This window comes from Pelodiscus sinensis, chromosome 1 (assembly GCF_052426305.1).
Source record: "Pelodiscus sinensis isolate ZL-2025 chromosome 1, ASM5242630v1, whole genome shotgun sequence".
Taxonomy (NCBI): domain Eukaryota; kingdom Metazoa; phylum Chordata; order Testudines; family Trionychidae; genus Pelodiscus; species Pelodiscus sinensis.
Genome location: NC_143052.1, coordinates 360,455,357 through 360,700,000, shown reverse-complemented (window position 1 = coordinate 360,700,000; position 244,644 = coordinate 360,455,357). Strand labels below are relative to the sequence as shown.

At 65.8% G+C, this 244,644-nt stretch overlaps 2 protein-coding genes across 2 annotated transcripts; one reads left to right on the top strand and one right to left on the bottom strand.

The window, feature by feature from the left end:
* The first annotated feature begins 1,145 nt into the window (after positions 1-1,145).
* Positions 1,146-101,907, top strand: APBB1 (amyloid beta precursor protein binding family B member 1). Its single transcript, XM_089775846.1, is given in 16 exon segments — positions 1,146-1,211; positions 20,813-20,892; positions 59,854-60,316; positions 66,172-66,359; positions 69,286-69,342; positions 80,829-80,914; positions 81,468-81,522; positions 83,515-83,651; positions 83,789-83,846; positions 83,848-83,915; positions 86,354-86,468; positions 90,661-90,745; positions 94,854-94,937; positions 96,325-96,440; positions 101,323-101,499; positions 101,633-101,907. Coding segments are annotated over 14 exon segments (1,842 nt in total). The 5' UTR covers positions 1,146-1,211; positions 20,813-20,892; positions 59,854-59,865; the 3' UTR covers positions 101,798-101,907.
* Positions 101,908-102,034: 127 nt separating this feature from the next.
* SMPD1 (sphingomyelin phosphodiesterase 1) lies at positions 102,035-118,933 on the bottom strand. Its single transcript, XM_075918016.2, has 6 exons — positions 118,656-118,933; positions 115,467-116,230; positions 113,558-113,729; positions 104,076-104,152; positions 103,566-103,711; positions 102,035-103,494 (listed from the first exon to the last, which is right to left on the bottom strand). The coding sequence occupies exons 1-6, from the start codon at positions 118,848-118,850 to the stop codon at positions 103,085-103,087; spliced, it is 1,764 nt and encodes a 587-aa protein (XP_075774131.2). The 5' UTR covers positions 118,851-118,933; the 3' UTR covers positions 102,035-103,084.
* Positions 118,934-244,644: the final 125,711 nt, after the last annotated feature.

Below are 244,644 nucleotides of genomic sequence, written 5' to 3'. Positions count from 1 at the left end.
GGAATCCCCCGCATCGCCCCCGGACCCCCCGCATCCCCCCGGAATCCCTCCGCATCGCCCCGGACCCCCCCCGCATCCCCCCGGAATCCCCCGCATCGGCCCAGGACCCCCCGCATCCCCCCGGAATCCCCCGCATCGCCCCCGGACCCCCCCATCGCTCCCGACCCCCCCGCATCCCCCCGGAATCCCCCGCATCGGCCCCGGACCCCCCCCGCATCCCCCCGGAATCCCCCGCATCGCCCCCGGACCCCCCCATCGCTCCCGACCCCCGCATCGGCCCCGGACCCCCCGCATCCCCCCGGAATCCCTCCGCATCCCCCCGGACCCCCCCCCGCATCCCCCCGGAATCCCTCCGCATCCCCCGGACCCCCCCCCCCCGCATCCCCCGGAAACCCCGCATCCGCCGGAATCCCCCCGCATCGCCCACGGACACCCCCGCATCCCGCAGGAATCCCTCCGCATCGCCCCGGACCCCCCCCCCGCATCCCGCCGGAATCCCCCGCATCCCCCGGACCCCCCCCCGCATCCCGCCGGAATCCCCACAGCCCCTTCCCCCCCCCCGCATCCCCCGGAAACCCCCGCATCCCGCCGGAATCCCCCCGCATCCCCCGGACCCCCCGCATCCCCCCGGAATCCCTCCGCATCGCCCGGACCCCCGCGCATCTCCCCGACCCCCCCCCCCGCATCCCCCCGGAAACCCCCGCATCCCGCCGGAATCCCCCGCATCCCCCCGACCCCCCCCGCATCCCGCCGGAATCCCCCGCATCGCCCCCGGACCCCCCGCATCCCCCCGGAATCCCCCCGCATCCCCCCGACCCCCGCATCCCCCCGGACCCCCGCATCCCGCCGGAATCGCATCCGCCCCCCGACCCCCCCGCATCCCCCCGGAATCCCCCGCATCCCCCCGGACCCCCCCGCATCCCCCCGGAATCCTTCCGCATCCCCCCGACCCCCCCGCATCCCCCCGGACCCCCCGCATCCCGCCGGAATCCCCGCATCCCCCCTGACCCCCCCGCATCCCCCCGGAATCCTCCCGCATCGCCTCGGACCCCTCCCCCCGCAACCCCCCTGACCACCCCCCGCATCCCCCCGGAATCCCCCGCATCGCCCCCGGACCCCTCCCCCCATCGCCCCCCCCCCCACGTGCCCCCAGCGGGGTTCTCGGAAGCGGAAGCGGCGGCTCCTCCCCCCAGGCCCGATCGGAGCAGCAGGTACCGGGGGGGGGGGGATGCGGGGGAGAGTGGGGGGCGCCGGGGGGCGGGAGTTGAGGTCAGGCCCTGCTGGGCGGTGCAGAGGGGCAGGCGAGCGGGGGGGGCACAGCGTTGTGCCCGGGCGAGCGGGGGGGGGCACAGGGTTGTGTCCAAGCGAGCGGGGGGGGCACAGGGTTGTGTTTAGGCGAGCGGGGGGGGGCACAGGGTTGTGTCCAAGCGAGCGGGGGGGGGCACAGGGTTGTGTCCGCGAGGGGGGGGGGCACAGGGTTGTGTTTAGGCGAGCGCGGGGGGCACAGGGTTGTGCCCGGGCGAGCGGGGGGGGGGGCACAGGGTTGTGTTTAGGCGAGCGGGGGGGGCACAGGGTTGTGCCCGGGCGAGCGGGGGGGGGGGGCACAGCGTTGTGTCCAAGCGAGCGGGGGGGGGGCACAGCGTTGTGCCCGGGCGAGCGGGGGGGTGCACAGGGTTGTGCCCGGGCGAGCGGGGGAGGGGACACACGGTTGTGCCCGGGGTATCGTTCACTCCCAGCCACGGTCCAGGCAGCACCAGGAACCCGCAGAATGTGCAGAAACCTCATCGGCTCTGGGGGGGGGGGGCTGGTTATGGGGGATTGTTCCTGGTGCTGAGATGCGACTGGCTCTGGGGGGGGGGGGGCTGGTTATGGGGGATTGTTCCTGGTGCTGAGATGCGACTGGCTCTGGGGTGGGGCAGGGGCTGGTTATGGGGGATTGTTCCTGGTGCTGAGATGCGACTGGCTCTGGGGGGGGGCAGGGGCTGGTTATGGGGGATTGTTCCTGGTGCTGAGATGCGACTGGCTCTGGGGAGAGGGGGGCTGGTTATGGGGGATTGTTCCTGGTGCTGAGATGCGACTGGCTCTGGGGTGGGGTGGGGGCTGGTTATGGGAGATTGTTCCTGGTGCTGAGATGCGACTGGCTCTGGGGGGGGGGGGCTGGTTATGGGGGATTGTTCCTGGTGCTGAGATGCGACTGGCTCTGGGGTGGGGCGGGGGCTGGTTATGGGGGATTGTACCTGGTGCTGAGATGTGACTGGCTCTGGGGGGGAGTGGGGCTGGTTATGGGGGATTGTTCCTGGTGCTGAGATGCGACTGGCTCTGGGGTGGGGCGGGGGCTGGTTATGGGGGATTGTTCCTGGTGCTGAGATGCGACTGGCTCTGCAGGGGGCGGGGGCTGGTTATGGGGGATTATTCCTGGTGCTGAGATGCGACTGGCTCTGGGGTGGGGTGGAGGCTGGTTATGGGGGATTGTTCCTGGTGCTGAGATGCGACTGGCTCTGGGGTGGGGCAGGGGCTGGTTATGGGGGATTGTTCCTGGTGCTGAGATGCGACTGGCTCTGCAGGGGGCGGGGGCTGGTTATGGGGGATTGTTCCTGGTGCTGAGATGTGACTGGCTCTGGAGTGGGGCAGGGGCTGGTTATGGGGGATTGTTCCTGGTGCTGAGATGCGACTGGCTCTGGGGTGGGGCAGGGGCTGGTTATGGGGGATTGTTCCTGGTGCTGAGATGCGACTGGCTCTGGGGGGGGCGGGGCTGGTTATGGGGGATTGTTCCTGGTGCTGAGATGCGACTGGCTCTGGGGTGGGGCGGGGGCTGGTTATGGGGGATTGTTCCTGGTGCTGAGATGCGACTGGCTCTGCAGGGGGCGGGGGCTGGTTATGGGGGATTGTTCCTGGTGTTGAGATGCGACTGGCTCTGGAGTGGGGCGGGGGCTGGTTATGGGGGATTGTTCCTGGTGCTGAGATGCGACTGGCTCTGGGGTGGGGCGGGGGCTGGTTATGGGGGATTGTTCCTGGTGCTAAGATGCGACTGGCTCTGGGGGGGGGGGCAGGGGCTGGTTATGGGGGATTGTTCCTGGTGCTGAGATGTGACTGGCTCGGGGGGGGGGGGGCTGGTTATGGGGGATTGTTCCTGGTGCTGAGATGCGACTGGCTCTGGGGTGGGGCGGGGGCTGGTTATGGGGGATTGTTCCTGGTGCTGAGATGCCACTGGCTCTGGCGGGGGGGGGGGGGGGCTGGTTATGGGGGATAATTCCTGGTGCTGAGATGCGACTGGCTCTGGGGTGGGGCAGGGGCTGGTTATGGGGGATTGTTACTGGTGCTGAGATGCGACTGGCTCTGGGGTGGGGCAGGGGCTGGTTATGGGGGATTGTTCCTGGTGCTGAGCTGCGACTGGCTCTGGGGTGGGGCGGGGGCTGGTTATGGGGGATTGTTCCTGGTGCTGAGATGCGACTGGCTCTGGGGTGGGGCGGGGGCTGGTTATGGGGGATTGTTCCTGGTGCTGAGATGCGACTGGCTCTGGGGTGGGGCGGGGGCTGGTTATGGGGGATCGTTCCTGGTGCTAAGATGCGACTGGCTCTGGGGGGGGGCAGGGGCTGGTTATGGGGGATTGTTCCTGGTGCTGAGATGTGACTGGCTCGGGGGGGGGGGGGGGGCTGGTTATGGGGGATTGTTCCTGGTGCTGAGATGCGACTGGCTCTGGGGTGGGGCGGGGGCTGGTTATGGGGGATTGTTCCTGGTGCTGAGATGCGACTGGCTCTGGAGTGGGGCAGGGGCTGGTTATGGGGGATTGTTCCTGGTGCTGAGATGCGACTGGCTCTGGGGGGGGGGGCTGGTTATGGGGGATTGTTCCTGGTGCTGAGATGCGACTGGCTCGGGGGGGGGGCGGGGGCTGGTTATGGGGGATTGTTCCTGGTGCTGAGATGCGACTGGCTCTGGGGTGGGGCGGGGGCTGGTTATGGGGGATTGTTCCTGGTGCTGAGATGAGACTGGCTCTGGGGGGGCGGGGGGCTGGTTACGGGGGATTGTTCCTGGTGCTGAGATGCGACTGGCTCTGGGGTGGGGCGGGGGCTGGTTATGGGGGATTGTTCCTGGTGCTAAGATGCGACTGGCTCTGGGGCGGGGCTGGTTATGGGGGATTGTTCCTGGTGCTGAGATGCGACTGGCTCTGGAGTGGGGCAGGGGCTGATTATGGGGGATTGTTCCTGGTGCTGAGATGCGACTGGCTCTGGGGGTAGGGGCTGGTTATGGGGGATTGTTGCTGGTGCTGAGATGCGACTGGCTCTGGAGTGGGGCGGGGGCTGGTTATGGGGGATTGTTCCTGGTGCTGACATGAGACTGGCTCTGGGGTGGGGCGGGGGCTGGTTATGGGTGATTGTTCCTGGTGCTGAGATGCGACTGGCTCTGGGGGGGGGGCTGGTTATGGGGGATTGTTCCTGGTGCTGAGATGCGACTGGCTCTGGGGTGGGGCGGGGGCTGGTTATGGGGGATTGTTCCTGGTGCTGAGATGCGACTGGCTCTGGGGGGGGGGGGCTGGTTATGGGGGATTGTTCCTGGTGCTGAGATGCGACTGGCTCTGGGGTGGGGCGGGGGCTGGTTATGGGGGATTGTTCCTGGTGCTGAGATGCGACTGGCTCTGGGGGGGGCGGGGGCTGGTTATGGGGGATTGTTCCTGGTGCTGAGATGCGACTGGCTCTGGGGTGGGGCGGGGGCTGGTTATGGGGGATTGTTCCTGGTGCTGAGATGCGACTGGCTCGGGGGAGGGGGGCTGGTTGTGGGGGATTGTTCCTGGTTCTGAGATGCCACTGGCTCTGGCGGGGGGGGGGGGGGGGCTGGTTATGGGGGATAATTCCTGGTGCTGAGATGCGACTGGCTCTGGGGTGGGGCAGGGGCTGGTTATGGGGGATTGTTACTGGTGCTGAGATGCGACTGGCTCTGGGGTGGGGCAGGGGCTGGTTATGGGGGATTGTTCCTGGTGCTGAGCTGCGACTGGCTCTGGGGTGGGGCGGGGGCTGGTTATGGGGGATTGTTCCTGGTGCTGAGATGCGACTGGCTCTGGGGTGGGGCGGGGGCTGGTTATGGGGGATTGTTCCTGGTGCTGAGATGCGACTGGCTCTGGGGTGGGGCGGGGGCTGGTTATGGGGGATTGTTCCTGGTGCTGAGATGCGACTGGCTCTGGGGGGGGGCGGGGGCTGGTTATGGGGGATTGTTCCTGGTGCTGAGATGCGACTGGCTCTGGGGGGGGGGGGCTGGTTATGGGGGATTGTTCCTGGTGCTGAGATGCGACTGGCTCTGGGGTGGGGCGGGGGCTGGTTATGGGGGATTGTTCCTGGTGCTGAGATGCGACTGGCTCTGGAGTGGGGCAGGGGCTGGTTATGGGGGATTGTTCCTGGTGCTGAGATGCGACTGGCTCTGGGGGGGGGGGCTGGTTATGGGGGATTGTTCCTGGTGCTGAGATGCGACTGGCTCTGGGGGGGGGGGCTGGTTATGGGGGATTGTTCCTGGTGCTGAGATGCGACTGGCTCTGGGGTGGGGCGGGGGCTGGTTATGGGGGATTGTTCCTGGTGCTGAGATGAGACTGGCTCTGGGGGGGCGGGGGGCTGGTTATGGGGGATTGTTCCTGGTGCTGAGATGCGACTGGCTCTGGGGTGGGGCGGGGGCTGGTTATGGGGGATTGTTCCTGGTGCTGAGATGCGACTGGCTCTGGGGCGGGGCTGGTTATGGGGGATTGTTCCTGGTGCTGAGATGCGACTGGCTCTGGAGTGGGGCAGGGGCTGGTTATGGGGGATTGTTCCTGGTGCTGAGATGCGACTGGCTCTGGGGGTAGGGGCTGGTTATGGGGGATTGTTGCTGGTGCTGAAATGCGACTGGCTCTGGAGTGGGGCGGGGGCTGGTTATGGGGGATTGTTCCTGGTGCTGACATGAGACTGGCTCTGGGGTGGGGCGGGGGCTGGTTATGGGTGATTGTTCCTGGTGCTGAGATGCGACTGGCTCTGGGGGGGGGGGCTGGTTATGGGGGATTGTTCCTGGTGCTGAGATGCGACTGGCTCTGGGGTGGGGCGGGGGCTGGTTATGGGGGATTGTTCCTGGTGCTGAGATGCGACTGGCTCTGGGGGGGGGGGCTGGTTATGGGGGATTGTTCCTGGTGCTGAGATGCGACTGGCTCTGGGGTGGGGCGGGGGCTGGTTATGGGGGATTGTTCCTGGTGCTGAGATGCGACTGGCTCTGGGGGGGGGCTGGTTATGGGGGATTGTTCCTGGTGCTGAGATGCGACTGGCTCTGGGGTGGGGCGGGGGCTGGTTATGGGGGATTGTTCCTGGTGCTGAGATGCGACTGGATCTGCGGTGGGGCGGGGGCTGGTTATGGGGGATTGTTCCTGGTGCTGAGATGCGACTGGCTCGGGGGGGGGGGGCTGGTTATGGGGTATTGTTCCTGGTGCTGAGATGCGACTGGCTCTGGGGCGGGGGCTGGTTATGGGGGATTGTTCCTGGTGCTGAGATGCGACTGGCTCTGGGGTGGGGCAGGGGCTGGTTATGGGGGATTGTTCCTGGTGCTGAGATGCGACTGGCACTGGGGTGGGGCGGGGGCTGGTTATGGGGGATTGTTCCTGGTGCTGAGATGCGACTGGCTCTGGGGGGGGGCAGGGGCTGGTTATGGGGGATTGTTCCTGGTGCTGAGATGTGACTGGCTTGGGGGGGGGGGCTGGTTATGGGGGATTGTTCCTGGTGCTGAGATGCGACTGGCTCTGGGGTGCGGCAGGGGCTGGTTATGGGGGATTGTTCCTGGCGCTGAGATGCGACTGGCTCGGGGGGGGGGGGGGGGGGCTGGTTATGGAGGATTGTTCCTGGTGCTGAGATGCGACTGGCTCTGGGGCGGGGGTAGGGGCTGGTTATGGGGGATTGTTCCTGGTGCTGAGATGTGGCTGGCTCGGGGGGGGGCTGGTTATGGGGGATTGTTCCTGGTGCTGAGATGCGACTGGCTGTGGGGCGGGGGTAGGGGCTGGTTATGGGGGATTGTTCCTGGTGCTGAGATGCGACTGGCTGTGGGGCGGGGGTAGGGGCTGGTTATGGGGGATTGTTCCTGGTGCTGAGATGCGACTGGCTCTGGGGGGGGGGGGGCAGGGGCTGGTTATGGGGGATTGTTCCTGGTGCTGAGATGCGACTGGCTCTGGGGTGGGGTGGGGGCTGGTTATGGGGGATTGTTCCTGGTGCTGAGATGCGACTGGCTCGGGGGGGGGGGGGGGCTGGAAATGGAGGATTGTTCCTGGTGCTGAGATGCGACTGGCTCTGGGGTGGGGCAGGGGCTGGTTATGGGGGATTGTTCCTGGTGCTGAGATGCGACTGGCTCTGGGGTGGGGCAGGGGCTGGTTATGGGGGGATTGTTCCTGGTGCCAAGATGCGACTGGCTCTGGGGGGGGGGCTGGTTATGGGGGATTGTTCCTGGTGCTGAGACGCGACTGGCTCTGGGGTGGGGCGGGGGCTGGTTATGGGGGATTGTTCCTGGTGCTGAGATGCGACTGGCTTTGGGGGGGGGGGGGCTGGTTATGGAGGATTGTTCCTGGTGCTGAGATGCGACTGGATCTGGAGTGGGGCCGGGGCTGGTTATGGGGGATTGTTCCTGGTGCTGAGATGCGACTGGCTCTGGGGTGGGGTGGGGGCTGGTTATGGGGGATTGTTCCTGGTGCTGAGATGCGACTGGCTCTGGGGTGGGGTGGGGGCTGGTTATAGGGGATTGTTCCTGGTGCTGAGATGCGACTGGCTCTGGGGTGGGGTGGGGGCTGGTTATGGGGGATTGTTCCTGGTGCTGAGATGCGACTGGCTCTGGGCGGGGGGCTGGTTATGGGGGATTGTTCCTGGTGCTGAGATGCGAATGGCTCTGGGGTGGGGCAGGGGCTGGTTATGGGGGATTGTTCCTGGTGCTGAGATGCGTCTGGCTCTGGGGGGGGACATGGGGCTAGTTATGGGGGATTGTTCCTGGTGCTGAGATGCGACTGGCTCGGGGGGGGCTGGTTATGGGGGATTGTTCCTGGTGCTGAGATGCGACTGGCTCTGGGGTGGGGCGGGGGCTGGTTATGGGGGATTGTTCCTGGTGCTGAGATGCGACTGGCTCTGGAGTGGGGCCGGGGCTGGTTATGGGGATTGTTCCTGGTGCTGAGATGCGACTGGCTCTGGGGAGGGGGGGGCTGGTTATGGGGATTGTTCCTGGTGCTGAGATGCGACTGGCTCTGGAGTGGGGCAGGGGCTGGTTATGGGGGATTGTTCCTGGTGCTGAGATGTGACTGTCTCTGGGGTGGGGCGGGGGCTGGTTATGGGGGATTGTTCCTGGTGCTGAGATGCGACTGGCTCTGGAGTGGGGCCGGGGCTGGTTATGGGGGATTGTTCCTGGTGCTGAGATGCGACTGGCTCTGGGGTGGGGCGGGGGCTGGTTATGGGGGATTGTTCCTGGTGCTGAGATGCGACTGGCTCTGGGGTGGGGCGGGGGCTGGTTATGGGGGATTGTTCCTGGTGCTGAGATGCGACTGGCTCTGGAGTGGGGCCGGGGCTGGTTATGGGGGATTGTTCCTGGTGCTGAGATGCGACTGGCTCTGGGGAGGGGGGGGCTGGTTATGGGGGATTGTTCCTGGTGCTGAGATGCGACTGGCTCTGGAGTGGGGCAGGAGCTGATTATGGGGGATTGTTCCTGGTGCTGAGATGCGACTGGCTCTGGGGGTAGGGGCTGGTTATGGGGGATTGTTCCTGGTGCTGAGATGCGACCGGCTCTGGAGTGGGGCGGGGGCTGGTTATGGGGGATTGTTCCTGGTGCTGAGATGCGACTGGCTCTGGGGTGGGGCGGGGGCTGGTTATGGGGGATTGTTCCTGGTGCTGAGATTCGACTGGCTCTGCAGGGGGCGGGGGCTGGTTATGGGGGATTGTTCCTGGTGCTGAGATGCGACTGGATCTGGGGTGGGGCAGGGGCTGGTTATGGGGGATTGTTCCTGGTGCTGAGATGCGACTGGCTCTGGGGTGGGGCAGGGGCTGGTTATGGGGGATTGTTCCTGGTGCTGAGATGCGACTGGCTCTGGAGTGGGGCGGGGGCTGGTTATGGGGGATTGTTCCTGGTGCTGAGATGCGACTGGCTCTGGCGGGGGGGGGGGTGGTTATGGGGGATTGTTCCTGGTGCTGAGATGCGACTGGCTCTGGCGGGGAGGGCTGGTTATGGGGGATTGTTCCTGGTGCTGAGATGCGACTGGCTCTGGGGTGGGGCGGGGGCTGGTTATGGGGGATTGTTCCTGGTGCTGAGATGCGACTGGCTCTGGGGGGGGGGGGGGCTGGTTATGGGGGATTGTTCCTGGTGCTGAGATGCGACTGGCTCTGGGGTGGGGCGGGGGCTGGTTATGGGGGATTGTTCCTGGTGCTGAGATGCGACTGGCTCTGGGGTGGGGCGGGGGCTGGTTATGGGGGATTGTTCCTGGTGCTGAGATGCGACTGGATCTGGGGTGGGGCGGGGGCTGGTTACGGGGGATTGTTCCTGGTGCTGAGATGCGACTGGCTCTGCAGGGGGCGGGGGCTGGTTATGGGGGATTGTTCCTGGTGCTGAGATGCGACTGGCTCTGGGGTGGGGTGCAGGCTGGTTATGGGGGATTGTTCCTGGTGCTGAGATGCGACTGGCTCTGGGGTGGGGCAGGGGCTGGTTATGGGGGATTGTTCCTGGTGCTGAGATGCGACTGGCTCTGGGGTGGGGCAGGGGCTGGTTATGGGGGATTGTTCCTGGTGCTGAGATGTGACTGGCTCTGGAGTGGGGCAGGGGCTGGTTATGGGGGATTGTTCCTGGTGCTGAGATGCGACTGGCTCTGGGGGGGGCGGGGCTGGTTATGGGGGATTGTTCCTGGTGCTGAGATGCGACTGGCTCTGGGGGGGGGGGCTGGTTATGGGGGATTTTTCCTGGTGCTGAGACGCGACTGGCTCTGGGGTGGGGCGGGGGCTGGTTATGGGGGATTGTTCCTGGTGCTGAGATGCGACTGGCTCTGGGGTGGGGCAGGGGCTGGTTATGGGGGATTGTTCCTGGTGCTGAGATGCGACTGGCTCTGGAGTGGGGCCGGGGCTCGTTATTGGGGATTGTTCCTGGGGCTAAGATGCGACTGCCTCTGGGGTGGGGCGGGGGCTGGTTATGGGGGATTGTTCCTGGTGCTGAGATGCGACTGGCTCTGGGGTGGGGCAGGGGCTGGTTATGGGGGATTGTTCCTGGTGCTGAGATGCGACTGGCTCTGGGGGTAGGGGCTGGTTATGGGGGATTGTTGCTGGTGCTGAGATGCGACTGGCTCTGGAGTGGGGCGGGGGCTGGTTATGGGGGATTGTTCCTGGTGCTGAGATGCGACTGGCTCTGGGCGGGGGCTGGTTATGGGGGATTGTTCCTGGTGCTGAGATGCGACTGGCTCTGGGGGAGGGCGGGGGCTGGTTATGGGGGATTGTTCCTGGTGCTGAGATGCGACTGGCTTTGGGGTGGGGCGGGGGCTGGTTATGGGGGATTGTTCCTGGTGCTGAGATGCGACTGGCTTTGGGGTGGGGCGGGGGCTGGTTATGGGGGATTGTTCCTGGTGCTGAGATGCGACTGGATCTGGGGTGGGGCAGGGGCTGGTTATGGGGGATTGTTCCTGGTGCTGAGATGCGACTGGCTCTGGGGTGGGGCAGGGGCTGGTTATGGGGGATTGTTCCTGGTGCTGAGATGCGACTGGCTCTGGAGTGGGGCGGGGGCTGGTTATGGGGGATTGTTCCTGGTGCTGAGATGCGACTGGCTCTGGCGGGGGCGGGGGTGGTTATGGGGGATTGTTCCTGGTGCTGAGATGCGACTGGCTCTGGCGGGGAGGGCTGGTTATGGGGGATTGTTCCTGGTGCTGAGATGTGACTGGCTCTGGCGGGGAGGGCTGGTTATGGGGGATTGTTCCTGGTGCTGAGATGCGACTGGCTCTGGGGTGGGGCGGGGGCTGGTTATGGGGGATTGTTCCTGGTGCTGACATGCGACTGGCTCTGGGGGGGGGGGGCTGGTTATGGGGGATTGTTGCTGGTGCTGATATGCGACTGGCTCTGGAGTGGGGCGGGGGCTGGTTATGGGGGATTGTTCCTGGTGCTGAGATGCGACTGGCTCTGGGGTGGGGCGGGGGCTGGTTATGGGGTATTGTTCCTGGTGCTGAGATGCGACTGGCTCTGCAGGGGGCGGGGGCTGGTTATGGGGGATTGTTCCTGGTGCTGAGATGCGACTGGCTCTGGGGTGGGGCAGGGGCTGGTTATGGGGGATTGTTCCTGGTGCTGAGATGCGACTGGCTCTGGGGTGGGGCAGGGGCTGGTTATGGGGGATTGTTCCTGGTGCTGAGATGTGACTGGCTCTGGAGTGGGGCAGGGGCTGGTTATGGGGGATTGTTCCTGGTGCTGAGATGCGACTGGCTCTGGGGGGGGGGGCTGGTTATGGGGGATTGTTCCTGGTGCTGAGATGCGACTGGCTCTGGGGGGGGGGTGCTGGTTATGGGGGATTGTTCCTGGTGCTGAGATGCGACTGGCTCTGGGGTGGGGCAGGGGCTGGTTATGGGGGATTGTTCCTGGTGCTGAGATGCGACTGGCTCTGGGGGTAGGGGCTGGTTATGGGGGATTGTTGCTGGTGCTGAGATGGGACTGGCTCTGGAGTGGGGCGGGGGCTGGTTATGGGGGATTGTTCCTGGTGCTGAGATGAGACTGGCTCTGGGGTGGGGCGGGGGCTGGTTATGGGGGATTGTTCCTGGTGCTGAGATGCGACTGGCTCTGGGGGGGGGGCTGGTTATGGGGTATTGTTCCTGGTGCTGAGATGCGACTGGCTCTGGGCGGGGGGCTGGTTATGGGGGATTGTTCCTGGTGCTGAGATGCGACTGGCTCTGGGGTGGGGCGGGGGCTGGTTATGGGGGATTGTTCCTGGTGCTGAGATGCGACTGGCTCTGGGGTGGGGTGGGGGCTGGTTATGGGGGATTGTTCCTGGTGCTGAGATGTGACTGGCTCGGGGGGGGGGGGGCTGGTTATGGGGGATTGTTCCTGGTGTTGAGATGCGACTGGCTCTGGAGTGGGGCGGGGGCTGGTTATGGGGGATTGTTCCTGGTGCTGAGATGCGACTGGCTCTGGGGTGGGGCGGGAGCTGGTTATGGGGGATTGTTCCTGGTGCTGAGATGCGACTGGCTCTGTGGTGGGGTAGGGGCTGGTTATGGGGGATTGTTCCTGGTGCTGAGATGCGACTGGCTCTGGGGTGGGGCGGGGGCTGGTTATGGGGGATTGTTCCTGGTGCTGAGATGCGACTGGCTCTGGGGGGGGGGCTGGTTATGGGGGATTGTTCCTGGTGCTGAGATGCGACTGGCTCTGGGGTGGGGCGGGGGCTGGTTATGGGGGATTGTTCCTGGTGCTGAGATGCGACTGGCTCTGGGGTGGGGCGGGGGCTGGTTATGGGGGATTGTTCCTGGTGCTGAGATGCGACTGGCTCTGGGGTGGGGCGGGGGCTGGTTATGGGGAATTGTTCCTGGTGCTGAGATGCGACTGGCTCTGGGGTGGGGTGGAGGCTGGTTATGGGGGATTGTTCCTGGTGCTGAGATGCGACTGGCTCTGGGGTGGGGCAGGGGCTGGTTATGGGGTATTGTTCCTGGTGCTGAGATGCGACTGGCTCTGGGTTGGGGCAGGGGCTGGTTATGGGGGATTGTTCCTGGTGCTGAGATGTGACTGGCTCTGGAGTGGGGCAGGGGCTGGTTATGGGGGATTGTTCCTGGTGCTGAGATGCGACTGGCTCTGGGGGGGGGGGGGCTGGTTATGGGGGATTGTTCCTGGTGCTGAGATGCGACTGGATCTGGGGTGGGGTGGGGGCTGGTTATGGGGGATTGTTCCTGGTGCTGAGATGCGACTGGCTCTGGGGGAGGGGGGGCTGGTTATGGGGGATTGTTCCTGGTGCTGAGATGCGACTGGCTCTGGGGTGGGGTGGGGGCTGGTTACGGGGGATTGTTCCTGGTGCTGAGATGCGACTGGCTCTGTGGTGGGGTAGGGGCTGGTTATGGGGGATTGTTCCTGGTGCTGAGATGCGACTGGCTCTGGGGTGGGGCGGGGGCTGGTTATGGGGGATTGTTCCTGGTGCTGAGATGCGACTGGCTCTGGGGGGGGGGGGGGGGCTGGTTATGGGGGATTGTTCCTGGTGCTGAGATGCGACTGGCTCTGGGGTGGGGCGGGGGCTGGTTATGGGGGATTGTTCCTGGTGCTGAGATGCGACTGGCTCTGGGGTGGGGCGGGGGCTGGTTATGGGGGATTGTTCCTGGTGCTGAGATGCGACTGGCTCTGGGGTGGGGCGGGGGCTGGTTATGGGGAATTGTTCCTGGTGCTGAGATGCGACTGGCTCTGGGGTGGGGTGGAGGCTGGTTATGGGGGATTGTTCCTGGTGCTGAGATGCGACTGGCTCTGGGGTGGGGCAGGGGCTGGTTATGGGGGATTGTTCCTGGTGCTGAGATGCGACTGGCTCTGGGGTGGGACAGGGGCTGGTTATGGGGGATTGTTCCTGGTGCTGAGATGTGACTGGCTCTGGAGTGGGGCAGGGGCTGGTTATGGGGGATTGTTCCTGGTGCTGAGATGCGACTGGCTCTGGGGGGGGGGGGGCTGGTTATGGGGGATTGTTCCTGGTGCTGAGATGCGACTGGCTCTGGGGGGGGGGGCTGGTTATGGGGGATTTTTCCTGGTGCTGAGACGCGACTGGCTCTGGGGTGGGGCGGGGGCTGGTTATGGGGGATTGTTCCTGGGGCTAAGATGCGACTGGCTCTGGGGTGGGGCGGGGGCTGGTTATGGGGGATTGTTCCTGGTGCTGAGATGCGACTGGCTCTGGGGTGGGGCAGGGGCTGGTTATGGGGGATTGTTCCTGGTGCTGAGATGCGACTGGCTCTGGGGGTAGGGGCTGGTTATGGGGGATTGTTGCTGGTGCTGATATGCGACTGGCTCTGGAGTGGGGCGGGGGCTGGTTATGGGGGATTGTTCCTGGTGCTGAGATGAGACTGGCTCTGGGGTGGGGTGGGGCGGGGGCTGGTTATGGGGGATTGTTCCTGGTGCTGAGATGCGACTGGCTCTGCGGGGGGGGCTGGTTATGGGGTATTGTTCCTGGTGCTGAGATGCGACTGGCTCTGGGCGGGGGGCTGGTTATGGGGGATTGTTCCTGGTGCTGAGATGCGACTGGCTCTGGGGTGGGGCGGGGGCTGGTTATGGGGGATTGTTCCTGGTGCTGAGATGCGACTGGCTCTGGGGTGGGGTGGGGGCTGGTTATGGGGGATTGTTCCTGGTGCTGAGATGTGACTGGCTCGGGGGGGGGGGGTGGCTGGTTATGGGGGATTGTTCCTGGTGCTGAGATGCGACTGGCTCTGGAGTGGGGCGGGGGCTGGTTATGGGGGATTGTTCCTGGTGTTGAGATGCGACTGGCTCTGGGGGGGGGGCTGGTTATGGGGGATTGTTCCTGGTGCTGAGATGCGACTGGCTCTGGGGTGGGGCGGGAGCTGGTTATGGGGGATTGTTCCTGGTGCTGAGATGCGACTGGCTCTGGGGTGGGGTGGGGGCTGGTTATGGGGGATTGTTCCTGGTGCTGAGATGCGACTGGCTTGGGGGGGGGGGGGCTGGTTATGGGGGATTGTTCCTGGTGCTGAGATGTGACTGGCTCTGGGGGGGGGGGGCTGGTTATGGGGGATTGTTCCTGGTGCTGAGATGCGACTGGCTCTGGAGTGGGGCGGGGGCTGGTTATGGGGGATTGTTCCTGGTGCTGAGATGCGACTGGCTCTGGGGTGGGGCGGGAGCTGGTTATGGGGGATTGTTCCTGGTGCTGAGATGCGACTGGCTCTGTGGTGGGGTAGGGGCTGGTTATGGGGGATTGTTCCTGGTGCTGAGATGCGACTGGCTCTGGGGTGGGGCGGGGGCTGGTTATGGGGGATTGTTCCTGGTGCTGAGATGCGACTGGCTCTGGGGGGGGGGCTGGTTATGGGGGATTGTTCCTGGTGCTGAGATGCGACTGGCTCTGGGGTGGGGCGGGGGCTGGTTATGGGGGATTGTTCCTGGTGCTGAGATGCGACTGGCTCTGGGGTGGGGCGGGGGCTGGTTATGGGGGATTGTTCCTGGTGCTGAGATGCGACTGGCTCTGGGGTGGGGCGGGGGCTGGTTATGGGGAATTGTTCCTGGTGCTGAGATGCGACTGGCTCTGGGGTGGGGTGGAGGCTGGTTATGGGGGATTGTTCCTGGTGCTGAGATGCGACTGGCTCTGGGGTGGGGCAGGGGCTGGTTATGGGGTATTGTTCCTGGTGCTGAGATGCGACTGGCTCTGGGTTGGGGCAGGGGCTGGTTATGGGGGATTGTTCCTGGTGCTGAGATGTGACTGGCTCTGGAGTGGGGCAGGGGCTGGTTATGGGGGATTGTTCCTGGTGCTGAGATGCGACTGGCTCTGGGGGGGGGGCTGGTTATGGGGGATTGTTCCTGGTGCTGAGATGCGACTGGCTCTGGGGTGGGGTGGGGGCTGGTTACGGGGGATTGTTCCTGGTGCTGAGATGCGACTGGCTCTGTGGTGGGGTAGGGGCTGGTTATGGGGGATTGTTCCTGGTGCTGAGATGCGACTGGCTCTGGGGTGGGGCGGGGGCTGGTTATGGGGGATTGTTCCTGGTGCTGAGATGCGACTGGCTCTGGGGGGGGGGGGGGCTGGTTATGGGGGATTGTTCCTGGTGCTGAGATGCGACTGGCTCTGGGGTGGGGCGGGGGCTGGTTATGGGGGATTGTTCCTGGTGCTGAGATGCGACTGGCTCTGGGGTGGGGCGGGGGCTGGTTATGGGGGATTGTTCCTGGTGCTGAGATGCGACTGGCTCTGGGGTGGGGCGGGGGCTGGTTATGGGGAATTGTTCCTGGTGCTGAGATGCGACTGGCTCTGGGGTGGGGTGGAGGCTGGTTATGGGGGATTGTTCCTGGTGCTGAGATGCGACTGGCTCTGGGGTGGGGCAGGGGCTGGTTATGGGGGATTGTTCCTGGTGCTGAGATGCGACTGGCTCTGGGGTGGGACAGGGGCTGGTTATGGGGGATTGTTCCTGGTGCTGAGATGTGACTGGCTCTGGAGTGGGGCAGGGGCTGGTTATGGGGGATTGTTCCTGGTGCTGAGATGCGACTGGCTCTGGGGGGGGGGGGCTGGTTATGGGGGATTGTTCCTGGTGCTGAGATGCGACTGGCTCTGGGGGGGGGGGGCTGGTTATGGGGGATTTTTCCTGGTGCTGAGACGCGACTGGCTCTGGGGTGGGGCGGGGGCTGGTTATGGGGGATTGTTCCTGGGGCTAAGATGCGACTGGCTCTGGGGTGGGGCGGGGGCTGGTTATGGGGGATTGTTCCTGGTGCTGAGATGCGACTGGCTCTGGGGTGGGGCAGGGGCTGGTTATGGGGGATTGTTCCTGGTGCTGAGATGCGACTGGCTCTGGGGGTAGGGGCTGGTTATGGGGGATTGTTGCTGGTGCTGATATGCGACTGGCTCTGGAGTGGGGCGGGGGCTGGTTATGGGGGATTGTTCCTGGTGCTGAGATGCGACTGGCTCTGCGGGGGGGGCTGGTTATGGGGTATTGTTCCTGGTGCTGAGATGCGACTGGCTCTGGGCGGGGGGCTGGTTATGGGGGATTGTTCCTGGTGCTGAGATGCGACTGGCTCTGGGGTGGGGCGGGGGCTGGTTATGGGGGATTGTTCCTGGTGCTGAGATGCGACTGGCTCTGGGGTGGGGTGGGGGCTGGTTATGGGGGATTGTTCCTGGTGCTGAGATGTGACTGGCTCGGGGGGGGGGGTGGCTGGTTATGGGGGATTGTTCCTGGTGCTGAGATGCGACTGGCTCTGGAGTGGGGCGGGGGCTGGTTATGGGGGATTGTTCCTGGTGTTGAGATGCGACTGGCTCTGGGGGGGGGGCTGGTTATGGGGGATTGTTCCTGGTGCTGAGATGCGACTGGCTCTGGGGTGGGGCGGGAGCTGGTTATGGGGGATTGTTCCTGGTGCTGAGATGCGACTGGCTCTGTGGTGGGGTAGGGGCTGGTTATGGGGGATTGTTCCTGGTGCTGAGATGCGACTGGCTTGGGGGGGGGGGGGGCTGGTTATGGGGGATTGTTCCTGGTGCTGAGATGTGACTGGCTCTGGGGGGGGGGCTGGTTATGGGGGATTGTTCCTGGTGCTGAGATGCGACTGGCTCTGGAGTGGGGCGGGGGCTGGTTATGGGGGATTGTTCCTGGTGCTGAGATGCGACTGGCTCTGGGGGGGGGGGGCTGGTTATGGGGGATTGTTCCTGGTGCTGAGATGCGACTGGCTCGGGGGGGGGGGCTGGTTATGGGGGATTGTTCCTGGTGCTGAGATGTGACTGGGTCTGGGGGGGGGGCTGGTTATGGGGGATTGTTCCTGGTGCTGAGATGCGACTGGCTCTGGGGTGGGGTAGGGGGCTGGTTATGGGGGATTGTTCCTGGTGCTGAGATGCGACTGGCTCGGGGGAGGGGAGCTGGTTATGGGGGATTGTTCCTGGTGCTGAGATGCGACTGGCTCTGGGGGGGGGGGGCTGGTTATGGGGGATTGTTCCTGGTGCTGAGATGCGACTGGCTCTGGGGTGGGGCAGGGGCTGGTTATGGGGGATTGTTCCTGGTGCTGAGATGCGTCTGGCTCTGTGGTGGGGTAGGGGCTGGTTATGGGGGATTGTTCCTGGTGCTGAGATGCGACTGGCTCTGGGGGGGGGGGGGCTGGTTATGGGGGATTGTTCCTGGTGCTGAGATGTGACTGGCTCTGGGGGGGGGGGCTGGTTATGGGGGATTGTTCCTGGTGCTGAGATGCGACTGGCTCTGGAGTGGGGCGGGGGCTGGTTATGGGGGATTGTTCCTGGTGCTGAGATGCGACTGGCTCTGGTGGGGGGGGGCTGGTTATGGGGGATTGTTCCTGGTGCTGAGATGCGACTGGCTCGGGGGGGGGGGGGGCTGGTTATGGGGGATTGTTCCTGGTGCTGAGATGCGACTGGCTCGGGGGAGGGGAGCTGGTTATGGGGGATTGTTCCTGGTGCTGAGATGCCACTGGCTCTGGCGGGGGGGGAGGCTGGTTATGGGGGATTGTTCCTGGTGCTGAGATGCGACTGGCTCTGGGGTGGGGCAGGGGCTGGTTATGGGGGATTGTTACTGGTGCTGAGATGCGACTGGATCTGGGGTGGGGCAGGGGCTGGTTATGGGGGATTGTTCCTGGCGCTGAGATGCGACTGGCTCTGGGGTGGGGCAGGGGCTGGTTATGGGGGATTGTTCCTGGTGCTGAGATGCGACTGGCTCTGGGGCGGGGGCTGGTTATGGGGGATTGTTCCTGGTGCTGAGATGCGACTGGCTCTGGGGTGGGGCAGGGGCTGGTTATGGGGGATTGTTCCTGGTGCTGAGATGCGACTGGCTCTGGGGTGGGGCGGGGGCTGGTTATGGGGGATTGTTCCTGGTGCTGAGATGCGACTGGCTCTGGGGGGGGAGGGGGGCAGGGGCTGGTTATGGGGGATTGTTCCTGGTGCTGAGATGTGACTGGCTCTGGGGGGGGGGGGGGCTGGTTATGGGGGATTGTTCCTGGTGCTGAGATGCGACTGGCTCTGGGGTGGGGCAGGGGCTGGTTATGGGGGATTGTTCCTGGCGCTGAGATGCGACTGGCTCTGGGGGGGGGGGGGCGCTGGTTATGGAGGATTGTTCCTGGTGCTGAGATGCGACTGGCTCTGGGGCGGGGGTAGGGGCTGGTTATGGGGGATTGTTCCTGGTGCTGAGATGTGACTGGCTCGGGGGGGGGGGCTGGTTATGGGGGATTGTTCCTGGTGCTGAGATGCGACTGGCTGTGGGGCGGGGGTAGGGGCTGGTTATGGGGGATTGTTCCTGGTGCTGAGATGCGACTGGCTCTGGGGTGGGGCAGGGGCTGGTTATGGGGGATTGTTCCTGGTGCTGAGATGCGACTGGCTCTGGGGTGGGGCAGGGGCTGGTTATGGGGGATTGTTCCTGGTGCTGAGATGCGACTGGTTCGGGGGGGGGGAGGCTGGTTATGGGGGATTGTTCCTGGTGCTGAGATGCGACTGGCTCTGGGGGTAGGGGCTGGTTATGGGGGATTGTTAATGGTGCTGAGATGCGACTGGCTCTGGAGTGGGGCGGGGGCTGGTTATGGGGGATTGTTCCTGGTGCTGAGATGCGACTGGCTGTGGGGGGGGGGGGGCTGGTTATGGGGGATTGTTCCTGGTGCTGAGATGCGACTGGCTCTGGGGGGGGGGGGGCTGGTTATGGGGGATTGTTCCTGGTGCTGAGATGCGACTGGCTCTGGGGGGGGGGGGGGGGCTGGTTATGGGGGATTGTTCCTGGTGCTGAGATGCGACTGGCTCTGGGGCGGGGGGGCTGGTTATGGGGGATTGTTCCTGGTGCTGAGATGCGACTGGCTCTGGGGCGGGGGTAGGGTATTCAGGTCACTATCCCCTGAGTGGCTTTAAGTCCTGCTGGGAGGTTTGCCAGGGCTTTGCTCTATTTGGGGGTAGGAAGTCAGGACCTCCCAGTAACCCCTCTGCGACGTGGGGGGCTGTCTGTACGTCTCTGCGATATGGGGGGCTGTCTGTGACGTGGGGGGGCTGTCTGTGACGTGGGGGGGCTGTCTGTATGTCTCTGCGATATGGGGGGCTGTCTGTGACATGGGGGGGGGGGATGTCTGTGACGTGGGGGGGCTGTCTCTGCCATGTGGGGGGCTGTCTGTATGTCTCTGCGATATGGGGGGCTGTCTGTGACGTGGGGGGGCTGTCTCTGCCATGTGGGGGGGGGCCGTCTGTACGTCTCTGCGATATGGGGGGCTGTCTGTGACGTGGGGGGGCTGTCTCTGCCATGTGGGGGGCCGTCTGTACGTCTCTGCGATATGGGGGGCTGTCTGTGACTGGGGGGGCTGTCTCTGCCATGTGGGGGGCTGTCTGTATGTCTCTGCGATATGGGGGGCTGTCTGTGACGTGGGGGGCCTGTCTCTGCCATGTGGGGGGCCGTCTGTACGTCTCTGCGATATGGGGGCTGTTTGCCATGTGGGGGGGCCCTTTGTACGTCTCCACGACGTGGGGGGGCTGTTCACTCTTGTGGCCCTGGGTTCACTGGTTGGCAGTCACTGGGTGCTGTGGGTGACCCCTACTGGCCGGAGTCTGGGGGGCGGATCCTGGGGGCAGGGCACATGGACCATGACTAGCAGCTTTCCAGCTGGCCAGGGAAAGGGTGTGAACAAAGGGGGGGGCCGCCCGGGGGAGGGGTGGCCGGGGGCCGAGGGGGGGGCCGCCCGGGGGGGAGGGGCCGGGGGGCCGAGGGGGGGGCTGCCCGGGGGGGAGGGGGCCGGGGGCCGAGGGGGGGGCCACCCGGGGGAGGAGGGGCCGGGGGCCGAGGGGGGGGCCGCCCGGGGGAGGAGGGGCCGGGGGCCGAGGGGGGGGCCACCCGGGGGAGGGGGGGCCGGGGGGCCGAGGGGGGGGCCACCCGGGGGAGGGGGGGCCGGGGGCCGAGGGGGGGCCGCCTGGGGGAGGAGGGGCCGGGGGCCGAAGAGGGGGCCGCCCGGGGGGGAGGGGCCAGGGGCCGAGGGGGGGGCCGCCCGGGGGAGCCGTGTTCTGGGGTTTGGTGACGGGCCCGTCTGGGCTGGGCAAACCCGAAGGGCCGGGACTAAGTGGGGTGCTGGGGGCTCGGGGCCTGGGTGCCCCCCGGGCCGTGTCTCGGAGCAGCAGTGACCCCCCCCCGCCCGGCGGGTCCGTCTGGCTGCGCAGGGGGCAGGGTGGGGCCCCGACGCCGCCAGTCACCCCCCCATTCCTCTCTCCCCAGGTCCCCAGCAGCGTCCCTCTGGCCACAGATGACCAAGTCTGCGGGGGATCCTGGGCTCTGCCTTGGCCTCCAGCCACTGGGTAAGGGACAGCCAGCCTGGCCGGGGGGCGGAGCCACGGTGCTTGGGGGGGACAGTGGGCGGGGCTGGGCTCAGAATGAAAGGCCAGGAGCCCTGGGGACCTGCGCTTGGGCGGAGCCCACTGGGCGGGAAGGCGGGGCTTTTACCAGGACAGCGGATGCCCTAGGAAATGTGGGTCTGCAAAGGGCCGCAGCACCCCGGCTGCTCTGCAGACACAGACTCGCCCGTTGCCCCACGCGGACCTGCCTGGGGGCGGAGCTGGCCGGTCAGGTCTGTAGGTGACACTCGCTGGCGGCTGTAGGGACGGAGCAGGCCGGTCAGGTCTGTAGGTGACACTCGCTGGCGGCTGTACGGATGGAGCTGGCCGGTCAGGTCTGTAGGTGACACTCGCTGGCGGCTGTAGGGACGGAGCAGGCCGGTCAGGTCTGTAGGTGACACTCGCTGGCGGCTGTAGGGGCGGAGCAGGCCGGTCAGGTCTGTAGGTGACACTCGCTGGCGGCTGTAGGGACGGAGCAGGCCGGTCAGGTCTGTAGGTGACACTCGCTGGCGGCTGTAGGGACGGAGCAGGCCGGTCAGGTCTGTAGGTGACACTTGCTGGCGGCTGTAGGGACGGAGCAGGCCGGTCAGGTCTGTAGGTGACACTCGCTGGCGGCTGTAGGGACGGAGCAGGCCGGTCAGGTCTGTAGGTGACACTCGCTGGCGGCTGTACGGATGGAGCAGGCCGGTCAGGTCTGTAGGTGACACTCGCTGGCGGCTGTAGGGACGGAGCAGGCCGGTCAGGTCTGTAGGTGACACTCGCTGGCGGCTGTACGGATGGAGCAGGCCGGTCAGGTCTGTAGGTGACACTCGCTGGCGGCTGTAGGGACGGAGCAGGCCGGTCAGGTCTGTAGGTGACACTCGCTGGCGGCTGTAGGGACGGAGCAGGCCGGTCAGGTCTGTAGGTGACACTCGCTGGCGGCTATAGGGACGGAGCAGGCCGGTCAGGTCTGTAGGTGACACTCGCTGGCGGCTGTAGGGACGGAGCAGGCCGGTCAGGTCTGTAGGTGACACTCGCTGGCGGCTGTAGGGACGGAGCAGGCTGGTCAGGTCTGTAGGTGACACTCGCTGGCGGCTGTAGGGACGGAGCAGGCCGGTCAGGTCTGTAGGTGACACTCGCTGGCGGCTGTAGGGACGGAGCAGGCCGGTCAGGTCTGTAGGTGACACTCGCTGGCGGCTGTAGGGACGGAGCAGGCCGGTCAGGTCTGTAGGTGACACTCGCTGGCGGCTGTACGGACGGAGCAGGCCGGTCAGGTCTGTAGGTGACACCCGCTGGCGGCTGTACGGACGGAGCAGGCCGGTCAGGTCTGTAGGTGACACTCATTGGGGGCTGTAGGGATGAAGCAGGCTGGTTACGTCTGTAGGTGACACTCGCTGGGGGCTCTAGGGACAGTGTTGTACTTAAAGAAGTACTCGGGATCTTTTTCAGGGGGATAAGGCAACATGCCACATTTATTGAACTCATAGAATAATCAATACTTCGTCTGTCCCAAGGAAGATAATGGAGCAGGTAATTAAGGAAATCGTATGCAAACACTTGGAAGGTAATAAAGTGATAGGGAATAGCCAGCATGGGTTTGTGAAGAACAAGTCATGCCAAACTAATCTGATAGCTTTCTTTGATAGGATAACGAGCCTTGTGGATAAGGGAGAAGCGGTGGATGTCATATACCTAGACTTTAGTAAGGCATTTGATACGGTCTCGCATGATATTCTTATTGATAAACTAGGCAAATATAACTTAGATAGGGCCACGATAAGGTGGGTGCATAATTGGCTGGATAACCGTAGTCAGAGAGTCGTTGTTAACGGTGCTAAATCCTGCTGGAAAGGGATAACAAGTGGAGTTCCGCAAGGGTCTGTTTTGGGACCCGTACTGTTCAATATCTTCCTCAATGATGTAGATATTGGGATAGAGAGTACGCTTATTAAGTTTGCAGATGATACCAAACTGGGTGGGGTTGCAACTTCTTTGGAGGATAGGGACATAATTCAAAATGACTGTAGCAAGTTAGAGAAATGGTCAGAGGTAAACAGGATGAGGTTTAATAAGGAGAAATGCAAAGTGCTCCACTTAGGAAGGAACAATCAGTTCCATACATACAAGATGGGAGGCGACTGTCTAGGAAGGAGCATGGCGGAAAGGGATCTAGGGGTCATAGTGGACCACAAGTTGAATATGAGTCAGCAGTGTGATGCTGTTGCAAAAAAAGCAAATATGATTCTAGGTTGTATCAACAGGTGTGTTGTAAGCAAAACTCGTGAAGTCATTCTGCCGCTCTACTCTGCACTAGTTAGGCCTCAGCTGGAGTACTGTGTCCAGTTCTGGGCGCCACATTTCAAGAAAGATGTGGAGAAATTGGAAAGGGTACAGAGAAGAGCGACAAGAATGATTAAAGGTCTAGAGAACATGACCTATGAAGCCAGGCTTCATGAACTGGGCTTGTTTAGTTTGGAAAAAAGAAGATTAAGGGGGGACATGATAGCGGTTTTCAAATATCTAAAAGGGTGTCACAAGGAGGAAGGAGAAAATTTGTTCCTCTTGGTTTCTGAGGACAGGACAAGGAGTAATGGGCTTAAAGTGCAGCAGGGGAGGTTTAGATTGGACATTAGGAAAAAATTCCTAACTGTCAGGGTGGTCAAATATTGGAATAAATTGCCAAGGGAGGTGGTGGAATCTCCCTCTCTGGAGATATTTAAGAACAGGTTAGATAGACATCTGTCAGGGATGGTGTAGACGGAGCTTGGTCCTGCCTTGAGGGCGGGGGGCTGGACTCGATGACCTCTCGAGGTCCCTTCCAGTCCTATGATTCTATATGACACATCACACTCATGCACTCTCTCTGGGTATGTATACCCTACCCCGCTAGTTCCAACTAGCAGGGTAATGTAGGCATACCGCACTTGCAAATGAAGCCCGGGATTTGAATTTTCCGGGCTTCATTTGCATAAGCCGAGAGCCGCCATTTTTAAATCCCCGCTGGTTCGAACCCCGTGCAGCGCGGCTACACGGGGCTCGAACTAGGTAGTTCGGACTAGGCTTCCTATTCCGAACTACCGGTACACCTCGTTCCACCTAGTTCGAACTAGCTGGGTAGTGTAGACATACCCTCTCTTTCTCTCTCTCTCTCTCTGGGTACGTCTAAACTACATGCCTCTGTCGACGGAGGCATGTAGATTAGCCAGATTGGCAGAGGGAAATGAAGCTGCGATTAAAATAATCGCGGCTTCATTTACATTTAAATGGCTGCCCCGCTCTGCCGATCAGCTGTTTGTTGGCAGATCGGGGCAGTCTGGACACGACGCGCCGACAAAGAAGCCTTTCTTGATCGGCACAGGTAAACCTGGTTTCACGAGGCATACCTGTGCCGATCAAGAAAGGCTTCTTTGTCGGCGCGTCGTGTCCAGACTGCCCCGATCTGCCGACAAACAGCTGATCGGCAGAGCGGGGCAGCCATTTAAATTTAAATGAAGCCGCGATTATTTTAATCGCAGCTTCATTTCCCTCTGCCGATCTGGCTAATCTACATGCCTCCATCGACGGAGGCATGTAGTCTAGACACACCCTCTCTCTCTCTCTCTCTCTCTCTCTCACACGTACACACACACACACACACACACACACACACACACACACTCTCTCTCTCTCTCTCTCTCACACACACACACACACACAGTCACACACACTCTCTCTCTCTCTCTCTCTCTCACACTCACACACACACACACACACACACACACACACACACACTCCGTCTTGTTGTTACCGAAAGTTGCTCCCCTTAACTGCTCTGGCCAGGTGAGTTAGATGGGGGAGGGGAGGGGTGGAGCCGGGCTTCTGCCGATCCGGATCCATGCTCCCATGTTGACAAGAGGAAAACCCGGGGTCCCTCTGCAAGACGCCTCCTATTTCTCCCTCTCATGCAGCCAGTTCGTCAGCACCTGGCCTTTCCTCACGCTGCTCCAGAGAGAGTCCTTCCAAGGGCAGCACTTGCCACAGGACTCCCAAGGCGTCTGTCTGTCCAGTCTCCTTAACGAGCTCACTGCACAGGGATTGGCTTGGATCTGGCTCCCAGCCCTTCTCCACGCTGGCACCTGCTGCCGGAGGGGCTCCCCTTCCATTCCCCAGTCACACCTCACCCATTTCAGCAGGGCAATCGAGGGAAGGGGAGAGAACAAAAGACAGTTTCTCTGACCAGATCTCTAGATCTTAATACAAAGGGAACAGCCCAGGGATTTCTCCACATCGTCCCCCTTGGGACCCCTCAAGAACAATTCTTGAGTGGGCCACACTTTATAGAACTAATCCCTGGCAATACTCTGAGAAGCAATTTGAGCTAATTCAACAAAGATTCTCTTTATCCAACACCACTTTTAATAAACAATATTGTGCAACAAGATGGAAGCCCGAGTGAGTGACCAGCCCTTATGTGTAAAATGTGGTTACATCAGCTCCATTGGTGCACAGGGAGTTGAAAGAAAAGCCTCCAGGATCGATCCCAGAAAGTCCCTGCTAACAGAGGGGGAATACTGGCCGAGCACTGCCCCTCACAGTCAGGGCTGGGGTTACAATGACCTTCAACTTCCAATTGCCTGCAACACCCAGGTGCATTCAGCTGGCCTTACAGGCTGAAAGTCGATTTAGACATTCCAATGAACACTGATTGTTTTTTACCCAATGTTTTCACAAATCTATCATTTAACCTTGTGCTTTATGTTTATTCCTTCAAGTTTCTTTATCAATAGATAAACCTTGTGCTCCAGGCATAGTTTTTCTTTGAAGTGAACCTTTAGCACTTTCTCCAATTAGCAAGATTCAAATTCCTTGGCCTGTACTCTGTTGAGATAGTGGTGTCTGTAAATACACTCAAAATGCATAATGCTTATTAAACCTTCCTGCCCAATGCAGTATCATTTTAACACAGTGTACTAGCTAGTAAGACAGACAGGCATTAGACAAACACAAAACATGACACAATCTTTGTTGCAACAATACATCCATGGTGTTGGAGGGCGTTCAGCTGGTACCAGCTTGTCCTGATTTTCTGAAAGACAAAAAAGAGAACATACTTCTACCCCTTTGGGGGTGACACATTATTATTTACATACTTTCTCTTTTACAGATATGCTTTCACTCCTCTTTGCTTACAGTTACTCCTATAGTTAATTATTTTTGTTTTGTAGGCAAAACAGGTTTCAATGGTTTCTACCCCTTCTTTTGGGTGAATTACCCCACTGTGTAATCATCACATTCAGGAGGTGTACTTCAGTTTTCTTCTTGTACAGCGGACTAGCTTAGCAAGTTTCTGCTGTGGTAAGTTTATGCATAGAGAATAGCCAAGAAGCATTAGTACTGTAATTCTGGAGAATTTTCAGGGTGAGTTGTGTTTCCAATGACCATTTTTCTAAAAGCATTCCTTTAGACTACTTATCTTTGAGACCAGTTTGTTGTTAGCATCTTTAAATCTTTGCCTATACAGACCCCCTTTTGTATCTGTTTCCATGTTTAGCATTGTGCAAACATAAATCCTTTTTCTTGCTTGTTTTTAGATCTTGAGATTTTTAGATTCTCAGTTTTAGGTTTGACTCCCTTTTCCCACCTTTCTTTCTGGAGGGCTTCAATTTGAACGTTCTGATCTCAGGTAGTTTGCTGATCAAACTTAGCTATTACCTGCAAAGCTTCTTTGTGCTGCCAGCTAGGGCATTTGCACCACAGACACTTTCTGGCTTGCTTTTAGATTCAAAGCTGTCTGTAGCTTTGTCTTAAAAAGGGACACACTCACTTTTGCCAGAGATTTACAGTTTTGAGTTTTTACTTTTAAGTCCTGCTCTCTCACACAGCAACCTGAAAAGGAAAGTACAACCTGTTGTGGCTCCTGGAGCCTTCACAGGATTTTGCAGTTTTTACCCCTTCTACAATATACATGGCATGTCACAGGAAAATGTGCAATCTTTGTTTATAACATTACTTAGCCATATTGCACTTTGCATAGGGTGTATCTTTCTTTTATGCTCACAGAGTTTTCCTGTACTTTCATTGAACAACTTGGACTGAAATGGTCTTACTGAAAATAAACCAAACCAATTTGTTTTAAGCCTACAAAACAGTTCACTAACCTACAAAACAAGATTACTGGACCTTGAAAACCTCACTTATTTACACAATATATCTATTTACACACAGATACACATACTTTCTCTCTGAACCTTTTTTACACTATTTCTACATAGCTGTACAACGATTACATTCCCTTTTATTCATTGGGGTAGTTAAGTTTCAATAGAAACCCTCTTAAAGTTCTTTTAGCAGTATCTATAATCAAATGTATGGATTTGAGTCAAATTTGCCTGGATTATTTACAGACATTCTTTTGGAAAAGGGCCCATTTTTCCTTCAGAATGGCTGCAAAGAAACCACTTTTTTTTCCTGTACCATTTTAGCATTTTCACAACTGCTCAATTCCTTCCATTCTCTGTAGAGTTAACTTCTCTGTCGTTTTCTTTTTCTTAAAACACTTTATCTCTTAAAATGAAAACTGGCCTTTTCAGATATTACTCTTGTAAGTATTGTTTTAAGGGTTTAGATTTCCAGTACTTGTACTTACTGCTTTTTCTCAGTTCTACCACAAGGCCTTCAATCTATCTTTTACCTGCCTGCTTGGCTGGGCCTGATCCTGTTTTTCTTGCTAAATGGAAAGTGATTCAGGCTTTGTCCTATTACCAGTTTAGCAAGGAGGGTGGCCTTGTTCACTAAGCCCCACACCTCCTGGTCCTTTTCTTAAGCATATTCCTGAAAAATCTGCGAGTTGCTTTAACTCTCAATACCCTTCCTTAAGGGACTCTAGCTGTGTCTGGGCACTGAGGGACGTGCATTTCTACCTCTCCACTCTGCAGCGGAGGCTTTTACATTTTGCAGTTTCATATTTGCATTCTTATATTCAGTCAGTCTGAGGAACACCTCCTTACAGGTTTCCCAGAGAAGCCAGACTGCAGCTGCTTCCTTTTTCATTGGAGCCGAGGGTTTATATATTCATAAGTAGTTAGCCAATTTGTCTTCTAGGTCTGAAATTGTCTGGCCATCAGCTAACACTTGATCGGAACAAGGGCTATGTCCGAATTTTTGCAAGATTTGTTCAAAAGGTTCAAAAGATTTGTTCATCTTTTACAAATGCCAATTTCTCAGTCTCCTCTCTGGGATTTAAATATCCCGGGCTTCATTTGCATCTTGCCGGGCTCCGCCATTTTTAAATCCCCGTTAGTGCGGACTCTGTGCCCGCTACAGGCCTAATCCGAACTACCTACTCCGTGCCGCGTGTAGCCGTGGGCACGGAGTCCGCACTAACGGGGATTTAAAAATGGCGGCACCCGGCAAGATGCAAATGAAGCCTGGGATATTTAAATCCCGGGCTTCCTTTGCAACTTTGAATGCCTACATTAGCCACCCTAGTTCGAACTAGGGGGCTAGTGTAGACATATCCTGGGAGCCTTCTTAAAAGACTGCTTACGTTTAAACATTTTCTAGTATACCCACCCTCCTATTGGGACTAGAATAGCAACACCAATACAGGCAGTCCCCGGGTTACGTACAAGATGGGGACTGTAGGTTTGTTCTTAAGTGGAATTTGTATGTAAGTCGGAACTGGCTCCAGATTCAGCTGCTGCCACTGAAACTGACCAGGGGCTGACTACAGGAAGCCGGAGGCAAAGTTGCTCTGCCCCCAGCTTCCTGGAATCAGCCTGATCAGTTTCAACAGCTGCTGAATCTGGAGCCTGGGGCAGAACAGCTGGGGCGCTGCCTGGTAGGTTCCCACAGGACCAACCCGGCAGCACCCCAGCTGCTCTACCCGAGGCATCCCGCAACAAAAGCCTGGTCTGCTGGGGGGGGGGGGGGCGCACTAGCTGCGCCCCCTCCCCCCCCAGCACACCAGGGAGACCCAAGCAAAGCCGCACATGCGGAGGGACCCCGCCGCCCTTGTGGCTTTGCTCCTTTGCCCCCGAGCAAAGCCGCACAGGCGGTGGGATGCCACCTGTGCGGCTTTGCTCCTGTCTCCCTGGTCTGCTGGGGGGGTCCAGCAAAGCCGCTGGACCCCCCCAGCAGACCAGGGACACCCGAGCAAAGCCGCCGCCTGGGTGGCTTTGCTCATTTGCCCGGGAGGAAAGCCGCCCAGGCAGCGGGATCCCCGCCACCTGGGCGGCTTTGCTTCTGTCCCCCTGGTCTGCTGGGGGGGTCCAGTGGCTTTGCTGGACCCCCCCAGCAGACCAGGGAGACCGGGAGAAGGTTTTCTCACCCCGGAGGACACGGGCAGCGACCCACCGCCCGTGAGCTCCGGGGCGAGAAAAGCCCCGTTTGTAAGTGCGGATCTGACATAAGTCGGGGACTGCCTGTACCTCTTTTTCCTGGAGTGAGAAATTTAATTCTCCTCTCTTCTTTCTAATGCCGGCACTCTACGACCGGGGAGGAGCGAGAAAGCTACTTCTCCTCCTCTCTTTACCCGGCCTTCTACCACCGCGGGTGTGCACACCTTACTGATCGATCACTTTTTAATACTTTTCAAGGTTTATGATCACTTTTCCATACTTCTCAACACCTTTCCATTACTCAATAAATGCTCATGGTACCTTCCCCCTTTTGCAATTCTGCAGCACCACGGGAGAGGCCCAGGGGCTGGAGGATGGCTGGATCACCCCCAGGGCCAACATGTCCTGGACCTCTCTCTCCAGGTCCTGGGCTGTTTTCCCTGTGACCCTGAATGGGGCGCAGCGCACCGGGGGGTGAGTGCCCGTCTGCACCCGGTGGACAGCCAGGTTGGTGAGACCCAGCTTGTTGGAGAACAGCTGCTGGTGGGAGCGCAGCACCTCCCGGATCTCGGCCTGCTGGGCCGGGGTGAGCTGGTCCGAGAGGGAAATTGACTCCAGCGAAGAGTCCTCTCCGGTCCCAGGGAACAGGCCCTCCAGGGGATCCTCCCCCTGCTCCTCCCAGGGCTTACACACGGCCAGCACCAAGTTCTCCCTGCCCCAGTACGGCTTCATCATGTTAACATGATACACCCGCTGGCCGCGCGTCCGGCCCGTCAGCTCCACCACGTAGTTCACCTTGTTCAGCTGCTTAACCACCTTGAAGGGGCCGTCCCAGGCGGCTTGCAGCTTGTTCTTCCGCACGGGGATCAGGACCATCACCTGGTCCCCGGTAGCGTAGGCGCGGGCCCGTGCATTGCGGTCGTACCAGACCTTCTGCTTCCTCTGGGCCCTGCTCAGGTTCTCTCTGGCCAGGCCCATGAGCTCGGCAAGTCTTTCCCGGAATGTCAGGACGTATTCCACCACCGGCTCACCCTCCGGGGAGACCTTCCCCTCCCACTCGTCTTTCAATAAGTCCAGGGGGCCCCTCACTCGCCTCCCATATAACAGCTCGAACGGCGAGAACCCTGTGGACTCCTGGGGCACTTCCCTGTACGCAAACAGCAGGTGGGGTAGGTACTTGTCCCAGTCCTGCGGGTGTTTGTGCATAAAGGTCCGTAGCATCTGCTTCAGTGTCCCATTGAACCTCTCCGCCAACCCGTTGGTCTGGGGGTGATACGCCGAGGCCCAGGTGTGCTGCACCCCACTCTTCTCCCACAAGCACCGGAGCAGGGCCGACATGAAGTTGGATCCCTGGTCCGTGAGAACCTCCTGGGGGAACCCCACCCTGCTGAAAATGGTCAGCAGGGCATCTGCCACCGTGTCTGCCTCGATGGAGGGCAGGGCCACGGCCTCGGGGTAGCGGGTGGCAAAGTCCACCACCACCAGGATGTATTTCTTCCCTGTCCGGGTCGCTCTGTTGAAGGGCCCCACAATATCCATCGCCACCTTCTGGAAAGGCTCCTCTATGATGGGCAGGGGTCTCAATGCAGCTTTCTTCCTGTCTTGGGCCTTCCCCACTCGCTGGCAGGAGTCGCAGGACCGGCAGTACCGCTGGACAGCTGCAAACATCCCCGGCCAATAGAAGTTTTGGAGCAGCCTCAGCCGCGTGCGCCGGATCCCCTGGTGTCCTGAGAACGGGACGTCGTGGGCCAGGTCAGCAGCCTGTGGCGATACCTTTGGGGAACCACCAGCTGCCGCTGGGCCCCCCACGACCGCACCTTCCCGGGGGGAGCCGTTCCCGGTACAGGAATCCCCTGTCCCACAGGAACCTCTCCTGCCGCCTCCCCCAGGGGCTGAGCTGGGCCCAGGTTGTCCTGGTCCCTCAGGAGGGATCCACCCGCACCTCAGCCTGGAATTCCACAGCTGGGGCTGGGACGGGGGCCTGATCCCCTGCACTGCCTGGCTCCGGAGTCCCAGCCTGCTCCGACTCCGTGTCTGCTGGGACGGGGCCCTGCGCGCCCTGTGGGGAGACCTCGGGGTCAGGGTCACCAGCCCCTCGCTGGCTCTGGCCACAAGTGGCGACCAGGGTCCTGTGGGGTCCGTCTGGCCACTCCTCTAGGTCCCCCCCATCAGCACCTCCATGGGCACGTGCTGGTGACCCCCACTTCCCTGGGGCCCCCCTTAGCCCCCCATTTCAGATGCACCCGGGCTACGGGCACCTTAAACGGGTCCCGTCTATGCCCCTCAGGGTCAGCGGAGTGTTGGGCACCATGTGGTCTGGGGCTACGACCTCGGGCCGGGCCAGCGTCACCTCCGCCCCCGGGGCCCAGTAGCCCGTCACCTCCCTGCCACCCACCTGCAGGCGCACGAGGCTCTCACCCTGCAGGGGCCGCCCCGCCCCCACCCAGTACACGGAGAGACCTCCCCTGGGCCATCAGGAGTCTGGGGGCTTGGCCTGGGCCGCCGTACCCCGCTGCGAGCTGAGGTTTGCCTGCCGGCCCCTGCTCCAGCCAGCTAATCCTAGAAAGTCCCAGGTCTGGGACCTGTCCTGGTGTGACGTAGTGGGGGTACCTGGCTGGTTTCTATGCTGCTGGCTCTGGGGGAACCCCCCACTGGCTGCTGTGGGTACCACGACCCAGCAAAACAGGATGAGTCACTATGCAAACCAGTGGCCAGACACCCCCCATGGAGAGGAACAAAGGAAGGTGGATGCTGCCTTGGCTGGGGGGCAGGGCTGGAAGTTAGTGAGTTGGTTGGAGGCTGTCTGTGAGGATGGATGAGACAGCCTAGGGAGAGGAGCTGGAGTTTAGGGGCCCAGTCTCCCCCATCTCAAGGGGGCCTGAGGCATCCTAGCCCAGTTCCTGTAACCAGATTACATCTGTGCTGCGCTGTGCTGGAGGAGCAATAAACCACCCTCAATTCCACTGGCTGGTGCAGTCTGTTTGTGCCATTTCGGGGTGCAGGAGACGGGGAATCCCCAACGCGCCGTCACACTGGTGTCAGAAGTGGGATGCACTGCACCCCGTGGATGAAGCTCCCAGCGGCGAGCGACAAGGCGCAGTAGAAGCAAGAGCCCTGGAGCCAGGCGTGCTGGAGACAGAGCGAAGCGGTTCCTGGGAATCGTGGGGCGCTGCAGCACTAGACTGGTGAGTCTGCACCGAGGGGCCCAGCGGGCAGATGGCCTACGCCCGACTCTTGAAGGCAGAGCTGGTGGGGCTGTGCAGAGAGAGGGGCTTGCCTGTGCAGAAAGCAACCAAGGCCCAGCTGATTGCCCAGCTGGAAGAGAATGACCAGCCACCGGGCCAGGATCTTGTCCCCAGGGGAAGCAGCCAGACCCCCCCTGAGAGTGTGTCAGGCTCAGAGAGGGGGAGGAGCGCTGGAACCCAACGGAGAGATGAGACAGCGTCTCCCGGGAGGCCTGCAAGTCATAGCCCATCTAGGGCAGGGGCCAGCCCAGCGGAGCTGCGGCGGCTGGAGATCCAGCTGCGGATGAAGGAATTGGAAGTAGAGGACCGAGAGAGAGAGCGCCAAGATCGAGAGAAGGAGCGCCAAGATCGAGAGAGGCAGCGGCAGCATGAGCTGGCCATGGCAGAGCGGAGAACCGGCGGGGCACCGGCTGCGCCAAGAGTGGATGGGCCCCAGGGTCCCAGGACTGCCAGATGCTTGGAGAGGCCCGTGGTGGCCCAATTGAAGGACATGGGTGACATAGACGGGTTCCTCAGCTCCTTTGAGAGGGCCTGTGGACTGCAACGGGTCCCCCCGGCTGACTGGCTGCAGGAGCTCATCCCCGCACTGAACCAGGAGGCGGCCGGAGTGCTCAGTCAGCTGGAGGACCTACAGCCAGGGGATTACAACCGAGTCAAGGAGGCCCTGCTGCACAAGTTCGGGCTGACCCCCGAGATGTACAGGAAGAAGTTCCGGGGGGTACAGAAAGGGCCACGGGAGACCTATGTGGATCTGGCCTCCTGCCTGGCGCAATACTGCCGCAAGTGGGTGTCTGGAGTCGGAGCCCAGACCGCAGAGGAGCTGCTCAAGCTGGTCATGATGGAGCAGTTCTATGAAGCGTGCCCACCCAAACTGAGGCTGTGGCTCAAGGACCGGAGACCAGAGAACCCCCAGGAGGCCGGGAGACTGGCGGACGAGTTCACGGAGAGCCGGTCCGGGTGTGAACGGGAGTCCCGGAGAGAAAGGGAACCGCGCAGAGACCGGATCTCGGCTGAGCGACGGAGGGAGTCAACTACGGGGCGAGACCAAGGAACAGGTCGTCTGCGCCCCAGAGAACCAGCCAGGCCCTGGACAGAGACAGCCCAAAGCCTAACTTGCCATCGCTGTGGGCAAAAAAGCCACAAGAGGGCTCAGTGCACCAGGTCCCAGGACCGGGGACTGTCCAGGGTTAACTGGCTGGGGCGGGAGGAAGGGCAGGCTGCCCCAGAGGCAGGGGCTGGCAGGCAAACCTCAGCTCAGAGAGAGGGGAAGGATGCTCAGTGCACCTCCCCTGGGAGGTCTGATTCTCAGGAGGCGGATTTCTCTGTGTACCGGGTGGGGGCAGGACGGCCCCTGCGGAGCGAGTGCCTCATACCCCTGGAGGTGGATGGTAGGAAGCTGACGGGCTTCTGGGACACGGGGGCGGAGGTGACTCTGGCCCGATCCGACATAGTGGCCCCAGAGCGGATACTACCCCACGCGCAGCTGACCCTGAAGGGCATAGACGGGTCCCCATTTAAGGTGCCTGTAGCCAGGGTGCATCTGAAATGGGGGGCCAAGGAGGGCCTCAAGGAAGTGGGGGTGCACCCGCACTTCCCCACCGAGGTGCTGATGGGGAATGACCTAGAGGAGTGGCCCCATGAATCCCAGCGGGCTCTAGTCACTACCCGGAGCCAGAGCCAGCGGGGGGCTGACAACGTGGGTCCAGGGAAGGACTCCTGGCAGCGTCCTCAGGGTCCCATCCCAGTGGACACGGGGTCCAGCCAGGCTGGGACTCCGGACCTAGGCAGAGGTGGGGGACAGGTCCCGATCCCTGCCTCAGCAGCTGAATTCCAGGCTGAGGTGCAGGCAGACCCCTCCTTGCAGAGGCTGAGGGACCAGGCTGGCCTCCATGCAGCTCAGCCCTGGGGGAGAGGTGGCCAGGAGAGATTCCTGCGGGAGCGCGGGCTCCTGTTCCGTGAATGGCTTCCCCCCAGGAAGGTGAGGGCATGGGGGGTCCAGCGGCAGCTGGTCGTCCCTCGAAAGTATCGCCTCAAGCTGCTGTATTTGGCCCACGATGTCCCCGTTGGGGGCCACCGGGGGATCCGGAGCACCCGGCTGAGGCTGCTCCAGCACTTCTATTGGCCGGGAATCTTTACAGCCGTGCAGCGGTACTGCCGGTCCTGTGACTCCTGCCAGAGGGGCGGGAAGGCCCAAGACAGTAGGAAAGCGGCTTGGGGGTCTCTACCCCAGATAGACCCTCTGGGCTCGCTGAGAGAGTTATGGGAGGGGAAGACCCCCCTGGATGGAGCATCGGGGATGGAAGCCGCCCTGGTTGTCCAGAGAAGGCTCACTGGGCTCATGGCCCCGGCCCGAGAGACCCTGGCCAGAGATCAAGGCCAGTGGAAGGGTGGGTGTGACCCCCGAGGACAGGCCTGTGCCAGTCGCCCTGGAGCGGGGCGGCGAGTGGACAGAGGGAAGCCAGCTCATGTGGGGCCTCGCCACGGCCGGCCCGAGTCAAGGGGAGCACCCATGTCCCCGGGGCGGGTTCCCACGCAGAGGACCCGAACTTCCCTAGGTCACGAGCGGAGTGACCCTGCTCAGTTCGCTCTCGGAGGGGGGAGAACTGTGACGTAGTGGGGGTACTTGCTGGGCTGTGGTGACCCCTGCTGTCTGGAGCAAGACCCAGCAGGGAAAACCTCGCTAGGCAGAGGTAAGGCCAAACTTGTTGAGCCAGGGGCCAGACACCACCCATGGAGAGGAACAAAGGAAGGTGGAATGCGGCCCTGACTGCGGGGGCAGGGCTGCAAGGGAATTGAGTGGGTTGGTTGCTGGCTGTCGGAGGGCATGGAGGAGAGCCTAGGAGAAGGGGCTGGAGTTTAGGGGCCCAGTCTCCCCCATCTCAAGGGGGCCTGAGGCATCCTAGCCCAGTTCCTGTGACCAGATTACATCTGTGCTGCGCTGTGCTGGAGGAGCATTAAACCACCCTCAATTCCACTGGCTGGTGCAGTCTGTTTGTGCCATTTCGGGGTGCAGGAGACGGGGAACCCCCAACGCGCCGTCACACCCTGTTAGCAGCCATGCAGGTTCCCCGACACTCTTCAGGTGTGTGCTGGGCACCCTGAGAGCCAGGCCCTGGGGCCCTGCCAGTGAGCACGGCCAGCGACGGGACCGTTGTTCTTTACAACCAGCCGCTCAGGCCCATATTCACAACTCCACATGCAAATACCACACAAGTGGGGTTCTGGTCCCTGTGCTGGGCCGGGCAGTACGGGGGGATTATGGTCCATGCGTCGGGCTGGGCAGTACGGGGGGTTTATGGTCCATGCGTCGGGCCGGGCAGTACGGGGGGTTTATGGTCTGTGCGTCGGGCTGGGCAGTACGGGGGGTTTATGGTCCATGCGTCGGGCCGGGCAGTACGGGGGGTTTATGGTCTGTGCGTCGGGCTGGGCAGTACGGGGGGTTTATGGTCTGTGCGTCGGGCTGGGCAGTACGGGGGGTTTATGGTCTGTGCGTCGGGCTGGGCAGTACGGGGGGTTTATGGTCTGTGCGTCAGGCCGGGCAGTACGGGGGGTTTATGGTCTGTGCGTCGGGCTGGGCAGTACGGGGGGTTTATGGTCTGTGCGTCAGGCCGGGCAGTACGGGGGGTTTATGGTCTGTGCGTCGGGCTGGGCAGTACGGGGGGTTTATGGTCCATGCGTCGGGCTTGGCAGTACGGGGGGATTATGGTCCATGCGTCGGGCTTGGCAGTACGGGGGGATTATGGTCCATGCGTCGGGCTGGGCAGTACGGGGGGTTTATGGTCTGTGCGTCGGGCTGGGCAGTACGGGGGGTTTATGGTCTGTACGTCGGGCCGGGCAGTACGGGGGGTTTATGGTCTGTGCGTCGGGCCGGGCAGTACGGGCGGTTTATGGTCTGTACGTCGGGCCGGGCAGTACGGGGGGGTTTATGGTCCGTGCGTCAGGCCGGGCAGTACGGGGGGTTTATGGTCTGTGCGTCAGGCCGGGCAGTACGGGGGGTTTATGGTCCGTGCGTCGGGCCGGGTAGTACGGGGGGTTTATGGTCTGTACGTCGGGCCGGGCAGTACGGGGGGTTTATGGTCTGTACGTCGGGCCGGGCAGTACGGGGGGTTTATGGTCTGTGCGTCAGGCCGGGCAGTACGGGCGGTTTATGGTCTGTGCGTCGGGCCGGGCAGTACGGGGGGTTTATGGTCTGTGCGTCAGGCCGGGCAGTACGGGCGGTTTATGGTCTGTGCGTCGGGCCGGGCAGTACGGGGGGTTTATGGTCTGTGCGTCAGGCCGGGCAGTACGGGGGGTTTATGGTCTGTGCGTCGGGCCGGGCAGTACGGGGGGTTTATGGTCTGTGCGTCAGGCTGGGCAGTACGGGGGGTTTATGGTCTGTGCGTCGGGCCGGGCAGTACGGGCGGTTTATGGTCCGTGTGTCAGGCCGGGCAGTACGGGGGGTTTATGGTCTGTGCGTCAGGCCGGGCAGTACGGGGGGTTTATGGTCTGTGCGTCAGGCCGGGCAGTACGGGGGGTTTATGGTCTGTGCGTCAGGCCGGGCAGTACGGGGGGTTTATGGTCTGTGCGTCAGGCCGGGCAGTACGGGCGGTTTATGGTCCGTGCGTCGGGCTGGGCAGTACGGGGGGGTTATGGTCTGTGTGTCAGGCCGGGCAGTACGGGGGGTTTATGGTCCGTGCGTCAGGCCGGGCAGTACGGGGGGTTTATGGTCCGTGCGTCGGGCTGGGCAGTACGGGGGGGTTATGGTCTGTGTGTCAGGCCGGGCAGTACGGGGGGTTTATGGTCCGTGCATCGGGCTGGGCAGTACGGGGGGGTTATGGTCTGTGTGTCAGGCCGGGCAGTACGGGGGGTTTATGGTCCGTGCGTCAGGCCGGGCAGTACGGGCGGTTTATGGTCTGTGCGTCGGGCCGGGCAGTACGGGGGGTTTATGGTCTGTGCGTCAGGCCGGGCAGTACGGGCGGTTTATGGTCTGTGCGTCGGGCCGGGCAGTACGGGGGGTTTATGGTCTGTGCGTCAGGCCGGGCAGTACGGGGGGTTTATGGTCTGTGCGTCGGGCCGGGCAGTACGGGGGGTTTATGGTCTGTGCGTCAGGCTGGGCAGTACGGGGGGTTTATGGTCTGTGCGTCGGGCCGGGCAGTACGGGCGGTTTATGGTCCGTGTGTCAGGCCGGGCAGTACGGGGGGTTTATGGTCTGTGCGTCAGGCCGGGCAGTACGGGGGGTTTATGGTCTGTGCGTCAGGCCGGGCAGTACGGGGGGTTTATGGTCTGTGCGTCAGGCCGGGCAGTACGGGGGGTTTATGGTCTGTGCGTCAGGCCGGGCAGTACGGGCGGTTTATGGTCCGTGCGTCGGGCTGGGCAGTACGGGGGGGTTATGGTCTGTGTGTCAGGCCGGGCAGTACGGGGGGTTTATGGTCCGTGCGTCGGACTGGGCAGTACGGGGGGTTTATGGTCCGTGCGTCGGGCTGGGCAGTACGGGGGGTTTATGGTCCGTGCGTCAGGCTGGGCAGTACGGGGGGTTTATGGTCCGTGCGCCGGGCCGGGCAGTGCGGGGGGTTTATGGTCCGTGCGTCAGGCTGGGCAATACGGGGGGTTTATGGTCCGTGCGTCAGGCCGGGCAGTACGGGCGGTTTATGGTCTGTGCGTCAGGCCGGGCAGTACGGGGGGTTTATGGTCCGTGCGTCGGGCCGGGCAGTACGGGGGGTTTATGGTCCGTGCATCGGGCCGGGCAGTACGGGGGGTTTATGGTCCGTGCATCGGGCCGGGCAGTACGGGGGGTTTATGGACCGTGCGTCGGGCCGGGCAGTACGGGGGGTTTATGGTCCGTGCGTCGGGCCGGGCAGTACGGGGGGTTTATGGTCCGTGCGTCAGGCCGGGCAGTACGGGGGGTTTATGGTCCGTGCGTCGGGCTGGGCAGTACGGGGGGTTTATGGTCCGTGCGTCGGGCCGGGCAGTACGGGGGGTTTATGGTCTGTGCGTCGGGCAGGGCAGTACGGGCGGTTTATGGTCTGTGCGTCGGGCCGGGCAGTACGGGGGGTTTATGGACCGTGCGTCAGGCCGGGCAGTACGGGCGGTTTATGGTCCGTGCGTCAGGCCGGGCAGTACGGGCGGTTTATGGTCCGTGCGTCAGGCCGGGCAGTACGGGCGGTTTATGGTCTGTGCATCAGGCCGGGCAGTACGGGCGGTTTATGGTCTGTGCGTCAGGCCGGGCAGTACGGGGGGTTTATGGTCCGTACGTCGGGCCGGGCAGTACGGGGGGTTTATGGTCCGTGCGTCGGGCCGGGCAGTACGGGGGGTTTATGGACCGTGCGTCGGGCCGGGCAGTACGGGGGGGTTATGGTCTGTGCGTCAGGCTGGGCAGTACGGGGGGTTTATGGTCTGTGCGTCGGGCCGGGCAGTACGGGCGGTTTATGGTCTGTGCGTCAGGCTGGGCAGTACGGGGGGTTTATGGTCTGTGCGTCAGGCCGGGCAGTACGGGGGGTTTATGGTCTGTGCGTCAGGCTGGGCAGTACGGGGGGTTTATGGTCCGTGCGTCAGGCTGGGCAGTACGGGGGGTTTATGGTCTGTGCGTCGGGCCGGGCAGTACGGGGGGTTTATGGTCCGTGCGTCAGGCCGGGCAGTACGGGGGGTTTATGGTCTGTGCGTCAGGCTGGGCAGTACGGGGGGTTTATGGTCTGTGCGTCAGGCCGGGCAGTACGGGGGGTTTATGGACCGTGCGTCAGGCCGGGCAGTACGGGGGGTTTATGGTCTGTGCGTCAGGCCGGGCAGTACGGGCGGTTTATGGTCCGTGCGTCGGGCTGGGCAGTACGGGGGGTTTATGGTCCGTACGTCGGGCCGGGCAGTACGGGGGGTTTATGGTCCGTGCGTCAGGCTGGGCAGTACGGGGGGTTTATGGTCCGTGCATCGGGCCGGGCAGTACGGGGGGTTTATGGTCTGTGCGTCAGGCCGGGCAGTACGGGGGGTTTATGGTCTGTGCGTCGGGCTGGGCAGTACGGGGGGTTTATGGTCTGTGCGTCAGGCTGGGCAGTACGGGGGGTTTATGGTCCGTGCATCGGGCCGGGCAGTACGGGGGGTTTATGGTCTGTGCGTCGGGCTGGGCAGTACGGGGGGTTTATGGTCCGTGCGTCAGGCTGGGCAGTACGGGGGGTTTATGGTCCGTGCATCGGGCCGGGCAGTACGGGCGGTTTATGGTCTGTGCGTCGGGCTGGGCAGTACGGGGGGTTTATGGTCTGTGCGTCAGGCTGGGCAGTACGGGGGGTTTATGGTCTGTGCGTCGGGCCGGGCAGTACGGGGGGTTTATGGTCTGTGCGTCAGGCCGGGCAGTACGGGCGGTTTATGGTCTGTGCGTCAGGCCGGGCAGTACGGGGGGTTTATGGTCCGTGCGTCGGGCCGGGCAGTACGGGGGGTTTATGGTCCGTGCGTCGGGCCGGGCAGTACGGGCGGTTTATGGTCCGTGCGTCGGGCTGGGCAGTACGGGGGGTTTATGGTCCGTACGTCGGGCCGGGCAGTACGGGCGGTTTATGGTCCGTGCGTCAGGCCGGGCAGTACGGGGGGTTTATGGTCTGTGCGTCAGGCCGGGCAGTACGGGGGGTTTATGGTCCGTACGTCGGGCCGGGCAGTACGGGGGGTTTATGGTCCGTGCGTCGGGCCGGGCAGTACGGGGGGTTTATGGTCCGTGCGTCGGGCCGGGCAGTACGGGGGGTTTATGGTCTGTGCGTCGGGCCGGGCAGTACGGGGGGTTTATGGTCCGTGCGTCAGGCTGGGCAGTACGGGGGGTTTATGGTCCGTGCATCGGGCCGGGCAGTACGGGCGGTTTATGGTCCGTGCGTCAGGCCGGGCAGTACGGGGGGTTTATGGTCTGTGCGTCAGGCTGGGCAGTACGGGGGGTTTATGGTCTGTGCGTCAGGCCGGGCAGTACGGGGGGTTTATGGTCTGTGCGTCGGGCCGGGCAGTACGGGGGGTTTATGGTCCGTACGTCGGGCCGGGCAGTACGGGGGGTTTATGGTCTGTGCGTCGGGCCGGGCAGTACGGGGGGTTTATGGTCCGTGCGTCAGGCCGGGCAGTACGGGCGGTTTATGGTCTGTGCGTCGGGCCGGGCAGTACGGGGGGTTTATGGTCCGTGCGTCGGGCCGGGCAGTACGGGGGGTTTATGGTCCATGCGTCAGGCTGGGCAGTACGGGCGGTTTATGGTCTGTGCATCGGGCCGGGCAGTACGGGGGGTTTATGGTCTGTGCGTCAGGCCGGGCAGTACGGGGGGTTTATGGTCTGTGCGTCGGGCCGGGCAGTACGGGGGGTTTATGGTCTGTGCGTCGGGCCGGGCAGTACGGGCGGTTTATGGTCCGTGCGTCAGGCCGGGCAGTACGGGGGGTTTATGGTCTGTGCGCCAGGCCGGGCAGTACGGGGGGGTTTATGGTCTGTGCGTCAGGCCGGGCAGTACGGGGGGTTTATGGTCTGTACGTCGGGCCGGGCAGTACGGGGGGTTTATGGTCTGTGCGTCAGGCCGGGCAGTACGGAGGGTTTATGGTCTGTGCGTCAGGCCGGGCAGTGCGGGGGGTTTATGGTCCGTGCGTCAGGCCGGGCAGTACGGGGGGTTTATGGTCCGTGCGTCAGGCCGGGCAGTACGGGGGGTTTATGGTCTGTGCGTCAGGCCGGGCAGTACGGGGGGTTTATGGTCTGTGCGTCAGGCCGGGCAGTACGGGGGGTTTATGGTCCGTGCGTCAGGCCGGGCAGTACGGGGGGTTTATGGTCTGTGCATCGGGCCGGGCAGTACGGGCGGTTTATGGTCCGTGCGTCAGGCCGGGCAGTACGGGCGGTTTATGGTCCGTGCGTCAGGCCGGGCAGTACGGGCGGTTTATGGTCCGTGCGTCAGGCCGGGCAGTACGGGCGGTTTATGGTCCGTGCATCGGGCCGGGCAGTACGGGGGGTTTATGGTCCGTACGTCAGGCCGGGCAGTACGGGCGGTTTATGGTCCGTGCGTCAGGCCGGGCAGTACGGGGGGTTTATGGTCCGTGCGTCAGGCTGGGCAGTACGGGGGGTTTATGGTCCGTGCGTCGGGCCGGGCAGTACGGGCGGTTTATGGTCCGTGCATCGGGCCGGGCAGTACGGGGGGTTTATGGTCCGTACGTCAGGCTGGGCAGTACGGGGGGTTTATGGTCTGTGCGTCAGGCCGGGCAGTACGGGGGGTTTATGGTCTGTGCGTCGGGCCGGGCAGTACGGGGGGTTTATGGTCTGTGCGTCGGGCCGGGCAGTACGGGGGGTTTATGGTCTGTGCGTCGGGCCGGGCAGTACGGGGGGTTTATGGTCTGTGCGTCAGGCCGGGCAGTACGGGCGGTTTATGGTCCGTGCGTCGGGCCGGGCAGTACGGGCGGTTTATGGTCTGTGCGTCGGGCCGGGCAGTACGGGGGGTTTATGGTCCGTGCGTCGGGCCGGGCAGTACGGGGGGTTTATGGTCTGTGCGTCGGGCCGGGCAGTACGGGGGGTTTATGGTCTGTGCGTCAGGCCGGGCAGTACGGGCGGTTTATGGTCCGTGCGTCGGGCCGGGCAGTACGGGCGGTTTATGGTCTGTGCGTCAGGCCGGGCAGTACGGGGGGTTTATGGTCCGTGCGTCGGGCCGGGCAGTACGGGGGGTTTATGGTCTGTGCGTCAGGCCGGGCAGTACGGGCGGTTTATGGTCCGTGCGTCGGGCCGGGCAGTACGGGCGGTTTATGGTCTGTGCGTCGGGCCGGGCAGTACGGGGGGTTTATGGTCCGTACGTCAGGCTGGGCAGTACGGGCGGTTTATGGTCCGTGCATCGGGCCGGGCAGTACGGGCGGTTTATGGTCCGTGCATCGGGCCGGGCAGTACGGGGGGTTTATGGTCCGTACGTCAGGCTGGGCAGTACGGGCGGTTTATGGTCCGTGCGTCAGGCCGGGCAGTACGGGGGGTTTATGGTCCGTGCGTCAGGCTGGGCAGTACGGGGGGTTTATGGTCCGTGCGTCGGGCCGGGCAGTACGGGCGGTTTATGGTCCGTGCATCGGGCCGGGCAGTACGGGGGGTTTATGGTCCGTACGTCGGGCTGGGCAGTACGGGCGGTTTATGGTCCGTGCGTCAGGCCGGGCAGTACGGGCGGTTTATGGTCCGTGCATCGGGCCGGGCAGTACGGGGGGTTTATGGTCCGTACGTCAGGCTGGGCAGTACGGGCGGTTTATGGTCCGTACGTCAGGCTGGGCAGTACGGGCGGTTTATGGACCGTGCGTCGGGCTGGGCAGTACGGGGGGTTTATGGTCTGTGCGTCAGGCCGGGCAGTACGGGCGGTTTATGGTCCGTGCGTCAGGCTGGGCAGTACGGGGGGTTTATGGTCTGTGCGTCAGGCCGGGCAGTACGGGGGGTTTATGGTCCGTGCGTCGGGCCGGGCAGTACGGGGGGTTTATGGTCTGTGCGTCAGGCCGGGCAGTACGGGGGGGTTTATGGTCTGTGCGTCAGGCCGGGCAGTACGGGGGGTTTATGGTCCGTGCGTCGGGCTGGGCAGTACGGGGGGTTTATGGTCTGTGCGTCAGGCCGGGCAGTACGGGGGGTTTATGGTCCGTGCGTCGGGCTGGGCAGTACGGGGGGTTTATGGTCCGTGCGTCAGGCCGGGCAGTACGGGGGGTTATGGTCCGTGCGTCAGGCCGGGCAGTACGGGGGGTTTATGGTCCGTGCGTCAGGCCGGGCAGTACGGGGGGTTATGGTCCGTGCGTCAGGCCGGGCAGTACGGGGGGTTTATGGTCTGTGCGTCAGGCCGGGCAGTACGGGGGTTTATGGTCCGTGCGTCAGGCCGGGCAGTACGGGGGGTTATGGTCCGTGCGTCAGGCCGGGCAGTACGGGGGGTTTATGGTCCGTGCGTCAGGCCGGGCAGTACGGGGGGTTATGGTCCGTGCGTCAGGCCGGGCAGTACGGGGGGTTTATGGTCTGTGCGTCAGGCCGGGCAGTACGGGGGTTTATGGTCCGTGCGTCAGGCCGGGCAGTACGGGCGGTTTATGGTCCGTGCGTCAGGCCGGGCAGTACGGGCGGTTTATGGTCTGTGCGTCGGGCCGGGCAGTACGGGCGGTTTATGGTCTGTGCGTCAGGCCGGGCAGTACGGGGGGTTTATGGTCCGTGCGTCAGGCTGGGCAGTACGGGCGGTTTATGGTCTGTGCGTCGGGCTGGGCAGTACGGGGGGTTTATGGTCTGTGCGTCGGGCTGGGCAGTACGGGGGGTTTATGGTCTGTGCGTCAGGCTGGGCAGTACGGGGGGTTTATGGTCTGTGCGTCGGGCTGGGCAGTACGGGGGGTTTATGGTCCGTGCGTCGGGCTGGGCAGTACGGGGGGTTTATGGTCTGTGCGTCAGGCCGGGCAGTACGGGGGGTTTATGGTCTGTGCGTCAGGCCGGGCAGTACGGGGGGTTTATGGTCTGTGCGTCAGGCCGGGCAGTACGGGGGGTTTATGGTCTGTGCGTCGGGCCGGGCAGTACGGGGGGTTTATGGTCCGTGCGTCGGGCCGGGCAGTACGGGCGGTTTATGGTCCGTGCGTCAGGCTGGGCAGTACGGGGGTTTATGGTCTGTGCGTCAGGCCGGGCAGTACGGGGGGTTTATGGTCTGTGCGTCAGGCCGGGCAGTACGGGGGGTTTATGGACCGTGCGTCGGGCCGGGCAGTACGGGGGGTTTATGGTCTGTGCGTCAGGCCGGGCAGTACGGGCGGTTTATGGACCGTGCGTCAGGCCGGGCAGTACGGGGGGTTTATGGTCTGTGCGTCAGGCCGGGCAGTACGGGGGGTTTATGGTCTGTGCGTCAGGCCGGGCAGTACGGGGGGTTTATGGTCCGTGCGTCAGGCCGGGCAGTACGGGCGGTTTATGGTCTGTGCGTCAGGCCGGGCAGTACGGGCGGTTTATGGACCGTGCGTCAGGCTGGGCAGTACGGGCGGTTTATGGTCCGTGCGTCGGGCCGGGCAGTACGGGGGGTTTATGGTCTGTGCGTCAGGCCGGGCAGTACGGGGGGTTTATGGTCTGTGCGTCAGGCCGGGCAGTACGGGGGGTTTATGGTCTGTGCGTCAGGCTGGGCAGTACGGGGGGGTTATGGTCTGTGCGTCAGGCCGGGCAGTACGGGCGGTTTATGGTCTGTGCGTCAGGCCGGGCAGTACGGGCGGTTTATGGTCCGTACGTCGGGCCGGGCAGTACGGGCGGTTTATGGTCTGTGCGTCGGGCCGGGCAGTACGGGCGGTTTATGGTCTGTGCGTCAGGCCGGGCAGTACGGGCGGTTTATGCTCCGTGCGTCGGGCCGGGCAGTACGGGGGGTTTATGGTCTGTGCGTCAGGCCGGGCAGTACGGGGGGTTTATGGTCTGTGCGTCAGGCCGGGCAGTACGGGGGGTTTATGGTCCGTGCGTCGGGCCGGGCAGTACGGCGGGTTTATGGTCTGTGCGTCAGGCCGGGCAGTACGGGGGGTTTATGGTCTGTGCGTCAGGCCGGGCAGTACGGGGGGTTTATGCTCCGTGCGTCGGGCCGGGCAGTACGGGCGGTTTATGGTCTGTGCGTCGGGCCGGGCAGTACGGGGGGGTTTATGGTCCGTGCGTCAGGCCGGGCAGTACGGGGGGTTTATGCTCCGTGCGTCGGGCCGGGCAGTACGGGGGGTTTATGCTCCGTGCGTCAGGCCGGGCAGTACGGGCGGTTTATGGTCCGTGCGTCGGGCCGGGCAGTACGGGGGGTTTATGGTCTGTGCGTCAGGCCGGGCAGTACGGGCGGTTTATGGTCTGTGCGTCGGGCCGGGCAGTACGGGGGGGTTTATGGTCCGTACGTCGGGCCGGGCAGTACGGGCGGTTTATGGTCTGTGCGTCAGGCCGGGCAGTACGGGGGGTTTATGGTCTGTGCGTCAGGCCGGGCAGTACGGGCGGTTTATGGTCTGTGCGTCGGGCCGGGCAGTACGGGGGGGTTTATGGTCCGTACGTCGGGCCGGGCAGTACGGGCGGTTTATGGTCTGTGCGTCAGGCCGGGCAGTACGGGGGGTTTATGGTCTGTGCGTCAGGCCGGGCAGTACGGGGGGTTTATGCTCCGTGCGTCAGGCCGGGCAGTACGGGGGGTTTATGGTCTGTGCGTCAGGCCGGGCAGTACGGGCGGTTTATGGTCTGTGCGTCGGGCCGGGCAGTACGGGGGGGTTTATGGTCCGTACGTCGGGCCGGGCAGTACGGGCGGTTTATGGTCTGTGCGTCAGGCCGGGCAGTACGGGGGGTTTATGGTCTGTGCGTCAGGCCGGGCAGTACGGGGGGTTTATGGTCCGTGCGTCAGGCCGGGCAGTACGGGCGGTTTATGGTCTGTGCGTCAGGCCGGGCAGTACGGGGGGTTTATGGTCTGTGCGTCAGGCCGGGCAGTACGGGGGGTTTATGGTCTGTGCGTCAGGCTGGGCAGTACGGGGGGTTTATGGTCTGTGCGTCAGGCCGGGCAGTACGGGCGGTTTATGGTCTGTGCGTCAGGCCGGGCAGTACGGGGGGTTTATGGTCTGTGCGTCAGGCTGGGCAGTACGGGGGGTTTATGGTCCGTGCGTCGGGCCGGGCAGTACGGGGGGTTTATGGTCTGTGCGTCGGGCCGGGCAGTACGGGGGGTTTATGGTCCGTACGTCGGGCCGGGCAGTACGGGGGGTTTATGGTCCGTGCATCGGGCCGGGCAGTACGGGCGGTTTATGGTCTGTGCGTCAGGCCGGGCAGTACGGGGGGTTTATGGTCTGTGTGTCAGGCCGGGCAGTACGGGGGGTTTATGGTCCGTGCGTCGGGCCGGGCAGTACGGGGGGTTTATGGTCCGTGCGTCAGGCCGGGCAGTACGGGGGGTTTATGGTCCGTGCGTCAGGCTGGGCAGTACGGGGGGTTTATGGTCTGTGTGTCAGGCCGGGCAGTACGGGGGGTTTATGGTCCGTGCGTCAGGCCGGGCAGTACGGGGGGTTTATGGTCCGTGCGTCAGGCCCGGCAGTACGGGGGGTTTATGGTCTGTGCGTCGGGCCGGGCAGTACGGGGGGTTTATGGTCTGTGCGTCAGGCCGGGCAGTACGGGGGGTTTATGGTCTGTGCGTCAGGCTGGGCAGTACGGGGGGTTTATGGTCTGTGCGTCAGGCCGGGCAGTACGGGGGGTTTATGGTCCGTGCGTCAGGCCGGGCAGTACGGGGGGTTTATGGTCTGTGCGTCAGGCTGGGCAGTACGGGCGGTTTATGGTCCGTGCGTCAGGCTGGGCAGTACGGGGGGTTTATGGTCTGTGCGTCAGGCCGGGCAGTACGGGCGGTTTATGGTCCGTGCGTCGGGCCGGGCAGTACGGGGGGTTTATGGTCTGTGCATCGGGCCGGGCAGTACGGGCGGTTTATGGTCTGTGCATCGGGCCGGGCAGTACGGGGGGTTTATGGTCTGTGCGTCAGGCCGGGCAGTACGGGGGGTTTATGGTCTGTGCGTCAGGCCGGGCAGTACGGGGGGTTTATGGTCTGTGCATCGGGCCGGGCAGTACGGGGGGTTTATGGTCTGTGCGTCAGGCCGGGCAGTACGGGGGGTTTATGGTCTGTGCGTCAGGCCGGGCAGTACGGGGGGTTTATGGACCGTGCGTCGGGCCGGGCAGTACGGGGGGTTTATGGTCTGTGCGTCAGGCCGGGCAGTACGGGCGGTTTATGGTCTGTGCGTCGGGCCGGGCAGTACGGGGGGTTTATGGTCCGTGCGTCAGGCCGGGCAGTACGGGGCGGTTTATGGTCCGTGCGTCAGGCCGGGCAGTACGGGGGGTTTATGGTCTGTGTGTCAGGCCGGGCAGTACGGGCGGTTTATGGTCCGTGCGTCAGGCCGGGCAGTACGGGGGGTTTATGGTCTGTGCGTCAGGCCGGGCAGTACGGGGGGTTTATGGTCTGTGCGTCAGGCCGGGCAGTACGGGGGGTTTATGGTCTGTGCGTCAGGCCGGGCAGTACGGGGGGTTTATGGTCTGTGCGTCAGGCCGGGCAGTACGGGGGGTTTATGGTCTGTGCGTCGGGCCGGGCAGTACGGGGGGTTTATGGTCCGTGCGTCAGGCTGGGCAGTACGGGGGGGTTATGGTCTGTGCGTCGGGCCGGGCAGTACGGGGGGTTTATGGTCCGTGCGTCGGGCTGGGCAGTACGGGGGGTTTATGGTCCGTGCGTCAGGCCGGGCAGTACGGGGGGTTTATGGTCTGTGCGTCAGGCCGGGCAGTACGGGGGGTTTATGGTCCGTGCGTCGGGCCGGGCAGTACGGGGGGTTTATGGTCTGTGCGTCGGGCCGGGCAGTACGGGGGGTTTATGGTCCGTGCGTCGGGCTGGGCAGTACGGGGGGTTTATGGTCCGTGCGTCAGGCCGGGCAGTACGGGGGGTTTATGGTCTGTGCGTCAGGCTGGGCAGTACGGGGGGATTATGGTCTGTGCGTCAGGCTGGGCAGTACGGGGGGTTTATGGTCTGTGCGTCGGGCCGGGCAGTACGGGGGGATTATGGTCTGTGCGTCAGGCTGGGCAGTACGGGGGGGTTATGGTCTGTGCGTCGGGCCGGGCAGTACGGGGGGTTTATGGTCTGTGCGTCAGGCCGGGCAGTACGGGGGGTTTATGGACCGTGCGTCAGGCTGGGCAGTACGGGGGGTTTATGGTCTGTGCGTCAGGCCGGGCAGTACGGGGGGTTTATGGTCTGTGCGTCAGGCCGGGCAGTACGGGGGGTTTATGGTCTGTGCGTCAGGCTGGGCAGTACGGGGGGTTTATGGTCTGTATGTCAGGCCGGGCAGTACGGGGGGTTTATGGTCCGTGCGTCAGGCCGGGCAGTACGGGGGGTTTATGGTCTGTGCGTCAGGCCGGGCAGTACGAAGGGTTTATGGTCTGTGCGTCAGGCCGGGCAGTACGGGGGGTTTATGGACCGTGCGTCGGGCCGGGCAGTACGGGCAGTTTATGGTCCGTGCGTCGGGCCGGGCAGTACGGAGGGTTTATGGTCCGTACGTCGGGCCGGGCAGTACGGGGGGTTTATGGTCTGTGCGTCAGGCCGGGCAGTACGGAGGGTTACGGTCCCTGTGCTGGGCAGGGCGATACATGGGGGTTATGTATCAGAGGGGTAGCCGTGTTAGTCTGAATCTGCAAAAGCGACGAGGAGTCCTGTGGCACCTTATAGACTAACTGAAGTGTAGGAGCATAAGCTTTCGTGGGCAAAGACCCACTTCGTCAGATGCATGTAGTGGAAATTTCCAGAGGCAGGTATAAATATGCAGGCCAGGATCAGGCTGGAGATGATGAGGTGATCCAATCAAGGAGGATGAGGCCCACTTCTAGCAGCTGATCTGGAGGTGTGAATTCCAAGAGAATAGAAGCTGCTTTTGTAGTTAGCAAGCCATTCACAGTCTTTGTTTAATCCAGAGTTGATTGTGTCAAACTTAAAGATGAACTGAAGCTCAGCAGTTTCTCTTTGAAGTCTGGTCCTGAAGTTTTTTTGCTGCAGGATGGCTACTTTTAGATCTGCAATTGTGTGTCCAGGAAGATTGAAGTGTTCCCCTACAGGTTTTTGTATGTTGCCATTCCTAATATCAGATTTGTGTCCATTGATTCTTTTACGTAGGGACTGTCCTGTTTGGCCGATGTATATAGCAGTGGGGCATTGTTGGCACATGATGGCATATATTACGTTGGTGGATGTGCAGGAGAATGTACCAGTGACAGTATGGCTGATCTGGTTAGGTCCTGTGATGGTGTTGCTGGTGTATATATGTGGGCAGAGTTGGCACCGAGGTTTGTTGCAAGGATTGGTTCCTGAGTTCGAGTTATTATGGTGCGGTGTGTAGTTGCTGGTGAGAATATGCTTCAGGTTGGCGGGTTGTCTGTGGGCAAGGACCGGCCTACCTCCCAAGGCCTGTGAGAGCGAGGGATCATTGTCCAGGATAGGCTGAAGATCGCTAATGATGCGTTGGAGAGGTTTTAGCTGGGGACTATAGGTGATGGCCAGTGGTGTTCTGTTGGTTTCTTTCTTGGGCTTGTCCCGTAGCAGGAGGCTTCTGGGTACACGTCTGGCTCTGTCAATCTGTCTCCTCACTTCCTCGTGTGGGTATCGCAGTTTACAGAATGCTTGTTGAAGGTCTTGTAGGTGTAGGTCTCTGTCTGAGGGGTTGGAGCATATGCGGTTGTACCTCAGTGCTTGGCTGTAAACAATGGATCGTGTGGTGTGTCCGGGATGGAAACTGGAGGCATGCAGGTAAGTATAGCGGTCGGTAGGTTTTCTGTATAGGGTGGTATTGATATGACCGTCACTTATTTGTATCGTGGTGTCCAGGAAATGGACCTCCCGTGTAGATTGGTCCATGCTGAGGTTGATGGTGGGGTGGAAGCTGTTGAAATCATGGTGAAATTCTTCCAGAGTCTCCTTCCCATGGGTCCAGATGATGAAGATGTCATCGATGTAGCGTAGGTAGAGAAGGGGTGTAAGTGGACGAGAGCTGAGGAAGCGTTGTTCCAGGTCAGACATAAAAATGTTGGCGTATTGTGGGGCCATGCGGGATCTCCAGCCTGATCCTGGCCTGCATATTTATTCCTGCCTCTGAAAATTTCCACTACATGCATCTGACGAAGTGGGTCTTTGCCCACGAAAGCTTATGCTCCTACACTTCAGTTAGTCTATAAGGTGCCACAGGACTCCTCGTCGCTTTTGCAGATTCAGACTAACACGGCTACCCCTCTGATACTTGACACCATGCAAGGCACTGCATTTAGCCGTATGGAGTGGAAATCTATCAACCTCATGAAGAAACTTGCACAAGTACAAACAGATATCATCTTTCTCTCCAAATGCAAACGGATGGACATTATACCAAATGGACTGAAGGTGAAAAATCCATTGCTATCTACATACTGCACAGACTACAGTGAGAGATTATGCCATATACTATCCAAAAAACTGAGGAACCACCTGATCAGCATCCTGTACAGCAAACAGGAAAACATCAAAAAAGAGCTCTCCAATCTGGAGTCTCTCATAAAACCCCAACCTTCTGCACAAATGGACTTTACTAAAACAAGACAGGAGATCTACATTACACACTTCACTTCTCTACAGAGGAAAAAGGACTGTAAGCTGTCTAAAATCCTACCTGCCACATGGGGCCACAACAATGGTACCCCTAACTCACCCAGCAATATCGTCAATCTCTCCAACTACACACTCAGCTCGGCAGAAGAATCCGTTCTCTCTCGGGGACTCTCTTTTTGCCCCGCCACCCCCACTAACATGATACAGTTCTGCGGTGATCTGGAAGCCTACTTTCGCCGTCTCCGTCTTAAGGAATACTTCCAACACGACACTGAACAGTGCACTGACACACAGATACCTTCCCACCAACAGCACAAGAAGAAGAACTCCACATGGACTCCTCCTGAGGGCCGAAATGGCAGTCTGGACCTCTACATAGAATGCTTCCGCCGACGTGCACAGGCAGAAATTGTGGAAAAACAGCATCGCTTGCCTGGTAACCTCAGTCGTGCAGAACGCAATGCCATCCACAGCCTCCGGAACAACTCTGACATTATAATCAAAGAGGCTGACAAAGGAGGTGCTGTTGTCATCATGAACAGGCCTGACTACCTAAAGGAGGCTGCCAGACAACTCTCCAATACCAAATTCTACAGGCCACTTTCCTCAGATCCCACTAAGGAATATACTAAGAAACTGCACCATCTGCTCAGGACACTCCCCAAACAAACACAGGAACAAATCGACACACCTTTAGAGCCCCGACCAGGGTTGTTCTATCTTTTACCCAAGATCCACAAACCTGGAAATCCCGGACGCCCCATCATCTCGGGCATTGGCACTCTTACTGAAGGACTGTCTGGCTATGTGGACTCTCTGCTCAGACCCTACGCCACCAGCACTCCCAGTTACCTTCGTGACACTACGGATTTCCTGAGAAAACTACAATGCATAGGTGATCTTCCAGAAAACACCATCCTAGCCACCATGGATGTAGAGGCTCTCTACACTAACATCCCACATGCAGATGGAGTACAAGCTGTCAGGAACAGTATTCCTGATGATGCCACAGCACAACTGGTGGCTGAACTCTGTGAATTTATCCTCACACACAACTATTTCAGATTTGGTGACAACATATACCTCCAGACCAGTGGCACTGCTATGGGCACCCGCATGGCCCCACAATACGCCAACATTTTTATGTCTGACCTGGAACAACGCTTCCTCAGCTCTCGTCCACTTACACCCCTTCTCTACCTACGCTACATCGATGACATCTTCATCATCTGGACCCATGGGAAGGAGACTCTGGAAGAATTTCACCATGATTTCAACAGCTTCCACCCCACCATCAACCTCAGCATGGACCAATCTACACGGGAGGTCCATTTCCTGGACACCACGATACAAATAAGTGACGGTCATATCAATACCACCCTATACAGAAAACCTACCGACCGCTATACTTACCTGCATGCCTCCAGTTTCCATCCCGGACACACCACACGATCCATTGTTTACAGCCAAGCACTGAGGTACAACCGCATATGCTCCAACCCCTCAGACAGAGACCTACACCTACAAGACCTTCAACAAGCATTCTGTAAACTGCGATACCCACACGAGGAAGTGAGGAGACAGATTGACAGAGCCAGACGTGTACCCAGAAGCCTCCTGCTACGGGACAAGCCCAAGAAAGAAACCAACAGAACACCACTGGCCATCACCTATAGTCCCCAGCTAAAACCTCTCCAACGCATCATTAGCGATCTTCAGCCTATCCTGGACAATGATCCCTCGCTCTCACAGGCCTTGGGAGGTAGGCCGGTCCTTGCCCACAGACAACCCGCCAACCTGAAGCATATTCTCACCAGCAACTACACACCGCACCATAATAACTCGAACTCAGGAACCAATCCTTGCAACAAACCTCGGTGCCAACTCTGCCCACATATATACACCAGCAACACCATCACAGGACCTAACCAGATCAGCCATACTGTCACTGGTACATTCTCCTGCACATCCACCAACGTAATATATGCCATCATGTGCCAACAATGCCCCACTGCTATATACATCGGCCAAACAGGACAGTCCCTACGTAAAAGAATCAATGGACACAAATCTGATATTAGGAATGGCAACATACAAAAACCTGTAGGGGAACACTTCAATCTTCCTGGACACACAATTGCAGATCTAAAAGTAGCCATCCTGCAGCAAAAAAACTTCAGGACCAGACTTCAAAGAGAAACTGCTGAGCTTCAGTTCATCTTTAAGTTTGACACAATCAACTCTGGATTAAACAAAGACTGTGAATGGCTTGCTAACTACAAAAGCAGCTTCTATTCTCTTGGAATTCACACCTCCAGATCAGCTGCTAGAAGTGGGCCTCATCCTCCTTGATTGGATCCCCCTCGTCATCTCCAGCCTGATCCTGGCCTGCATATTTATTCCTGCCTCTGAAAATTTCCACTACATGCATCTGACGAAGTGGGTCTTTGCCCACGAAAGCTTATGCTCCTACACTTCAGTTAGTCTATAAGGTGCCACAGGACTCCTCGTCGCTTATGGGGGTTATGGTCCGTGTACCGGGCCGGGCCATACGTAGGGGTTCTGGTCACTCTGCCAGGCCAGGCCATACTTGGGGGTTACAGTCCGTGTACCAGGCCGGGCGGTACATGGGGGTTATGGTCCATGCGCCAGGCAGGGCGGTACATGGGGGTTACGGAACCTGTGCCGGGCTGGGCGATATATGGGGGTTACGGTCTGTGTGCCGGGCCGGGTGGTACTTGGGGGTTACGGAACCTGTGCCGGGCTGGGCGGTACATAGGGGTTATGGTCCATGCGTCGGGCCGGGCGGTACGTGGGGGTTATGGTCCGTGTGCCAGGCCGGGCCGTATGTGGGGGTTATGGTCCGTTCACTGGGTGGGGCCGTACATGGCGGTTATGGTCTGTGAGTTGGGCCGGGACGTACGTGGGAGTTATGGTCCGTGCGTCAGGCCGGGCGGTACGTGGGAGTTATGGTCCGTGCTTCAGGCCGGGCGGTACGTGGGGTTATGGTCCGTGCGACGGGCCGGGCGGTACGTGGGGGTTATGGTCCGTGCGACGGGCCGGGTGATATTTGGGAGTTATGGTCCATGCGCCAGACAGGGCGGTACGTGGGGGTTTATGGTCCGTGCGCCAGGCCGGGCAGTACGTGGGGTTATGGTCCGTGCGCCAGGCCGGGCCCTACGTGGGGGTTATGGTCCGTGCGCCAGGCCGGGCAGTACGTGGGGGTTATGGTCCGTGCGCCAGGCCGGGCCCTACGTGGGGGTTATGGTCCGTGCGCCAGGCCGGGCGGTACGTGGGGGTTTATGGTCCATGCGACGGGCCGGGCGGTACGTGGGGGTTATGGTCCGTGCGCCAGGCCGGGCGGTACGTGGGGTTATGGTCCGTGCGACGGGACGGGCGGTACGTGGGGGTTATGGTCCGTGCACCAGGCCGGGCTGTACGTGGGGTTATGGTCCGTGCGCCAGGCAGGGCGATACGTGGGGTTATGGTCCGTGCGCCAGGCCGGGCCCTACGTGGGGTTATGGTCCGTGCGCCAGGCAGGGCGGTACGTGGGGGTTATGGTCCGTGCGCCAGGCCGGGCCCTACGTGGGGTTATGGTCCGTGCGCCAGGCCAGGCAGTACGTGGGGTTATCGTCCGTGCGCCAGGCCAGGCCGTACGTGGGGTTATGGTTCGTGCGCCAGGCCAGGCCCTACGTGGGGTTATGGTCCGTTCACCAGGCCGGGCTGTATGTAGGGTTATGGTCCGTGCGCCAGGCAGGGCGGTACGTGGGGGTTATGGTCCGTGCGCCAGGCCGGGCAGTACGTGGGGTTATGGTCCGTGCGCCGGGCCGGGCGGTACGTGGGGGTTTATGGTCCGTGCGCCAGGCTGGGCGGTACGTGGGGGTTATGGTCCGTGCGCCGGGCCGGGCGGTACGTGGGGGTTATGGTCCGTGCGCCAGGCTGGGCGGTACGTGGGGGTTTATGGTCCGTGCGCCGGGCCGGGCGGTACGTGGGGGTTATGGTCCGTGCGCCAGGCCGGGCCCTACGTGGGGTTATGGTCCGTGAGCCAGGCCGGGCCCTACGTGGGGGATATGGTCCGTGCGCCAGGCCGGGCGGTACGTGGGGGTTATGGTCCATGCGCCAGGCCGGGCGGTACGTGGGGGTTATGGTCCGTGCGCCAGGGCGGGCGATACGTGGGGGTTATGGTCCGTGCGTCGGGCCGGACGGTACGTGGGGGTTTATGGTAGGTGCGCTAGGCCGGGCGGTACGTGGGGGTTATGGTCCGTGCGCCAGGCCGGGCGCTACGTGGGAGATATGGTCCGTGCACCAGGCCGGGCGATACGTGGGGGTTATGGTCCGTGCACCAGGCCGGGCGATACTTGGGGGTTATGGTCCGTGCGCCAGGCCAGGCGATACTTGGGGGTTATGGTCCGTGCGCCAGGCTGGGCGGTACGTGGGGGTTATGGTCCGTGCGCCAGGCCGGGCGATACTTGGGGGTTATGGTCCGTGCGCCAGGCCGGGCGGTACGTGGGGGTTATGGTCCGTGCACCAGGCCGGGCGATACTTGGGGGTTATGGTCCGTGCGCCAGGCCGGGCGATACTTGGGGGTTATGGTCCGTGCGCCAGGCCGGGCGCTACGTGGGAGATATGGTCCGTGCGTCAGGCCGGGAGGTACGTGGGAGTTATGGTCAGTGCTTCAGGCCGGGCGGTACGTGGGGGTTATGGTCCGTGCGTCGGGCCGGGCGGTACGTGGGTTTATGGTCCGTGCGCCAGGCCGGGCGGTACGTGGGGGTTATGGTCCGTGCGCCAGGCCGGGCGGTACGTGGGGGTTATGGTCCGTGCGCCGGGCCGGGCGGTACGTGGGGGTTTATGGTCCGTGCGCCAGGCCGGGCGGTACGTGGGGGTTATGGTCCGTGCGCCAGGCCGGGTGGTACGTGGGGTTATGGTCCGTGCGCCAGGCCGGGCCCTACGTGGGGTTATGGTCCGTGCGCCAGGCCGGGCGGTACGTGGGGGTTATGGTCCGTGCGCCAGGCCGGGCGGTACGTGGGGGTTATGGTCCGTGCGCCGGGCCGGGCGGTACGTGGGGGTTATGGTCCGTGCGCCAGGCCGGGCCCTACGTGGGGTTATGGTCCGTGCGCCAGGCCGGGCGGTACGTGGGGGTTATGGTCCGTGCGCCGGGCCGGGCGGTACGTGGGGTTATGGTCCGTGCGCCGGGCCGGGCGGTACGTGGGGTTATGGTCCGTGCGCCAGGCTGGGCGGTATGTGGTGTTATGGTCCGTGCGCCAGGCTGGGCGGTATGTGGGGTTATGATCCATGCGCCAGGCCGGGCGGTATGTGGGGTTATGGTCCGTGCGCCAGGCCGGGCCCTACGTGGGGTTATGGTCCGTGCCCCAGGCCGGGCCCTACGTGGGGTTATGGTCCGTGCGCCAGGCCGGGCGGTACGTGGGGTTATGGTCCGTGCGCCTGGCCGGGCGGTACGTGGGGTTATGGTCCGTGCGCCGGGCCGGGCCCTACGTGGGGTTATGGTCCGTGCGCCAGGCCGGGCCCTACGTGGGGTTATGGTCCGTGCGCCAGGCCGGGCCCTACGTGGGGTTATTGTCCGTGCGCCGGGCCGGGCTGTACGTGGGGTTATGGTCCGTTCGCCGGGCCAGGCCCTACGTGGGGTTATGGTCCGTGCGCCAGGCCGGGCTGTACGTGGGGTTATGGTCCGTTCGCCGGGCCAGGCCCTACGTGGGGTTATGGTCCGTGCGCCAGGCCGGGCTGTACGTGGGGTTATGGTCCGTGCGCCAGGCCGGGCGATACGTGGGGTTATGGTCCGTGCGCCAGGCCGGGCGATACGTGGGGTTATGGTCCGTGCGCCAGGCCGGGCCCTACGTGGCGTTATGGTCCGTGCGCCAGGCCGGGCGGTACGTGGGGTTATGGTCCGTGCGCCGGGCCGGGCCCTACGTGGGGTTATGGTCCGTGCGCCAGGCCGGGCTGTACGTGGGGTTATGGTCCGTGCACCAGGCCGGGCGATACGTGGGGTTATGGTCCGTGCGCCAGGCCAGGCCCTACGTGGGGTTATGGTCCGTGCGCCAGGCCGGGCCCTACGTGGCGTTATGGTCCGTGCGCCAGGCCGGGCCCTACGTGGCGTTATGGTCCGTGCGCCAGGCCGGGCCCTACGTGGGGTTATGGTCCGTGCGCCAGGCCGGGCCCTACGTGGGGTTGTGGTCTGTGCGCCGGGCCGGGCGATACGTGGGGTTATGGTCCGTGCGCCGGGCCGGGCGGTACGTGGCGTTATGGTCCGTGGGCCGGGCCGGGCCCTACGTGGGGTTATGGTCCGTGCGCCGGGCCGGGCCCTACGTGGGGTTATGGTCCGTGCGCCGGGCCGGGCGATACGTGGGGGTTATGGTCCGTGCGCCGGGCCGGGCCCTACGTGGGGTTATGGTCCGTGCGCCGGGCCGGGTGGTACGTGGGGTTATGGTCCGTGCGCCGGGCCGGGCCCTACGTGGGGTTATGGTCCGTGCGCCAGGCCGGGCTGTACGTGGGGTTATGGTCCGTGCACCAGGCCGGGCTGTACGTGGGGGTTATGGTCCGTGTGCCAGGCCGGGCCCTACGTGGGGTTATGGTCCGTGCGCCAGGCCGGGCGATACGTGGGGGTTATGGTCCGTGCGCCAGGCCGGGCTGTACGTGGGGTTATGGTCCGTGCGCCAGGCCGGGCCCTACGTGGGGTTATGGTCCGTGCGCCAGGCCGGGCGGTACGTGGGGGGTTATGGTCCGTGCGCCGGGCCGGGCGGTACGTGGGGTTATGGTCCGTGCGCCGGGCCGGGCGGTACGTGGGGTTATGGTCCGTGCGCCAGGCTGGGCGGTATGTGGGGTTATGGTCCGTGCGCCAGGCTGGGCGGTATGTGGGGTTATGATCCATGCGCCAGGCCGGGCGGTATGTGGGGTTATGGTCCGTGCGCCAGGCCGGGCCCTACGTGGGGTTATGGTCCGTGCGCCAGGCCGGGCGGTACGTGGGGTTATGGTCCGTGCCCCAGGCTGGGCGGTATGTGGGGTTATGGTCCGTGCGCCAGGCTGGGCGGTATGTGGGGTTATGATCCATGCGCCAGGCCGGGCGGTATGTGGGGTTATGGTCCGTGCGCCAGGCCGGGCCCTACGTGGGGGTTATGGTCCGTGCGCCAGGCCGGGCGGTACGTGGGGTTATGGTCCGTGCCCCAGGCCGGGCCCTACGTGGGGTTATGGTCCGTGCGCCAGGCCGGGCGGTACGTGGGGTTATGGTCCGTGCGCCTGGCCGGGCGGTACGTGGGGTTATGGTCCGTGCGCCAGGCCGGGCCCTACGTGGGGTTATTGTCCGTGCGCCGGGCCGGGCTGTACGTGGGGTTATGGTCCGTTCGCCGGGCCAGGCCCTACGTGGGGTTATGGTCCGTGCGCCAGGCCGGGCTGTACGTGGGGTTATGGTCCGTTCGCCGGGCCAGGCCCTACGTGGGGTTATGGTCCGTGCGCCAGGCCGGGCTGTACGTGGGGTTATGGTCCGTGCGCCAGGCCGGGCGATACGTGGGGTTATGGTCCGTGCGCCAGGCCGGGCGATACGTGGGGTTATGGTCCGTGCGCCAGGCCGGGCCCTACGTGGGGTTATGGTCCGTGCGCCAGGCCGGGCCCTACGTGGGGTTATGGTCCGTGCGCCAGGCCGGGCCCTACGTGGGGTTATGGTCCGTGCTCCAGGCCGGGCCCTACGTGGGGTTATGGTCCGTGCGCCAGGCCGGGCGGTACGTGGGGTTATGGTCCGTGCGCCAGGCCGGGCCCTACGTGGGGTTATGGTCCGTGCGCCGGGCCGGGCCCTACGTGGCGTTATGGTCCGTGCGCCGGGCCGGGCCCTACGTGGCGTTATGGTCCGTGCGCCAGGCCGGGCCCTACGTGGGGTTATGGTCTGTGCGCCAGGCCGGGCGATACGTGGGGTTATGGTCCGTGCGCCAGGCCGGGCCCTACGTGGCGTTATGGTCCGTGCGCCAGGCCGGGCCCTACGTGGGGTTATGGTCCGTGCGCCAGGCCGGGCCCTACGTGGGGGTTATGGTCCGTGCGCCAGGCCGGGCGATACGTGGGGGTTATGGTCCGTGCGCCAGGCCGGGCCCTACGTGGGGTTATGGTCCGTGCGCCAGGCCGGGCGGTACGTGGGGTTATGGTCCGTGCGCCAGGCCGGGCGATACGTGGGGTTATGGTCCGTGCGCCAGGCCGGGCTGTACGTGGGGTTATGGTCCGTGCACCAGGCCGGGCTGTACGTGGGGGTTATGGTCCGTGTGCCAGGCCGGGCGATACGTGGGGTTATGGTCCGTGCACCAGGCCGGGCGATACGTGGGGGTTATGGTCCGTGCGCCAGGCCGGGCTGTACGTGGGGTTATGGTCCGTGCGCCAGGCCGGGCCCTACGTGGGGGTTATGGTCCGTGCGCCAGGCCGGGCGATACGTGGGGTTATGGTCCGTGCGCCAGGCCGGGCCCTACGTGGGGTTATGGTCCGTGCGCCAGGCCGGGCCCTACGTGGGGTTATGGTCCGTGCGCCAGGCCGGGCCCTACGTGGGGGTTATGGTCCGTGCGCCAGGCCGGGCCCTACGTGGGGGTTATGGTCCGTGCGCCAGGCCGGGCCCTACGTGGGGTTATGGTCCATGCGCCAGGCCGGGCCCTACGTGGGGTTATGGTCCGTGCGCCAGGCCGGGCGGTACGTGGGGGTTATGGTCCGTGCGCCAGGCCGGGCCCTACGTGGGGGTTATGGTCCGTGCGCCAGGCCGGGCTGTACGTGGGGTTATGGTCCGTGCGCCAGGCCGGGCCCTACGTGGGGTTATGGTCCGTGCGCCAGGCCGGGCTGTACGTGGGGTTATGGTCCGTGCGCCAGGCCGGGCCCTACGTGGGGTTATGGTCCGTGCGCCAGGCCGGGCCCTACGTGGGCGTTATGGTCCGTGCGCCAGGCCGGGCCCTACGTGGGCGTTATGGTCCATGCGCCAGGCCGGGCCCTACGTGGGGGTTATGGTCCGTGCGCCAGGCCGGGCGATACGTGGGGTTATGGTCCGTGCGCCAGGCCGGGCCCTACGTGGGGGTTATGGTCCGTGCGCCAGGCCGGGCCCTACGTGGGGTTATGGTCCGTGCGCCAGGCCGGGCGATACGTGGGGTTATGGTCCGTGCGCCAGGCCGGGCGATACGTGGGGTTATGGTCCGTGCGCCAGGCCGGGCGATACGTGGGGGTTATGGTCCGTGCGCCAGGCCGGGTCCTACGTGGGGTTATGGTCCGTGCGCCAGGCCGGGCCCTACGTGGGGGTTATGGTCCGTGCGCCAGGCCGGGCCCTACGTGGGGGTTATGGTCCGTGCGCCAGGCCGGGTCCTACGTGGGGTTATGGTCCGTGCGCCAGGCCCACCCTCACGTTGCTTTTCTCCCTTCCCAGGTGCCCGGGGCCATGTCCGGGCCATGGAGCTGCCGTAGCGCCCTGGCCAATGAGAAGAGCTGCCCGGGGCTGAGTGTGGCGCTGTGGGGTCCCGCGCTGCCCAGCGCCCTGGGGCCCGGCTGCGCGACCGGCGAGGGTGCTGCTGACGCCACGTGGGTGAAGGACGGGCACAAGCAGCCCCGCCAGGCCGCCCCGCGGGACCAGAACCGCAACGAGCTCGGCCTGCGCCCCGCGGCGCCGGAGTCCTTGGCCCCCGGCTCAGTCCCCGGGGGTCCCAGTCTCCTGCTCCTCGGCCCCCTGCCCCGGGGGCCCCACGCGGAGCTGCAGGGCGACTCCGTGGCGGCCGAGTGGGAGCAGGTGCCCCGTGAGCACGGCGAGAGCGCCCGTCGGCTCCTCGGCTCCCCCGCCCGCGCCCCGAGCCACCAGGACGCCAGCCCGGCCGGCAGCTCCCCCGACGACACAGGTAGGGCGGGGCCGGCGCTTCCGTGGGGCTGGCTGCACAGGGCGTGCTCTGCACCCAGCCTGTGTCCGGCCCGTGGGGGACCCCTGCACCGGGTCCCGCAGCTCCCAGGGAAGTCTCCGGGGGGGACAGGCTGGCGGGGGGGCTCTGTGCTCTGGGGGGACAGGCTGGCTGAGGGGGGTCTCAGTGCTGTGGGGGGACAGGCTGGCTGAGGGGGGGCTCTGATGCTGGGGGGGACAGGTGGTGGGGGGCTCTGTGCTGTGGGGGGACAGGCTGGCTGAGGGGGGGCTCTGTGCTGTGGGGGGACAGGCTGGCGGGGGGGCTCTGTGCTGTGGGGGGACAGGCTGGCTGAGGGGGGCTCTGTGCTCTGGGGGGGACAGGCTGGCGGGGGGGCTCTGTGCTGTGGGGGGACAGGCTGGCTGAGGGGGGGCTCTGTGCTCTGGGGGGACAGGCTGGCGGGGGGGCTCAGTGCTGTGGGGGGACAGGCTTTCAGGGGGGACAGGCTGGCGGGGGGCTCTGTGCTGTGGGGGGACAGGCTTTCGGGGGGACAGGCTGGCGGGGGGGGACAGGCTGGCGGGGGGGCTCAGTGCTGTGGGGGGACAGGCTTTCAGGGGGGACAGGCTGGCGGGGGGGGCTCTGTGCTGTGGGGGGACAGGCTTTCGGGGGGGACAGGCTGGCGGGGGGCTCAGTGCTGTGGGGGGATAGGCTTTCGGGGGGACAGGCTGGCGGGGGGACAGGCTCTGGTTGTGGGGGACAGGTGCTGAGGGGGGGCTCAGGCTGTCAGGGGGACAGGCTGGCGGGGGGGGCTCTGTGCTGTGGGGGGACAGGCTTTCGGGGGGACAGGTTGGCGGGGGGGCTCTGTGCTGTGGGGGGATAGGCTTTCAGGGGGGACAGGCTGGCGGGGGGGCTCTGTGCTGTGGGGGGGACAGGCTGGCGGGGGGGACAGGCTGGCGGGGGGGCTCAGTGCTGTGGGGGGACAGGCTGGCGGGGGGGACAGGCTGGCGGGGGGGCTCAGTGCTGTGGGGGGACAGGCTTTCAGGGGGACAGGCTGGCGGGGGGGCTCTGTGCTCTGGGGGGACAGGCTCTGGCTGGGGGGGACAGGCTGGCGGGGGGGCTCTGTGCTCTGGGGGGACAGGCTGGCTGAGGGGGGGCAGGCTGGCGGGGGGGCTCTGTGCTGTGGGGGGGACAGGCTGGCGGGGGGGACAGGCTGGCGGGGGGGGCTCTGTGCTGTGGGGGGACAGGCTGGCGGGGGTGACAGGCTGGCGGGGGGGCTCAGTGCTGTGGGGGGACAGGCTTTCAGGGGGGACAGGCTGGCGGGGGGGCTCAGTGCTGTGGGGGGACAGGCTGGCTGAGGGGGGCTCAGGCTGGCGGGGGGGCTCAGTGCTGTGGGGGGACAGGCTTTCGGGGGGACAGGCTGGCGGGGGGGGCTCTGTGCTGTGGGGGGGGCAGGGGGGGCTTTCTGGGGGACAGGCTGGCGGGGGGGGCTCTGTGCTGTGGGGGGGACAGGCTGGCAGGGGGACAGGCTGGCGGGGGGGCTCAGTGCTGTGGGGGGACAGGCTTTCGGGGGGACAGGCTGGCGGGGGGGCTCTGTGCTGTGGGGGGACAGGCTGGCTGAGGGGGGCTCTGGCTGGCGGGGGAGACAGGCTGGTGGGGGGCTCTGTGCTGTGGGGGGGATAGGCTTTCAGGGGGACAGGCTGGCGGGGGGGCTCTGTGCTGTGGGGGGACAGGCTTTCAGGGGGAGAGGCTGGCGGGGGGCTCTGTGCTGTGGGGGGACAGGCTTTCTGGGGGACAGGCTCTGGCTGGGGGGACAGGCTGGCGGGGGGGCTCAGTGCTGTGGGGGGACAGGCTTTCAGGGGGGACAGGCTGGCGGGGGGGCTCTGTGCTGTGGGGGGACAGGCTTTCGGGGGGGGACAGGCTGGCGGGGGGGCTCTGTGCTGTGGGGGGACAGGCTTTTGGGGGGACAGGCTGGCGGGGGGCTCAGTGCTGTGGGGGGACAGGCTTTCAGGGGGGACAGGCTGGCGGGGGGGGCTCTGTGCTGTGGGGGGGACAGGCTTTCAAGGGGGACAGGCTGGCGGGGGGGCTCAGTGCTGTGGGGGGACAGGCTTTCAGGGGGGACAGGCTGGCGGGGGGCTCTGTGCTGTGGGGGGACAGGCTTTCGGGGGGACAGGCTGGCGGGGGGGCTCAGTGCTGTGGGGGGACAGGCTTTCGGGGGGACAGGCTGGCGGGGGGGCTCTGTGCTGTGGGGGGGACAGGCTTTCGGGGGGACAGGCTGGCGGGGGGGCTCTGTGCTGTGGGGGGGACAGGCTTTCAGGGGGACAGGCTGGCGGGGGGGCTCTGTGCTGTGGGGGGGACAGGCTTTCGGGGGGACAGGCTGGCGGGGGGGCTCTGTGCTGTGGGGGGACAGGGGGGGGACAGGCTGGCGGGGGGGACAGGCTGGCGGGGGGGCTCTGTGCTGTGGGGGGACAGGCTTTCGGGGGGGACAGGCTGGCGGGGGGGCTCTGTGCTGTGGGGGGGACAGGCTTTCGGGGGGACAGGCTGGCGGGGGGGCTCAGTGCTGTGGGGGGACAGGCTTTCGGGGGGACAGGCTGGCGGGGGGGCTCAGTGCTGTGGGGGGACAGGCTTTCAGGGGGGACAGGCTGGCGGGGGGGGCTCTGTGCTGTGGGGGGACAGGCTTTCAGGGGGGACAGGCTGGCGGGGGGGCTCTGTGCTGTGGGGGGGACAGGCTTTCAGGGGGGACAGGCTGGCGGGGGGGCTCAGTGCTGTGGGGGGACAGGCTTTCAGGGGGACAGGCTGGCGGGGGGGCTCTGTGCTGTGGGGGGACAGGCTTTCAGGGGGGACAGGCTGGTGGGGGGGGGCTCTGTGCTGTGGGGGGACAGGCTTTCGGGGGGACAGGCTGGCGGGGGGGCTCTGTGCTGTGGGGGGACAGGCTTTCAGGGGGGACAGGCTGGCGGGGGGGGCTCTGTGCTGTGGGGGGACAGGCTTTCAGGGGGGACAGGCTGGCGGGGGGGCTCTGTGCTGTGGGGGGACAGGCTTTCAGGGGGGGACAGGCTGGCGGGGGGGCTCTGTGCTGTGGGGGGACAGGCTTTCAGGGGGGGACAGGCTGGCGGGGGGGCTCTGTGCTGTGGGGGGACAGGCTTTCAGGGGGGACAGGCTGGCGGGGGGGCTCAGTGCTGTGGGGGGACAGGCTTTCAGGGGGGACAGGCTGGCGGGGGGGCTCTGTGCTGTGGGGGGACAGGCTGGTGGGGGGGACAGGCTGGCGGGGGGGCTCAGTGCTGTGGGGGGACAGGCTGGCGGGGGGGCTCAGTGCTGTGGGGGGACAGGCTTTCAGGGGGGACAGGCTGGCGGGGGGGCTCTGTGCTGTGGGGGGACAGGCTGGCGGGGGGCTCAGTGCTGTGGGGGGACAGGCTTTCAGGGGGGACAGGCTGGCGGGGGGGCTCTGTGCTGTGGGGGGACAGGCTTTCGGGGGGGACAGGCTGGCGGGGGGGCTCTGTGCTGTGGGGGGACAGGCTTTCGGGGGTGACAGGCTGGCGGGGGGGGCTCTGTGCTGTGGGGGGACAGGCTTTCAGGGGGACAGGCTGGCGGGGGGGCTCTGTGCTGTGGGGGGACAGGCTTTCAGGGGGACAGGCTGGCGGGGGGGCTCTGTGCTGTGGGGGGACAGGCTGGCGGGGGTGACAGGCTGGCGGGGGGGCTCTGTGCTGTGGGGGGACAGGCTTTCGGGGGGACAGGCTGGCGGGGGGGCTCTGTGCTGTGGGGGGACAGGCTTTCGGGGGGGGACAGGCTGGCGGGGGGGCTCTGTGCTGTGGGGGGGACAGGCTTTCAGGGGGGACAGGCTGGCGGGGGGGCTCAGTGCTGTGGGGGGACAGGCTTTCAGGGGGGACAGGCTGGTGGGGGGGGGCTCTGTGCTGTGGGGGGACAGGCTTTCGGGGGGACAGGCTGGCGGGGGGGCTCAGTGCTGTGGGGGGACAGGCTTTCGGGGGGACAGGCTGGCGGGGGGGCTCAGTGCTGTGGGGGGACAGGCTTTCGGGGGGACAGGCTGGTGGGGGGGGCTCAGTGCTGTGGGGGGACAGGCTTTCGGGGGGGACAGGCTGGCGGGGGGGCTCAGTGCTGTGGGGGGACAGGCTTTCAGGGGGGACAGGCTGGCGGGGGTCAGGCTGGCGGGGGGCTCAGTGCTGTGGGGGGACAGGCTTTCGGGGGGACAGGCTGGCGGGGGGGCTCAGTGCTGTGGGGGGACAGGCTTTCGGGGGGACAGGCTGGCGGGGGGGCTCAGTGCTGTGGGGGGACAGGCTTTCGGGGGGACAGGCTGGCGGGGGGGCTCAGTGCTGTGGGGGGACAGGCTTTCGGGGGGACAGGCTGGCGGGGGGGCTCAGTGCTGTGGGGGGACAGGCTTTCGGGGGGACAGGCTGGCGGGGGGGCTCTGTGCTGTGGGGGGACAGGCTTTCGGGGGGACAGGCTGGCGGGGGGGCTCAGTGCTGTGGGGGGATAGTCTTTCGGGGGGACAGGCTGGCGGGGGGGCTCAGTGCTGTGGGGGGACAGGCTTTCGGGGGGACAGGCTGGCGGAGGGGCTCAGTGCTGTGGGGGGACAGGCTTTCGGGGGGACAGGCTGGCGGGGGGCTCTGTGCTGTGGGGGGACAGGCTTTCGGGGGGACAGGCTGGCGGGGGGGCTCAGTGCTGTGGGGGGACAGGCTTTCGGGGGGACAGGCTGGCGGGGGCTCTGTGCTGTGGGGGGACAGGCTTTTGGGGGGACAGGCTGGCGGGGGGGCTCAGTGCTGTGGGGGGACAGGCTTTCGGGGGGACAGGCTGGCGGGGGGGCTCAGTGCTGTGGGGGGATAGTCTTTTGGGGGGACAGGCTGGCGGGGGGGCTCAGTGCTGTGGGGGGATAGTCTTTTGGGGGGACAGGCTGGCGGGGGGCTCTGTGCTGTGGGGGGATAGTCTTTTGGGGGACAGGCTGGCGGGGGGGCTCAGTGCTGTGGGGGGACAGGCTTTCGGGGGGACAGGCTGGCGGGGGGGCTCTGTGCTGTGGGGGGACAGGCTTTCGGGGGGACAGGCTGGCGGGGGGGCTCTGTGCTGTGGGGGGATAGTCTTTTGGGGGGACAGGCTGGCGGGGGGGCTCAGTGCTGTGGGGGGACAGGCTTTCGGGGGGACAGGCTGGCGGGGGGGCTCTGTGCTGTGGGGGGACAGGCTTTCGGGGGGACAGGCTGGCGGGGGGGCTCTGGAGAAGCTGAACCCAGGGGTGTGCCGGGGAGATCAGGTTCCCAGCCCCCCGGGACAGGGCTGTCTTTTCGTTGGAGGGTGTCAGGCTGCTGGTACAGCCGGTGCGATGGTGCCAACTCCAGGGTCAGTCGCTAGAGCCGCTGCAGCTGGGACGGCGCCTCGTGGGCCTGGCTGCGGAGCCGCCCGGTCCTGGCCCCTGCAGAGGGGATGTGGGGCAGTGGGGAGGGGCCGCACTGGTGCGGGGCTGGAGGGCGAGGGGCGGGGTCTGTTCGGGCGCAGAGGGACGAGAGAGGGGGCTCGGGAGCGGCCGGGGGGGTCCGGGGAGGCTGGCGAGAGGCTGTTCTGGGGGGCAGAACGAGGGGCGGTGGGAAGGTTCAGGCTGGAGATAAGGCAAAGCTCTTTCCCCAGGCGGGGGGCAAGTGCTGGGCTGGGTTCCCGGGGGGGGGGGGGTCTCCATCCCTGGGGGGTGTAAGTCCTGGCCGGACACAGCCCTGGCCGGGGGGGTGAGTCGGGGGGGCCCTGCCTCGGGCTGGGGCTGGACCCCTGGGAAGGGGCCAGGCCCCCAGGGCGGCTCCGGTTCCTGCTGCCTGGGCCCCTGCCCCTGCCCCCCCCCCCCAGGCTGCCGGCCCCACTCTCCCTCCCCCCAGACGCCGCCGGGCCCTGCAGCGCCTTCGAGACGGACGCGGACCTGCCGGCCGGGTGGGTGCGGGTGCAGGAGGCCTCGGGCACCTACTACTGGCACATCCCCACGGGCACCACGCAGTGGGAGCCGCCCGCAGGCCTGGGCCAGGGGGGCTCGGACCCCCGGGAGAGCTCGCCCCCCGCAGAGCCGCAGGTGAGACCCCAGAGCCTGCCAGTGCCCCGCCCCCCCCAGGGACACGCTGCCAGTGCCCCGCCCCCCCCAGGGAGACGCTGCCAGTGCCCCCGACCCCCCAGGGAGACACTGCCAGTGCCCCCGCCCCCCCAGGGACACGCTGCCAGTGCCCCTGCCCCCCCCAGGGAGACACTGCCAGTGCCCCCGCCCCCCCAGGGACACGCTGCCAGTGCCCCCGCCCCCCCCAGGGAGACACTGCCAGTGCCCCCGCCCCCCCAGGGACACGCTGCCAGTGCCCCCGCCCCCCCCAGGGAGACACTGCCAGTGCCCCCGCCCCCCCAGGGACACGCTGCCAGTGCCCCCGCCCCCCCAGGGAGACGCTGCCAGTGCCCCCGCCCCCCCCAGGGAGACGCTGCCAGTGCCCCCGGGCCCCCCCCAGGTAGACGCTGCCAGTGCCCCCGGGCCACCCCCCAGGGAGACGCTGCCAGTGCCCCCGCCCCCCCAGGGAGACGCTGCCAGTGCCCCCGCCCCCCCCAGGGAGACGCTGCCAGTGCCCCCGACCCCCCAGGGAGACGCTGCCAGTGCCCCGCCCCCCCCAGGGAGACACTGCCAGTGCCCCCGCCCCCCCCAGGGACACGCTGCCAGTGCCCCCGCCCCCCCCAGGGAGACACTGCCAGTGCCCCCGCCCCCCCAGGGACACGCTGCCAGTGCCCCCGCCCCCCCAGGGACACGCTGCCAGTGCCCCCGCCCCCCCCAGGGAGACACTGCCAGTGCCCCCGCCCCCCCAGGGACACGCTGCCAGTGCCCCCGCCCCCCCCAGGGAGACACTGCCAGTGCCCCCGCCCCCCCAGGGAGACGCTGCCAGTGCCCCCGCCCCCCCAGGGAGACGCTGCCAGTGCCCCCGCCCCCCCAGGGAGACGCTGCCAGTGCCCCCGGGCCCCCCCAGGGAGACGCTGCCAGTGCCCCCGGGCCCCCCCCAGGGAGACGCTGCCAGTGCCCCCGGGCCCCCCCAGGGAGACGCTGCCAGTGCCCCCGCCCCCCCAGGGAGACGCTGCCAGTGCCCCCGCCCCCCCCAGGGAGACGCTGCCAGTGCCCCGCCCCCCCCAGGGAGACACTGCCAGTGCCCCCGCCCCCCCAGGGACACGCTGCCAGTGCCCCCGCCCCCCCCAGGGAGACACTGCCAGTGCCCCCGCCCCCCCAGGGACACGCTGCCAGTGCCCCCGCCCCCCCAGGGACACGCTGCCAGTGCCCCCGCCCCCCCCAGGGAGACACTGCCAGTGCCCCCGCCCCCCCAGGGACACGCTGCCAGTGCCCCCGCCCCCCCCAGGGAGACACTGCCAGTGCCCCCGCCCCCCCAGGGACACGCTGCCAGTGCCCCCGGGCCCCCCCCAGGGAGACGCTGCCAGTGCCCCGCCCCCCCCAGGGAGACGCTGCCAGTGCCCCCGGGCCCCCCCCAGGGAGACGCTGCCAGTGCCCCGCCCCCCCCAGGGAGACGCTGCCAGTGCCCCCGGGCCCCCCCCAGGGAGACGCTGCCAGTGCCCCCGGGCCCCCCCCAGGGAGACGCTGCCAGTGCCCCCGGGCACCCCCCAGGGAGACGCTGCCAGTGCCCCCGCCCCCCCAGGGAGATGCTGCCAGTGCCCCCGCCCCCCCAGGGAGACGCTGCCAGTGCCCCGCCCCCCCCAGGGAGACGCTGCCAGTGCCCCCGGGCCCCCCCCAGGGAGACGCTGCCAGTGCCCCCGGACCCCCCCAGGGAGACACTGCCAGTGCCCCGCCCCCCCCAGGGAGACGCTGCCAGTGCCCCGCCCCCCCCAGGGAGACACTGCCAGTGCCCCCGCCTCTCCAGGGAGACACTGCCAGTGCCCCCGCCTCTCCAGGGAGACACTGCCAGTGCCCCCGCCTCTCCAGGGAGACACTGCCAGTGCCCCCGCCCCCCCAGGGAGACGCTGCCAGTGCCCCCGCCCCCCCCCGGGAGACGCTGCCAGTGCCCCCGCCCCCCCCAGGGAGACGCTGCCAGTGCCCCCGACCCCCCAGGGAGACGCTGCCAGTGCCCCCGCCCCCCCCGGGAGACGCTGCCAGTGCCCTGCCCCCCCCAGGGAGACGCTGCCAGTGCCCCCGCCCCCCCCAGGGAGACGCTGCCAGTGCCCCCGCCCCCCCGGGAGACGCTGCCAGTGCCCCGCCCCCCCCAGGGAGACGCTGCCAGTGCCCCCGCCCCCCCAGGGAGACGCTGCCAGTGCCCCCGCCCCCCCCAGGGAGACGCTGCCAGTGCCCCCGGCACCCCCCAGGGAGACGCTGCCAGTGCCCCCGCCCCCCCAGGGAGACGCTGCCAGTGCCCCCGCCCCCCCCAGGGAGACGCTGCCAGTGCCCCGCCCCCCCCAGGGAGACGCTGCCAGTGCCCCCGCCCCCCCAGGGAGACGCTGCCAGTGCCCCCGCCCCCCCCCAGGGAGACGCTGCCAGTGCCCCCGGGCCCCCCAGGGAGATGCTGCCAGTGCCCAGGGCAGGGGGCGGGGGTGGGGGGACAGGGCTCTGGGGCCCAGGGCGAGGCGGGGGCGGGGGTGGGGGTGGGGGGACAGGGCTCTGGGGCCCAGGGCGGGGGCGGGGGCAGGGGTGGGGGTGGGGGGGACAGGGCTCTGGGGCCCAGGGCAGGGGCGGGGGTGGGGGCGGGGGGACAGGGCTCTGGGGCCCAGGGCGGGGGCAGGGGTGGGGGCGGGGGGACAGGGCTCTGGGGCCCAGGGCGGGGGCGGGGGTGGGGGCGGGGGGACAGGGCTCTGGGGCCCAGGGCGGGGGCAGGGGTGGGGGCGGGGGGGACAGGGCTCTGGGGCCCAGGGCGGGGGCGGGGGTGGGGGCGGGGGGACAGGGCTCTGGGGCCCAGGGCAGGGGCGGGGGGACAGGCAGCCCTCGCCCTGCAGGGACGCTGACCCACGGCGGGTCTGTGCCCCACACGCTGCAGCTGACCTGGACGGGCTTCGTGGCGGCCGAGCGCCTGGCGGAGAGCGGGCGCTGGACGGTGAGTGCGGGCGCCTGGTGGGGGGCGCAGGCCGGGGGGCGCCCCAGGCGGGGCAGCAGGGGACGCTGTGGGGGAGGGCGGCCGGGCGCCACGTCCCCTCTGGGCCGAGGCCAGGCCAGTGTTCGGGGGGGGACAGTGTAAGGTTTGTAGTGACCCCCTGGCTGTCCCCGGGGGGGAGCCCCAGGCTCTGCCCCCCCCAGAGTGAGAGCCTGACAGCCGGCAGGGAGCCCAGGAGGCCGTGGGCCCAGGACCCAGCCTCGCTCAGACGGGGCAGCCCAGAGTCCGGCCCGGTATCCTCTGCCCGCAGAGACGCTCCCGCAAAGGGGCCCCTGGTCCGCCTGGGCGGGGCCCTCCCGGGCTCGGGTCACAAGCAGCCTGAGCCACTCCGCAGCAAGTCAGCCCCCCCGCCGGGCCCCAGGGAAACTGAGGCACACACACACACACACACACACCCCAGAGTGGACACAATGCCCCTGCACAGAGGCTGGGAGCTGGGTCTGTTGCGCCTGTGTGACGACGCGTCGGGATTTTCCCGTCTCCTGCACCCCGAAATGGCACAACCAGACTGCACCAGCCAGTGGAATTGAGGGTGGTTTATTGCTCCTCCAGCACAGCGCAGCACAGATGTAGTCTGGTTACAGGAACTGGGGCTAAGAGGTCTCAATGCCCCCCTTGAGATGGGGGAGTCCCAGCCCCCTCCCCAGCTCCTTATTCCCTGCCTTCCAGCCAGGAACTAACTAACCCTCTTCCAGCCCTGCCCCCCAGCCAGGGCAGCATCCACCTCCCTTTGTTCCTCTCCATGGGGGGTGTCTGGCCATACTGGTTTGCATAGTGACTCATCCTGTTTGGCTGGGTCGTGGTACCCACGGCAGCCAGTGGGGGTTACCCCAGAGCCAGCAGCATAGAAACCAGCCAGGTACCCCCACTACGGCACAGCCTGCAGAAGAGCAGAGCGAGGGGATTCGAGAGCAGCCTGCAGGGCTCCGAAGAGGCTGGCGAGGGGCAGGGGGTGGAACGAGGCGCTGGGGCTCCCGTCGCCGTGGAAGGTCCGCGTTGGACGTTCGGAAAACGACGTCCCTAGGCGGCGGGCAGCGCGGGGCTGGTTCCCTGGGGCGGGGGGGAATGTCCGTCCCTCGGCAGGGCCCGGGCTGGGGCGATTTAGTGGGGTTGGTCCTGCCTTGGGCAGGGGGCTGCACGCGCCGACTCGCGAGGTCTCTCCTGCCCTGGGAGTCTGCGGGGCGGCTCGCCGGGGCTGGGCCGGTGTCTCCTAAGTGCTTGTGCTGGACGTGTCCCTGGCCAAGCCGCCTGCTGGTGTCTCCCCGCCCCGACCCCCCAGACCCCATGCCGAGGCACAGCAGCTACGGAGCCAGGACCCAGCACCAGCGAGCCCGTCGCTGGCAACCTGCCCTGGAGATCCCAGGGAGGGGGATTCCACAGCCCCCAGGCACCGTACCCCAGTGTGTCAGCCCCAGACAGGCGGGACGTTTTCCCTCATGTCCAACCTCAACCCCCCTTGCTGCAGGCTAAGCCCCTGGCTGCTTGGCCTGTCCTCGGAGGCCAAGCGGAACAATTCTCCCCTCCTCCCTGACACCCTTTTAGGTACCTGAAAACGGCTCTCGTGTCCCCTCCCAGGGTACGTCTACACTACAGCGCTAATTCGAACTAGCGCGTCTAGAACTAAAAACTAGTTCAAATTAGCGTTTTGCTAGTTCGAACTAGCGCGTCCACACTGATTGGACGCAGGGGGGCATTTAAGGGCGGCTGAAACCGGTTCTGGCAGGGCATCAGGTCAGTAGTTGCGTTGTGTGGCTGCTGTCTGAGGCTATCTGAGGCTCGTGTTTAAAGGGACCCCCCCTGGACAGCCGGTTCTCAGCTTTTCCTGCTTGCTTGCCAACCTCGCCGAGGGACAGCAAAGCGTTGGGCTCTGTGCCCGTCTGTGTCGGTGCTGCCCTTCAGGGACGCCGCCGCAGGTGGCAACATGGAGCCAGAGCTCGCCCTGCACCTTCTGGTGCACTTTCTGGACTTGCTGCTGCAAGCCTGCCAGCAATGGCTCGAGGCTGCCTGGCACCACCTGGGGAATGTCAGCCCCCTGCCTCTCCGCCTGGCCGCCCTGGGGGCCGTGGAGGAGCCGCGGCGGCGCCCCGGCACTGGCGTGCCCCGCTGCGTTTGGCGTCTGGACACCAGCAGCGACTGGTGGGACCGCATCGTCCTGGAGCGCTGGGACGACCGACAGTGGACCCAGAACTTTAGGATGAGGAGGGACACCTTCCTGGAGCTCTGCGAGTGGCTCGCCCCTGCCCTGCGCAGAAGGGACACTCGCATGAGGCCCACCATCCCCCTCCAGAAGCGGGTGGCCATCGCCCTCTGGAAGGTCTCCACGCCGGACAGCTACCGATCCGTCGGGAACCAGTTCGGCGTGGGGAGATCCACCGTCGGAGCGGTGCTCATGCAGGTACGGCACTCGTCGACCACTGGACCGGGGGGGGGAGGGGGGCTGCAAGGAAGGGATGGGCCGCCCCAGGGAAAACGGGGGGTCGGGGGGGGAGGAGGCGAAAGCGCCCCGCACTGGAGGGGTCGGTCTGTCCCGGCCGTACTACACGCTGCCGGGGGGGGGTTGCTTCCGGGAGTGGGGCGCGGGGCACTGCCAGGGCACGCACGCTCCCAGCCACCCGGGCGCCCCACTGATTGGCGCTTTGCTGTGTCTCTCTCCACAGGTGGTCAAGGCCATCAACCGGGTGCTGCTCCGCAGGGTGGTCTGCCTCGCCGACCCGGACGCCGTCATCCGGGGCTTCGGCGCCCTCGGCTTCCCCAACTGCGGTGGGGCCATCGAAGGGACGCACATCCCCATCCGTGCCCCGGAACACCAGGTGTCCCGGTACGTCAACCGCAAGGGGTACTTCTCCGTCATCCTGCAGGCCTTGTGTGACCACCGGGGACAGTTCACGGACATTAGTGTGGGCTGGTCCGGCAAAGCACACGACGCCCGGGTGTACCGCAACTCCTCTGTGTGCCAGCGGCTGCAGGACGGGACCTTCTTCCCCGACCGCCACATCAGGGTCGGGGACGTGGACATGCCCGTGTGCCTGGTAGGGGATGCCGCCTACCCACTGTAGCCCTGGCTGATGAAGCCCTACACGGGGCACCTCAATCCCTCCCACCAGGCCTTCAATGCCAGGCTGACCAGGGCCCGCATCGTGGTGGAGGGGGCCTTCGGGCGACTGAAAGCCCGCTTTCGATGCCTCCTCACCCGTCTGGACCTGGCCGAGCACAACATCCCTCCCGTGGTGGCAGCATGTTGTGTGCTGCACAATTTATGTGAGTGAAAGGGGGAGGCTTTCCTGACAGCCTGGATGGCTGAGGCTGACCACATGGCTGGACACTACAGTCAGCCCCACACCGCCACCATCCGGGAAGCCCAGCGGGGGGCCGTCCGGATCCGGGAAGCCCTGCGGGAGAGCTTCCTGGTGGAGGAGGAGGACTGAACTCTCCCTGCATGCCCCACTGGGGCCTTCTTCCACCCTCCCCCTTCCCCTTTCCCCTCCCTAGCCTCTCTTCCTAATGTCAAATAAAGACACCTGTTTTGGCAAAAAAAACCCTCTCTTTATTTTACATAACTGGGGTGGGGGAGGGAGGAGGGAGGGTGGGAGAGGGGAAGGGGGAAACCTGGGAGGAGGGAGCTGGAAGGTGGTGGAAGGGGAGGGAAAGCTCAGGGTTGGGGGTCGGGCTGGCTCTCCCGTCTCGCCACACTGCGGATGCGGGGACCTCGGGGGGGAGCGGGTGTGGAGGGTGGGGCAGGAGGGACAGGGGGTGCGGAGGAAGCGGGAGAGGGAGCAGGGGCAGCAGGGGTGGGAGGAGGGGCGAGAGCAGGAGCCGGAGCAGGAGGAGGCAGGAACCGGTCCACCAGGTTCTGGAGGTGGCCTCTGAGGCCACGGCCCTGCTCCTCCAGCGCATCCACACTCCGCTGGCGCAGCCGAAGGTCCTCCCGGACCCAGTGCTCCTGGTTGCGGAGCAGCTGCTCCATGAACCGGAGGTGCCGCCGCTGGTACTCCTCCTGGTGCCTGGTGCGCCTGCTGGCCTGGGTGTGGGTGGCTGCTGCAGGCGGGGTGGTGCACCCTGCAGTCCCAGGTGCTGCGGCTCTGGTGAAACAAGAGCCGCGGTCAGTTCTCCCTGGGGACAAGGTGGGTGAAACCCAGCCCCCCTCTGCAAGGCCAAGGCCCCTGCATGACACCCAGCTGCTGCTCCTTGGTGGGCAAGGCCCAGGCGCACGGTCCCTGGGCTCCCTCTCCCCCCACCCCTCCGTACACATAAGGGGAGCATGATGGCACTCACAGGGGGAGGTCTCCCCGGCCTCGGACGACACAGGAGATGTGCTCTGTGGGGTGCCTCGGGGGTCCTGGCTCGCGGCGTCCTCCGGCTCCTCCTCCTCGGTGTCCAGGACCGGTCCCTCTGCCCCGGGGTCGATGACCACCCGGGGGGCATGGACGGCGTGAGCCCCCAGGATGCGGTCCAGGGCGTGGAAGTGGGGGCAAGCCTCCGGGTCAGCCCCTGGCAGGCAGGCCTGGGAGTAGGACTGCCGTAGGTCCTTTATTTTGCAGCGGACCTGCTCCCGGGTCCGCTGGTGGCCCCTGGCGGCCAGGCTGGCAGCCATGCGGCTGTAGACGGCCGCGTTCCTGTGGCTAGTGCGGAGATCGTGGACATTGGAGGCTTCCCCCCAAACCTCGATGAGGTCCACGATCTCCGCACTTGACGACGCGGGCGCCCACCTCTTGCGCCCCCGGGCAGGCTCCCGGGAGCCACCAGGCTCGTCCCGGGAAGAGGGGGAGGGCTTGGGGCATTGGATGGCTAGCTCATCTTGTGGCAGGTGCAGGGTCTGCTGGCTGGATGCTGGCAGCCTTGCAACTGGCACAAACTGTGTAGCCAGCCCGTGCCCCTTTAAGGGCTCCGGGGCCGGGAGGGGGGCAATAGAGTTTCCCTGGTGTTGGCCAGAGTGGCCACCAGGGCAAGCTGGGGAGGGCTAGCCTCCCACTAGTTCCAATTAAGGGGCTACACAGCCCTTAATTCGAACTAGGCTTAGTCCTCGTAGAATGAGGATTACCTAGTTTGAACTAAGCGCTCTGCTAGTTCCAATTAAGTTCGAACTAACGGAGCGCTAGTGTAGCGCCTAGGAAAGTTAGTTCGAATTAACTTTGTAGTGTAGACGTACCCCAGTCTTGTCCTTTCCAAACTAAACAAGCCCAATTCCTTCATCCTTCCCTCCTAGCTCATGTTCTCTAGACCTTTCATCATTCTCGTTGCTCTTCTCTGGACCCTCTCCAATTTCTCCACGTCTGTCTTGAAATGCGGCGCCCAGAACTGGACGCAGTACTCCAGCTGAGGCCTGACCAGCGCAGAGTAGAGCGGCAGAATGACTTCTCGTGTCTTGCTCACAACACGCCTGCTCATGCATCCCAGAACCGTTTGCTTTTTCTGCAACAGCATTCTAGGGTGTCTCTAAACTACTTGGCTCTGTTGACGGAACCCTGTAGATTAGGCAGGATGGCAAAGGGAAATGCCTCGTGAAATGAGGCCTACAGGATCTGCCAGCGAGGGGTTCTGGGGTCGGCAGATCCCCAGCTAGGCTGCCGCGCTGGGCCGACAATCAGCTGATCGACAGCGCGGTGGCCGTTTTGATGTAAATGAAGAGGCGACTATTTAAATCGCTGCTTCATTTCCCTTTGGTGAGTAAACTAAGCTACATGGCTCCGTCGACGGAGCCACATCGTTTAGACGTTCTCACGCTGCTGACTCATATTCAGCTTGTGGTCCACTATGACCCCTAGATCCCTTTCCGCCATGCTCCTTCCCAGACAGTCGCTTCCCATCTTGTATGTATGGAACTGATTGTTCCTTCCTAAGTGGAGCACTTTGCATTTCTCTTTATTAAACCTCGTCCTGTTTACCTCCGACCATTTCTCCGGTTTGCCCAGACCAGTTTGAATTCTGACCCATCCTCCAGAGCACTCGCCACCCCTCCCAGCTTGGTAATTTCTAATCTAGACCCTGCATGCCTGTGTTGTTTGCTTTGTCATTTGAACTAGCTTCTACTTTTTCTATGATTACGATTTGATTTGTAAATCATGCAAGATCTCCTCATTCAGCCAGGGCGGCCTATTGCCTTACTTTCTAGCTTTCCGACGCAGCGGAATAGCTGCTTTTGGGCCCTTAACAACGTCCCTTTGAAAAACTGCCAAGTCTCCTCAGTTGTTTTTCCCTTCAGTCTTGCTTCCCACGGGACTTTACCTACCAGCTCTCTGAGCTCACCAGAATCTGCCTTCCTGAAATCCACTGGCTCATTTCCTGACTGTAAGGAATGGTAGAAGGACGTCATGTGTCCAGCCCCAGGTCACTTTGGGTATGTCTACACTAGAAAGTTAGTTCGAACTAACGGACGTTAGTTCGAACTAACTTTCCTATGCGCTACACTAGCGCTTCGCTAGTTCGAATTTGAATCGAACTAGCGGAGCGCTTAGTTCGAACTAGGTAAACCTCATTTTACGAGGACTAACGCCTAGTTCGAACTAGCTAGTTCGAACTAAGGGCTGTGTAGCCCTTTAGTTCGAACTAGTGGGAGGCTAGCCCTCCCCAGGTTTCCCTGGTGGCCACTCTGGCCAACACCAGGGAAACTCTATGCCCCCCTCCCGGCCCCGGACCCCTTAAAGGGGCACGGGCTGGCTACGGTGCCCGTGCCAGGTGCAAGCCTGCCAGCACCCAGCTAGCAGACCCTGCACCTGGCACGGCACAGAGCCACCCACCCGATGCCCCCCAGCCCACCCCCTCTTGCCGGGACCAGGCTGGCGGCTCCCGGGAGCTTGCCCTGGACCGCAAGAGGCGGGCACCTTCCTGGGCTAGTGCGGACATCGTGGACCTCGTCCACGATCTCCGCACTAGGCACAGGAAAGCGGCCGTCTAGGGCAGGAGAGCTGCCAGCCTGGCCACCCAGGACCAGGTGTGCATGAAAATCAAGGGGGTCCACTGAGACCCCCGACCCTGAGCCCTGAGCTTACAATGGCCGTCCTGGGTCAGACCAAAGGTCCATCTAGCCCAGTAGCCTGTCTGCCGACAGCGGCCAACCCTAGGGACCCTGGAGGGGATGGACCGAAGACAATGACCAAGCCATTTGTCTCGTGCCATCCCTCTCCAGCCTTCCACAAACTTTGGGCAGGGACACCACTCCTACCCTCTGGCTAATAGGACTCCATGGACCCAACCTCCATCACTTGATCTCACTTCCCTTTCAACTCTGTTCTAGTTGTAGCCTTCACAGCCTCCTGCAGCAAGGAGTTCCACAGGTTAACTATTTGCTTTGTCAAGAAGAACAACTTTCTCTTACTAGTTTCAAGCCTGCTACCCAGTCCTTTCCTTTGGTGTCCTCTAGTCCTTCTTTATGGGAACTCATGAAGAACTTTTCTGAATGCACCCTCTCCACCCAACCCCTGCTTTTAGAGACCTCTATCCTGTCCCCCCTCCGTCTCCTCTTTTCTAAGATGAACAGTCCCAGTCTCTGTAGCCTCTCTTCATCTGGGACCTGTTCCCAACCCCTGATCATGTTAGTTGCCCTCCCCTCTCCCAGCCTTTCTCTTCCCCTCTCCCACCTCCTTTTCCCAGTCTCCCCCAGTTTTTTTCAATAAAGACAGAGTCAATGTTGGAAGAAACGTTATCTTTATTTTGTACATCAATAAGAAGGGGGGCTAGGGAAGGGCAAGTGGAAGGAGGTGAGGGAGGAATGGGGTACGAGCCCCCGATGGGGAGGACTGGGCTGGCTCTGCGGGCTTCTGGGGGTGGAAGCTCTCCTGCAGCCCCCCAATTACTCCCTCTCCCCAGATGGCAGCCTGCGGCAAGTGCAGCCGGGCTGATGGCCGAGTGGTGTGATGTGCCCAGTGTGGGCACTCAGGGCACTCCAAGCCAGAACTTCTTTGCAAGCGGGGCACCCCTTAGAACTGTGTGTCCGGGGTGGGGGTCGGGACCCTTTAAGCGCAGCCCTCGGCTAGCCTGAGACAGTATCTCCATGCTCTAAGTCCTCCTTTTATGCCCTGCCGGCACTGCTTCCGGCCATCATTAAGCCCTGTTCAGAGTCCACTCAATGTGGACTTACTAGTTCGAACTAGCAAAACGCTAGTTCGAACTAGTTTTTAGTTCTAGATGCGTTAGTTCGAACTAGCTTAGTTCGAATTAACTAATTCGAACTAAGTTAGTTCGAACTAGCGCTGTAGTGTAGACGTACCCTTTCACCCAAGCTGCCTTCCACTTTCAGATTCTCAACCAGTTCCTCCCTGTTTGTTAAAATCAAACCGAGAACAGCTTCCCCCGGAGCTTTCTTAACCTTGTGAAATAAAAAGTTGTGTCCAATGCAGCCCAAGAGCTTACTGGATGGTCTGTGCCCCGCTGGGTTAGTTTCCCAACATACGTCTGGGTAGGGGAATCCCTCCATCCCACCGGATCCTGCCCCTTGGATGATTTTGTTGTTTAAAAAAAGCCTCCCCCACCTCTTCCGTCTGCGTAGCTGGGCTGTCGTTACCAGCGCTGCCCAATCCTCTGGGGGGCTCACTTGGTCGAGCGACTCTTCTGGGGCCGGGGGAGGGTCGCAGGTCTGCCCGGTGCTGCTTGTGCTCTCACCTGGAGCCGAATTCTCCCTGCTGCCAGTTCCCCTCCCACTGGAGCGCTCCTGCAGGAACAGGCTCCTCCGGGCGGGTTCTTCCCAGACACTCCCCCCCGCCGGAGCACGCCTGGGAGGGGAGGGGAGGCAGTGTCTGGCAGGGCTGTGGCAATGAGGGTCCCCAGGCAGGATGTAGGGGTGCAAGACCCTGCCCCCCCATCCAGAGGAGACTTCCAGCCGGCAGGGAGCCCAGGGGGCTGTTGGGTCCCGGGACACAGTGTAGCACAGACGGGGCAGCCCAACTCGGGGAGAGGGGCCCAGAGTCAGGCCCTGCCCCCTGCCTGCACGCCCAGCAGCCCAGGCCCATGTCATGCTTCCGGGAAGCACAGGGGCTCTTCCTCGGGGAAAGGCAGCGCGCCGCGGGGACTGAGAATACAGGAGAACAGTGAGCATCTGCTTCAGAGACGAGCCCGCGCACGCACACGCACAGGCACATGCACACGCATGCACACGTGCATGCACACGCACAGGCACACGCACACGCATACACACGCGCATGCACACGCACACACGCATGCGCACATGTGCACACACACACGCATGCGCACACACAGGCATACGCACACCTGCATACACACACACGCGCGCATGCGCACATGCACACACGCATGCGCACACACAGGCACACGCACACCTGCATACACACACGCACACACACACACACATGCGCATGCGCACATGCCCACACACACACACGTGCACACACGCACACACACACACATGCGCACACGCACACACACACACGTGCACTCACACCCACGCACACAAAGCGGTGTGTTGCTTAAAGAGCCCAGCCTGTCGCTGACATTCCCCCACCGGCCCGGCGAGTTCGGTGCGGGGGGGGAGGGGGCCGGGGCCGGACCGAGGCGCCGATGTGGAGGAGACGAGTCGGGGGATGGGTGCAAGGCGCCCGTCTTTGACAGGACTTTTCTCCCACCCACCCGGCTCCGTGCCCGCGTCGCTGGGGGCGTTCTGTCCTCGGCCAGCGCCTGGCGGGGCCTCCTGCCCCGGGCTGGGCCGGCTGCCCTGTTCGTAAGGGCGCTGGCTCGGCGCCCCCAGGCCGGCCACGTCCCCCGGCCCTCTGAGGTGCCCGGCCCCTCCCCTCTTGCCCCTCTGGACTCTGAACTGCTGGGCTGCAAGTTGTTCTCCCTCCAGCCCCTCACGTTCCCCCCAGGAACCCCACCCCCACTCCACACGGGGGGGGGGGCTCACACTTTCAGTGCATTTTCTGCACAACCAGTCCCTGTGGCAATGGCTCCTGGGAGCTGCGTGACCGTGCCCGTCTGCTGCTGGTCTCTGTTCTGCCTTGGCACGGGTGTGGGGCGGGGGGTGTCTGCCCTGCGCTGGGAGGTGTGACCCCCACCGACGCGCCCACACCCTGCGGTGCGGTGTCAGACCCTGGCTGGGCGCGGGGGGGTGTCTGCCCTGCGCTGGGAGGTGTGACCCCCACCGACGCGCCCACACGCTGCGGTGCGGTGTCACACCCTGGCTGGGCACGGGGGGGGGTGTCTGCCCTGCCCCGGGGTGCCCTGCGCCGGGAGGTGTGACCCCCACCGACGCGCCCACACGCTGCGGTGCGGTGTCAGACCCTGGCTGGGCACGGGGGGGGGTGTCTGCCCTGCCCCGGGGTGCCCTGCGCCGGGAGGTGTGACCCCCACCGACGCGCCCACACCCTGCGGTGCGGTGTCACACCCTGGCTGGGCGCGGGGGGGTGTCTGCCCTGCCCTGGGGTGCCCTGCGCCGGGAGGTGTGACCCCCACCGACGCGCCCACACCCTGCGGTGCGGTGTCACACCCTGGCTGGGCGCGGGGGGTGTCTGCCCTGCCCCAGGGTGCCCTGTGCCGGGAGGTGTGACCCCCACCAACGCGCCCACACCCTGCGGTGCGGTGTCACACCCTGGCTGGGCGCGGGGGGGTGTCTGCCCTGCCCTGGGGTGCCCTGCGCCGGGAGGTGTGACCCCCACCGACGCGCCCACACCCTGCGGTGCGGTGTCACACCCTGGCTGGGCGCGGGAGACCCCCACTGGCCCCTGCCTGTGAGCGCGGCCCAGCGGGGCTGCCTAGGTCACCTAGACGAAGACCCACCGGTCAGACGAGTGGGGCAGCCAGGGGACTGGGGAAGTGAGTGTTGAGGGGGGCAGTCTGGGCTGGGGCCGTGAGGGACACAGACTGAGGTTGCTGGGGGTGATGGGCCTCAGCCAAGGGGTCTGAATCCTGTGAGCGCCCCACGTCTGTGCGGGGCTGTTCTGGGCACTCAATAGCCCCTGTCTGCCCTGTGGGCCGGGGGGTCTGTTCTGGCTGCTCGGGGGTGCAGGGTCGGGGGCCCCGACGCGCCGTCACAATCGGATACAGACAGGCAGACGGCCGGGCCTAGGAGTCTCCCTCCCGCTCACCAGCGAGGGGCAGAGTTAAGGCTGTTTAACATTTACTCTCACCCCCCATTAAGCACGTTACATAGAACATTGTAAAACTCTGGTCTCCCCCCCGTCCCCCGCCCAGCCAGGCCCCTCCTCCGGCCTTTCTCCGACTTCCCAGGCACAAGGGGCCTCCTGGACTCCAGCTGCAAAGGGCCTCGGCCAGCGTGCACGTGGGGGGGGGCTGTCACCGAAAGTCCCGCCCTAGCCAGGGACAGGAGCAGGGAAACTGAGGCACGCACCGGGCTTGCGTCAGGACGGTAGTGCTCACGGCCCAGTGCAGAGGGAGCAGAGCGTCACTCCAGGGCCCAGGCGGGGAACCGGGGGAAGTTTCCTGGTGGGACGCCGGGCAGCCTGACGAGCTGTGACTCCCTGTCCCAGGATGGCCCGGCGGAGCGGGGGTCCCCGGCGTTTGGGCAGCCGGACGCGGAGCAGCCAGGCCTGCAGCTGGCACCACTGAGCCTCAGGTGAGCAGGGGGCTGCGGGGAGCCGGGCCAGGGGAGCTGGGAGCCAGGAGCCAGCCTGTGGCATCCCTGTGGGGCCTCTTCTGCAGCCCCCTTGGGGGACGGCAGCCCTGAGGCAGGACCACCGGGGGGCAGAGCAAAGCCCAGGGCCACCCAGGGGCCAGGAGCCAGATGGGGGCAGGGGCCGGCCGGCGCCGTGAGGCAGGGCGGGGGCCAGGGAAGGGCCGAGGGTCAGGGGGGCAGGATGGGCGCCGGGGGGGGCAGGGTGGGGGCCAGGGAAGGGCCGAGGGTCAGGGGGGCAGGGCGGGCGCCAGGGGCCAGGGGGCAGGGCAGGGGCAGGGGCCGGGGGGGGTTGGGGGGCGCAGAGGGGGCCGGGCGGGGGCAGGGAGGGCCGGGGGGGCAGGGCGGGCGCAAGGGGCCGGGGGGGGCAGGGCAGGGGCAGGGACCGGGGGGGCCAGGGGGGTGGGGGGGGGCCGGTGGGGGGCAGGGCAGGGGCAGGGACCTGGGGGGCGGGGGGGCGGGGGGGCAGGGCTCACCAGCCCCTCATGTTCCCCAGGGCACCCAAGCCAGAGGAGCAGACGCCGCCCGTGGCCCCCCCCCCGGGCTCCCAGGTACGGTTGCCGGGATACGGTTGCCGGGATACGGTCGTCATGGCGGCTGGAGCTGCAGGTTGCTGGGATCCCGACATCGGTGCCCAGGGGAGGGTGGGGCTCTGCCAGGATGTGGGGCGCTTGTGGGGGCTGGACCAGGTGGGGGCCTGGGATGGGGGGCCAGGAGAGGGGCCAGGTTGGGCTGGGGGGCCAGATGAGGATCTGGGCAGGAGGGCCATGCCAGGCAGGGGGCCGGGCAGGGCAGGGGGGGGCCGGGCAGGGCGGGGGCCGGGCAGGGCTGGGGGGCCGGGCGGGGGCCGGGCCGGGCTGGGGGGCCAGGTGCAGGGCCGGGTAGGACTGGGGGGCCGGGCTGGGGGGCTGGGCGGGGGCCGGGCTGGGGGGCCAGATGAGGATCTGGGCAGGAGGGCCATGCCAGGCAGGTGGCCGGGCCGGGCTGGGGGCCGGGCCGGGCTGGGGGGCCAGGTGCAGGGCTGGGTAGGACTCGGGGGCCGGGGTGGGGGGCCAGGCCGGGCCGGGGGGCCGGGCCGGGCTGGGGGGCCAGGCGGGGGCCGGGCCGGGCTGGGCTGGGGGGCCAGGTGCAGGGCCGGGTAGGGCAGGGGGGCCAGGCGGGGGCCGGGCCGGGCTGGGGGCCAGGGCGGGGGGCCGGGCCGGGCCGGGGGCCAGGCGGGGGGCCGGGCCGGGCTGGGGACCAGGCGGGGGGCCGGGCTGGGGGGCCAGGCAGGGGGGCCGGGCCGGGCTGGGGGGCCAGGCGGGGGGGCCAGGTCGGGCTGGGGGGCGAGGCGGGGGGCCGGGCCGGGCTGGGGGTCCAGGCGGGCGGCCGGGCCGGGCTGGGGGGCCAGGTGCAGGGACAGGTGAGGACTGGGGGGCCGGGTGGGGGGCCGAGCCGGGCTGGGGGCCGGGGCGGGGGGCTGGGCTGGGGGGCCAGATGAGGATCTGGGCAGGAGGGCCATGCCAGGCAAGGGGCTGGGCCGGGCTGGGGGGCCAGGTGGGGGGCCAGGCGGGCTGGGGGCCAGGGGGGGGCCAGGCCGGGCTGGGGGGCCAGGTGCAGGGCCGGGTAGGACTCGGGGGCTTGGTGGGGGGCCAGGCCGGGCTGGGGGCCGGGCGGAGCCGGGCCGGGCTGGGGGGCCAAGCGGGGGGCCGAGCCGGGCTGGGCTGGGGGGCCAGGTGCAGGGCCGGGTGGGGCTGGGGGGCCAGGGCGGGGGCCGGGCGGGGGGCCGGGAGGGGGCCGGGGCGGGGGGCGGGCGGGGGGCCGGGCGGGGGGCTGGGAGGGGGGGCCAGGCGGGGGGCCGGGCAGGGGGCCTGGGCCGGGCTGGGGGGCCAGGTGGGGGCCAGGCAGGGCTGGGGGGCCAGGCGGGGCTGGGAGGGGGCCAGGCGGGGGGCCGGGCCGGGCTGGGGAGCCAGGTGGGGGGGCCGGGCCGGGCTGGGGGGCCAGGCGGGGGCCGGGCCGGGCTGGGGGCCAGGGCGGGGGGCCGGGCCTGGGCTGGGCTGGGGGGCCAGGGGCAGGGCCGGGTAGGGCAGGGGGGCCAGGCGGGGGGGCGGGCCGGGCTGGGGAGCCAGGCGGGGGGGCCGGGCCGGGCTGGGGGGCCAGGCGGGGGGGCCGGGTCGGGCTGGGGAGCCAGGTGGGGGGGCCGGGCCGGGCTGGGGGGCCAGGCGGGGGGCCGGGTCGGGCTGGGGGGCCAGGCGGGGCCGGGCCGGGCTGGGGGACCAGGCGGGGGCTGGGCGGGGGGCCGGGCTGGGGGGCCAGGCAGGGGGCCGGGCCGGGCCGGGGGGCCAGGCGGGGGGGCCGGGCCGGGCTGGGCTGGGGGGCCAGGTGCAGGGCCGGGTAGGGCAGGGGGGCCAGGGCAGGGGGGCCAGGCGGGGGGCCGGGCTGGGGGGCCAGGCAGGGGGGCCGGGCCGGGCGGGGGACAGGCGGGGGGCCGGGCGGGGGCCGGGCTGGGGGGCCAGGCAGGGGGGCCGGGCCGGGCGGGGGCCCACGTTCTGCGCTCTCCCCAGAGCTTCGCCGTGCGGTCGCTGGGCTGGCTGGCGCTGAGCGAGGGGGACCTGGCGCCAGACAAGAGCAGTGCGGCCGTGAACACCTGCATCCGCCAGCTGGCCGGCAGTGGGGCTGCCCCCCAGGGGCGTCGGGGGAGGTGAGCCGGGGCAGCCGGGGCTGGGGAGGGAGCTGGGGCTGGGCCCCTGGGCCCCCGGATGATTAAATGCTGGAAAGAGGGTCCCTGGGGCCCCGGGCAGCCCCCCCCCCCGCCCCACTGACCCTGCTCTCCCCCAGGGCCGCCCTGCGGCTGCTCCTGGAGCACCAGACGCTGCAGCTGGCGGATGCGGCGGAGGGGGAGGCTGCTGCACGCGCAGCCCGTGGCCGGCATCCGCGTGTGGGGGGTCGGCCGGGACGACGGCAGGTAGGGGCGGGCCCAGCGCAGAACGCGGGGGCGGCGGGCACAGCCGGGGAGGGGCCGCCCCGGGGAAGAGAGAGCGATAGGGCACTGCCCCCGCGCCCTGCCCCCCCGTCCCCCCCTGCCCCCCTGCCCCCGCGCCGCCCCTGCCCCCGCGCCCCGCCCCCCGTCCCCCCTGCCCCCTGCCCCCGCGCCCTGCCCCCCCGTCCCCCCCTGCCCCCGCGCCGCCCTCCTGCCCCGCCCCCGCCCCGTCTCCCTGCCCCCGCGCCGCCCCCGCCCCCGCGCCCTGCCCCCCGTACCCCCTGCCCCCTGCCCCCGCGCCGCCCTCCTGCCCCCGCGCCCCGCCCCCCCTACCCCCCTGCCCCCCTGCCCCCGTGCCGCCCCCTCCCCGCCCCCCTGCCCCGTCTCCTGCCCCCGCGCCCCCCTGGCCCCCCGCCGCCCCCCTGCCCCCCCTGCCCCCACGCCGCCCCCTGCCCCGTCTCCCTGCCCCCGCACCGCCCCCCGCCCCCCTGCCCCCGCCCCCGCGCCACCCTCCTGCCCTGCCTCCCTGCCCCCCATCTGCCGGCCTGCCCCTCGCCCCCGTCCGCCCGCCCCCCGCCCCCATCTCCCTGCCCCGTCTGCCGTCTGCCTGCCCCCCGCCCCGTCTCCCTGCCCCCGCCTGCCGTCTGCCTGCCCCCCGCCTGCCGTCTGCCTGCCCCCCGCCCTGTCTGCCTGCCCCCCCGCCCCGTCTGCTGCCCCCGTCTGCCGTCTGCCTGCCCCCCGCCCCATCTCCCTGCCCCCCGTCTGCCGTCTGCCTGCCCCCCGCCCCGTCTCCCTGCCCCCGCCTGCCGTCTGCCTGCCCCCCGCCCTGTCTGCCTGCCCCCCGCCCCGTCTGCCTGCCCCCCGTCTGCCGTCTGCCTGCCCCCCGCCCCATCTCCCTGCCCCCCGTCTGCCGTCTGCCTGCCCCCCGCCCCGTCTCCCTGCCCCCGTCTGCCGTCTGCCTGCCCCCCGCCCCATCTCCCTGCCCCCCGTCTGCCGTCTGCCTGCCCCCCGCCCCGTCTCCCTGCCCCCATCTGCCGTCTGCCTGCCCCTCGCCCCGTCTCCCTGCCCCCGCCTGCCGTCTGCCTGCCCCTCGCCCCGTCTCCCCCTGCCCCCCGTCTGCCGTCTCCCTGCCCCCCGTCTGCCGTCTGCCTGCCCCCCACCCCGTCTCCCTGCCCCCATCTGCCGTCTGCCTGCCCCTCGCCCTGTCTCCCTGCCCCCGTCTGCCGTCTGCCTGCCCCTCGCCCCGTCTCCCTGCCCCCGCTGCCGTCTCTCTGCCCCGCCCCATCTCCCTGCCCCCCGTCTGCCGTCTGCCTGCCCCTCGCCCCGTCTCCCTGCCCCCGTCTGCCGTCTGCCTGCCCCTCGCCCCGTCTCCCTGCCCCTGTCTGCCGTCTGCCTGCCCACCGCCCCGTCTCCCTGCCCCCGTCTGCCGTCTCCCTGCCCCCCGTCTGCCGTCTGCCTGCCCCCCGCCCCATCTCCCTGCCCCCGTCTGCCGTCTGCCTGCCCCCCGCCCCGTCTCCCTGCCCCCCGTCTGCCGTCTCCCTGCCCCCCGCCCCATCTCCCTGCCCCCCGTCTGCCGTCTGCCTGCCCCCCGCCCCATCTCCCTGCCCCCGTCTGCCGTCTGTCTGCCCCCCGCCCCGTCTCCCTGCCCCCGTCTGCCGTCTGCCTGCCCCTCGCCCCGTCTCCCTGCCCCCCGTCTGCCGTCTCCCTGCCCCCACCCCGCCCTGCCTGCCCCCCGCCTGCCTGTCACCCCCAGACAGAAGAGCACAGGACAGTCGGAATCCCCCGCCACAGGGCAGCAGCACAGTCCCCCTACGTCACAGCTGCCCGCCTGTCACCCCAAGTGCCATGGCCCCGCCCGCCCACGGTCCGACACCCCAGGGCCAGGTGTGGCGGCTCGGCGGGTCCCCCGATCTGCAGCAAGAAGAGAGTCCGCCGGCTCTCTCTCCTCCCGGACACAGCCCGGCACAGACGGGAGGTTACGGGACTCAGGGCCCGGATGCCCCAGACCCCCGGGTTAGGGGCCCATCACCCCCGCCCCTCAGCTTCCTCCATGTTTCCCCCAGCAGCTCCCCTGCCCGCCCTCAGCCTGGCGCTTTGCCTGCCTGACTCATGGCAGCCGCCCTGCTGGCAGGGCTACAGCTACCGGCCAGTAGGGGTCAGTGGTGGCCCAGAGGGGGTGGCCGCCCCACGGCATTGCACCTGGGACCTGTTGGGCTTTGTCGCCCCCTGGCGCTGCCCTCAGGCGCTGCAGCCAGTCGATCTGCGGGGGCCGGGCCCCAGCTGCCAACGGCCCAGGCCCCTGGCCAGGTGCAGGGGAGGATGCTGCAGGGCTCGGCTCTGCGGGGGGTACCAGCCCCCCAGGCTCAGGAAGGGGGCAGGACGCCCCCCAGGCTGGGAGCTCTGAGCCTCGCCTCTCCCCACAGGGACTTTGCCTACGTGGCCCGGGACCCGCTGACGCAGAAGCTGAAATGCCACGTCTTCCGTTGCGAGACACCGGCCACGGGCATCGCCACCTGCCTGCAGGCCCTGTGCGCCCAGGTGAGACCCCCACCCCGCCCCAGGCCCCGTGCGCCCAGGTGAGACCCCCACCCCGCCCCAGGCCCCGTGCGCCCAGGTGAGACCCCCACCCCGCCCCAGGCCCTGTGCGCCCAGGTGAGACCCCCGACCCGCCCCAGGCCCCGTGCGCCCGGGTGAGACCCCCACCCCGCCCCAGGCCCCGTGCGCCCAGGTGAGCCCCCCACCCCGCCCCAGGCCCCGTGCGCCCAGGTGAGACCCCCACCCCGCCCCAGGCCCTGTGCGCCCAGGTGAGACCCCCACCCCGCCCCAGGCCCTGTGCGCCCAGGTGAGACCCCCACCCCGCCCCAGGCCCTGTGCGCCCAGGTGAGACCCCCACCCCGCCCCAGGCCCTGTGCGCCCAGGTGAGACCCCCACCCCGCCCCAGGCCCCGTGCGCCCAGGTGAGACCCCCGACCCGCCCCAGGCCCCGTGCGCCCAGGTGAGACCCCCACCCCGCCCCAGGCCCCTGAGCCCAGGTGAGACCCCCGACCCGCCCCAGGCCCTGTGCGCCCAGGTGAGACCCCCGACCCGCCCCAGGCCCTGTGCGCCCAGGTGAGACCCCCACCCCTCCCCAGGCCCCGTGCGCCCGGGTGAGACCCCCACCCCAGGCCCCGTGCGCCCAGGTGAGACCCCCGCCCCGCCCCAGGCCCCGTGCGCCCAGGTGAGACCCCCGCCCCGCCCCAGGCCCCTGCAGCCCAGGTGAGACCCCCACCCCGCCCCAGGCCCCGTGCGCCCGGGTGAGACCCCCACCCCGCCCCAGGCCCCGTGCGCCCGGGTGAGACCCCCACCCCAGGCCCCGTGCGCCCAGGTGAGACCCCCGCCCCGCCCCAGGCCCCGTGCGCCCAGGTGAGACCCCCACCCCGCCCCACGCCCCCAGCCCAGGTGAGACCCCCACCCCGCCCCAGGCCCCGTGCGCCCAGGTGAGACCCCCGACCCGCCCCAGGCCCCGTGCGCCCAGGTGAGACCCCCGACCCGCCCCAGGCCCCGTGCGCCCAGGTGAGACCCCCGCCCCGCCCCAGGCCCCGTGCGCCCAGGTGAGACCCCCGACCCAGGCCCCTGCGCCCAGGTGAGACCCCCACCCCGCCCCAGGCCCCGTGCGCCCAGGTGAGACTCCCGACCCGCCCCAGGCCCCGTGCGCCCAGGTGAGACCCCCGCCCCGCCCCAGGCCCTGTGTGCCCAGGTGAGACCCCCGACCCGCCCCAGGCCCCGTGCGCCCAGGTGAGACCCCCGACCCGTCCCAGGCCCTGTGTGCCCAGGTGAGACCCCCGACCCGCCCCAGGCCCCGTGCGCCCGGGTGAGACCCCCCACCCGCCCCAGGCCCCGTGCGCCCAGGTGAGACCCCCGACCCGTCCCAGGCCCCGTGCGCCCAGGTGAGACCCCCACCCCGCCCCAGGCCCCGTGCGCCCAGGTGAGACCCCCACCGGCCCCAGGCCCCGTGCGCCCAGGTGAGACCCCCGACCCGCCCCAGGCCCCGTGCGCCCAGGTGAGACCCCCACCCCGCCCCAGGCCCCGTGCGCCCAGGTGAGACCCCCGCCCCGGCCCAGGCCCCGTGCGCCCAGGTGAGACCCCCGCCCCGCCCCAGGCCCCGTGCGCCCAGGTGAGACCCCCGCCCCGCCCCAGGCCCCGCGCGCCCAGGTGAGACCCCCGCCCCGCCCCAGGCCCCGTGCGCCCAGGTGAGACCCCCGCCCCGCCCCAGGCCCCGTGCGCCCAGGTGAGACCCCCGCCCCCCCCCAGGCCCCGTGCGCCCAGCTGAGACCCCCGACCCGCCCCAGGCCCCGTGCGCCCAGGTGAGACCCCCGACCCGCCCCAGGCCCCGTGCGCCCAGGTGAGACCCCCGACCCGCCCCAGGCCCCGTGCGCCCGGGTGAGACCCCCGACCCGCCCCAGGCCCCGTGCGCCCGGGTGAGACCCCCGACCCGCCCCAGGCCCCGTGCGCCCGGGTGAGACCCCCGACCCGCCCCAGGCCCCGTGCGCCCGGGTGAGACCCCGACCCGCCCCAGGCCCCGTGCGCCCGGGTGAGACCCCCGACCCGCCCCAGGCCCCGTGCCCCCGGGTGAGACCCCCGACCCGCCCCAGGCCCCGTGCCCCCGGGTGAGACCCCCGACCCGCCCCAGGCCCCGTGCGTCCAGGTGAGACCCCCGACCCGCCCCAGGCCCCGGGCGCCCAGGTGAGACCCCCCACCCGCCCCAGGCCCCGTGCGCCCAGGTGAGACCCCCACCCCGCCCCAGGCCCCGTGCGCCCAGGTGAGACCCCCGACCCGCCCCAGGCCCCGTGCACCCGGGTGAGACCCCCGACCCGCCCCAGGCCCCGTGCGCCCAGGTGAGACCCCCACCCCAGGCCCCGTGCACCCGGGTGAGACCCCCGACCCGCCCCAGGCCCCGTGCGCCCGGGTGAGACCCCCGACCCGCCCCAGGCCCCGTGCGCCCAGGTGAGACCCCCGACCCGCCCCAGACCCCGTGCGCCCGGGTGAGACCCCCACCCCGCCCCAGGCCCCGTGCGCCCGGGTGAGACCCCCGCCCCGCCCGCGGCCCCGTGCGCCCAGGTGAGACCCCCGCCCCGCCCGCAGGCCCCGTGCGCCCAGGTGAGACCCCCGCCCGCCCCAGGCCCCGTGCGCCCAGGTGAGACCCCCGCCCCGCCCCAGGCCCCGTGCGCCCAGGTGAGACCCCCGCCCCGCCCCAGGCCCCGTGCGCCCAGGTGAGACCCCCGCCCCGCCCCAGGCCCCGTGCGCCCAGGTGAGACCCCCGACCCGCCCCAGGCCCCGTGCGCCCAGGTGAGACCCCCACCCCGCCCCAGGCCCCGTGCGCCCAGGTGAGACCCCCGACCCGCCCCAGGCCCCGTGCGCCCGGGTGAGACCCCCGACCCGCCCCAGGCCCCGTGCGCCCGGGTGAGACCCCCGACCCGCCCCAGGCCCCGTGCCCCCGGGTGAGACCCCCGACCCGCCCCAGGCCCCGTGCCCCCGGGTGAGACCCCCGACCCGCCCCAGGCCCCGTGCCCCGGGTGAGACCCCCGACCCGCCCCAGGCCCCGTGCCCCCAGGTGAGACCCCCGACCCGCCCCAGGCCCCGTGCGCCCAGGTGAGACCCCCGACCCGCCCCCAGGCCCCGTGCGCCCAGGTGAGACCCCCACCCCGCCCCAGGCCCCGTGCACCCAGGTGAGACCCCCGACCCGCCCCAGGCCCCGTGCACCCGGGTGAGACCCCCGACCCGCCCCAGGCCCCGTGCGCCCAGGTGAGACCCCCACCCCAGGCCCCGTGCACCCGGGTGAGACCCCCGACCCGCCCCAGGCCCCGTGCGCCCGGGTGAGACCCCCGACCCGCCCCAGGCCCCGTGCGCCCAGGTGAGACCCCCGACCCGCCCCAGGCCCCGTGCGCCCAGGTGAGACCCCCGGCCCGCCCCGCAGGCCCCGCGCGCCCAGGTGAGACCCCCGACCCGCCCCCAGGCCCCGTGCGCCCGGGTGAGACCCCCGACCCGCCCGCGGCCCCGGGCGCCCGGGTGAGACCCCCGACCCGCCCGCAGGCCCCGTGCGCCCGGGTGAGACCCCCGACCCGCCCCAGGCCCCGTGCGCCCGGGTGAGACCCCCGACCCGCCCCAGGCCCCGTGCGCCCAGGTGAGACCCCCGACCCGCCCACAGGCCCCGTGCGCCCGGGTGAGACCCCCGACCCGCCCACAGGCCCCGTGCGCCCAGGTGAGACCCCCCACCCGCCCCAGGCCCCGTGCGCCCAGGTGAGACCCCCGACCCGCCCCAGGCCCCGTGCGCCCGGGTGAGACCCCCGACCCGCCCCCAGGCCCCGTGCGCCCGGGTGAGACCCCCGACCCGCCCCCAGGCCCCGCGCGCCCAGGTGAGACCCCCGACCCGCCCCAGGCCCCGCGCGCCCAGGTGAGACCCCCGACCCAGACCCGCATGCAGGCCCAGTGACCCACGGAGAGACCCCCCAACCCGACCCAGCACCACTCTCTGCCGACCCCAGTCCCTGGCACCCCCACACGTGGTCTGTCCCCACCCCTGGCCGCCCTGCGCAACCGAGCCCCCACAGTGGCCAGTGCAGGCTGAACTGGAGTCTTTTGAGGACAGATCCCAGCGCCCGCCAGCCTCGGGGGCCCTGCCCGTCCGGGTGGGGGGCAGCGCCTGGGGAGGGGCCATAGGGGCTCACCCCACGGTGTGCGGCCGGGGTCCCTAGGTTCTGGCGCAGCGACGGAGCACCCGGGCCCTGGCCAGCAGCCCAGCGACGGAGCACGGCAAGATGGTGGAGATCCCCTTCCAAGGTAGGGCCGGAGGGCGAGGGCAGCGGTGGGCGGGGCTGCCGGGGGGGGTCATGGGTGGTGAGGGGTGGGGGTTTGGGGCAGCGGAGGGGGTGGAGGGCCGGGGGGGTCGCAGGGCAGTGAGGGGTGGGGTTTGAGGCAGCGAGGGGTGGGGCTTTGGGGCAGCGGAGGGGGGTGAGGGCGGGGGGGTCGCGGGGTAGTGAGGGGTGGGGCTTTGGGGCAGCGGAGGGGGGAGGCCGGGGGGGGGGGTCGCGGGGCAGTGAGGGGTGGGGGTTTGAGGCAGCGAGGGGTGGGGCTTTGGGGCAGCGGAGGGGGGTGAGGGCAGGGGGGTCGCGGGGTAGTGAGGGGTGGGGCTTTGGGGCAGCGGAGGGGGGTGAGGCCGGGGGGGGTCGCGGGGCAGTGAGGGGTGGGGGTTTGAGGCAGCGAGGGGTGGGGCTTTGGGGCAGCGGAGGGGGTGAGGGCAGGGGGGTCGCGGGGAGGGAGGGGTGGGGCTTGGGGCAGCGGGAGGGGTGGGGGTTTGGGGCAGCGGAGGGGGTGAGGCCGGGGGGGTCACGGGGCAGGAGGGGTGGGGCCTTGGGGCAGCAGAGGGGGGTGAGGCCGGGGGGTCGCGGAGTAGTGAGGGGTGGGGCTTTGGGGCAGCAGAGGGGGTGAGGCCAGGGGGGGGTTGCGGGGCAGTGAGGGGTGGGGTTTTGGGGCAGTGAGGGGTGGGGCTTTGAGGCAGCGAGGGGTGGGGGTTTGGGGCAGCAGAGGGGGTGAGGCCGGGGGAGCCACGGGACAGTGAGGGGTGGGGCTTTGGGGCAGCGGAGGGGGTGAGGGGCGGGGTGGGTCGCGGGGCAGTGAGGGGTGGGGCTTTGGGGAACGAGGGGTGGGGGCTTGGGGGCAGCAGAGGAGGGTGAGGCCAGGGGGGCTGGGGGCAGTGAGGGGTGGGGTTTTGGGCCAGTGAGGGGTGGGGCTTTGAGGCAGCGAGGGGTGGGGGTTTGGGGCAGCAGAGGGGGTGAGGGCCGGGGGAGCCACGGGACAGTGAGGGGTGGGGCTTTGGGGCAGCGGAGGGGGCAGGGCGGTGGGTCGCGGGGCAGTGAGGGGTGGGGCTTTGGGGAACGAGGGGTGGGGTTTGGGGCGGGGCAGAGGAGGGTGAGGCCAGGGGGTTGCGGGGCAGTGAGGGGTGGGGCTTTCGGGCAGTGAGGGGTGGGGATTTGGGGCAGCGGAGGAGGGTGAGGCGGGGGGGGGGTCACGGGGCAGGAGAGGTGGGGCTTTGGGGCAGTGAGGGGTGGGGGCTGGGGCAGCAGAGGGGGTGAGGTCAGGGGGCTGGCGGGGCAGTGAGGAGTGGGGGCTGGTGGGGCAGCGGGAGGGGGTGAGGCCGGGGAGCCGCGGGACAGTGAGGGGTGGGGCTTTGGGGCAGCGGAGGGGTGAGGGCGGGGGGGGTCGCGGGGCAGTGAGGGGTGGGCCTTTGGGGCAGCGAGGGGTGGGGGTTTGGGGCAGCAGAGGGGGTGAGGCCAGGGGGGTTGCGGGGCAGTGAGGGGTGGGGTTTTGGGGCAGTGAGGGGTGGGGGCTTGGGGCAGCAATGGGGGTGAGGCCGGGGAGCCGCGGGACAGTGAGGGGTGGGGCTTTGGGGCAGCGGAGGGGGGTGAGGCCCGGGGGGGTCGCGGGGCAGTGAGGGGTGGGGCTTTGGAGCAGCGAGTGGGGGTTTGGGGCAGCAGAGGGGGGTGAGGTCAGGGGGGGTTGCGGGGCAGTGAGGGGTGGGGGTTTGGGGCAGCGGAGGGGGGTGAGGCCGGGAGGGTGGGGCTTTGGGGTGCAGCAGGGGTGGGGGCTTGGGGCAGCAGAGGGGGTGAGGCCGGGGGGGCCGCGGGGCAGTGAGGGGTGGGGGTTTGGACAGCGGAGGAGGGTGAAGCGGGGGGGCTGCGGGGCAGTGAGGGGTGGGGATTTGGGGCAGCGGGAGGGGGATGAGGCATGGGGGTCGCGGGGCAGTGAGGGGTGGGAGTTTGGGGCAGCAGTGGGGGGTGAGGCCGGGGGGGTCATGGGGCAGTGAGGGGTGGGGCTTTGGGGCAGCAGAGGGGGTGAGGCGGGGGGGGGGGGGGTCGCGGGGCAGTGAGGGGTGGGGCTTTGGGGCAGCGGAGGGGATGAGGCATGGGGGTCGCGGGGCAGTGAGGGGTGGGGGCAGCGGCGGGGGTGAGGCCGGGGGGGTCGCGGGGCAGTGAGGGGTGGGGGCAGCGGCGGGGGTGAGGCCGGGGGGTCGCGGGGCAGTGAGGGGTGGGGGCAGCGGCGGGGGTGAGGCCGGGGGGGTCGCGGGGCAGTGAGGGGGGTGGGGGCAGCGGCGGGGGTGAGGCCGGGGGGGTCGCGGGGCAGTGAGGGGTGGGGGCAGCGGAGGGGGGAGGCCGGGGGGGCGCGGGGCAGTGAGGGGTGGGGGCAGCGGAGGGGTGAGGCCGGGGGGGTCGCGGGGCAGTGAGGGTGGGGGCAGGGGCGGGGGTGAGGCCGGGGTCGCGGGGCAGTGAGGGGTGGGGGCAGCGGCGGGGGTGAGGCCGGGGGGGTCGCGGGGCAGTGAGGGGTGGGGGCAGCGGCGGGGGTGAGGCCGGGGGGGTCGCGGGGCAGTGAGGGGTGGGGGCAGCGGAGGGGTGAGGCCGGGGGGTCGCGGGGCAGTGAGGGGTGGGGGCAGCGGCGGGGGGTGAGGCCGGGGGGGTCGCGGGGCAGTGAGGGGTGGGAGTTTGGGGCAGCAGTGGGGGTGAGGCCGGGGGGGTCATGGGGCAGTGAGGGGTGGGGCTTTGGGGCAGCGGAGGGGGATGAGGCATGGGGGGGTCGCGGGGCAGTGAGGGGTGGGAGTTTGGGGCAGCAGTGGGGGGTGAGGGCGGGGGGGTTGCGGGGCAGTGAGGGGTGGGGCTTTGGGGCAGCAGAGGGGGTGACGCCGGGGGTGGTCGCGGGGCAGTGAGGGGTGGGGCTTTGGGGCAGCAGAGGGGGGTGACGCCTGGGGTGGTCGCGGGGCAGTGAGGGGTGGGGGCAGCGGCGGGGTGAGGCCGGGGGGGGTCGCGGGGCAGTGAGGGGTGGGGGCAGCGGCGGGGGTGAGGCCGGGGGGGTCGCGGGGCAGTGAGGGGTGGGGCTTTGGGGCAGCGGCGGGGGTGAGGCCGGGGGGGGGGGTCGCGGGGCAGTGAGGGGTGGGGGCAGGGAGGGGGGAGGCCAGGGGGTCGCGGGGCAGTGAGGGGTGGGGGCAGCGGCGGGGGTGAGGCCGGGGGGGTCGCGGGGCAGTGAGGGGTGGGGGCAGCGGCGGGGGTGAGGCCGGGGGGGGGTCGCGGGGCAGTGAGGGGTGGGGGCAGCGGCGGGGGATGAGGCCGGGGGGGTCGCGGGGCAGTGAGGGGTGGGGGCAGCGGCGGGGGTGACGCCGGGGGGGTCGCGGGGCAGTGAGGGGTGGGGGCAGCGGCGGGGGGAGGCCGGGGGTCGCGGGGCAGTGAGGGGTGGGGCGCGGCGGGGGTGAGGCCGGGGGGGTCGCGGGGCAGTGAGGGGTGGGGGCAGCGGCGGGGGGTGAGGCCGGGGGGTCGCGGGGCAGTGAGGGGTGGGGGCAGCGGCGGGGGATGAGGCCGGGGGGGTCGCGGGGCAGTGAGGGGTGGGGGCAGCGGCGGGGGTGAGGCCGGGGGGGTCGCGGGGCAGTGAGGGGTGGGGGCAGCGGCGGGGGTGAGGCCGGGGGGTCGCGGGGCAGTGAGGGGTGGGGGCAGCGGCGGGGGTGAGGCCGGGGGGTCCGGGGCAGGAGGGGTGGGGGCAGCGGCGGGGGTGAGGCCGGGGGGTCGCGGGGCAGTGAGGGGTGGGGGCAGCGGCGGGGCAGGCCGGGGGGGTCGCGGGGCAGTGAGGGGTGGGGGCAGCGGCGGGGGTGAGGCCGGGGGGGTCGCGGGGCAGTGAGGGGTGGGGGCAGCGGAGGGGTGAGGCCGGGGGGTCGCGGGGCAGTGAGGGGTGGGGGCAGCGGCGGGGGTGAGGCCGGGGGGTCGCGGGGCAAAGAGGGGTGGGGGCAGTGGCGGGGGTGAGGCCGGGGGTCGCGGGGCAGTGAGGGGTGGGGGCAGTGGCGGGGGGTGAGGCCGGGGGGTGTTTGGCTTTACCAGCCTGGACTCCAGGTGCCCCCGTCAACCCCCCGCAGTCGAGTTTCCAGCCCCCAAGACTGAGCTGGTGCAGAAGTTTGAGGTGTCCTACCTTGGCAGCGCGCCCGTCGCCCGGCCTGTGGGTACGGCCCCCCGCCCCCCGCCCCTCCTGGGGCTCTGCCCACCTGCCTGGTCCATGGGTATGGCCCCACCACAATTTCTGGCCCCCCCCGCCCTGCTCAGCCCCCCGCGGGTACAGCCCCACGGCCCCCCCGCGCCTTCTGCCCCCTTGGATTCCACCCACTCCTGCCGACACGGGGTAGTCCTTGGGCTCCAGCGCCGGAGAGCCCGACCCAGGGAGTGGGGGCCCGGCCCAGGGAGGGGGGCCCGGCCCAGGGAGGGGAGCCCGGCCCAGGGAGGGGGCCCCGGCCCAGGGAGGGGGGCCCGGCCCAGGGAGGGGGCCCCGGCCCAGGGAGGGAGCCCGGCCTAGGGAGGGGGGCCCGGCCTAGGGAGGGGGGCCCGGCCTAGGGAGGGGCGCCCGGCCCAGGGAGGGGGCCCGGCCCAGGGAGGGGGGCCCGGCCCAGGGAGGGGAGCCCGGCCCAGGGAGGGGGGCCCGGCCAGGGAGGGGCCCCGGCCCAGGGAGGGGCCCCGGCCCAGGAGGGGCCCCGGCCCAGGGAGGGGGCCCCGGCCCAGGGAGGGGGGCCCGGCCCAGGGAGGGGGCCCGGCCCAGGGAGGGGGCCCGGCCCAGGGAGGGGGGCCCGGCCCAGGGAGGGGAGCCCGGCCCAGGGAGGGGGGCCCGGCCCAGGGAGGGGGCCCGGCCCGGGGAGGGGAGCCCGGCCCAGGGAGGGGGCCCGGCCCAGGGAGGGGCCCCGGCCCAGGGAGTGGGGGCCCGGCCCAGGGAGGGGCCCCGGCCCAGGGAGGGGGCCCGGCCCAGGGGAGGGGCCCGGCCCAGGGAGGGGGGCCCGGCCCAGGGAGGGGAGCCCGGCCCAGGGAGGGGGCCCGGCCTAGGGAGGGGGGGCCCGGCCTAGGGAGGGGGCCCGGCCCAGGGAGGGGGGCCCGGCCCAGGGAGGGGCCCCGGCCCAGGGAGGGGGGCCCGGCCCAGGGAGGGGGGGCCCGGCCCAGGGAGGGGGGCCCGGCCTAGGGAGGGGAGCCCGGCCCAGGGAGGGGGGCCCGGCCTAGGGAGGGGGGCCCGGCCTAGGGAGGGGAGCCCGGCCCAGGGAGGGGGGCCCGGCCCAGGGAGGGGCGCCTGGCCCAGGGAGGGGCCCCGGCCCAGGGAGGGGCACCAGCCCAGGGAGGGGGGGCCCGGCCCAGGGAGGGGGGCCCGGCCCAGGGAGGGGGGCCCGGCCCAGGGAGGGGCGCCCGGCCCAGGGAGGGGGCCCGGCCCAGGGAGGGGCGCCCGGCCCAGGGAGGGGCGCCCGGCCCAGGGAGGGGGGCCCGGCCCAGGGAGGGGCGCCCGGCCCAGGGAGGGGGCTCGTGGGCTGGTCCCCACGTGGCTCTGCCTGATGCCCGCTGTGCTCGCTCACTCCCCAGGCGTCGACGTGATCCACGCAGCCCTGGACTCGGTGCTGGCGCCCACCAGCCGGGACCACTGGACCCCCAGCCACGTCCACGTGGCACCTGCCACGCTCAGCATCACCCACGCTCAGGTGAGAGCCGCCGTGGCAGGATCCTGGCTGAAGAACCCCTGGGTCAGGCTGTGGGGCCACGCAGCCCCACCTGCGCCTGCTGTCACCTCGTCCCCCTGCCCGACGGGGGCGCCGCCACCCACCACGTGCCTGAGGCTCTTCCTGCGCCACGCGTGGCCCCCCGGCTCCGCCTGGCCCCGCGCCCGGGGCTGTACGCAGGGCTAACCGCCATGTGCCCCCCGCGGCCTGCCTGGCTCCCGACTGCCCCCCCGGGGTACCCGCCGGTTACCTGGGCAACCGCACTCCACGACACCTGCCCCCCCCGGGTACCCGCAGGTTACCTGGGCAACCGCACTCCACCACACCCGCCCCCCGGGGTACCCGCAGGTTACCTGGGCAACCGCACTCCACGACACCCCCCCCCCCGGGATACCCGCAGGTTACCTGGGCAACCGCACTCCACAACACCCGCCCCCCCCCCCCCCCCGGGATACCCACAGGTTACCTGGGCAACCGCACTCCACAACACCCGCCCCCCCGGGATACCCACAGGTTACCTGGGCAACCGCACTCCACAACACCCGCCCCCCCGGGGTACCCGCAGGTTACCTGGGCAACCGCACTCCACAACACCCGCCCTCCCGGGATACCCGCAGGTTACCTGGGCAACCGCACTCCACAACACCCGCCCCCCGGGATACCCGCAGGTTACCTGGGCAACCGCCCTCCACGACACCCGCCCCCCCGGGATACCCGCAGGTTACCTGGGCAACCGCACTCCACAACACCCGCCCCCCGGGATACCCGCAGGTTACCTGGGCAACCGCACTCCACGACACCCGCCCCCCCCGGGGTACCCGCAGGTTACCTGGGCAACCGCACTCCACAACACCCGCCCCCCCGGGGTATCCGCAGGTTACCTGGGCAACCGCACTCCACGACACCCCCCCCCGGGGTACCCGCAGGTTACCTGGGCAACCGCACTCCACAACACCCGCCCTCCCGGGATACCCGCAGGTTACCTGGGCAACCGCACTCCACAACACCCGCCCCCCGGGATACCCGCAGGTTACCTGGGCAACCGCCCTCCACGACACCCGCCCCCCGGGATACCCGCAGGTTACCTGGGCAACCGCACTCCACGACACCCGCCCCCCGGGATACCCGCAGGTTACCTGGGCAACCGCACTCCACGACACCCGCCCCCCCTGGGGTACCCGCAGGTTACCTGGGCAACCGCACTCCACAACACCCGCCCCCCCCGGGTACCCGCAGGTTACCTGGGCAACCGCACTCCACGACACCCGCCCCCCGGGGTACCCGCAGGTTACCTGGGCAACCGCACTCCACAACGCCCAGCCTGACTCCCCCGCCCCATCTGAGGCCACCTCTGCCAGGGCCCTGCCGGCTGCCCAGATGCTGTTCCCGCCCCCCAGCCGTGGGCCCCCCGCTCGCCCTGGGGCTGCTCTGCTCCCCTGCCCTGCCCAAGGGGCGCCGCCGCTGACCCCTACCGGAGCCATTCCCCAAACTCAGCCGGGCCGGCTCCTCGTACAGCACGTCTGGGCCCCTGCGCCGGCACCAACCTGCATCCCGCCCCCCCAGCGTCCCAACAACCCCCCCAACCCCCGCCAGGCCCCATCCCCCCCACCAGTGTCCCAACCCCCCAACCCCCGCCAGGCCCCATTCCCCCCCCAGCGTCCCAACAACCCCCCCAACCCCCGCCAGGCCCCATCCCCCACCAGTGTCCCAACCCCCCCGCCAGGCCCCATCCCCCCACCAGTGTCCCAACAACCCCCAACCCCCACCAGGCCCCATCCCCCCCAGCGTCCCAACAACCCCCCCAACCCCCGCCAGGCCCCATCCCCCCACCAGTGTCCCAACCCCCCCGCCAGGCCCCATCCCCCCACCTCCTGTCCCAACCCCCAGCCCCCGCCAGGCCCCATCCCCCCAGCGTCCCAACAACCCCCCCAACCTCCGCCAGGCCCCATCCCCCCACCAGTGTCCCAACCCCCCACCAGTGTCCCAACCCCCGGCATCCCAACCACCCCCCGCCAGGCCCCATCCCCCCACCAGCATCCCAACCCCCCCCCCGGCATCCAACCACCCCCTGCCAGGCCCCATCCCCCCACCAGCATCCCAACCACCCCCTGCCAGGCCCCATCCCCCACCAGTGTTCCAACCCCCCGCATCCCAACCCCCTGCTGAGGCCCCATCCCCCCACCAGCATCCCAACCCCCCCCCATCCACCCACCCCCCGCCAGCCCCATCCCCCGCCAACATCCCAACCCCCGCTGCCAAGCCCCATCCCCCCACCAGTGTCCCAACCCCCCCCCCCCCAGGCCCCATCCCCCCCCAGCATCCCAACAAACGTAACCTCCCACCTGGTCCTAGCCCTCCCCTCCCCCCGCCAGGGCCAGGAGCCTGCTCAGCTTTGGCACCTCTTGGCTGTGACCTGGGGGCCACCCGCAGTCGGTCCCCCTGGATGGGGCCGTGGGGGAGCCACACGCCCCCAAAGGCCTGCGGAGCCGCGCGGCCAGTCGCCAGGAACCCGGCGCAGAGCAAAGGCCGCTAGCGCCACGAGCAGGGTCCCCCGGGGGTCTGGGCCCGGCTCTGCTCCCCAGACGGAGGCCGTGCCGTGTGTGTGTGTGTGGGGGGGTTCCTTGTGTGACTCTGCCCGCCAGACGGAGGCCGTGTGTGTGGGGGGGGGGTTTCCTCGTGTGACTCTGCTCCCCAGACGGAGGCCGTGCCGTGTGTGTGTGTGTGTGGGGGGGTTCCTCGTGTGACTCTGCTCCCCAGACGGAGGCCGTGCCGTGTGTGTGTGTGGGTGTGGGGGGGTTCCTTGTGTGACTCTGCTCGCCAGACGGAGGCCGTGTGTGTGTGTGGGGGGTTTCCTCGTGTGACTCTGCTCCCCAGACGGAGGCCGTGCCGTGTGTGTGTGTGGGGGGGGTTCCTCGTGTGACTCTGCTCCCCAGACGGAGGCCGTGCCGTGTGTGTGTGTGGGGGTTCCTTGTGTGACTCTGCTCGCCAGACGGAGGCCGTGTGTGTGGGGGGGGGGTTTCCTCGTGTGACTCTGCTCCCCAGACGGAGGCCGTGCCGTGTGTGTGTGTGTGTGGGGGGGGGTTCCTCGTGTGACTCTGCTCCCCAGACGGAGGCCGTGTGTGTGTGTGTGGGGGGGTTCCTCGTGTGACTCTGCTCCCCAGACGGAGGCCGTGCCGTGTGTGTGTGTGGGGGTTCCTTGTGTGACTCTGCTCGCCAGACGGAGGCCGTGTGTGGGGGGGGGGGGTTCCTCGTGTGACTCTGCTCCCCAGACGGAGGCCGTGTGTGTGTGTGTGTGGGGGGGTTCCTCGTGTGACTCTGCTCCCCAGACGGAGGCCGTGCCGTGTGTGTGTGTGTGGGGGGGGGTTCCTCGTGTGACTCTGCTCCCCAGACGGAGGCCGTGCCGTGTGTGTGTGTGTGGGGGGGGGTTCCTCGTGTGACTCTGCTCCCCAGACGGAGGCCGTGTGTGTGGGGGGGGGGGGTTCCTCGTGTGACTCTGCTCCCCAGACGGAGGCTGTGTGTGTGTGTGTGGGGGGGTTCCTCGTGTGACTCTGCTCCCCAGACGGAGGCCGTGTGTGTGTGTGTGGGGGGGTTCCTCGTGTGACTCTGCTCCCCAGACGGAGGCCGTGTGTGTGGGGGGGGGGTTCCTCGTGTGACTCTGCTCCCCAGACGGAGGCCGTGCCATGTGTGTGTGTGGGGGGTTTCCTCGTGTGACTCTGCTCCCCAGACGGAGGCCGTGCCGTGTGTGTGTGTGTGGGGGGGTTCCTCGTGTGACTCTGCTCCCCAGACGGAGGCTGTGTGTGTGTGTGGGGGGGGGTTCCTCGTGTGACTCTGCTCCCCAGACGGAGGCCGTGTGTGTGTGTGGGGGGGTTCCTCGTGTGACTCTGCTCCCCAGACGGAGGCCGTGTGTGTGTGTGGGGGGGGGTTCCTCGTGTGACTCTGCTCCCCAGACGGAGGCCGTGCCGTGTGTGTGTGTGTGGGGGGTTTCCTCGTGTGACTCTGCTCCCCAGATGGAGGCCGTGCCGTGTGTGTGTGGGGGGGGTTCCTCGTGTGACTCTGCTCCCCAGACGGAGGCCGTGCCGTGTGTGTGTGTGGGGGGGTTCCTCGTGTGACTCTGCTCCCCAGACGGAGGCCGTGCTGTGCGAGTGTGTGTGTGGGGGGGTTCCTCGTGTGACTCTGCTCCCCAGACGGAGGCCGTGCTGTGCGAGTGTGTGTGGGGGGTGGGGTTCCTCGTGTGACTCTGCTCCCCAGACGGAGGCCGTGCCGTGTGTGCGTGGGGGGGGGTTCCTCGTGTGACTCTGCTCCCCAGACGGAGGCCGTGCTGTGCGAGTGTGTGTGGGGGGGGGTTCCTCGTGTGACTCTGCTCCCCAGACGGAGGCGCGTGTGTGTGTGGGGGGGGGTTCCTCGTGTGACTCTGCTCCCCAGACGGAGGCTGTGTGTGTGTGTGGGGGGGGGTTCCTCGTCTGACTCTGCTCCCCAGACGGAGGCCGTGTGTGTGTGGGGGGGGTTCCTCGTGTGACTCTGCTCCCCAGACGGAGGCCGTGCTGTGCGAGTGTGTGTGGGGGGGGGTTCCTCGTCTGACTCTGCTCCCCAGACGGAGGCCGTGCCGTGTGTGTGGGGGGGGGGGCTGAGTGTGTGTGTGTGGGGGGGGGTCCTCGTGTGACTCTGCTCCCCAGACGGAGGCCGTGCTGTGCGAGTGTGTGTGTGGGGGGGGTTCCTCGTGTGACTCTGCTCCCCAGACGGAGGCCGTGCTGTGCGAGTGTGTGTGTGGGGGGGGTTCCTCGTCTGACTCTGCTCCCCAGACGGAGGCCGTGCTGTGCGAGTGTGTGTGTGTGGGGGGGGTTCCTCGTCTGACTCTGCTCCCCAGACGGAGGCCGTGCTGTGCGAGTGCCGGGTGCGGTTCCTCTCCTTCATGGGCGTGGGCCGGGACGTTCGCTCCTTCGCCTTCATCGTGGCCAGTGCCCCGGGGACCTTCCGCTGCCACATGCTCTGGTGCGAGCCCAACGCCGCGGGGCTGAGCGAGGCCGTTCAGGCTGCCTGCATGGTGAGCCCCCCCCGCCCCCTTCCCAGGCCTCCCCCAGGCCCTGCCCTGTGCGCTCCCCGGCCTGCAGGGGCCTTGCCCCCACCTCCGGGGGGTTCCTCGCTCTGCCCGGCTGCTAACCCCCCTCTCTCCCCAGCTGCGCTATCAGAAGTGCCTGGACGCCCGGCCCCAGGCCCCCAGCTCCTGCCTGCCGGCGCCGCCCGACTCCGTGGCCCGGCGCGTGGGCTGCACCGTCCGCAAGGGCGTCCAGAGCCTGCTGGGCAGCCTGAAAGCCAAGCGCCTGGGGGCACAGACGCCGTGAGCCGGCCCCCGGGGCGAGGGGCCCGGCCCCACAGGGAGCACCGGGCTGGGCTGTCTGCCGGCCGTGGGTAGTTGTACTAGCTCGTTAATAAACCGTCCTGCACCACCCTGGAGAGGGGCCGCGCCAGCCCACCCGCGCCGGGGCAAAGGGCAAGGACCCCCCGAGCAGCTCCCTCCCCCCCACCCGTCAGGCAGGCACCAGGCCCCGTCCGGCGCCCAACTCAGCACCACAGCCCAGTTTGATTCATCTTTTATTGAGGGGAAGCGCCAACAGGCCCACCCAGCCACAGGGCCCCCCGCGGCCCCCAGCCCCGCCACAGGGCCCCACATGGCCCCCCCGCCACAGGGCCCCCCATGGCCCCCCAGCCCCGCCACAGGGCCCCACATGGCCCCCCAGCCACAGGGCCCCCCGCGGCCCCCAGCCCCGCCACAGGGCCCCACATGGCCCCCCCGCCACAGGGCCCCCCGCGGCCCCCAGCCCCGCCACAGGGCCCCACATGGCCCCCCAGCCACAGGGCCCCCCGCGGCCCCCAGCCCCGCCACAGGGCCCCACATGGCCCCCCGGCCCCGCCACAGGGCCCCACATGGCCCCCCAGCCACAGGGCCCCCCGCGGCCCCCAGCCCCGCCACAGGGCCCCACGCAGCCCCCAGCCCCGCCACAGGGCCCCACATGGCCCCCCGGCCACAGGGCCCCCCGCGGCCCCCCGGCCCCGCCACAGGGCTCCACATGGCCCCCCAGCCACAGGGCCCCCCGCGGCCCCCCGCCCCGCCACAGGGCCCGGCCAGACTGAGCTCAGCTCAGCCGCCGCTAGCGCCACAGGGCCCGGCCAGACTGAGCTCAGCCCAGCCGCCGCTAGCGCCACAGGGCCCGGCCAGACTGAGCTCAGCCCAGCCGCCGCTGGCGCCACAGGGCCCGGCCAGACTGAGCTCAGCCCAGCCGCCGCTAGCGCCACAGGGCCCGGCCAGACTGAGCTCAGCCCAGCCGCCGCTGGCGCCACAGGGCCCGGCCAGACTGAGCTCAGCACAGCCGCCGCTGGCGCCACAGGGCCCGGCCAGACTGAGCTCAGCCCAGCCGCCGCTGGCGCCACAGGGCCCGGCCAGACTGAGCTCAGCCCAGCCGCCGCTGGCGCCACAGGGCCCGGCCAGATGGAGCTCAGCACAGCCGCCGCTGGCGCCACAGGGCCCGGCCAGACGGAGCTCAGCACAGCCGCCGCTGGCGCCACAGGTCCCGGCCAGACGGAGCTCAGCACAGCCGCCGCTGGCGCCACAGAGCCCGGCCAGATGGAGCTCAGCACAGCCGCCGCTGGCGCCACAGGGCCTGGATGTGGGGGAAGGGCAGGCGGGGGCTGAGGCTGTGGCAGAGCCGGGGGTCGGCGGAGCGCCCGGTGCGCAGGGCGCAGAGCAGGGCGACCTGGCAGGGCTCCCGGCAGGGCTCGCGGGGCGGGTGGCCCTTGTGCAGCAGGAACCAGAAGCGCTGGAAGAGGCGCTGGTCGGCCTGCAGGCGGCGGATGAGCTGGTCCCAGTCGGCCGGGAAGACGCTGGGCAGCCCGTAGGCCTCGCGGGCGCCGTAGAGGCGCTGCCACCGGGCCACGGCCCCCGGAGCGTTGGCCTCCGTCAGGTTGAGGATGAAGGTCTCGTGGTCGAGCACCATGTGGGAGCTGCCGGGGTAGTCGCCGTCCAGCTGGTAGACCCGGTAGCCTGGGGGCAGGGGAGCAAAGCGTCACACCCAGCCAGCCCCACACCCCGCCCCCCACCCTTCCCCCACTCACCAGGGTTGAGGTTGATGTAGGTGGTGACGCTGGGGGCCACGAAGGCCACGGAGACGGGGCGCGTGAGTGTCTCCTCGTCATAGAACATCTCGAACTCGTCCACGTGCGTGTGCCCGAAGAACTGCGCCGCGATGGTGCCCTCGAACCTATTGTGGGCAGAGCCGGGTGTCAGGGGCCCTCGCTGGGCCCACGGGTGCTGGCGGGGGTGAGCCAGTGACCCTAGTGGGACAAACAGGGCACTTCCGGCATTGCGCTCGGGTCTGCCTCAGTTTCCCTCTGCCTCGCTCACCAGCCCATTCCCACCAGGCGGGAAGCGCAGGGCCCTGGGTCCTTTGGAGAGGAACAGCTACGGCACCCGACAGGAGCGGCCATGGGGCCTGGCAGCGGAGCGGGGGCTGGGCTGGGTCCAGGGGACGCCAAACTCACTGGGGAGAGGGGTGTCCCTGCCAGGCGGGGGGGGAGGGGCGCCCAGGGCAGGGAGGGGCTGGAGAAGCCGGGGTGGGGGCCCACCTGTTGACGATGCGGTAATAGTTCCAGCTCCAGCTCTTCAGGCAGTGGGCGGGGGGGATGTGCCCGATGACGTGCACCTGGGACAGCAGCAGGTGAGAGCAGGGAACCCCCCCAGCACCCGCCGGAACGCCCCCTCCCCCGACACACCGCTACCCGCCCCCCCAAACACCCGCCGGAACGCCCCCTCCCCCGACACACCGCTACCCGCCCCCCCAAACACCCGCCGGAACGCCCCCTCCCCCGACACACCGCTACCCGCCCCCCCCAGCACCCGCCGGAACGCCCCCTCCCCCGACACACCGCTACCCGCCCCCCCAGCACCCGCCGGAACGCCCCCTCCCCCGACACACCGCTACCCGCCCCCCCAGCACCCGCCGGAACGCCCCCTCCCCCGACACACCGCTACCCGCCCCCCCAAACACCCGCCGGAACGCCCCCTCCCCCGACACACCGCTACCCGCCCCCCCAGCACCCGCCGGAACGCCCCCTCCCCCGACACACCGCTACCCGCCCCCCCAGCACCCGCCGGAACGCCCCCTCCCCCGACACACCGCTACCCGCCCCCCCAAACACCCGCCGGAACGCCCCCTCCCCCGACACACCGCTACCCGCCCCCCCAGCACCCGCCGGAACGCCCCCTCCCCCGACACGCCGCTACCCGCCCCCCCAAACACCCGCCGGAACGCCCCCTCCCCTGACACACCGCTACCCGCCCCCCCAGCACCCGCCGGAACGCCCCCTCCCCCGACACACCGCTACCCGCCCCCCCCCCCCCCCCCCCCCCCCCAAACACCCGCCGGAACGCCCCCTCCCCCGACACACCGCTACCCGCCCCCCCAAACACCCGCCGGAACACCCCCTCCCCCGACACACCGCTACCCGCCCCCCCAAACACCCGCCGGAACGCCCCCTCCCCCGACACACCGCTACCCGCCCCCCCAGCACCCGCCGGAACGCCCCCTCCCCCGACACACCGCTACCCGCCCCCCCAAACACCCGCCGGAACGCCCCCTCCCCCGACACACCGCTACCCGCCCCCCCAAACACCCGCCGGAACGCCCCCTCCCCCGACACACCGCTACCCGCCCCCCCAGCACCCGCCGGAACGCCCCCTCCCCCGACACACCGCTACCCGCCCCCCCAAACACCCGCCGGAACGCCCCCTCCCCCGACACACCGCTACCCGCCCCCCCAAACACCCGCCGGAACGCCCCCTCCCCCGACACACCGCTACCCGCCCCCCCAAACACCCGCCGGAACACCCCCTCCCCTGACACACCGCTACCCGCCCCCCCAGCACCCGCCGGAACGCCCCCTCCCCCGACACACCGCTACCCGCCCCCCCAAACACCCGCCGGAACGCCCCCTCCCCCGACACACCGCTACCCGCCCCCCCAAACACCCGCCGGAACGCCCCCTCCCCCGACACACCGCTACCCGCCCCCCCAAACACCCGCCGGAACACCCCCTCCCCCGACACACCGCTACCCGCCCCCCCAAACACCCGCCGGAACGCCCCCTCCCCCGACACACCGCTACCCGCCCCCCCAAACACCCGCCGGAACGCCCCCTCCCCCGACACACCGCTACCCGCCCCCCCAAACACCCGCCGGAACGCCCCCTCCCCCGACACACCGCTACCCGCCCCCCCAAACACCCGCCGGAACGCCCCCTCCCCCGACACACCGCTACCCGCCCCCCCAAACACCCGCCGGAACGCCCCCTCCCCCGACACACCGCTACCCGCCCCCCCAAACACCCGCCGGAACGCCCCCTCCCCCGACACACCGCTACCCGCCCCCCCAAACACCCGCCGGAACGCCCCCTCCCCCGACACACCGCTACCCGCCCCCCCAGCACCCGCCGGAACGCCCCCTCCCCCGACACGCCGCTACCCGCCCCCCCAAACACCCGCCGGAACGCCCCCTCCCCTGACACACCGCTACCCGCCCCCCCAAACACCCGCCGGAACGCCCCCTCCCCCGACACACCGCTACCCGCCCCCCCAGCACCCGCCGGAACGCCCCCTCCCCCGACACACCGCTACCCGCCCCCCCAAACACCCGCCGGAACGCCCCCTCCCCCGACACACCGCTACCCGCCCCCCCAGCACCCGCCGGAACGCCCCCTCCCCCGACACACCGCTACCCGCCCCCCCAGCACCCGCCGGAACGCCCCCTCCCCCGACACACCGCTACCCGCCCCCCCAGCACCCGCCGGAACGCCCCCTCCCCCGACACACCGCTACCCGCCCCCCCAGCACCCGCCGGAACGCCCCCTCCCCCGACACACCGCTACCTGCCCCCCCAGCACCCGCCGGAACGCCCCCTCCCCCGACACACCGCTACCCGCCCCCCCAGCACCCGCCGGAACGCCCCCTCCCCCGACACACCGCTACCCGCCCCCCCAAACACCCGCCGGAACGCCCCCTCCCCAGACACACCGCTACCTGCCCCCCCAGCACCCGCCGGAACGCCCCCTCCCCCGACACACCGCTACCCGCCCCCCCAGCACCCGCCGGAACGCCCCCTCCCCCGACACACCGCTACCCGCCCCCCCAAACACCCGCCGGAACACCCCCTCCCCCGACACACCGCTACCCGCCCCCCCAAACACCCGCCGGAACGCCCCCTCCCCCGACACGCCGCTACCCGCCCCCCCAAACACCCGCCGGAACGCCCCCTCCCCCGACACGCCGCTACCCGCCCCCCCAAACACCCGCCGGAACGCCCCCTCCCCCGACACGCCGCTACCCGCCCCCCCAAACACCCGCCGGAACGCCCCCTCCCCCGACACACCGCTACCCGCCCCCCCAAACACCCGCCGGAACGCCCCCTCCCCCGACACGCCGCTACCCGCCCCCCCAAACACCCGCCGGAACGCCCCCTCCCCCGACACGCCGCTACCCGCCCCCCCAAACACCCGCCGGAACGCCCCCTCCCCCGACACGCCGCTACCCGCCCCCCCAAACACCCGCCGGAACGCCCCCTCCCCCGACACACCGCTACCCGCCCCCCCAAACACCCGCCGGAACGCCCCCTCCCCCGACACACCGCTACCCGCCCCCCCAAACACCCGCCGGAACGCCCCCTCCCCTGACACACCGCTACCCGCCCCCCCAAACACCCGCCGGAACGCCCCCTCCCCCGACACGCCGCTACCCGCCCAGCCCAGCACCCGCCGGAACGCCCCCTCCCCTGACACACCGCTACCCGCCCCCCCAAACACCCGCCGGAACGCCCCCTCCCCCGACACACCGCTACCCGCCCCCCCAGCACCCGCCGGAACGCCCCCTCCCCTGACACACCGCTACCCGCCCCCCCAGCACCCGCCGGAACGCCCCCTCCCCCGACACACCGCTACCCGCCCCCCCAAACACCCGCCGGAACGCCCCCTCCCCCGACACACCGCTACCCGCCCCCCCAAACACCCGCCGGAACGCCCCCTCCCCCGACACGCCGCTACCCGCCCCCCCAAACACCCGCCGGAACGCCCCCTCCCCTGACACACCGCTACCCGCCCCCCCCAGCACCCGCCGGAACGCCCCCTCCCCCGACACACCGCTACCCCCCCCCCCAAACACCCGCCGGAACGCCCCCTCCCCCGACACGCCGCTACCCGCCCCCCCAAACACCCGCCGGAACGCCCCCTCCCCCGACACGCCGCTACCCGCCCCCCCAAATACCCGCCGGAACGCCCCCTCCCCCGACACACCGCTACCTGCCCCCCCAAATACCCGCCGGAACGCCCCCTCCCCCGACACACCGCTACCCGCCCCCCCAAACACCTGCCGGAACACCCCCTCCCCCGACACACCGCTACCCGCCCCCCCAAACACCCGCCGGAACACCCCCTCCCCTGACACACCGCTACCCGCCGGAACGCCCCCTCCCCCGACACACCGCTACCCGCCCCCCCAAACACCCGCCGGAACACCCCCTCCCCTGACACACCGCTACCCGCCGGAACGCCCCCTCCCCCGACACACCGCTACCCGCCGGAACGCCCCCTCCCCCGACACACCGCTACCCGCCCCCCCAAACACCCGCCGGAACGCCCCCTCCCCTGACACACCGCTACCCGCCGGAACGCCCCCTCCCCCGACACACCGCTACCCGCCCCCCCCCAAACACCCGCCGGAACGCCCCCTCCCCTGACACACCGCTACCCGCCCCCCCAGCACCCGCCGGAACGCCCCCTCCCCCGACACACCGCTACCCGCCCCCCCAAACACCCGCCGGAACGCCCCCCCCCGAAACACCGCTACCCGCCCCCCAGCACCCGCCGGAACGCCCCCTCCCCTGACACACCGCTACCCGCCCCCCCAGCACCCGCCGGAACGCCCTGTGACGGCGCGTTGGGGGTTCCCCGTCTCCTGCACCCCGAAATGGCACAAACAGACTGCACCAGCCAGTGGAATTGAGGGTGGTTTATTGCTCCTCCAGCACAGCGCAGCACAGATGTAGTCTGGTCACAGGAACTGGGCTAGGATGCCTCAGGCCCCCTTGAGATGGGGGAGACTGGGCCCCTAAACTCCAGCCCCTTCTCCTAGGCTCTCCTCCATGCCCTCCGACAGCCAGCAACCAACTCCCCCCCTTCCAGCCCTGCCCCCCAGCCAAGGCAGCATTCCACCTTCCTTTGTTCCTCTCCATGGGGGGCGTCTGGCCACTGGTTTGCATAGTGACTCATCCTGTTTTGCTGGGTCGTGGTACCCACGGCAGCCAGTGGGGGATCCCCCAGAGCCAGCAGCATAGAAACCAGCCAGGTACCCCCACTACGTCACAGCCCCCTCCCCTGACACACCGCTACCCGCCCCCCCAGCACCCGCCGGAACGCCCCCTCCCCCGACACACCGCTACCCGCCCCCCCAGCACCCGCCGGAACGCCCCCTCCCCCGACACACCGCTACCCGCCCCCCCCAGCACCCGCCGGAACGCCCCCTGCCCCCGACACGCCGCTACCCGCCCCCCCCCCAGCACCCGCCGGAACGCCCCCTGCCCCCGACACACCGCTACCCGCCCCCCCAAACACCCGCCGGAACGCCCCCTCCCCTGACACACCGCTACCCACCCCCCCCAGCACCCGCCGGAACGCCCCTGCCCCCGACACGCCGCTACCCGCACCCCAAACACCCACCGGAACACCCCCTCCCCCGACACACCGCTACCCACCTCCCCAGCACCCGCCGGAACGCCCCCTCCCCTGACACACCGCTACCCGCCCCCCCAGCACCCGCCGGAACGCCCCCTCCCCCGACACACCGCTACCCGCCCCCCCAGCACCCGCCGGAACGCCCCCTCCCCCGACACACCGCTACCCGCCCCCCCAGCACCCGCCGGAACGCCCCCTCCCCCGACACACCGCTACCCGCCCCCCCCAGCACCCGCCGGAACGCCCCCTCCCCCGACACACCGCTACCCGCCCCCCCAAACACCCGCCGGAACGCCCCCTCCCCCGACACACCGCTACCCGCCCCCCCAAACACCCGCCGGAACGCCCCCTCCCCCGACACACCGCTACCCGCCCCCCCAAACACCCGCCGGAACGCCCCCTCCCCCGACACACCGCTACCCGCCCCCCCAGCACCCGCCGGAACGCCCCCTCCCCTGACACACCGCTACCCGCCCCCCCAAACAGCCGCCGGAACGCCCCCTCCCCTGACACACCGCTACCCGCCCCCCCAAACACCCGCCGGAACGCCCCCTGCCCCCGACACACCGCTATCCGCCCCCCCAGCACCCGCCGGAACGCCCCCTGCCCCCGACACACCGCTACCCACCCCCCCCAGCACCCGCCGGAACGCCCCCTCCCCTGACACACCGCTACCCGCCCCCCCCCCCAGCACCCGCCGGAACGCCCCCTGCCCCCGACACACCGCTACCCGCCCCCCCCCCCAGCACCCGCCGGAACGCCCCCTGCCCCCGACACACCGCTACAACGCCCCCCCAGCACCCGCCGGAACGCCCCCTGCCCCCGACACACCGCTACCCGCCCCCCCCCCAGCACCCGCCGGAACGCCCCCTCCCCTGACACGCCGCTACCCGCCCCCCCAGCACCCGCCGGAACGCCCCCTGCCCTGACACACCGCTACCCGCCCCCCCCCAGGACCCGCCGGAACGCCCCCTCCCCTGACACGCCGCTACCCGCCCCCCCCCCAGCACCCGCCGGAACGCCCCCTGCCCTGACACACCGCTACCCGCCCCCCCAGCACCCGCCGGAACGCCCCCTGCCCCCGACACACCGCTACCCGCCCCCCCAGCACCCGCCGGAACGCCCCCTCCCCCGACACACCGCTACCTGCCCCCCCAGGACCCGCCGGAACGCCCCCTGCCCCCGACACACCGCTACCCGCCTCCCCAGTACCCGCCGGAACGCCCCCTCCCCTGACACACCGCTACCCGCCCCCCCAGCACCCGCCGGAATGCCCCCTCCCCCGACACACCGCTACCCGCCCCCCCAAACACCCGCCGGAACGCCCCCTCCCCTGACACACCACTACCCACCCCCCCCAGCACCCGCCGGAACGCCCCCTCCCCTGACACACCGCTACCCGCCCCCCCAGCACCCGCCGGAACGCCCCCTCCCCCGACACACCGCTACCCGCCCCCCCAGCACCCGCCGGAACGCCCCCTCCCCCGACACACCGCTACCCGCCCCCCCCCCAGCACCTGCCGGAACGCCCCCTCCCCCGACACACCGCTACCCGCCCCCCCAAACACCCGCCGGAACGCCCCCTCCCCCGACACACCGCTACCCGCCCCCCCAAACACCCGCCGGAACGCCCCCTCCCCCGACACACCGCTACCCCGCCCCCCCAAACACCCGCCGGAACGCCCCCTCCCCCGACACACCGCTACCCGCCCCCCCAGCACCCGCCGGAACGCCCCCTCCCCTGACACACCGCTACCCGCCCCCCCAAACACCCGCCGGAACGCCCCCTCCCCTGACACACCGCTACCCGCCCCCCCAGCACCCGCCGGAACGCCCCCTCCCCCGACACACCGCTACCCGCCCCCCCAAACACCCGCCGGAACGCCCCCTCCCCTGACACGCCGCTACCCGCCCCCCCAAACACCCGCCGGAACGCCCCCTGCCCCCGACACACCGCTATCCGCCCCCCCAGCACCCGCCGGAACGCCCCCTGCCCCCGACACACCGCTACCCACCCCCCCCCAGCACCCGCCGGAACGCCCCCTCCCCTGACACACCGCTACCCGCCCCCCCCCCCCGCACCCGCCGGAACGCCCCCTGCCCCCGACACGCCGCTACCCGCCCCCCCCCCCCCAGCACCCGCCGGAACGCCCCCTGCCCCCGACACACCGCTACCCGCCCCCCCAGCACCCGCCGGAACGCCCCCTCCCCTGACACACCGCTACCCGCCCCCCCCCCAGCACCCGCCGGAACGCCCCCTGCCCCCGACACACCGCTACCCGCCCCCCCAGCACCCGCCGGAACGCCCCCTCCCCTGACACGCCGCTACCCGCCCCCCCAGCACCCGCCGGAACGCCCCCTGCCCCCGACACACCGCTACCCGCCCCCCCCCCAGCACCCGCCGGAACGCCCCCTCCCCTGACACACCGCTACCCGCCCCCCCCCCAGCACCCGCCGGAACGCCCCCTGCCCCCGACACACCGCTACCCGCCCCCCCCCCAGCACCCGCCGGAACGCCCCCTCCCCTGACACGCCGCTACCCGCCCCCCCAGCACCCGCCGGAACGCCCCCTGCCCTGACACACCGCTACCCGCCCCCCCCCCCAGGACCCGCCGGAACGCCCCCTCCCCTGACACGCCGCTACCCGCCCCCCCAGCACCCGCCGGAACGCCCCCTGCCCTGACACACCGCTACCCGCCCCCCCAGGACCCGCCGGAACGCCCCCTGCCCCCGACACACCGCTACCTGCCCCCCCAAACACCCGCCGGAACGCCCCCTCCCCCGACACACCGCTACCCGCCCCCCCCAGCACCCGCCGGAACGCCCCCTCCCCTGACACACCGCTACCCACCCCCCCAGCACCCGCCGGAACGCCCCCTCCCCTGACACACCGCTACCCGCCCCCCAGCACCCGCCGGAACGCCCCCTCCCCCGACACACCGCTACCCGCCCCCCCAGCACCCGCCGGAACGCCCCCTCCCCCGACACACCGCTACCCGCCCCCCCCCAGCACCCACCGGAACGCCCCCTCCCCCGACACACCGCTACCCGCCCCCCCAAACACCCGCCGGAACGCCCCCTCCCCCGACACACACACCCACCCCCCCCAGCACCCGCCGGAACGCCCCCTGCCCCCGACACGCCGCTACCCGCCCCCCCAAACACCCGCCGGAACACCCCCTCCCCCGACACACCGCTACCCGCCCCCCCAAACACCCGCCGGAACGCCCCCTCCCCTGACACGCCGCCACCCACCCCCCCCAGCACCCGCCGGAACGCCCCCTCCCCCGACACGCCGCTACCCACCCCCCCCAGCACCCGCCGGAACGCCCCCTGCCCCCGACCCCGCCCCCCCCCCCCAGCACCCGCCGGAACGCCCCCTCCCCCGACACACCGCTACCCGCCCCCCCAGCACCCGCCGGAACGCCCCCTCCCCCGACACACCGCTACCCGCCCCCCCAGCACCCGCCGGAACGCCCCCTCCCCTGACACACCGCTACCCGCCCCCCCCCCAGCACCCGCCGGAACGCCCCCTGCCCCCGACACACCGCTACCCGCCCCCCCCCCAGCACCCGCCGGAACGCCCCCTGCCCCCGACACACCGCTACCCGCCCCCCCCCCAGCACCCGCCGGAACGCCCCCTCCCCTGACACACCGCTACCCGCCCCCCCCCCAGCACCCGCCGGAACGCCCCCTGCCCCCGACACACCGCTACCCGCCCCCCCCCCAGCACCCGCCGGAACGCCCCCTCCCCTGACACGCCGCTACCCGCCCCCCCAGCACCCGCCGGAACGCCCCCTGCCCTGACACACCGCTACCCGCCCCCCCCCAGGACCCGCCGGAACGCCCCCTCCCCTGACACGCCGCTACCCGCCCCCCCCAGCACCCGCCGGAACGCCCCCTGCCCTGACACACCGCTACCCGCCCCCCGAGGACCCGCCGGAACGCCCCCTGCCCCCGACACACCGCTACCTGCCCCCCCAAACACCCGCCGGAACGCCCCCTCCCCTGACACACCGCTACCCGCCCCCCCAAACACCCGCCGGAACGCCCCCTCCCCCGACACGCCGCTACCCACCCCCCCCAGCACCCGCCGGAACGCCCCCTGCCCCCGACACACCGCTACCCGCCCCCCCAAACACCCGCCGGAACACCCCCTCCCCCGACACACCGCTACTCCCCCTCCCCTGACACACCGCTACCCGCCCCCCCAAACACCCGCCGGAACGCCCCCTCCCCCGACACACCGCTACCCACCCCCCCAGCACAAGCAGTGACTGCCCCCCAGGATCGCCCCTCCCCCAGCCAGCCCCCCAGCCAGCCCTCCTCACCTTCTCCTGCTGCTCCTCTGCCGCCTGCAGCACCCCCACCAGCCACTGCAGCTGCCCCGCCGGGTCCGTGGCGTTGATGAGGAGCCAGAAATTGGCCTCGGAGCAGAAGTTCATGTTGAGGGAGACGAGGCGCAGGCCGGGGCGCAGGCGCAGCGTGTAGAAGCCCCCCACCCTGCGGGCGGCAGTGTGAGGGGGGCCGGCGGGGGGAGGGGTACGCCCACCCTGCGTAGACCTCACAGCCGGCCCCCCTCCCCCCCCAGCCCCCCAGCCCCCCCTCCCCGCCAGCCAGCCCCCCTCCCCCCAGCCCCCCTCCCCGCAGCCCCCCCTCCCCGCAGCCCCCCAGCCCCCCTCCCCGCAGCCAGCCCCCCAGCCAGGCCCCCCTCCCCGCAGCCAGCCCCCCCGCCCCCCTCCCCCCAGCCCCCCTCCCCGCAGCCAGCCCCCAGCCGGCCCCCCTCCCCGCAGCCAGCCCCCCAGCCCCCCCCTCCCCGCAGCCAGCCCCCCTCCCCGCAGCCAGCCCCCCAGCCGGCCCCCCTCCCCCAGCCAGCCCCCCTCCCCGCAGCCAGCCCTCCTCCCCGCATCCAGCCCCCCAGCCTCCCTCCCCGGCCAGCCCTCCTCCCCGCATCCAGCCCCCCAGCCGGCCCCCCTCCCCGCAGCCAGCCCCCCAGCCGGCCCCCCTCCCCGCAGCCAGCCCTCCTCCCCGCAGCCAGCCCCCCAGCCAGCCCCCCTCCCCGCAGCCAGCCCCCCAGCCAGCCCCCCTCCCCACAGCCAGCCCCGACAGCCCCCCAGCCAGCCCCCCTCCCCGCAGCCAGCCCCGACAGCCCCCCAGCCAGCCCCCCTCCCCCCAGCCAGCCCCCCAGCTGGCCCCCCTCCCCGCATCCAGCCCCGACAGCCCCCCAGCCAGCCCCTCTACCCCCAGCCAGCCCCCCAGCTGGCCCCCCTCCCCGCATCCAGCCCCAACAGCCCCCCAGCCAGCCCCCTCCCCCAGCCAGCCCCCCAGCTGGCCCCCCTCCCCGCATCCAGCCCCGACAGCCCCCCTCCCCGCAGCCAGCCCTCCTCCCCGCATCCAGCCCCCCAGCCAGCCCCCTCCCCGCATCCAGCCCCGACAGCCAGCCTCCCCCCCCCAGCCAGCCCCCCAGCCAGCCCCCCTCCCCGCAGCCAGCCCTCCTCCCCGCATCCAGCCGCCCAGCCAGCCCCCTCCCCGCATCCAGCCCCGACAGCCAGCCCCCCTCCCCCCAGCCAGCTCCCCTCCCTGCATCCAGCCCCCCAGCCAGCCCCCCTCCCTACATCCAGCCCCACAGCCAGCCCCCTCCCCGCATCCAGCCGCCCAGCCAGCCCCCTCCCCCAGCCAGCCCCCCAGCTGGCCCCCCTCCCCGCATCCAGCCCCGACAGCCAGCCCCCCTCCCCCCAGCCAGCCCCCCAGCTGGCCCCCCTCCCCGCATCCAGCCAGCCCCCCTCCCCCCAGCCAGCCCCCCAGCTGGCCCCCCTCCCCGCATCCAGCCCCGACAGCCCCCCCCCGCAGCCAGCCCTCCTCCCCGCATCCAGCCCCCCAGCCCCCTCCCCGCCAGCCCCCCCCTTCCCCCCCCAGCCAGCCCCCCAGCCAGCCCCCCTCCCCCCCAGCCCCCCTGGCCCCCCTCCCCGCATCCAGCCCCGACAGCCAGCCCCCCAGCCAGCCCCCCTCCAGCCCCCCCCAGCCAGCCCCCCCAGCCTCCCTCCCCGGCCCCCAGCCAGCCCCCTCCCCGCATCCAGCCCCGACAGCCAGCCCCCCCCCCAGCCAGCCCCCCCCCCTCCCCGCAGCCAGCCCCCCTCCCCGCATCCAGCCAGCCCCCCTCCCCACAGCCAGCCTCCCTCCCCGCATCCAGCCCCCCAGCCAGCCCCCTCCCCACAGCCAGCCCCCCAGCCCCCTCCCCACCTGAGGGTCTGCAGGGCCTCGGGGGGCAGCCAGCCCTGCCAGGCCTGGGCCATGGCCTCGTAGAGCCAGGCGGAGGACTGGTTGCCGTGCACGTAGGGCGGGGGGAAGCCGTTGACGGGCGCCGCCTCGTGGTTGCCCACGGCGGGGTACACGGCCAGGGGCGCCAGGTGCTTGCGCAGCAGGGTGCTGAGCGTGCGCAGCGCCCGCAGCTGGTCGGCCCGGCTCTGCTGCCAGACGTCGTGGGCCGGCAGGTCGCCCGCCCAGTAGGCCAGCTGGAAGGGGGGGCCGCGGGCCAGGTGCTGCAGCAGGTGCTCGATGGTGTGCAGAGGCAGGTCGCACCTGCCGTACTCGCCCCAGTAGCCGGCGCCCGCCCCGCCGGGGCCCGGCTCCCCCCGGCAGCACAGCGGGTCCTTGCAGGCGGGGTCGCTGCCCGGCGCGTAGGCCCGGTCCCAGTGCAGGTCGGTGAGGAAGAGCAGGCGGGCGGTGGGGGCGCCGGGCGGGGGCGGCGCGGGCGGCACCACGGGCGGCTTGGGGGCGCCGGGCAGCGTCACGTTCCAGTCCGCCAGGATGTCCCAGTGCCCGCAGCGGGCGCCCACCAGCAGGCCGCAGATCTCCTCCGGCCGCAGCACGGAGCGCACCCAGGCCGACACCACGTCCTTCTCGAAGAGCCGCACGGCGTCCCGGCACACCGCCGGCCGCGCCAGCCGCAGCGCCGTGCACACGCTCGCCGCCAGGCGCCCGAGCCGCTCCTCACTGGGCTCCATCTGCAACAGGCACGGAGCCCCTCAGCGAGCGCAAACCCTGCGAGGGGCCTGGCTACTGAGCCTGAGCCCCCGACGCCCCCGGGCGCTCGAGTGAGAGCCGAGGAACCAGGCGGCCGCGCCTTTCCGAACCCTGCGCCCCCCTCCTCTGCCCCCTCTGGGTGGGGCACAACCCCTGCACAGGGGCTGCCAGCAGCTCCTGCCCCGCTTCCTGGATGTTCCCCTCCTCCTGCCCCCCTCAAGTGGCTTGATCCCCCAGGTCCCTCAATGCCGGTCCCGGCTCAGCCCTGGCCTCCCCCTTTGCCCCTTTCTAGTGCCCGCACAAAGCCCCCGGCAGAGTCTGACAGAGCTGGTGGGGTGGAGCAGGGCGTGGGGCGCAGGGCAGGGCGCGGGGCGGGGCAGGGCAGGGAGCGGGGCAGGGCAGGGCGCGGGGCACAGAGCAGGGGGCGGCGCAGGGCAGGGGGCGGCGCAGGGCAGGGGGCGGGGTGGGGCAGGGCAGGGAGCGGGGCAGGGCAGGGCACGGGGCGGGGCGCAGGGCAGAGCAGGGCACGGGGCGGGACGCAGGGCAAGGTGCGGGGCGGGGCAGGGCAGGGAGCGGGGCACAGCATGGCGCGGGGCACAGGGCAGGGCGCGGGGCAGGGCAGGGCAGGGAGCGGGGCGGTGCAGGGCAGGGCGCGGGGCACAGGGCAGGGCTCGGGGCAGGGCAGGGGCTTCAGCAGCCCCAGGTGCACGCTCAGGACCTCTGGCTTGAGCAAATTAAAAGCCCCTTCTGCATATGGCTGTCCGCCTGTGCGCGCCGTGTGTCCGCCTGTGCATCTGCCTGCGTGCGCCGTGTGTCCGCCTGTGCTTCCGTCTGCACGTGTGCCGTGTGTCCACCTGTGCATCTGCCTGTGCTTCCACCTGCACGTGCACCGTGTGTCCACCTGCACCTGCTGTGTGTCCGCCTGTGCATCTGCCTGAGCGCGCCATGTGTCCGCCTGTGCTTCTGTCTGCATGCGTGCCGTGTGTCCGCCTGTGCATCTGCCTGTGCGCACCGTGTGTCCGCCTGTGCTTCCGTCTGCACGTGTGCCGTGTGTCTGCCTGTGCATCTGCCTGCGCGCGCCATGTGTCCGCCCGTGCTTCCGTCTGCACGTGTGCTGTGTGTCCACCTGTGCGTCTGCCTGTGCGCACCGTGTGTCTGCCTGTGCTTCCACCTGCACGTGCGCCGTGTGTCCGCCTGCACCTGCCGTGTGTCTGCCTGTGCATCTGCCTGCGTGCGCCGTGTGTCAGCCTGTGCTTCCGTCTGCATGTGCGCCGTGTGTCCACCTGTGCGTCTGCCTGTGCGCGCCATGTGTCTGCCTGTGCTTCCACCTGCACGTGCGCCGTGTGTCCACCTGCACCTGCCGTGTGTCCGCCTGTGCATCTGCCTGCACGCGCCATGTGCCCACTTGTGTGTGCCGTGTGTCCACCTGCACCTGCCGTGTGTCTGCCTGTGCATCTGCCTGCGCGCGCCATGTGTCCACCTGCGCACCCCGTGTGTCCGCCTGTGCTTCCGTCTGCATGTGTGCTGTGTGTCCACCTGTGCATCTGCCTGCACGCGCCATGTGCCCACTTGTGTGTGCCGTGTGTCCACCTGCGCTCACCGTGTGTCTGCATGTCGTGTGTCCGCCTGTGCTTCCACCCGCACGAGCCGTGTCTGCTTGTGTGTGATGTGTGTCCACCTGCACCTACTGTGTGTCGGCCTGCACGTCTGCCTGCGAGTGCCATGTGCCCACTTGTGTGCCATGTGTCTGCCTGTACGTCCGCGTCCGCGTGCCATATGTCCGCCTGTACATGCTGCGTGTCCACCTGCGCGCGCCGTGCCTTAGACCCACGACGTGCACGAACCCGACACGCAGATGCACAACGTGCACACGCGAGGCTCAGTCTGCCTGTGGGTCTGTCTGTGCAAAGCCTGGTGCTCGTGTCCCACTCTGCTACCTTCTGCCCCTCCCCCCCGCCGGCTCTGCCCCGTGTCCGGCCGGGCGGGGCGCAGGGCAGAGGCAGCACCACTGCGCATGCTCGAACACCCCGCGTCGCGTTCACCCCCCACGCAGCACCTCGCTCCCAGGAGCGGGACAACCCCGGGGCAGCCGGTTCGGGGCTGGGTCGGACCCTGGCTCAGAACCGCCCCACGGGGCGCCCGGCCTGACACTTCCGTTGCCTGCCTCAGTTTCTCCGGGTCAGGAGAGTCCGGGGCGGGGAGGAGCCCGTGTTCCCGGTAGAGACTTGGGCGCTGTGGGGCGGCCTCACCCCGCGGGGGGGGGGTCCACGGGGGCAGGACCCCAGCCCCGCACACAGCAGTAAGCGGCCAGCCCGCGCCCGGTCCCCTCCCCACCGCACCCAGCCCGGAGAGTCCGCGCATCCCCCCCCCCGCCGGGCGGCCCGAAGCGGCGGGGACGGGCGCTACCTGCACGCCCAGGTCGACGGCGGAGAAGAGCAGGCGGCAGGCCGGGCAGCTCAGGTTCCGCCAGCCGAACTGCGCCCCCGCGGCCGCCAGCTGCTCCCCCAGCGGCGCCGGGCCCCCGGGGCCGGGCCGGGCCGAGCCGAGCCGGGCCAGCGCCCCCAGCAGCAGCAGCAGCAGCAGCCAGGCGGCCCGGGCCATGGCGAGTCCCCGGCGCAGCAACCTCGCAGCGCTGCGCCCCGCCCAGGAAGCGCTGCGCCCGGGCAGTCCCGGCTCCGGACCGCCCCCCCCCCCCCCGCAACCAGCCCCCCCCCCCGCGCCTCCCGCCCCGCGGAACCAGCCCCCCCCCCCCGCGCCGCCTCCCGCCCCGCGGAACCAGCCCCCCCCCTCCCCCCCGCCTCCCGCCCCGCAACCAGCCCCCCCCGCGCCGCCTCCCGCCCCGCGGAACCAGCCCCCCCCCCCGCCGCCCTGTCCCCCCAGTGCCGCCTCCGGCCGCCCCGCCCCCCTCCCTTTGGACGGGGAACCCGTCGGGGGGGGGTTAGAACCGCCCACCTGTGTGTGGGAGTAGCTGGGGGGCACAGGGAGCACTGGGGTGTGTGGGGGAGGAGGGGAGATGGGTTACAACCTCTCCCCTGTGTGAGGGGGCTGGGGGGCACAGGGAGCACTGGGGTGCATGAGGGGAAGTGGGGGATGGGTTATAACCTCTCCCCTGTGTAAGGGGGGCTGGGGGGCACAGGGAGCACTGGGGTGCATGAGGGGAAGTGGGGGATGGGTTATAACCTCTCCCCTGTGTAAGGGGCGCTGGGGGGCACAGGGAGCACTGGGGTGTCTGAGGGGAGGTGGGGGATGGGTTATAACCTCTCCCCTGTGTAAAGGGGGTTGGGGGGGGCACAGGGAGCACTGGGGTGTGTGAGGAGAGGGGGGGGGATGGGTTATAACCTCTCCCCTGTGTGAGGGGGGCTGGGGGGCACAGGGAGCACTGGGGTGTGTGAGGGGAGGTGGGGGATGGGTTATAACCTCTCCCCTGTGTGAGGGGGGCTGGGGGGCACAGGGAGCACTGGGGTGTGTGAGGGGAGGTGGGGGATGGGTTATAACCTCTCCCCTGTGTGAGGGGGGGCTGGGGGGCACAGGGAGCACTGGGGTGTGTGAGGGGAGGTGGGGGATGGGTTATAACCTCTCCCCTGTGTGAGGGGGGCTGGGGGGCACAGGGAGCACTGGGGTGTGTGAGGGGAGGTGGGGGATGGGTTATAACCTCTCCCCTGTGTAAGGGGGAGCTGGGGGGCACAGGGAGCACTGGGGTGTCTGAGGGGAGGTGGGGGATGGGTTATAACCTCTCCCCTGTGTAAGGGGGGCTGGGGGGCACAGGGAGCACTGGGGTGTCTGAGGGGAGGTGGGGGATGGGTTATGACCTCTCCCCTGTGTAAAGGGGGTTGGGGGGGGCACAGGGAGCACTGGGGTGTCTGAGGGGAGGTGGGGGATGGGTTATAACCTCTCCCCTGTGTGAGGGGGGCTGGGGGGCACAGGGAGCACTGGGGTGTCTGAGGGGAGGTGTGGGATGGGTTATAACCTCTCCCCTGTGTGAGGGGGGGCTGGGGGGGCACAGGGAGCACTGGGGTGTCTGAGGGGAGGTGGGGGATGGGTTATAACCTCTCTGTGACGTAGTGGGGGTACTTGCTGGGCTGTGGTGACCCCTGCTGTCTGGAGCAAGACCCAGCAGGGAAAACCTCGCTAGGCAGAGATAAGGCCAAACTTGTTGAACCAGGGGCCAGACACCCCCCATGGAGAGGAACAAAGGAAGGTGGATGCTGCCCTGGCTGGGGGGCAGGGCTGGAAGGGAATTTAGTTAGTTACTGTGGGAAAGCATGGAGGAGACAGCCTAGGGAAAGGGGCTGGAGTTTAGGGGCCCAGTCTCCCCCATCTCAAGGGGGCCTGAGGCATCCTAGCCCAGCTCTGTGACCAGATTACATCTGTGCTGTGCTGTAACCTGGAGAGGCAATAAACTTCCTCTAGTCCACTGGCTGGTGCAGTCTGTTTGTGCCATTTCGGGGTGCAGGAGACGGGGAACCCCCAACGCGCCGTCACACCTCTCCCCTGTGTAAGGGGGCGGGGGGGCACAGGGAGCGCTGCGGTGTGTGAGGGGAGGGGGATGGGTGTGACGGCGCGTTGGGGGTTCCCCGTCTCCTGCACCCCGAAATGGCACAAACAGACTGCACCAGCCAGTGGAATTGAGGGTGGTTTATTGCTCCTCCAGCACAGCGCAGCACAGATGTAATCTGGTCACAGGAACTGGGCTAGGATGCCTCAGGCCCCCTTGAGATGGGGGAGACTGGGCCCCTAAACTCCAGCCCCTTCTCCTAGGCTCTCCTCCATGCCCTCCGACAGCCAGCAACCAACCCACTCACTTCCAGCCCTGCCCCCCAGCCAGGGCAGCATCCACCTTCCTTTGTTCCTCTCCATGGGTGGTGTCTGGCCACTGGTTTGCATAGTGACTCATCCTGTTTTGCTGGGTCGTGGTACCCACAGCAGCCAGTGGGGGATCCCCCAGAGCCAGCAGCATAGAAACCAGCCAGGTACCCCCACTACGTCACAGTTCTCCCCCCTCCGAGAGCGAACTGAGCAGGGTCACTCCGCTCGTGACCTAGGGAAGTTCGGGTCCTCTGCGTGGGAACCTGCCCTGGGGACATGGGTGCTCCCCTTGACTCGGGCCGGCCGTGGCGAGGCCCCACATGAGCTGGCTTCCCTCTGTCCACTCGCCGCCCTGCTCCAGGGCGACTGGCACAGGCCTGTCCTCGGGGGTCACACCCACCCTTCCGCTGGCCTTGATCTCTGGCCAGGGTCTCTCGGGCTGGGGCCATGAGCCCAGCGAGCCTTCTCTGGACAGCCAGGGCGGCTTCCACCCCAGATGCTCCATCCAGGGAGGTCTTCCCGTCCCATAACTCTCTCAGCAAGCCCAGAGGGTCCTCTATCTGGGGTAGAGACCCCCAAGCCGCGTTCCTCCTGTCTTGGGCCTTCCCGCCCCTCTGGCAGGAGTCACAGGACCGGCAGTACCGCTGCACGGCTGTAAAGATTCCCGGCCAATAGAAGTGCTGGAGCAGCCTCAGCCGGGTGCTCCGGATCCCCCGGTGGCCCCCAACGGGGACATCGTGGGCCAAATACAGCAGCTTGAGGCGATACTTTCGGGGGACGACCAGCTGCCGCTGGACCCCCCATGCCCTCACCTTCCTGGGGAGGAGCCACTCACGGAACAGGAGTCCACGCTCCTGCAGGAATCTCTCCTGGCCACCTCTCCCCCGGGGCTGAGCTGCACGGAGGCCAGCCTGGTCCCTCAGCCTCTGCAAGGAGGGGTCTGCCTGCACCTCAGCCTGGAATTCAGCTGCTGAGGCAGGGATCGGGACCTGTCCCCCACCTCTGCCTAGGTCCGGAGTCCCAGCCTGGCTGGACCCCGTGTCCACTGGGATGGGACCCTGAGGACGCTGCCAGGAGTCCTTCCCTGGACCCAGGTTGTCAGCCCCCCGCTGGCTCTGGCTCCGGGTAGTGACTAGAGCCCGCTGGGATTCATGGGGCCACTCCTCTAGGTCATTCCCCATCAGCACCTCGGTGGGCAAGTGCGGGTGCACCCCCACTTCCTTGAGGCCTTCCTTCGCCCCCCATTTCAGATGCACCCGGGCTACAGGCACCTTAAATGGGGACCCATCTATGCCCTTCAGGGTCAGCTGCGCGTGGGGTAGTATCCGCTCCGGGGCCACTATGTCGGATCGGGCCAGAGTCACCTCCGCCCCCGTGTCCCAGAAGCCCGTCACCTTCCTACCATCCACCTCCAGGGGTATGAGGCACTCGCTCCGCAGGGGCCGTCCTGCCCCCACCCGGTACACGGAGAAATCCGCCTCCTGAGAATCAGACCTCCCAGGGGAGGTGCACTGAGCATCCTTCCCCTCTCTCTGAGCTGAGGTTTGCCTGCCAGCCCCTGCCTCTGGGGCAGCCTGCCCTTCCTCCCGCCCCAGCCAGTTAACCCTGGAAAGTCCCCGGTCCTGGGACCTGGAGCACTGAGCCCTCTTGTGGCCTTTTTGCCCACAGCGATGGCAAGTTAGGCTTTGGGCTGTCTCTGTCCAGGCCCTGGCTGGTTCTCTGGGGCGCAGACGACCTGTTCCTTGGTCTCGCCCCGTAGTTGACTCCCTCCGTCGCTCAGCCGAGATCCGGTCTCTGCGCGGTTCCCTCTCTCTCCGGGACTCCCGTTCACACCCGGACCGGCTCTCCGTGAACTCATCCGCCAGTCTCCCGGCCTCCTGGGGGTTCTCTGGTCTCCGGTCCTTGAGCCACAGCCTCAGTTTGGGTGGGCACGCTTCATAGAACTGCTCCATCATGACCAGCTTGAGCAGCTCCTCTGCGGTCTGGGCTCCGACTCCAGACACCCACTTGCGGCCGTATTGCGCCAGGCGGGAGGCCAGGTCCACATAGGTCTCCCGTGGCCCTTTCTGTACCCCCCGGAACTTCTTCCTGTACATCTCGGGGGTCAGCCCGAACTTGTGCAGCAGGGCCTCCTTGACTCGGTTGTAATCCCCTGGCTGTAGGTCCTCCAGCTGGCTGAGCACTCCGGCCGCCTCCTGGTTCAGTGCGGGGACGAGCTCCTGCAGCCAGTCAGCTGGGGGGACCCGTTGCAGTCCACAGGCCCTCTCAAAGGCACTGAGGAACCCGTCTATGTCACCCATGTCCTTCAGTTGGGCCACCACGAGCCTCTCCAAGCGTCTGGCAGTCCTGGGACCTTGGGGCCCCTCCGCACTTGGCGCAGCCGGTGCCCCGCCGGTTCTCCGCTCTGCCATGGCCAGCTCATGCTGCCGCTGCCTCTCTCGATCCTGGCGGTCCTTCTCTCGGTCCTCTACTTCCAATTCCCTGATCCGCAGCTGGATCTCCAGCCGCCGCAGCTCCGCTGGGCTGTCCCCTGCCCTAGATGGGCTACGGCTTGCAGGCCTCCCGGGAGACGCTGTCTCATCTCTCCGGTGGGTTCCAGCGCTCCTCCCCCTCTCTGAGCCTGACACACTCTCAGGGGGGGTCTGGCTGCTTCCCCTGGGGACAAGATCCTGGCCCTGTGGCTGGTCATTCTCTTCCAGCTGGGCAATCAGCTGGGCCTTGGTTGCTTTCTGCATAGGCAAGCCCCTCTCTCTGCACAGCCCCACCAGCTCTGCCTTCAAGAGTCGGGCGTAGGCCATCTGCCCGCTGGGCCCCTCGGTGCAGACTCACCAGTCTAGTGCTGCAGCGCCCCACGATTCCCAGGAACCGCTTCGCTCTGTCTCCAGCACGCCTGGCTCCAGGGCTCTTGCTTCTACTGCGCCTTGTCGCTTGCCGCTGGAAGCTCCATCCACGGGGTGCAGTGCATCCCACTTCTGACACCAGTGTGACGGCGCGTTGGGGGTTCCCCGTCTCCTGCACCCCGAAATGGCCCAAACAGACTGCACCAGCCAGTGGAATTGAGGGTGGTTTATTGCTCCTCCAGCACAGCGCAGCACAGATGTAATCTGGTCACAGGAACTGGGCTAGGATGCCTCAGGCCCCCTTGAGATGGGGGAGACTGGGCCCCTAAACTCCAGCCCCTTCTCCTAGGCTCTCCTCCATGCCCTCCGACAGCCAGCAACCAACCCACTCACTTCCAGCCCTGCCCCCCAGCCAGGGCAGCATCCACCTTCCTTTGTTCCTCTCCATGGGGGGTGTCTGGCCACTGGTTTGCATAGTGACTCATCCTGTTTTGCTGGGTCGTGGTACCCACGGCAGCCAGTGGGGGTTCCCCCAGAGCCAGCAGCATAGAAACCAGCCAGGTACCCCCACTACGTCACAATGGGTTATAACCTCTCCCCTGTGGGGGGGGGGGCTAGGGGAGCACTGGGAGGTCTGGGGGGCAGGGGGGAGTTTTTCTTTCAGACCTAATTTGACCCCCTCAGTCATGGCCCCAGACATTTCCTGGTACGGGTGCTGAAGGATCCGACCAGGGGCCAGGCACAACTCGACCTGCTGCTCACAAACAGGGAGGAAGTCGTGGGGGAAGTTGAGGTGGGTGGCGCCCTGGGAAGCCCTGATCCCCAGCTAGTCGATTTCAGGATCCTGACAAAAGGAAGGTAAAGAGCTCAGCAAAAAGCACCTGGACTTCAGCAGAGCAGCCTGTGGCTCCCTCCGAGAACTGACGGGCAGGATCCCTGGGATGTAACGTGAAGGGGGAAGGAGTCCGGGAGACCTGGCAGGATTTTAAAGAAGCCTTGTTAAAGGCACAGGAAGAAACCAGCCCGATGTGCAGCAAGAAAAGCAAATATGGCAGGTGACCAGATTGGCTACTGGGGACATCCCTGATGAGCTTAAACACAAAAAGGAAGCTGACAAGTGTGGAAACTTGGACAGATGACCGGGGATTAGCTCGAGAATGCCGGGCAGTCAGCAGGCAGGCGAAAGCACAACTGGACTTGCAGCTGGCGAGGGATGTGAAGGGAACAAGAAAGGTTTCTCCAGGCATGTAGCAATAAGAGGGTGACCAGAGAGGGGGTGGGGCCCTTACTGGATGAAGGAGGTAGCCTAGTGACAGACGATGTGGGAAAAGCTGAAGCACTCAAGGCTTTCTTTGCCTCTGTATTCACGGACAAGGTGAGCTCCCAGACAAATGCACTAGGCAACGCAGTATGGGAAGGAGGCGGGCAGCCCTCGGTGGGCTAGGAACTATTTAGAAAAGCTAAACTTACACAAATCCATGGGCCCGGATTTAATGTGAGGGTACTGAGGCAGTCGGCAAAGGCCATTGCGGAATTATCTTTGAAAAGTCGTGGAGATTGGGAGAGATCCCGGGTGACTGGAAAAAAGCAAATGTAGGGCCCATCTTTAAACAAGGGAAGAAGGACGATCCAGGGATCTATAAGCTGGTCAGTCTTACCTCGGTTCCTGGAAAAATCATGGAAGGGATCCTTAAGGAATCCATTTTGAGGCACTTGGACGAGAGGAAAGTGATCAGGAATAGTCAACGTGGATTCACAAACAGCAAGTCGTGCCTGACCAAAGTGATTAGCTTCTCTGATGGGGTAACTGTCTCTGTGGACATGGGGAAGTCGTGGACTTGACCTACGTTGATATATCTTGACTTTAGCAAGGCTTTTGATACGGTCTCCCACAATATTCTTCCCAGCAAGTTAAGGGATTGTGGATTGGATAAATGGACGGTAAGATGGATAGAAAGAGGCTAGAAGGCCGGGCCCAGCGGGTAGTGATCAACGGCTCGATGTCAGGCTGGCGGTCGGTTTCTAGCGGAGTGCCCCAAGGTTCGGTTCTGGGACCGGTTTTGTTCAACATCTTTATTCATGACCTGCATGAGGGGGTAGATTGTGTGACAGGCCGGGCCGGGTCTGGGCACCATTCAGGGCGTCCCCTCAGGGCAAATTGCTCAAAACCAGGGCTCCTTAAAGCCCCAGACTTGAGACCTTTCCCAAACAGGCCACACACCAGTCACACCGAGCGCTTCAGCTGCCAATCCGGCCAGCAGGAACCTCGCGAGCAAACCCCTCAGACACCCCGGCTCCCCCTGTGCTGCAGTCAGCCCTGGGCCTAGCACAGGGGAGGGGTTCTAGAACCCGATCTCACCTACCCCCAACAGCTCTTTCTGGTCCCAGGGAACCAGCCCCAGATCCCCGGTCAGTTCACTCTGGATCCTCCCCACAAGACCCCGCCGGGCCCGTCCTGTAGAATCCACAATCTAAAGGTTTATTAAGAGAAGAAAGAAAAGGCGGCGAGTGAGGTTCAGGAGAACACGTCACACGCTCCAGTCTCCCAGTTCTCGACGCAGGCTCTCAGCAGAGATGTTTCAGACGGCCAGCTGAGAAGTCCTTGGCGCTGTGCCGTAGTGGGGGTACCTGGCGGCTTTCTATGCTGGCTCTGTGGTAACCCCACTGGCTGCCGCTGGTACCACGGCCCAGAAGGACAGGGGATGGGTCATTATGCAAAGAGGCCCTCTCAACGGGTCTGACCAGCTACCCCCATGGAGAGGAACAAAGGAAGGGGGATGCTGCCCTGGCTGGGGGGCAGGGCTGGAGGAGAGGGAGTTAGTGTCTGTCTGGGAGCATGGAGGAAGCAGCCTCAGCAAAGGCTGGGGGGTTTAGAAGCCGGACCCCCCCATCTCAAGGGGGGCTGAGGCATCCTAGGCCTGCCCTGGAACCTGGTGACATCTGTGCTGGGCTGTATCCTGGAGAGGCAATAAACCACCTCTATTCTACTGGCTGGGGGAGTCTGTTCGTGCCTGTCACGTTGCTGGATCTTGAGGGGAGCAGCCAGATCACTGCTGCACCCATAGGTGGGGGTGTTGGCCCCAAAAATGGTATAGAAGGGGGCCATGTGAGGTATTGAATAGACGCTTATTATCTGATAATCCTACGTACACTGTTCTGGTGTTTGTATAATGTCTGTGTGTGCAATTATTAGCATGGACTTGTATGGACACTGAAGATTTCCCTGCATGTGGTTGAGCATTGCTATGGACAGGCTGATTAGCCAGGCCCTGTAGGACAATGGCACTTGATGGGCCAAGGACACACCCAAAGAATGGGATTTGTCACCTGAGGGCAGCCAGCAGGAAACACAGAGATTGGCCTCTGACCAGGTGACCTGCTGCGTACCAGAAGAGGCCAGGAAGGAGGTATAAAGAGGCCATGTGGTCGATGCCATTTTGTTCTCAGCTCAGCACTTCATCCCAGAGGCAGCTCTGCAGGGATTGAAGAGCCCGGAAGACCTGTGAACCCATCCTGATCGTAGGATGTGCAATAAGAACTTTTAAACCAGCAGCTGCAACATCTCTGCTAGAGCCTGCACTGAGAACTGGGAGATTCGGTGCATGTAACGTACTGTACTTTAATAACCTCACTCTCATGCTTTTCTTTCTTGTAATAATAAACCTTTAGATATAGATTCTAAAGGATTGGCCCAGCGTGATTTGTGGTAAGGTCCAGAGGGTAAATTGACCAGGGATCTGTGGCTGGTTTCTTGGAACCGGACAGAACTTGTTCGGGGTAGGTGGAATTGGGTGCTAGGACCCCCCACCTGTGTATAGGCCCGGAGCCATCTGGGGCACGGATATTGCTGGGGCGTCGGAGGGGTTTTGCTCGGGAGGCTTCAGGCAGGTTGCTGAAGCGCTCTGTGGGACTGGTTTGTGGCCTGTGTGGAGAGGTCACCAGTCTGGGGGCTGTAAGGAGCCCCGGATTTGAGCAATTCGCCCTGAGCGGACGCCCTCAGCTGTGCCCGGACATGGCCCGGTCCGTCACAGTGCCATTTCAGGGGTGCAGGAGGCGGGGGACCCCAACACATCGTCACACTGGTGTCAGGAGTGGGATGCACTGCACCCCGTGGATGAAGCTCCCAGCAGCAAGCGACAAGGCACCATAGAAGCAAGAGCCCTGGAGCCAGGCGTGCTGGAGACAGAGCGAAGCGGTTCCTGGGGATCGTGGGGCGCTGCAGCACTAGACTGGTGAGTCTGCACCGAGGGGCCCAGCGGGCAGATGGCCTACGCCCGACTCTTGAAGGCAGAGCTGGTGGGGCTGTGCAGAGAGAGGGGCTTGCCTGTGCAGAAAGCAACCAAGGCCCAGCTGATTACCCAGCTGGAGGAGAATGACCAGCCACAGGGCCAGGATCTTGTCCCCAGGGGGAGCAGCCCAATACCCCCACTACGTCACAGGCGTACGTCCTGTGTCAGGGCGGGTCGGCCTCCTTCCCCTCACTGCCCCTCGCAAGGCTGATCCGGGAGAAGCAGCAAGATTAAAGCCAAGACGGAGACACCTCATGGCACTTAGATGTCTCTGGTGTCTCCCAACTGGAGCTGGTCACATGATGCGTGATTCACACGCCGGCAGCCATGAGCTACTGGCTGGTTTGCAGGTTTCCAGATGCATCATTCACTGAACAATCCTTCCTTCCGACAGGCAGCCCGAGTCATTGCTCTGTCTCAGGCAGAGAACACTCAGGCTGCGTCTAGACTGGCAGGATTTGCCGGAAATGCTTGGAACGGAAAAGTTTTCTGTTAAAAGCATTTTCGGAAAAGCGCGTCTAGATTGGCAGAACACTTTTGTGCAAAAGCACTTTTTGTGGAAAAGCATCCGTGGCCAATCTAGACGCGCTTTTCCGCAAAACAAATCTGAGCTGTCTACACTGGCCCTTTTGCGCAAAAAGACTTTTGCCTGAACGGGAGCAGCATGGTATTTGCGCAAGAAGTTCTGATTTCAGACAGTAGGAAGTCAGTGTCTTGCGGAAATTCAAGCGGCCAGTGTAGACAGCTGGCAAGTTTTTCCGGAAAAGCGGCTGATTTTCCAGAAAAACTGGCCAGTCTAGACACAGCCCCAGGGTACCAGCCCAGAGCCCCAGTTCACAGCTCCACACACGCAGATCACACCAGTACATGAGTAGCAGACCTAGAATCAGTAGGTCGTAAGTTTCCGTTTGACACCTCACATGGCCCCCTTTGTACAGACTTTGGGGCAATCCCCCTCCCCCAGTGGGCTCAGCTGTGATTTATCTCCTCCCCTTAAAATCCAATGAAGTGACAGATTGCACCCTCAGCTAGTTTGCAGATGACACTAAGCTAGGGGGAGGGGTAGATACACCGGAGAGCAGGGATAGGGAACAGAGCGACCTGGACAGTGCCGGGTGTTGCTGGTTCAATGTGACAAGGGGGGAGTTTTGGGGGCTCAGGGGGGTTACATACAGGGGGGCTCAGTGCCGGATGTTACTGTTTCAATGTGACAAGAGGGGAGTTTTGGGAGCTCGGGGGGGTTACATACAGGGGGGCTCAGTGCCGGCTGTTACTGGTTCAATGTGACAAGGGGGGAGTTTTGGGGGTTCAGGGGGGTTACATACAGGGGGGCTCAGTGCCGGCTGTTACTGGTTCAATGTGACAAGGGGGGAGTTTTGGGGGTTCAGGGGGGTTACATACAGGGGGGCTCAGTGCCGGGTGTTACTGGTTCAATGTGACAAGGGGGGGAGATTTGGGGGCTCAGGAGGGTTACATACAGGGGGGCTCAGTGCCGGGTGTTGCTTGTTCAATGTGACAAGGGGGGAGTTTTGGGGACTCAGGGGGGTTACATACAGGGGGGCTCAGTGCCGGGTGTTACTGGTTCAATGTGACAAGGGGGGAGTTTTGGGGGCTCAGGGGGGTTACATACAGGGGGGCTCAGTGCCGGGTGTTGCTGGTTCAATGTGACAAGGGGGGAGTTTTGGGGGCTCAGGAGGGTTACATACAGGGGGGCTCAGTGCCGGGTGTTGCTGGTTCAATGTGACAAGGGGGGAGTTTTGGGGACTCAGGGGGGTTACATACAGGAGGGCTCAGTGCCGCGTGTTGCTGGTTCAATGTGACAAGGGGGGAGTTTTGGGGGTTCAGGGGGGTTACATACAGGGGGGTCAGTGCCGGGTGTTACTGGTTCAATGTGACAAGGGGGGAGTTTTGGGGGTTCAGGGGGGTTACATACAGGGGGGCTCAGTGCCGGGTGTTGCTGGTTCAATGTGACAAGGGGGGAGTTTTGGGGGCTCAGGGGGGTTACATACGAGGGGGCTCAGTGCCGGGTGTTACTGGTTCATTGTGACAAGGGGGGAGTTTTGGGGGCTCAGGGGGGCTCAGTGCCGGGTGTTACTGGTTCATTGTGACAAGGGGGGAGTTTTGGGGGCTCAGGGGGGTTACATACGGGGGGGCTCAGTGCCGGGTGTTACTGGTTCAATGTGACAAGGGGGGAGTTTTGGGGGCTCAGGGGGGTTACATACAGGGGGGCTCAGTGCCGGGTGTTGCTGGTTCAATGTGACAAGGGGGGAGTTTTGGGGGCTCAGGGGGGTTACATACAGGGGGGCTCAGTGCCGGGTGTTGCTGGTTCAATGTGACAAGGGGGGAGTTTTGGGGGTTCAGGGGGGTTACATACAGGGGGGTCAGTGCCGGGTGTTGCTGGTTCAATGTGACAAGGGGGGAGTTTTGGGGGCTCAGGGGGGTTACATACAGGGGGGCTCAGTGCCGGGTGTTGCTGGTTCAATGTGACAAGGGGGGAGTTTTGGGGGCTCAGGGGGGTTACATACAGGGGGGCTCAGTGCCGGATGTTACTGGTTCAATGTGACAAAGGGGGGGAGTTTTGGGGGTTCAGGGGGGTTACATACAGGGGGGTCAGTGCCGGGTGTTGCTGGTTCAATGTGACAAGGGGGGGAGTTTTGGGGACTCAGGGGGCTTACATACAGGGGGGCTCAGTGCCGGGTGTTGCTGGTTCAATGTGACAAGGGGGGAGTTTTGGGGGCTCAGGGGTTTACATACAGGGGGGCTCAGTGCCGGGTGTTGCTGGTTCAATGTGACAAGGGGGGAGTTTTGGGGGCTCAGGGGGTTACATACAGGGGGGCTCAGTGCCGGGTGTTGCTGGTTCAATGTGACAAGGGGGGAGTTTTGGGGGCTCAGAGGGGTTACATACAGGGGGGCTCAGTGCCGGGTGTTGCTGGTTCAATGTGACAAGGGGGGAGTTTTGGGGGCTCAGGAGGGTTACATACAGGGGGGCTCAGTGCCGGGTGTTGCTGGTTCAATGTGACAAGGGGGGGAGTTTTGGGGGTTCAGGGGGGTTACATACAGGGGGTCTCAGTGCCGGGTGTTACTGGTTCAGTGTGAGAAGGGGGGAGTTTTGGGGGTTCAGGGGGGTTACATACAGGGGGGCTCAGTGCCGGATGTTACTCGTTCAATGTGACAAGGGGGGAGTTTTGGGGGCTCAGAGGGGTTACATACAGGGGGGCTCAGTGCCGGGTGTTGCTGGTTCAATGTGACAAGGGGGGAGTTTTGGGGGCTCAGGGGGGTTACATACAGGGGGGTCAGTGCCGGGTGTTGCTGGTTCAGTGTGACAAGGGGGGAGTTTTGGGGGCTCAGGGAGGTTACATACAGGGGGTCTCAGTGCCGGGTGTTACTGGTTCATTGTGACAAGGGGGGAGTTTTGGGGGCTCAGGGGGGTTACATACAGGGGGGCTCAGTGCCGGGTGTTTCTGGTTCAATGTGACAAGGGGGGAGTTTTGGGGGCTCAGGGGGGTTACATACGGGGGGGCTCAGTGCCGGGTGTTGCTGGTTCAATGTGACAAGGGGGGAGTTTTGGGGACTCAGGGGGGTTACATACAGGGGGGCTCAGTGCCGGCTGTTACTGGTTCAATGTGACAAGGGGGGAGTTTTGGGGGCTCAGGGGGGTTACATACAGGGGGGCTCAGTGCCGGATGTTACTGTTTCAATGTGACAAGAGGGGAGTTTTGGGAGCTCGGGGGGTTACATACAGGGGGGCTCAGTGCCGGCTGTTACTGGTTCAATGTGACAAGGGGGGAGTTTTGGGGGTTCAGGGGGGTTACATACAGGGGGGCTCAGTGCCGGCTGTTACTGGTTCAATGTGACAAGGGGGGAGTTTTGGGGGTTCAGGGGGGTTACATACAGGGGGGCTCAGTGCCGGCTGTTACTGGTTCAATGTGACAAGGGGGGAGTTTTGGGGGCTCAGAGGGGTTACATACAGGGGGGCTCAGTGCCGGGTGTTACTGGTTCAATGTGACAAAGGGGGGGAGTTTTGGGGGTTCAGGGGGGTTACATACAGGGGGGTTCAGTGCCGGATGTTACTGGTTCAATGTGACAAGGGGGGAGTTTTGGGGGCTCAGGGGGGTTACATACGGGAGGGCTCAGTGCCGGGTGTTGCTGGTTCAATGTGACAAGGGGGGAGTTTTGGGGGCTCGGGGGGGTTACATACAGGGGGGCTCAGTGCCGGATGTTACTGGTTCAATGTGACAAAGGGGGGGAGTTTTGGGGGCTCAGGGGGGTTACATACAGGGGGGCTCAGTGCCAGGTGTTGCTGGTTCAATGTGACAAGGGGGGGAGTTTTGGGGGCTCAGGGGGGTTACATACAGGAGGGCTCAGTGCCGGGTGTTACTGGTTCAATGTGACAAGGGGGGAGATTTGGGGGCTCAGGAGGGTTACATACAGGGGGGCTCAGTGCCGGGTGTTGCTTGTTCAATGTGACAAGGGGGGGAGTTTTGGGGACTCAGGGGGGTTACATACAGGGGGGGCTCAGTGCCGGGTGTTACTGGTTCAATGTGACAAGGGGGGAGTTTTGGGGACTCAGGGGGGTTACATACAGGGGGGCTCAGTGCCGGGTGTTGCTGGTTCAGTGTGACAAGGGGGGAGTTTTGGGGGCTCAGGGGGGTTACATACAGGGGGGCTCAGTGCCGGGTGTTACTGGTTCAATGTGACAAGGGGGGAGTTTTGGGGGCTCAGGGGGGTTACATACAGGGGGGCTCAGTGCCGGGTGTTGCTGGTTCAATGTGACAAGGGGGGAGTTTTGGGGGCTCAGGAGGGTTACATACAGGGGGGCTCAGTGCCGGGTGTTGCTGGTTCAATGTGACAAGGGGGGAGTTTTGGGGACTCAGGGGGGTTACATACAGGAGGGCTCAGTGCCGCGTGTTGCTGGTTCAATGTGACAAGGGGGGAGTTTTGGGGGTTCAGGGGGGTTACATACAGGGGGGCTCAGTGCCGGGTGTTACTGGTTCAATGTGACAAGGGGGGAGTTTTGGGGACTCAGGGGGGTTACATACAGGGGGGCTCAGTGCCGGGTGTTGCTGGTTCAATGTGACAAGGGGGGAGTTTTGGGGGCTCAGGGGGGTTACATACGAGGGGGCTCAGTGCCGGGTGTTACTGGTTCATTGTGACAAGGGGGGAGTTTTGGGGGCTCAGGGGGGCTCAGTGCCGGGTGTTACTGGTTCATTGTGACAAGGGGGGAGTTTTGGGGGCTCAGGGGGGTTACATACGGGGGGGCTCAGTGCCGGGTGTTACTGGTTCAATGTGACAAGGGGGGAGTTTTGGGGGCTCAGGGGGGTTACATACAGGGGGGCTCAGTGCCGGGTGTTGCTGGTTCAATGTGACAAGGGGGGAGTTTTGGGGGCTCAGGGGGGTTACATACAGGGGGGCTCAGTGCCGGGTGTTGCTGGTTCAATGTGACAAGGGGGGAGTTTTGGGGGTTCAGGGGGGTTACATACAGGGGGGTCAGTGCCGGGTGTTGCTGGTTCAATGTGACAAGGGGGGAGTTTTGGGGACTCAGGGGGGTTACATACAGGGGGGCTCAGTGCCGGGTGTTACTGGTTCATTGTGACAAGGGGGGAGTTTTGGGGGCTCAGAGGGGTTACATACAGGGGGGCTCAGTGCCGGGTGTTGCTGGTTCAATGTGACAAGGGGGGAGTTTTGGGGGCTCAGGGGGTTACATACAGGGGGGCTCAGTGCCGGGTGTTGCTGGTTCAATGTGACAAGGGGGGAGTTTTGGGAGCTCAGGGGGTTACATACAGGGGGGCTCAGTGCCGGGTGTTGCTGGTTCAATGTGACAAGGGGGGAGTTTTGGGGGCTCAGAGGGGTTACATACAGGGGGGCTCAGTGCCGGGTGTTGCTGGTTCAATGTGACAAGGGGGGGAGTTTTGGGGGTTCGGGGGGTTACATACAGGGGGGCTCAGTGCCGGATGTTACTGGTTCAATGTGACAAAGGGGGGGAGTTTTGGGGGCTCGGGGGGGTTACATACGGGGGGGCTCAGTGCCGGGTGTTACTGGTTCAATGTGACAAGGGGGGAGTTTTGGGGGCTCAGGAGGGTTACATACAGGGGGGCTCAGTGCCGGGTGTTGCTGGTTCAATGTGACAAGGGGGGGAGTTTTGGGGGTTCAGGGGGGTTACATACAGGGGGTCTCAGTGCCGGGTGTTACTGGTTCAGTGTGAGAAGGGGGGAGTTTTGGGGGTTCAGGGGGGTTACATACAGGGGGCTCAGTGCAAGATGTTACTCGTTCAATGTGACAAGGGGGGAGTTTTGGGGGCTTAGAGGGGTTACATACAGGGGGGCTCAGTGCCGGGTGTTGCTGGTTCAATGTGACAAGGGGGGAGTTTTGGGGGCTCAGGGGGGTTACATACAGGGGGGTCAGTGCCGGGTGTTGCTGGTTCAGTGTGACAAGGGGGGAGTTTTGGGGGCTCAGGGAGGTTACATACAGGGGGTCTCAGTGCCGGGTGTTACTGGTTCATTGTGACAAGGGGGGAGTTTTGGGGGCTCAGGGGGGTTACATACAGGGGGGCTCAGTGCCGGGTGTTGCTGGTTCAATGTGACAAGGGGGGAGTTTTGGGGGCTCAGGGGGGTTACATACGGGGGGGCTCAGTGCCGGGTGTTGCTGGTTCAATGTGACAAGGGGGGAGTTTTGGGGACTCAGGGGGGTTACATACAGGGGGGCTCAGTGCCGGGTGTTGCTGGTTCAATGTGACAAGGGGGGAGTTTTGGGGGCTCAGGGGGGTTACATACAGGGGGGCTCAGTGCCGGGTGTTGCTGGTTCAATGTGACAAGGGGGGAGTTTTGGGGACTCAGGGGGGTTACATACAGGGGGGCTCAGTGCCGGGTGTTGCTGGTTCAATGTGACAAGGGGGGAGTTTTGGGGGCTCAGGGGGGTTACATACAGGGGGGCTCAGTGCCGGGTGTTGCTGGTTCAATGTGACAAGGGGGGGAGTTTTGGGGGCTCAGGAGGGTTACATACAGGGGGGCTCAGTGCCGGATGTTGCTGGTTCAATGTGACAAAGGGGGGAGTTTTGGGGGCTCAGGGGGGTTACATACGGGAGGGCTCAGTGCCGGGTGTTACTGGTTCAATGTGACAAGGGGGGAGTTTTGGGGGCTCAGGGGGGTTACATACGGGGGGGCTCAGTGCCGGGTGTTGCTGGTTCAGTGTGACAAGGGGGGAGTTTTGGGGGTTCAGGGGGGGTTACATACAGGGGGGCTCAGTGCCGGGTGTTGCTGGTTCAATGTGACAAGGGGGGAGTTTGGGGGGTTCAGGGGGGTTACATACAGGGGGGCTCAGTGCCGGGTGTTACTGGTTCAATGTGACAAGGGGGGAGATTTGGGGGCTCAGGAGGGTTACATACAGGGGGGCTCAGTGCCGGGTGTTGCTGGTTCAATGTGACAAGGGGGGGAGTTTTGGGGGCTCAGGGGGGGTTACATACAGGGGGGCTCAGTGCCGGGTGTTACTGGTTCAATGTGACAAGGGGGGAGTTTTGGGGACTCGGGGGTTACATACAGGGGCTCAGTGCCAGGTGTTACTGGTTCAATGTGACAAGGGGGGAGTTTTGGGGGCTCAGGGGGGTTACATACCGGGGGCTCAGTGCCGGATGTTGCTGGTTCAATGTGACAAGGGGGGAGTTTTGGGGGCTCAGGGGGGTTACATACAGGAGGGCTCACTGCCGGGTGTTACTGGTTCAATGTGACAAGGGGGGAGTTTTGGGGGCTCAGGAGGGTTACATACAGGGGGGCTCAGTGCCGGGTGTTGCTGGTTCAATGTGACAAAGGGGGGAGTTTTGGAGGTTCAGGGGGGTTACATACAGGGGGGCTCAGTGCCGGGTGTTACTGGTTCAATGTGACAAGGGGGGAGTTTTGGAGGCTCAGGGGGGTTACATACAGGGGTGCTCAGTGCCGGGTGTTGCTGGTTCAGTGTGACAAGGGGGGAGTTTTGGGGGCTCAGGAGGGTTACATACAGGGGGGCTCAGTGCCGGGTGTTACTGGTTCAATGTGACAAGGGGGAGATTTAGGGCCTCAGGGGGGTTACATACAGGGCGGCTCAGTGCCGGGTGTTACTGGTTCAATGTGACAAGGGGGGAGTTTTGGGGGCTCAGGAGGGTTACATACAGGGGGGCTCAGTGCCGGGTGTTACTGGTTCAATGTGACAAAGGGGGGGAGTTTTGGGGGTTCAGGGGTTCAGGGGGGTTACATACAGGGGTGCTCAGTGCCGGGTGTTGCTGGTTCAATGTGACAAAGGGGGGGAGTTTTGGGGGTTCAGGGGGGTTACATACAGGGGGGCTCAGTGCCGGGTGTTACTGGTTCAATGTGACAAGGGGGGGAGATTTGGGGGCTCAGGAGGGTTACATACAGGGGGGCTCAGTGCCGGATGTTGCTGGTTCAATGTGACAAGGGGGGAGTTTTGGGGGTTCAGGGGTGGTTACATACAGGGGGGCTCAGTGCCGGGTGTTGCTGGTTCAATGTGACAAGGGGGAGATTTGGGGGTTCAGGGGGGTTACATACAGGGGGGCTCAGTGCCGGGTGTTGCTGGTTCAATGTGACAAGGGGGGGAGATTTGGGGGCTCAGGAGGGTTACATACAGGGGGGCTCAGTGCCGGATGTTGCTGGTTCAATGTGACAAGGGGGGAGTTTTGGGAGTTCAGGGGGGGTTACATACAGGGGGGCTCAGTGCCGGGTGTTGCTGGTTCAGTGTGACAAGGGGGGAGTTTGGGGGGTTCAGGGGGGTTACATACAGGGGGGGCTCAGTGCCGCGTGTTAGTGGTTCAATGTGACAAGGGGGGAGTTTTGGGGGCTCAGGGGGGTTACATACAGGGGGGCTCAGTGCCGGATGTTACTGGTTCAATGTGACAAAGGGGGGGAGTTTGGGGGGTTCAGGGGGGTTACATACAGGGGGGCTCAGTGCCGGGTGTTCCTGGTTCAATGTGACAAGGGGGGAGTTTTGGGGGCTCAGAGGGGTTACATACAGGGGGGCTCAGTGCCGGGTGTTGCTGGTTCAATGTGACAAGGGGGGGAGTTTTGGGGGCTCAGGGGGGTTACATACAGGGGGGCTCAGTGCCGGATGTTACTGGTTCAATGTGACAAGGGGGGAGTTTTGGGGGCTCAGAGGGGTTACATACAGGGGGGCTCAGTGCCGGGTGTTGCTGGTTCAGTGTGACAAGGGGGGAGTTTTGGAGGTTCAGGGGGGTTACATACAGGGGGGCTCAGTGCCGGGTGTTACTGGTTCAATGTGACAAGGGGGGAGTTTTGGGGGCTCAGGAGGGTTACATACAGGGGGGCTCAGTGCCGGGTGTTACTGGTTCAATGTGACAAGGGGGGAGTTTTGGGGACTCAGGGGGGTTACATACAGGGGGGCTCAGTGCCGGGTGTTGCTGGTTCAATGTGACAAGGGGGGGAGTTTTGGGGGCTCAGGGGGGTTACATACAGGGGGGCTCAGTGCCGGATGTTACTGGTTCAATGTGACAAAGGGGGGGAGTTTTGGGGGTTCAGGGGGGTTACATACAGGGGGGCTCAGTGCCGGGTGTTACTGGTTCAATGTGACAAGGGGGGAGTTTTGGGGACTCAGGGGGGTTACATACAGGGAGGCTCAGTGCCGGGTGTTACTGGTTCAGTGTGACAAGGGGGGGAGTTTTGGGGGTTCAGGGGGGGTTACATACAGGGGGGCTCAGTGCCGGGTGTTGCTGGTTCAATGTGACAAGGGGGGAGTTTTGGGGGCTCAGGGGGGTTACATACAGGGGGGCTCAGTGCCGGGTGTTGCTGGTTCAATGTGACAAAGGGGGGGAGTTTTGGGGGCTCAGGGGGGTTACATACACGGGGGCTCAGTGCCGGGTGTTACTGGTTCAATGTGACAAGGGGGGAGTTTTGGGGGCTCAGGGGGGTTACATACGGGGGGGCTCAGTGCCGGGTGTTGCTGGTTCAATGTGACAAGGGGGGAGTTTTGGGGACTCAGGGGGGTTACATACGGGGGGCTCAGTGCCGGGTGTTGCTGGTTCAATGTGACAAGGGGGGAGTTTTGGGGACTCAGGGGGGTTACATACGGGGGGCTCAGTGCCGGGTGTTGCTGGTTCAATGTGACAAGGGGGGAGTTTTGGGGGTTCAGGGGGGTTACACACAGGGGGTCTCAGTGCCGGGTGTTGCTGGTTCAATGTGACAAAGGGGGGGAGTTTTGGGGGTTCAGGGGGATTACATACAGGGGGGTTCAGTGCCGGGTGTTGCTGGTTCAATGTGACAAGGGGGGAGTTTTGGGGGCTCAGAGGGGTTACATACAGGGGGGCTCAGTGCCGGGTGTTGCTGGTTCAATGTGACAAGGGGGGGAGTTTTGGGGGTTCGGGGGGGTTACATACAGGGGGGCTCAGTGCCGGATGTTACTGGTTCAATGTGACAAAGGGGGGGAGTTTTGGGGGTTCAGGGGGGTTACATACGGGGGGGCTCAGTGCCGGGTGTTACTGGTTCAATGTGACAAGGGGGGAGTTTTGGGGGCTCAGGAGGGTTACATACAGGGGGGCTCAGTGCCGGGTGTTGCTGGTTCAATGTGACAAGGGGGGGAGTTTTGGGGGTTCAGGGGGGTTACATACAGGGGGTCTCAGTGCCGGGTGTTACTGGTTCAGTGTGAGAAGGGGGGAGTTTTGGGGGTTCAGGGGGGTTACATACAGGGGGGCTCAGTGCCGGATGTTACTCGTTCAATGTGACAAGGGGGGAGTTTTGGGGGCTCAGAGGGGTTACATACAGGGGGGCTCAGTGCCGGGTGTTGCTGGTTCAATGTGACAAGGGGGGAGTTTTGGGGGCTCAGGGGGGTTACATACAGGGGGGTCAGTGCCGGGTGTTGCTGGTTCAGTGTGACAAGGGGGGAGTTTTGGGGGCTCAGGGAGGTTACATACAGGGGGTCTCAGTGCCGGGTGTTACTGGTTCATTGTGACAAGGGGGGAGTTTTGGGGGCTCAGGGGGGTTACATACAGGGGGGCTCAGTGCCGGGTGTTGCTGGTTCAATGTGACAAGGGGGGAGTTTTGGGGGCTCAGGGGGGTTACATACGGGGGGGCTCAGTGCCGGGTGTTGCTGGTTCAATGTGACAAGGGGGGAGTTTTGGGGACTCAGGGGGGTTACATACAGGGGGGCTCAGTGCCGGGTGTTGCTGGTTCAATGTGACAAGGGGGGAGTTTTGGGGGCTCAGGGGGGTTACATACAGGGGGGCTCAGTGCCGGGTGTTGCTGGTTCAATGTGACAAGGGGGGAGTTTTGGGGACTCAGGGGGGTTACATACAGGGGGGCTCAGTGCCGGGTGTTGCTGGTTCAATGTGACAAGGGGGGAGTTTTGGGGGCTCAGGGGGGTTACATACAGGGGGGCTCAGTGCCGGGTGTTGCTGGTTCAATGTGACAAGGGGGGGAGTTTTGGGGGCTCAGGAGGGTTACATACAGGGGGGCTCAGTGCCGGATGTTGCTGGTTCAATGTGACAAAGGGGGGAGTTTTGGGGGCTCAGGGGGGTTACATACGGGAGGGCTCAGTGCCGGGTGTTACTGGTTCAATGTGACAAGGGGGGAGTTTTGGGGGCTCAGGGGGGTTACATACGGGGGGGCTCAGTGCCGGGTGTTGCTGGTTCAGTGTGACAAGGGGGGAGTTTTGGGGGTTCAGGGGGGGTTACATACAGGGGGGCTCAGTGCCGGGTGTTGCTGGTTCAATGTGACAAGGGGGGAGTTTGGGGGTTCAGGGGGGTTACATACAGGGGGGCTCAGTGCCGGGTGTTACTGGTTCAATGTGACAAGGGGGGGAGATTTGGGGGCTCAGGAGGGTTACATACAGGGGGGCTCAGTGCGGGGTGTTGCTGGTTCAATGTGACAAGGGGGGAGATTTGGGGGCTCGGGGGGGTTACATACAGGGGGGCTCAGTGCCGGGTGTTACTGGTTCAATGTGACAAGGGGGGAGTTTTGGGGACTCGGGGGGGTTACATACAGGGGCTCAGTGCCGGGTGTTACTGGTTCAATGTGACAAGGGGGGAGTTTTGGGGGCTCAGGGGGGTTACATACCGGGGGCTCAGTGCCGGATGTTGCTGGTTCAATGTGACAAGGGGGGAGTTTTGGGGGCTCAGGGGGGTTACATACAGGAGGGCTCACTGCCGGGTGTTACTGGTTCAATGTGACAAGGGGGGAGTTTTGGGGGCTCAGGAGGGTTACATACAGGGGGGCTCAGTGCCGGGTGTTGCTGGTTCAATGTGACAAAGGGGGGAGTTTTGGAGGTTCAGGGGGGTTACATACAGGGGGGCTCAGTGCCGGGTGTTACTGGTTCAATGTGACAAGGGGGGAGTTTTGGAGGCTCAGGGGGGTTACATACAGGGGTGCTCAGTGCCGGGTGTTGCTGGTTCAGTGTGACAAGGGGGGAGTTTTGGGGGCTCAGGAGGGTTACATACAGGGGGGCTCAGTGCCGGGTGTTACTGGTTCAATGTGACAAGGGGGGAGATTTAGGGGCTCAGGGGGGTTATATACAGGGGGGCTCAGTGCCGGGTGTTACTGGTTCAATGTGACAAGGGGGGAGTTTTGGGGGCTCAGGAGGGTTACATACAGGGGGGCTCAGTGCCGGGTGTTACTGGTTCAATGTGACAAAGGGGGGGAGTTTTGGGGGTTCAGGGGTTCAGGGGGGTTACATACAGGGGTGCTCAGTGCCGGGTGTTGCTGGTTCAATGTGACAAAGGGGGGGAGTTTTGGGGGTTCAGGGGGGTTACATACAGGGGGGCTCAGTGCCGGGTGTTACTGGTTCAATGTGACAAGGGGGGGAGATTTGGGGGCTCAGGAGGGTTACATACAGGGGGGCTCAGTGCCGGATGTTGCTGGTTCAATGTGACAAGGGGGGAGTTTTGGGGGTTCAGGGGTGGTTACATACAGGGGGGCTCAGTGCCGGGTGTTGCTGGTTCAATGTGACAAGGGGGGGAGATTTGGGGGTTCAGGGGGGTTACATACAGGGGGGCTCAGTGCCGGGTGTTGCTGGTTCAGTGTGACAAGGGGGGGAGATTTGGGGGCTCAGGAGGGTTACATACAGGGGGGCTCAGTGCCGGATGTTGCTGGTTCAATGTGACAAGGGGGGAGTTTTGGGGGTTCAGGGGGGGTTACATACAGGGGGGCTCAGTGCCGGGTGTTGCTGGTTCAGTGTGACAAGGGGGGAGTTTGGGGGGTTCAGGGGGGTTACATACAGGGGGGCTCAGTGCCGCGTGTTACTGGTTCAATGTGACAAGGGGGGAGTTTTGGGGGCTCAGGGGGGTTACATACAGGGGGGCTCAGTGCCGGATGTTACTGGTTCAATGTGACAAAGGGGGGGAGTTTGGGGGGTTCAGGGGGGTTACATACAGGGGGTCTCAGTGCCGGGTGTTCCTGGTTCAGTGTGACAAGGGGGGAGTTTTGGGGGCTCAGGGGGGTTACATACAGGGGGGCTCAGTGCCGGGTGTTGCTGGTTCAATGTGACAAAGGGGGGGAGTTTTGGGGGCTCAGGGGGGTTACATACAGGGGGGCTCAGTGCCGGGTGTTGCTGGTTCAGTGTGACAAGGGGGGAGTTTTGGGGGCTCAGGGGGGTTACATACAGGGGGGCTCAGTGCTGGGTGTTGCTGGTTCAATGTGACAAGGGGGGGAGTTTTGGGGGCTCAGGGGGGTTACATACAGGGGGGCTCAGTGCCGGATGTTACTGGTTCAATGTGACAAGGGGGGAGTTTTGGGGGCTCAGAGGGGTTACATACAGGGGGGCTCAGTGCCGGATGTTACTGGTTCAATGTGACAAGGGGGGGAGTTTTGGGGACTCAGGGGGGTTACATACAGGGGGGCTCAGTGCCGGGTGTTACTGGTTCAATGTGACAAGGGGGGAGTTTTGGGGACTCAGGGGGGTTACATACAGGGAGGCTCAGTGCCGGGTGTTACTGGTTCAGTGTGACAAGGGGGGGAGTTTTGGGGGTTCAGGGGGGTTACATACAGGGGGGTCAGTGCTGGGTGTTGCTGGTTCAGTGTGACAAGGGGGGAGTTTTGGGGGCTCAGGGGGGTTACATACAGGGGGGCTCAGTGCCGGGTGTTGCTGGTTCAATGTGACAAAGGGGGGGAGTTTTGGGGGCTCAGGGGGGTTACATACAGGGGGGCTCAGTGCCGGGTGTTGCTGGTTCAATGTGACAAGGGGGGAGTTTTGGGGACTCAGGGGGGTTACATACGGGGGGGCTCAGTGCCGGGTGTTGCTGGTTCAATGTGACAAGGGGGGAGTTTTGGGGACTCAGGGGGGTTACATACGGGGGGGCTCAGTGCCGGGTGTTGCTGGTTCAATGTGACAAGGGGGGAGTTTTGGGGACTCAGGGGGGTTACATACGGGGGGCTCAGTGCCGGGTGTTGCTGGTTCAATGTGACAAGGGGGGAGTTTGCGGTTGCAGAGAACAGCGCAGAACTGGAGCCATTGTCTGGTGCCCTGGTGCCCTGGTGCCCTGGGACCCCGGCCCTGCTCAGAGGACACAGCCAGGTCCGGCCAGACACCAGCCAAGGGGCTGCAGGGGGGACCCCAACCGGCCCTGCTGACCCCAGCGAGGGGGGAGCACTGGACATGGAGGGGGGGAGGAGAGGGGCCCGGGCGACCCTCTTTCCTGGAAGCAGACTCTGGCCGGGGGAGGGGCGGTGGCTGGGGTATTGGAGGCTCTGCTGGGAGACGGGGGCTGTTTTGGGGGGCCGAGGGCAGGCAGGGCTCAGCCGGCTGCGGGGAGGCTGACGTGGGGCTGGGGCCCAGGCCGACTGGCCCGAGGGAGCCTTCGCCGTGTTCAAAGCTCCATAGCCCCTCCTGCTGGGGGCTGGCTGGGAGTCGCAATGGGCTGGGGAGCGGGGGGGCGCTGTTCCCTCTGGGGGGAGGGGACCCCCGAGGGGTCACGGCGGAGGAGGCGGCTGGAGGCCCTGAGAGGCGCCGTCCCGGAGGCGGAGGGGGCCCCCCCATGTGAGAGGGCCCCCGAGAGGGGGGCGCCGCACTGGAGTGGCCCCTGGGGAAGGGCCGTCTCACTGCCGCCGGGCGGGAGGGGCTCCCCGGGAAGGGGCCGTGCTGGGGGGCCCTGCCTGGCGAGGGATGGGCCGAGAGGGGGCAGGACCCGAGCGCCGTGGCGCGTGGCAGCAGAGGCTGGCCGGGGTGCACCCCGGGACCGTTGGCTGCAGGGCAGGGCAGAGTGAACGAGGGTGTTGGAGGAGCCAGCGGGGACGTGGCCTGTGCCCAGCTCCTGGGGCGACCTGGCCCATCCGGGCAGGGCCAGGGCTGAGCGGGGGCTCACTGAGAAGTGGCCGGTAGCCCAGCTGGGGGAGAATGGCCAGACAGAGCTCCAGGCCCCAGGCCACAGGCCCCAGCGCGGCTCCCGGGACGCCCGGGGGAGGGTGGGTGCGGTGTGAGCGTGGCAGCCTGGAGCCTGTGGGAGCCGACCCCCAGCCAGCGCAGGGAGCCCCGATCCGGGTTCTCCCCGGGAGCTGGAGCTGGAGGCGCAGAGGCCGGTGGACGGGCGGAGGGCGAGAGGACCGAGTCCGGCAGCACGAGCTGGAGCTGGAGGAGAGACCGGCCAAGGGGCCAGTCCGGGGGTCAGTGGGGAGGGGCCCCGTGTAGGGAGGGGGATGGCAGGATGCCGACCTGGGAGGGGCTAGTGACCAGCACCGGAGGGACCCTGCAGATGCTCCGCAGCCTGGCCCCCGCGGGGCCCAAGACCAGAGCGACACTGGCCGGGGGCGTGATGGAGTCCGGGACGGGGCCGTTCACACAGGCCTGGCTGCTCGGGGGGAGCTGACCCCCAGGCCGGCCGGACATGGTGCAGGGGCCTGCGCAAGTCCCCTGGTGCCACCGACAAGGAGGGGGCCAGCGTGCTGGGGGCATCGGGGCCAGGGCCACCGCCGAGGGCGTGTACAGCCGGGGGGGCTGGAGCAGCTGTGGGACATTTCCCCCAGACCTCGAGGGGAGGCTGCCCGACCGGAATCCATATTGAGGCACTTGGAAGAGGGGAAAGTGATCAGGAATAGTCAGCATGGATTCACCAAGGGCAAGTCCTGCCTGACCAATCTGATTAGCTTCTATGATGAGGTAACTGGCTCTGTGGACATGGGGAAGTCAGTGGATGTGATATACCTTGACTGTAGCAAGGCTTTTGATACGTCTCCCACAATATTCTTGCCAGCAAGTTAAGGGAATGTGGATTGGATAAATGGACGGTAAGATGGATAGAAAGATGGCTAGAAGGCCGGGCCCAGCGGGTAGTGATCAATGGCTCAATGTCAGGTTGGCGGTCGGTTTCTAGCGGAGTGCCCCAAGGTTCGGTTCTAGGGCCGGTTTTGTTCAATATCTTTATTAATGATCTGGATGAGGGGATGGATTGCACCCTCAGCAAGTTTGCAGATGACACTAAGCTGGGGGAGAGGTAGATACGCTTAAGGGCAGAGATAGGGTCCAGAGTGACTTAGACAAATTGGAGGATTGGGCCACAAGAAATCTGATGAGGTTGAACAAGGGACTGCGAAGCGGACAGGGGACTGCAGACAGGGGAGTTGAAGAGGGAGAGCAAAGCGACCCCACCGCCGAAGAGGCTACCCGGTGAGAGTACAAGTTGTGGTGTGAGTGTGTGTGTGTGCCTGACTGTTTGAATTTTACAGTTTGAAGTGTGAATTGAGTCTGATTCCAGGGAGTGCTAGCAGTTTCAGTTTCAGCTTCTGTGGCAGTTGGGACTGAGAGCCTGCCATTGTTCCCTTGATTGCCTCTGATTAGCCTCAGGCTCAGCCTTCCCCTGTGTGACTCAGAAGGGGGCAGGCCTGACCTAGGCAAGCAGGCTTTAAAAAGCCAGAGCAGTGCGACCAGGGGACTGCAGACAGGGGAGTTGAAGAGGGAGTTGAGCAGAGGGAGTGACTGATGGTGATGAAGACCCGTAGCGCTTGTGCCAGTACTTCTCCTGTCTCCTCCACCTGTGCCTGTATCCAGACAGAGAACCTGAGCATGGATGCCTCTACCCAGGTCCTGGTGTGGTCTTGCTGTATTTGTGGCTTGCAATTCCCACTGAGTGATCTCCAGGCTGGGGGAAACAACCGTTGTGAAAGGTGCCTGCTGGTGGAATCTCTCAGGCAGCAGGTGGGAGAGCTACAGGAGGAGGTGGCCAGGCTGAGGAGCATTCGAAGCCATGAGGAATTCCTGGACAGTATTCCTGTGGAGTCCACGGAGGTCACTGTCCTAGGATGTGGGACTTTTGACCAGCCACTTATGGAGGAGGCAGTAGTGCAGGGTGAGCACTGGCAGCTGGTTACTTCCGGCAGCAGGCAGTGTTCCACCCCTGCTCCTAACCCTCCCACTGTGTTGTTACATAACCGTTACACTTTACTTTCTGCAGGAGACAAGGAGTCACCCCCCACAGTGGAGGAGACCAGGCCTTGCACCACCAAGGTTGAGCAGTCTCCTGCCACCACTGCGAGGAGGAAACGTAGGGTAGTGGTGGTTGGAGACTCTCTTCTGAGGGGAACAGAGGCACCCATCTGTCACCCTGACAGCTCATCTCGAGAGGTATGCTGTCTGCCAGGGGCCCGTATCCGAGATGTTACGGAGGCATTGTCGAGGATTATCCGGCCCTCTGACTACTACCCCATGCTACTCATCCACGTGGGCACAAATGATACTGCCAGGTGTGACACTGAGCGGATCAAGTGTGACTACAGGGCTTTGGGAGTACGGGTGAAGGAGTTTGGAGCGCAGGTGGTATTCTCTTCTATCCTTCCTGTCAAAGGTAGGGGCCTGGGCAGAGAGAGGTGCATCCTGGAGGTGAATGCCTGGCTGCGACGATGGTGTCGCCAGGAGGGATTCGGCTTCCTTGATCACGGGGTGCTCTTCCAGGAAGGACTGCTTGGCGGAGATGGAGTTCACCTTTCCAGGAGCGGGAAGGCCTTGTTTGGACACAGACTGGCTAACCTTGTGAGGAGGGCTTTAAACTAGGTTTGTCGGGGGCAGGTGAGCAAAGCCCACAGGTAAGTGCTGAATGTGCGGGACTGGGAGATGGGTTGGAAATGGGGGGGACTACGGCCTATAATGGCAAGGAGAAAGGAGGGTCAGGGCACAACAGGGAGGCAAGATCAAATCAGTATCTTAGATGCCTATATACAAATGCAAGAAGTATGGGTAATAAGCAGGAAGAACTGGAATTGCTAACCAATAAATACAACTATGATATCATTGGTATTACAGAAACCTGGTGGGATGGGACGCATGATTGGAATGTTGGTATGGAAGGGTACGGCTTGCTCAGGAAGGACAGACAGGGAAAAAAGGGAGGAGGGGTTGCCTTGTATATTAAAAATGTGCACACTTGGACTGAAGTGGAGATGAACGTAGGAGATAGCTGTGTAGAGAGTCTCTGGGTTAAGCTAAAAGGGGTAAAAAACGAGGGTGATGTCATGCTAGGAGTCTACTACAGGCCACCTAGCCAGGTGGAAGAGGTGGATGAGGCCTTTTTTAAACAATTAACAAAACTATCCAAAGCCCAAGATTTGGTGGTGATGGGGGACTTCAACTATCCAGACATATGTTGGGAAACTAACACAGCGAGGCACAGGCTATCCAATAAGTTTCTGGACTGCATTGGAGACAACTTTCCGTTTCAGAAGGTTGAAAAGGCTACCAGAGGAGAAGCTGTTCTGGATTTGGTTTTAACAAATAGGGAGGAACTAGTTGAGAACTTGAAAGTGGAAGACAGTATAGGGGACAGTGATCACGAAATAATAGAGTTCATGATCTTAAGGAAAGGCAGAAGGGAGACCAGCACAATTGAGGTAATGGATTTCAGGAAGGCAGATTTTGATAAGCTCAGAGAACTTGTAGGTAAGGTCCCATGGGAAGCAAGACTGAAGGGAAAAACAACTGAGGAGAGTTGGAAGTATTTCAAAGGGACGTTGTTAAGGGCCCAAAAGCAAACAATTCCGCTGTGTAGGAAAGATAGAAAATATGGCAAAAGACCAGCTTGGCTTAACAAGGAGATCTTGCACGATCTCAAAATAAAAAAGGAGTCATATAAAAAATAGAAATTAGGACAAATAACAAAGGATGAATATAGGCAAGCAACACGGGAATGCAGGGGCAAGATTAGAAAGGCAAAGGCACAAAATGAGATCAAACTAGCTACAGGCATAAAGGGAAACAAGAAGACCTTTTATAAATACATTAAAAGCAAGAGGAAGACCAAGGACAGGGTAGGCCCACTGCTTAGTGAGGAGGGAGAAGCAGTAACAGGGAACTTGGAAATGGCGGAGATGCTCAATGACTTCTTTGTTTCGGTCTTCACCGAGAAGTCTGGAGGTGTGCCTAACGTAGTGAATACAAGCAGAGAGAGGGTAAGTTTAGAAGATAGGATACACAAAGAACAAGTTAAAAATCACTTAGGAAAGTTAGATGTCAGCAAGTCACCAGGGCCTGATGAAATGCATCCCAGGATACTCAAGGAGCTGATAGAGGAGGTATCTGAGCCTTTAGCTATGATCTTTGAAAAATCATGGCAGACAGGGGAGATTCCAGAAGACTGGAAAAGGGCAAATATTGTGCCCATCTATAAAAAGGGGAATAAGAACAACCCAGGAAACTACAGACCGGTCAGTTTAACGTCTGTCCCAGGGAAGATAACGGAGCAGGTAATTAAGGAAATCATATGCAAACACTTGGAAGGTAATAAAGTGATAGGGAATAGCCAGCATGGGTTTGTGAAGAACAAGTCATGCCAAACTAATCTGATAGCTTTCTTTGATAAGATAACGAGCCTTGTGGATAAGGGAGAAGCGGTGGATGTCATATACCTAGACTTTAGTAAGGCATTTGATACGGTCTCGCATGATATTCTTATTGATAAACTAGGCAAATATAACTTAGATAGGGCCACGATAAGGTGGGTGCATAATTGGCTGGATAACCGTAGTCAGAGAGTCGTTGTTAACGGTTCTAAATCCTGCTGGAAAGGGATAACAAGTGGAGTTCCTCAAGGGTCTGTTTTGGGACCCATACTGTTCAATATCTTCATCAATGATGTAGATATTGGGATAGAGAGTACGCTTATTAAGTTTGCGGATGATACCAAACTGGATGGGGTGGCAACTTCTTTGGAGGATAGGGACATAATTCAAAATGACCTTAGCAAGTTAGAGAAATGGTCAGAGGTAAACAGGATGAGGTTTAATAAAGAGAAATGCAAAGTGCTCCACTTAGGAAGGAACAATCAGTTCCATACATACAAGATGGGAAGCGACTGTCTAGGAAGGAGCATGGCAGAAAGGGATCTAGGGGTCATAGTGGACCACAAGTTGAATATGAGTCAACAGTGTGATGCTGTTGCCAAAAAAGCAAATATGATTCTAGGTTGTATCAACAGGTGTGTTGTAAGCAAAACTCGTGAAGTCATTCTGCCGCTCTACTCTGCACTAGTTAGGCCTCAGCTGGAGTACTGTGTCCAGTTCTGGGCGCCACATTTCAAGAAAGATGTGGAGAAATTGGAAAGGGTACAGAGAAGAGCGACAAGAATGATTAAAGGTTTAGAGAACATGACCTATGAAGCCAGGCTTCATGAACTGGGCTTGTTTAGTTTGGAAAAAAGAAGATTAAGGGGGGACATGATAGCGGTTTTCAAATATCTAAAAGGGTGTCACAAGGAGGAAGGAGAAAATTTGTTCCTCTTGGTTTCTGAGGACAGGACAAGGAGTAATGGGCTTAAAGTGCAGCAGGGGAGGTTTAGATTGGACATTAGGAAAAAATTCCTAACTGTCAGGGTGGTCAAATATTGGAATAAATTGCCAAGGGAGGTGGTGGAATCTCCCTCTCTGGAGATATTTAAGAACAGGTTAGATAGACATCTGTCAGGGATGGTGTAGACGGAGCTTGGTCCTGCCTTGAGGGCGGGGGGCTGGACTCGATGATCTCTCGAGGTCCCTTCCAGTCCTATGATTCTATGATTCTATGATTCTAAGGACAAGTGTAGAGTCCTGCACTTGGGACGGAAGAATCCCAAGTATTGTTACAGGCTGGGGACCAACCGGTTAAGTAGCAATTCTGCAGAAAAGGACCTGGGGGTTACAGTGGATGAGAAGCTGGATAGGAGTCAACAGGGGCCCTTGTAGCCAAGAAGGCTAATGGCATATTAGGTTGCATTAGAAGGAGCATTGCCAGCAGATCCAGAGATGTCATTATTCCCCTTTATTCAGCTCTGGTGAGGCCGCATCTGGAGTACTGTGTCCAGTTCTGGGCCCCCCACTACAAAAAGGATGTGGACGCATTGGAGAGGGTCCAGCAGAGGGCAGCCAAAATGATTAGGGGGCTGGAGCGCATGACCTGTTCTCAGTAGTGACAGATGCAGAACAAGGAGCAATGGCCTCAAGTTGTGGTGGGAGAGGTCCAGATTGGATATTTGGAAAAACGATTTCCCTAGGAGGGTGGTGAAGCACTGGGCTGGGTTCCCTAGGGAAGTAGTGGAGTCTCCATCCCTAGAGGTGTTTAAGTCTCGGCTTGACCAAGCCCTGGCTGGGATGATTTAGTTGGGATTGGTCCTGCCTAGGGCAGGGGGCTGGACTTCTGAGGTCTCTTCCAGCTCTATGATTCTATGACACTGGCGCAGCCGAGGCGGGGGTCTGATGCTGGCGTGACCCAGGGGGTGTGTTCGGCCCCGGTCAAGGTGCCTGTCGCAAGGCTACATCTGAAATGGGGGCCCAGGGAGGGGCCCAAAGACGTGGGGGTGCAGGCTGCCCACGGAGGTGCTAATGCAAAATGATCTGGAGGACTGGTCCGAGGGCACTCGGAACGCCCTGGTCCTCACCCGGAGCCAGAGTCAGCGGGGCGCAGGACCCCCCAGAGAGGGGAAGGGAAGCAATGCAGGTAGGGCTGGACAGGGGCAGTCCAGAGCCTCCAGCCCAGGGTGGGGAAACTGAGGCACAACCCTCCAGTGCCATAAACACCAGCCCAGCAGCCGAGTTCCGGATGGAGCTGCATAAGGATCCCTCTTTAGGGAAGCTGAGGGCCCTGGCTGAGCAGGGCAGCGCCGGGTCCTGGTCCCTGGGGAGGCCCTCAGGGAGAGATTCCCGCGGGAGAAGGGATTCCTGGGCCGGGAATGGACCGGCCGGGACACACTGAACCCTGGGAGGGGAGGAGGCAGCTGGTGGGTGCAGGCTGCAGGCTGCTGTGTGGAGAAATCCCTGTAACATTGTCACTCTCCTGTAACTTTGGATTAAGAACTTGTCCTTTTCCATGGCTCTGAGCTCAGGGTTCGTCCGGAATCTCTGGAACATTTCTCCTGGAACTTGGGATTAAGAGAAACTTCCCGTTTTATATAGAGATCTGGTCAGAGAAACTGTCTTTTGTTCTCTCCCCTTCCCTCGATTGCCCTGCTGAAATGGGTGAGGTGTGACTGGGGAATGGAAGGGGAGCCCCTCCGGCAGCAGGTGCCAGCGTGGAGAAGGGCTGGGAGCCAGATCCAAGCCAATCCCTGTGCAGTGAGCTCGTTAAGGAGACTGGACAGACAGACGCCTTGGGAGTCCTGTGGCAAGTGCTGCCCTTGGAAGGACTCTCTCTGGAGCAGCGTGAGGAAAGGCCAGGTGCTGACGAACTGGCTGCATGAGAGGGAGAAATAGGAGGCGTCTTGCAGAGGGACCCCAGGTTTTCGTCATCAACATGTGTGTGCGTGTGTGTGTGAGAGTGCATGAGTGTGTGTGTGTGTGTGAGAGAGAGAGTGCATGAGTGTGTGCGTGTGCGTGTGTGTGAGTACACGAGTGTGTGCATGAGTGTGTGTGTGTGTGCGTGTGTGTGTGAGAGAGTGCATGAGTGTGTGTGTGCGTGTGTGTGAGTGCACGAGTGTGTGTGCGTGAGTGTGCATGAGTGTGTGTGTGTGCGTGTGTGTGTGAGAGTGCATGAGTGTGCGCGCGCATGTGTGTGTGAGTGCATGAGTGTGTGTGTGTGTGTGCATGTGTGTGTGAGTGCATGAGTGTGCGTGTGTGAGTGCATGAGTGTGTGTGCGCGTGTGTGTGAGTGCATGAGTGTGTGTATGTGTGAGTGCATGAGTGTGTGTGTGCGCGCGCGTGTGTGTGAGAGAGTGCACGAGTGTGTGTGTGTGCGTGTGTGTGTGAGTGCATGAGTGTGCGTGTGGGTGTGAGTGCATGAGTGTGTGCGTGTGTGAGTGCATGTGTGTGTGTGCGTGTGTGTGTGTGAGAGTGCACGAGTGTGTGTGTGTGAATGCATGAGTGTGTGTGTGTGTGAGTGCATGAGTGTGTGTGTGTGTGCGTGTGCGTGTGTGTGAGTGCACGAGTGTGTGTGCGTGAGTGTGCATGAGTGTGTGTGTGTGCGTGTGTGTGTGAGAGTGCATGAGTTTGCGCGCGCATGTGTGTGTGAGTGCATGAGTGTGTGTGTGAGTGCATGAGTGTGTGTGTGTGAGTGCATGAGTGTGTGTGTGCGCGCGCGTGTGTGTGAGAGAGTGCACGAGTGTGTGTGTGTGCATGTGTGTGTGAGTGCATGAGTGTGCGTGTGGGTGTGAGTGCATGAGTGTGTGTGTGTGTGAGTGCATGTGTGTGTGTGCGTGTGTGTGTGTGAGAGTGCACGAGTGTGTGTGTGTGAATGCATGAGTGTGTGTGTGTGTGAGTGCATGAGTGTGTGTGTGTGTGCGTGTGCGTGTGTGTGAGTGCACGAGTGTGTGTGCGTGAGTGTGCATGAGTGTGTGTGTGTGCGTGTGTGTGTGAGAGTGCATGAGTTTGCGCGCGCATGTGTGTGTGAGTGCATGAGTGTGTGTGTGAGTGCATGAGTGTGTGTGTGTGTGTGAGTGCATGAGTGTGTGTGCGCGTGTGTGAGCGTGCATGAGTGTGTGTGTGTGTGCGTGTGTGAGTGCATGAGTGTGTGTGTGTGTGTGCGTGTGAGAGTGCATGTGTGTGTGTGTGTGTGAGTGCATGAGTGTGTGTGTGCGTGTGTGTGAGTGCATGAGTGTGTGTGTGTGTGAGTGCATGAGTGTGTGTGTGCACGTGTGTGTGTGAGAGAGTGCACAAGTGTGTGTGTGCGTGTGTGCGCATGTGTGTGTGTGTGAGTGCACGAGTGTGTGTGTGCACGTGTGTGTGAGTGCATGAGTGTGCGTGTGTGAGTGCATGTGTGTGTGTGAGTGCATGAGTGTGTGTGTGTGTGTGAGAGTGCACGAGTGTGTGTGTGTGCGTGTGTGTGAGTGCATGAGTGTGCGTGTGTGAGTGCATGAGTGTGTGTGTGTGAGTGCATGAGTGTGTGTGTGTGCATGTGTGTGTGTGAGTGCACGAGTGTGTGTGTGTGGGTGGGTGCATGAGTGTGATGTGTCCTATGCAGGTGATAAGTGTTGGTTGATCTGTGGATGTTCAGTACATGTGGCCTGTTGCCGTATCCCCCTGTAAAAGATCCCGGGTGCTCCTTTTAAGCACAACAGTTGTTCCTGTCCCAGGCCCAGGCTGCTGCCGAACTTTCCTTGGCCTGGGCTCTCGGACGCTGCTCGCCAGGATTGCAGGGCCTGTGACCCCCGCCAGAGGGTGGGGAAAGCCCAGGAGAAGTGTAAAGCGGCTTTGAAGCCCCTGCCCATCCTAGAGGAGCCTTCCAGAGGGTGGCCCCTGAGCAGGGTGACCCGGACGGGGAAGACACACACCCTGGTGGGGGTGGATTTCACTGCCCCTGGGCCGTGGCCCCGCCCTCTATCCAGGCAGACACGGTGGCAGACGCTGCTGGCCCTTTTCAGCAGGGGGGTTCCCCCAGGAGTCCTCACGGACCAGGGGTCCCACTTCATGTCGGCCCCGCCCCGGTGCTTGTGGGAGACGCACGGGGCCCGGCTCACCTGGGCCTCAGTTTACCATCCCAGTCCAACAGGCTGCTGGAGAGATTCAATGGACACTCAGACGAATGCTGAAAACCTTCATGGACCAGCACTCTCAGGACTGGGACAAGGACTCGCCCCCCTGCTGTCTGCGGACAGGGACGTCCCCAGGAATCCAGGGGTTCTCCCTGGTGAGTTGCTGTGCCGGAGAAGGGGGAGCCTAGACCTGATGAGGGATGAACAGGAGGGGAAGGCCTCTCTGGAGAGTGAGTCCGTGGTGAAGAATGTACTAACCCTCTGGGAAAAACTCACAGAGCTCATGGGCCTGGCCAGGGAGCAGGACACGAGGAGCCCTTCTTCCGCTCTGCTCTACTCTGCGCTGGTTGGGCCTCAGCTGGAGTCTTGTGTCCAGTTCTGGGCACCGCATTTCAAGAAAGATGTGGAGAAATTGGAAAGGGTCCAGAGAAGAGCGACAAGAATGATTAAAGGTCTAGAGGACATGACCTATGAAGGAAGGCTGAAAGAATTGGGCTTGTTTAGTTTAGAAAAGAGAAGACTGAGAGGGGGCATGAGAGCAGTTTTCAGGTATCTAAAAGGGTGTCACAAGGAGGAAGGAGAAAACTTGTTCATCTTGGCCTCTGGGGATAGAACACGAAGCAATGGGCTTAAACTGCAGCAGGGGAGGTTTAGGTTGGACATTAGGAAAAAGTTCCTGTCGGGGTGGTCAAACACCAGGGAGGTTGTGGAATCCCCGTCTCTGGAGATATTTAAGAGCAGGTTAGATAAATGTCTATCAGGGATGGTCTAGACAGTATTTGGTCCTGCCATGAGGGCAGGGGACTGGACTCGATGACTCTCGAGGTCCCTTCCAGTCCTAGGGTCTGTCTACACTACAAAGTTAATTCAAACTAACAAATGTTAGTTCAAATTAACTTTCCTAGGCGCTACACTAGTGCTCCGTTAGTTCGAACTTAATTGGAACTAGCGGAGCGCTTAGTTTGAACTAGGAAAACCTCATTCCACGAGGATTAAGCCTAGTTCGAACTTACTAGTTCGAATTAAGGGCTGTGTAGCCCCTTAATTCGAACTAGTATGAGGCTAGCCCTCCCCAGCTTGCCCTGGTGGCCACTCTGGCCAACACCAGGGAAACTCTATTGCCCCCCTGTCACGTTGCTGAATTGGAGGGAAGCAGCCAGATCGCTGCTGCACCCCTGGGTGGGGGTGTTGGCCCCAGAAATTGGTATGGGGGGATTGAATGGGGATTGAATTGTTTGTTGATCTTATGTACGCTATTTATGTGAATGTATAATGTCTATGTGTGTAGGTAGGAATCTGTAATCTGTGGGGAAGCTGAATATTTCTGTGAATGTGGTTGAGCATGGCTATGGACAGGCTGGGTAGCAAAGCCCTGTGGAACAATGGCCCTTGATGGCCCAAAGACACACCTAAAGCAGGAGGGCGGAGACCCAAGGGCTGCCAGCAGAGATTGGCCTCTGACCAGGTGACTTGCTGCAGACTAGAAGAGGCCAGGAAGAAGTATAAAGAGGCCATGTGGTCGATGCCATTTTGGTCTCAGCTCAGCACTTCATCCCAGAGGCAGCACTGCAGGGATTGAAGAGCCCGGAAGACCTGTGAACCCATCCTGATCGTAGGATGTGCAATAAGGACTTTTAACCAGCAGCTGCAACATCTCTGCTAGAGCCTGCATCGAGGACTGGGAGATTCGGTGCATGTAACGTACTGTACTTTAATAACCTGACTCTCAGGCTTTTCTTTCCTGTAATAATAAACCTTTAGATATAGATTCTAAAGGATTGGCCCAGCGTGATTTGTGGGTAAGGTCCAGAGGGTAAATTGACCAGGGATCTGTGGCTGGTTTCTTGGAACCGGACAGAACTTGTTCGGGGTAGGTGGGATTGGGTGTTAGGACCCCCGACCTGTGTATAGGCCCGGGGCCATCTGGGGCACGGATATTGCTGGGGTGTCGGAGGGGTTTTGCTCGGGAGGCTTCAGGCAGGCTGCTGAAGCGCTCTGTGGGACTGGTTTGTGGCCTGTTTGGAGAGGTCGCCAGTCGGGGGCTGTAAGGAACCCCGGATTTGAGCAATTCGCCCTGAGCGGATGCCCTCAGCTGTGCCAAGACACGGCCCGGTCTGTCACACCCCCTCCCCTTAAAGGGGCACGGGCTGGCTACGATGCCTGTGCCAGGTGCAAGCCTGCCAGGACCCAGCCAGCAGACCCTGCACCTGGCACGGATCGAGCCACCCACCCGATGCCCCCCAGCCCACCCCCTCTTCCCGGGACCAGGCTGGCGGCTCCTGGGAGCTTGCCCGGGACCGCAAGGGGCGGGCACCCGCCTGGGATAGTGCGGACATCGTGGGCCTCGTCCATGATCTCCACACTAGGCACAGGAAAGTGGCCGTCTAGGGCAGGAGAGCTGCCAGCCTGGCCACCCAGGAGCAGGTTTGCATGAAAATCAAGGGGGTCCACTGAGACCCCCGACCCTGAGCCCTGAGCTTACAATGGCCGTCCTGGGTCAGACCAAAGGTCCATCTAGCCCAGTAGCCTGACGGCCGACAGCGGCCAACCCTAGGGACCCTGGAGGGGATGGACTGAAGACAATGACCAAGCCATTTGTCTCGTGCCATCCCTCTCCATCCTTCCACAAACCTTGGGCAGGGACACCACTCCTACCCTCTGGCTAATAGGACTCCATGGACCCAACCTCCATGACTTGATCTCACTTCCCTTTAAACTCTGTTCCAGTTGTAGCCTTCACAGCCTCCTGCAGCAAGGAGTTCCGCAGGTTGACTCTTTGCTTTGTGAAGAACAACTTTCTCTTACTAGTTTGAAGCCTGCTACCCATTCCTTTCCTTTGGTGTCCTCTAGTCCTTCTTTATGGGAACTAATGAACTTTTCTGTATGCACCCTCTCCACCCAACCCCTGCTTTTAGAGACCTCTATCCTGTCCCCCCTCTGTCTCCTCTTTTCTAAGCTGAAAAGTCCCAGTCTCTTTAGCCTCTCTTCATACGGGACCTGTTCCCAACCCCTGATCATGTTAGTTGCCCTCCCCTCTCCCAGCCTCTCTCTTCCCCTCTCCCACCTCCTTTTCCCAGTCTCCCCCAGTCTTGTTCAATAAAGAGAGATTCTATTTTTGAACACAATTGTCCTTTATTTTGTACATCAAGAAGAGGGGCTAGGGAAGGGTAAGTGGAAGGAGGTCAGGGAGGAATGGGGTACGAGCCCCCGATGGGGAGGACTGGGCTGGCTTTGCGGGCTTCTGGGGGTGGAAGCTCTCCTGCAGCCCCCCAATTGCCCCCTCTCCCCAGATGGCAGCCTGCGGCAAGTGCAGCCGGGCTGATGGCCGAGTGCTGTGATGTGCCCAGTGTGGGCACTCCGGGCACCCCAAGCCAGGACTGCTTTGCAAGCGGGGCACCCCTTAGAACTGTCTGTCCGGGGTGGGGGTTGGGTCCCTTTAAGCGCAGCCCTCGGCTAGCCTGAGACAGCAGCTCCACACTCTAAGTCCTCCTCTGATACCCTGCCGGTACCTGCTCCAGCCAGCCTTAACCCTGGTTCAGGGTCCACTCTGTGTGGACATGCTAGTTTGAATTGGCAAAATGCTAATTCAAACTAGTTTTTTAGTCTGGATGCGTTAGTTCGAGTTAGCGCTGTAGTGCAGACAGACCCCTAGTGTTCTGTGATTCTGAGCCCAGGCCCAGAGGCAGCAGAAGGCCTGGGCCGACCGCTCGGCATGTGCCTGCCCCTATGCCACCGGGGACCAAGTGATGCTCCTCATCCCGGGGAGGAAGAACAAGCTGCAGGCGGCCTGGGACGGTCCCTTCGTCAGACAGGCCACGGGGTGAGCTCTGGAGTGGAGCTGCCCAGCGGGGACACCATGACGAAACCGTCCTGGGATGGGGAGAGGCTGGTGCTGGCCGTGCGGGGCAGGGGGACAGGGAGAGGCTGGTGCTGGCCGTGCGGGGCAGGGGGTGGGGGAGAGGCTGGTGCTGGCCGTGCGGGGCAGGGGGACAGGGAGAGGCTGGTGCTGGCCGTGCGGGGCAGGGGGTGGGGGAGAGGCTGGTGCTGGCCGTGCGGGGCAGGGGGTGGGGGAGAGGCTGGTGCTGGCCGTGCGGGGCAGGGGGACGGGGAGAGGCTGGTGCTGGCCGTGCGGGGCAGGGGGTGGGGGAGAGGCTGGTGCTGGCCGTGCGGGCAGGGGGTGGGGGAGAGGCTGGTGCTGGCCGTGCGGGGCAGGGGGTGGGGGAGAGGCTGGTGCTGGCCGTGCGGGCAGGGGGTGGGGGAGAGGCTGGTGCTGGCCGTGCGGGGCAGGGGGAGGGGGAAAGGCTGGTGCTTGCCGTGCAGGGCAGGGGGACGGGGAGAGGCTGGTGCTGGCCGTGCGGGGCAGGGGGAGGGGGAAAGGCTGGTGCTTGCCGTGCAGGGCAGGGGGAGGGGGAGAGGCTGGTGCTGGCCGTGCGGGGCAGGGGGAGGGGGAGAGGCTGGTGCTGGCCGTGCGGGGCAGGGGGAGGGGGAGAGGCTGGTGCTGGCCGTGCGGGGCAGGGGGAGGGGGAGAGGCTGGTGCTGGCCGTGCGGGGCAGGGGGAGGGGGTGGGGGAGAGGCTGGTGCTGGCCGTGCGGGGCAGGGGGAGGGGGAGAGGCGGGGGAGGGGGAGAGGCTGGTGCTGGCCGTGCGGGGCAGGGGGTGGGGGAGAGGCTGGTGCTGGCCGTGCGGGGCAGGGGGAGGGGGAGAGGCTGGTGCTGGCCGTGCGGGGCAGGGGGAGGGGGAGAGGCTGGTGCTGGCCGTGCAGGGCAGGGGGAGGGGGAGAGGCTGGTGCTGGCCGTGTGGGGCAGGGGCAGGAGGAGGGGGAGAGGCTGGTGCTGGCCATGCGGGGCAGGGGGAGGGGGTCTCCTCCCAGAGGCTGAGGTTGGTGCCAGCTGCAGTCGATCCCCCTCTTGGCCCAGCTGACCCCGCCCAGCAAGCAGAGAGCAGGAGATGCTGCGTCCTACCAGCTGCTGTTCTCCCGGCCCGGGCTCACTGACCTGGCTGTGCCCTGGGTGGAGACGGGGCCCATCCGGTGCACCCCACTCAGAGTCACTGGGGGAGCAGCCCAGAACCTGGCTCCTGGGGGCATCCCGCCTCCCCCAGCTCCTGGGCTTCCCCAGTGGTGCTGGCCCAAGAAAGGACGGAACAGTCCAGCTCTGCGTGGACTATTGGAAAGTCAACGCCATGGCCGTGTCCGATGCCGACTGCTACCGACCAGCCCGGTGCCCTCGGGAGCCAGGGAGTGACACCGCCCCCCCGGCCTTTGCTGGAATCAGACAAAGCACGGAGAAGGCCGGGGAAGACACCCCAGCTCATCTGCATAGGAGGGAGAACTCATTAGCACCCAGAGTGGAGAGCAGCTCTTCCAAGGCAGGAACCGCACTGAACTCTGGGATACCGAAAGCAGAGACGCACGGCCTGATGGGAAATCCCTGCTCCAGGTGCTAATGAACCCAGGCTGCTCGCCCCCAAATTAGTCATGATCAGACCCATTCTAGTAACGATCCTACTGACATCCACACACTGACACTGCCCAGCTGCCTTGTGAGCGCCACGGAGGAGCCTCCCCACAGCCGGGGGTGACCAGTCGCTGCTGTCTCCCCGTTTGCCAGAAACAAATCCAGTGTCCCCTGAGCTAATGTCCTGGCCCTACGAAAACTCCTCCCCTTGCCCAAGAAAACCTGCTCTGATGCCTGGATTCAAACTGCGTCACTTCCACTGAGACGTCTTCAGCTCCTGCCTGATCGTGCGGGGGTGTAGGGATAACGTATCGATGTATTGAAAAGGATTCCCCCAAGTGGAAGTGACTCCCCAGAATTTGTTCCCCACAACTTAAAGTGTTTAGATTTATGATTCTTATTGCCCCTTTAGAGTAGAATGTATGAGGTCATGGAACTTAGAACTGTTAAGAATATAATCCTATGTAGCCAGAAACAGCCCCCCCCCCCCCCCCCCCCGCCTGCCCCAGGGCATGCTCAGGCTTGTGCAAGGGGCTGCTTGAAATTGACATTGCAGAGATACATTGTAAGGATGCATTGTCAAGCCACTAACTCTGCTATGGGAGCCAAGCCCTGTAATTGACTAAGGGCCTTGTTACATAATTGACGCCTGTTCTCTTTAAGCAAAATGCAGGACAATGTAGCACTTTAAAGACTAACAAGATGGTTTATTAGATGATGAGCTTTCGTGGGCCAGACCCACTTCCTCAGATCAAATAGTGGAAGAAAATAGTCACAACCATATATACCAAAGGATACAATTAAAAAAAATGAACAAATATGAAAAGGACAAATCACATTGCAGAACAGGAGGGGGATGCGGGGGGGGGGGGGGGGAGGAAGGAAGGTAAGTGTCTGTGAATTGCTGATATTAAAGGTAGGGAGAGTGGGATGTTTGTGAGTTAATGGTATTAGAGGTGATAATTGGGGAAGCTATCTTGGTAATGGGTGAGATAGTTCAAATTCTTGTTAAGTCCTTGTTGGCAAGTGTCGAATTTTAACATGAATGACAGTTCAGAGGATTCCCTTTCAAGTGCAGATGTAAAAGGTCTTTGTAGCAGAATGCAGGTGGTTAAGTCATTGAGAGAGTGTCCTTTCTGGTTAAAGTGGCAAGAAACTGTTTTCTCTTTGTGATCTTGTCTGATATCTGTTTTGTGGGCATTAATCCTTTGGCGAAGTGTCTGAGATGTTTGTCCAATGTACATAGCAGACGGACACTTTCGGCACATGATAGCATAGATTATATTTCTGGATGCGCAGGAATATGTGTTCTTGATCTTATAACTCACTTGGTTAGGCCCAATAATGGTGTCAGCAGAATGAATATGTGGACAAAGCTGGCAACGGGGTTTGTTGCAAGGGAAGGTACCAGGGTTGGTATTAGTGTGGTATGTCCTGTGGTGGTTGGTAAGAATCATCTTGAGGTTAGGTGGTTGTCTATAGGAGACTATGGGTCTGTCTCCCAGAGCCTCTTTGAGTATGGTATCCTATTCCAGTATAGGCTGTAGTTTATTGATAATGTGTTGGACAGGTTTAAGTTGGGGGTTGTAGGTGATGACAAGTGGTGTTCTATTGTTGGTTTTCTTGGGTCTGTCTTGAAGTAGATGGTTTCTAGGTATTCGTCTGGCTCTTTCAATTTGCTTTTTTATTTCTCTGGGTGGGTAGTTGAGATTTATAAATGCTTGGTAGAGATCCTGAAGCTTCTGGTCTCTGTCAGTGGGATTAGAGCAGATGCGGTTGTATCGAAGGGCTTGGCTATAGACGATGGATCGTGTGGTGTGTTCTGGATGGGAGCTGGATGCATGTAGGTAACTGTATGAGTCGGTGGGTTTTCTGTAGAGAGTGGTGTCTAATTTTCCATTGTTGATTTGTACGGTGGTGTCCAGGAAGTGGATCTCTCGTGTAGAATGGTCCAGGCTGCGGTTGATGGTGGGGTGTAGGTTGTTGAAATCTCTGTGGAATATCTCCAGTGTTTCTTGGCCATGCGTCCAGATCATAAAGATGTCATCGATGTACCGTAGATAGAGGAGAGGTGAAAGGGGACGGGAGTTGAGGAAACGTTGTTCTAGGTCAGCCATAAAGATGTTAGCATACTGTGGGGCCATGCGTGTACCCATGGCTGTGCTGCTGATCTGGAGGTATAAGTTGTTCTCAAACTGGAAATAATTGTGGGTGAGAACAAAGTTACATAGGTCTGCTATCAGGTTGGCAGTGGTGTCCTCTGGGATAGTGTTTCTAATTGCTTGTAATCCATCTTCATGTGGGATGTTGGTGTATAGAGCTTCTACATCCATGGTGGCAAGGATGGTGTTATTGGGGAGGTTATCGATGTTTTGTAGTTTCCTTAGGAAGTCAGTAGTGTCTCGGAGATAGCTGGGGGTATTGGTTACGAAGGGTTTGAGAAGAGTGTCTACATAGCTGGATAGACCAGTAGTGAGTGTGCCAATACCAGAGATGATGGGACGTCCGGGGTGCCCAGGTTTATGGATCTTGGGAAGTAGATACTTACCTTCCTTCCTTCTCCCCCCCCCCCGCCCCCCGCATCCCCCTCCTGTTCTGAAATGTGATTTGTCCTTTACATATGTGTTCATTTTTTTAATTGTATCCTTTGGTATATCTGGTTGTGACTATTTTCTTCCACTATTTGATCTGAGGAAGTGGGTCTGGCCCACGAAAGCTCATCACCTAATAAACCATCTTGTTAGTCTTTAAAGTGCTACATTGTCCTGCATTTTGCTTCAGCTACCCCAGACTAACACGGCTACATTTCTATCACTGTTCTCTTTAAAACATTGTAACTTTACTCAGCACTCAGAGAATGTTTTAAGCAAAACCACCCAGAAACTTTTGTAACTACAACTTTTATTATTATACAAAATACTTTCTTGGAAACATTAATTAAGGAATGTATGTAAGAGAGAGAGAGAGAGTGCTTGGACGATGAATGAATGGTTCTGAGAGGTGCCAGCCTGAGAATGCAGCAACAAAGGGCTGAAGAAGGTGTCAGGTGCCAGTGCAACCAAAAGGTGTCAAGTGGAGAAAACCAAGTACTGGAGATCCACCCGGTGAGATCACTGACGAGCACCTGGCAGCCACCCTGGACATCAGCATGATGCAGCAATTCCCATAGACTGGCATAGGAAGAAATTCCTATAAGAACTGGACTAAAAGACTATGGAGTCAGAGTCCAAGGTTCTGCTGCCAGCCCACCAGGAGCTTCAGATGCGCATCCGATCAGGACTTCGCTCCCCACTCCCATCACTTGTGTACAGAATACCTGGCCAGTATTCGGTCACAAGCAACTTCCAGGCTGGGAACTATAACAAATACACAGAACTTGAATGAATGTTTCTATGTATAAGGGTTAAGTAGTTAAACAACGTTGTTTGCTTCAATCTTTTCTTTATTTTTTTTATTATCTTTACAATAAATGTGGTTTTGCCTTATGCCCCTCATAAGATCCTGCTTGCTTTTATTGGTACAACAGGGGCTGCTCTGCTCATCCCCTGCCTCTGGCCCCCGGCTCCCATCCCCCTCTGGGAACCCCGATCAGTGCCAGCTCCACAGAGCGGTGAGGTCTGCCCCCCCCAACTCCCTCTCTAAGCACGGCTCCTGCCCCTGCCCTCTGGCCCCCGGCTCCCATCCCCCTCTGGGAACCCCGATCAGTGCCAGCTCCACAGAGCGGTGAGGTCTGCCCCCCCAACTCCCTCTCTATGCACGGCTCCTGCCCCTGCCCTCTGTGACCTGTTCTAGGGTGAGCTAGCCCTGCCATTTGTAATCAGTTTCAATTTAGATTTAATATTGTCACTGCTTTGTGTGTTTGGCTCCTTATATCATGTCTATGGGTATGTCTACACTACAGCGCTAGAATCATAGAATCATAGGACTGGAAGGGACCTCGAGAGGTCATCGAGTCCAGCCCCCGCCCTCAAGGCAGGACCAAGCTCCGTCTACACCATCCCTGACAGATGTCTATCTAACCTGTTCTTAAATATCTCCAGAGAGGGAGATTCCACCACCTCCCTTGGCAATTTATTCCAATATTTGACCACCCTGACAGTTAGGAATTTTTTTCCTAATGTCCAATCTAAACCTCCCCTGCTGCACTTTAAGCCCATTACTCCTTGTCCTGTCCTCAGAAACCAAGAGGAACAAATTTTCTCCTTCCTCCTTGTGACACCCTTTTAGGGTATGTCTACATTTCACGAGGAGTAACGGTAGTTCGGACTAGGAACCTAGTCCGAACTACCTAGTTCGAGCCCCGTGTAGCCGCGCTGCACGGGGTTCGAAGCAGCGGGGATTTAAAAATGGGGCTGGCCGGCTTCATGCAAACGAAGCCCGGGAAATTCAAATCCCAGGCTTCATTTGCAAGTGCGGTATGCCTACATTACCCTCCTAGTTCGAACTAGGAGGGTAGTGTAGACATACCCTTAGATATTTGAAAACCACTATCATGTCCCCCCTTAATCTTCTTTTTTCCAAACTAAACAAGCCCAGTTCATGAAGCCTGGCTTCATAGGTCATGTTCTCTAGACCTTTAATCATTCTTGTCGCTCTTCTCTGTACCCTTTCCAATTTCTCCACATCTTTCTTGAAATGTGGCGCCCAGAACTGGACACAGTACTCCAGCTGAGGCCTAACTAGTGCAGAGTAGAGCGGCAGAATGACTTCACGAGTTTTGCTTACAACACACCTGTTGATACAACCTAGAATCATATTTGCTTTTTTGGCAACAGCATCACACTGTTGACTCATATTCAACTTGTGGTCCACTATGACCCCTAGATCCCTTTCTGCCATGCTCCTTCCCAGACAGTCGCTTCCCATCTTGTATGTATGGAACTGATTGTTCCTTCCTAAGTGGAGCACTTTGCATTTCTCTTTATTAAACCTCATCCTGTTTACCTCTGACCATTTCTCTAACTTGCTAAGGTCATTTTGAATTATGTCCCTATCCTCCAAAGAAGTTGCAGCCCCACCCAGTTTGGTATCATCTGCAAACTTAATAAACGTACTCTCTATCCCAATATCTACATCATTGATGAAGATATTGAACAGTACGGGTCCCAAAACAGACCCTTGCGGAACTCCACTTGTTATCCCTTTCCAGCAGGATTTAGAACCGTTAACAACCACTCTCTGACTACGGTTATCCAGCCAATTATGCACCCACCTTATCGTGGCCCTATCTAAGTTATATTTGCCTAGTTTATCAATAAGAATATCATGCGAGACCGTATCAAATGCCTTACTAAAGTCAATTTGAACATTGACTCTGTCTTTATTGAACAAAACTGGGGGAGACTGGGAAAAGGAGGTGGGAGAGGGGAAGAGAAAGGCTGGGAGAGGGGAGGGCAACTAACATGATCAGGGGTTGGGAACAGGTCCCATATGAAGAGAGGCTAAAGAGACTGGGACTTTTCAGCTTAGAAAAGAGGAGGCAGAGGGGGGACAGGATAGAGGTCTCTAAAAGCAAGAGTGGTGTGGAGAGGGTGCCCACAGAAAAGTTCTTCATTCGTTCCCATAATAGAAGGACTAGAGGACACCAAAGGAAAGGAATGGGTAGCAGGCTTCAAACTAGTAAGAGAAAGTTGTTCTTCACAAAGCAAAGAGTCAACCAGTGGAACTCCTTGCTGCAGGAGGCTGTGAAGGCTAGAACTAGAACAGAGTTTAAAGGGAAGTGAGATCAAGTCATGGAGGTTGGGTCCATGGAGTGGTATTAGCCAGGGGGTAGGAGTGGTGTCCCTGCCCAAGGTTTGTGGAAGGCTGGAGAGGGATGGCACGAGACAAATGGCTTGGTCACTGTCTTCGGTCCATCCCCTCCAGGGTCCCTAGTGTTGGCCGCTGTCGGCAGACAGGCTACTGGGCTAGATGGACCTTTGGTCTGAACCAGGACGGCCATTGTAAGCTCAGGGCTCAGGGTCGGGGGTCTCAGTGGACCCCCTTGATTTTCATGCAAACCTGCTCCTGGGTGGCCTGGCTGGCAGCTCTCCTGCCCTAGACGGCCACTTTCCTGTGCCTAGTGCGGAGGTCGTGGACGAGGTCCACGATGTCTGCATTAGCCCAGGCGGGTGCCCGCCTCTTGCGGTCCCGGGCAAGCTCCCGGGAGCCGCCAGCCTGGTCCCGGGAAGAGGGGGAGGGCTGGGGGGCATCGGGTGGGTGGCTCGAGCCGTGCCAGGTGCAGGGTCTGCTGGCTGGGTGCTGGCAGGCTTGCACCTGGCACGGGCACCGTAGCCAGCCCATGCCCCTTTAAGGGGTCCGGGGCCAGGAGGGGGGCAGACGAGTTTCCCTGGTGTTGGCCAGAGTGGCCACCAGGGAAAGCTGGGGAGGGCTAGCCTCCCACTAGTTCGAATTAAGGGTCTACACAGCCCTTAATTCCAACTAGCTAATTCGAACTAGGCTTAATCCTTGTGGAATGAGGTTTTCCTAGTTCAAACTAAGCGCTCCGCTAGTTCGAATTAAGTTCAAACTAGTGGAGCACTAGTGTAGCGCCTAGGAATGTTAGTTCGAACTAACGTTGTAGTGTAGACAGACCCTATAGTAGCCCAATGTCTGTGACTCTGTAACGCTCAAACGCCGGCTGTTCCCTCTGGGCGGTGCTGTTGCCTCCCGCCGTGGCGCCCGGCTGACTTCGGCGCCGCTCAGCCAGGCAGGAGCAAGCGGCGGAAGCGGCTGTTTGGGGTCCGCGCTCCCCGTGCAGCACAGGGCACTGCATGAGGAGCGTGGGGCCCAAACAGCCGCTCGCACCGCTTGCTCCTGCACGGCAGCCTGGCTGAGCGGCGCAGAAGTCAGCCGGGCGCCACGGCGGGAGGCGAAGGGGGGCGGGGCGGAGACGTATACGCCCAGGGGGTGGGGCCTGGACGAGCCTGCATCCCCGACGGAGGCAGAGGAGAGCGGAGAGAGAGTGAGAGGCAGGAGGGGGAGGAGAGAGAGAGACGGAGCAAGAGACCGGAGGCTCAGGAGAGGAGACCGGCATGGAGGAGAGACCTGAAAGTCCCGTCTTATGACGGGCTGATTGGCTAGTTCATATAGAATCAGAGGCTGAGGGATTTGGGTCTGTTTAGTCTGCAGAAGAGAAGAGTGAGGGGGGATTTGAGAGCAGCCTTCAACTCCCTGAAGGGAGGTTCCAGAGAGGCTGGAGAGAGGCTGTTCTCAGTGGTGACAGATGCAGAACAAGGAGCAATGGGCTCAAGTTGTGGTGGGAGAGGTCCAGGTTGGATATTAGGAAAAACTCTTTCCCTAGGAGGGTGGTGAAGCACTGGAATGGGTTACCTAGGGAGGGGTGGAGTCTCCATCCCTAGAGGTGTTTAAGTCTCAGCTGGACACAGCCCTGGCCGGGTTGATTGAGTTGGGTTGGTCCTGCCTGGAGCAGGGGGCTGGACTTGCTGACTCCTGAGGTCTCCTCCAGCCCTGTGGTTCTATGATCACTCCTCAGAACGAAATCGCGTCCACTGCCCGGCTGGGCGCTTCTCTCTCTCTCGCTTTCGCTCTCTCTTCCTCAAAGGCTTCCCCATTCGCTCTGCACCGTTCCGCTTCCCCATTCGCGTCTTGCGAATCCCTGCAGCGCCCAAAGTCCTGTGGGGTTTGCTCCCCCTGTGGTGTCCCAGCGAGTGACTGTGGGGTGAGAGTGGGGAAAGGGGGGTGCTGGACCTGGGGGCGTAGGAGGATGGCAGCTTACAGTGCTGCTCAGTCCAGCCCACGGAGTCCAGAGGCACGGGGGGGCCGTGGGGCATTGCTGTGAGTCCAGCCCACGGAGTCCAGAGGCACGGGGGGGGGGGGGCCGTGGGGCATTGCTGTGAGCCCAGCCCACGGAGTCCAGAGGCACGGGGGGGGGGGGCCGTGGGGCATTGCTGTGAGCCCAGCCCACGGAGTCCAGAGGCACGGGGGGGCCGTGGGGCATTGCTGTGAGCCCAGCCCACGGAGTCCAGAGGCACGGGGGGGGGGGCCGTGGGGCATTGCTGTGAGCCCAGCCCACGGAGTCCAGAGGCACGGGGGGGCCGTGGGGCATTGCTGTGAGCCCAGCCCACGGAGTCCAGAGGCACGGGGGGGGGCCGTGGGGCATTGCTGTGAGCCCAGCCCACGGAGTCCAGAGGCACGGGGGGGGGGGGCCGTGGGGCATTGCTGTGAGACCAGCCCACGGAGTCCAGAGGTACGGGGGGGGCTGTGGGGCATTGCTGTGAGCCCAGCCCACGGAGTCCAGAGGCACGGGGGGGGGCCGTGGGGCATTGCTGTGAGCCCAGCCCACGGAGTCCAGAGGCACGGGGGGGGGCCGTGGGGCATTGCTGTGAGCCCAGCCCACGGAGTCCAGAGGCACGGGGGGGGGGCCGTGGGGCATTGCTGTGAGACCAGCCCACGGAGTCCAGAGGTACGGGGGGGGCTGTGGGGCATTGCTGTGAGCCCAGCCCACGGAGTCCAGAGGCACGGGGGGGGGGGCCGTGGGGCATTGCTGTGAGCCCAGCCTGTGGAGTTCAGGGACAGGTGAGGGGTCAGCCTGTGAGTGCTCAGTTCCCTCCTCCCAGGGGTGCTCCGGCGGGGGGGAGTGTCTGGGAAGAACCCGCCCGGAGGAGCCTGTTCCTGCAGGAGCGCTCCAGTGGGAGGGGAACTGGCAGCAGGGAGAATTCGGCTCCAGGTGAGAGCACAAGCAGCACCGGGCAGACCTGCGACCCTCCCCCGGCCCCAGAAGAGTCGCTCGACCAAGTGAGCCCCCCCCCCAGGGACCCAGCCCAGCGCTTCCCCACCCGCCTAGGGAAAGAGCTTTTCTAATCTCCAACCCAGACCTCCCCCACTGCAGCTGGAGCCCATTGCTCCTTGTTCTGCACCTGCCCCCACTGAGACCAGCCTCTCGCCAGCCTCTCTGAACCCCCCTGCAGGGAGGTGCAGGCTCCTCTCAACCCCCCTCGCTCTGCTCTGCAGACTGAACAGACCCAAGTCCCTGGGGCTCTGTTTCTATATGAACTAGCCGTGACGTAGTGGGGGGGCCTTGCTGGGCTGTGGCGACCTCTGCCGTCTGGAGCAGGACCCAGCAGGGAAGGGGGGAGTCATTATGCAAAGGGGGCTCCAAACTGGTCTGACCAGCCACCCCCCATGGAGAGAAACAAAGGAAGGTGGATGCTGCCCTGGCTGGGGGCAGGGCTAGAGGAGAGGGGGGGTTAGTTCCTGTCTGGAAAGCAGGGGAGAAGGAGCTGGGGAGGGGGCTGGGACTCCCCTATCTCAAGGGGGGGCACTGAGGCCTCTTAGCCCCAGTTCCTGTAACCAGATTACATCTGTGCTGTGCTGTATCCTGGAGAGACAATAAACTTCCTCTATTCCACCGGCTGGTGAAGTCTGTTTGTGCCATTTCGGGGTGCAGGAGACGGGGGACCCCAACGCGCCGTCACACTGGTGTCAGAAGTGGGATGCACTGCACCCCGTGGATGGAGCTTCCAGCGGCAAGCGACAAGGCGCAGTAGAAGCAAGAGCCCTGGAGCCAGGCGTGCTGGAGACAGAGCGAAGCGGTTCCTGGGAATCGTGGGGCGCTGCAGCACTAGACTGGTGAGTCTGCACCGAGGGGACCAGCGGGCAGATGGCCTACGCCCGACTCTTGAAGGCAGAGCTGGTGGGGCTGTGCAGAGAGAGGGGCTTGCCTGTGCAGAAAGCAACCAAGGCCCAGCTGATTACCCAGCTGGAAGAGAATGACCAGCCACAGGGCCAGGATCTTGTCCCCAGGGGAAGCAGCCAGACCCCCCCTGAGAGTGTGTCAGGCTCAGAGAGGGGGAGGAGCGCTGGAACCCACCGGAGAGATGAGACAGCGTCTCCCGGGAGGCCTGCAAGCCGTAGCCCATCTAGGGCAGGGGCCAGCCCAGCGGAGCTGCGGCGGCTGGAGATCCAGCTGCGGGTAAAGGAATTGGAAGTACAGGACCGAGAGAGGGACCGCCAGGACCGAGAGAGGCAGCGGCAGCATGAGCTGGCCATGGCAGAGCGGAGAACCGGCGGGGCACCGGCTGCGCCAAGAGTGGATGGGCCCCAGGGTCCCGGGGCTGCCAGGCGCTTGGAGAGGCTCATGGTGGCCCAATTGAAGGACGTGGGCGACATAGACGGGTTCCTCAGCTCCTTTGAGAGGGCCTGTGGACTGCAACGGGTCCCCCCAGCTGACTGGCTGCAGGAGCTCATCCCCGCACTGAACCAGGAGGCGGCCGGAGTGCTCAGTCAGCTGGAGGACCTACAGCCAGGGGATTACAACCGAGTCAAGGAGGCCCTGCTGCACAAGTTCGGGCTGACCCCCGAGATGTACAGGAAGAAGTTCCGGGGGGTACAGAAAGGGCCACGGGAGACCTATGTGGACCTGGCCTCCCGCCTGGCGCAATACGGCCGCAAGTGGGTGTCTGGAGTCGGAGCCCAGACCGCAGAGGAGCTGCTCAAGCTGGTCATGATGGAGCAGTTCTATGAAGCGTGCCCACCCAAACTGAGGCTGTGGCTCAAGGACCGGAGACCAGAGAACCCCCAGGAGGCCGGGAGGCTGGCGGATGAGTTCACGGAGAGCCAGTCCGAGTGTGAACGGGAGTCCCGGAGAGAAAGAGAATCGCGCAGAGACCAGTTCTCGGCGGAGCAACGGAGAGAGACACCTCCGAGGCGAGCCCCAGGGACCAGGACCAGTCATCGATACCCCAGAAAACCAGCCAGGACCCGGGCAGAGCCGACCCAAAAGGGCCTGCAGAACCTAACTTGCCATCTCTGTGGGCAATGAGGCCACAAGAGGGCTCAATTCACCAGGCACCAAGACCGGGGACTTTCCAGGGTTAACTGGCTGGGGCGGGAGGAAGGGCAGGCTGCCCCAGAGGCAGGGGCTGGCAGGCAAACCTCAGCTCAGAGCGGGGTGGGGGGCGAGGATCCTCAGTGCACCTCCCCTGGGGGGTCTGACCCTCGGGAGGCGGATTTCTCCGTGTACCGGGTGGGGGCAGGACGGCCCCTGCGGAGCGAGTGCCTCATACCCCTGGAGGTGGATGGTAGGAAGGTGACGGGCTTCTGGGACACGGGGGCGGAGGTGACGCTGGCCCAGCCTGAGGTCGTGGCTCCAGACCACATGGTACCCAACACTCAGCGGACCCTGAAGGGCATAGACGGGTCCCCATTTAAGGTGCCCGTGGCCCAGGTGCATCTGAAATGGGGGGCCAAGGAGGGCCTCAGGGAAGTGGGGTACACTGGCATGTGCCCATGGAGGTGCTGAGGGGGGGGACCTAGAGGAGTGGCCAGACGGACCCCACAGGACCCTGGTCACCACCCGTAGCCAGAGCCAGCGAGGGGCTTGCGGCTCTGACCCAGGGGAGGGCTCTCTGCCGGGGGCTCAGGGCCCCATCCCAGGGGACATGGGGTCCAGCCAGGCTGGGACTCCTGACCTAGGCAAAGGTGGGGAACACGTCCCGATCCCTGCCTCAGCGGCTGAATTCCAGGCTGAGGTGCAGGCAGACCCCTCCTTGCAGAGGCTGAGGGACCAGACTGGCCTCCGTGCGGCTCAACCCCTGGGGGGGGTAGTCAGGAGAGATTCCTGTGGGAGCAGGGGTCCCTGTTCTGGGAATGGCTCCCCCCAGGAAGGTGAGGGCAGGGGGGGTCCAGTGGCAGCTGGTCGTCCCCCTAAGGTATCGCCCCCGCAAGCTGCTGTATTTGGCCTCGTAAAATGAGGGTTTCCTAGTTCGAACTAAGCGCTCCGCTAGTTCGATTTAAATTCGAACTAGCAGAGCGCTAGTGTAGCGCCTATGAATGCTAGTTCGAACTAACGTCCGTTAGTTCGAATTAACTTTGTAGTGTAGACATACCCTAACTCTCCTCCAGCCCTGCCCCCCAGCCAGGGCAGCATCCACCTTCCTTTGTTTCTCTCCATGGGGGGTAGCTGGTCAGACAGGTTGAGACCCTCTTTGCATAATGACCCATCCCTGTCCTTCTGGGCCGTGGTACCAGCGGCAGCCAGTGGGGTTACCACAGCCCCAGCATAGAAACCAGCCAGATACCCCCACTACGGCACAGTGGGTCAGTCAGTCTGTGCTGTGTTTTGTGTGTGTGTGTGTGTGTGAGGCAGTGGGGGTGGGTCAGTCAGTCTGTGCTGTGTTGGGCTGTGTGTGTGTGTGAGGCAGTGGGGGTGGGGTCAGTCAGTCTGTGCTGTGTTGGGCTGTGTGTGTGTGTGTGTGTGTGTGTGAGGCAGTGGGGGTGGGTCAGTCAGTCTGTGCTGTGTTGGGCTGTGTGTGTGTGTGAGGCAGTGGGGGTGGGTCAGTTAGTCTGTGCTGTGTTGGGCTGTGTGTGTGTGTGTGTGTGAGGCAGCGGGGGTGGGTCAGTCAGTCTGTGCTGTGTTGGGCTGTGTGTGTGTGTGAGGCAGTGGGGGTGGGTCAGTCAGTCTGTGCTGTGTTGGGCTGTGTGTGTGTGTGTGTGTGTGTGAGGCAGCGGGGGTGGGGTCAGTCAGTCTGTGCTGTGTTGGGCTGTGTGTGTGTGTGAGGCGGTGGGGGTGGGTCAGTCTGTCTGTGCTGTGTGTGTGAGAGGCAGTGGGGGTGGGTCAGTCTGTCTGTGCTGGGTTGGGCTGTGTGTGTGTGTGTGTGTGAGGCAGCGGGGGTGGGGTCAGTCAGTCTGTGCTGTGTTGGGCTGTGTGTGTGTGTGTGTGTGTGTGAGGCAGTGGGGGTGGGTCAGTCAGTCTGTGCTGGGTTGGGCTGTGTGTGTGTGAGAGGCAGTGGGGGTGGGTCAGTCAGTCTGTGCTGTGTTGGGCTGTGTGTGTGTGTGAGGTAGTGGGGGTGGGGTCAGTCAGTCTGTGCTGTGTTGGGCTGTGTGTGTGGGCTGTGTGTGTGTGTGAGGCAGTGGGGGTGGGTCAGTCAGTCTGTGCTGGGTTGGGCTGTGTGTGTGTGTGACGCAGTGGGGGTGGGTCAGTCAGTCTGTGCTGTGTCGTGCTGTGTGTGTGTCTGTGTGAGGCAGTGGGGGTGGGTCAGTCAGTCTGTGCTGGGTTGGGCTGTGTGTGTGTGTGAGGTAGTGGGGGTGGGGTCAGTCAGTCTGTGCTGTGTTGGGCTGTGTGTGTGTGTGAGGCAGTGGGGGTGGGTCAGTCAGTCTGTGCTGGGTTGGGCTGTGTGTGTGAGGTAGTGGGGGTGGGTCAGTCAGTCTGTGCTGTGTTGTGTTGTGTGTGTGTGTGAGGCAGTGGGGGTGGGTCAGTCAGTCTGTGCTGTGTTGTGTTGTGTGTGTGTGTGAGGAAGTGGGGGTGGGTCAGTCAGTCTGTGCTGTGTTGTGTTGTGTGTGTGTGTGAGGCGGTGGGGGTGGGTCAGTCAGTCTGTGCTGGGTTGGGCTGTGTGTGTGTGTGAGGCAGTGGGGGTGGGTCAGTCAGTCTGTGCTGTGTTGGGCTGTGTGTGTGTGTGTGTGTGTGTGTGAGGCAGTGGGGGTGGGTCAGTCAGTCTGTGCTGTGTTGGGCTGTGTGTGTGTGAGGCAGTGGGGGTGGGTCAGTCAGTCTGTGCTGTGTTGGGCTGTGTGTGTGTGTGAGGCAGTGGGGGTGGGTCAGTCAGTCTGTGCTGTGTTGGGCTGTGTGTGTGTGTGAGGCAGTGGGGGTGGGTCAGTCAGTCTGTGCTGTGTTGGGCTGTGTGTGTGTGTGAGGCGGTGGGGGTGGGTCAGTCTGTCTGTGCTGTGTGTGTGAGAGGCAGTGGGGGTGGGTCAGTCTGTCTGTGCTGGGTTGGGCTGTGTGTGTGTGTGTGTGTGTGTGAGGCAGCGGGGGTGGGGTCAGTCAGTCTGCTGTGTTGGGCTGTGTGTGTGTGTGTGTGTGTGAGGCAGTGGGGGTGGGTCAGTCAGTCTGTGCTGGGTTGGGCTGTGTGTGTGTGTGAGGCAGTGGGGGTGGGTCAGTCAGTCTGTGCTGTGTCGGGCTGTGTGTGTGTGTGAGGTAGTTGGGGTGGGTCAGTCAGTCTGTGCTGTGTTGGGCTGTGTGTGTCTGTGTGAGGCAGTGGGGGTGGGGTCAGTCAGTCTGTGCTGTGTTGGGCTGTGTGTGTGTGTGAGGCAGTGGGGGCGGGTCAGTCTGTCTGTGCTGTGTGTGTGTGAGGCAGTGGGGGTGGGTCAGTCAGTCTGTGCTGTGTGTGTGTGAGGCAGTGGGGGTGGGGTCAGTCATAGAATCATAGAATCATAGAATCATAGAATAATAGGACTGGAAGGGACCTCGAGAGGTCATCGAGTCCAGCCCCCCGCCCTCAAGGCAGAATCAAGCTCCGTCTACACTATCCCTGACAGATGTCTATCTAACCTGTTCTTAAATATCTCCAGAGAGGGAGATTCCACCACCTCCCTTGGCAATTTATTCCAATATTTGACCAACCTGACAGTTAGGAATTTTTTCCTAATGTCCAATCTAAACCTCCCCTGCTGCACTTGAAGCCCATTACTCCTTGTCCTGTCCTCAGAAACCAAGAGGAACAAATTTTCTCCTTCCTCCTTGTGACACCCTTTTAGATATTTGAAAACCGCTATCATGTCCCCCCTTAATCTTCTTTTTTCCAAACTAAACAAGCCCAGTTCATGAAGCCTGGCTTCATAGGTCATGTTCTCTAGACCTTTAATCATTCTTGTCGCTCTTCTCTGTACCCTTTCCAATTTCTCCACATCTTTCTTGAAATGTGGCGCCCAGAACTGGACACAGTACTCCAGCTGAGGCCTAACTAGTGCAGAGTAGAGCGGCAGAATGACTTCACGAGTTTTGCTTACAACACACCTGTTGATACAACCTAGAATCATATTTGCTTTTTTGGCAACAGCATCACACTGTTGACTCATATTCAACTTGTGGTCCACTATGACCCCTAGATCCCTTTCCGCCATGCTCCTTCCTAGACAGTCGCTTCCCATCTTGTATGTATGGAACTGATTGTTCCTTCCTAAGTGGAGCACTTTGCATTTCTCTCTATTAAACCTCATCCTGTTTACCTCCGACCATTTCTCTAACTTGCTAAGGTCATTCTGAATTATGTCCCTATCCTCCAAAGAAGTTGCAACCCCACCCAGTTTGGTATCATCTGCAAACTTAATAAGCGTACTCTCTATCCCAATATCTACATCATTGATGAAGATATTGAACAGTACGGGTCCCAAAACAGACCCTTGAGGAACTCCACTTGTTATCCCTTTCCAGCAGGATTTAGAACCGTTAACAACAACTCTCTGACTACGGTTATCCAGCCAATTATGCACCCACCTTATCGTGGCCCTATCTAAGTTATATTTGCCTAGTTTATCAGTAAGAATATCATGCGAGACCGTATCAAATGCCTTACTAAAGTCTAGGTATATGACATCCACCGCTTCTCCCTTATCCACAAGGCTCGTTATCTTATCAAAGAAAGCTATCAGATTAGTTTGGCATGACTTGTTCTTCACAAACCCATGCTGGCTATTCCCTATCACTTTATTACTTTCCAAGTGTTTGCATACGATTTCCTTAATTACCTGCTCCATTATCTTCCCTGGGACAGTCAGTCTGCTGTGTTGGGCTGTGTGTGTGTGTGTGTGTGTGTGAGGCAGTGGGGGTGGGTCAGTCAGTCTGTGCTGGGTTGGGCTGTGTGTGTGTGAGAGGCAGTGGGGGTGGGTCAGTCAGTCTGTGCTGTGTTGGGCTGTGTGTGTGTGTGAGGTAGTGGGGGTGGGGTCAGTCAGTCTGTGCTGTGTTGGGCTGTGTGTGTGTGTGAGGCAGTGGGGGTGGGTCAGTCAGTCTGTGCTGGGTTGGGCTGTGTGTGTGTGTGAGGTAGTGGGGGTGGGGTCAGTCAGTCTGTGCTGTGTTGGGCTGTGTGTGTGTGTGAGGCAGTGGGGGTGGGTCAGTCTGTCTGTGCTGTGTGTGTGTGAGGCAGTGGGGGTGGGTCAGTCAGTCTGTGCTGTGTGTGTGTGAGGCAGTGGGGGTGGGTCAGTCTGTCTGTGCTGTGTGTGTGTGAGGCAGTGGGGGTGGGTCAGTCTGTGCTGTGTGTGTGTGAGGCGGTGGGGGTGGGTCAGTCTGTCTGTGCTGTGTGTGTGTGAGGCGGTGGGGGTGGGTCAGTCAGTCTGTGCTGTGTGTGTGTGAGGCAGTGGGGGTGGGTCAGTCAGTCTGTGCTGTGTTGGGCTGTGTGTGTGTGTGTGTGTGAGGCGGTGGGGTGGGTCAGTCTGTCTGTGCTGTGTGTGTGTGAGGCAGTGGGGGTGGGTCAGTCAGTCTGTGCTGTGTGTGTGTGTGTGTGTGTGAGAGAGGCAGTGGGGGTGGGTCAGTCAGTCTGTGCTGTGTTGGGCTGTGTGTGTGTGTGTGTGAGGCGGTGGGGGTGGGTCAGTCTGTCTGTGCTGTGTGTGTGTGAGGCAGTGGGGGTGGGTCAGTCAGTCTGTGCTGTGTGTGTGTGTGTGTGTGTGTGAGAGGCAGTGGGGGTGGGTCAGTCAGTCTGTGCTGTGTTGGGCTGTGTGTGTGTGTGTGTGAGGCGGTGGGGGTGGGTCAGTCTGTCTGTGCTGTGTGTGTGTGAGGCAGTGGGGGTGGGTCAGTCAGTCTGTGCTGTGTGTGTGTGAGGCAGTGGGGGTGGGTCAGTCTGTCTGTGCTGTGTGTGTGTGAGGCAGTGGGGGTGGGTCAGTCAGTCTCTGCTGTGTGTGTGTGAGGCGGTGGGGGTGGGTCAGTCTGTCTGTGCTGTGTGTGTGTGAGGCGGTGGGGGTGGGTCAGTCTGTCTGTGCTGTGTGTGTGTGAGGCAGTGGGGGTGGGTCAGTCAGTCTGTGCTGTGTTGGGCTGTGTGTGTGTGTGAGGCAGTGGGGGTGGGTCAGTCAGTCTGTGCTGTGTGTGTGTGAGGCAGTGGGGGTGGGTCAGTCTGTCTGTGCTGTGTGTGTGTGAGGCGGTGGGGGTGGGTCAGTCTGTCTGTGCTGTGTGTGTGTGAGGCGGTGGGGGTGGGTCAGTCTGTCTGTGCTGTGTGTGTGTGAGGCAGTGGGGGTGGGTCAGTCTGTCTGTGCTGTGTGTGTGTGAGGCAGTGGGGGTGGGTCAGTCAGTCTGTGCTGTGTGTGTGTGAGGCAGTGGGGGTGGGTCAGTCAGTCTGTGCTGTGTTGGGCTGTGTGTGTGTGTGTGTGAGGCGGTGGGGGTGGGTCAGTCTGTCTGTGCTGTGTGTGTGTGAGGCGGTGGGGGTGGGTCAGTCTGTCTGTGCTGTGTGTGTGTGAGGCAGTGGGGGTGGGTCAGTCAGTCTGTGCTGTGTGTGTGTGAGGCAGTGGGGGTGGGTCAGTCAGTCTGTGCTGTGTTGGGCTGTGTGTGTGTGTGAGGCGGTGGGGGTGGGTCAGTCTGTCTGTGCTGTGTGTGTGTGAGGTAGTGGGGGTGGGTCAGTCAGTCTGTGCTGTGTGTGTGTGTGTGTGTGTGTGTGTGAGGCGGTGGGGGTGGGTCAGTCTGTCTGTGCTGTGTGTGTGTGAGGTAGTGGGGGTGGGTCAGTCAGTCTGTGCTGTGTGTGTGTGTGTGTGTGTGTGTGTGAGGCGGTGGGGGTGGGTCAGTCTGTCTGTGCTGTGTGTGTGTGTGTGTGTGTGAGGCGGTGGGGGTGGGTCAGTCTGTCTGTGCTGTGTGTGTGTGAGGCAGTGGGGGTGGGTCAGTCAGTCTGTGCTGTGTGTGTGTGAGGCGGTGGGGGTGGGTCAGTCTGTCTGTGCTGTGTGTGTGTGAGGCGGTGGGGGTGGGTCAGTCTGTCTGTGCTGTGTGTGTGTGAGGCGGTGGGGGTGGGTCAGTCTGTCTGTGCTGTGTGTGTGTGAGGCGGTGGGGGTGGGTCAGTCAGTCTGTGCTGTGTGTGTGTGAGGCGGTGGGGGTGGGTCAGTCTGTCTGTGCTGTGTGTGTGTGTGTGTGTGTGTGTGTGTGTGTGTGTGTGTGTGTGTGTGAGAGAGAGGCAGTGGGGGTGGGTCAGTCAGTCTGTGCTGTGTTGGGCTGTGTGTGTGTGTGAGGCGGTGGGGGTGGGTCAGTCTGTCTGTGCTGTGTGTGTGTGAGGCGGTGGGGGTGGGTCAGTCAGTCTGTGCTGTGTGTGTGTGAGGCGGTGGGGGTGGGTCAGTCTGTCTGTGCTGTGTGTGTGTGAGGCGGTGGGGGTGGGTCAGTCTGTCTGTGCTGTGTGTGTGTGAGGCGGTGGGGGTGGGTCAGTCAGTCTGTGCTGTGTGTGTGTGAGGCGGTGGGGGTGGGTCAGTCTGTCTGTGCTGTGTGTGTGTGAGGCGGTGGGGGTGGGTCAGTCTGTCTGTGCTGTGTGTGTGTGAGGCGGTGGGGGTGGGTCAGTCAGTCTGTGCTGTGTGTGTGTGAGGCGGTGGGGGTGGGTCAGTCTGTCTGTGCTGTGTGTGTGTGAGGCAGTGGGGGTGGGTCAGTCTGTCTGTGCTGTGTGTGTGTGAGGCGGTGGGGGTGGGTCAGTCAGTCTGTGCTGTGTGTGTGTGAGGCGGTGGGGGTGGGTCAGTCTGTCTGTGCTGTGTGTGTGTGAGGCAGTGGGGGTGGGTCAGTCTGTCTGTGCTGTGTGTGTGTGAGGCGGTGGGGGTGGGTCAGTCAGTCTGTGCTGTGTGTGTGTGAGGCGGTGGGGGTGGGTCAGTCTGTCTGTGCTGTGTGTGTGTGAGGCGGTGGGGGTGGGTCAGTCTGTCTGTGCTGTGTGTGTGTGAGGCGGTGGGGGTGGGTCAGTCAGTCTGTGCTGTGTGTGTGTGAGGCGGTGGGGGTGGGTCAGTCTGTCTGTGCTGTGTGTGTGTGTGTGTGTGTGTGTGTGAGAGAGAGGCAGTGGGGGTGGGTCAGTCAGTCTGTGCTGTGTTGGGCTGTGTGTGTGTGTGAGGCGGTGGGGGTGGGTCAGTCTGTCTGTGCTGTGTGTGTGTGAGGCGGTGGGGGTGGGTCAGTCAGTCTGTGCTGTGTGTGTGTGAGGCGGTGGGGGTGGGTCAGTCTGTCTGTGCTGTGTGTGTGTGAGGCGGTGGGGGTGGGTCAGTCTGTCTGTGCTGTGTGTGTGTGAGGCGGTGGGGGTGGGTCAGTCTGTCTGTGCTGTGTGTGTGTGTGTGTGTGTGTGTGTGAGAGAGAGGCAGTGGGGGTGGGTCAGTCTGTCTGTGCTGTGTGTGTGTGAGGCGGTGGGGGTGGGTCAGTCAGTCTGTGCTGTGTGTGTGTGAGGCGGTGGGGGTGGGTCAGTCTGTCTGTGCTGTGTGTGTGTGTGTGTGTGTGTGTGTGTGTGAGAGAGAGGCAGTGGGGGTGGGTCAGTCAGTCTGTGCTGTGTTGGGCTGTGTGTGTGTGTGAGGCGGTGGGGGTGGGTCAGTCTGTCTGTGCTGTGTGTGTGTGAGGCGGTGGGGGTGGGTCAGTCAGTCTGTGCTGTGTGTGTGTGAGGCGGTGGGGGTGGGTCAGTCTGTCTGTGCTGTGTGTGTGTGAGGCGGTGGGGGTGGGTCAGTCTGTCTGTGCTGTGTGTGTGTGAGGCGGTGGGGGTGGGTCAGTCTGTCTGTGCTGTGTGTGTGTGTGTGTGTGTGTGTGTGTGTGAGAGAGAGGCAGTGGGGGTGGGTCAGTCAGTCTGTGCTGTGTTGGGCTGTGTGTGTGTGTGAGGCGGTGGGGGTGGGTCAGTCTGTCTGTGCTGTGTGTGTGTGAGGCGGTGGGGGTGGGTCAGTCAGTCTGTGCTGTGTGTGTGTGAGGCAGTGGGGGTGGGTCAGTCTGTCTGTGCTGTGTGTGTGTGAGGCAGTGGGGGTGGGTCAGTCAGTCTCTGCTGTGTGTGTGTGAGGCGGTGGGGGTGGGTCAGTCTGTCTGTGCTGTGTGTGTGTGAGGCGGTGGGGGTGGGTCAGTCTGTCTGTGCTGTGTGTGTGTGAGGCAGTGGGGGTGGGTCAGTCAGTCTGTGCTGTGTTGGGCTGTGTGTGTGTGTGAGGCAGTGGGGGTGGGTCAGTCAGTCTGTGCTGTGTGTGTGTGAGGCAGTGGGGGTGGGTCAGTCTGTCTGTGCTGTGTGTGTGTGAGGCGGTGGGGGTGGGTCAGTCTGTCTGTGCTGTGTGTGTGTGAGGCGGTGGGGGTGGGTCAGTCTGTCTGTGCTGTGTGTGTGTGAGGCAGTGGGGGTGGGTCAGTCTGTCTGTGCTGTGTGTGTGTGAGGCAGTGGGGGTGGGTCAGTCTGTCTGTGCTGTGTGTGTGTGAGGCGGTGGGGGTGGGTCAGTCAGTCTGTGCTGTGTGTGTGTGAGGCGGTGGGGGTGGGTCAGTCTGTCTGTGCTGTGTGTGTGTGAGGCGGTGGGGGTGGGTCAGTCTGTCTGTGCTGTGTGTGTGTGAGGCGGTGGGGGTGGGTCAGTCTGTCTGTGCTGTGTGTGTGTGTGTGTGTGTGTGTGTGAGAGAGAGGCAGTGGGGGTGGGTCAGTCAGTCTGTGCTGTGTTGGGCTGTGTGTGTGTGTGAGGCGGTGGGGGTGGGTCAGTCTGTCTGTGCTGTGTGTGTGTGAGGCGGTGGGGGTGGGTCAGTCTGTCTGTGCTGTGTGTGTGTGAGGCGGTGGGGGTGGGTCAGTCTGTCTGTGCTGTGTGTGTGTGAGGCGGTGGGGGTGGGTCAGTCTGTCTGTGCTGTGTGTGTGTGAGGCGGTGGGGGTGGGTCAGTCTGTCTGTGCTGTGTGTGTGTGAGGCGGTGGGGGTGGGTCAGTCAGTCTGTGCTGTGTGTGTGTGAGGCGGTGGGGGTGGGTCAGTCTGTCTGTGCTGTGTGTGTGTGAGGCGGTGGGGGTGGGTCAGTCTGTCTGTGCTGTGTGTGTGTGAGGCGGTGGGGGTGGGTCAGTCTGTCTGTGCTGTGTGTGTGTGTGTGTGGGGCACGGCCGATGCGTGTTGGGGCCAGACACAGGAAATATCTCCTGCCGGGAAGGAGACACAAAGGAGAGGTGTGGGGGGGAGGGGTCCAGGGCCGGTGAGAGGGGTCAGTCTGGTCGGGGCTAGCAGGAGAGAGGAGGCTTGGGGCAGGAAAGGGGGTGAGGGGCCCACGAGCCCCCCCAGGAATAATGCTGCTGTCCTGCCTGCTGCGCTGCGTCTCTGAACCAAGAAAGCTTCGTTCTACCTGCCGCCGGAGCGTCCCTCTGGCTGCGGGTGGGGTGCAGGGGCGGGGGCCCCCAATGCCGCGATGCCAGGGACCTTCTGCAGGGGCCCCGGGGATCCCGCGCCTGGGCCCTTGACTCTGAGTGCCAAAGCATGAGGTGCAGGATGTCTCTGGGGGTGTGCAGGGCTGGGGGGGGGGGCTTGTGGGGCTCAGTAAGGGTGTGGGGCTGGGGAAGTTGGGATTTCGGGGGTGCTGGGTGGGGTTCAGTAAGGGTGTGGGGCTGGGGAAGTTGGGATTTTGGGGGTGCTGGGTGGGGCTCAGTAAGGGTGTGGGGCTGGGGAAGTTGGGATTTTGGGGGTGCTGGGTGGGGTTCAGTAAGGGTGTGGGGCTGAGGAAGTTGGGATTTTGGGGGTGCTGGGTGGGGCTCAGTAAGGGTGTGGGGCTGAGGAAGGTGGGATTTTGGGGGTGCTGGGTGGGGCTCAGTAAGGGTGTGGGGCTGGGGAAGTTGGGATTTTGGGGGTGCTGGGTGGGGCTCAGTAAGGGTGTGGGGCTGGGGAAGTTGGGATTTTGGGGGTGCTGGGTGGGGCTCAGTAAGGGTGTGGGGCTGAGGAAGTAGGGATTTTGGGGGTGCTGGGTGGGGCTCAGTAAGGGTGTGGGGCTGGGGAAGTTGGGATTTTGGGGGTGCTGGGTGGGGCTCAGTAAGGGTGTGGGGCTGGGGAAGTTGGGATTTTGGGGGTGCTGGGTGGGGTTCAGTAAGGGTGTGGGGCTGGGGAAGTTGGGATTTCGGGGGTGCTGGGTGGGGCTCAGTAAGGGTGTGGGGCTGAGGAAGTTGGGATTTCGGGGGTGCTGGGTGGGGCTCAGTAAGGGTGTGGGGCTGAGGAAGTTGGGATTTTGGGGGTGCTGGGTGGGGCTCAGTAAGGGTGTGGGGCTGGGGAAGTTGGGATTTCGGGGGTGCTGGGTGGGGCTCAGTAAGGGTGTGGGGCTGAGGAAGTTGGGATTTTGGGGGTGCTGGGTGGGGCTCAGTAAGGGTGTGGGGCTGGGGAAGTTGGGATTTCGGGGGTGCTGGGTGGGGCTCAGTAAGGGTGTGGGGCTGAGGAAGTTGGGATTTCGGGGGTGCTGGGTGGGGTTCAGTAAGGGTGTGGGGCTGGGGAAGTTGGGATTTCGGGGGTGCTGGGTGGGGCTCAGTAAGGGTGTGGGGCTGGGGAAGTTGGGATTTCGGGGGTGCTGGGTGGGGCTCAGTAAGGGTGTGGGGCTGAGGAAGTTGGGATTTCGGGGGTGCTGGGTGGGGTTCAGTAAGGGTGTGGGGCTGGGGAAGTTGGGATTTCGGGGGTGCTGGGTGGGGCTCAGTAAGGGTGTGGGGCTGGGGAAGTTGGGATTTCGGGGGTGCTGGGTGGGGCTCAGTAAGGGTGTGGGGCTGGGGAAGTTGGGATTTCGGGGGTGCTGGGTGGGGCTCAGTAAGGGTGTGGGGCTGAGGAAGTTGGGATTTTGGGGGTGCTGGGTGGGGCTCAGTAAGGGTGTGGGGCTGGGGAAGTTGGGATTTCGGGGGTGCTGGGTGGGGTTCAGTAAGGGTGTGGGGCTGGGGAAGTTGGGATTTCGGGGGTGCTGGGTGGGGCTCAGTAAGGGTGTGGGGCTGGGGAAGTTGGGATTTTGGGGGTGCTGGGTGGGGCTCAGTAAGGGTGTGGGGCTGGGGAAGTTGGGATTTCGGGGGTGCTGGGTGGGGTTCAGTAAGGGTGTGGGGCTGGGGAAGTTGGGATTTTGGGGGTGCTGGGTGGGGTTCAGTAAGGGTGTGGGGCTGGGGAAGTTGGGATTTCGGGGGTGCTGGGTGGGGCTCAGTAAGGGTGTGGGGCTGGGGAAGTTGGGATTTTGGGGGTGCTGGGTGGGGCTCAGTAAGGGTGTGGGGCTGAGGAAGGTGGGATTTCGGGGGTGCTGGGTGGGGTTCAGTAAGGGTGTGGGGCTGGGGAAGTTGGGATTTTGGGGGTGCTGGGTGGGGCTCAGTAAGGGTGTGGGGCTGGGGAAGTTGGGATTTTGGGGGTGCTGGGTGGGGCTCAGTAAGGGTGTGGGGCTGGGGAAGTTGGGATTTTGGGGGTGCTGGGTGGGGCTCAGTAAGGGTGTGGGGCTGGGGAAGTTGGGATTTCGGGGGTGCTGGGTGGGGCTCAGTAAGGGTGTGGGGCTGGGGAAGTTGGGATTTCGGGGGTGCTGGGTGGGGCTCAGTAAGGGTGTGGGGCTGGGGAAGTTGGGATTTTGGGGGTGCTGGGTGGGGCTCAGTAAGGGTGTGGGGCTGAGGAAGTTGGGATTTTGGGGGTGCTGGGTGGGGCTCAGTAAGGGTGTGGGGCTGGGGAAGTTGGGATTTTGGGGGTGCTGGGTGGGGCTCAGTAAGGGTGTGGGGCTGAGGAAGGTGGGATTTTGGGGGTGCTGGGTGGGGTTCAGTAAGGGTGTGGGGCTGGGGAAGTTGGGATTTTGGGGGTGCTGGGTGGGGCTCAGTAAGGGTGTGGGGCTGAGGAAGGTGGGATTTTGGGGGTGCTGGGTGGGGCTCAGTAAGGGTGTGGGGCTGAGGAAGTTGGGATTTTGGGGGTGCTGGGTGGGGCTCAGTAAGGGTGTGGGGCTGGGGAAGTTGGGATTTCGGGGGTGCTGGGTGGGGCTCAGTAAGGGTGTGGGGCTGGGGAAGTTGGGATTTCGGGGGTGCTGGGTGGGGCTCAGTAAGGGTGTGGGGCTGAGGAAGGTGGGATTTTGGGGGTGCTGGGTGGGGCTCAGTAAGGGTGTGGGGCTGAGGAAGTTGGGATTTTGGGGGTGCTGGGTGGGGCTCAGTAAGGGTGTGGGGTTGGGGAAGTTGGGATTTTGGGGGTGCTGGGTGGGGCTCAGTAAGGGTGTGGGGTTGGGGAAGTTGGGATTTTGGGGGTGCTGGGTGGGGTTCAGTAAGGGTGTGGGGCTGAGGAAGTTGGGATTTTGGGGGTGCTGGGTGGGGCTCAGTAAGGGTGTGGGGTTGGGGAAGTTGGGATTTTGGGGGTGCTGGGTGGGGTTCAGTAAGGGTGTGGGGCTGGGGAAGTTGGGATTTCGGGGGTGCTGGGTGGGGCTCAGTAAGGGTGTGGGGCTGGGGAAGTTGGGATTTTGGGGGTGCTGGGTGGGGCTCAGTAAGGGTGTGGGGCTGGGGAAGTTGGGATTTTGGGGGTGCTGGGTGGGGCTCAGTAAGGGTGTGGGGCTGGGGAAGTTGGGATTTTGGGGGTGCTGGGTGGGGCTCAGTAAGGGTGTGGGGCTGAGGAAGTTGGGATTTTGGGGGTGCTGGGTGGGGCTCAGTAAGGGTGTGGGGCTGGGGAAGTTGGGATTTTGGGGGTGCTGGGTGGGGCTCAGTAAGGGTGTGGGGCTGGGGAAGTTGGGATTTCGGGGGTGCTGGGTGGGGCTCAGTAAGGGTGTGGGGCTGGGGAAGTTGGGATTTCGGGGGTGCTGGGTGGGGCTCAGTAAGGGTGTGGGGCTGGGGAAGTTGGGATTTTGGGGGTGCTGGGTGGGGCTCAGTAAGGGTGTGGGGCTGGGGAAGTTGGGATTTTGGGGGTGCTGGGTGGGGCTCAGTAAGGGTGTGGGGCTGAGGAAGGTGGGATTTTGGGGGTGCTGGGTGGGGCTCAGTAAGGGTGTGGGGCTGAGGAAGGTGGGATTTTGGGGGTGCTGGGTGGGGCTCAGTAAGGGTGTGGGGCTGGGGAAGTTGGGATTTTGGGGGTGCTGGGTGGGGCTCAGTAAGGGTGTGGGGCTGAGGAAGGTGGGATTTTGGGGGTGCTGGGTGGGGCTCAGTAAGGGTGTGGGGCTGAGGAAGTTGGGATTTCGGGGGTGCTGGGTGGGGTTCAGTAAGGGTGTGGGGCTGGGGAAGTTGGGATTTTGGGGGTGCTGGGTGGGGCTCAGTAAGGGTGTGGGGCTGAGGAAGGTGGGATTTTGGGGGTGCTGGGTGGGGTTCAGTAAGGGTGTGGGGCTGAGGAAGGTGGGATTTCGGGGGTGCTGGGTGGGGTTCAGTAAGGGTGTGGGGCTGGGGAAGTTGGGATTTTGGGGGTGCTGGGTGGGGTTCAGTAAGGGTGTGGGGCTGAGGAAGGTGGGATTTTGGGGGTGCTGGGTGGGGTTCAGTAAGGGTGTGGGGCTGGGGAAGTTGGGATTTTGGGGGTGCTGGGTGGGGCTCAGTAAGGGTGTGGGGCTGAGGAAGGTGGGATTTTGGGGGTGCTGGGTGGGGTTCAGTAAGGGTGTGGGGCTGAGGAAGGTGGGATTTTGGGGGTGCTGGGTGGGGTTCAGTAAGGGTGTGGGGCTGGGGAAGTTGGGATTTTGGGGGTGCTGGGTGGGGCTCAGTAAGGGTGTGGGGCTGAGGAAGGTGGGATTTTGGGGGTGCTGGGTGGGGCTCAGTAAGGGTGTGGGGCTGGGGAAGTTGGGATTTTGGGGGTGCTGGGTGGGGCTCAGTAAGGGTGTGGGGCTGAGGAAGTTGGGATTTTGGGGGTGCTGGGTGGGGCTCAGTAAGGGTGTGGGGCTGGGGAAGGTGGGATTTTGGGGGTGCTGGGTGGGGCTCAGTAAGGGTGTGGGGCTGGGGAAGTTGGGATTTTGGGGGTGGTGGGTGGGGCTCAGTAAGGGTGTGGGGCTGGGGAAGGTGGGATTTTGGGGGTGCTGGGTGGGGCTCAGTAAGGGTGTGGGGCTGAGGGAGGTGAGGGTCTTGGGGAGCTGGGCAGGGCTCAGGCGTGTGTGGGGTGGGCTGAGGAGGGGTCTCGGGATACTGGGGGGCTCTGCGGGTGTGGGACTGGGGAGGGTGGTTTTGGGGGGCTGGGCAGGGATCCAGGAGGTGTGGGGCCGGGGGAGGGTGGTTTTGGGGGGCTGGGCAGGGATCAAGGGGGTGTGGGGCTGGGGGAGGAGGTGTCATGGGGTGGGGCAGAGCTGGGGCCGGAATGGGGTGCGAGAGGCTTGTTCCGGTGCTGGCAGCAGCCCCAGATTGGATGTGGCTTGTGTGCCCCCCTTTGAGGGATGCTCCTGAGTGGCCCCAGTTGCCATGGCGATGGACCGGTATCCATGGCATCAGGCACTGACCTTGATGGCTGCTGCAGCAGCAAGGCCACATCCACCCCCAGCCACAGTCGGAGACAGGAACCGGGCAGGAAGTGGTGAAGAGGGATGTGGGGACGCAGAGAGTAGGGCAGGAGTCAGGGGCGCCGGCAGGGTGGGGGCAGGGCTGGGGGGCAGGAGTCAGGGGCGCCGGCAGGGTGGGGGCAGGGCTGGGGGGCAGGAGTCAGGGGCACCGGCAGGGTGGGGGCAGGGCTGGGGGGCAGGAGTCAGGGGCTCCGGCAGGGTGGGGGCAGGGCTGGGGGGCAGGAGTCAGGGGCGCCGGCAGGGTGGGGGCAGGGCTGGGGGGCAGGAGTCAGGGGCACCGGCAGGGTGGGGGCAGGGCTGGGGGGCAGGAGTCAGGGGCTCCGGCAGGGTGGGGGCAGGGCTGGGGGGCAGGAGTCAGGGGCTCCGGCAGGGTGGGGGCAGGGCTGGGGGGCAGGAGTCAGGGGCACTGGCAGGGTGGGGAGCCCAGGACTGGGGGGCAGAGTGCGGGTGTGATGTAGCGGGGGGGCCCTGGAGCCGCTCTGGGTGTGTCCCTCCTGCAGGTGCTGGTCTGCAGCGCCTCTGTGTGGGTCCGTGCGCGGGGCCTAGTGGGGGATGGTCGGGGGGGGAGCTCGTAGAAATCTGAACAAAGCCGGGGCGGGGCTGCCGGGGGCCGAGGGACAGTTGGGGAGTGCGGGTCGGTCTCGGCAGGGCAGGAATCGGAGAGCAGACTGGGAGCAGGAAAGGGGGGTCAGGGCCCGGGACCCCCCCCGAGGAATAAGGCCGCCTGCTCTGGGTCCCTGCGCTCACATGGCCCCTGTGCTGCGCCGTGTCCCGGGGAGCCAGTAACCCTCCCGCTCGGCCGGCCGAGAGCCCCCGGCTGTGGAGGGGTGCAGGGCCGGGGCCCCGGCGGGAAGTGCCTGGCGCAGGAGAAGGAAGGGGGCTTGCGAGAGCCGGGCGCTGGAGCCAGAGAGAAGCGGATCCAGGGAGCAGAGGGGCAGAGAGCCCCCGACCCTGCCCCCCTCCCACATTGGGCTGGGAGCGATACGCTGAGGCCCAGGAGAGCTGGACCCCCACACGCGCCGGAGCGGGGTGGAAATGAAGTGGGACCCCTGGTCCGTGAGGACTCCTGGGGAACCCCACCCTGCTGAAAAGGGCCAGCAGCGTCTGCCACCGTGTCTGCCTTGGGCAGCAGGTAGCAAAATCCAGCACCACCAGGACGTGGCTTTTCCCCAGCAGGGTCGCCTTGCTGAGGGGCCGCTAGATCGAACACGACCTTCTGGGGTGGGCAGGGCCCGCAAGGCCTGAAGCAGCCTAGGTCGATGCGCCGGATCCTGGTGTCCCGAGAACGGGACGTCGTGGGCCAGGTCAGCAGCCTGTGGCGATACCTTTGGGGAACCACCCGCTGCCGCTGGGCCCCCCACGACCGCACCTTCCCGGGGGGGAGCCGTTCCCGGTACGGGAATCCCCTGTCCCACAGGAACCTCTCCTGCCGCCTCCCCCAGGGGCTGAGCTGGGCCCCCCACGACCGCACCTTCCCGGGGGGGAGCCGTTCCCGGTACGGGAATCCCCTGTCCCACAGGAACCTCTCCTGCCGCCTCCCCCAGGGGCTGAGCTGGGCCAAGGCCAGTCCAGTCCCTCACCTTCTGCAAGGAGGATCTGGCTGCACCGCGGCCTGACGGCGCGTCGGGGACCCCTGACCCTGCAGCCCCGTCTGCCGCAAGGTGAGACTCCACCCGCCAGGAGCTCCTCCCGCACACAGCCTGGCACAGACGTGGCTACAGGAGTCAGGGCCCGGATGCCTCAGCCCCCTTGGGTTGGGGTCCAGCCCCCTCGGCACTCAGCTTAGTCTGGCCCCTTCATGGTTTCCAGCCAAAAACTGCCCAGCTCCCAGGCCCTGCCCCAGCCAGGTGTTCGACTCTGCCTCCCTTCCTTTGCTGGTGCACCCCCACGTCCTTGGGGCCCTCGGCCCCCCATTTCAGATGCACTTGGGCCACGGGCACCTTGAATGGGTCCTGTCTATGCCCCTCAGGGACAGCTGGGTGCTGGGCAACATGTGGTCTGGGGCCGGGCCAGCGCCACCCCCTTGCCCGTGTCCCAGTAGCCTGTCACCTTCCTGCCATCCACCTCCAGGGGCACGTGGCACTCGCTCTGCAGGGGCCACCCTGCCCCCACCCGGTACACGGAGAGACCCGCTGTGACGGCGCGTTGGGGGTTCCCCGTCTCCTGCACCCCGAAATGGCACAAACAGACTGCACCAGCCAGTGGAATAGAGGAAGTTTATTGCCTCTCCAGGATACAGCACAGCACAGATGTAGTCTGGGCACAGAGCTGGGCTAGGATGCCTCAGGCCCCCTTGAGATGGGGGAGACTGGGCCCCTAAACTCCAGCTCCTCTCCCTAGGCTGTCTCCTCCATGCTCCCAGACAGCCACCAACCAACTAACCCACTTCCAGCCCTGCCCCCCAGCCAGGGCAGCATCCACCTTCCTTTGTTCCTCTCCATGGGGGGTGTCTGGCCACTGGTTTGCATAGTGACTCATCCTGTTGTGCTGGGTCGTGGTACCCACGGCAGCCAGTGGGGGTTACCCCAGAGCCAGCAGCATAGAAACCAGCCAGGTACCCCCACTACGGCACACCCGCCTCCGGAGGAGCGTCAGGTCTTCCGAAGCAGCCGGCCTGAGGGGCCTCCTCCCTAAGCTGAGTCTGCCTGCCCGCACCTGTTCCAGAGCAGCCTGCTCCTCCTCCAGCCCCACCCAGTGAACTCTGGGAAGTCTCGGGTTGTGGAGCCTGCCTGGGAGTTTGGGGCACTGAGCTCACTTGTGGCCCCTTGGCCCACAGCGATGGCAGGTCAGGTGCAGCAGGTGCTGCCAGGGCAGCTGGTCTGCCCAGGTACTGGCTGACCCTCTGCGGGCAGGATTGCTGGCCCCCCCATTCTGGACCTGCCCCGTAGACGCTTCCCCCAATTGCAGAGCCACAAACCAGTCTCTCCGGGATTCCCTTTTGTGACGGACCAGGCTGGTCTGGGCACAGCTGAGGGCGCCCGCTCAGGGCGAATTGCTCGAATCCGGGTCTTCTTAGCCCCCAGACTGGCGACCTCTCCAAACAGGCCACACACCAGTCCCACAGAGCGCTTCAGCTGCCTGCCTGAAGCCTCCTGAGCAAAACCCCTCCGACACCCCAGCAATATCCGTGCCCCAGATGGCTCCGGGCCTCATACACAGGTGGGGGGTCCTAGCACCCAATCCCACCTACCCCGAACAAGTTCTGTCCGGTTCCAAGAAACCAGCCACAGATCCCTGGTCAATTTACCCTCTGGACCTTACCCACAAATCACGCTGGGCCAATCCTTTAGAATCTACCATCTGAAGGTTTATTACTACATGAAAGAAAAGCATGGGTATGTCTACACTACTAAGCTAATTCGAACTAACTCGTCTAGAACTAAAAACTAGTTCGAATTAGCGTTTTGCTAATTTGAACTAGCATGTCCACATTGAGTGGACCCAGAACAGGGCTTAAGGATGGCCGGAAGCAGTGCCGGCAGGGCATCAGAGGAGGACATAGAGCGTGGAGATGCTGTCTCAGGCTAGCCGAGGGCTGCGCTTAAAGGGTCCCGACCCCCACCCCGGACAGACAGTTCTCAGGGGTGCCCCGCTTGAAAACCAGTCCTGGCTTGGATTGCCCGGAGTACCCACACTGGGCACATCACACCACTCGGCCATCAGACCGGCTGCACTTGCCGCAGGCTGCCATCTGGGGAGAGGGGGCAATTGGGGGGCTGCAGGAGAGCTTCCACCCCCAGAAGCCTGCAGAGCCAGCCCAGTCCTCCCCATCGGGGGCTCGTGCCCCATTCCTCCCTCACCTCCTTCCACTTACCCTTCCCTAGCCCCCCTTCTTATTGATGTACAAAATAAAGATAACGTTTCTTCCAACATTGACTCTGTCTTTATTGAACAAAACTGGGGGAGACTGGGAAAAGGAGGTGGGAGAGGGGAAGAGAAAGGCTGGGAGAGGGGAGGGCAACTAACATGATCAGGGGTTGGGAACAGGTCCCAGATGAAGAGAGGCTACAGAGACTGGGACTGTTCAGCTTAGAAAAGAGGAGACGGAGGGGGGACAGGATAGAGGTCTCTAAAAGCAGGGGTTGGGAGGAGAGGGTGCATTCAGAAAAGTTCTTCATTAGGTCCCATAAAGAAGGACTAGAGGACACCAAAGGAAAGGAATGGGTAGCAGGCTTCAAACTAGTAAGAGAAAGTTGTTCTTCACAAAGCAAATAGTTAACTTGTGGAACTCCTTGCTGCAGGAGGCTGTGAAGGCTACAACTAGAACAGAGTTTAAAGGGAAGTGAGATCAAGTCATGGAGGTTGGGTCCATGGAGTGCTATTAGCTAGGGGGTAGGAGTGGTGTCCCTGCCCAAAGTTTGTGAAAGGCTGGAGATGGACGGCATGAGACAAATGGCTTGGTCACTGTCTTTGGTCCATCCCCTCCAGGGTCCCTAGAGTTGGCTGCTGTCGGCAGACAGGCTACTGGGCTAGATGGACCTTTGGTCTGACCCAATACGGCCATTGTAAGCTCAGGGTCGGGGGTCTCAGTGGACCCCCTTGATTTTCATGCACACCTGCTCCTGGGTGGCCTGGCTGGCAGCTCTCCTGCCCTAGCCGGCCACTTTCCTGTGCCTAGTGCGGAGATCGTGGACGAGGTCCATGATTTCTGCACTAGCCCAGGCGGGTGCCCGCCTCTTGCGGTCCTGGGCAAGCTCCTGGGAGCCGCCAGCCTGGTCCCGGGAAGAGGGGGAGGGCTGGGGGGCATCGGGTGGCTGGCTCGAGCCGTGCCAGGTGCAGGGTCTGCTGGCTGGGTGCTGGCAGGCTTGCACCTGGCACGGGCACCGTAGCCAGCCCGTGCCCCTTTAAGGGGTCCGGGGCCGGGAGGGAGGCAGACGAGTTTCCCTGGTGTTGGCCAGAGTGGCCACCAGGGCAAGCTGGGGAGGGCTAGCCTCCCACTAGTTCGAACTAAAGGGCTACACACCCCTTAATTCGAACTAGGCTTAGTCCTCGTAAAATGAGGTTTTCCTAGTTCGAAATAAGCGCTCCGCTAGTTCCAATTAAGTTCGAACTAACAGAGCGCTAGTGTAGCGGCTATGAATGTTAGTTCGAACTAACGTTGTAGTGTAGAGAGACCCCATGAGAGTGAGGTTGTTAAAGTATCGTATGTTACATCAGCGGTCCCCAACCATTTGAGGTTGCCGGGCGCCAGGGGGCAGGGACACTTGCGCGCTTGGGGGTGCCCCCGCCATAGCCACACGCCCAGGGCCAGCGCTCTCCCCGCCAAGCGCCGCGCGCCCGGGGCCAGCGCTCTCCCCGCCAAGCGCCGCGCGTCCGGGGCCAGCGCTCTCCCCTCCAAGCACCGCGCGTCCGGGGCCAGCGCTCTCCCCTCCAAGCACCGCGCGTCCAGGGCCAGCGCTCTCCCCGCCAAGCGCCGCGCGTCCGGGGCCAGCGCTCTCCCCGCCAAGCACCGCGCGTCCGGGGCCAGCGCTCTCCCCTCCAAGCGCCGCGCGTCCGGGGCCAGCGCTCTCCCCTCCAAGCGCCGCGCGTCCGGGGCCAGCGCTCTCCCCGCCAAGCGCCGCGCGTCCGGGGCCAGCGCTCTCCCCTCCAAGCACCGCGCGTCCGGGGCCAGCGCTCTCCCCTCCAAGCACCGCGCGTCCGGGGCCAGCGCTCTCCCCGCCAAGCGCCGCGCGTCCGGGGCCAGCGCTCTCCCCTCCAAGCACCGCGCGTCCGGGGCCAGCGCTCTCCCCTCCAAGCACCGCGCGTCCGGGGCCAGCGCTCTCCCCGCCAAGCGCCGCGCGTCCGGGGCCAGCGCTCTCCCCTCCAAGCACCGCGCACCCGGGGCCAGCGCTCTCCCCTCCAAGCGCCGCGCGTCCGGGGCCAGCGCTCTCCCCTCCAAGCACCGCGCGCCCGGGGCCAGCGCTCTCCCCTCCAAGCGCCGCGCGTCCAGGGCCAGCGCTCTCCCCGCCAAGCGCCGCGCGTCCAGGGCCAGCGCTCTCCCCGCCAAGCGCCGCGCGTCCAGGGCCAGCGCTCTCCCCTCCAAGCGCCGCGCGTCCGGGGCCAGCGCTCTCCCCTCCAAGCGCTGCGCGTCCGGGGCCAGTGCTCTCCCCTCCAAGCACCGCGCGTCCGGGGCCAGCGCTCTCCCCGCCAAGCACCGCGAGTCCGGAGCCAGTGCTCTCCCCTCCAAGCACCGCGCGTCCGGGGCCAGCGCTCTCCCCTCCAAGCACCGCGCGTCCGGGGCCAGCGCTCTCCTCGCCAAGCGCCGCGCGTCCGGGGCCAGCGCTCTCCTCGCCAAGCACCGCGCGTCCAGGGCCAGCGCTCTCCTCGCCAAGCACCGCGCGTCCGGGGCCAGCGCTCTCCCCGCCAAGCACCGCGCGTCCGGGGCCAGCGCTCTCCCCGCCAAGCACCGCGCGTCCGGGGCCAGCGCTCTCCCCGCCAAGCACCGCGCGTCCGGGGCCAGCGCTCTCCCCTCCAAGCACCGCGCGTCCGGGGCCAGCGCTCTCCCCTCCAAGCACCGCGCGTCCGGGGCCAGCGCTCTCCCCACCAAGCGCCGCGCGTCCGGGGCCAGCGCTCTCCCCTCCAAGCACCGCGCGTCCGGGGCCAGCGCTCTCCCCTCCAAGCGCCGCGCGTCCGGGGCCAGCGCTCTCCCCGCCAAGCGCCGCGCGTCCGGGGCCAGCGCTCTCCCCTCCAAGCACCGCGCGTCCGGGGCCAGCGCTCTCCCCTCCAAGCACCGCGCGTCCGGGGCCAGCGCTCTCCCCGCCAAGCACCGTGCGTCCAGGGCCAGCGCTCTCCCCGCCAAGCACCGCGCGTCCGGGGCCAGCGCTCTCCCCGCCAAGCACCGCGCGTCCGGGGCCAGCGCTCTCCTCGCCAAGCACCGCGCGTCCAGGGCCAGCGCTCTCCCCGCCAAGCACCGCGCGTCCAGGGCCAGCGCTCTCCCCTCAAAGGGCCGCGCGTCCGGGGCCAGCGCTCTCCCCTCCAAGCGCCGCGCGTCCGGGGCCAGCGCTCTCCCCTCCAAGCGCCGCGCGTCCGGGGCCAGCGCTCTCCCCGCCAAGCACCGCGCGTCCGGGGCCAGCGCTCTCCCCGCCAAGCACCGCGCGTCCGGGGCCAGCGCTCTCCTCGCCAAGCACCGCGCGTCCGGGGCCAGCGCTCTCCCCGCCAAGAACCGTGCGTCCAGGGCCAGCGCTCTCCCCGCCAAGCACCGCGCGTCCGGGGCCAGCGCTCTCCCCGCCAAGCACCGCGCGTCCGGGGCCAGCGCTCTCCTCACCAAGCACCGCGCGTCCAGGGCCAGCGCTCTCCCCGCCAAGCACCGCGCGTCCGGGGCCAGCGCTCTCCCCGCCAAGCGCCGCGCGTCCGGGGCCAGCGCTCTCCTTGCCAAGCACCGCGCGTCCGGGGCCAGCGCTCTCCCCTCCAAGCACCGCGCGTCCGGGGCCAGCGCTCTCCCCGCCAAGCACCACGCGTCCGGGGCCAGCGCTCTCCCCTCCAAGCACCGCGCGTCCGGGGCCAGCGCTCTCCCCTCCAAGCACCGCGCGTCCGGGGCCAGCGCTCTCCCCTCCAAGCACCGCGCGTCCGGGGCCAGCGCTCTCCTCGCCAAGCACCGCGCGTCCAGGGCCAGCGCTCTCCCCGCCAAGCACCGTGCGTCCAGGGCCAGCGCTCTCCCCGCCAAGCACCGCGCGTCCGGGGCCAGCGCTCTCCCCGCCAAGCACCGCGCGTCCGGGGCCAGCGCTCTCCTCGCCAAGCACCGCGCGTCCAGGGCCAGCGCTCTCCCCGCCAAGCACCGCGCGTCCGGGGCCAGCGCTCTCCCCGCCAAGCACCGCGCGTCCAGGGCCAGCGCTCTCCCCGCCAAGCACCGCGCGTCCGGGGCCAGCGCTCTCCCCGCCAAGCGCCGCGCGTCCGGGGCCAGCGCTCTCCTTGCCAAGCACCGCGCGTCCGGGGCCAGCGCTCTCCCCTCCAAGCACCGCGCGTCCGGGGCCAGCGCTCTCCCCGCCAAGCACCACGCGTCCGGGGCCAGCGCTCTCCCCTCCAAGCACCGCGCGTCCGGGGCCAGCGCTCTCCCCTCCAAGCACCGCGCGTCCGGGGCCAGCGCTCTCCCCTCCAAGCACCGCGCGTCCGGAGCCAGCGCTCTCCCCTCAAAGGGCCGCGCGTCCAGGGCCAGCGCTCTCCCCTCCAAGCACCGCGCGTCCGGAGCCAGCGCTCTCCCCTCAAAGGGCCGCGCGTCCGGGGCCAGCGCTCTCCCCGCCAAGCACCGCGCGTCCAGGGCCAGCGCTCTCCCCTCAAAGGGCCGCGCGTCCGGGGCCAGCGCTCTCCCCTCCAAGCGCCGCGCGTCCGGAGCCAGCGCTCTCCCCTCCAAGCACCGCGCGTCCGGGGCCAGCGCTCTCCCCGCCAAGCACCGCGCGTCCGGGGCCAGCGCTCTCCCCGCCAAGCACCGCGCGTCCGGGGCCAGCGCTCTCCCCTCCCAGCGCCGCGCGTCCGGGGCCAGCGCTCTCCCCGCCAAGCACCGCGCGTCCGGGGCCGGCGCTCTCCCCGCCAAGCACCGCGCGTCCAGGGCCAGCGCTCTCCCCTCCAAGCGCCGCGCGTCCGGGGCCAGCGCTCTCCACGCCAAGCACCGCGCGCCCGGGGCCAGCGCTCTCCCCGCCAAGCACCGCGCGCCCGGGGCCAGCGCTCTCCCCGCCAAGCACCGCGCGTCCGGGGCCAGCGCTCTCCCCGTCAAGCGCCGCGCGTCCGGGGCCAGCACTCTCCCCTCCAAGCACCGCGCGTCCAGGGCCAGCGCTCTCCCCGCCAAGCACCACGCATCCGGGGCCAGCGCTCTCCCCGCCAAGGGCTGCGCGTCCGGGGCCAGCGCTCTCCCCGCCAAGCGCCGCGCGTCCGGGGCCAGCGCTCTCCTCGCCAAGCGCCGCGCGTCCAGGGCCAGCGCTCTCCCCGCCAAGCACCGCGCGTCCGGGGCCAGCGCTCTCCCCAACAAGCACCGCGCGTCCGGGGCCAGCGCTCTCCTCGCCAAGCGCCGCGCGTCCGGGGCCAGCGCTCTCCCCTCCAAGCACCGCGCGTCCGGGGCCAGCGCTCTCCCCTCCAAGCACCGCGCATCCGGGGCCAGCGCTCTCCCCGCCAAGCACCACGCGTCCGGAGCCAGCGCTCTCCCCGCCAAGCGCTGCGCGTCCAGGGCCAGCGCTCTCCCCGCCAAGCACCGTGCGTCCGGGGCCAGCGCTCTCCCCTCCAAGCGCCGCGCGTCCGGGGCCAGCGCTCTCCCCTCCAAGCGCCGCGCGTCCAGGGCCAGCGCTCTCCCCTCCAAGCGCCGCGCGTCCAGGGCCAGCGCTCTCCCCGCCAAGCGCCGCGCGTCCAGGGCCAGCGCTCTCCCCTCCAAGCGCCGCGCGTCCGGGGCCAGCGCTCTCCCCGCCAAGCACCGCGCGCCCGGGGCCAGCGCTCTCCCCGCCAAGCACCGCGCGTCCGGGGCCAGCGCTCTCCCCGCCAAGCACCGCGCGTCCGGGGCCAGCGCTCTCCCCGCCAAGCACCGCGCGTCCGGGGCCAGCGCTCACCTCGCCAAGCGCCGCGCGTCCAGGGCCAGCGCTCTCCCCACCAAGCGCCGCGCGTCCAGGGCCAGCGCTCTCCCCTCCAAGCGCCGCGCGTCCAGGGCCAGCGCTCTCCCCACCAAGCACCGCGCGTCCGGGGCCAGTGCTCTCCCCTCCAAGCACCGCGCGTCCGGGGCCAGCGCTCTCCCCACCAAGCACCGCGCGTCCGGGGCCAGCGCTCTCCCCGCCAAGCACCGCGCGTCCGGGGCCAGCGCTCTCCCCTCCAAGCACCGCGCGTCCGGGGCCAGCGCTCTCCCCTCCAAGCACCGCGCGTCCGGGGCCAGCGCTCTCCCCTCCAAGCACCGCGCGCCCGGGGCTAGCGCTCTCCCCGCCAAGCACCGCGAGGCCGGAGCCAGTGCTCTCCCCTCCAAGCACCGCGCGCCCGGGGCCAGCGCTCTCCCCGCCAAGCACCGCGCGTCCGGGGCCAGCGCTCTCCCCTCCAAGCACCGCGCGTCCAGGGCCAGCGCTCTCCCCGCCAAGCACCGCGCGTCCGGGGCCAGCGCTCTCCCCGCCAAGCACCGCGCGTCCGGGGCCGGCGCTCTCCCCGCCAAGCACCGCGCGTCCAGGGCCAGCGCTCTCCCCGCCAAGCGCCGCGCGTCCAGGGCCAGCGCTCTCCCCGCCAAGCGCCGCACGTCCAGGGCCAGCGCTCTCCCCGCCAAGCGCCGCACGTCCAGGGCCAGCGCTCTCCCCTCCAAGCACCGCGCGTCTGGGGCCAGTGCTCTCCCCTCCAAGCGCCGCGCGTCTGGGGCCAGCGCTCTCCCCGCCAAGCACCGCGCGTCCAGGGCCAGCGCTCTCCCCGCCAAGCGCCGCGCGTCCAGGGCCAGCGCTCTCCCCGCCAAGCACCGCGCGTCCGGGGCCAGCGCTCTCCCCGCCAAGCGCCGCGCGTCCAGGGCCAGCGCTCTCCCCTCCAAGCGCCGCACGTCCAGGGCCAGCGCTCTCCCCTCCAAGCGCCGCGCGTCCAGGGCCAGCGCTCTCCCCTCCAAGCGCCGCGCGTCCAGGGCCAGCGCTCTCCCCTACAAGCGCCGCACGTCCAGGGCCAGCGCTCTCCCCTCCAAGCGCCGCGTGTCCAGGGCCAGCGCTCTCCCCGCCAAGCGCCGCGCGTCCGGGGCCAGCGCTCTCCCCGCCAAGCGCCGTGTGTCCGGGGCCAGCGCTCTCCCCGCCAAGCACCGTGCGCCCCGGGCCGGCTCTCTCCCCGCCAAGCACCGCGCGCCCGGGGCCAGCGTTCTCCCCGCCAAGCACCGCGCGCCCGGGGCCAGCGCTCTCCCCTCTAAGCACCGCGCGTCCGGGGCCAGCGCTCTCCCCGCCAAGCACCGCGCGTCCGGGGCCGGCGCTCTCCCCGCCAAGCACCGCGCGTCCAGGGCCAGCGCTCTCCCCGCCAAGCACCGCGCGTCCGGGGCCAGCGCTCTCCCCGCCAAGCGCCGCGCGTCCAGGGCCAGCGCTCTCCCCGCCAAGCGCCGCACGTCCAGGGCCAGCGCTCTCCCCGCCAAGCACCGCGCGCCCGGGGCCAGCGCTCTCCCCGCCAAGCACCGCGCGCCCGGGGCCAGCGCTCTCCCCGCCAAGCACCACGCGCCCGGGGCCAGCGCTCTCCCCTCCAAGCACCGCGCGTCCAGGGCCAGCGCTCTCCCCACCAAGCACCGCGCGTCCGGGGCCAGCGCTCTCCCCGCCAAGCACCGCGCGTCCAGGGCCAGCGCTCTCCCCACCAAGCACCGCGCGTCCAGGGCCAGCGCTCTCCCCACCAAGCACCGCGCGTCCAGGGCCAGCGCTCTCCCCACCAAGCACCGCGCGTCCGGGGCCAGCGCTCCCCCCGCCAAGCGCCGCGCGTCCAGGGCCAGCGCTCTCCCCACCAAGCGCCGTGTGTCCGGGGCCAGCGCTCTCCCCGCCAAGCGCCGCGCGTCCAGGGCCAGCGCTCTCCCCACCAAGCGCCGCGCGTCCAGGGCCAGCGCTCTCCCCTCCAAGCGCCGCGCGTCCAGGGCCAGCGCTCTCCCCGCCAAGCGCCGCGCGTCCGGGGCCAGCGCTCTCCCCGCCAAGCGCCGCGCGTCCAGGGCCAGCGCTCTCCCCGCCAAGCACCGCGCGTCCAGGGCCAGCGCTCTCCCCGCCAAGCGCCGCGCGTCCAGGGCCAGCGCTCTCCCCGCCAAGCGCCGCGCGTCCAGGGCCAGCGCTCTCCCCGCCAAGCACCGCGCGTCAGGGGCCAGCGCTCTCCCTGCCAAGCACCGCGCGTCCGGGGCCAGCGCTCTCCCCTCCAAGCGCCGCGCGTCCAGGGCCAGCGCTCTCCCCTCCAAGCACCGCGCGTCCGGGGCCAGCGCTCTCCCCTCCAAGCACCGCGCGTCCGGGGCCAGCGCTCTCCCCGCCAAGCGCTGCGCGTCCAGGGCCAGCGCTCTCCCCGCCAAGCACCGCGCGTCCGGGGCCAGCGCTCTCCCCGCCAAGCACCGCGCGTCCGGGGCCAGCGCTCTCCTCGCCAAGCACCGCGCGTCCAGGGCCAGCGCTCTCCTCGCCAAGCACCGCGCGTCCGGGGCCAGCGCTCTCCCCGCCAAGCACCGCGCGTCCGGGGCCAGCGCTCTCCCCGCCAAGCACCGCGCGTCCGGGGCCAGCGCTCTCCCCGCCAAGCACCGCGCGTCCGGGGCCAGCGCTCTCCCCTCCAAGCACCGCGCGTCCGGGGCCAGCGCTCTCCCCTCCAAGCACCGCGCGTCCGGGGCCAGCGCTCTCCCCACCAAGCGCCGCGCGTCCGGGGCCAGCGCTCTCCCCTCCAAGCACCGCGCGTCCGGGGCCAGCGCTCTCCCCTCCAAGCGCCGCGCGTCCGGGGCCAGCGCTCTCCCCGCCAAGCGCCGCGCGTCCGGGGCCAGCGCTCTCCCCTCCAAGCACCGCGCGTCCGGGGCCAGCGCTCTCCCCTCCAAGCACCGCGCGTCCGGGGCCAGCGCTCTCCCCGCCAAGCACCGTGCGTCCAGGGCCAGCGCTCTCCCCGCCAAGCACCGCGCGTCCGGGGCCAGCGCTCTCCCCGCCAAGCACCGCGCGTCCGGGGCCAGCGCTCTCCTCGCCAAGCACCGCGCGTCCAGGGCCAGCGCTCTCCCCGCCAAGCACCGCGCGTCCAGGGCCAGCGCTCTCCCCTCAAAGGGCCGCGCGTCCGGGGCCAGCGCTCTCCCCTCCAAGCGCCGCGCGTCCGGGGCCAGCGCTCTCCCCTCCAAGCGCCGCGCGTCCGGGGCCAGCGCTCTCCCCGCCAAGCACCGCGCGTCCGGGGCCAGCGCTCTCCCCGCCAAGCACCGCGCGTCCGGGGCCAGCGCTCTCCTCGCCAAGCACCGCGCGTCCGGGGCCAGCGCTCTCCCCGCCAAGAACCGTGCGTCCAGGGCCAGCGCTCTCCCCGCCAAGCACCGCGCGTCCGGGGCCAGCGCTCTCCCCGCCAAGCACCGCGCGTCCGGGGCCAGCGCTCTCCTCACCAAGCACCGCGCGTCCAGGGCCAGCGCTCTCCCCGCCAAGCACCGCGCGTCCGGGGCCAGCGCTCTCCCCGCCAAGCGCCGCGCGTCCGGGGCCAGCGCTCTCCTTGCCAAGCACCGCGCGTCCGGGGCCAGCGCTCTCCCCTCCAAGCACCGCGCGTCCGGGGCCAGCGCTCTCCCCGCCAAGCACCACGCGTCCGGGGCCAGCGCTCTCCCCTCCAAGCACCGCGCGTCCGGGGCCAGCGCTCTCCCCTCCAAGCACCGCGCGTCCGGGGCCAGCGCTCTCCCCTCCAAGCACCGCGCGTCCGGGGCCAGCGCTCTCCTCGCCAAGCACCGCGCGTCCAGGGCCAGCGCTCTCCCCGCCAAGCACCGTGCGTCCAGGGCCAGCGCTCTCCCCGCCAAGCACCGCGCGTCCGGGGCCAGCGCTCTCCCCGCCAAGCACCGCGCGTCCGGGGCCAGCGCTCTCCTCGCCAAGCACCGCGCGTCCAGGGCCAGCGCTCTCCCCGCCAAGCACCGCGCGTCCGGGGCCAGCGCTCTCCCCGCCAAGCACCGCGCGTCCAGGGCCAGCGCTCTCCCCGCCAAGCACCGCGCGTCCGGGGCCAGCGCTCTCCCCGCCAAGCGCCGCGCGTCCGGGGCCAGCGCTCTCCTTGCCAAGCACCGCGCGTCCGGGGCCAGCGCTCTCCCCTCCAAGCACCGCGCGTCCGGGGCCAGCGCTCTCCCCGCCAAGCACCACGCGTCCGGGGCCAGCGCTCTCCCCTCCAAGCACCGCGCGTCCGGGGCCAGCGCTCTCCCCTCCAAGCACCGCGCGTCCGGGGCCAGCGCTCTCCCCTCCAAGCACCGCGCGTCCGGAGCCAGCGCTCTCCCCTCAAAGGGCCGCGCGTCCAGGGCCAGCGCTCTCCCCTCCAAGCACCGCGCGTCCGGAGCCAGCGCTCTCCCCTCAAAGGGCCGCGCGTCCGGGGCCAGCGCTCTCCCCGCCAAGCACCGCGCGTCCAGGGCCAGCGCTCTCCCCTCAAAGGGCCGCGCGTCCGGGGCCAGCGCTCTCCCCTCCAAGCGCCGCGCGTCCGGAGCCAGCGCTCTCCCCTCCAAGCACCGCGCGTCCGGGGCCAGCGCTCTCCCCGCCAAGCACCGCGCGTCCGGGGCCAGCGCTCTCCCCGCCAAGCACCGCGCGTCCGGGGCCAGCGCTCTCCCCTCCAAGCGCCGCGCGTCCGGGGCCAGCGCTCTCCCCGCCAAGCACCGCGCGTCCGGGGCCGGCGCTCTCCCCGCCAAGCACCGCGCGTCCAGGGCCAGCGCTCTCCCCTCCAAGCGCCGCGCGTCCGGGGCCAGCGCTCTCCACGCCAAGCACCGCGCGCCCGGGGCCAGCGCTCTCCCCGCCAAGCACCGCGCGCCCGGGGCCAGCGCTCTCCCCGCCAAGCACCGCGCGTCCGGGGCCAGCGCTCTCCCCGTCAAGCGCCGCGCGTCCGGGGCCAGCACTCTCCCCTCCAAGCACCGCGCGTCCAGGGCCAGCGCTCTCCCCGCCAAGCACCACGCATCCGGGGCCAGCGCTCTCCCCGCCAAGGGCTGCGCGTCCGGGGCCAGCGCTCTCCCCGCCAAGCGCCGCGCGTCCGGGGCCAGCGCTCTCCTCGCCAAGCGCCGCGCGTCCAGGGCCAGCGCTCTCCCCGCCAAGCACCGCGCGTCCGGGGCCAGCGCTCTCCCCAACAAGCACCGCGCGTCCGGGGCCAGCGCTCTCCTCGCCAAGCGCCGCGCGTCCGGGGCCAGCGCTCTCCCCTCCAAGCACCGCGCGTCCGGGGCCAGCGCTCTCCCCTCCAAGCACCGCGCATCCGGGGCCAGCGCTCTCCCCGCCAAGCACCACGCGTCCGGAGCCAGCGCTCTCCCCGCCAAGCGCTGCGCGTCCAGGGCCAGCGCTCTCCCCGCCAAGCACCGTGCGTCCGGGGCCAGCGCTCTCCCCTCCAAGCGCCGCGCGTCCGGGGCCAGCGCTCTCCCCTCCAAGCGCCGCGCGTCCAGGGCCAGCGCTCTCCCCTCCAAGCGCCGCGCGTCCAGGGCCAGCGCTCTCCCCGCCAAGCGCCGCGCGTCCAGGGCCAGCGCTCTCCCCTCCAAGCGCCGCGCGTCCGGGGCCAGCGCTCTCCCCGCCAAGCACCGCGCGCCCGGGGCCAGCGCTCTCCCCGCCAAGCACCGCGCGTCCGGGGCCAGCGCTCTCCCCGCCAAGCACCGCGCGTCCGGGGCCAGCGCTCTCCCCGCCAAGCACCGCGCGTCCGGGGCCAGCGCTCACCTCGCCAAGCGCCGCGCGTCCAGGGCCAGCGCTCTCCCCCCAAGCGCCGCGCGTCCAGGGCCAGCGCTCTCCCCTCCCAGCGCCGCGCGTCCAGGGCCAGCGCTCTCCCCACCAAGCACCGCGCGTCCGGGGCCAGTGCTCTCCCCTCCAAGCACCGCGCGTCCGGGGCCAGCGCTCTCCCCACCAAGCACCGCGCGTCCGGGGCCAGCGCTCTCCCCGCCAAGCACCGCGCGTCCGGGGCCAGCGCTCTCCCCTCCAAGCACCGCGCGTCCGGGGCCAGCGCTCTCCCCTCCAAGCACCGCGCGTCCGGGGCCAGCGCTCTCCCCTCCAAGCACCGCGCGCCCGGGGCTAGCGCTCTCCCCGCCAAGCACCGCGAGTCCGGAGCCAGTGCTCTCCCCTCCAAGCACCGCGCGCCCGGGGCCAGCGCTCTCCCCGCCAAGCACCGCGCGTCCGGGGCCAGCGCTCTCCCCTCCAAGCACCGCGCGTCCAGGGCCAGCGCTCTCCCCGCCAAGCACCGCGCGTCCGGGGCCAGCGCTCTCCCCGCCAAGCACCGCGCGTCCGGGGCCGGCGCTCTCCCCGCCAAGCACCGCGCGTCCAGGGCCAGCGCTCTCCCCGCCAAGCGCCGCGCGTCCAGGGCCAGCGCTCTCCCCGCCAAGCGCCGCACGTCCAGGGCCAGCGCTCTCCCCGCCAAGCGCCGCACGTCCAGGGCCAGCGCTCTCCCCTCCAAGCACCGCGCGTCTGGGGCCAGTGCTCTCCCCTCCAAGCGCCGCGCGTCTGGGGCCAGCGCTCTCCCCGCCAAGCACCGCGCGTCCAGGGCCAGCGCTCTCCCCGCCAAGCGCCGCGCGTCCAGGGCCAGCGCTCTCCCCGCCAAGCACCGCGCGTCCGGGGCCAGCGCTCTCCCCCCAAGCGCCGCGCGTCCAGGGCCAGCGCTCTCCCCTCCAAGCGCCGCACGTCCAGGGCCAGCGCTCTCCCCTCCAAGCGCCGCGCGTCCAGGGCCAGCGCTCTCCCCTCCAAGCGCCGCGCGTCCAGGGCCAGCGCTCTCCCCTACAAGCGCCGCACGTCCAGGGCCAGCGCTCTCCCCTCCAAGCGCCGCGTGTCCAGGGCCAGCGCTCTCCCCGCCAAGCGCCGCGCGTCCGGGGCCAGCGCTCTCCCCGCCAAGCGCCGTGTGTCCGGGGCCAGCGCTCTCCCCGCCAAGCACCGTGCGCCCCGGGCCGGCTCTCTCCCCGCCAAGCACCGCGCGCCCGGGGCCAGCGTTCTCCCCGCCAAGCACCGCGCGCCCGGGGCCAGCGCTCTCCCCTCTAAGCACCGCGCGTCCGGGGCCAGCGCTCTCCCCGCCAAGCACCGCGCGTCCGGGGCCGGCGCTCTCCCCGCCAAGCACCGCGCGTCCAGGGCCAGCGCTCTCCCCGCCAAGCACCGCGCGTCCGGGGCCAGCGCTCTCCCCGCCAAGCGCCGCGCGTCCAGGGCCAGCGCTCTCCCCGCCAAGCGCCGCACGTCCAGGGCCAGCGCTCTCCCCGCCAAGCACCGCGCGCCCGGGGCCAGCGCTCTCCCCGCCAAGCACCGCGCGCCCGGGGCCAGCGCTCTCCCCGCCAAGCACCACGCGCCCGGGGCCAGCGCTCTCCCCTCCAAGCACCGCGCGTCCAGGGCCAGCGCTCTCCCCACCAAGCACCGCGCGTCCGGGGCCAGCGCTCTCCCCGCCAAGCACCGCGCGTCCAGGGCCAGCGCTCTCCCCACCAAGCACCGCGCGTCCAGGGCCAGCGCTCTCCCCACCAAGCACCGCGCGTCCAGGGCCAGCGCTCTCCCCACCAAGCACCGCGCGTCCGGGGCCAGCGCTCCCCCCGCCAAGCGCCGCGCGTCCAGGGCCAGCGCTCTCCCCACCAAGCGCCGTGTGTCCGGGGCCAGCGCTCTCCCCGCCAAGCGCCGCGCGTCCAGGGCCAGCGCTCTCCCCACCAAGCGCCGCGCGTCCAGGGCCAGCGCTCTCCCCTCCAAGCGCCGCGCGTCCAGGGCCAGCGCTCTCCCCGCCAAGCGCCGCGCGTCCGGGGCCAGCGCTCTCCCCGCCAAGCGCCGCGCGTCCAGGGCCAGCGCTCTCCCCGCCAAGCACCGCGCGTCCAGGGCCAGCGCTCTCCCCGCCAAGCGCCGCGCGTCCAGGGCCAGCGCTCTCCCCGCCAAGCGCCGCGCGTCCAGGGCCAGCGCTCTCCCCGCCAAGCACCGCGCGTCAGGGGCCAGCGCTCTCCCTGCCAAGCACCGCGCGTCCGGGGCCAGCGCTCTCCCCTCCAAGCGCCGCGCGTCCAGGGCCAGCGCTCTCCCCTCCAAGCACCGCGCGTCCGGGGCCAGCGCTCTCCCCTCCAAGCACCGCGCGTCCGGGGCCAGCGCTCTCCCCGCCAAGCGCTGCGCGTCCAGGGCCAGCGCTCTCCCCGCCAAGCACCGCGCGTCCGGGGCCAGCGCTCTCCCCGCCAAGCACCGCGCGTCCGGGGCCAGCGCTCTCCTCGCCAAGCACCGCGCGTCCAGGGCCAGCGCTCTCCCCGCCAAGCACCGCGCGTCCGGGGCCAGCGCTCTCCCCGCCAAGCGCCGCGCGTCCGGGGCCAGCGCTCTCCTTGCCAAGCACCGTGCGTCCGGGGCCAGCGCTCTCCCCTCCAAGCACCGCGCGTCCGGGGTCAGCGCTCTCCCCGCCAAGCACCACGCGTCCGGGGCCAGCGCTCTCCCCTCCAAGCACCGCGCGTCCGGGGCCAGCGCTCTCCCCTCCAAGCACCGCGCGTCCGGGGCCAGCGCTCTCCCCTCCAAGCACCGCGCGTCCGGAGCCAGCGCTCTCCCCTCAAAGGGCCGCGCGTCCAGGGCCAGCGCTCTCCCCTCCAAGCACCGCGCGTCCGGAGCCAGCGCTCTCCCCTCAAAGGGCCGCGCGTCCGGGGCCAGCGCTCTCCCCGCCAAGCACCGCGCGTCCAGGGCCAGCGCTCTCCCCTCAAAGGGCCGCGCGTCCGGGGCCAGCGCTCTCCCCTCCAAGCGCCGCGCGTCCGGAGGCAGCGCTCTCCCCTCCAAGCACCGCGCGTCCGGGGCCAGCGCTCTCCCCGCCAAGCACCGCGCGTCCGGGGCCAGCGCTCTCCCCGCCAAGCACCGCGCGTCCGGGGCCAGCGCTCTCCCCTCCAAGCGCCGCGCGTCCGGGGCCAGCGCTCTCCCCGCCAAGCACCGCGCGTCCGGGGCCGGCGCTCTCCCCGCCAAGCACCGCGCGTCCAGGGCCAGCGCTCTCCCCTCCAAGCGCCGCGCGTCCGGGGCCAGCGCTCTCCACGCCAAGCACCGCGCGCCCGGGGCCAGCGCTCTCCCCGCCAAGCACCGCGCGCCCGGGGCCAGCGCTCTCCCCGCCAAGCACCGCGCGTCCGGGGCCAGCGCTCTCCCCGTCAAGCGCCGCGCGTCCGGGGCCAGCACTCTCCCCTCCAAGCACCGCGCGTCCAGGGCCAGCGCTCTCCCCTCCAAGCACCGCGCGTCCGGGGCCAGCGCTCTCCCCGTCAAGCGCCGCGCGTCCGGGGCCAGCGCTCTCCCCGCCAAGCACCGCGCGTCCAGGGCCAGCGCTCTCCCCGCCAAGCACCACGCATCCGGGGCCAGCGCTCTCCCCGCCAAGGGCTGCGCGTCCGGGGCCAGCGCTCTCCTCGCCAAGCGCCGCGCGTCCAGGGCCAGCGCTCTCCCCGCCAAGCACCGCGCGTCCGGGGCCAGCGCTCTCCCCAACAAGCACCGCGCGTCCGGGGCCAGCGCTCTCCTCGCCAAGCGCCGCGCGTCCGGGGCCAGCGCTCTCCCCTCCAAGCACCGCGCGTCCGGGGCCAGCGCTCTCCCCTCCAAGCACCGCGCGTCCGGGGCCAGCGCTCTCCCCGCCAAGCACCACGCGTCCGGGGCCAGCGCTCTCCCCGCCAAGCGCTGCGCGTCCAGGGCCAGCGCTCTCCCCGCCAAGCACCGTGCGTCCGGGGCCAGCGCTCTCCCCTCCAAGCGCCGCGCGTCCGGGGCCAGCGCTCTCCCCTCCAAGCGCCGCGCGTCCAGGGCCAGCGCTCTCCCCTCCAAGCGCCGCGCGTCCAGGGCCAGCGCTCTCCCCGCCAAGCGCCGCGCGTCCAGGGCCAGCGCTCTCCCCTCCAAGCGCCGCGCGTCCGGGGCCAGCGCTCTCCCCGCCAAGCACCGCGCGCCCGGGGCCAGCGCTCTCCCCGCCAAGCACCGCGCGTCCGGGGCCAGCGCTCTCCCCGCCAAGCACCGCGCGTCCGGGGCCAGCGCTCTCCCCGCCAAGCACCGCGCGTCCGGGGCCAGCGCTCACCTCGCCAAGCGCCGCGCGTCCAGGGCCAGCGCTCTCCCCACCAAGCGCCGCGCGTCCAGGGCCAGCGCTCTCCCCTCCAAGCGCCGCGCGTCCGGGGCCAGCGCTCTCCCCTCCCAGCGCCGCGCGTCCAGGGCCAGCGCTCTCCCCTCCAAGCGCCGCGCGTCCAGGGCCAGCGCTCTCCCCTCCCAGCGCCGCGCGTCCGGGGCCAGCGCTCTCCCCGCCAAGCGCCGCGCGTCCAGGGCCAGCGCTCTCCCCTCCAAGCGCCGCGCGTCCGGGGCCAGCGCTCTCCCCGCCAAGCACCGCGCGTCCAGGGCCAGCGCTCTCCCCGCCAAGCACCGCGCGTCCAGGGCCAGTGCTCTCCCCTCCAAGCGCCGCGCGTCCAGGGCCAGCGCTCTCCCCGCCAAGCGCCGCGCGTCCAGGGCCAGCGCTCTCCCCGCCAAGCACCGCGCGTCAGGGGCCAGCGCTCTCCCTGCCAAGCACCGCGCGTCCGGGGCCAGCGCTCTCCCCTCCAAGCGCCGCGCGTCCAGGGCCAGCGCTCTCCCCTCCAAGCACCGCGCGTCCGGGGCCAGCGCTCTCCCCTCCAAGCGCCGCGCGTCCAGGGCCAGCGCTCTCCCCTCCAAGCGCCGCGCGTCCGGGGCCAGCGCTCTCCCCGCCAAGCACCGCGCGTCCGGGGCCAGCGCTCTCCCCGCCAAGCGCTGCGCGTCCAGGGCCAGCGCTCTCCCCGCCAAGCACCGCGCGCCCGGGGCCAGCGCTCTCCCCTCTAAGCGCCGCGCGTCCAGGGCCAGCGCTCTCCCCTCCAAGCACGGCGCGTCCAGGGCCCGCGCTCCCCCCGCCAAGCACCGCGCGTCCAGGGCCAGCGCTCTCCCCACCAAGCACCGCGCGTCCGGGGCCAGCGCTCTCCCCTCCAAGCACCGCGCGTCCGGGGCGAGCGCTCTCCCCACCAAGCACCGCGCGTCCAGGGCCAGCGCTCTCCCCGCCAAGCACCGCGCGTCCGGGGCCAGCGCTCTCCCCGCCAAGCACCGCGCGTCCGGGGCCAGCGCTCTCCCCTCCAAGCGCCGCGCGTCCGGAGCCAGCGCTCTCCCCGCCAAGCACCGCGCGTCCGGGGCCAGCGCTCTCCCCGCCAAGCGCCGCGCGTCCAGGGCCAGCGCTCTCCCCGCCAAGCACCGCGCGTCCGGGGCCAGCGCTCTCCCCGCCAAGCGCCGCGCGTCCGGGGCCAGCGCTCTCCCCGCCAAGCGCCGCGCGTCCAGGGCCAGCGCTCTCCCCGCCAAGCACCGCGCGTCCGGGGCCAGCGCTCTCCCCGCCAAGCGCCGCGCGTCCAGGGCCAGCGCTCTCCCCGCCAAGCACCGCGCGTCCGGGGCCGGCGCTCTCCCCGCCAAGCACCGCGCGTCCGGGGCCAGCGCTCTCCCCGCCAAGCGCCGCGCGTCCAGGGCCAGCGCTCTCCCCGCCAAGCACCGCGCGTCCGGGGCCGGCGCTCTCCCCGCCAAGCACCGCGCGTCCGGGGCCAGTGCTCTCCCCGCCAAGCAGCGCGCGTCTGGGGCCAGCGCTCTCCCCTCCAAGCGCCGCGCGTCCGGGGCCAGCGCTCTCCCCTCCAAGCGCCGCGCTTCCGGGGCCAGCGCTCTCCCCGCCAAGCACCGCGCGTCCGGGGCCAGCGCTCTCCCCGCCAAGCACCGCGCGTCCGGGGCCAGCGCTCTCCCCGCCAAGCACCGCGCGTCCAGGGCCAGCGCTCTCCCCTCCAAGCACCGCGCGTCCGGGGCCAGCGCTCTCCCCTCCAAGCACCGCGCGTCCGGGGCCAGCGCTCTCCCCGTCAAGCGCTGCGCGTCCGGGGCCAGCGCTCTCCCCTCCAAGCGCCGGGCGTCCGGGGCCAGCGCTCTCCCCGCCAAGCACCGCGCGTCCGGGGCCAGCGCTCTCCCCGCCAAGCGCCGCGCGTCCAGGGCCAGCGCTCTCCCCGCCAAGCGCCGCGCGTCCGGGGCCAGCGCTCTCCCCTCCAAGCGCCGGGCGTCCGGGGCCAGCGCTCTCCCCGCCAAGCACCGCGCGTCCGGGGCCAGCGCTCTCCCTGCCAAGCACCGCGCGTCCGGGGCCAGCGCTCTCCCCGCCAAGCGCCGCGCGTCCAGGGCCAGCGCTCTCCCCACCAAGCACCGCGCGTCCAGGGCCAGCGCTCTCCCCTCCAAGCACCGCGCGCTCGGGGCCAGCGCTCTCCCCGCCAAGCGCCGCACGTCCAGGGCCAGCGCTCTCCCCGTCAAGCGCCGCGCGTCCGGGGCCAGCGCTCTCCCCTCCAAGCGCCGGGCGTCCGGGGCCAGCGCTCTCCCCGCCAAGCACCGCGCGTCCAGGGCCAGCGCTCTCCCCTCCAAGCACCGCGCGCTCGGGGCCAGCGCTCTCCCCGTCAAGCGCCGCGCGTCCGGGGCCAGCGCTCTCCCCGCCAAGCGCCGCACGTCCAGGGCCAGCGCTCTCCCCGTCAAGCGCCGCGCGTCCGGGGCCAGCGCTCTCCCCGCCAAGCACCGCGCGTCCAGGGCCAGCGCTCTCCCCTCCAAGCACCGCGCGTCCGGGGCCAGCGCTCTCCCCTCCAAGCACCGCCCGTCCAGGGCCAGCGCTCTCCCCTCCAAGCACCGCGCGTCCGGGGCCAGCGCTCTCCCCTCCAAGCGCCGGGCGTCCGGGGCCAGCGCTCTCCCCGCCAAGCACCGCGCGTCCAGGGCCAGCGCTCTCCCCTCCAAACACCGCGCGTCCGGGGCCAGCGCTCTCCCCTCCAAGCACCGCGCGTCCGGGGCCAGCGCTCTCCCCGCCAAGCACCGCGAGTCCGGAGCCAGTGCTCTCCCCTCCAAGCACCGCGCGTCCGGGGCCAGCGCTCTCCCCTCCAAGCACCGCGCGTCCGGGGCCAGCGCTCTCCTCGCCAAGCGCCGCGCGTCCGGGGCCAGCGCTCTCCCCTCCAAGCACCGCCCGTCCAGGGCCAGCGCTCTCCCCTCCAAGCACCGCGCGTCCGGGGCCAGCGCTCTCCCCTCCAAGGGCTGCTCGTCCGGGGCCAGCGCTCTCCCCGGCAAGCACCGCGCGTCCGGGGCCAGCGCTCTCCCCTCCAAGCGCCGCGCGTCCAGGGCCAGCGCTCTCCCCGCCAAGCACCGCGCGTCCAGGGCCAGTGCTCTCCCCGCCAAGCACCGCGCGTCCAGGGCCAGCGCTCTCCCCGCCAAGCACCGCGCGTCCGGGGCCAGCGCTCTCCCCGCCAAGCACCGCGCGTCCAGGGCCAGCGCTCTCCCCTCCAAGCACCGCGCGTCCGGGGCCAGCGCTCTCCCCTCCAAGCGCCGCGCGTCCAGGGCCAGCGCTCTCCCCGCCAAGCACCGCGCGTCCAGGGCCAGCGCTCTCCCCGCCAAGCACCGCGCGTCCAGGGCCAGCGCTCTCCCCGCCAAGCACCGCGCGTCCAGGGCCAGCGCTCTCCCCTCCAAGCACCGCGCGTCCGGGGCCAGCGCTCTCCCCTCCAAGCGCCGCGCGGCCAGGGCCAGCGCTCTCCCCGCCAAGCACCGCGCGTCCGGGGCCAGCGCTCTCCCCGCCAAGCACCGCGCGTCCAGGGCCAGCGCTCTCCCCGCCAAGCGCCGCGCGTCCGGGGCCAGCGCTCTCCCCTCCAAGCGCCGCGCGGCCAGGGCCAGCGCTCTCCCCGCCAAGCACCACGCGTCCGGGGCCAGCGCTCTCCCCTCCAAGCGCCGCGCGTCCGGGGCCAGCGCTCTCCCCTCCAAGCGCCGCGCGTCAGGGGCCAGCGCTCTCCCCTCCAAGCGCCGCGCGTCCAGGGCCAGCGCTCTCCCCTCCAAGCGCCGCGCGTCCGGGGCCAGCGCTCTCCCCACCAAGCACCGCGCGTCCAGGGCCAGCGCTCTCCCCTCCAAGCACCGCGCGTCCGGGGCCAGCGCTCTCCCCGCCAAGCGCCGCACGTCCAGGGCCAGCGCTCTCCCCGTCAAGCGCCGCGCGTCCGGGGCCAGCGCTCTCCCCTCCAAGCGCCGGGCGTCCGGGGCCAGCGCTCTCCCCGCCAAGCACCGCGCGTCCAGGGCCAGCGCTCTCCCCTCCAAGCACCGCGCGCTCGGGGCCAGCGCTCTCCCCGTCAAGCGCCGCGCGTCCGGGGCCAGCGCTCTCCCCGCCAAGCGCCGCACGTCCAGGGCCAGCGCTCTCCCCGTCAAGCGCTGCGCGTCCGGGGCCAGCGCTCTCCCCTCCAAGCGCCGGGCGTCCGGGGCCAGCGCTCTCCCCGCCAAGCACCGCGCGTCCAGGGCCAGCGCTCTCCCCTCCAAGCACCGCGCGTCCGGGGCCAGCGCTCTCCCCTCCAAGCACCGCCCGTCCAGGGCCAGCGCTCTCCCCTCCAAGCACCGCGCGTCCGGGGCCAGCGCTCTCCCCTCCAAGGGCTGCTCGTCCGGGGCCAGCGCTCTCCCCGGCAAGCACCGTGCGTCCGGGGCCAGCGCTCTCCCCTCCAAGCGCCGCGCGTCCAGGGCCAGCGCTCTCCCCGCCAAGCACCGCGCGTCCAGGGCCAGCGCTCTCCCCGCCAAGCACCGCGCGTCCAGGGCCAGCGCTCTCCCCGCCAAGCACCGCGCGTCCGGGGCCAGCGCTCTCCCCGCCAAGCACCGCGCGTCCAGGGCCAGCGCTCTCCCCTCCAAGCACCGCGCGTCCGGGGCCAGCGCTCTCCCCTCCAAGCGCCGCGCGTCCAGGGCCAGCGCTCTCCCCGCCAAGCACCGCGCGTCCGGGGCCAGCGCTCTCCCCTCCAAGCGCCGCGCGTCAGGGGCCAGCGCTCTCCCCGCCAAGCACCGCGCGTCCGGGGCCAGCGCTCTCCCCGCCAAGCACCGCGCGTCCGGGGCCAGCGCTCTCCCCGCCAAGCACCGCGCGTCAGGGGCCAGCGCTCTCCCCGCCAAGCGCCGCGCGTCCAGGGCCCGCGCTCACCGTGCGTCATGTGTGTGGGGCCAGGCCAGCCCCGAGCACTTAGCGGGCGCATACAAATGCTCCCACAGGCACCGTGTTGGGGACCACGGCGTTACATGCAGCGAATCTCCCAGTTCTCGAGGCAGGCTCTAGCAGAGATGTTACAGCTGCTGGCTTAGAAGTCCTTGGTGTATATCCTGTATCCAGATGGGCCCACAGTTCTTCCCGGCTCGTGATTCCCTGTGAGGCCGCATCTGGGGTCAGGAGCAGATCTGTGGACCAAGATGGAGTCGGCCACATGGCATATTTATCTCCCCCCCGCCCGGCTTCTTCCAAGCTGGAGATAGTCACATGGTCTCTGGCCAGGCACCTGGATTCCTTCCCAGGTGGGTCTCTGGTACTTAGGAGGCCCGTTGTCCCTGGAGCCTTGCTAATTATCATGTCCATAGGCTGAGCCCATTGCTCAACCACATGCAGAGAAACGTCCCGTCTCCACACAGAGTCCATATTCCTAACTCCACACGGACAGGAACCGATCTATGAAGAGCAGACACAGACTCAGAAGAAAGTAGCTTTTGTTTGACACCTCACAGGGCCCCTTTGTACCCACTTTTGGGGCAAACACCCCCCAGGGGTGCAGCGGTGACCTGGCTGCTTCCCTTAAACTCCGGTAACATGACTCCTTTCACCCCCGGACTGGCTGTCTGTGGTCTCATCAGCCAGTTTCCCCACTCTGTGGGCGTTCTCTGGCTCCCTGTCCTTCAGCCGCAGCCTCAGGTCGGGAGAGCACATTTCATAGAACCGTCCCAGGACCATCCGCGTCGCCAGGTCCCCTGCGGCCTGGGCCCCAGCCCCCACTTGCAGCAGGCGGGAGGCCAGGTCTGTGTAGGTCTCAGGGCCCTTCTGCGCCTCCTGGAACTTGGGCCTGCGCCTCAGGGGTCATCCCGAACTCGTGCAGCAGGGCCTGTGTGACCCGTCCGTATCCCCCGGCTGCAGCCCTCCAGCTTCCGGGGGAGAGCTGCTGGAGCCAGTCGGCTGGGGGACCCGGTGCAGCTCGCAGGCTCGCTCAGAGGAGCTAAGGAATCCATCCGGGTCCCCCACATCCCTCCACTGGGACAGCACGAACCTCTCCAAGGGTCTGTCTACACTAGCCCCCTAGTTCGAACTAGGGTGGTAATGTAGGCAGCCGGAGTTGCAAATGAAGCCCGGGATTTGAATTGCCCGGGCTTCATTTGCATGTTGCTGGGCGCCGCCATTTTTAAATGTCCGCTAGTTCGGACTCCGTGCCCGCGCTACACGCGGCTACACGCAGCTACACGCGTCTACACGCGGCTACACACGGCTACACGCAGCTACATGTGGCTACACGCGGCAGGGACTAGGTAGTTCGGACTCCGTGCCCGCGCTACACACGGCTACACGCGGCTACATGCGGCTACACGCGGCAGGGACTAGGTAGTTCGGACTCCGTGCCCGCGCTACACGTGGCTACACGCAGCTACACGCAGCTACACGCGGCTACACGCGGCAGGGACTAGGTAGTTCGGACTCCGTGCCCGCGCTACACGCGTCTACACGCGGCTACACGCGGCTACACGCGGCAGGGACTAGGTAGTTCGGACTCCGTGCCCGCGCTACATGCGGCTACACGCAGCTACACGCAGCTACACGCGGCTACACGCGGCTACACGCAGCTACGCGCGGCAGGGACTAGATAGTTCGGACTCCGTGCCCGCGCTACACGCGTCTACACGCGGCTACACGCGGCAGGGACTAGGTAGTTCGGACTCCGTGCCCGCGCTACACGCGGCTACACGCAGCTACACGCGGCTACACGCGGCTACACGCGGCTACACGCAGCTACGCGCGGCAGGGACTAGATAGTTCGGACTCCGTGCCCGCGCTACACGCGGCTACACGCGGCTACACGCGGCAGGGACTAGGTAGTTCGGACTCCGTGCCCGCGCTACACGCGGCTACACGCAGCTACACGTGGCTACACGCGGCTACACGCGGCTACACGCGGCAGGGACTAGGTAGTTCGGACTAGGCTTCCTATTCCGAGCTACCGTTACTCCTAGTGGAACTACCTGCCCCTCCACTTCCTGGAACTGTGTCTCTGCCTCCAGCGCCTGGCTCTTGCAAGCCCCCTTCCTTCTCCTGCGCCCCACTCACTGCTGGATGCTCCATCCACGGGTGCAGTCAAACCATCCTCTGCTCCCACTGTATCGGGGGCCCCGGCCCTGCACCCCATCCGCAGCCGGACGGGACCCCCAGCCGGCCAGTGGAGTGGAAGGTTCTCAGGGGCCCAGAGCAGGCGGCCTTATTCCTTGGGGGGGCGGGGAGGTCCTGGGCCCTGACCCCCCTTTCCTGCTCCCAGTCTGCTCTCCGATTCCTGCCCTGCCGAGGCCGACCCCCAGCCTGGTCACAGTCCCCGCCCGTATCCCCCTCTCTCCCTCGGGAACAGGGCGATGGCCGCTTGGAGCAAGTCACTGGGAACCCCACAGAACAGCCCGGACAGGCAGGAACGGGGTTACGGGGTACAGCCCCCCCCCCCCACGGTGCCCTGCCCCCCCCCCCCCCGGCTGAAGCTGTAGAAGTGGCCCGACGGCTCCCGAGTCTGCTGTGCTGGGTGCCCAGACATCGGTCCAGCCCCTGCGGCTGGGAGGTGGGGGGGGGGGGGTTAAACTGCGGGGGGCACCCCCTGCAAATCCACCCCAGCCAGAGACTGCAGGGGAGGGCCCGGGAGCCCCACAACCAGCCCCCTTCCTCCAGCCCCCACCAGCAACCCCTAACCCAGACGCCCCTGCAGCCCCAGCACGCAACCCTAGGTCGATGGCTCCTCTCCCCTTTGTCGGAGACCTGGCAGTGACCCTGCCCTGCCCCATGGGGCGCCCCCGCCTTACCCCCCATCTCTCTTGCCCTGTGTCTGCTCCGGGCTGGCGCCAGGCGCTGTGCTCGGGGGCCAGCTGCCGCGCGAGGTCCCAGGGGCGAGCGAATGACCGCGCCAGCAGCTCCGGCCCCCCCGCCAGCCCCAGACACGACCCGTTAATTCAATCAGCCGCAGCCGCCAGCAGGAAGCCGAGCCCGGGTCCGGGGGGGGGGGGGGGGGGGGTGGCCCGTGGCTCCGAGCAGCTCTCAGCTCACGCTCATGGCTGGCACAGCCCGGGCACCCCACAGCTGGCAAGCGGCAGAGTCCAGGCAGAGCAGGGGGTGTCTGGCTGTCACGGCTCACAGGTCGTGGCCACGTCGCCCATGTGGTCCCTGGAATGTACCGGCCCTCCAGCGCCACGGGTCCTTCTCGGGGAGCCCCTCCAGCGCCACGGGCCCTTCTCCCAGAGCCCCCTCCAGCGCCACGGGCCCTTCTCCCAGAGCCCCCTCCAGCGCCACGGGCCCTTCTCCCAGAGCCCCCTCCAGCGCCACGGGCCCTTCTCGGGGAGCCCCCTCCAGCGCCACGGGTCCTTCTCGGGGAGCCCCTCCAGCGCCACGGGTCCTTCTCGGGGAGCCCCTCCAGCGCCACGGCCCCTTCTCGGGGAGCCCCCTCCAGCGCCACGGGCCCTTCTCCCAGAGCCCCCTCCAGCGCCACGGCCCCTTCTCGGGGAGCCCCTCCAGCGCCACGGGCCCTCTCCCAGAGCCCCCTCCAGCGCCACGGGCCCTTCTCCCAGAGCCCCCTCCAGCGCCACGGGCCCTTCTCCCAGAGCCCCCTCCAGCGCCACGGGCCCTTCTCCCAGAGCCCCCTCCAGCGCCACGGGCCCTTCTCCCAGAGCCCCCTCCAGCGCCACGGCCCCTTCTCGGGGAGCCCCCTCCAGCGCCACGGGTCCTTTTCCCGGAGCCCCCTCCAGCGCCACGGGTCCTTCTCGGGGAGCCCCTCCAGCGCCACGGGTCCTTCTCCCAGAGCCCCCTCCAGCGCCACGGGCCCTTCTCCCAGAGCCCCCTCCAGCGCCACGGGCCCTTCTCCCAGAGCCCCCTCCAGCGCCACGGGCCCTTCTCCCAGAGCCCCCTCCAGCGCCACGGCCCCTTCTCGGGGAGCCCCCTCCAGCGCCACGGCCCCTTCTCGGGGAGCCCCCTCCAGCGCCACGGGCCCTTCTCGGGGAGCCCCTCCAGCGCCACGGGCCCTTCTCGGGGAGCCCCCTCCAGCGCCACGGGCCCTTCTCGGGGAGCCCCCTCCAGCGCCACGGGCCCTTTTCCCGGAGCCCCCTCCAGCGCCACGGGTCCTTCTCCCAGAGCCCCCTCCAGCGCCACGGGCCCTTTTCCCGGAGCCCCCTCCAGCGCCACGGGCCCTTTTCCCGGAGCCCCCTCCAGCGCCACGGGCCCTTCTCCCAGAGCCCCCTCCAGCGCCACGGGCCCTTCTCCCAGAGCCCCCTCCAGCGCCACGACCCCTTCTCGGGGAGCCCCTCCAGCGCCACGGGCCCTTTTCCCGGAGCCCCCTCCAGCGCCACGGCCCCTTCTCGGGGAGCCCCCTCCAGCGCCACGGGCCCTTCTCCCAGAGCCCCCTCCAGCGCCACGGGCCCTTCTCGGGGAGCCCCTCCAGCGCCACGGGTCCTTCTCGGGGAGCCCCTCCAGCGCCACGGGTCCTTTTCCCAGAGCCCCCTCCAGCGCCACGGGTCCTTCTCCCAGAGCCCCCTCCAGCGCCACGACCCCTTCTCGGGGAGCCCCTCCAGCGCCACGGGTCCTTCTCCCAGAGCCCCCTCCAGCGCCACGGGCCCTTCTCCCAGAGCCCCCTCCAGCGCCACGGGCCCTTCTCCCAGAGCCCCCTCCAGCGCCACGGGCCCTTCTCGGGGAGCCCCTCCAGCGCCACGGGCCCTTCTCCCAGAGCCCCCTCCAGCGCCACGGGTCCTTCTCGGGGAGCCCCTCCAGCGCCACGGGCCCTTCTCCCAGAGCCCCCTCCAGCGCCACGGGTCCTTCTCGGGGAGCCCCTCCAGCGCCACGGGTCCTTCTCGGGGAGCCCCTCCAGCGCCACGGGCCCTTCTCCCAGAGCCCCCTCCAGCGCCACGGGTCCTTCTCGGGGAGCCCCTCCAGCGCCACGGGCCCTTCTCCCAGAGCCCCCTCCAGCGCCACGGGTCCTTCTCGGGGAGCCCCTCCAGCGCCACGGGCCCTTCTCCCAGAGCCCCCTCCAGCGCCACGACCCCTTCTCGGGGAGCCCCCTCCAGCGCCACGGCCTCTTCTCGGGGAGCCCCCTCCAGCGCCACGACCCCTTCTCGGGGAGCCCCCTCCAGCGCCACGGCCTCTTCTCGGGGAGCCCCCTCCAGCGCCACGACCCCTTCTCGGGCAGCCCCCTCCAGCGCCACGGCCCCTTCTCGGGCAGCCCCCTCCAGCGCCACGGCCCCTTCTCCAGAAGTCCACTCTCTCCTTGGGGGTCACTCCTCCACCTCTGGGATGGCGCCTCTCTGGGCCTCCAGCCTGTCTCTGCCATGAGCTCCCTCAGGGGGGTCCCCTGTCTCTGGACCCCCGGGGTCCCCCCTCCCAGAGGGAACAGCCCAGCCTGTTCCCCAGCCCAGAGAGACTCCAGCCAGCGCCGAACAGGGGGGATATGGAGCTGTGAAAGCAGCAAAGGATCCCTCAGGCCTGTGGGCCTGGCCCCCCCAAACCTCCCACGTCGGAGCCCCCCTCAGCCCAGGAAGCTCTGCCTGCTCCCTCCTGTGCGCTCAGACGCCCCCTTCTTGCAGTGCAGCCGCCAGTATCCCTGCAGCACCCTGCCCTCCCCGCAGCACCCTGCCCTCCCCGCAGCACCCTGCCCTCCCCGCAGCACCCTGCCCAGCCAGCATCCCCGCAGCACCCTGCCCTCCCCGCAGCACCCTGCCCAGCCAGCATCCCCGCAGCACCCTGTCCTCCCCGCAGCACCCTGCCCTCCCCGCAGCACCCTGCCTGGCCAGTATCCCCGCAGCACCCTGCCCTCCCCGCAGCACCCTGCCCTCCCCACAGCACCCTGCCCTCCCCGCAGCATCCTGCCCAGCCAGCATCCCCGCAGCACCCTGCCCTCCCCGCAGCACCCTGCCCTCCCCGCAGCACCCTGCCTGGCCAGTATCCCTGCAGCACCCTGCCCTCCCCGCAGCACCCTGCCTGGCCAGTATCCCCGCAGCACCCTGCCCTCCCCGCAGCACCCTGCCCTCCCCGCAGCATCCTGCCCAGCCAGCATCCCCGCAGCACCCTGCCCTCCCCACAGCACCCTGCCCTCCCCACAGCACCCTGCCCTCCCCGCAGCACCCTGCCTGGCCAGTATCCCTGCAGCACCCTGCCCTCCCCGCAGCACCCTGCCTGGCCAGTATCCCCGCAGCACCCTGCCCTCCCCGCAGCACCCTGCCCTCCCCGCAGCATCCTGCCCAGCCAGCATCCCCGCAGCACCCTGCCCTCCCCGCAGCACCCTGCCCTCCCCGCAGCATCCTGCCCAGCCAGCATCCCCGCAGCACCCTGCCCTCCCCACAGCACCCTGCCTGGCCAGTATCCCTGCAGCACCCTGCTCTCCCCACAGCACCCTGCCCGGCCAGTATCCCTGCAGCACCCTGCCCTCCCCACAGCACCCTGCCCTCCCCACAGCACCCTGCCCTCCCCGCAGCACCCTGCCTGGCCAGTATCCCTGCAGCACCCTGCCCTCCCCGCAGCACCCTGCCTGGCCAGTATCCCCGCAGCACCCTGCCCTCCCCGCAGCACCCTGCCCTCCCCGCAGCATCCTGCCCAGCCAGCATCCCCGCAGCACCCTGCCCTCCCCGCAGCACCCTGCCCTCCCCGCAGCATCCTGCCCAGCCAGCATCCCCGCAGCACCCTGCCCTCCCCACAGCACCCTGCCTGGCCAGTATCCCTGCAGCACCCTGCTCTCCCCACAGCACCCTGCCCGGCCAGTATCCCTGCAGCACCCTGCCCTCCCCGCAGCACCCTGCCTGGCCAGTATCCCTGCAGCACCCTGCTCTCCCCACAGCACCCTGCCCGGCCAGTATCCCTGCAGCACCCTGCCCTCCCCGCAGCACCCTGCCCGGCCAGTATCCCCGCAGCACCCTGCCCTCCCCACAGCACCCTGCCCTCCCCACAGCACCCTGCCCGGCCAGTATCCCTGCAGCACCCTGCCCTCCCCGCAGCACCCTGCCCTCCCCACAGCACCCTGCCCGGCCAGTATCCCTGCAGCACCCTGACCTCCCCGCAGCACCCTGCCCTCCCCACAGCACCCTGCCTGGCCAGTATCCCCGCAGCACCCTGCCCTCCCCACAGCACCCTGTGTGATGGCGCGTTGGGGGTTCCCCGTCTCCTGCACCCCGAAATGGCACAAACAGACTGCACCAGCCAGTGGAATTGAGGGTGGTTTATTGCTCCTCCAGCACAGCGCAGCACAGATGTAATCTGGTCACAGGAACTGGGCTAGGATGCCTCAGGCCCCCTTGAGATGGGGGAGACTGGGCCCCTAAACTCCCGCCCCTTCCCCTAGGCTCTCCTCCATGCCCTCCGACAGCCAGCAACCAACTCACTAACTTCCAGCCCTGCCCCCCAGCCAAGGCAGCATTCCACCTTCCTTTGTTCCTCTCCATGGGGGGTGTCTGGCCACTGGTTTGCATAGTGACTCATCCTGTTTTGCTGGGTCGTGGTACCCACAGCAGCCAGTGGGGGTTCCCCCAGAGCCAGCAGCATAGAAACCAGCCAGGTACCCCCACTACGTCACAGTTCTCCCCCCTCCGAGAGCGAACTGAGCAGGGTCACTCCGCTCGTGACCTAGGGAAGTTCGGGTCCTCTGCGTGGGAACCCGCCCTGGGGACATGGGTGCTCCCCTTGACTCGGGCCGGCCGTGGCGAGGCCCCACATGAATTGGCTTCCCTCTGTCCACTCGCCGACCCGCTCCAGGGTGACTGGCCCAGGCCTGTCCTCGGGGGTCACACCCACCCTTCCGCTGGCCTTGATCTCTCGCCAGGGTCTCTCGGGCCGGGGCCATGAGCCCAGCGAGCCTTCTCTGGACAGCCAGGGCGGCTTCCATCCCCGATGCTCCATCCAGGGAGGACTTCCCCTCCCATAACTCTCTCAGCCAGCCCAGAGGGTCTATCTGGGGTAGAGACCCCCAAGCCGCTTTCCTCCTGTCTTGGGCCTTCCCGCCCCTCTGGCAGGAGTCACAGGACCGGCAGTACCGCTGCACGGCTGTAAAGATTCCCGGCCAATAGAAGTGCTGGAGCAGCTTCAGCCGGGTGCTCCGGATCCCCCGGTGGCCCCCAACGGGGACATCGTGGGCCAAATACAGCAGCTTGAGGCGATACTTTCGGGGGACGACCAGCTGCCGCTCTACCCTCCATGCCCTCGCCTTCCTGGGGGGGAGCCACTCACGGAACAGGAGCCCACGCTCACGGAACAGGAGTCCACGCTCCCGCAGGAATCTCTCCTGGCCACCTCTCCCCCGGGGCTGAGCTGCACGGAGGCCAGCCTGGTCCCTCAGCCTCTGCAAGGAGGGGTCTGCCTGCACCTCAGCCTGGAATTCAGCTGCTGAGGCAGGGATCGGGACCTGTCCCCCACCTCTGCCTAGGTCCGGAGTCCCAGCCTGGCTGGACCCCGTGTCCACTGGGATGGGACCCTGAGGACACTGCCAGGAGTCCTTCCCTGGACCCACGTTGTCAGCCCCCCGCTGGCTCTGGCTCCGGGTAGTGACTAGAGCCCGCTGGGATTCATGGGGCCACTCCTCTAGGTCGTTCCCCATCAGCACCTCGGTGGGCAAGTGCGGGTGCACCCCCACTTCCTTGAGGCCCTCCTTGGCCCCCCATTTCAGATGCACCCTGGCTACAGGCACCTTAAACGGGGACCCGTCTATGCCCTTCAGGGTCAGCTGCGCGTGGGGTAGTATCCGCTCCTGGGCCACTATGTCAGATCGGGCCAGAGTCACCTCCGCCCCCGTGTCCCAGAAGCCCGTCACCTTCCTACCATCCACCTCCAGGGGTATGAGGCACTCGCTCCGCAGGGGCCGTCCTGCCCCCACCCGGTACACGGAGGAATCCGCCTCCTGAGAATCAGACCTCCCAGGGGAGGTGCACTGAGCATCCTTCCCCTCTCTCTGAGCTGAGGTTTGCCTGCCAGCCCCTGCCTCTGGGGCAGCCTGCCCTTCCTCCCGCCCCAGCCAGTTAACCCTGGACAGTCCCCGGTCCTGGGACCTGGTGCACTGAGCCCTCTTGTGGCCTTTTTGCCCACAGCGATGGCAAGTTAGGCTTTGGGCTGTCTCTGTCCAGGCCCTGGCTGGTTCTCTGGGGCGCAGACGACCTGTTCCTTGGTCTCGCCCCGTAGTTGACTCCCTCCGTCGCTCAGCCGAGATCCGGTCTCTGCGCGGTTCCCTTTCTCTCCGGGACTCCCGTTCACACCCGGACCGGCTCTCCGTGAACTCATCCGCCAGTCTCCCGGCCTCCTGGGGGTTCTCTGGTCTCCGGTCCTTGAGCCACAGCCTCAGTTTGGGTGGGCACGCTTCATAGAACTGCTCCATCATGACCAGCTTGAGCAGCTCCTCTGCGGTCTGGGCTCCAACTCCAGACACCCACTTGCGGCAGTATTGCGCCAGGCGGGAGGCCAGGTCCACATAGGTCTCCCGTGGCCCTTTCTGTACCCCCCGGAACTTCTTCCTGTACATCTCGGGGGTCAGCCCGAACTTGTGCAGCAGGGCCTCCTTGACTCGGTTGTAATCCCCTGGCTGTAGGTCCTCCAGCTGACTGAGCACTCCGGCCGCCTCCCGGCTCAGTGCGGGGATGAGCTCCTGCAGCCAGTCAGCTGGGGGAACCCGTTGCAGTCCACAGGCCCTCTCAAAGGCACTGAGGAACCCGTCTATGTCACCCATGTCCTTCAATTGGGCCACCACGGGCCTCTCCAAGCATCTGGCAGTCCTGGGACCCTGGGGCCCCTCCGCACTTGGCGCAGCCGGTGCCCCGCCGGTTCTCCGCTCTGCCATGGCCAGCTCATGCTGCCGCTGCCTCTCTCGATCTTGGCGCTCTCTCTCTCGATCTTGGCGTTCCTTCTCTCGATCTTGGCGCTCCCTCTCTCGGTCCTCTACTTCCAATTCCCTGATCCGCAGCTGGATCTCCAGCCGCCGCAGCTCCGCTGGGCTGGCCCCTGCCCTAGATGGGCTACGGCTTGCAGGCCTCCCGGGAGACGCTGTCTCATCTCTCCGGTGGGTTCCAGCGCTCCTCCCCCTCTCTGAGCCTGACACACTCTCAGGGGGGGTCTGGCTGCTTCCCCTGGGGACAAGATCCTGGCCCTGTGGCTGGTCATTCTCTTCCAGCTGGGCAATCAGCTGGGCCTTGGTTGCTTTCTGCACAGGCAAGCCCCTCTCTCTGCACAGCCCCACCAGCTCTGCCTTCAAGAGTCGGGCGTAGGCCATCTGCCCGCTGGGCCCCTCGGTGCAGACTCACCAGTCTAGTGCTGCAGCGCCCCACGATTCCCAGGAACCGCTTCGCTCTGTCTCCAGCACGCCTGGCTCCAGGGCTCTTGCTTCTACAGCGCCTTGTCGCTCACCGCTGGAAGCTCCATCCACGGGGTGCAGTGCATCCCACTTCTGACACCAGTGTGATGGCGCGTTGGGGGTTCCCCGTCTCCTGCACCCCGAAATGGCACAAACAGACTGCACCAGCCAGTGGAATTGAGGGTGGTTTATTGCTCCTCCAGCACAGCGCAGCACAGATGTAATCTGGTTACAGGAACTGGGCTAGGATGCCTCAGGCCCCCTTGAGATGGGGGAGACTGGGCCCCTAAACTCCCGCCCCTTCCCCTAGGCTCTCCTCCATGCCCTCCGACAGCCAGCAACCAACTCACTAACTTCCAGCCCTGCCCCCCAGCCAAGGCAGCATTCCACCTTCCTTTGTTCCTCTCCATGGGGGGTGTCTGGCCACTGGTTTGCATAGTGACTCATCCTGTTTTGCTGGGTCGTGGTACCCACGGCAGCCAGTGGGGGTTCCCCCAGAGCCAGCAGCATAGAAACCAGCCAGGTACCCCCACTACGTCACACCCTGCCTGGCCAGTATCCCCGCAGCACCCTGCCCTCCCCGCAGCACCCTGCCCTCCCCACAGCACCCTGCCCGGCCAGCATCCCTGCAGCACCCTGCCTGCCCAGTATCCCCGCAGCACCCTGCCCTCCCCGCAGCACCCTGCCCTCCCCGCAGCACCCTGCCTGGCCAGTATCCCCGCAGCACCCTGCCCTCCCCGCAGCACCCTGCCTGGCCAGTATCCCCGCAGCACCCTGCCCTCCCCGCAGCACCCTGCCCTCCCCACAGCACCCTGCCTGGCCAGTATCCCTGCAGCACCCTGCCCTCCCCGCAGCACCCTGCCTGGCCAGTATCCCTGCAGCACCCTGCCCTCCCCGCAGCACCCTGCCTGGCCAGTATCCCTGCAGCACCCTGCCCTCCCCGCAGCACCCTGCCCAGCCAGCATCCCCGCAGCACCCTGCCCTCCCCACAGCACCCTGCCCTCCCCGCAGCATCCTGCCCGGCCAGTATCCCCACAGCACCCTGCCCTCCCCACAGCACCCTGCCCGGCCAGTATCCCCGCAGCACCCTGCCCTCCCTGCAGCACCCTGCCCGGCCAGTATCCCTGCAGCACCCTGCCCGGCCAGTATCCCCGCAGCACCCTGCCCTCCCCACAGCACCCTGCCTGGCCAGTATCCCCACAGCACCCTGCCCTCGCCGCAGCACCCTGCCTGGCCAGTATCCCCACAGCACCCTGCCCTCCCCGCAGCACCCTGCCCTCCCCACAGCACCCTGCCTGGCCAGTATCCCCGCAGCACCCTGCCCTCCCCGCAGCACCCTGCCTGGCCAGTATCCCCGCAGCACCCTGCCCTCCCCGCAGCACCCTGCCTGGCCAGTATCCCCACAGCACCCTGCCCTCCCCGCAGCACCCTGCCCTCCCCGCAGCACCCTGCCCGGCCAGTATCCCCGCAGCACCCTGCCCTCCCCACAGCACCCTGCCTGGCCAGTATCCCTGCAGCACCCTGCCCTCCCCGCAGCACCCTGCCCGGCCAGTATCCCTGCAGCACCCTGCCCTCCCCGCAGCACCCTGCCTGGCCAGTATCCCTGCAGCACCCTGCCCTCCCCGCAGCACCCTGCCTGGCCAGTATCCCCACAGCACCCTGCCCTCCCCGCAGCACCCTGCCCTCCCCGCAGCACCCTGCCTGGCCAGTATCCCCGCAGCACCCTGCCCTCCCCGCAGCACCCTGCCTGGCCAGTATCCCCACAGCACCCTGCCCTCCCCGCAGCACCCTGCCCTCCCCGCAGCACCCTGCCCGGCCAGTATCCCCGCAGCACCCTGCCCTCCCCACAGCACCCTGCCTGGCCAGTATCCCTGCAGCACCCTGCCCTCCCCGCAGCACCCTGCCCGGCCAGTATCCCTGCAGCACCCTGCCCTCCCCGCAGCACCCTGCCTGGCCAGTATCCCTGCAGCACCCTGCCCTCCCCGCAGCACCCTGCCTGGCCAGTATCCCCACAGCACCCTGCCCTCCCCGCAGCACCCTGCCCTCCCCGCAGCACCCTGCCCGGCCAGTATCCCCGCAGCACCCTGCCCTCCCCGCAGCACCCTGCCCTCCCCACAGCACCCTGCCCGGCCAGTATCCCCGCAGCACCCTGCCCTCCCCGCAGCACCCTGCTCTCCCCGCAGCACCCTGCCCAGCCAGTATCCCCGCAGCACCCTGCCCTCCCCGCAGCACCCTGCCCTCCCCGCAGCATCCTGCCCAGCCAGCATCCCCGCAGCACCCTGCCCTCCCCGCAGCACCCTGCCCTCCCCACAGCACCCTGCCCTCCCCGCAGCACCCTGCCCGGCCAGTATCCCCGCAGCACCCTGCCCTCCCCGAAGCACCCTGCCCTCCCCACAGCACCCTGCCCTCCCCGCAGCACCCTGCCCAGCCAGCATCCCCGCAGCACCCTGCCCTCCCCACAGCACCCTGCCCGGCCAGTATCCCCGCAGCACCCTGCCCTCCCCGCAGCACCCTGCCTGGCCAGTATCCCCGCAGCACCCTGCCCTCCCCACAGCACCCTGCCCGGCCAGTATCCCCGCAGCACCCTGCCCTCCCCGCAGCACCCTGCCCTCCCCACAGCACCCTGCCAGGCCAGTATCCCTGCAGCACCCTGCCCACCCCGCAGCATCCTGCCCGGCCAGTATCCCTGCAGCACCCTGCCCTCCCCGCAGCACCCTGCCCGGCCAGTATCCCCGCAGCACCCTGCCCTCCCCGCAGCAACCTGCCTGGCCAGTATCCCCGCAGCACCCTGCTCTCCCCGCAGCACCCTGCCTGGCCAGTATCCCTGCAGCACCCTGCCCTCCCCGCAGCACCCTGCCCTCCCCACAGCACCCTGCCTGGCCAGTATCCCCGCAGCACCCTGCCCTCCCCGCAGCACCCTGCCCTCCCCACAGCACCCTGCCTGGCCAGTATCCCTGCAGCACCCTGCCCTCCCCGCAGCACCCTGCCCTCCCCACAGCACCCTGCCTGGCCAGTATCCCTGCAGCACCCTGCCTGGCCAGTATCCCCGCAGCACCCTGCCCTCCCCGCAGCACCCTGCCCTCCCCACAGCACCCTGCCTGGCCAGTATCCCTGCAGCACCCTGCCCTCCCCGCAGCACCCTGCCCTCCCCACAGCACCCTGCCCGGCCAGTATCACTGCAGCACCCTGCCCTCCCCGCAGCACCCTGCCCTCCCCGCAGCACCCTGCCCTCCCCGCAGCACCCTGCCCGGCCAGTATCCCTGCAGCACCCTGCCCTCCCCGCAGCACCCTGCCCTCCCCGCAGCACCCAGCCCGGCCAGTATCCCCGCAGCACCCTGCCCTCCCCGCAGCATCCTGCCCAGCCAGCATCCCCGCAGCACCCTGCCCTCCCCGCAGCACCCTGCCCTCCCCACAGCACCCTGCCCTCCCCGCAGCACCCTGCCCGGCCAGTATCCCCGCAGCACCCTGCCCTCCCCGCAGCACCCTGCCCTCCCCGCAGCACCCCGCCCAGCCAGCATCCCCGCAGCACCCTGCCCTCCCCACAGCACCCTGCCCGGCCAGTATCCCCGCAGCACCCTGCCCTCCCCACAGCACCCTGCCTGGCCAGTATCCCTGCAGCACCCTGCTCTCCCCGCAGCACCCTGCCCAGCCAGTATCCCCGCAGCACCCTGCCCTCCCCGCAGCACCCTGCCCTCCCCGCAGCACCCTGCCCTCCCCACAGCACCCTGCCCTCCCCGCAGCACCCTGCCCAGCCAGCATCCCCGCAGCACCCTGCCCTCCCCACAGCACCCTGCCCGGCCAGTATCCCCGCAGCACCCTGCCCTCCCCGCAGCACCCTGCCTGGCCAGTATCCCCGCAGCACCCTGCCCTCCCCACAGCACCCTGCCCGGCCAGTATCCCCGCAGCACCCTGCCCTCCCCGCAGCACCCTGCCCTCCCCACAGCACCCTGCCAGGCCAGTATCCCTGCAGCACCCTGCCCTCCCCGCAGCATCCTGCCCGGCCAGTATCCCCGCAGCACCCTGCCCTCCCCGCAGCACCCTGCCCGGCCAGTATCCCCGCAGCACCCTGCCCTCCCCGCAGCACCCTGCCTGGCCAGTATCCCCGCAGCACCCTGCTCTCCCCGCAGCACCCTGCCTGGCCAGTATCCCTGCAGCACCCTGCCCTCCCCGCAGCACCCTGCCCTCCCCACAGCACCCTGCCCGGCCAGTATCCCCGCAGCACCCTGCCCTCCCCGCAGCACCCTGCCCTCCCCACAGCACCCTGCCTGGCCAGTATCCCTGCAGCACCCTGCCCTCCCCGCAGCACCCTGCCCTCCCCACAGCACCCTGCCTGGCCAGTATCCCTGCAGCACCCTGCCTGGCCAGTATCCCCGCAGCACCCTGCCCTCCCCGCAGCACCCTGCCCTCCCCGCAGCACCCTGCCCTCCCCACAGCACCCTGCCTGGCCAGTATCCCTGCAGCACCCTGCCCTCCCCGCAGCACCCTGCCCTCCCCACAGCACCCTGCCCGGCCAGTATCCCTGCAGCACCCTGCCCTCCCCGCAGCACCCTGCCCTCCCCGCAGCACCCTGCCCTCCCCGCAGCACCCTGCCCGGCCAGTATCCCTGCAGCACCCTGCCCTCCCCGCAGCACCCTGCCCTCCCCGCAGCACCCAGCCCGGCCAGTATCCCCGCAGCACCCTGCCCTCCCCGTAGCATCCTGCCCGGCCAGTATCCCCGCAGCACCCTGCCCGGCCAGTATCCCCGCAGCACCCTGCCCTCCCCGCAGCACCCTGCCCTCCCCACAGCACCCTGCCCTCCCCGCAGCACCCTGCCCGGCCAGTATCCCCGCAGCACCCTGCCCTCCCCGCAGCATCCTGCCCAGCCAGCATCCCCGCAGCACCCTGCCCTCCCCGCAGCACCCTGCCCAGCCAGTATCCCCGCAGCACCCTGCCCTCCCCGCAGCACCCTGCCCGGCCAGTATCCCTGCAGCACCCTGCCCTCCCCGCAGCACCCTGCCCTCCCCGCAGCACCCAGCCCGGCCAGTATCCCCGCAGCACCCTGCCCTCCCCGTAGCATCCTGCCCGGCCAGTATCCCCGCAGCACCCTGCCCGGCCAGTATCCCCGCAGCACCCTGCCCTCCCCGCAGCACCCTGCCCTCCCCACAGCACCCTGCCCTCCCCGCAGCACCCTGCCCGGCCAGTATCCCCGCAGCACCCTGCCCTCCCCGCAGCATCCTGCCCAGCCAGCATCCCCGCAGCACCCTGCCCTCCCCGCAGCACCCTGCCCAGCCAGCATCCCCGCAGCACCCTGCCCTCCCCGCAGCACCCTGCCCAGCCAGTATCCCCGCAGCACCCTGCTCTCCCCGCAGCACCCTGCCCAGCCAGTATCCCCGCAGCACCCTGCCCTCCCCGCAGCACCCTGCCCTCCCCGCAGCACCCTGCCCTCCCCACAGCACCCTGCCCTCCCCGCAGCACCCTGCCCTCCCCGCAGCACCCTGCCCGGCCAGTATCCCCGCAGCACCCTGCCCTCCCCACAGCACCCTGCCTGGCCAGTATCCCCGCAGCACCCTGCCCTCCCCGCAGCACCCTGCCCTCCCCGCAGCACCCTGCCTGGCCAGTATCCCCGCAGCACTGTGCCCGGCCAGTATCCCCGCAGCACTGTGCCCAGCCAGTGCCTCGTGTCCAGGCAGCAGGGTCACGTGGCCCCTTTTCTCCACCCCCATCCAATGTTCCCCCCTCGCTGGGACCTGCTGACTCCCCGGCAGGCAGGGCCGGCTCAGCTCCCGGGGCCAGTTCTTGGGCTTTGCTGCAAGCAGGCAGCTCACGGCACCGCCAGCCCCGACTCGGCGTGGAGGAGCCTGGGGTAAGCTTGTGCCAGGCTACTCATGTGCCTGGCATGTGCCCCCACGGTGCTGGCCCTCCGCGCTCTCTAGCTGGCAGGGAGCAAAGGGCGCCGTGTGTGCGTGTGGAGTTGGACTGGGCTCTGGCTGGTAGTGCGAGTGTTCTCTGCCTGGTAGTGTGAGCGTTCTCTGCCTGGTAGCGTGAGCGTTCTCTGGCTGGTAGCGCGATTGTTCTCCGGCTGGTAGTGCGAGCGTTCTCTGGCTGGTAGTGCGAGCGTTCTCTGGCTGGTAGCGCGATTGTTCTCCGGCTGGTAGTGCGAGCGTTCTCTGGCTGGTAGTGTGAGCGTTGTCTGGCTGGTAGTGTGAGCGTTCTCTGGGCTGGTCGTGCGAGCGTTCTCTGGCTGGTCGTGCGAGCGTTCTCTGGCTGGTAGTGTGAGCGTTGTCTGGCTGGTAGTGCGAGCGTTCTCTGGCTGGTAGTGTGAGCGTTCTCTGGGCTGGTAGTGCGAGCGTTCTCTGGGCTGGTAGTGCGAGCGTTCTCTGGCTGGTAGCGCGATTGTTCTCCGGCTGGTAGTGCGAGCGTTCTCTGGCTGGTAGTGTGAGCGTTGTCTGGCTGGTAGTGCGAGCGTTCTCTGGCTGGTCGTGCGAGCGTTCTCTGGCTGGTCGTGCGAGCGTTCTCTGGCTGGTAGTGCGAGTGTTCTCTGGCTGGTAGTGCGAGCGTTCTCTGGCTGGTCGTGCGAGCGTTCTCTGGCTGGTCGTGCGAGCGTTCTCTGGCTGGTAGTGTGAGCGTTCTCTGGCTGGTAGTCTGAGCGTTCTCTGGCCTGGTAGTGCAAGTGTTCTCTGGCTGTTAGTGTGAGCGTTGTCTGGCTGGTAGTGCGAGTGTTCTCTGCCTGGTAGCGTGAGCGTTCTCTGCCTGGTAGTGTGAGCGTTCTCTGCCTGGTAGCGCGAGTGTTCTCTGCCTGGTAGTGCGAGCGTTCTCTGGGCTGGTAGTGCGAGCGTTCTCTGCCTGGTACTGCGAGCGTTCTCTGCCTGGTAGTGCGAGCGTTCTCTGGCTGGTAGTGCGAGCGTTCTCTGGGCTGGTAGTGCGAGCGCTCTCTGCCTGGTAGTGCGAGCGTTCTCTGGCTGGTAGTGTGAGCGTTCTCTGGCTGGTAGTGCGAGTGTTCTCTGCCTGGTAGTGTGAGCGCTCTCTGCCTGGTAGTGCGAGCGTTCTCTGGCTGGTAGTGCGAGTGTTCTCTGCCTGGTAGTGTGAGCGTTCTCTGCCTGGTAGCGCGATTGTTCTCCGGCTGGTAGTGCAACCATTCTCTGGCTGGTAGTGTGAGCGTTCTCTGGCTGATAGTGCGAGCATTGTCTGGCTGGTAGTGCGAGCGTTGTCTGGATGGTAGTGCGAGCGTTCTCTGGGCTGGTAGTGTGAGTGTTCTCTGGCTGGTAGTGCGAGTGTTCTCTGCCTGGTAGTGTGAGCGTTCTCTGGCTGGTAGTGTAACCGTTCCCTGGGCTGGTCGTGTGAGTGTTCTCTGGCTGGAAGTGCGAGTGTTCTCTGGCTGGTAGTGTGAGTGTTCTCTGGCTGGTAGTGTGAGCGTTTTCTGGCTGGTAGTGTGAGCGTTCTCTGGCTGGTAGTGCGAGCGTTCTCTGGCTGGTAGTGTGAGTGTTCTCTGGCTGGTAGTGTGAGTGTTCTCTGGCTGGTAGTGTGAGCGTTCTCTGGCTGGTAGTGTGAGTGTTCTCTGGCTGGTAGTGTGGGTGTTCTCTGGCTGGTAGTGCGAGTGTTCTCTGGCTGGTAGTGTGAGCGTTCTCTGGGCTGGTAGTGTGAGTGTTCTCTGGCTGGTAGTGTGAGTTTTCTTTGGCTGGTAGTGAGAGTGTTCTCTGGCTGGTAGTGTGAGCGTTCTCTGGCTGGTAGTGTAACCGTTCTCCGGGCTGGTCGTGTGAGCGTTCTCTGGCTGGTAGTGCGAGCGTTCTCTGGCTGGTAGTGCGAGCGTTCTCTGGCTAGTAGTGTGAATGTTCTCTGGCTGGTAGTGCGAGCATTCTCTGGCTGGTACTGCGAGCATTGTCTGGCTCGTAGTGCGAGCGTTGTCTGGCTGGTAGTGCGAGTGTTCTCTGGGCTGGTAGTGCGAGTGTTCTCTGCCTGGTAGTGCGAGCGTTCTCTGCCCGGTAGTGTGAGCGTTCTCTGGCTGGTAGTGTAACCATTCTCTGGGCTGGTCGTGTGAGTGTTCTCTGGCTGGTAGTGTGAGCGTTTTCTGGCTGGTAGTGTGAGCGTTCTCTGGGCTGGTAGTGTGAGTGTTCTCTGGCTGGTAGTGTGAGCGTTGTCTGGCTGGTAGTGTGAGCGTTCTCTGGCTGGTAGTGCGAGCGTTCTCTGGCTAGTAGTGTGAGCGATCTCTGGCTGGTAGTGCGAGCGTTCTCTGGCTAGTAGTGCGAGCGTTCTCTGGCTGGTAGTGTGAGTGTTCTCCGGCTGGTAGTGCGAGCGTTCTCTGGCTGGTAGCGCGATTGTTCTCCGGCTGGTAGTGCGAGCGTTCTCTGGCTGGTAGTGTGAGCGTTGTCTGGCTGGTAGTGCGAGCGTTCTCTGGCTGGTCGTGCGAGCGTTCTCTGGCTGGTAGTGTGAGCGTTGTCTGGCTGGTAGTGTGAGCGTTGTCTGGCTGGTAGTGCGAGTGTTCTCTGGCTGGTAGTGCGAGCGTTCTCTGGCTGGTCGTGCGAGCGTTCTCTGGCTGGTAGTGTGAGCGTTCTCTGGCTGGTAGTGTGAGCGTTCTCTGGCCTGGTAGTGCAAGTGTTCTCTGGCTGTTAGTGTGAGCGTTGTCTGGCTGGTAGTGCGAGTGTTCTCTGCCTGGTAGCGTGAGCGTTCTCTGCCTGGTAGTGTGAGCGTTCTCTGCCTGGTAGCGCGAGTGTTCTCTGCCTGGTAGTGCGAGCGTTCTCTGGGCTGGTAGTGCGAGCGTTCTCTGCCTGGTACTGCGAGCGTTCTCTGCCTGGTAGTGCGAGCGTTCTCTGGCTGGTAGTGCGAGCGTTCTCTGGGCTGGTAGTGCGAGCGCTCTCTGCCTGGTAGTGCGAGCGTTCTCTGGCTGGTAGTGCGAGTGTTCTCTGCCTGGTAGTGTGAGCGTTCTCTGCCTGGTAGCGCGATTGTTCTCCGGCTGGTAGTGCAACCATTCTCTGGCTGGTAGTGTGAGCGTTCTCTGGCTGATAGTGCGAGCATTGTCTGGCTGGTAGTGCGAGCGTTGTCTGGATGGTAGTGCGAGCGTTCTCTGGGCTGGTAGTGTGAGTGTTCTCTGGCTGGTAGTGCGAGTGTTCTCTGCCTGGTAGTGTGAGCGTTCTCTGGCTGGTAGTGTAACCGTTCCCTGGGCTGGTCGTGTGAGTGTTCTCTGGCTGGAAGTGCGAGTGTTCTCTGGCTGGTAGTGCGAGCGTTCTCTGGCTGGTAGTGTGAGCGTTTTCTGGCTGGTAGTGTGAGCGTTCTCTGGCTGGTAGTGCGAGCGTTCTCTGGCTGGTAGTGTGAGTGTTCTCTGGCTGGTAGTGTGAGTGTTCTCTGGCTGGTAGTGTGAGCGTTCTCTGGCTGGTAGTGTGAGTGTTCTCTGGCTGGTAGTGCGGGTGTTCTCTGGCTGGTAGTGCGAGTGTTCTCTGGCTGGTAGTGTGAGCGTTCTCTGGGCTGGTAGTGTGAGTGTTCTCTGGCTGGTAGTGTGAGTTTTCTTTGGCTGGTAGTGAGAGTGTTCTCTGGCTGGTAGTGTGAGCGTTCTCTGGCTGGTAGTGTAACCGTTCTCCGGGCTGGTTGTGTGAGCGTTCTCTGGCTGGTAGTGCGAGCATTCTCTGGCTGGTACTGCGAGCATTGTCTGGCTCGTAGTGCGAGCGTTGTCTGGCTGGTAGTGCGAGTGTTCTCTGGGCTGGTAGTGCGAGTGTTCTCTGCCTGGTAGTGCGAGCGTTCTCTGCCCGGTAGTGTGAGCGTTCTCTGGCTGGTAGTGTAACCATTCTCTGGGCTGGTCGTGTGAGTGTTCTCTGGCTGGTAGTGTGAGCGTTTTCTGGCTGGTAGTGTGAGCGTTCTCTGGGCTGGTAGTGTGAGTGTTCTCTGGCTGGTAGTGTGAGCGTTGTCTGGCTGGTAGTGTGAGCGTTTTCTGGCTGGTAGTGTGAGCGTTCTCTGGGCTGGTAGTGTGAGTGTTCTCTGGCTGGTAGTGTGAGCGTTGTCTGGCTGGTAGTGTGAGCGTTCTCTGGCTGGTAGTGCGAGCGTTCTCTGGCTAGTAGTGTGAGCGATCTCTGGCTGGTAGTGCGAGCGTTCTCTGGCTAGTAGTGCGAGCGTTCTCTGGCTGGTAGTGTGAGTGTTCTCTGGCTGGTAGTGTGAGCGTTCTCTGGCCGGCAGTGTGAGCGTTGTCTGGCCGGTAGTGTGAGCGTTCTCTGGGCTGGTAGTGTGAGCGTTGTCTGGCTGGTAGTGCGAGCGTTGTCTGGCTGGTAGTGCGAGCGTTCTCTGGCTGGTAGTGTGAGTGTTCTCTGGCTGGTAGTGCGAGCGTTCTCTGGCTGGTAGTGCGAGCGTTCTCTGGCTGGTAGTGTGAGCGTTCTCTGGCTGGTAGTGCGAGCGTTCTCTGGCTGGTCGTGTGAGCGTTCTCTGCCTGGTAGTGTGAGCGTTCTCTGGCCGGTAGTGCGAGCGTTCTCTGGCTGGTAGTGTGAGCGTTGTCTGGCTGGTAGTGTGAGCGTTGTCTGGCTGGTAGTGAGAGTGTTCTCTGGCTGGTAGTGTGAGCGTGCTCTGGCTGGTAGTGTGAGCGTTCTCTGGCTGGTAGCGCGATTGTTCTCCGGCTGGTAGTGCGAGGGTTCTCTGGCTGTTAGCGTGAGCGTTCTCTGCCTGGTAGCGCGATTGTTCTCCGGCTGGTAGTGCGAGTGTTTTCTGGCTGGTAGTGCGAGTGTTCTCTGGCTGGTAGTATGAGTGTTCTCTGGCTGGTAGTGTGAGCGTTCTCTGGCTGGTAGTGTGAGTGTTCTCCGGCTGGTAGTGAGAGTGTTCTCTGCCTGGTAGTGTGAGCGTTCTCTGGCTGGTAGTGTAACCGTTCTCTGGGGTGGTAGTGTGAGCGTTCTCTGGCTGGTAGTGTGAGCGTTCTCTGGCTGGTAGTGCGAGCGTTCTCTGGCTGGTAGTGTGAGTGTTCTCTGGCTGGTAGTGCGAGCGTTCTCTGGCTGGTCGTGTGAGCGTTCTCTGGCTGGTCGTGTGAGTGTTCTCTGGCTGGTAGTGTGAGCGTTCTCTGGGCTGGTAGTGCGAGTGTTCTCTGCCTGGTAGTGCGAGCGTTTTCTGGCTGGTAGTGCGAGCGTTCTCTGGGCTGGTAGTGCGAGTGTTCTCTGCCTGGTAGTGCGAGCGTTCTCTGGCTGGTAGTGTAACCGTTCTCTGGGCTGGTCGTGTGAGCATTCTCTGGCTGGTAGTGTGAGCGTTTTCTGGCTGGTAGTGTGAGCGTTCTCTGGGCTGGTAGTGTGAGCGTTCTCTGGCTGGTAGTGTGAGTGTTCTCTGGCGGGTAGTGTGAGCGTTCTGTGGGCTGGTAGTGCGGGTGTTTTCTGGGCTGGTAGTGCGGGTGTTTTCTGGGCTGGTAGTGCGGGTGTTTTCTGGGCTGGTCGTGTGAGCGTTCTCTGGCTGGTAGAGTGAGCGTTCTCTGGGCTGGTAGTGCGAGCGTTCTCTGGCTGGTAGTGCGAGCGTTCTCTGGCTGGTAGTGCGAGCGTTCTCTGGGCTGGTAGTGGGAGCCTTCTCTGGCTGGTAGTGTGAGCGTTCTCTGGCTGGTAGTGCGAGCGTTCTCTGGCTGGTAGTGGGAGCGTTCTCTGGGCTGGTAGTGCGAGCGTTCTCTGGGCTGGTAGTGCGAGCGTTCTCTGGGCTGGTAGTGGGAGCGTTCTCTGGCTGGTAGTGCGAGCGTTCTCTGGGCTGGTAGTGCGAGCGTTCTCTGGCTGGTAGTGGGAGCGTTCTCTGGCTGGTAGTGCGAGCGTTCTCTGGGCTGGTAGTGTGAGTGTTCTCTGGGCTGGTAGTGGGAGCGTTCTCTGCCTGGTAGTGCGAGCGTTCTCTGGGCTGGTAGTGTGAGTGTTCTCTGGGCTGGTCGTGTGAGCGTTCTCTGGGCTGGTAGTGCAGGTGTTTTCGGGGCTGGTAGTTTGGGTGTTTTCTGGGCTGCCCTCCCCGCAGCACCCTGCCCTCCCCGCAGCACCCTGCCCGGCCAGTATCCCCGCAGCACCCTGCCCTCCCCGAAGCACCCTGCCCTCCCCACAGCACCCTGCCCTCCCCGCAGCACCCTGCCCAGCCAGCATCCCCGCAGCACCCTGCCCTCCCCACAGCACCCTGCCCGGCCAGTATCCCCGCAGCACCCTGCCCTCCCCGCAGCACCCTGCCTGGCCAGTATCCCCGCAGCACCCTGCCCTCCCCACAGCACCCTGCCCGGCCAGTATCCCCGCAGCACCCTGCCCTCCCCGCAGCACCCTGCCCTCCCCACAGCACCCTGCCAGGCCAGTATCCCTGCAGCACCCTGCCCACCCCGCAGCATCCTGCCCGGCCAGTATCCCTGCAGCACCCTGCCCTCCCCGCAGCACCCTGCCCGGCCAGTATCCCCGCAGCACCCTGCCCTCCCCGCAGCAACCTGCCTGGCCAGTATCCCCGCAGCACCCTGCTCTCCCCGCAGCACCCTGCCTGGCCAGTATCCCTGCAGCACCCTGCCCTCCCCGCAGCACCCTGCCCTCCCCACAGCACCCTGCCCGGCCAGTATCCCCGCAGCACCCTGCCCTCCCCGCAGCACCCTGCCCTCCCCACAGCACCCTGCCTGGCCAGTATCCCTGCAGCACCCTGCCCTCCCCGCAGCACCCTGCCCTCCCCACAGCACCCTGCCTGGCCAGTATCCCTGCAGCACCCTGCCTGGCCAGTATCCCCGCAGCACCCTGCCCTCCCCGCAGCACCCTGCCCTCCCCACAGCACCCTGCCTGGCCAGTATCCCTGCAGCACCCTGCCCTCCCCGCAGCACCCTGCCCTCCCCACAGCACCCTGCCCGGCCAGTATCCCTGCAGCACCCTGCCCTCCCCGCAGCACCCTGCCCTCCCCGCAGCACCCTGCCCTCCCCGCAGCACCCTGCCCGGCCAGTATCCCTGCAGCACCCTGCCCTCCCCGCAGCACCCTGCCCTCCCCGCAGCACCCAGCCCGGCCAGTATCCCCGCAGCACCCTGCCCTCCCCGCAGCATCCTGCCCAGCCAGCATCCCCGCAGCACCCTGCCCTCCCCGCAGCACCCTGCCCTCCCCACAGCACCCTGCCCTCCCCGCAGCACCCTGCCCGGCCAGTATCCCCGCAGCACCCTGCCCTCCCCGCAGCACCCTGCCCTCCCCGCAGCACCCTGCCCTCCCCGCAGCACCCTGCCCAGCCAGCATCCCCGCAGCACCCTGCCCTCCCCACAGCACCCTGCCCGGCCAGTATCCCCGCAGCACCCTGCCCTCCCCACAGCACCCTGCCTGGCCAGTATCCCTGCAGCACCCTGCTCTCCCCGCAGCACCCTGCCCAGCCAGTATCCCCGCAGCACCCTGCCCTCCCCGCAGCACCCTGCCCTCCCCGCAGCACCCTGCCCTCCCCACAGCACCCTGCCCTCCCCGCAGCACCCTGCCCAGCCAGCATCCCCGCAGCACCCTGCCCTCCCCACAGCACCCTGCCCGGCCAGTATCCCCGCAGCACCCTGCCCTCCCCGCAGCACCCTGCCTGGCCAGTATCCCCGCAGCACCCTGCCCTCCCCACAGCACCCTGCCCGGCCAGTATCCCCGCAGCACCCTGCCCTCCCCGCAGCACCCTGCCCTCCCCACAGCACCCTGCCAGGCCAGTATCCCTGCAGCACCCTGCCCTCCCCGCAGCATCCTGCCCGGCCAGTATCCCCGCAGCACCCTGCCCTCCCCGCAGCACCCTGCCCGGCCAGTATCCCCGCAGCACCCTGCCCTCCCCGCAGCACCCTGCCTGGCCAGTATCCCCGCAGCACCCTGCTCTCCCCGCAGCACCCTGCCTGGCCAGTATCCCTGCAGCACCCTGCCCTCCCCGCAGCACCCTGCCCTCCCCACAGCACCCTGCCCGGCCAGTATCCCCGCAGCACCCTGCCCTCCCCGCAGCACCCTGCCCTCCCCACAGCACCCTGCCTGGCCAGTATCCCTGCAGCACCCTGCCCTCCCCGCAGCACCCTGCCCTCCCCACAGCACCCTGCCTGGCCAGTATCCCTGCAGCACCCTGCCTGGCCAGTATCCCCGCAGCACCCTGCCCTCCCCGCAGCACCCTGCCCTCCCCGCAGCACCCTGCCTGGCCAGTATCCCTGCAGCACCCTGCCCTCCCCGCAGCACCCTGCCCTCCCCACAGCACCCTGCCCGGCCAGTATCCCTGCAGCACCCTGCCCTCCCCGCAGCACCCTGCCCTCCCCGCAGCACCCTGCCCAGCCAGCATCCCCGCAGCACCCTGCCCTCCCCACAGCACCCAGCCCGGCCAGTATCCCCGCAGCACCCTGCCCTCCCCGTAGCATCCTGCCCGGCCAGTATCCCCGCAGCACCCTGCCCGGCCAGTATCCCCGCAGCACCCTGCCCTCCCCGCAGCACCCTGCCCTCCCCACAGCACCCTGCCCTCCCCGCAGCACCCTGCCCGGCCAGTATCCCCGCAGCACCCTGCCCTCCCCGCAGCATCCTGCCCAGCCAGCATCCCCGCAGCACCCTGCTCTCCCCGCAGCACCCTGCCCAGCCAGTATCCCCGCAGCACCCTGCCCTCCCCGCAGCACCCTGCCCTCCCCACAGCACCCTGCCCTCCCCGCAGCACCCTGCCCTCCCCACAGCACCCTGCCCTCCCCGCAGCACCCTGCCCTCCCCGCAGCACCCTGCCCGGCCAGTATCCCCGCAGCACCCTGCCCTCCCCACAGCACCCTGCCTGGCCAGTATCCCCGCAGCACCCTGCTCTCCCCGCAGCACCCTGCCCTCCCCGCAGCACCCTGCCCTCCCCGCAGCACCCTGCCTGGCCAGTATCCCCGCAGCACTGTGCCCGGCCAGTATCCCCGCAGCACTGTGCCCAGCCAGTGCCTCGTGTCCAGGCAGCAGGGTCACGTGGCCCCTTTTCTCCACCCCCATCCAATGTTCCCCCCTCGCTGGGACCTGCTGACTCCCCGGCAGGCAGGGCCGGCTCAGCTCCCGGGGCCAGTTCTTGGGCTTTGCTGCAAGCAGGCAGCTCACGGCACCGCCAGCCCCGACTCGGCGTGGAGGAGCCTGGGGTAAGCTTGTGCCAGGCTACTCATGTGCCTGGCATGTGCCCCCACGGTGCTGGCCCTCCGCGCTCTCTAGCTGGCAGGGAGCAAAGGGCGCCGTGTGTGCGTGTGGAGTTGGACTGGGCTCTGGCTGGTAGTGCGAGTGTTCTCTGCCTGGTAGTGCGAGCGTTCTCTGGCTGGTAGTGTGAGCGTTGTCTGGCTGGTAGTGCGAGCGTTCTCTGGCTGGTCGTGCGAGCGTTCTCTGGCTGGTAGCGCGATTGTTCTCCGGCTGGTAGTGCGAGCGTTCTCTGGCTGGTAGTGTGAGCGTTGTCTGGCTGGTAGTGCGAGCGTTCTCTGGCTGGTCGTGCGAGCGTTCTCTGGCTGGTAGCGCGATTGTTCTCCGGCTGGTAGTGCGAGCGTCCTCGGGCTGGTAGTGCGAGCGTTCTCTGGCTGGTAGTGCGAGCGTTCTCTGGCTGGTCGTGCGAGCGTTGTCTGGCTGGTAGTGCGAGCGTTCTCTGGCTGGTAGTGTGAGCGTTCTCTGGGCTGGTAGTGCGAGCGTTCTCTGGGCTGGTAGTGCGAGCGTTCTCTGGCTGGTAGCGCGATTGTTCTCCGGCTGGTAGTGCGAGCGTTCTCTGGCTGGTAGTGCGAGCGTTCTCTGGCTGGTCGTGCGAGCGTTCTCTGGCTGGTCGTGCGAGCGTTCTCTGGCTGGTAGTGCGAGTGTTCTCTGGCTGGTAGTGCGAGCGTTCTCTGGCTGGTCGTGCGAGCGTTCTCTGGCTGGTCGTGCGAGCGTTCTCTGGCTGGTAGTGTGAGCGTTCTCTGGCTGGTAGTCTGAGCGTTCTCTGGCCTGGTAGTGCAAGTGTTCTCTGGCTGTTAGTGTGAGCGTTGTCTGGCTGGTAGTGCGAGTGTTCTCTGCCTGGTAGCGTGAGCGTTCTCTGCCTGGTAGTGTGAGCGTTCTCTGCCTGGTAGCGCGAGTGTTCTCTGCCTGGTAGTGCGAGCGTTCTCTGGGCTGGTAGTGCGAGCGTTCTCTGCCTGGTACTGCGAGCGTTCTCTGCCTGGTAGTGCGAGCGTTCTCTGGCTGGTAGTGCGAGCGTTCTCTGGGCTGGTAGTGCGAGCGCTCTCTGCCTGGTAGTGCGAGCGTTCTCTGGCTGGTAGTGCGAGTGTTCTCTGCCTGGTAGTGTGAGCGTTCTCTGCCTGGTAGCGCGATTGTTCTCCGGCTGGTAGTGCAACCATTCTCTGGCTGGTAGTGTGAGCGTTCTCTGGCTGATAGTGCGAGCATTGTCTGGCTGGTAGTGCGAGCGTTGTCTGGATGGTAGTGCGAGCGTTCTCTGGGCTGGTAGTGTGAGTGTTCTCTGGCTGGTAGTGCGAGTGTTCTCTGCCTGGTAGTGTGAGCGTTCTCTGGCTGGTAGTGTAACCGTTCCCTGGGCTGGTCGTGTGAGTGTTCTCTGGCTGGAAGTGCGAGTGTTCTCTGGCTGGTAGTGTGAGTGTTCTCTGGCTGGTAGTGTGAGCGTTTTCTGGCTGGTAGTGTGAGCGTTCTCTGGCTGGTAGTGCGAGCGTTCTCTGGCTGGTAGTGTGAGTGTTCTCTGGCTGGTAGTGTGAGTGTTCTCTGGCTGGTAGTGTGAGCGTTCTCTGGCTGGTAGTGTGAGTGTTCTCTGGCTGGTAGTGTGGGTGTTCTCTGGCTGGTAGTGTGAGCGTTTTCTGGCTGGTAGTGTGAGCGTTCTCTGGCTGGTAGTGCGAGCGTTCTCTGGCTGGTAGTGTGAGTGTTCTCTGGCTGGTAGTGTGAGTGTTCTCTGGCTGGTAGTGTGAGCGTTCTCTGGCTGGTAGTGTGAGCGTTCTCTGGCTGGTAGTGTAACCGTTCTCCGGGCTGGTCGTGTGAGCGTTCTCTGGCTGGTAGTGCGAGCGTTCTCTGGCTGGTAGTGCGAGCGTTCTCTGGCTAGTAGTGTGAATGTTCTCTGGCTGGTAGTGCGAGCATTCTCTGGCTGGTACTGCGAGCATTGTCTGGCTCGTAGTGCGAGCGTTGTCTGGCTGGTAGTGCGAGTGTTCTCTGGGCTGGTAGTGCGAGTGTTCTCTGCCTGGTAGTGCGAGCGTTCTCTGCCCGGTAGTGTGAGCGTTCTCTGGCTGGTAGTGTAACCATTCTCTGGGCTGGTCGTGTGAGTGTTCTCTGGCTGGTAGTGTGAGCGTTTTCTGGCTGGTAGTGTGAGCGTTCTCTGGGCTGGTAGTGTGAGTGTTCTCTGGCTGGTAGTGTGAGCGTTGTCTGGCTGGTAGTGTGAGCGTTCTCTGGCTGGTAGTGCGAGCGTTCTCTGGCTAGTAGTGTGAGCGATCTCTGGCTGGTAGTGCGAGCGTTCTCTGGCTAGTAGTGCGAGCGTTCTCTGGCTGGTAGTGTGAGTGTTCTCCGGCTGGTAGTGCGAGCGTTCTCTGGCTGGTAGCGCGATTGTTCTCCGGCTGGTAGTGCGAGCGTTCTCTGGCTGGTAGTGTGAGCGTTGTCTGGCTGGTAGTGCGAGCGTTCTCTGGCTGGTCGTGCGAGCGTTCTCTGGCTGGTAGTGTGAGCGTTGTCTGGCTGGTAGTGTGAGCGTTGTCTGGCTGGTAGTGCGAGTGTTCTCTGGCTGGTAGTGCGAGCGTTCTCTGGCTGGTCGTGCGAGCGTTCTCTGGCTGGTAGTGTGAGCGTTCTCTGGCTGGTAGTGTGAGCGTTCTCTGGCCTGGTAGTGCAAGTGTTCTCTGGCTGTTAGTGTGAGCGTTGTCTGGCTGGTAGTGCGAGTGTTCTCTGCCTGGTAGCGTGAGCGTTCTCTGCCTGGTAGTGTGAGCGTTCTCTGCCTGGTAGCGCGAGTGTTCTCTGCCTGGTAGTGCGAGCGTTCTCTGGGCTGGTAGTGCGAGCGTTCTCTGCCTGGTACTGCGAGCGTTCTCTGCCTGGTAGTGCGAGCGTTCTCTGGCTGGTAGTGCGAGCGTTCTCTGGGCTGGTAGTGCGAGCGCTCTCTGCCTGGTAGTGCGAGCGTTCTCTGGCTGGTAGTGCGAGTGTTCTCTGCCTGGTCGTGCGAGCGTTCTCTGCCTGGTAGCGCGATTGTTCTCCGGCTGGTAGTGCAACCATTCTCTGGCTGGTAGTGTGAGCGTTCTCTGGCTGATAGTGCGAGCATTGTCTGGCTGGTAGTGCGAGCGTTGTCTGGATGGTAGTGCGAGCGTTCTCTGGGCTGGTAGTGTGAGTGTTCTCTGGCTGGTAGTGCGAGTGTTCTCTGCCTGGTAGTGTGAGCGTTCTCTGGCTGGTAGTGTAACCGTTCCCTGGGCTGGTCGTGTGAGTGTTCTCTGGCTGGAAGTGCGAGTGTTCTCTGGCTGGTAGTGCGAGCGTTCTCTGGCTGGTAGTGTGAGCGTTTTCTGGCTGGTAGTGTGAGCGTTCTCTGGCTGGTAGTGTGAGTGTTCTCTGGCTGGTAGTGTGAGTGTTCTCTGGCTGGTAGTGTGAGCGTTCTCTGGCTGGTAGTGTGAGTGTTCTCTGGCTGGTAGTGCGGGTGTTCTCTGGCTGGTAGTGCGAGTGTTCTCTGGCTGGTAGTGTGAGCGTTCTCTGGGCTGGTAGTGTGAGTGTTCTCTGGCTGGTAGTGTGAGTTTTCTTTGGCTGGTAGTGAGAGTGTTCTCTGGCTGGTAGTGTGAGCGTTCTCTGGCTGGTAGTGTAACCGTTCTCCGGGCTGGTTGTGTGAGCGTTCTCTGGCTGGTAGTGCGAGCATTCTCTGGCTGGTACTGCGAGCATTGTCTGGCTCGTAGTGCGAGCGTTGTCTGGCTGGTAGTGCGAGTGTTCTCTGGGCTGGTAGTGCGAGTGTTCTCTGCCTGGTAGTGCGAGCGTTCTCTGCCCGGTAGTGTGAGCGTTCTCTGGCTGGTAGTGTAACCATTCTCTGGGCTGGTCGTGTGAGTGTTCTCTGGCTGGTAGTGTGAGCGTTTTCTGGCTGGTAGTGTGAGCGTTCTCTGGGCTGGTAGTGTGAGTGTTCTCTGGCTGGTAGTGTGAGCGTTGTCTGGCTGGTAGTGTGAGCGTTCTCTGGCTGGTAGTGCGAGCGTTCTCTGGCTAGTAGTGTGAGCGATCTCTGGCTGGTAGTGCGAGCGTTCTCTGGCTAGTAGTGCGAGCGTTCTCTGGCTGGTAGTGTGAGTGTTCTCTGGCTGGTAGTGTGAGCGTTCTCTGGCCGGCAGCGTGAGCGTTGTCTGGCCGGTAGTGTGAGCGTTGTCTGGCCGGTAGTGTGAGCGTTCTCTGGGCTGGTAGTGTGAGCGTTGTCTGGCTGGTAGTGCGAGCGTTGTCTGGCTGGTAGTGCGAGCGTTCTCTGGCTGGTAGTGTGAGTGTTCTCTGGCTGGTAGTGCGAGCGTTCTCTGGCTGGTAGTGCGAGCGTTCTCTGGCTGGTAGTGTGAGCGTTCTCTGGCTGGTAGTGCGAGCGTTCTCTGGCTGGTCGTGTGAGCGTTCTCTGCCTGGTAGTGTGAGCGTTCTCTGGCCGGTAGTGCGAGCGTTCTCTGGCTGGTAGTGTGAGCGTTGTCTGGCTGGTAGTGTGAGCGTTGTCTGGCTGGTAGTGAGAGTGTTCTCTGGCTGGTAGTGTGAGCGTGCTCTGGCTGGTAGTGTGAGCGTTCTCTGGCTGGTAGCACGATTGTTCTCCGGCTGGTAGTGCGAGGGTTCTCTGGCTGTTAGCGTGAGCGTTCTCTGCCTGGTAGCGCGATTGTTCTCCGGCTGGTAGTGCGAGTGTTTTCTGGCTGGTAGTGCGAGTGTTCTCTGGCTGGTAGTATGAGTGTTCTCTGGCTGGTAGTGTGAGCGTTCTCTGGCTGGTAGTGTGAGTGTTCTCCGGCTGGTAGTGAGAGTGTTCTCTGCCTGGTAGTGTGAGCGTTCTCTGGCTGGTAGTGTAACCGTTCTCTGGGGTGGTAGTGTGAGCGTTCTCTGGCTGGTAGTGTGAGCGTTCTCTGGCTGGTAGTGCGAGCGTTCTCTGGCTGGTAGTGTGAGTGTTCTCTGGCTGGTAGTGCGAGCGTTCTCTGGCTGGTCGTGTGAGCGTTCTCTGGCTGGTCGTGTGAGTGTTCTCTGGCTGGTAGTGTGAGCGTTCTCTGGGCTGGTAGTGCGAGTGTTCTCTGCCTGGTAGTGCGAGCGTTTTCTGGCTGGTAGTGCGAGCGTTCTCTGGGCTGGTAGTGCGAGTGTTCTCTGCCTGGTAGTGCGAGCGTTCTCTGGCTGGTAGTGTAACCGTTCTCTGGGCTGGTCGTGTGAGCATTCTCTGGCTGGTAGTGTGAGCGTTTTCTGGCTGGTAGTGTGAGCGTTCTCTGGGCTGGTAGTGTGAGCGTTCTCTGGCTGGTAGTGTGAGTGTTCTCTGGCGGGTAGTGTGAGCGTTCTGTGGGCTGGTAGTGCGGGTGTTTTCTGGGCTGGTAGTGCGGGTGTTTTCTGGGCTGGTAGTGCGGGTGTTTTCTGGGCTGGTCGTGTGAGCGTTCTCTGGCTGGTAGAGTGAGCGTTCTCTGGGCTGGTAGTGCGAGCGTTCTCTGGCTGGTAGTGCGAGCGTTCTCTGGCTGGTAGTGCGAGCGTTCTCTGGGCTGGTAGTGTGAGTGTTCTCTGGGCTGGTAGTGGGAGCCTTCTCTGGCTGGTAGTGTGAGCGTTCTCTGGCTGGTAGTGCGAGCGTTCTCTGGCTGGTAGTGGGAGCGTTCTCTGGGCTGGTAGTGCGAGCGTTCTCTGGCTGGTAGTGCGAGCGTTCTCTGGGCTGGTAGTGCGAGCGTTCTCTGGGCTGGTAGTGGGAGCGTTCTCTGGCTGGTAGTGCGAGCGTTCTCTGGGCTGGTAGTGCGAGCGTTCTCTGGCTGGTAGTGGGAGCGTTCTCTGGCTGGTAGTGCGAGCGTTCTCTGGGCTGGTAGTGTGAGTGTTCTCTGGGCTGGTAGTGGGAGCGTTCTCTGCCTGGTAGTGCGAGCGTTCTCTGGGCTGGTAGTGTGAGTGTTCTCTGGGCTGGTCGTGTGAGCGTTCTCTGGGCTGGTAGTGCAGGTGTTTTCGGGGCTGGTAGTTTGGGTGTTTTCTGGGCTGGTAGTGCGAGCGTTCTCTGGCTGGTAGTGCGAGCGTTCTCTGGCTGGTAGTGCGAGCGTTGTCGGGCTGGTAGTGCGAGCGTTCTCTGGCTGGTAGTGCGAGCGTTCTCTGGCTGGTAGTGCGAGCGTTCTCTGGGCTGGTAGTGGGAGCGTTCTCTGGGCTGGTAGTGCGAGCGTTCTCTGGCTGGTAGTGTGAGCGTTCTCTGGGCTGGTAGTGGGAGCGTTCTCTGGGCTGGTAGTGCGAGCGTTCTCTGGCTGGTAGTGTGAGCGTTCTCTGGCTGGTAGTGTGAGCGTTGTCTGGCTGGTAGTGTGAGCGTTGTCTGGCTGGTAGTGGGAGCGTTCTCTGGCTGGTAGTGCGAGCGTTCTCTGGGCTGGTAGTGCGAGCGTTCTCCGGCTGGTAGTGCGAGCGTTGTCTGGCTGGTAGTGCGAGCGTTCTCTGGGCTGGTAGTGCGAGCGTTCTCCGGCTGGTAGTGCGAGCGTTCTCTGGCTGGTAGTGGGAGCGTTCTCTGGGCTGGTAGTGCGAGCGTTCTCTGGCTGGTAGTGTGAGTGTTCTCTGGGCTGGTAGTGTGAGTGTGCTCTGGCTGGTAGTGCGAGCGTTCTCTGGGCTGGTAGTGCGAGCGTTCTCTGGCTGGTAGTGTGAGCGTTCTCTGCCTGGTAGTGCGAGCGTTCTCTGGGCTGGTAGTGCGAGCGTTCTCTGGGCTGGTAGTGGGAGCGTTCTCTGGCTGGTAGTGTGAGCGTTCTCTGCCTGGTAGTGCGAGCGTTCTCTGGGCTGGTAGTGCAGGTGTTTTCGGGGCTGGTAGTGTGGGTGTTTTCTGGGCTGTTAGTGCGAGTGTTCTCTGGATGGTAGTGCGAGCGTTCTCCGGCTGGTAGTGCGAGCGTTCTCTGGCTGGTAGTGGGAGCGTTCTCTGGGCTGGTAGTGCGAGCGTTCTCTGGCTGGTCGTGTGAGCGTTCTCTGGGCTGGTAGTGTGAGTGTTCTCTGGGCTGGTAGTGCGAGCGTTCTCTGGCTGGTAGTGCGAGCGTTCTCTGGGCTGGTAGTGCGAGCGTTCTCTGGCTGGTAGTGCGAGCGTTCTCTGGCTGGTAGTGCGAGCGTTCTCTGGCTGGTAGTGCGAGCGTTCTCTGGGCTGGTAGTGCGAGCGTTCTCTGGCTGGTAGTGTGAGCGTTGTCTGGGCTGGTAGTGGGAGCGTTCTCTGGGCTGGTAGTGTGAGCGTTCTCTGGCTGGTAGTGTGAGCGTTCTCTGGCTGGTAGTGCGAGCGTTCTCTGGCTGGTAGTGCGAGCGTTCTCCGGCTGGTAGTGCGAGCGTTCTCTGGCTGGTAGTGGGAGCGTTCTCTGGGCTGGTAGTGCGAGCGTTCTCTGGCTGGTCGTGTGAGCGTTCTCTGGGCTCGTAGTGTGAGTGTTCTCTGGGCTGGTAGTGGGAGCGTTCTCTGCCTGGTAGTGCGAGCGTTCTCTGGGCTGGTAGTGTGAGTGTTCTCTGGGCTGGTCGTGTGAGCGTTCTCTGGGCTGGTAGTGCAGGTGTTTTCGGGGCTGGTAGTTTGGGTGTTTTCTGGGCTGGTAGTGCGAGCGTTCTCTGGCTGGTAGTGCGAGCGTTCTCTGGCTGGTAGTGCGAGCGTTCTCTGGCTGGTAGTGCGAGCGTTCTCTGGGCTGGTAGTGGGAGCGTTCTCTGGGCTGGTAGTGGGAGCGTTCTCTGGGCTGGTAGTGCGAGCGTTCTCTGGCTGGTAGTGTGAGCGTTCTCTGGCTGGTAGTGTGAGCGTTGTCTGGCTGGTAGTGTGAGCGTTGTCTGGCTGGTAGTGGGAGCGTTCTCTGGCTGGTAGTGTGAGCGTTCTCTGGCTGGTAGTGTGAGCGTTGTCTGGCTGGTAGTGGGAGCGTTCTCTGGCTGGTAGTGCGAGCGTTCTCTGGGCTGGTAGTGCGAGCGTTCTCCGGCTGGTAGTGCGAGCGTTCTCTGGCTGGTAGTGGGAGCGTTCTCTGGGCTGGTAGTGCGAGCGTTCTCTGGCTGGTAGTGTGAGTGTTCTCTGGGCTGGTAGTGTGAGTGTGCTCTGGCTGGTAGTGCGAGCGTTCTCTGGGCTGGTAGTGTGAGTGTTCTCTGGCTGGTAGTGCGAGCGTTCTCTGGCTGGTAGTGTGAGCGTTCTCTGCCTGGTAGTGCGAGCGTTCTCTGGGCTGGTAGTGCGAGCGTTCTCTGGGCTGGTAGTGGGAGCGTTCTCTGGCTGGTAGTGTGAGCGTTCTCTGCCTGGTAGTGCGAGCGTTCTCTGGGCTGGTAGTGCAGGTGTTTTCGGGGCTGGTAGTGTGGGTGTTTTCTGGGCTGTTAGTGCGAGTGTTCTCTGGATGGTAGTGCGAGCGTTCTCTGGGCTGGTAGTGCGAGCGTTCTCTGGGCTGGTAGTGTGAGCGTTCTCTGGACTGGTAGTGCGGGTGTTTTTGGGGCTGGTAGTGCGGGTGTTTTCGGGGCTGGTAGTGCGAGCGTTCTCCGGCTGGTAGTGCGGGTGTTTTCTGGGCTGGTCGTGTGAGCGTTCTCTGGGCTGGTAGTGCGAGCGTTCTCTGGGCTGGTAGTGCGAGCGTTCTCTGGGCTGGTAGTGCGGGTGTTTCTGGGCTGGTCGTGTGAGCGTTCTCTGGCTGGTAGAGTGAGCGTTCTCTGGGCTGGTAGTGCAGGTGTTTTCGGGGCTGGTAGTTTGGGTGTTTTCTGGGCTGGTAGTGCGAGCGTTCTCTGGCTGGTAGTGCGAGCGTTCTCTGGCTGGTAGCGCGAGCGTTCTCTGGCTGGTAGTGCGAGCGTTCTCTGGGCTGGTAGTGGGAGCGTTCTCTGGGCTGGTAGTGCGAGCGTTCTCTGGCTGGTAGTGTGAGCGTTCTCTGGCTGGTAGTGTGAGCGTTGTCTGGCTGGTAGTGGGAGCGTTCTCTGGCTGGTAGTGCGAGCGTTCTCTGGGCTGGTAGTGCGAGCTTTCTCCGGCTGGTAGTGCGAGCGTTCTCTGGCTGGTAGTGGGAGCGTTCTCTGGGCTGGTAGTGCGAGCGTTCTCTGGCTGGTAGTGTGAGTGTTCTCTGGGCTGGTAGTGTGAGTGTGCTCTGGCTGGTAGTGCGAGCGTTCTCTGGGCTGGTAGTGTGAGTGTTCTCTGGCTGGTAGTGCGAGCGTTCTCTGGCTGGTAGTGTGAGCGTTCTCTGCCTGGTAGTGCGAGCGTTCTCTGGGCTGGTAGTGCGAGCGTTCTCTGGGCTGGTAGTGGGAGCGTTCTCTGGCTGGTAGTGTGAGCGTTCTCTGCCTGGTAGTGCGAGCGTTCTCTGGGCTGGTAGTGCAGGTGTTTTCGGGGCTGGTAGTGTGGGTGTTTTCTGGGCTGTTAGTGCGAGTGTTCTCTGGATGGTAGTGCGAGCGTTCTCTGGGCTGGTAGTGCGAGCGTTCTCTGGGCTGGTAGTGTGAGCGTTCTCTGGACTGGTAGTGCGGGTGTTTTTGGGGCTGGTAGTGCGGGTGTTTTCGGGGCTGGTAGTGCGAGCGTTCTCCGGCTGGTAGTGCGGGTGTTTTCTGGGCTGGTCGTGTGAGCGTTCTCTGGGCTGGTAGTGCGAGCGTTCTCTGGGCTGGTAGTGCGAGCGTTCTGTGGGCTGGTAGTGCGGGTGTTTTCTGGGCTGGTCGTGTGAGCGTTCTCTGGCTGGTAGAGTGAGCGTTCTCTGGGCTGGTAGTGCGAGCGTTCTCTGGCTGGTAGTGCGAGCGTTCTCTGGCTGGTAGTGCGAGCGTTCTCTGGGCTGGTAGTGCGAGCGTTCTCTGGCTGGTAGTGCGAGCGTTCTCTGGGCTGGTAGTGCGAGCGTTCTCTGGCTGGTAGTGCGAGCGTTCTCTGGGCTGGTAGTGCGAGCGTTCTCTGGCTGGTAGTGCGAGCGTTCTCTGGCTGGTAGTGTGAGCGTTCTCTGGGCTGGTAGTGTGAGCGTTCTCTGGCTGGTAGTGTGAGCGTTGTCTGGCTGGTAGTGCGAGCGTTCTCTGGCTGGTAGTGCGAGCGTTCTCTGGGCTGGTAGTGCGAGCGTTCTCCGGCTGGTAGTGCAAGCGTTCTCTGGGCTGGTAGTGCGAGTGTTCTCTGGGCTGGTAGTGGGAGCGTTCTCTGCCTGGTAGTGCGAGCGTTCTCTGGGCTGGTAGTGTGAGTGTTCTCTGGGCTGGTCGTGTGAGCGTTCTCTGGGCTGGTAGTGCAGGTGTTTTCGGGGCTGGTAGTTTGGGTGTTTTCTGGGCTGGTAGTGCGAGCGTTCTCTGGCTGGTAGTGCGAGCGTTCTCTGGCTGGTAGTGCGAGCGTTGTCGGGCTGGTAGTGCGAGCGTTCTCTGGCTGGTAGTGCGAGCGTTCTCTGGCTGGTAGTGCGAGCCACTAAACTCACTCTCCTCCAGCCCTGCCCCCCAGCCAGGGCAGCATCCCCCTCCCTTTGTTCCTCTCCCTGGGG

What these genes read in the sequence shown, in the direction of transcription:
- SMPD1 (XM_075918016.2), bottom strand. Translation starts at nt 118,850, where the DNA reads ATGGCCCGGGCCGCCTGGCTGCTGCTGCTGCTGCTGCTGGGGGCGCTG. An exon ending in CAGAGGAGCAGCAGGAGAAG is followed by an intron (nt 104,153 to 113,557) that starts GTGAGGAGGGCT and finishes CTGCTGTCCCAG; the next exon opens with GTGCACGTCATCGGGCACAT. An exon ending in TATTACCGCATCGTCAACAG is followed by an intron (nt 103,712 to 104,075) that starts GTGGGCCCCCAC and finishes TGCCCACAATAG; the next exon opens with GTTCGAGGGCACCATCGCGG.